This window comes from Sebastes fasciatus, chromosome 12 (assembly GCF_043250625.1).
Source record: "Sebastes fasciatus isolate fSebFas1 chromosome 12, fSebFas1.pri, whole genome shotgun sequence".
Taxonomy (NCBI): domain Eukaryota; kingdom Metazoa; phylum Chordata; class Actinopteri; order Perciformes; family Sebastidae; genus Sebastes; species Sebastes fasciatus.
The window spans coordinates 15,005,826-15,238,453 of NC_133806.1; the positions used below are offsets into that span (position 1 = coordinate 15,005,826).

The 232,628-nt window shown below is 42.3% G+C and overlaps 8 protein-coding genes across 30 annotated transcripts; 4 read left to right on the plus strand and 4 right to left on the minus strand.

Moving 5' to 3' along the window:
* The first annotated feature begins 1,329 nt into the window (after window positions 1-1,329).
* ccdc106a (coiled-coil domain containing 106a) lies at window positions 1,330-7,070 on the plus strand. Its single transcript, XM_074653410.1, has 8 exons — window positions 1,330-1,453; window positions 2,235-2,304; window positions 2,394-2,492; window positions 3,396-3,617; window positions 3,759-3,815; window positions 3,982-4,254; window positions 4,957-5,124; window positions 5,231-7,070. The coding sequence occupies exons 2-8, from the start codon at window positions 2,235-2,237 to the stop codon at window positions 5,545-5,547; spliced, it is 1,206 nt and encodes a 401-aa protein (XP_074509511.1). The 5' UTR covers window positions 1,330-1,453; the 3' UTR covers window positions 5,548-7,070.
* A 3,255-nt stretch (window positions 7,071-10,325) lies between these two features.
* Window positions 10,326-24,017, plus strand: u2af2a (U2 small nuclear RNA auxiliary factor 2a). Of its 10 annotated transcripts, none has more exons than XM_074653411.1 (13): window positions 10,327-10,958; window positions 11,373-11,402; window positions 12,829-12,970; window positions 15,934-15,969; window positions 16,278-16,384; window positions 16,596-16,747; window positions 17,561-17,677; window positions 17,764-17,920; window positions 18,045-18,124; window positions 18,595-18,717; window positions 18,860-18,946; window positions 20,562-20,834; window positions 20,866-21,075. In XM_074653411.1, exons 1-13 carry the CDS (start codon window positions 10,910-10,912, stop codon window positions 21,058-21,060), a joined length of 1,548 nt encoding a protein of 515 aa, XP_074509512.1. In that variant the 5' UTR covers window positions 10,327-10,909; the 3' UTR covers window positions 21,061-21,075. The 10 variants fall into 10 exon arrangements, with proteins under 10 accessions (XP_074509515.1, XP_074509512.1, XP_074509513.1 ...); XM_074653412.1 differs by having other exon boundaries at window positions 17,764-17,902; XM_074653415.1 differs by lacking the exon at window positions 20,866-21,075 and adding an exon at window positions 21,936-24,017 and having other exon boundaries at window positions 10,329-10,958; window positions 20,562-20,810.
* A 6,557-nt stretch (window positions 24,018-30,574) lies between these two features.
* On the plus strand, window positions 30,575-42,048 carry cacng6b (calcium channel, voltage-dependent, gamma subunit 6b). Of its 6 annotated transcripts, none has more exons than XM_074653426.1 (6): window positions 30,591-30,667; window positions 33,416-33,522; window positions 33,769-34,169; window positions 36,746-36,820; window positions 39,515-39,652; window positions 39,804-42,048. In XM_074653426.1, exons 3-6 carry the CDS (start codon window positions 33,818-33,820, stop codon window positions 40,022-40,024), a joined length of 786 nt encoding a protein of 261 aa, XP_074509527.1. In that variant the 5' UTR covers window positions 30,591-30,667; window positions 33,416-33,522; window positions 33,769-33,817; the 3' UTR covers window positions 40,025-42,048. The 6 variants fall into 6 exon arrangements, with proteins under 6 accessions (XP_074509526.1, XP_074509527.1, XP_074509524.1 ...); XM_074653422.1 differs by adding an exon at window positions 30,914-30,978 and having other exon boundaries at window positions 30,599-30,667; window positions 33,416-34,169; XM_074653424.1 differs by lacking the exon at window positions 33,416-33,522 and adding an exon at window positions 30,914-30,978 and having other exon boundaries at window positions 30,599-30,667; window positions 33,763-34,169.
* Window positions 42,049-46,174: 4,126 nt separating this feature from the next.
* Window positions 46,175-68,274, minus strand: cacng8b (calcium channel, voltage-dependent, gamma subunit 8b). Of its 4 annotated transcripts, none has more exons than XM_074653430.1 (6): window positions 67,593-68,274; window positions 57,143-57,434; window positions 56,251-56,475; window positions 50,849-50,932; window positions 49,075-49,215; window positions 46,175-48,795 (listed from the first exon to the last, which is right to left on the minus strand). In XM_074653430.1, the coding sequence occupies exons 3-6, from the start codon at window positions 56,471-56,473 to the stop codon at window positions 47,999-48,001; spliced, it is 1,245 nt and encodes a 414-aa protein (XP_074509531.1). In that variant the 5' UTR covers window positions 56,474-56,475; window positions 57,143-57,434; window positions 67,593-68,274; the 3' UTR covers window positions 46,175-47,998. The 4 variants fall into 4 exon arrangements, with proteins under 4 accessions (XP_074509531.1, XP_074509530.1, XP_074509532.1 ...); XM_074653429.1 differs by having other exon boundaries at window positions 57,143-57,437; XM_074653431.1 differs by lacking the exons at window positions 57,143-57,434; window positions 67,593-68,274 and adding an exon at window positions 51,246-51,448 and having other exon boundaries at window positions 56,251-56,397.
* A 4,872-nt stretch (window positions 68,275-73,146) lies between these two features.
* On the minus strand, window positions 73,147-87,480 carry cacng7b (calcium channel, voltage-dependent, gamma subunit 7b). The gene is made up of 6 exons (XM_074653432.1): window positions 87,186-87,480; window positions 81,904-82,099; window positions 81,449-81,535; window positions 78,011-78,151; window positions 74,532-74,677; window positions 73,147-73,865 (listed from the first exon to the last, which is right to left on the minus strand). Exons 2-6 carry the CDS (start codon window positions 82,097-82,099, stop codon window positions 73,419-73,421), a joined length of 1,017 nt encoding a protein of 338 aa, XP_074509533.1. The 5' UTR covers window positions 87,186-87,480; the 3' UTR covers window positions 73,147-73,418.
* Window positions 87,481-89,544: 2,064 nt separating this feature from the next.
* Window positions 89,545-126,191, minus strand: prkcg (protein kinase C, gamma). Of its 3 annotated transcripts, XM_074653437.1 has the most exons (18): window positions 126,052-126,191; window positions 109,157-109,247; window positions 107,950-108,184; window positions 103,458-103,489; window positions 103,260-103,342; window positions 102,250-102,361; window positions 100,619-100,747; window positions 100,348-100,504; window positions 99,799-100,000; window positions 99,126-99,323; window positions 96,520-96,693; window positions 96,159-96,250; window positions 95,650-95,712; window positions 95,362-95,500; window positions 94,194-94,274; window positions 93,936-94,043; window positions 92,465-92,605; window positions 89,545-91,667 (listed from the first exon to the last, which is right to left on the minus strand). In XM_074653437.1, the coding sequence occupies exons 3-18, from the start codon at window positions 108,177-108,179 to the stop codon at window positions 91,506-91,508; spliced, it is 2,103 nt and encodes a 700-aa protein (XP_074509538.1). In that variant the 5' UTR covers window positions 108,180-108,184; window positions 109,157-109,247; window positions 126,052-126,191; the 3' UTR covers window positions 89,545-91,505. The 3 variants fall into 3 exon arrangements, with proteins under 3 accessions (XP_074509538.1, XP_074509539.1, XP_074509537.1); XM_074653438.1 differs by lacking the exon at window positions 109,157-109,247 and having other exon boundaries at window positions 126,052-126,188; XM_074653436.1 differs by lacking the exon at window positions 126,052-126,191 and having other exon boundaries at window positions 109,157-112,583.
* Window positions 122,988-211,960, minus strand: grin2db (glutamate receptor, ionotropic, N-methyl D-aspartate 2D, b). Of its 3 annotated transcripts, none has more exons than XM_074653434.1 (16): window positions 211,848-211,960; window positions 158,592-158,932; window positions 158,052-158,258; window positions 156,803-157,069; window positions 151,683-152,011; window positions 150,437-150,551; window positions 144,739-144,944; window positions 144,030-144,198; window positions 142,560-142,713; window positions 141,974-142,099; window positions 140,893-141,122; window positions 140,378-140,538; window positions 137,394-137,463; window positions 137,175-137,292; window positions 131,306-131,541; window positions 122,988-129,685 (listed from the first exon to the last, which is right to left on the minus strand). In XM_074653434.1, the coding sequence occupies exons 2-16, from the start codon at window positions 158,877-158,879 to the stop codon at window positions 126,488-126,490; spliced, it is 5,874 nt and encodes a 1,957-aa protein (XP_074509535.1). In that variant the 5' UTR covers window positions 158,880-158,932; window positions 211,848-211,960; the 3' UTR covers window positions 122,988-126,487. The 3 variants fall into 3 exon arrangements, with proteins under 3 accessions (XP_074509535.1, XP_074509534.1, XP_074509536.1); XM_074653433.1 differs by lacking the exon at window positions 211,848-211,960 and adding an exon at window positions 177,880-178,741; XM_074653435.1 differs by lacking the exon at window positions 211,848-211,960 and having other exon boundaries at window positions 158,415-158,730.
* pitpnc1b (phosphatidylinositol transfer protein cytoplasmic 1b) lies at window positions 193,416-211,705 on the plus strand. Of its 2 annotated transcripts, XM_074653440.1 has the most exons (10): window positions 193,416-194,084; window positions 199,788-199,936; window positions 202,241-202,329; window positions 202,579-202,586; window positions 202,741-202,812; window positions 205,184-205,276; window positions 206,626-206,781; window positions 207,758-207,821; window positions 207,983-208,069; window positions 209,678-211,705. In XM_074653440.1, the coding sequence occupies exons 1-10, from the start codon at window positions 194,037-194,039 to the stop codon at window positions 209,833-209,835; spliced, it is 924 nt and encodes a 307-aa protein (XP_074509541.1). In that variant the 5' UTR covers window positions 193,416-194,036; the 3' UTR covers window positions 209,836-211,705. The 2 variants fall into 2 exon arrangements, with proteins under 2 accessions (XP_074509541.1, XP_074509540.1); XM_074653439.1 differs by lacking the exon at window positions 202,579-202,586 and having other exon boundaries at window positions 193,418-194,084; window positions 202,241-202,337.
* Window positions 211,961-232,628: the final 20,668 nt, after the last annotated feature.

Sequence of the window (232,628 nt, forward strand, 5' to 3'; positions counted from 1 at the left end):
TATCACACCCAGCAGGTCCATGAGCACAGCAAACAGCAGGGCCAGCTTACAGTGGGACAAACCATCATATTTTTTGTGTGCCATGGCAGCACTGAAAAAGAGAGGGGAGGATGTGTCATGTGTCATGATGGACATGTCAGGTCAGTAATAAAAGGACACAGTATTCTAAACTAATTTATGACATTTACCAGCTATAAAGGCAAGTAATCTTTTTCCTCTACACTTAAAACACACATAATTATTATAAAAATAACATTGAAAAAGAACATTAACCATACTGGCTTCTGCCTACTTATATGACTGGCTCTGCATTTACAGTCAAAACAGGTGCCACACCTGTCTCACAGGTTTTAAGAGACTTCTTTTATATGCTACACAGCAGCAAACTACATTAGTACCAATAGATTTGTTAGGCAAAATAAAATCTTGAACTTACCGTTTGCGTGTATATAAAATCCAAACGTGATCAAAATGGAAATCGTAGCTTTTGAATCTTTCCGGATCGACTCTAAAAACGCCACCAGTCAACAATGAAACCTGACACCTTGTCACCTGCTCTACCTGTCTACCTGCTCTACCTGTCCACCTGCTCTAACTGTCTACCCCTTTACCTGCTCTAACTGTCTACCTGTCCTGCTGTGTGTTGACACAGACAATAGATACGTTGGAGTACATTTTGTCCTTTTGTCACATAATTTAGTTAGTAGTTATTTATCAAGTAGATAAGGAAATGGCTCCTGAAAATTTAACTTTACTCAACACAAAATAATATTTTATTCTGCAATTATAATAAAATAATATTTTGTGTGTGTATATATATATATATATATATATATATATATATATATATACATATAATGTAAAGTTAAATTTTCAGAAATAAAATATAAGTAATAAATAAATATAAGTAATAAAAATAAGTAATAAATGAATAAGTAAATACTTGCAGTATTCATATATATACATATATACATATATATATTATAGACATATTTTAAAATACACATCGCATTAAATCGCATATATCACATGTGTATTTTAAAATGTCTATAAATAATATATATGTATATATATATATATACATATATATATATACATACATATATATCACATATACATACATATGTATATATATATATGTATATATATATATAGACATATTTTAAAATACACATCACATTAAATACGGCAATTATTTATTAATTGATTTATTACTTATTTTATTCACTTTCCGTCATTTATTATTTAAACGGTATGTTTAATTATTATTATTATTATTAATTTTATTTTTTAAGACGGTCATTACATCCGGAAGTGACGTGGTAGAGTGTTAAAGGGCCGATAATTGTTATTGTTAGCTTGTTAGCTAGCAGAGCAGCTGGTGAATGGAGATATGACAGAGTAATAACGTCTTATTACATGTGCACGATTCAGTTATTACAAACACAAAGTGGTATGTACCAATTTCTGCACAATATACCGGTAGCATGGAGACTGTAGTAAATGTCTGAGTGACTGAATTAAACACTAAATTGTTACAGAAAAGGTGCAGATTGTAATTTTATATTCGCAGCTGAATGAATTCTTGCTAACGTTAAGAGCAGGCTAACTCAGTGCGGAGCTAACTCTGATGTTAACCAGCTGCCACACTGTACATGCACATTACATGACTACATGAAACTAGTATTTGTGCAACACATCCAGTTGTACTGTTTCAGTTTTATACATGCATGATGAGGTTTATAATTAAATGAGCTTATGTTTGCTACACATCATGAAAGCTTGTAGTTGAGCTGTAAATAATGTGATCATAAGCACTATATATATGTAATGATGCAATTTCTACTGTGCATTAATGTCATTAATTAACCTATTTTACAAGTGCAATTACCTCTGTTTACATTACATCTATTTTTATATTTTATACCTCTAGTGTAACACTTCTGTTTATATTTATTTATTACATCTACATTACCTGTTTTATTTGCTTTATAACTGTGTGTGTTTTTACCTGTTATATGTTTAATCTGCCTCGTTTAGTCTTGTCAAGTATTTGTTTTAAAGCACCTACCAGAAGTGGCAAACTGTGAATCTTGTTGTATTTAATACAATGACAATAAAGCTTTCTATTCTATTTCTATCTATGTGAAATATCCCAGTGAGTTCTTCAGCAGTAATATTTGTTTTTTAACACACAAACTAATCAACCATTCTTCTTGTCTGGTGTGTATGAGATGGAGGACGGAAACAGGAGTGATGCTGCTTCCACATCCAAGAGCCACGCAGGCTCACTCCACCTGCAGAGTAAGGGTTGATAAAACTACAAATATTTGCAACCTTTTCGGTCAGGCATTTTAATTAATACTGTGTGCATGTTCCCTCCTCCTGTTCAGCTCTCAAAAATGAGGATGCCTATGAAATTACCATCCCCTACGAAGAGAGCAACTTTGTGCAGCAAGGATTTTTCAACCAGAGTGATCAGAACTTTGATGGTCAGAATCAGTACTATAAAATGCATTATTTTATTCATACAATAATCTTATTCTTAAAGGGACTGTTTGTAAGAATCAGAAATGCTTGTTAACAGTGACACCTGTGGGCGTTAAGTCAATGAAAGTCAGCGTCGGGCTCGCGCTTTTGCTCGCTCTAAATAGACATGAACGAGCATCGCTCAAAACAGTGAGGCGACACACGTCAGCTAAAATCACAATATCACTCTATATTTCACCTGCTTGGCAGTAATGTTAGCTGACCAGACGAAGGTCTCTATGAATCACTGCTGATCCTAGTGTTGGCTTTTCTGCTTTAGCCTTCCGACCACAGCCGGAGGGAACAGGGAAGACACCGGCACTGACACCGGAGACGATAACGTTTCTCACTGCGGAGCAACGTCACTTCACAAGACACGGGAAACCTCTGTTGGTCTGGAGGAGCTGCAGCATTTATTTCTGCACAAACGTCCACTGTACATTCACTAGATATTCTCAGAGCTATGAAGTCTCCTGCAGTGTGTAGTGTGCGCGCATGCACGTGAGGTGGAGCGAGCTGAGTGAAGGCAGGCAGGCAGAGGAGCAGAGGAGCAGAGTACAGCAGAGACTCCGGCCCTGGAGACCAAAGCTACGGTCTCCCCCGCGTCCTCCGACCGCAGCCAACACTGTTTACAGACGGGCTTCACTAGATATAACTTTGTGGTTTTGGTGCTTCCGTGTAGTTTGTGTTGGAGTCTTGTCTGAACAGCGTAGCCACACATGCGAGTGCGCATATGCGAGCGTGCATGGGACACCGACCCGGGTGATTTATACGTGTAAGAAGTTACAAACAGTCCCTTTAACACAAAGTTTCCTGGTACACAATCATTGGTGATTTCCCCAAACAATCCTCTCTGTCCTCCTCAGAGTCGCCCCCATCTGCTGGCCCGTCTCAAATAAACAACTCATACATGGTGATCACCAACCTGCGGACCCAGCTACAGATCTCTCTGGAGAAAAACTCTTGGCTGCAGAAAAGAATTGAGGACTTGGAAGAGGAGAGGGACTTCCTCCGTTGCCAGCTGGACCGCTTCATCTTTTCCACAAAGAGCCAGGGACAGGAGCCGAGTCAGAGCCAGTACAGTAACGGTGAGGACAGGGGACAGGTGTGACATGATAACCTGTCCAACAAGAATATGAGTACAAGTTGATTAGAAACAGAAATTTTGAAAGGCAAGTCTTTACTGATGGAAAACAAATTCTTCCCTCTTGGTATTTGTCTCTCTGTAGGTTATGAATCCAGACGATTCGACTGGAGGGTAAGAAGAGAAGAAGATCGTCCCGTTGGTAAAAACAAAGATTTATGCACTTAACTGCTACATTCATAATGGTTTGATATAGTTGTGCATAAGTGTAGCATGTTCATGGTTTACTGTGGTTACTATGATTTACATATGTGTATTCCATCTTAGATTTCAGATTCTCAATTATTACTGCTTTCCTCTCTTCATAGAGCAACCGAAGACAGAGTCTCAGCATTTGCCCTCACGTCAGTTCATCCAACGAAGGCCTGGCCCTCCAACCATGGTGCCTTCCAAAAACCATGTCTCCAGTCCACTAACCAATCAGCTTGCCTCTATAAATGCTTTGTTCAACTCCACACAATCCCAGGCCCTCTTGCAAAACCATAGCCATAGTAGTCCCAATACCACAGCCAGCGGCAACAGCAACAGTGCTACAAGGTCATCCATCAATGAATCTAGGGGACAGAGCCACATGGGTCCAGGTAATACAAAGCTTCCCATCACCTTAATGTGATAGTTCGGGTGTTTTGAAGTGGGGTTGTATGAGGTACTTCTCCATAGTCATTATATTACTTAGAGTAGATTAGGGTTGGTGTGCCCCCAGCTTGGAGAAACAGATAGGAGTACCGACACCGGAGAAAAGCAATACAGTGCGGTGGATGGGGCCAGCAGAAAAAACTTATTTTAGCCATCTAAAAGAAAGGCTCACCTAAAATAAATCAATACCCGTTTAAGTGTACGCTATATCTAGAATATTTTCACCACTTCATCTTGCCGTCAGACAGCCCTTTCCTTCTCCTTTACGACGAGGAAATAAACTGAAAGTGAAACGTATCTATTCTCTCTCAAAAGCCAACAGGCTCAGATGACAAAAACCATGTAGACACTCAGTCGCATATCCATTTTTTTAGGTGAGCCTTTCTTTTAGGTGGCTAAAATCCGTTTTTCTGCCATCCCTGTCCACAGCACTGTATTGCTATTCCTGTTTGTTTCTCAATGCTAGGGGCGTGCCGACCGTCATCTACTGTAGGTAATACGTCTACTATGGATAAGTACCTCATACAACCCCACTTCAGAACACCCAAACTATCCCTTTAATTGATCTAATACTTGGTTGGGAAAAATGTTAACTGTGACTTTTATCTTGTGGGTATTGCTGAGGATTATTTTTATGCTCTCATCAGATTCACTTTCACTCTTGGGAGAATCTGATGAGTACTTGGAACAGGAAGGCTACCTTGAAGAAGAGGAAATGATATCAGGGGAAGATGTAATGCAACATACCATCAACAGCAACGGACACCAATTTAAGAGAAGGCGGATCTTCCGAGTCCCGAGAGAGCGGCAAAGAGGTAAGGGAAGGAGGAAAATCCTGCAACAAAACTCAGTTTCATTACTTAAACATAGATTGACATAGGACTGCTGTAACTAACTCTCTTGTACATTCTTGTTCTTCAGTGAAAGATGCTGCTGGAGTGCTGTTTCGCTACAAGAAGATCCTGCTTACATACCAGCGTCTGAAAAACATGTCTAAAGCCTTCAATATCCACGGTGTGGACCGCAACACAGTGGCTTCCACCACACCCATTGCTGAGCTGCTACTAGTGGCCCCAGAGAAAGTGGCAGAGGTGGGCGAGTTTGACCCATCCAAGGAGAAGCTGCTGGACTATGCCCGGCGCTGCTACACTGTCCTGGATGAGGAGACACTTAGCAGGGTGCAGGCTCTGAAGAAGAATAACCTGCTCCTGCCCATCTCCTACAGGTTTAGACACTGAGGGGAGAAAGACAGAGGAATGGGACGTCTGTCTCTCTGTCAAACAGTGAAGTGGTGGTTAAGTGTGGAGAGAAAAGGCAGTTAGGTTCTGCTGCAGCAGGCCAGCTCACCTCCGAGCAAAGAGATATCTAGAGGTATGAGCAATTATTTTGCTATCTCAGCGTCCCGGATATGGCCATGGAAACTGCGACTGAGATCCTTTGCTTTTCAGACAAATAAACTTTTCACATCTCACTTTTATTATCAATATGATGAGTTTCTTTAATAATAATAATATTACAGTAACAGTAATTACTTATCTCCTCCCGCCTTGATTATTGAAACTCTCTCCTCTATGGCATCAGCAACACCTCCATCAATAAACTCCAACTGGTTCAGAATGCAGCTGCCCGACTCCTCACCCACACCAAATCATGGCATCACATCACCCCAGTCCTGAAAGACCTTCACTGACTCCCCGTCTCCCACCGGATCTCGTACAAAATCCTGACCCTCACCTACAAAGCCCTCCACCAACTTGCCCCCCCCTATCTCTCTGACCTCCTCTCCCCCTACCAACCTCAACAGTCCCTCAGATCCACCTCAGCTGGTCTACTTTCCACCCCCAAGTCCAACCTCCGCAGCTTTGGGGACAGAGCATTCTCCAGGGCAGCTCCCAAGCTGTGGAACTCCCTCCCAAAACTCATCAGAGACTCCGATTCCCTCACCATATTCCAGTCCCGCCTCAAGACCCATCTTTTCTCCTCTGCTTACTTGTAGCCCCCCCCCTCCCCACTTGTCCGTGTGTATGTATGAAAGTGTGCCTGTGTATGTCGCCTGTTTTTGTCGTTCGTCTCCTGTTTGTCTCACACCGTTTTCCCCCCGAATGTGTAAAGCGTCTTTGAGATCTTTAAAAAAGCGCTTTATAAGTTTAATCTATTATTATTATTATTATTATTATTATTATTATTATTATTGGGATTGCTTGTCTTCAGTACTGAAATGAGTGAGACCAACTTAGCTCATTCATGTTTCAGCCTCAACTTTTGTAGAGACACACAGACCTTTTCTTTCCTGAACATCTGGATCAGCTTGTGGCCAGTAGTTCATTAACTGATTGTCAACATCATTTCACTTCCTGATGGTCTAAATGATTTTTAAGCATAACAATTTTTTATCACTTTATCTGTGTGCACAATTCTAAAAATATGGTAGCTTTATATGTTAAAATTATGCTGCACTCCATAGATTTTGTAGAATTAAGAGGTCATCATCATCATCATTTCATTTTGTTTATATTGCTCTGTGTGTCTTTGTTATATTATTTTTGGCATTGTCATTGTATCCTCAACCATTTTCACTTGCCTTAATGCAATTTTTGTGATTTCCTCGCGCAGGTTTTGGGCCAATTTTACTCCCTGGACAGCCACTCATTTTGTCTCTTTTCCTTTCCATTTCTTCTGGTGTGAAGGAGGGGAGAACTCTTAAAGAGAGGGACACAGATGCGAACATGAACTGAATACAGTAAAGACTAGTCCAACATTATGTGGTGTTGATGCATTTTTGACAGTAACAAACTTCTGGCAACAAGATTCACTTGTTTTTATTTAAAAATCAGACACTAATATGTTGGTGATATTGTATTTGACTCATAATAATAACACCGGTTGGTCTTAGGCCCAGTTTTAACAATAATACTGCTGCATTACTCTGTTGTTCCACTAAGGGTTGTACCAACCCTTTTGTAAATGATCTGCACTAAAATGCAGTAAGTGTCACTTTCTATGGTATTGAGGCTCTTGCTGTAATGCTTTGTGAGAATATTACCTTTTGTAAAACGGTACAGAGCATTTACTATACTAGCTATTTGTAACTTTGTGTAACTTCTGGTTCTGTATGAAAAACTGTGGGCATTAATCACACAAACAATTTCACAGTGTGAGTTACTGAATCAGCAAAAGCAACTAGCTTCCCACTACAAATGCATGTGAAAAGAGCTCCTTGATGGTCCGTAGTTTATAGAGGTTTTAAAGCGGCAGACATGTTGATTATATTGTACAATAATGTGTGGTGTTCATACCGGTACAATGAAATTATAATATCTCTTATATTAAAACAGATTAGGTAACAGTGGTATACAGTGACTCTTGGCTTACATTTCCTAAACGTTTTTTTTCTTAATAGCAAACAGATAGGTACTCCAATTTGTGGAAGTTATGCCATTTTCACTGTCTGATTGTTTGTGTGGCTAAAAAGCAAACAGTGCAGTGCTACTGCTAAGCAAACTTTGCAAAAATCATACCAGAGTACAGTGTTTTAAAAAACAATAATCTGTTTGTCTCATTTGTATGTCTCATATTTATGTATGTTGAGTGAAATGTGTATCTCACTGAAACAATGCCTATCATTCACCAAATGTATAGTATGGTGTGTTATTAATGTCAATAAGGCATTTGATTTCTTCCAAAAATGTAGATTTATTAATCTGTAAAAACTAACATCACCACTTGCTGAAAAAATGTGTATGATTGGGGAGTAAAGTGCAACCAATTTTTGTAGTATGTTTCAACCTGTCTATGGGGAAGTGTGGCAGATGGGGGCGCTCTTTCAGCCATTACATAAACATAAGATTATGTGCTAAAAGGATTTTTTTTTTCTCTTTTAAGCATCAGAAACTTGGCAACTACATTATGCAGTAAATGGTCTTTCAGCTAAAAGGATATGTGACTTTCCTTTGAGCACTTTATTTAGTAATTTCCAGTTCCTCCAGTTAAAACAATGTAGTCAGAATTCTATCCTTGGGGGGAAAACACTGAATATGATCTTTATGACATAAATAGTTTGTGTATATCTTTTGTCAATTTGATAAACCCAGCTTGCATTAACCTTTTTGAATTTCAATAAATCTGACAAACAATAATAATTTTTTTTTACATAAAAAATAAGATTTGTTCAAGACTTCCAAATCCAAAGTTAGGGGTTTGAAACTTGCCTGTCTTGACTTTGCCTTGACTTGAAAGACTTGAAGTTGATGTCCTGCAAAATATAACACTGATCCCATTTTGAACAATCGAGCAACAGAGCAGCTCCAAATAGTTCAGAACTCTGCAGCTAGACAACTGACCAAAACCAAACGATGCTCTCACATCACACCAATTCTGGCTTCACTTCATTGGCTCCCAGTCTCTTTTAGAATTAATTTTAAAGTGCTTTTAATCACATATAAAGCTCTGAATGACCTGGCACCGGAGTATATATAACTGAGCTCCTCACACAGTACACAGGTCTGCAAGTCTGGGTCTTTTAACTGTTCCAAAGACCAGGTTAAAAACAAAAAGTGATTGAGCTTTTGCAGTACTGGCTCTCCGACTCTGGAACAGTCTTCCACTGAGCATTTAGTTCAGCAGACTCTCTCAAGACTTTTAAATCCCATCTTAAAACCCACTTTTATAGAATGGCTTTTCCAATCAGCTGAATTATAGTCTTTTGTATGCTTGTGTGCTGATGTGTATATATGTGTGTATGTAATTGTATGAATATGTATATGCTTGTTTCTTTATTTTCCCATTCTATTGTTTTTTATTTAATTATTTATGTTTCATTGTATTCTGTTGTCATCATTCCTCTTCATCCCCTATGGGACATAAGGCTTCAATGAGCTCTCTCCATTGTATTCGGTCCTTGGCAGCATGTTGGGCCTCTCCCCATGACAGGTTCATCTTGTCCAGCTCCTGTGTCACAGTTCTGCGCCAGGTGGATTTGGGCCTCCCGGGTTTTCTTTTGCCTGGTGGTGTCCATCTTAAGGCGACTCTCGGGATCCGGTCCTGCTCCATTCTCAGCACATGGCCTAGCCATCTCAGACGTCTGTGTGTAATTTCCTTGATGATGCTACGGCTACCGTTTTTTTTGTACAGTTGGTGGTTGGAGATTTTGTTTGGCCAAAAGATCTGGCATATTCGTCGGAGGCATCCATTGTGAAAAACTTCCACTCTCCTCATATCACTTTTGATCACTCGCCAACTCTCTGAGCCATATAGCAGAACAGACTTGACATTGCTGTTGTATTCTGTTGTATATGATGTGAATTTCCTTGAAAAGCACTATGTGCTTTGGGCCTTCGAAAAGTGCTCTACAAATACAAATTATTATTATTATTATTAAACAATACAGCTTTAGCAAACGATAATGAAACTTAACTTATATATATATATAAGTATATATATATACTTATATATAAGTATATATATATATATATATATATATAAACAATATATATACTTATATATAAGTATATATATACAATATAGCTTTAGCATATACAATAATACAATATATAAACAATATAGCTTTAGCAAACGATAATGAAACTTAACTTATATATATATATATAAGTATATATATATACTTATATATATATATATACTTATATATAAGTATATATATATAAACAATATATATACTTATATATAAGTATATATAAGTATATATATACAATACAGCTTTAGCAAACGATAATGAAACTTAACTTATATATATATATATAAGTATATATATATACTTATATATATATATTTATATATATATATACTTATATATATAAACAATATATATACTTATATATAAGTATATATATACAATATAGCTTTAGCATATACAATAATACAATATATAAACAATATAGCTTTAGCAAACGATAATGAAACTTAACTTAGCTGTGAAAAGAATAAGGCCAAAAGGTGAAACTTCAGTGTGAGAGTGACCCTGAAGGATAAAGAGTAAGATGATGCTCTGAGGCGCATTCATTCACCGGAAACCAGCGATTCATCAACTTCCGGTGTCACGGTGGTAGCTGGGCGACGGGAGAGAAAAAGCGGGCATACAGAAACAGAAAGCTGTCTTGTTTCCAGAAGCCTTCCGACATTTAAAACCCTTTACATTTGACTCATACGGTCAAACAAACGGCGCCGTGTGGACCAGCTACCGCCTGGGATTTAGATCTGCCTTAGAAAACAGTCTCATTCATTCGTCTTTGGTGCTAGCTAGCTAACAAGCTAACCAGCTAGCAGCAGGCCTTTATCTGGACGTTGCTACAAGCTAAGCTAACGTTAGCATTAGCATTAGCTAACCCACGTTTTCTTTCTCAATGATTCTCTCTGTTACCTTGTGAATATACAACCGCACTGCTTGATGTGTGTGCTGGTTGATCTGTAAGGTGGTCCTGTTGTTAAAGTAGGCTGCTAATTGAAGCTAACTCTGAGCTACATCGTTGAAGCTTCTTGTTTTAAAGTGTTGTTCACTTTGCTGCTAGCTCTGAGCTAGCTGTGAGCTAGCTACCACCGCCACCTGAACAACAACGCAGTCTGTGAACGCTCAGCAGCCTTTAGATGTCGGACTTCGACGAATTCGAGAGACAGCTCTCTGAAAACAAACAAGGTAAATGAACCAGTAGTGCACATTAAAGTGAAAACAAATGGCTAGTTAACACGGTTGATTTGTAAATAGCCGCCATCATTTTTTTAGCTCAACATGGATGTGTCTATTTGCTGGAGCATGGTGAGCTAAATCATTGGCACACACGCTCTTTAACCTTTTCAGATGTGATGTAGTTTTACTTTAATCCTGTCTGGATGATGTCTCATAACGTTAGGCTTCTGTAGTATCTGTAAATCGATAGCTGGCCGATCTACATAATGGTAACTTGTTTCTTTAAGGTAGGGGGCAGTCTATATCATGGTCTGCCTGCACCAGCTGACTGAATGACTGGGTTAGCTTTAATTCTTTGCAGCTGTTGAGTCCAGTGAACATTTCCAGTGCTATTTACCTATAATTTCCTTTCTAAACACCCAGCTGGTAACGCCAACAACCATACCCAACTAGGTACCATTTTTTACATTCTCATTTGCAATATCACTGTTCATTGTGTGCAATATTAATGTCTAACATGTGCAATATTACTTATGTTTCTGTTTGCTCTGCACACAATCATGTCTGGCTAATTACATATAACGTTAGGCTTCTGTAGTATCTGTAAATCGATAGCTGGCTTAGCTACATAATGGTAACTTGTTTCTTTAAGGTAGGAGGCAGTCTATATCATGGTCTGCCTGCACCAGCTGACTGAATGACTGTGTTAGCATTAATTCTTTGCAGCTTTTCAGTGAACATTTCCAGTGCTATTTACCAATTATTTCCTTTCAAACACCCAGCCAGTAACGCCACCAACCATACCCAACTAGTTACTACTTTTTACATTCTCATGTGCAATAGCACTGTTCATTGTGTGCAATATTAATGTCCAACATGTGCAATATTACTTAATTTTCTGATTGTTAGCTTACTTTACCTTTTTTATTTTACTTATCTTATCTTATTCACTCATTTTACTAAATGCATCTTACTTAATTGTTATTCTATTAGGCACTGGTGCTAGAAATAGTACTTTTTTATTTTATACACTTGAACTTGTTGTAATTTTGTTGTATTTTTGAGCAATCTTTGGCACAAGATTTTCCTTCAGGATTAATAAAGTTCTATCTTATCTTATCTTAGTTACCCTTATCCCACTTTAAGCTCTCTTTAACCCAGATTTACATTTAAACTCAATACACTGCTCCCTAGCTAGTTAGTCTATGAGCTGGCCACATAGTGACAATTGGAAAACCAAAAGTTCAAACTACATATATCTTTTTTTACATTTCTATTTCAAACAGAATGGATGCATTGCATTGATTGGTAACTATTTATCATATCACAACCATGAAAGTGGTGTTCTTGTTATAAAATTCCTACCAGGGAGTGAAATTAGCACCTGCCAAATAACAGGGTAAATGTTGACTGTGGCAGGTGAAAATTTCAGGTCACCTGCCACCATGGCAGACAGGTTTTCCTTATATTAAGAAATATTATTTTTAAAAAGCAGCTCTAAAGCCTAAATTAAATATAGTCATGGATTAAGGTTCCATGATATATTCCCAAATTCTACGGTCTGGTACAACTGACTCAGTATTTACAATTTTAAAGCGTTCTACCTATATTTCAGAGGTGGCATACAAAAAAATTGAGTGGCCGGTAGAAATGTTCAGTGACCTGCCACAGTGGCAGGTGAGGAAAAAGGTTAATTTCAGACCCTGATTCCTACCATATACCAACTTTAGTATCACCATATGAACTAAGTTGGACAAATTCATATTCAGCGGGGTTGCTCATTGCCTTATTAATTTCCATCCGTGATCAAGTCTTTGACATGTATACTATGATAATTATTAGTATGTTCTGTAAGTTAATAAGCACTCTATTCCTGCAGCTGAAAGGGACAAAGAGAACCGCCACCACCGTCGGTCTTCCTCCCGCAGCCGTTCCAGAGAGAGGAAAAGGAGGAGCAGAGACAGGGATAGACGCAGCAGGGACCGCCGTGGGGACAGTAAGGAGCGCAGACACAGACGCAGGTGAGTATCTTTTATACAACCACACCTGGGCCAAAAAGCTGTGAAAACTAAGGTCACCTCATCATATATTCCTCCCTACTGGCCTTGCAGTTCATATAATTACCACTAGGTAAAAATCAAGTCTTTCAGTCAAGCATATGCCACTGCTAAGAATGGTTTTGACCATATTCTTTAAATAAGCTATTTTTTGGTTCCACGGCTGTTTCACAGTGAGTTGTACAGATGTACATGAGCATGCACACTCTTTTTGGAGTTCGGCATCTCTCTGAGTGTGCGCACCTACATGCATTATTGCCGCACCAGCATGTGTTCTCCACACCCTCGACTTGGTCTTGGCATCTAACCAGTCGCCTACTGTATTGTAGGAGGCCGCAAATGCAAACAAACGCCTGTCCTTCCAAGCCCGCCCCCGTCGCCCATTAATAATTTTGGGGGTTGATCTCGTCTCGGTAACATTGGCAGATACCATTCTGGGCAACAGAGCAAATTCACAAAGCTTGACGGGTGTCTGCAGCAAGTTGTGATTGTAAAGTGTAGCTGTAGATCACAGCAATTTATTTAGACTGACTTTAGATGAGCTTTTCGGCCTCCACTAAAAATTGACTGCGCTTACGCTTGCGAAATATTCTTATTATTTCACCAACATATTGACTTTCATGCAGTCTATTTTGGATGCTGTTATTTTTATGTTCTCTGTCCCTAAGCCCTTTGTCACAGGTGCTAATGACATTGTAGTAATTCTGCCTCAAGCTTATGGGACCATCTCTTGAATCCACAAAGCAACAGCTGCTGCAACCTCTTCAATATTCACGATGATTTAACACAGAATATCAAGTTATAAATGGTTTTATGAAGAATTTCAAATCCATCCCAGAATCATAAATCACACAGACTGGTATTAATAGAACTCCTGTGAGAAGAGTTGCTTTGTAATTTTGGATTATTTGCATATTCACTCTGGTGTCAGATTATATCAGATGTCTTTGACACATGCAGCCACACAGTACGTGTGTGATTGTCTTATGATGAGCCTTTGTTTGATAGACTCTGTTTAGGTCTGTGGCTGTGTGGGAACATTTTCATACGGGTGTAAGTTCTTCCCAGAACACTGCCAAAACCGGTGATGAGCACCTACCAATGTGACAATCCTGTCTGTTGTCAGGGAAACATGCCTGCTTTTGGACACATAACACCACATCTTTTTTGCAGATAATTACAAGTGTTGAGTGATATCTTTTGAAAATATGCTTTTCAGTAAATCTGGTATTAGTCTAATAGATAAGTTAATGAGTTTGTATAAGGAAGATTTTTAATAGTTTGAAGCGATACATCTCCTGAGTGACTGCTTGAATGCATTCTTTCAAGGGGTGGGCGAAATGGCAAAATCTTCTGTCATGGTATCTGTAATTTTATATCACAGTAACGGTATATATCACAATACTGTAATTGTTCTGTAAATTCAATTAAATGGTTTAAAATAACAATACCATACTTCATCACATTTGTTATTTTCTTTTATTTGAAAATTCCATACAAACAAAACAACTGCTTCACATGAGACACTTGAGTTAAAATCAAGACTCTAAACAGTAAAACTAAAAAAATTCAAAATGTAAGCTTTAAGGTTTCTGAGAACAATAATTCCAAGTGTTACATGTTTTAAGGTTAATATGTGCAAATAAATAGCAGCCTGACTTCAGTCAGTGCAATATAAAAATCACACAATTTTGTATTTTAGAGTATACCAAAAGAAAAAAAGACTTGACTTCTCCTGCAGGATTTGCTCATCTTTCATTTCAAATAGCAGACAAAACAAAATAAACTACAGTGTGCAAATGTCTGGTAATCATGTAACCAGAGTTCTTCCTCATCTTGGGCAAGGCCTATTGAAGGAGGCTGGGTCACGCGTCATCAATGTGTCATACCTTTGGGGTACAACTAAAATCTGGTCTGCCCTCGCCAAAATTGAGCCAATCGCAACGCACAGCCGCGGCTTCAGTTACACTGTGCATGTGTTATACCCCATACCCCAAGACCCATGTTCTCCTGTGTCCCAGCCTCCTTCCTAAGGCCTTGATTTTGGGTTGGTTGGGATGTCTCTTCCTGCTCTGTTTACAACTTCACTCTCCTCCATGTCTGCCCAAATCACGTTACCTTGCAAGTAGGGTTGAAAATTAACTTTTTCGTCAACCTGCTACTGTGGCTGGTGGATTCCAAATCTTACCAGCCCCTCACTAAATCACCATTATTTTTTGGGTTGGTGAGTGAAGTAAATCTAGCAGCCACTTACATATATATTACCAGCATTTGGCTGGTGATTGGTGCTAATTTCCAACCCTGCTTGCAAGGCAGCTGGGTTTGCGATATTGCAAGGTCACGCAATTGCACGAGAATGGCTACCGCGGTCGGAACGGTAATGCCAAATCTCTACCGGTGGACACATTTCTACCAACACACGGTGTATATATATATATATATATATATCGTCAGATCGCCCAACCCTAATGCTTTCTAATGTGGACTTTTGAAAAGCTTGTCAATGCTCTACTTCTTGTTGGCCGTCAATGTGACCTTTGGCCTGACAGTTGCTCCTGGCCTCTGTGCTAATTTAAAACAAGCTACTGGTGTTCACTCGGTGTGAGCAGCAGATGCAAAATTTGACCCCTCCCCTTTGCTGCTGCTGTGTATTTTTAAGGATATAATTTCTGCTTTCGTTGCATCATTAGTTGCTCACAAATGATAATGCATGTCAGCTGTGAGGCTCACTGAATGCTCCGGTTTGTCATCTGAACCTCAAAGGATTTTGCGCTTTTAGAAATACACAGATTGGCAAAGGCTCGTGGCAGCTTTTTGTACCTGGTGATGGTCATAGATATGCAGGTTCTAATTTTGTGTAGTGGAAATGTTGGTGAATGTCATGATTGATTTGAGAGAAATATGAAACCCTTCCAATGTCATTTCAGCTCACCAACCACTTACCCCCAGGACAATGCTGGAAGGTAATACAGCAAACTAACACAAAGCCAGTTTGTGCATTATTGCAACAACTGCAATTTAATGACCTGCCTCTGATTCTTTGTAGTATTGACTCATTGTGTAAATATCTGCCTGGATGGGGTTTTCTGGGTCTCCACCATCATGATTCATGTGTACAAAGTTTTGATTGATGCAATCCCCCCCCAAAAGTTACTAGATGTTTTTGTATATTTTTTGAAGACATGACATCATCTGATGTAGTACTTTAATGAGAGATATCTGTTGCATGTTGATTGTTCTACTTTTATTTCACCTTCTATTCCTCCAACAGCCGTTCTCCACACCGTGAGAAGAAGAAGAACAAGGTGAAGAAGTACTGGGATGTCCCTCCACCTGGATTCGAACACATCACTCCCATGCAGTACAAAGCCATGCAAGGTAACCATCCGAGTTTTCTTTTTGTATTTGATGGGTTTTTAATAGGCTTTCTAGTTTCAGAGTTGAACAAATGTTTTGTTACCCACATTACAGTAGTTATTGCAACCTTACCTTACTGCTGCACATCAGTAATATGTACATCAAGCTTATGGTATGGTTGGAGTAAAAAATAAAATTAGGTTGTTGAATGTTTCCTGTCTTTGTTCTCTAGCTGCAGGCCAGATCCCAGCCACAGCCCTCCTACCGACCATGACTCCAGATGGCCTGGCTGTTACTCCCACCCCGGTACCTGTAGTGGGCAGTCAGATGACCCGGCAGGCCCGTCGGCTCTACGTGGGCAACATACCCTTTGGCATCACAGAGGTGAGGAAAAGGACGGCATTTGGCTTTTAAGTCGAAGATTATAAGCCTGTTAGATTTCTTAATGTGACCATTTCATCCTTGTATTTTTACTAGGGCTGTCAATCGATTAAAATATTTAATTGCACAATTTTTATCTGTTTAAAATGTACCTTAAAGGGAGATTTGTCAAGTATTTGATACGCTTATCAACATGGGAGTGGACAAATGCTTGCTTTATGCTAAATATATATATATATATATATATATATAAATTTATTTTTGGAAATCAATTTACAAAACAATGATAAATATTATCCAGAAACCAACAGGTACTGCATTTAGCATAAAAATATGCTCAAATCATAACATTCAAACTCAAGCCCAACAGGCAACAACAGCTGTCAGTGTGCTGACTTGACTATGACTTGCCCCAAACTGCATGTGATTATCATAAAGTGGGCATGTCTGTTAAGGGGAAACTCGTGGGTCTGGCATATTTTGAGGTCAGAGGTCAAGGGACCCCTTTTAAAATGGCCATGACCATTTTTCCTTGCCAAAATGTATTGCAAGTTTGGAGTGTTATTCAACCTCCTTCGTGGCGAGCTATGGTATGGTTGGTACCAATGGATTCCTTCGGTTTTTCTAGTTCAATATGATACCAGTATCTTCACTCCAGCTTTAAAACTGAGCCCGAAACAACCTCCGAAAGATTAATTGCATTAAAGAAATTAGTGGCGTTAAAACAAATTTGCGTTAACTTTAACAGCCCTAATTTACCACGACTTGAAATAACCTGGTTCCTTAATTCCCCCTCTCGCTCTCTCTTCTGTGTAGGAGTCCATGATGGACTTCTTCAATGCCCAGATGCGTTTGGGTGGTCTTACTCAGGCCCCTGGAAACCCTGTCCTTGCGGTACAGATCAACCAGGATAAGAATTTTGCCTTCCTTGAGGTGAGATAATATTCCCATAAACATGTAATTTTTTCTGCCTGGGTGTATCTAGCAATTTAACCACCTCTAATTTTGTTTCTGTGTAGTTCCGTTCAGTGGACGAAACTACACAGGCAATGGCCTTTGATGGCATCATCTTTCAAGGCCAGAGTCTCAAGATTCGTCGTCCCCACGATTACCAGCCTCTGCCCGGCATGAGCGAGAACCCCAGTGTCTATGTGCCTGGTACACAGCCAATTAATGGTTTTTAACCCTAAGTACTTGTGGCATAATTCATGAGTAAGCAGTAATACATACATCACAGGAGGTTTGCTCTCTGTGATTTTCTGTTTTATGTATCTTACTGTTGTCTTCGGGTCTCCTGCAGGTGTGGTCTCCACAGTGGTGCCGGACTCTGCTCACAAGCTCTTCATTGGCGGCTTGCCCAACTACCTGAACGATGACCAGGTCAGTATTTCTGCACGAAAAGGCTTTGCCTCCAAACTGGGCTCCAGCTAATGTACCACACTTGTACTGCACAACACATTTATATTCCATTCCAAAAACAGTATTAACTACCCTAACCATAGTTATTAGTTTTGGTAGACTATATTAGTAGAAAAGTCCACCATATCATACTTTGGTCAGGAAATGAAGTGCCCAGGATTATCTTGTGAATCATGCCCTGCTTTATCAACACATGAAATAATAGTTGTTTTTTTATTTTCACTGTTATTGAAACATGAAAACAAAGTGACAGATAAAACATTGATGGAGAAATGATAAGAGAAGAAGATGATGATGTGCTTTTATGCTTGCAGTGGTATAGCAGTGCTATTAATAGCAATACTAAACGTTGAGCTGTTTTGTTCACGTGATGGGAACGTGTGGAATCAGTGGAAATGTTTTAACTCTTCCTCCACTCTTTCGTGTCTCAGGTGAAGGAGCTTTTGACGTCATTTGGCCCTCTGAAGGCCTTCAACCTGGTGAAGGACAGCGCTACAGGCCTATCTAAAGGATATGCCTTTTGTGAATATGTTGACGTCAACCTTAATGACCAGGTAACCAATGCTACGGAAAAAAAGCTGTTAAAATGTATTTTGATGGTCAGACAATTTTTAATGAACACTGTTCAAATACCACATCGTCATTTTAAATGTTCATAGTTGTTAAGTATAACTTAAACCCTTGATATCGTTACAGGCTATTGCTGGGCTGAACGGCATGCAGCTGGGAGACAAGAAGCTCCTGGTGCAGAGGGCCAGCGTGGGATCCAAGAACGCCACTCTGGTGAGTGTCCAAAGGCTGGACAGATGACAGCAGGGTGGTGGGCGGCTGGATTCTCTCTTAGAGTGGCTAAAATGGAAAAAGACACATTGCTGTTTAAATCTACTGTACAGATGTATCTGACACTCTCACACTGCTAACAAGTGCACAGAGGGTGCTCCGTCAGAAATCAATTACTTTCTGACCTCACCCTTTTCGGTTTGAACACATTATTTTACTACATGTAAACCTAATGTGAGAGTGTGTTAGAATGTGGCTTGATTAACCAGAATGACCAACCATTCAATAGAGGGGGGCCCTCGAAGTTGACCCATATTGGTCGATCACCTCACCTAAAGATACAGATACAAACAAAGTTATCCACAATTTCAATACTTTTGGTCCTAAATAAATAAATATGCAATTTAGGCATTTTTTTGTTCCTTAAATCTTTATTGGTGCATGATTTTTCAACAGAATATCATAGGCAACATTAAGGATTCATGTGTTAGACTGACCAACCCACCTTATTACTCAAAAGTCTGCCGTTGCTCAACCGATAGTGGGCACAACATGAAAACTTCACAAGATGTAAATAGTCTATCCTATAACATATTAAGAAATGTAGAAAAATCTGAGTTATTTTCTTTTCAAATTAAGGTTTAAGGACAAAAAGTTACCTCATTTGAATATTTATTTATTTGAAAGTGGATAACCTGGTTTATAAGCTTTCTGATAATCGGAGAACTCTACTGATATGTTTATTTTTGAAGATATGTGTCTTTAGGTGGAGTGGGGGTCCAATAAATATGAATCAAGCCACTTTTCAACATACTAACGTATGTTTACATGTAGGAAAATTTGTTCAAATCGAAAGGGGTGAAGTCAGAAAGTGATTTCTGACGGAATGCCCCACATGTAAACTCTTCCTGTTCAGTAATTTATGTTTGCAAAGCAGTCCGAGAACATATTTTGCATACGCATCAGCTATTGAATACTATGAAACTCAGTGTGTTGCATAATGAATTTCAACCTGCAGTTCCTGACTTTTAAACTTGTAGCCATTAGCTTTACTGTAGGCGACTACAGTGCAGCCACTTTCTCTAACATTCATGATAAATGATGTGTATTATGATATCACAGAAAGCAACCTAAAAATGTGATGAGGCACTTTCACTGTCATTTGTCCTGTACTGTGTCTAAGATTAATGCTAGTGAAAATACTCATGTGTGTATTTTCATATGCAGAGAGATATGGTGTACTATATCCATATTCTGAACCAGCAAGAAAGTATAACATCAGTAAATTTCAAATTAGTCAAATAATCAAAGCAGCATGAAGCTGGATACAAAATCAGATATTAAAAGCCGTTTGAATAGTTGGTTAACTTAAATCTGTAAACTGTCTAAAGGTTAAGTGAGAAAGTGTTTTGTAGTTTATGTGAATAAATACTGTGGCAGGAGTCTTCATTATATGAAGATGATAAATATGACATATCTTATTTTCACACCTGTTTCTCAGTTAGGTTTATATTGAATGACATTGTAGATCTCTTGCAGCTAGTCATAATACTCAGAGCCTGTTGTTATGTAAAGCACGCCATTGACCCTGTTGTAACCGTTCTGTCTGTCCTTGCAGACAAGTATAAATCAGACCCCAGTGACGCTGCAGGTGCCGGGTATGAACAGCTCAGTGACTCAAATGGGTGGCCTGCCCACTGAGGTGCTCTGTCTGATGAACATGGTGGCCCCAGAGGAGCTGCTGGATGATGAAGAATATGAGGAGATTGTGGAGGACGTCAGGGACGAGTGCAGCAAGTACGGCCAGGTTAAGAGCATTGAGATACCTCGACCTGTGGACGGCCTGGAGGTTCCTGGCACCGGCAAGGTAGGAAATGTTGTGTTTAGGGGTGTCGCGATTCAATTTGGCTTTCAATTTTAAGGTCACGATTCAATTTTCCATTCGCCGTTGTGAGACTGGAGTTTTGATTCGTAAAGATCAACAGATCATTTGGTTTTATGCCCTCACAACTGTCATTTACATTTTAAAATTGTTCTTTAAAAAGAGAGGCTACATGGTATCAAGCGGGATATTTTCTTTGGAATGTACCACACTAAGGCCATATGGTCAAATTTAAATAATTAATTTAATATGTAATAAGAATAACATATTTCACCAGTCAATTGGGAACAAACTGTCAAACAACAAAAAGAAGATCCACTAGATGGCAGGAGGGTACTTTACAGCTTGAGTTTCTCAGAGTTCGAGGTACACCTGAATGCACCACAAAGTCCCTGTCGGCACCCACATGCTTTACCGTACAAAGTGATGCAGACACCCAATCGATTTAAGCGGAGATAGCACAACCGCAACTGACATCACCGAACAGTTTGATGAGCGCTGTTTTATTTGGTTGCTGCAGTCTCTAAATCTTCTGCAGCCTACAAACTGTAGTTTTTCTGTCAACGACACGTTCGTTGTTTACATAACTCACGGGCAAGGCAAAGTGTTGCCACACTGGTGACCTCAGGGTAGCAGGAGGATTTTCCAGTTCTGTTGTTTCTCTGTCATCTCAGACTCTGGCAATGGCCATGGTGTCTCAAAGTGCAGCTTCAGGCTACTGGTAAGATACGCTGTGTTGTCTTTAGCTGCGGACTACCGGTAAGATACGCTGTGTTGTCTTTAGCTGCGGACTACCGGTAAGATACACTGTGTTGTCTTTAGCTGCGGACTGCCGGTAGGATACGCTGTGTGTTTTTTTTTTTTTTTTCTTCGGACGCATGCAACTAGGCGAGGGTGGAGAGAAAAAAAAATACTGGGAGAATCGCCGATCCTGCTTTTGACTTCAGTGGTCGAAATCGAAAGCTCATTTTGATTGATTTTTGATTTAGAATTGAAATCGTGACACCCCTTGTTGTATTTGATTTCTCGTGAGTTAGATTCATGAAAAATGATGTCATGTTATACCCTCAATCGAGATTGTAATTTCGTTCACTCTTTTTTTTTTTGTAGATCTTCGTGGAGTTCATGTCCGTTTTTGACTCCCAGAAGGCCATGCAAGGGCTGACAGGAAGGAAGTTTGCCAACAGGGTGGTGGTGACCAAATACTGCGATCCAGACGCTTATCACCGCCGGGACTTCTGGTAGAGGAGGCATGAAGATGTGAGGGGAGGGAGGGAGGGAACACGTATCGCCCATTTCCAAATCAGCCCCCTGATTGATTTGGCAGAGCAACATTTCAGGTAGATCTGAGAGTATTAATCATTTGACAAATGGCTTTGGGCACATCCAATTAATCATTTGAGATCTACCTGAAATGTCCAGTAGTTAAAATAGATATTTGGAATTGGAAAAGGAGAAGAATGGGGAGGGTTTATATTCAGGCCATAACAGAGGGGGCTAGGTTTGGGTGGGGAGGGTGTAGCTGGGTGGGTGGGGGAGGCAAAGTTTTTTGAGAAATGTGTGTAATAATAGGTTCAGGGCGGGGTCAACAATTTTTATACTTTGTGAGAAAGGGATGTCGTTTTGGGTGGGAGGGGGGTGCCACACTTTAAGGTTTGTATTTAAATGGAGACAGCCTGTTTTAAGTACATTAGGAAGGAGTTGCAGGGAACTAACTGGACTGTTCTGATGGAGAAAACAGGAGTGTTTATTTGTGAGAGGGAGACGTGGGGGAGATGGAGAGGAAGATGAGGGCATTTTTGTCTGACCATCTAATCTATATATACAGTAGCTGTAACATCCACTTTCGTTTGGCCACCATCTTTAGAAAGGCGAGAGGAGACTCCTCATTTTGAATTTTTTTTTTCTTTGTTTTTTCATTTCTTCATGTTCCTTCATTTTTTATCAGACTGCTGCCCCCCTCAGGACGATTGTAAGAGAATATGTTGTCTAATTGGACTCTATCTGAATGTCAACTGTAATTGTTCCAATACTGTGTGTAGCTTCACTGATTTGAGCTGTAGTATCACCTTATATTCAGGCCGCAGAATAACACGAGCTGCAGGAAAGAACATTTTCAATTATGCCAGTTTGAGTTTCTTTTTTTTTTCTGTAACTTTTTCACGTCCATCTTTTGTGCACAGCTTTTAACAGGTGAGGTTGTTTCATCTCAGCAGTTAGGTCCTAATTTAATTCAAGAGTAAATAAACAAAGGAAGATGGGGAGAGGCAAAAAGATTGGTGTTTTAATAGGGGATTTATCTCTTCCTTACCAAAAAGCCTTAATGTTATTACATGTCAATTCGTTAAGGAAATAAATTTGGCTTGCACCTCTATAAATTATGTCTGTTTGTTAATAGATGTCACCATCTTGTCCTTTAGCCTTGCATTACTAGTTCTAGTTTTTTTTTCCATTTCCCCAGCCGATTTGTAGGACCCGGGTTTTTTTGTGCAACGTCTCACCTCTTTGACAAGACCAAATAAACACTTCACTAATACCCACGACTCATGTTGTACTGCAGAGTGAAACCAAAACCACACAATTTCTCTGTTCTGTCAACTTCCAGCTTGATTTATTTAAGAGACAAACTAGATAAATTGGTCGGCGTGGCTTGTCCTCACTAAATAATTAAAACTAATACTGTAATGGCTTGTTTTAGACATTTGGGCTCTCTGGAGATGTACTAATAAATGAAAGTCTGCAAACGAAGACGTGCTATCATACACCTAGCTAAATTTCAACGAACAAAATCATTTCACATTTTCGTGAGGTAGTTTGGAAATTAAAAACAGTCGGTATGTACTCAGACAAAGTCTGCTTTTCTCTCATCTCCCTCATCTTCTGCCCTTGATTCTCTGAGGACCACATGTTCACACTGTACGGGCCTGAGGCTATGCTTTCATTTGGGTTGCTTAAAACAGCGCTGAAGAGAGATTGTGTCAGTGATAACACTTATGAGATGTTACTCCTTACTTTCTGAAATCTGCTTTCTCAGTGTCACTGTCATTTAATTTTTCTTTTTTCTCACTGGAAAAAAAATGTGATTTCTTAGATGATTTAAAAACCTAAAACCACATTTAGTTTCTAAAAAGCAAAACAGTCTTTCATTTGTCCAACTTGTTTTCAAATGTTGAATTAAAAACTGAATTTACATGATGTCTTTCTTCTTTATGCGTCCTCTCTTATGCGCGCCCAGATCCACCCACCCGGCTGCAGCACACTTTAATTCAACCAGCGAGTGATGACATTCACAGTCAATTATGTAGATGCAGCTGACTGGAGCCATGTCCACGTAGTTTCATTCAGTTGATAGCTTAATTTATCAAGTCCTGTAGTTAATGATAATGTCCAAACGATGGAGGTACACCACAGTAACAAAAAGGTACTTTTTTAACATACAATACTAGGACTATTATTTTTTTCAACATACTAAACTATGACTTTTTATATTTTAAACATATACTATGACTTTTTATATATTTTTTTACATACAATATTTTGACTTTTCTTCGACTTACTTTTTTTTGACATACTATGATATCACTTTATTTTTTCAAAAAAGTTATAGTATAATGTTATTTTAACATTTTTAAGTATGTTTTATTTTTAAGTCTAATGTGTTGGCACAACTGACAGCCGTAACCATCATGAAATAACTGCTGTTCCTCTTTTGTGCCAGAGAGCAGCAAAATTCGATTTTAAATTCCAGTTGAAGTTATTTTTTCTATTTTATATATGTCGAAAAATTTCATGAAAAAAAGTCATAGTATAGCATGCTGGAAAATATCATGAAAAAAATTCATATATCAAAAACTAAAAAAAAAAGTCATGGTGTAGTAGGTCCAAAAATTAATAAAAAGTCAGATTATTGTATGTCGAAAAAAAGTCATAGTATAGCATGTTGAAAATATAATAATTAGACATATTATAGTATGTCGAAAAAATTCATAGTACATATGTCCAAAAAAATATTTAAAAAGTCAGATTATTGTATGTCCAAAAAAAGTCATTCTATAGTATGTCGAAAAAATTAAAAAGTCAGTTTAGTATTTCGAAAAATTTCATGAAAAAGTCATTGTATAGCATGTCAAAAAATATCATGAAAAAAAATCATATTATAGTATGTCAAAAACTTGAAAAAAAAAAAGTCATGGTGTAGTATGTCCAAAAGTTAATAAGTCAAAGTATTCTATTCCGAAAAAAATTTATAGTATAGTACGTTGAAAAAATTATAAAAAGTCAAAGTATTGTATGTCGGGAAAAAAGTCATTAAAAAGTCATACTATAGTCTGTCGAAAAAAAAGGCAAACTAGTATGAACAAAAAAAAAGTCAGTATAGTATTTCAGTAAAATGTCATAGTATAGTATGTTGAAAAAAAAGTTATAGCATAGCATGTCGAAAAAACTTTACGCATCACTAGCCTCCTCATGACGGTTGCACCACAACACTTATTTTGTATAACTTTGGTGAATTTATATTGGAAAAAATATTCAATAACTTCACTGTTATAAAGTGTAGGGGAATGGAAATTTTACAGTGAAAATATTATGCTTCTACATAATACTTACTACCATAAAGAGGTTACAGCTCTTCCAACAATAGGACCAATACAGCTGATTATTGTTCAGGGACGTTGGCTGTCAGCAAGAGAAAAAGGAATGTTGATGGTTAGCAACCAACTCATTAACCTAAAATCTATTTAGACAATAATACTACAAAGCCTGTAATTTCAACCTACCCCTCTCAATATAATGAGCTGACATCCTCGCAGAAAGTAAAAGGAAACCATTATTTAACCTTCAATATCAAACTGAACTGACAATGAGACATTTAAATATGTATTATTAATGTTACTTAAGCTTTCACAAACTCCTCTCCAACCAATATAGTCCAGAGGAATTCATGTTAACAACACTGGCATGACCAAGATGCAAATAAGCACAATCAATCAATCAATCAATCAAGCTTTATTTATATAGCACCTTTCAAACAAGTCAAATGCAATTCAAAGTGCTGTACAGACGATTGACAAAAATGTAGAATGTTAAAAATGGATTTAGAGACTAATGCACACCAAAACAACCAATATAAAAGTTCATTGTATAAGAAAGCAATACAAAATTGGTATTTAAAATAATAAAAGATAAATAAAATAACAATAAAAAAATAAAAAAAACTACACAAAATAAGCAGATTGTATTAAAATAATGAGATTTTTATGAAATAGAATAAAAGAGATAATGAGCAACAATAAAATGTTGATAAACAAAATATAGTAAAGTAAACACTATAATGATGATAATAAATAAAATAAGTAGAAACAATAAAACCATAAAATTATAAAACACTACATAAAAGCCAGACTAAATAGATGGATTTTTAGTTTCCATTTAAAAATATCAATATTTTCAGCTCCTCTCAGCTCACAAGCTTTTTTTTTTTTACTGTTAGCTGATGCATCTTGTTTTTTGCACTATCCCCTTTGCTGCTGTACACATCATACTTTGCCAGCATTTGTGTGCATCATTGAGAAATAAAAATGACAAGAGGTTTATCCAGACATGGAGCAGCAGACAGCATGGAGCCTACTTCATAATATTAATAACTTAGCCTCAATGTTGAGCTAACATTAGATCTGGCAGAGTTAAAACGTGGAATCAAACAGATATTATGATGCCTGACAGTTAACAAGCACTTAGAATATACATTCATTGATGAACTTTATAATCAACAGACTGAAATGGAGTAAAACTCTCTTACCAAACTTGAGGAAGAAACTCAGCTCACCTGAGTCAGGTGTGACGTCATGCGCATTATTTTTCTTCTTCTTCTTCTTTGGTGTTTATTGGTGGTTGGCAAACCAGTTTATAGGTGCATTACTGCCACCTACTGGACTACTGGAGTGTGGAGCAGGAGACTGGCAGGAAAAATAAATAAATAAATAAAATAAAATAAAATAAAAATCATGATTATTATTATTATTATTATTATGAATAATAATAATAACTAACTAAAATATAATAATAATAACTAACTAAAATATAATAATAATAACTAACTAAAATATAATAATAATAATAAAAATAATAATTAAATTCTCTCCATTATTCCTGTTGCCCTTAAGTAATTACGTCATGCGCATGCGTACTACTGACTGGTTTGAGCTGGTGGACTCTGAACTCTTATCTAATTTTTTTTATATGTTTTAACCTAATCAATTTTTTAATTAAAAAAACTCATGTTGATTCCATTTTTTTTATGAATAAAGATTAAAATATGTTTAATTTGGTAAAATCAAGTAAATTTGTGCTTGTAATACCTATGACATTCGTCATCCAATAATCATTTTTTTCAAATCTCAATTATCTCTCTCAATTAGACAGCTATTTAATCATCTTCCCAAACATCAAGAGGTTAATCAGATATAAAGGGCCTAACTTATGGAACTCATTTTCTCACAAAACATATTTAAAAGAGACATTAATCTCTGTTTCATATATTCTATTACCCATGTCTTGCATAAATATTTTAACAGTGAATTTGTTTTTACATCATTTAGGTTGAGCTAATCAATATGTTCCTTAGAGCTTTTTCTGCTCTCCCTGCACATTAATTCTCCTTGTTATTTGTATGTCATTTGTTTGATTTTAACCTGCACCAATAAATAAAATTCAAACTCATCTTTACCCCCCGTAGCAGGCAAATTTATATAATTATGTATTGTTTAGGAATAGTATATTGCTCTTCCTTGAGTTGGACCTGCTTGCTGTGTCAAAAATCCACCCAGAAATCAGGTGAAGTTGTTTTTTATCTGGTCTTTCCCTCTATATTTAAGTCAGTCCACATGAGTACACAGTCTTGGTCAGCAGTAATAAATGCCATAAGCTGTGTCCACCTGGGACTGTAGCTGTAAAACAGCAACAAATCTCTGACATGAAATAATGTCCTGTGTCAGCTCTATACTGCCCATCTCCATCTGCATCGCTGCACCCCACTGCACAAAACCCAGCAGCAGGGCCACTGATGCAACACTCTCTCTACGCTGCTGTTCCCGGAGGGCACAGATAAAACAGCAGCTCTCCCGGCCTGCTGAAGCCATATCCACCAGAGGAAGCGTGTAAACGTGACCCTGCCTCTCGTATAGATCGGGACATTCAGGTTTGCCTAACACAAGACCTATTAAATGTTATTAGGAGCCCTCCCAAGGCCTGATGCTGCAGTGAAGATTGCAAATACATTATCTCCCTCTAGTGGTGAATGTTAAACTCTATGGTCATTGTCATTCTGGGCAGTGCCTCCCCATTGATCCTCATTCAGAAAGATAGAACACTGCAGCAGTGGGAGAGTGCAACCCTGGAGTAGGATGGATGCAGTACTCTGTGTACATACGGCAGTTTGCATTATATTAAAACAATTTGGGCATCCCACAGAAAAAGACTTTGACACATAAATAACTCTCAAAACACTGGTACACAGAGATGTCAGGTTGAATACGACTATTCACAGAGGACATTTTGACATGAAACAGCAGGAAAAGCACAGGTGTAGATGATAAAATGATTGATGGCTGAATACCATTTAGCTGCATCAGTTACAGGGTCGTGGTATTGTGAATGCTGGCTCACACTGTCACACTTACTGGGACACTTGAACAGAACAGAGCCTCTGTTAATGTTATAAGTAACATCACATTTTCTATGTGTTTGTTATTGTCAACAAAGACCAAAAACAACAGCGTGTTAGTCCATCTCTTAATATTTTTTGACTTCCGCAGACTGTCTGTGTCTGTCTGCCCTAAGCCCGTTTGTTTCTACTGAATACTGTAATTATTAAAAAAGAAATAGAAAAAAAAAAGATAAATCTTTTACTTAAACAGCTGGCCACTGTAGTTTTTTTTTAGCAAACATTACTTAAAATGGAATAAATAGCATGTTTATTGGGGACTATTTTCAGCTGTGGATGTATTTACACCACACGAATATTACATGTTGGATTGACTGAAAATAAACTACAGTGTCCATGTTGTCCAGTGTGGCTTATTGATGTATTTCTTTTGGACAACAATACAGAACGGATCAATTCGTTGTTTTCATCTTTTCATGGATTCATTGATTTGTTGACAATAAGAAAACTGCAATATATCACCAGACTTATGCTTTAATCGGGGCAAATATTCTCAGTCAACATTACTTTGCGACATCAGAGTAAGAAATGGTTGCAGCTGTAATGTGCACACGTGTGGTCAGTGTGCGCATGGCTGCATACATGAGCACACATGTGCAGTTCAGTGTGTTCGAGCATAAACCAGTACTGCTGACAGGGCCACTTGAGTGATGTGGAGACAAGATTGTTCACATCAGCATACTGTAGATTATTGATGGCCTCAGACCGCCTGCGGACATTTCCTATCAATCTCATATGATGGAGGAGCAGAGATATGCTGCATAATTAGAAGCAAAGTCATTTTAAAGAATAGACGCACATATGTGCATTAAAACAGATAGCTATACTCCAGATGAATCAATTCATCATGGCTGTCATGAGCCCAACATGTTTCTTTCTCTCTGAGAAAGTCTGCAAACTGCGCTGTGGCTTCAACAACACTCTCTCCCAAAAAGGAGCAGGAAATTGACTGTTTTGGACATCGTAGGTGTTTATTTTCCTGTCACAGCCTACAGCCTGTTTCGTCCCTTTTTCTCAGATTCTCTCCTGCTCTGTCTCTCTGTCCCCGACTCACTCTCAGTTTGCATCACCCCCCTCTCTCTCTCTCTCCCCTTCCTGCCCTCCCTGAGCGTGGCTGGCCGCTGGGGTTGGCCTCCCTCTCGCTGTGCCACGTATGTAACCTAAACTGTGCAGGAGCCAAGCAGGGCTGAGCCACGAGTAAAGCTTTCCACAAGACCAGGCTGAGTCTCTGAAATCTCTCTGGACCTTGTTCAGTGAGGAATGAAATGGGGCTGCACATTCTCATTTTCTTCTCTAGACCATTTCATTTTCAGCCAGTGTAGTCTGCATCTACCTCAGACATTAGTGTTTTCTTTACCTGTTTTTATCCATCTTTAACCTCCTTTTCCCATCTTTCTGTCCTTTCTTGCACTTATTTTTTTTCCTTCTCCATATGTGTCCCTCTCTGCTGCTCTTTCCGTCCCCCCGTTTCACTTTCACTCTCCGTCTCTGTGTCAGATTTGCACTTACCTCACAGTATATTGTGTTGCTGTAAAGCGTCATCAATCCCCTCTCGTATAAACACAGGCTCCTCCTTCACCCTTACTTAATGTCATTAACAGGTGGCTGTCTAAAATAGACACACACAAACACGAACACACACACACACACACACACACACACACACACACACACACACACACACACACACACACACACACACACACACACACACACACACACACACACACGCACACACACACACACACACACACACAAACAGCAAGGCTGTCACAGATGCAGACATGTTTTTTAATCATGCTGGCATGGCTGTCGTCGTGTGACCGGACCACCCTGCAGCACCTCTGCTCATTGATTTAACATTCAAACATGTGTGGCATGTGAACAGGGTGCTGTTGAGATTGCAGGTGCAGTTTGAGGGGCACACAGCACACAGCAGTGCAAGCACACACATTTAATCATCAACAGTGTTAACCAACCAGGCTGCAGCCCCCTCCCCTGTTACACTCACTTTCCATAACCCTTATGTACCTCCCTCTCTCACTAACTCTCCCATCTCGCCCTCTATTAAGTTTCAAGCGCCTCTTCCTCCTGAACTGAACAACACACACCAAAACAGGTCAGACTTATTTTTCTTTTCACTCAAGTGCATTAGCTAGTTGTTGCTTTCTTATGCCCACATGTCACACAGGTGGCTGTGGCTGTCTTTGGTGAAACGGTAGAGAGAGTTCCTCATTTTCCTCATGTAAAATGCCCCTGTGTGTACAAGTTTATCATCTGCTCAGCTGCTACACAACTTAAGTCAGTTGTTTAGGATAATGTTTTAGTACAAAATGAGCATTTGTCTGTATTGTCCCTCCAACAGAGTAGCCTGGCATGCTCTGACCCCTCCGATCATCCTGTGGTTAATATGGATGTAATGTGATCAAGGTGTGTAACTCTATGACTACTAACTTGGCTGTCAGCGGCTACAGTCTTGATATTCTTTATTACAGTTAATGCCCGAGGAGTATTCAAATGCATGGCTGCTATTCCAAACTCTTGGATCATTAGAGACTTTTACTTTTGTAAGATTAACTCTTAATATTAGAAGATTATATCCCTTAGTGATATACTTGCTGTAAATTAGGATTATCGTTTATCGATTTTTTGGCAGAATAATATCATGATGATGTGATCTTATCATATTATTGTTCTGCACATTTCTGTTGTCCAAATGAATGTCTAATCTCTATAAATAGATTCTGCATTCATATGCAGAATCTGTAGGCAACAGGACAAGATGTTGGTACTGGAAGCGTTCTGGTTTCCATTTGTTGAGTTGTATTGACCAATCACGTTCGAGCAGGCTTTGGTTGAACGCAGGTAAACAGTCTGTGTGGAGAGCCGGAGCATATTGACCGAAATGCAATCTGGAAACGCATCAGCTATCGTCTGATGATTTAGCTTTTTATTGGTTTAAAATTAGATTGTAAACTGGCTACTTGTCAAACGATCCGGTCGTACACATCGTTTTGCAACTCCAGTCACGCATCTCAAGTTGCTAATCGGACTGGAAACAATGTTCACGGAAAAGGAAGTCCTGGCCCGGATATCCACTGGCTACACCGGAACCCCAGAAATACGACCCCTTACCCGCAGAGGCTTATCTGTCGTCAGCCCGATAGACGATGGGTTCCGAGAGTAATGTCTCCAAGCAGGTTGGGATTAAAATCTAACTCAATTAGTCATCAAAACAACATCATCACAAAGTCCATTTTATAGCTGCTCTGGAGCTTTCAATCGTATCACATGATCTTCCCCAGAAAATTGACTTTACTCTTTTTCAAGCACAACTGACATTATCAGTTATTTGTGTTTGTTTTCCACATATGAAGAGTTTGGTTACATGTATAACAGTGAAATACAGTTTATTGCTTTCAACATTAGTTTGATTATTTTATATGTGACTTTGCACACATTTGCCATATCATAATGTATAATCTATGCCAGAAATCATCCTTACAAATATTGTGATAATGGCTTTAAGGCTGCAGCTAATTATTATGGATCAACCTGCAGGTAATTTTCTCAATTAGTAGATCAATCGTATAATCTATAAGATGTCAACGTCTTCATATGTCATGTGTCAGACCAAAAGTACAAGAAGCCAAATATTTTTAGTTTACAATATAAAACTGAGAAAAGAAACAAAAATCCTCAAATCTTAATTGATAAATTACTTCAATGAATAATCGAGTATCAAAATAGTTACAGACTAATTTTCTGTCCAATTAACTAATAAACTAATCATTTCAGCTCTAAATGATCATTTCAACCATATCCATACACGGACCATAGTTTTTGTCTGGTTGTTTATAGATACATGTTACTATTTTGATCATAGTACTCAGAATGAACATCCTGCAAAACTCTAAATTTAAACTTACATCCTGGATACTGCTCTTTATATTTATATCCTGCAAAATATTTTTCACAAAGGACTTGCACTCAGGGGCTTCGTGTTGGTGCGTTGCCTATATAAAACCTCTGATGCTGTCAGCGCAAAACTCTGAATTAAGTGATCCGCCAACTGTGTGTGACCTGTTGGTGCCTCCCATCTAACTGGCCAGGCCTCATGCCTCCACTATGTGACCTGTTGGTCTGCACAGCACAGTTAATTACTGCGGCCCCCTCTCTGTCAGAGGGTTCAGGCATGAATTATCACCTCTCATGCACCCTGTGCAGAGTGGCGACACCGTTGTGCCCCGTCACTCACGTTGTTAAGACTGCCCCAAAGGCCCCTCGCTCACAGTTTGGAGTAACAGAAACAACTCCATAAGCCTGGGACCTTACAGTGATGCCACACACACACACTGAATCACACACTCGTATGCATGCTCAAAAAGACAGTCATGGCTGCAGATTCCAAGTGTTTGCTGGTACACGTAATGCAGGATGGGAGGTATTTGTGGCAACCCATTATCCCCTCAGATCAAAGGGGATCTGTGTCTGGGCCAGAGATAGTGTACCTGTTCGGGGAAGAGCTCTGTTGTCAAGTCCTCTGGGAAAATAGAAGATGGGCGGTCCAGTCTGGCGCTGTGGTGTTATCTCTCACCTTGAACCCGGAACCATCCGACTCCACCGGCTCACCCAGCCCAATTGTTTCTTCATCTGAAGCAAAATCTGCCTTTCAGGGAAATGCCATATGGCTTATCTATTGTTGGCTGAGAGCATGTCATATGGCTTTTAGGGAGGAGGGGGGGATACTGTAGATGCTGATAAAGCTCTTGGAAATTAAATATTACGCTGGTGATGAAAGGATTTTGCTCTCGTGAAGCATATGCTGGCTGCTCTTTCATCTTTCTGTTTCATCTCTCTATTTCAGGGGACTGGACGGAAAACACACACTGGCTCTCCTGGTCCATGCCTCCGTCTCCTCCCATTTTATCATTTCCTTACTTCATCCGCCCCCCCCCACTTCACTGTAACTCTGTTCATATCTCTTTCTGTCTAATTTCATTGTTCTGCCCACCTATTGTCACTTGATCCTTTGTTCACTCTTTGCTCAATTTATCCATCCATCACAGGATAGTTGATAGCTGTGTCTCCTCTTCTTTAATATACTGTTTTTTAAAACAAAACTTCCAAAACCTGCACCTTCTTCACACTTAACCTCTCCCCATTTCTTTCCTACTAAACCACCCATCTATTATTTGCTCCCCTAATATTTAGCACAAGTGCCCCGTTCTTTCGCCTGGTCTTCGTCGGGCCTGGCCTTGAGATCAGTATGTGGTCCAACTTCTTCGTGCAACCGGATGATGCATCCGGGGCGGCGGGGGCTGGACAAGGACAAGGTGGAATGAAAGGTGGAAGGGGACAGAGGAGGATCCCCAAGATGAGTGACAGCCAGGAGGGGAAGATCAAACTGGCCTTCTTTGTGTCTATCATCGGCGTGACCTTCACCGTGTTGGGCATGGGGACAGAGTTTTGGGTGGAGCTGGCCCAACCAAAGAATTTCAGCGGCAACTCGACCTGCCAGATGGCCCATTATGGCTTGTGGAAGGGCTGCATCCGCACCCTATGGGTGGCTGACATAGACCCAGAGAGGACGAGCTGTGGCCCCGCTGAACTACCTGGAGGTGAGACCTCTGGCTGCAGTGTGTCTGTGTGAGTTTGTGTTCATCGCTCTGTGTGTCTGTGCTGTCTAGGAGGTGAGCAGGTGAGGTTTCTGGAGGGCGTGTGTCTGTTTTGTTTCCCCGACTGTCTGCTCATGTCTGCTTCTCCGCAAACTGAATTGCCCGGCCATGCAAGTCTACCTCGAGGCCGCCTCCACGTTACAATATGCGCCTCGGTATGAAAGTGAATTAATAGGAAAGGGTCAAATGATGTTTCTGAGAGATAGCAAGTTGTTGACATCACTGAGGGAAAAACGTGTAGACTTAATCGCCACGATTTTTCTTTGCCATCACCACTGATGTGAAAACAGAGGGAGCAGGCAGAACTAATACAACGTATGCCCTCTGGGAATACGCTTACATCTGTAGGTCTTTTATCTGAGAGCCCATAAGGGACTGAGGAAAGCCAACATGAGAATAATTTTCATCCCACTAACAATCTCCAGATTTCTGAGCAACATATTTATGATTTTTGATAATGTCATTTCTCCCCGTATATATACATATGCACATCCACTGTAACCTTGCAAAGGGATAGAGAGAGGATATGTGAAGCTGCCTGCATACATATGTATCTAGGTCATCCTACAGATAATGTGCAAATTGAATCATTAAAGAAATACGATGCTCGAAAAACAAGAGTGCGAGCAGGACCACAGAAAAGCTGTTTCCAATTCTTGTGCTATTGTAACAACACAAAGCAGCATGCAGCTACATGTAGCATCACACAATGTCACCTTTGTGATTCACAACATTGTCAGTGTAATGAAGCATCGATTTCAAGTTTTTCCCCTGACTGGGTACCTAATCATCTCGTGTTGTACACACAGTACAGACAGGTGATAAGGGCCGGGCCACAGGTTTATTGCGATGACGAACGTCCACGTTTAGAGTTGTGACAGCTCCTCTCTAAAAGCACTTTATTCAACTTGACCGTGGTTAGGTTCTCCAGATTATCTCCACAATGACCTACTTCTGTCTGAAAAGCGAGAGAGGCAGGTATCGGGAGAAGTGAGATAGAGATAGGCGAGGCGGGCTTTCGAAGGTGCTGCTCTTGGAATCACGGCCTATCTCAGGGAATCTGCTGAGACACAGCAGAGCTCTGAAGAAACCAGAAAAATCTCCTCATCCAGCAGAGTGGATCACACATATACATAAATACTATTCACATGCATCACCTTGAATGATGTGTCACAACATTGTTTTGGTATTCAGTCGTCAAGGGATAATTCATCTTACCTGTCAAAATGTCCTGCATCTCTGGCTGCTAGATATGTGTGCCTCCGAGATGGTCTGTTGTTGTGTGTGAGAGCAGCCAGTATGCTTCTGACAATCTTTCTCACACGTTGGCCCACGCCGCCTGTCGCAGATGGCCGTGGGCCTGTCATGTTTGGAGGAAAACAACTGTTTTTGGCCATCTCTTGCTTCTCTGTTTCACATCGCTGTTTACACGCCTTTGGCTCCCGTCCCGAGCAGAGTGCGGCCCCGCTGATGCCGTGGCTGTCATCTCAAGACCAGCTATCCATCTTTCGCTGCCTGCTGGAGAGGGACATGACAGCTCAATAATTATAGCCTCAGCAGGAGGAGCGAGAGCATAACCAGTTGACTGTGATAGCATAACGTGTTAGGAAATCAGTAAGCTGATAAATGGTGTGTTTGCTTCTGTAAAAAATGTTTGCAAATGTGCTCGGGCACAAACATATTTGTGTGTGAAAGAAATGTGTGCACAACAAGCATGTGGTCATCTTGGACCACATTATATTCAGTGGGTGAAAGTCATCACTATGCGCTTGTGAAGCCAAGTGGAATCTGACTACTTCACAGTTTTTGTCTAAATATAGAGAGGGGGGAAACGAGGAAGAGGGACAGACAGGGACTGAGGGAGAGTGTATGTCTAATGCAGTATTAACCAACCCCTCTGTGTTTCCTCCCCCTCTTGACATCTCCTGCTCCCCTCACCTCCTTCTCCATCTGTGGCTCCCCTCTCTTTTCCCCTTCACTCACCACCCCTTCCATCTGCCCCCAACTCACTCCTCCTTTCCCCCCGCTATCTCATCCTCTGAGCCTCTATCCACATTTCCTGCTGCATCCCCCTTCATCATTCGCTCACCCCTCATATCCCCTTCCCCTCAACCCTTCTTCTTCTTCTTCTGCAGCCACGCCTCTCCATTTCTATCCTCCATCTGTCCCTTCTCTCTGTCTACCTCTCCTTCTCCCCTCTGCCATCCACCCTCAGTATTTTTCTGTCTCTCACCCTCTCTGGCGGCACCATATGTGCAGTGCTGGGCAGTGTGTGTGTGTGTGTGTGTGTGTCTCTGGGTATTCCAGCTAATGCTCGACACTTGGATATAAATAGGAATGATGCCTGGAAGGACAGAGTGCATGGATGCATAGGAGGCGCATAAAGAAGACCAGCAGCTATCCATAGGAGTGTGCGTGTGTGTGTGTGCGTGTATATGTGTGTGCGTGTGTGTGTGTGTGTGTACGTGTACGTGTACGTGTGTCTGATCTCTTTGTATGATCTTTTCATTTACCCACAGAAACCAACTGCACCTACTTCAAATTCTTCACCTCTGGGGAGAATGCAGTCATATTCAAGAAGACAACTGACAAGAGTGAGACGTTACACTTCCCTCCCTGCAATTTCTGCTACACATGCAGTTGCACACTAACAGTTACATTGCGGCTACTATCAATAAAGACGTCCGCTGGGGTGCTCAGAGGACCATGCTGGTGGTTTTTGCATGTTTCAGCCCATTAACTTCTGCTGCCACCCATTTTCCAAAGCAAACCATAAGCTATCAGACTGATTAATGTGTTTACATTACGGTCCGGGCAGCCGCTGGTTTCAGTGCAGTTTGAAGATCAGCTGGCTGAGACTTGATACTTACATTACAGTGAGCATAAAGTCAACTTTAGCTGTTGGTCAAAAGTTTTGAGCAAGGACTGTTTTGATGCATTCAAGGACGCTCAGACATTTAAAGTTGAAGTAGGCACGATTGGAGCAAATATGATTAAAAAAAGTTATTTTTATAAAACGGTCACTATGTCCTGACAGTATTGAATGAGACAGATAATATGAAAAAAACATCATGTGCCTCTGTGTCCTCCGGTGTCCTACGGTGTCCTCCAGTGCTCCTAATGGCATCTGCAAGATTTCACAACCAAACAACCAGTCAGAGCTGATCTGGAGACCGCGGTTCCTGTCCCGTACATTAAGTTTCACTTTCACTTTACGATCAGCTGTTCGTTTGTGTCCGGTGTTCACAACGTCAAGTCACATTTTTACTGTACAAATGTAGTAATTTTAAACCCAACCATGTTGTATTTTTCCTAATCCTAACTAAGTGGTTTTGTTGCCTAAACCTAAGCAAGTGATTTTGTTTAATTCAAAACATTAAGCACGTGTTTACTGTAGGGTGACCATATTTTCAAACCCCCAAACCGGGACCATTGAGTGTACCGCACGTTCATGCACCCTTGCGTTCGTGCGCGCACATGCACACGCTACTATGCACGCACCATAGGCATTTTCATCAGGATGGCTAACTTGGCAAACCTGTGGCGCATTTGAGCACGGAGTGGGATTAGAAAGAAGGTATTATTATAGGTGGGTGCATTAGAGGCTTTGACAATCAGGACTTATCACATTCACTGCCTTCACCCCCTTTAATCACAGGACTATCCCCCTCATGACGCACTGACAGTTTGGCAGTCCTGCAGAGAGTTTTCCTCAGAGGAAACGTATTGTTTTCTGGGACTATGGAAATCATTTTTCAACTTTAGTTTTGAACCCGAACAATCTCTATCACATCATGTTGCTCGCCACATGTAACCAGTGGATCTTCCGTGTCCATGCGTAATTGTGGCTTGACAGCGCACAATATCACTCTCTATTGCAGCAGTGCGCTGTGCTGGCTCTCTTTGTACTTATCTCATGCGCACAAATGAATTAATGAGTGTAACATGATAAACGTCTACGGAAGTATAATATTGTTATTTTAATTGTAGTGAAAACTGGGACAATTTATCAGTGACTGTTGAAAACCGGGACATTTGAGTGTTTTACAGATATTTGTCGGGACTCAGGATACCCAGCTTGAAAACCGTGACTGTCCCGGAAAAAACGTGACGTCTGGTCACCGTAGTTTACTGTGACTGAAAAGTGACGCCGAGGGGTCTGACAAAGCGTCAAGTTGGGATGATGAGTTGGGTTTTGAGTGAAATATCTTTTAACTATTGGAACGATTGCCATGAAATTTCGACATTCGTGTCCCCCTCAGGAAGAATAGTGATCACTTCGGTGATGCCTTAGTATTTCGTATAGCACCATCATCAATAATCAGAAATCAATACTTTGGTGTACGACCAAATACTTGCAAAATTAATGACATCCCCATCTGCATTTTGTATTTAGTGCTAATTATCAGCTTATGTTTTCATGCTGACATGCTAAACTAAGATGGTGTACATGAGAAACATTATACCTGCTGAGCATCAGCATGTTATCTTTGTCATTGGGAGCATGTTAGCATGTGTGTGTGTCTAAATACAGCCTCACAGACCCGCTATAGTATGACGTTAGACTCTGTTTGGCAGCCAGCTCGTAGATGCCAGAAAGACTCTGATAATACTCTGTGGTGCCAACTGCATTAAAAAAATGTGTTCTGTGATGATTGATTCTTGTGAAGCAAGTTTTAAGTCTCTGCAGGTTAATTTAAAAACCTTATGGACACACACTTGCACCAATCACTGGCTGCAATGGACGATACCAAAAATACATGAATCAATCTAAAAACTGTAAAATGCAATTGGGGGAAAAACCAAACAGCGTTTTTTGTGTGTTGCTTTCATTGTTATCTATATCTCACCTCCTTTTGGCTTCTTCTAGCCAAAATTCACCCATTCCTGAAGCTTGTATCTGCTGTGTTTTAATTAATTAAATAATAATAATATCTGTGTGGTCGAGTGTCTGAAAACATAAAACTGGCACTGGCTATTGTGAAATGTTGATCAGCTTTTTTGGGTTGCACCTGTTCAGATTTGCAATGCCAATAAAATCTGTTTTAAACAGAGCCAGTAATAGAAGTGGCACAATTCACACCATGTTTGTATTCTCATAATCAAATGTAATCTATAAACCCAGTAGAATCAAACTTTGTGAGGTGGTGTAATATCTGATTTTACAATACCTCTACCATCTTTCCTGAATATTTCTCGCTGCATAAAATAACAGATTCCAACTTTAACCACACTTATTTTCTTTCTTTGCTTTTATACTCTTTATTCATTCTGCCCTCCCTTCACAGAGCTGAATCTAGCAGCAGCTATCTTGGCCCTTCTCAGTCTGACCATGATGGTAATGGGCTCCATCTGTATTGGCATGTCCCTCAGCAAAGGAGTGCCCTTCTTTCTCAAGCCAGCCTCCTTCTGTTTCATCCTATCAGGTGGGACCTCACTATGCTATTTTACCTATTTACATTCAAGCGTGACAATATCCCTAACCGACAGTTGGTTATTTGATGACATTACCAAGTTATCTTCTAATGTGATTTTATTTTGACGTCTCTTATCCCACCAATTCCTCTCTATGTGCAGGTGTACTGGTCCTTTTCTCTGTCCTGATGTTCCACCAGTCCGTGCTGGCCTTGCTGTCCAGTGACCACACCGTACCTTTACACCATGAGCTGTCCTGGTCTGTGGCCTGCGTGGGCTCAGCGGGAGTCATTCTTATATTTGGAGGATTCCTCTTCGTCATCCTCTCCCTTCCTTTCAGCCCCTGGCAGAAATGCATGTCACACAAGAATAGTGCCACTTAGCAGAGGAATGATAATAAAATGTGAATTCAATATTCTTGTTTGAGAGCAAGTGGAAACGTCCATTAGCCCACCTGAGGGCTGGGACTTTGCTTGTTCTTGGCATTTTAATTGTCAGTGAAGTCAATCAAGGTCTTAATCAAATGTATGAAGAGAAGGCAGCAACCCGTAAGTGAGGCCTGCAGAATGTGCAAAGAATTGTTTTAGTGTTTTTTTTAGTAGAGAATAGATGGAAGGAACGGGGCTACTGCTGACTCTAGTTTTAGCTCTATGTTGTGTTTACTTAAATTGTCACAATAGGCTTGTTAGCCTGCCTATAGCTGTGCATCCACACATAAACCTAGTCCTTATGTTAGCATAAGGAGAGTAAATAAAAATGTTTTAAACGGTCAGACACATTTCAATTTTAAAACTTTTAGAAGTCTGTTTAATACGGAAGCCCATTTCTGCCAAGCAAATTAAAAAAAAACATGAAAAGTTAGCAACAAGTCCTCCAAATTAAAGTCCTCCAATCCCTTTAGAACGACACTTGGAAGCGTTTTCTCATCTGACTTAAGCAAAGTTATACTTTACGAGCATGCAAGAAGGTGACGTAAATTTCGTCATCAGAGGGTGTACACGTAGGTTCTCTACGGATATTTGCGTACCAATTTGTTGTGACAACGAGGCCACAATGCTACAGGTGATAGCTTAGCGATCTACTGTGTGGAATACGTCCTCTAAGCAGTCAGTATAAATAGTATTACTATACATCCATGGTGTCCGCAGCTGTCCGTGTATGCATCCGTTTGGGAGTATAACCAAGACTTAAACTGTTTTTTTAAAACTGCAAATCACTGCTTAAGAATTAATCTGTTTTATGATGTGACAACACTATGGTTAAGGTTTGGTTAGGTTTAGGCACAAAAATGACTTAGTAGGGTTAGAGAAAGATCATGGTTTGGATTAAAATGACTCCTTCGTTAAGGTTAGGCGACCTTCATGATAATGGTTACAATAATAAACTTGTAGTTAAGGTGAGGGAATGACGTCGTGCTTTAAAAAAAAGGGAAATGAACAGCTGTCACCCATGTCCGATGTTTTGTTGACCTAACAAATTAGGGCTGGGCGATGGAGAAACTCAAATATCACAATATTTATGACCAAATATCTCGACATCGATATTGCAACGATATTGTAGGATTGGTTGTTTTACAAAATATTTTTACGGGGCGCTTTCCCATGAATGTAAGCATATGTCATTCTGGGGCACTGATGGTGTCATTCTTCTTGGGAGGACAGTCTCACAGTTAGACATAATACAAAATTATAAGATTTTAAATCAAAAGTTTGACTTACTAAGTCAAAATGATGGATACCAAGTTGGAAATTTTGACTGACCATCTGAAAATTTAGTATTTTTTTTAACATGCTTAACTTTTCATGTCCTTTTTCAGGCGGAAATGGGCCTCCATAGATTAAAATCCCTAAAGCACCATCAGAATGTATCACCATCAACGTATACTATGTTTTTGATAACAATCAGTATGGAAGAGGTCCTGATTACTTTCAGAGAAGTTACAGAGGAGTCATATCTGCTACATACTGCCTTACGAACAGTAATTGAGTATCCTTAATATTTTAGCAATGAAGCTTTTTAACACTTAATACTTGATTAACAAAAGGCTTCATGTCATTATTTATTACTTATGTGTGTTTTACAACTATTGGGTGAATGCTGCGTCAGTATGAATGTTGAATGAAACCAACTGTGAGAAGTGATTAAAAAACACCCTTTTGTATATCAGAATTGTATGGACTCACTTTATAAGCTCAACTTTGTACATAAACTGAATGAATGTGTTTATATTGTATGAAATGTCACTTTGAAATGTATGCGGTAAATACACTTTATTTTTGTCATAGGATGCTCACCTTGTCTCTCTACCAAGAAATGTTATTTTTCAAAATAAAAGCTCATTTCTACTCATATATGTGTACAGTATGTGGCGCCAGTTTTGCTTATCATTAAAGGGATTTGACATAAAGTGATTGCCTCCGTTTTGTTTGCTGACATGACACCCTGTCTGCTCTCGAACTTGACATTCACCCATTTTCACCCCTTCACAGTGTGACTCCTAACCTCTCTGCCAAACATCCACCTCCCCCAAACTGGCTCGTCTATAATTAGGCCAGAGCTCATCGCAATGCATTTCACTGCAGAGGTTGGGAAACCTTATCCTTGAATTTCAACTATGTACCCCCCCATCCCCCCATCCCCCGCTCCACCAGCCTATCCTCATACCCCTGTGCCCTCTCCTCTCCGTCTCCACCCCTGACCTCAGTGCGTCCCTTTCCCTGCTGTCCCCAGGCGAGCCCGCCGGTCAGTACTCCTCCACCTCACCTCCACCAACCCTTCTGCCCCACGCTCACACAAGGACAACGGGACGATCAGATCAGAGATGTCCCAATAACTACTCTAACAACCGGCCTGCTGGGGAGTGAGTGGCACCTGCCCACACTCTCACACATGCCTTTAAGTCTCAGTGGGCAGAAACTGAATCCACATGACACACTATCCTGGTTGTATATATAGCTGTTAATAGTCCTACTGAGACTGTGTGACCAGTGGTGCACAAACACTACAGTAGCTGCATGTTTGTAAAGAGAAATGGGCTTCCTGGACTCCTTTATAGAGAAGGGAAAAACCTCAACTGTTATTACTGATATATTGCCAAAATATGAATGTCCATATAGCCTATTTTAAAGGTACTCTACGATATCCAGAGCATTAATATAGCAGAATGAAGTCACTCTCCCTCTGTGTGTGCTGTAATCCTTGCTTCTTTGTGTTTTGTTGACATAGCCGGGCCGGCCGTTCATGTCTTTTAGTGCATGTTCGTGCATGCTAGCGTGTCCCACTGGCTAGCTCACAGTCGCATGCTCTGCACTGCTCTCATACGGCTGTTACAGCTGATAACCATCCCTACCGACGGCGCCGTTGTGTAAGCGTAGCACCCACCCACCCGTTCCCCTCCAGGTTAACACTGTTAGATCTTTCAGCACTATTACTGTTGTTTTCACCGTTAACGCTGTCAACACTGTCGAGAGCCGTGCCGAGGCAATAGAAATGCTCCGAATCTCTTCTCAGTCGCTAGAAAAAATGGTGGCATTGAACGTTTTTGCAAACCAGGGATCCGTTGATTGGCGACGTTTCTGAACCAAGAATACGTTCATAAATACATTTTATATCAGCCTCGTATCGCGCTTGCAGAAACGTAATGCCACAAGGTTAACATCTTGGTTAAGGTTAGAAACAATATCATGGTTTCTGTTCAAATAATAATGTAACAACGTAACAACGCAACAAAACCACTAGTTAGGTTTAGGAAAGAACTACGTGGTTGGGCTTAAAACTGCTACGTTTGTACAGTGAAAATGACCCTGAACATTGTATACAAACAGCTTATTGTAACGTGACGCATGGGACTCGAAGAGCGGTCTCTTGGATGAAAGCCCTGTGTTTGTTGGACCCATCCACCTCCCCTGCCGCCCACCCGGTGTGCCTCTTTTCACTCTTTAAACTACGTCACTTGCTCTGACCAAATGCAAAAATGACGACATTCATATTGTATCCGTGGTTTGCAGAAATATCCAATGCCAACATTTTTTTCCTGATGACTGGGCTGCCAACATCGCATTTAGCACCTTTAAGCTGTGTGTGATAGGAATGACGCCTGTGTAGTAGATGACATGAGTTTGCTTTGGCAGCCTCTCATCCTTCCTCCTTGAATCTCAGCTGCATCACTGTGACTAAATCTAGACTGTAGGTATGATAATACCAGGGAAGGCACTCCAGATAACTAATCCTCAGGGTCCAGGAGCACTAGGCATCTCGGCCCCTTGTCAAGGATGTGACACTGCTTCCCTCAGCTCTAATGCATCTCAAGTATAATCTCTTGTCTCTGAAGATTCCCACTTTCCTCCCTTCCAGTGATCAACCCTCTGAGGTCAAGCAAACCCTGCCCAGTGGGACCAAAGCAGACCTTCACAGTACTTTATAATTGTTCATTCAAAAACATGCATGAGGTACCAGATGGGCCCATCAGGAAAAAAAAATATGATGTGCTCAGGTAGGGCCGTGGTCACAGAAAAAAAGCACAGTGAATTAACTTTCACTTGCTTTTTCATTATCCTATTTGACAAATACCGCCCATCTGGCGCTACCCATATATTTGCAAATATTATGAGCCTCAGGTCTGACAGCGAAGGTCGAAGACTTTTCTAGGATCACAGCACACCAAAGATTAGCTGAAAGACCTTGAGCTTAAGTAACTACTAACAGCAATGTTTGCTCGCTAATGATGAACAGTTGTGGAAAGTAAGTAAAGTACTTTTTTTTTTATGATTTTACATACAAAACATATGATCAGTTTATAACAGATGATGCATTTTTATAGGGTAAATTTACCAACAGTCCAACATTTACCAACATTAAAATTCTGTTAGTTAATGCATCAATAATACTGATGTAATGATTTAATAATATAACACTGACATGGGCCATACTTACTTTTAATACTTTAAGTATATTTTGTTGCTTATACTTCTGTTCCCCTCCAAGATCCCCTCCAGACATGTTTTAAGACAAATACAAATATTCTGCTATGAAAAAGATTCTTAAACTTAAATCTACTCATACTATATCATTGAAAATATTGTTTATTTCAAATACTTAACTGCTGGACACAATGTCTCTTACTTCGCTGTAAAGTCTATTCTCAGTGCGCACTGGAGGTTTCAAGTGTCCACATCACACTTGGTCAAGTTGCATTTTGGACCCGGACTGGCTACCAAAGAGACGTCACAAAATCTTGCTCTGAAACTCAGATTTAAGTTGAGCACAGAGGAATTTTCAGCAGATAAATGTGAAAACAGACTTCTAGTGTCAAACTGTATCATTCTGTGCAGTGAAGATCAAACATCCAAGTGTAGTAACAATAAGCAAAATATGTTTTTTTGAGTGAAGGGGGATTTTGAGTTACATTTTTGATGCTGGACTTTTACTTAAAATTAAATATTTTTAGAGTGTGCTATTGCTACTTTTATTTAAACCTGAAATAACTGTTTGTTTGGCCACTTTGGGGCAACTGAAGCAAGTTGTGAACGCAACATTGACACATCGTCCCCTTTTAAGTTGATATAGCAAACTTGTTAGCAAAGAGTTACGTATCATCCAGCAGCTACGAAGCAACACTATCATTCATTTGGAGTCGTGTTTCTGACCATGTCCAATATTCACTCTGTTTTCGGTCTCCACCAACTGCTGAGGGAAATATCTGTCTCTTTATCTGCTAAATGCTCCACCATGTTCACCAGCTTCATGTCTGTTTACCGTTTGGTGCTGAGCAGCTATTGTACGGTAGACTATTAGAGCTTCTTCGCCTAAAACAGCTGCCTGCTGAGGCTGAAAACGACGCCATGAGAGCGAGGAGAGTGAACCACAACAGTAACTTTGTGGACCGGAGAGCTAAGCAATGATAATTCAACTCGATATCACGCTAAAGTAATAAACCCGCCTGTCCACCAGAGGATAGCGTGTCAGTGTCACGTAACATGCATGTATGAAGGTGCAGTACAAGCAGGGGGCAACAAAATCATTCACTTAGGTTTAGGCAACAAAACCACCTAGTTAGGTTTAGGAAAAACGTCATGGTTGGCTTTAAAATAAGTACGTAAACTAAGTACAATACGTACGATAACAACGTAACATGAGTACAGAAAACACGTCACTAACGTCCCTAACGTCATTAACGTAGCATATTTACATGGATGCATTTACATTAGTCAGTACAGACTACATGGCGTACAAATGACACACTTAAAGCCAGGAAGGCGTTCTTATTTCACACTTTTGTCTTGCGTATCATGATGTCATTCACACGCCTTTTGTGCGACTGGGCTGGTAATTCTCTGGAGCTTCTTCACTACGAGCAACTCCTTTCACATTGTCACATTGTTTTTCATTAGAGACATTGTTATTATAAAAATATAGCAAAGGGTCAGAATATCTAAATGTCAGATGCTCTTGAGGATACTCAAAACACAGGTATATGCTCACTCTGTACCTCAGAAGAGACTCCAAAAGAAACAAAAGACAGCAGTCTGTGAATATGTCTGTTATTGTTTTTTTTTATAAACTTCGTGCAATACAGTGTTTAAGTTTATCACACATTTAGATAAACCATAATCATTTGTCTAGATATATCTATTCTCAACTACATAATATTCATATTGCCCACATAAATGCTATCTGTGTGCAGTTTTTTATCACATTATTCTTTTTCTGAAATGAAATCAAAGAAATGAAAACGTATAGAATCTGGAAGCGTCTGGTTGTTTTGTTTTGCTTCTTCATTATATCATGTAGCGGTGTGTCCATGGTTTCGACCCGGATCTGCAGTCACTCAGGACAGTTTAGAAGAGAGACTGGGGATGGGGGGGAGGGGGCTTGTTTACATGTGTTTACATTCTCATCAACATAAACAGATCAGAGTTCAGACTCAGGAGTCAGCGGTCGCAGGGAAAGCACAGTGAAAAGAATATCTTTGGGGAGGTTTAGGGGGGTCGTCTCTGTGGTGGATCTGTTGTTGGTCATGTGATAAAGTTGAGGATCATGTGACCAAATATGGGCGAGGGGGTAGGGGGAGCAAGTATGGCGGTGCAGGGTTGGTGGATGAAACCACCCAACAAGAGTCCAGGGAGGGCACCGGGAACAAAACAGCCCAAAATGCATACCCAGTTTGAACAGTGGTCCCGAAAAACGTATCTATAGACTTTACAAATATATGTATGCGTAAATTACAATGTACATGTATCTTTTCAAAAGTTTTTCTCTAGTGTTTTTTTAAACCCTCTCAACCCACATATACATATTGTCTTTTTTTGCCACTGAAAATGATGAGTTGCATGTCTCACTTTGGGACTCTTCATAGAAAAAAATGATTAGGTTTTTTTGTTTTTCTGCTCAGGCAGTAACCTTTACCTGAATCTGTACAAATGTATTATTCTATGTCTCTTTTTTCTGCTTCCTCCAGTCAGAGGTTTCTGTTAATGCCCAAGAACAAACATCTTCAACACGACTATAGCTACAAGTACTACTGTTAACACTGATTAGAATGGAAAGAAGACTAACAGAGGCCCATAGAAAACTCAGACTCATAATAACAATGAAGTTGGTCATTTGTCTCAGTCACTCACGTTATTGTTGCATTTCTTTCAGTATCAATATTGGAAGACAATTTACAGTATTCAAATCTGACTTCATGTTATAAATGAAAATTATATAATATGGGGGTTAAAAAAGTAACACAGGCCCACATTCTCCCACATATTTGTGCACACTCATGCTTGACACTTTGACACAGTTACACACAGCTCACTGATGGTCCCAGTGGCTCTGCATGGAAGAAATTCACAGTAAAAGTCGTCAAGATCTAAAAATTAGAGTGAAAGTAACATGAAAATCAAAATTCTCATTCCAAACTATAGTGTTTGCGAATACGGCTAGCCTGTAATAACGCTAAGAATAATCACAACAACAATTTTACATTAATGATGATCTGGTTAATTAGCAGTAATATTGCACAAAAAAATATGTGAAACATTTTCATAATAGCCCAAGGTTAATTGCGTTTGATCATTAACAAAATAAATCATTTCTAGCACGTTAAAATATCAAAATAGTTTTATTGTGAAAGTTCATTGTTGTTGTTATTATCACTCTGTTATTACTCATCTTCTTTTTGTTCTCAGTGAGGTTGAGCAGACTAAGTAACAGTGAACATGGAGGGAGAGATTTAGCTTTTCACCTCTGTCTGTTTTTCTATTTCCTGTTGAGCCGTACAAACACAGAGCTCCTCTCTATCTGCTCTCTTTCATTACTACCCATCATCCTTCTCTCCCTTCCTTCTCGCCTCCCCCTCTCACACCCTCCCTCTACACAGGCGTTGTCTTCCTATTGAGGGTGTTAGAGTTGCTCTCCCTGTCTCCCTTCAGCCTGTCCAGAGTCCCCATCCCTCGCTCCCTGTCTACGGTGGACGAGGTGAAGGGTGGAGGGCCGGAGCCCACCGAGTTGGGCATCGGCGCGTTGGAGTTGGAAGAATTGGAAGGGTTGTGGGACTTAAGCGAGGGAAGTGTACCACTCATCATCACCCCCCCTCCTCCTCCATCCTTTGGGAAGCAGTTGTGGAGCTGGTAGAGCGTGGCCCTGTCCACCGTTCCATACATGGGCGGCAAACCCCCCAGTTTGGGGTCACGGGACAACGTGTAGAGAGAGATGTCGCCTCCAGCCAGGGCCGTGTGCGAGCGAGAGTGGGGGTTCGGTAAAGTGGATACTGAGATGGGGCCCTGGGACAGCAGCGCAGAGGGGGGCAGGCCGAAGTTCTTGCCCCCACCTCCCCCTACGGGTGAGGGGTCTCGGGAGCGGGAGGGGTCAGTGGAGCGGGACGAAGAGCGGGAGCGGCGGCGGAAGCGGTAGCTGGGCAGGCGGAGCATGGCGTGCGTGGTGCTCTTGAAAATGTCGGTGCGCGAGCGGCAGCGCAGCTCCTTGTTCTTCTCGATGTAGATGTTGACAGCCAGCACCCCCACCATCTCGGCCATGATGAAGGACAGACCCCCGAAGTAAAAGGACCAACCGTATGAGTACTGCCACTTCTTATCCTCGTCCTTCTTCGGAGAGATGTCCCCCAGTGCGGCCGAGATGTACACGATCACACCAATTATGTTACTCAGACCTGAGGGAGCACAGAAATATTTACAAACGAGCTAAATAAACTCAGACAGACCAACTCACAGTACTAATAAACACATTTGTTTGACATGATGATTTGTGACATTTTCAATAAAGACAACTGGCAAGATGATGAACATCTATTAAACTGACAGTGTTGATAGTCTAAACACAACTAGACACTCCCAAACAAAGCATAAAAACTGTTAGGGCAAGTGATATTCTCCAGACCACCACTCACACTAGCAGTCACACACATATAACCACAATGCATATTAGTTACCTGCAGCCACGAAGAGGATTCCCGCTCCCAGGATGATGTTCCTTTTGCTCTTATAGAAACGACTAGCAGCGATGCAAAGCCCTCCCATCAGCAGCAGGATGGCACTGAGGATCGGGAAGATGTTGGAAGCCCTGACTACCCCTAAACAGACGAAAGAATAATGCTGAACAGCAAAAACTAGAAAGGAGTGTATATATGTGTGAAATGATATCTGAATATCTGGTTGTTGGACATTTCTAATAAGATTTTTACGACATCAAACCCTGTTTTAAATAGTATTTGTGTTTGTCATTATTTCCAGCAAAAGCCATTCAATGTATTTCCATTCTGTAATAGTAGTGGCAGCTTTCATTGTTAGTGGCGGAGTCCGCCATTCCCATGCTGGATTCAAATTGCAGCCTGGTTTCACTCCCAGGGCGTCAAATACCGACACACAAGACCACCTTTTGTGTCTGTATGAGACGCACTGGGCTTTCAACTAACTCCAATGTAAACCCATCCACGTCAGAGCAACGAGCGAGAAAGTCCGCAAAGGTTTGAAGGGAGACGAATGGTGGATGGGTCAAACAAACACAGGACCAAAAGTGGAGTTATTTTTACTGAAGACGTTATGTCACATGACGTATCTTGACGCAAATCTTCTGCATCAAGATACTAAACAACGTCGGGGGCTTCTGCCCAAGCGGCAAAATATGCCGAGTAGGGATGAGATCACATCCATTGTTACTGTTATTAATTTCATCTCATTGATACGAGTCTCTCTGTTGATTCTCCTGAAGTCATACCAGAGCCGTATTAAATTACTGCTAATGCAAACCAAACTTTTCCTACGGTTAATTCAATTGGCAAAACGCAGGGTGGCTTTTATTGTGAAGAAGTCACAGGAAATGCAACGTATTTGTTGCTGACCGTCATCTACAAAACAAGACAACAGCCTTTTTCCACAACAATTTCTTTCACTGTACTCCACTGTTGTGTGTTGTGGTATTTCTGACAGAGCAGCTGCTCATCAAGTGTTAACTGTAGTGTTAAACTGCGCTTGCCATTACCACGGCAACCGTGTTTGTCAACTGTCATCAAATCAACTGAGGATTACATTTTAAGGATTACAACTCCAAGTAGACCGAAACAACCAACAAACACAAAAAAGTGTTAACTAATACCACGTAACTCCGGTTTGGACAACACAAGGAGGATGCACTATAACAGCCACAGAGAAAATAAAAAGATTAAAGCTGCCCCATTAAAAATATACACATAATACTTGGTGAGGAAATTAATTACTCAGTCCTAGACACACGATTGAATCAAACCCTTCCCATGTGGCCTTCAGTGCTTTCAGCAGGTCTGCCAACCATGCACACACACACACACACACTCACACACACATTAACACTCTTCTCTCATCTAGGACAACTAGGCCACGGGAAAGAAAATGCCATCTAAATGCCAGCAAAATGCCTCTGCAACATTGTAAACAGAACACAAGCTTTTCTTTATGTATGCACGGGCTCACATGTAGCATATCATAGAGCAGAAAGATATCACTGCAGGGCACTGAGTACCAACTAGGGCACCCTGACTTTCTCTACACAATGTCACATGTTTATGTCTTGCAGAGATAATCTTCAGAGGAATGAGCAATAAAAACACCATGTTTAAAAAGTAATGGAAGGTCATTTTACACATTATATTCCTTCTCTCTCTTGGTTATAACCAGGCTTCTCTCTCAGTCATTCATCACCCATGCCTAGTAATGCTGGCATTGACTTACGTAGGACGTACTCTGCCCCATCATGGTCAAAGTCTGCATCTTCTGGGAAGTGGTTGATCTGAGAACACACTCCTCTCTTCACTCCTGAGATATGAGAGGAGAAACAGGGGTGACCAGACACAACAAAAGACAGGGACTCGTAACTGAAACCTTAAGAAAAGAGAACAGAAAATATCATCCTGAGGGACAAACTGATTGACACCTGAACACATATCTTTGTTAGAAAATCTCTGTTTTGAATCCAAGCATATTGTGCCAGATGATAAACTTCAACATAATAATAATAAGAACGCCACATAGGTTCTTCTAAATGCAAGTTAGTAACATCACATACATATACAGCACACACATGTAAATACATACAAGTATGACGACACACAGGCAGACAGATAACTACCCGCCGGGGTCTTGCATGTAGACAGACAGACGAACGGAGGGATGCACGCACGATGATGACAGCACACCACTGTTGCTGATGGATGGATTGTGAGAAAGATGGATGGAGGTGATGGAATGAAGAGACACAGACGGAGGGAGAGACGGACAGATGTGGGGTGAGCTGGTCTCTTTCTCACAGCTCTTATATTTCCACAGGTGGGTCTGTAAAGAAACGGAGGTACATCAGTTGAGCCACACGGTCAGTGTTATCATCCTCAGACACAGGCTCAACAGACTGTGTCAGGTGGCGTTCATACATTCATTCTATAGACATTAGTGTAAGTTGGCATTTTTGGCAGATTTCCTCTAGTTGCTAAAAGCTGGAGGACTGAACGCTGATTCCCTGAATGATTTACTGCACCTAAAACATTGAATCTCTACGAGCGCCTCATTACAGGACATATAATTCTGTGGCCGTATTAACTAGCTTCCCACGGAGCAATTTGACTTTGAAAATACATTTAATAGCGGTATATTATACGTCTATTTGTCTGTAGATGTTCAGTTTAGATTAAGGTTATTCAAGGTTAACAGTTATACTGTAAATGTGGGGTGAGGGGTCTATATCAGAGCTAATGCGTAGAGGCGATGTTGAAAAGACGTCTATTACTCAGTGGGTTGTTCTGTGTTATCCTCACAGCTTTATAAGTCAGGATGGCTAAGTGGTCTAAGGCGCTGCGTTCAGGTCTCTGGAGGTGTGAGTTTGAATCCCATTTCGACAATAATCTTTCACACTGGTTCCAATGCTGTGCACGCAACTGTTGTTCTCTCTTATGGGACATAATGTGCAATATAATCGACATAATCATGGACACTTCGAACCATATACCCTTACCTGTACTTCAGATTTTATATTGTACATATATATATATTGTATGAAAAGTATATTATAATAATATCCAACCCATGTTACCATTGTACGTTTCTGCAAACCACGGGATACAGTGAATGTTGACGTTTCTGAACCAAAAATACATTTCATAAATACGCTTCATATCAGCCTTGTATCACACTTGCAGAAACACACAACGCCACGTGGTTAATGTTGTGAAAACATCATGGTTTGTGTTAAGATAATAACTTACATTACGTAACAAGTGTAACAACCGTGTCAACAGTGGTCTCTTTGGGTGAAAGTCCTGTGTTTGGGTCGTGGCTAGAAGGTAACACGCAAATTGCGAAACTCTCGCAAGATGGTTAAGGTTAGGCACTGACCTTGTGTGGTTAAGGTTAGGTATTGACCTCAAATGGTTAAGGTTAGGATAGGTTGTCAGGCAGTGAGTCTCGTGAGAGCTTTTTGCAAGTTTTCGCAATTTGCAGGATACCATCTAGACACGACCCTGCGTTTGTTTGACCCATCCACCACCCCTTTTGCCTGCCCTTGGTGGACTTTCTTGTTTGTTATACTCATTATTATACAACGTAACTTTCAATAAGTTACTTTCAATCACTTGCTCTGCTTGTCACTAATTGTACTATGGCACTTGCTCTGACCGAATGCAAAAACGCCAACATTCAACGTATCCGTGGTTTGCAGAAACGTACAATGCCAAAAAAAATATCTGGAAACTGGGCTGCAATATCCACTTTTATATAATGAATAACAATAACTAATATACAGTTAATAATAAATTCAATGAACACATTTATAACCTGACGCTTGGTGTCAATAAAGGGGTACCTGAGTTCAGCTGACAGAGCTTTGGGGTAGGTTATATACATATATGCGCTATATGTATAAAAAACCTCAGACAAATAAAAGAAAGTAATAACTGGCAGGTAATGCAGTGCAACCCCACCTTCAGTAAACCTGCAGAGGGGCTGGAGAGGAGGACAGGACACGTCTCTATCCACAGCATAATGTGCCACCCACCCACGGGCATAAATCTTTTAGAGCTAGCATGTCCTGCATTTCCACTCCAGCTACACCTCACTGCATCACTGCACGACTACTGAGCATCTCTCTTGGCTGAATACTCCACAGACATCAAGGATACTTGACCTCTAAGCCATGCCAAGACACTGTCAGCTTTACTGCACCACAATGTGAGAGGAAAGACTGAAAGAGAGGAAGCTACAAGGAGGGGAAGAGGAGGAGAAACCAGTGAAAGATTAAATTTAATGTTTGGGGGAGTGAGACAGAGGGATAGCAAGGGGAGAAACTGAAAGAGTCAGGCAACGGAGGGAGTGGGTGGGGGTGCACTGCAGCAGTGCTGCAAGGGCTAGAGCTTATCTCTAATTGGCTGCTTTGCTATCAGGAAGCTTAGAGATGAGGACAAATTAGCTTTGTACAATGACCAAGCCCAGGATGGGCCGGGGATGCTTTATAAGCAGAGCCAAGAGGTTTTCCTGGAGACAGAAGTCTGCAGCAAAGGCACAGATCGCTAACTCACACCACCCCTTTGGCTGTAGCTGCTTCACTGTTAACTCCATCCCAGCCTTTACTGTTCAGTGTCAGCCAGGCAGTGTAATGCATAATGAATTAGCAGCTTGTGTTGCAGTGACAAGCTGAAGATTGAGGGATGGCCACTGCCAGTTTCTGTAGCTTCCGCCACTTGGAGTGAGAAGTCGATGGGCGTCAGGGTGAACATGGCGCCTTTTGTTTCAGCGCTTGAATTAAATTACTGCAGCCTGAATCAAACACAATGATTAATGGATTATTGTGAGTGAGGGTTACGCTTCAGTATCGTGTAATTATGCTGCAATTATGCAAAATTGTTTTCTTGTCACCATGGTACGGTCTAACAAGTCCGACTAGAATGTGTATATGTTGATGCTAATAATGATTACAGCTTCCTAAACAAAGCGTCCTAAGGTCAAGTGAAAGGCGGACACTGCTGAAGATGTTTGCACTGATCCCGCTTTGCAACATTACAGGAAATAAGAAAATAAAACCAACAACACATGGTGACTGACGGAAAAATATGTTTCCACTTAAAAGCTTTGACATTGCCAAGAGATTTTCATTCCACAGTAATGAGCTCAGTTCAGTTGGATCCATCACTACCTTCGGTGTCCAGTGCCACCCACTCCATTTTGGCGAGTGTTAAATAGTCAAATCACAGCGGAGGCAGAAAGACAAGAGTTTGTGATTATAACAAAGACTAAATACAGAAATCTCTACATTGTTGTGTGCTCATTCTGAATTATTCAGCAGGAAAATGGGCAAATATCAACCATCCTGACATAGACAAATTAAGACTAGAAAGAACACTTAAAGGAATAGTTTGACATTTTGGGAAATACGCTTATTCACTTTGTTGCAGAGAGTTAAGCTGGGGACACACCAACCCGACATCAGAGAACTAGCGGCGATGAAAACCGCCTCTTGCGTCGCTTCTCGTCGCCTTTGTTTTGGCTGACAAGTTGCACCTGAACACACCGCAAAGACTACAGCCGACGGCCAGTTAGCACGGACGTTCTGCGCCTGCCTGAGATGAAATAACTCTCCACACCAGCAGGCGGCGGTAGTCTGTATTCGTCATTCAAAAAGGGAAACCGGAAGACCGAGGACGGCAGATATACAAACCGTTGTTATGATACGCACATGAAAGAAAGCGGCGTTTGTCGACCATTTTCACACCACTCTCACTCACCATATAGCTTCATTCCAGATGGCCTCGTTGCTGTGAAAATATCCGTGTGTTGGAATGATCAGATGAGTTGAAGATGAAAAATTAGAAGAGCCTTCTGTGTTTTTCCTCTTGAATTTACTCGTTGGTTTGCTTTCCTCATGTTCGTTTCTCTTCTCATGCATTGATTCGTTTAAGCTGAACAGCCAATCAGAGTGATTTCTCTCATCAACGGGCTCCGCCGCAAATTCAACATGCTGAATCGCCAGAAAAACCTCCAACATGGGCAGACTAGAGCCAACAGTGCAGGACACACCAAAAAAACTAGGACGACGGACACATCTACGGCTACATCTAGCAGCCGGTTAGCTTAGCTTAGCACAAAAACTGGAAACATTGTCTGACAATTTGGGATGTTACGACTTGTCGTTTTTAAGCCTCAGTTTTTGTACGGATTAAACAAACAAGATATAACGTGTTGATTAGTGAGCTTTAGAGGGGCTGGTGGGTGGATTTGTTTACCTTTAGACAGAGTCAGGCAAGCTGTTTCCTCCTGTTTCAAATCTATATGCTAAGCTAAGCTAACTGGCTGCTGCGGTATCAATCTTCTCATTTAACTCTCAGCAAGAAAGCAAATAAGCACATTCCCCAAAATATGTTTTTGATCTTCAGTTTTCCCTTCTCACCCTCAGGTCCTTACAAGCAGTAAGCCATTTGTTAATTTACAATGGGGGGACGAACCTGGATCGTTTTGTTCATCCGCGACTAGCGAACCGCGAATGAGTCTTTTGGTTTCTGTATTTTAGCCATTAGTTTAGAGAATATTATAGATCCAAGACAAAACTGACAGATGGACGGGACTCCGAGAAAAAGACGCGATTACAGACCCGTCTGCTACTTCAGCACCACGGACAGCGTCACGGATATATACAATATAATGCACAGCACAGTTAGGCTGCTTATATTTCAGAGTTACGGTCGGGCCATAGGTTCTAACTTGTACAAACAGATAAAGGATCAATGAGTCAGGCAGACTAGACTAACATATTCAACTAAACAACCCCTCTGAACCGGCACTCTCTTTGCTACTAGTGGATGGAAAGGGGGGATGGCAGGTTAACAAGGGGGATGCACTTTGGTTATTTTTCTAACAAGGGGGATGGCATCCCCCCTCGTCCCTCCTCACCTACTGTCTACAAGTCCTGAAAGCAAGAATGTCTAGTCTGACTATATTTGGATCTGCATTAAATGCTAAATGGCTAGAAAGAGCTGTGCTTCCATTTATTAGCTTTCTCTGCACCCTTTTCACTGAAATCAACAGCCTCAACCAAAGCAAACTTGTTTCCGAATGCATCCCCTTCAGTCTAAATCCCACCGCAACTTCTTCTTTACCTTCCAGGCAGCATATCCTCCACAGTCCAGAGTGGGTGAGTGCCCCGGGATCCTTCTTGTCCTTGTTATGGGGGTCGTCCTGGGTAACGTTGGCTGTGCTGTTGCAGATCATGGCACGGGAGTACAGCCAGTAGTCCGTCCCTATTGCCACCGTCATCAGGCCGAAGGCAGCGAATGCCCCGACGGTGGTGAGAAGGATCTGGATCCCCTTCTCACACACCATGCCTTCACAGAAGGAGGAAGGGAGAGAGAAGAGGTTGGCCAAGTTAGTTGGAACAAGAAAGAGTGGAATAACTAAGCAGAAGTGTGTTGACAATCATACACAAAGTGCCATTTATTGAAAAACGCGGCAAACGTTCAGGTGAGATGATGAGGGGCAAGAGGAGGTGAGGGGCACCGGTGGGAGGCAAAGAGGGAGGCGATGAGAGAAGGCGAGAGCGAGGAGGAGGCGGATGTGGGAGGTGCATAAGTGGCTCTATGATGTGTCCTTGGAGGAGAGTTGGATGACTCTGCTGACTCCGCTTAACAAGACAGAATTGATGTGAAACACAACAGATCACACCCTCCCAATCTCGGTGTACTCCATATTCATGACCCTGACACCATTTCCCCCCTCAGAATCAGGAGGGCTGGAGATGAATACACAAACACACACAAACACACACAAGATCACCTTGTACACCTTTTACATACTAACATGCATGTATGCTCTCACACAAATAGCATCATACAGCTCGTCACAGTGACCCATGCATGTGTGAGATGCATTGAAGTTGCCTCCGTGGCCTATAATTGTAGATATTCTCTACCATGTTCAGCATCAAAAGTTTCCCTTCTGTTAATACTGATTCTGAAAGACACTGAAGCAAAGTCTCAACCAGTCAAGACTTACCTGACGGCGTGTTTCTATCCTTCGACTCAATTTTGAAATCTTTCTTTTCCTCGTCAGTGAAGAACGTGCTGTCCCCTCAATCCGGACAGCATCCATCGACTGTTTTCACCCGCTCCCCTCTCTCCTTCTTGCACTCGTTCTCTCTCTTTTGCCTCTTTCTCTTGCTCTCTCTCTCTTTCTGTCTTTCTCGCTGGAAAGCTGCTTCTGGTGGAGGTTGTGGCTTGGACGGTTGTACCGCTCTCCGTCCGTCCTCTGTTAGCAGAAAACTTGCACCATGGTCACGGCTCTGCTGCTGCTGCACAAAAAATAAAGCAAAAGACAGGGGGATTTTATTAGTTTATGTAGCAGTATTACGCCATGAAGTTACAGATGAAAAGAAAAGAGGCATATTCAATATTTGTATTGCAAAGAGTTTAAATAAGAATATAATTAGAAGAATAATCATTCAATCAGAGCTGCAACTATTCGATTGATCTGATGACTTTTTTATATTTTTGTGTTCAGATTTTATTTAAGGCTGATTTGATGCCCGCCTTTCTCAATTTAATCCTCATCCTTTATTTGCCGCTTTGTAATTTTTAGAGCTGAAACAATTCGACAGAAAATGACCAATCAATTGTTTAAGTAATTTTTTAAGCAAAATTACCAAATATTACAACATAGTTCCAGCATCTCAGTTTTTAGGATTTTGTTCTTTGTCTTACGTGATAGTAAATTGGAAATCTTTGAGTTTTTACCTGTCACTTGAAAAAAACAAGCACTTTGAAGACGTCACCTCAGTCTTGAGGAAAGTGTAATTGAAATTTTCACAATTTTCACAATTTTATAGAACAAATTAATAATCTGAAGATTAATTGATAATGAAAATAATTGTAGTTGCAGCGCTAGTAAATGTTCATGTTGGTCTAAATGTATTTTTGCATATGCTTTTGTTGTCCTCTGTACACAGGGCGCCCATGCAAAAGAGAGTGGACTGCTCTCATTGGGACAAACTATAAATAAAGGTTTCATGAATGAGAAGACATCGTTTGGTCTATTTAAACGTCAAAAACCAGTGAATAATGCCTTGTTTCACTTCACTGACACCCATGGTGATGTCTTCAAATGTCTTTGTTTGTCCAACTAACAGTCCAAAACCTAAAGATCTTTAATTTAAAACCCCGAAAGACAAAATAAAGCAGTGAATCCCCACAATTAAGAATATGGAAACGTGGGAATTTTAGAGTTTTTATTCTCATTTTTTATTGGATAGATTGCCAAGCAATTTTGTGCAGACATTTATGAACTTCAGAGGTGTGACTTTGGTGATCCTCTAACTTTTTTTCTAGTGCTACCGTTACCTTGACATGTTTTGCTTTTATGAATTGTAATAATTTTGGTGATCCCAATTTTTTAATTAGCGCCATCATCAGGTCAAAATCATAATTTGTCCAATACTTTGATTTAATATCTGCAAAACTAATGACATTCCCATCAGCCCCAGTTGTGTTTTGTGCTAAATAGCAAATGCTAGCATGCTAACATGCTCAACTAAAATAGTGAACATGGTAGACTTCATACCTACTTAAAATCAGAATGATGGCATTTTCATTGTGAGCACGTTAGCATGCTTTTATTAGCATTTAGCCACTGCACCTAAGCCTCACAGAGCTGCTAGCGGGGCTGCAGACTCTTGTTGCAGATTAATTTTCTGTCGATTGACTTATCAACCCATCAGCTCTACATTCTACACTGCAGATGCTTTATTTAAACGTTGCAGAACCATATTGCAACGGTGTTAATACAGATTAGAGTAATTATAAGTGACAGTATTACAGGCTAAAGACAGAATGACTCCAGAGCGAGTTGTACTGCATCTAGCCTGAATAAGAGGAGCAAGAGGGGGAGGCAGAGAGGACCAACCCGACATTGTTACCATAGCAACATTGAATTCCAAAGTCTGGATCAGCATAGAGCGAAGGGGGGGAAAGGGAGAGGGGCAGGCAAGAGATAGAGGGAGAAAGAGGCAGAGAGAGAGCAAAGCAGAGAGAGGGCAGAGAGGAGAGAGATGGGAAAGAAAGAGGCAGAAATGAGGGGGGATATTTCAAATCACTAGCGTGAGTGTTGACTGTGAAACCCAGACAGACACACAGACAGACCAGTGCGCTAATGCTCTATCAATAGATTTGTGTGTGACCACGGGTTGGTGACACAGATGCTGCCAGATACACACACACACACACACATGCACGTGCATTCACAAACACACATGAATAAAGACAACACGCCATCATTACTAAAGAGAGAATGAGAAGTAGCCGCTCTATTAAGGGGAAAATATGAGGATACGATAAAGCAGCGCGCATTATTCAACAAACATTATTTAGCAGACATAATGCAGTGCAGTCAAGTCTGTTAATATTTGATGATGCAATATGGCACCATGATCAAAATAGGTTACATCCTGTTTGCATTGTGAGACCCAAAACAGAGCTGCCTCAGAGACAGAAGGAGAGATGGAAGGAGAGACGGTGTGGTGTGTGTGTGTTTTCTATGTGTGTGTGCACATTTCCTCTCCAGTGCATCTGAGGATGGGTCTAGTCCAATCTTATTGAATCCCAGTAGGCCTAATGTTCCCCTCAGTTCGACAGTTAGCCTCGTATCTCTGCGTTCAGGCTCCTTATTATGTAAACTGTCAAATGACACCACCACAGTGTGGCTTATTTATACATTGTGGGTTCATATGTGAAAGCAATGCGATTGTGCATGTGTGTGTTTGTGTAGTATGACCTTCCAACCCTATCAACATACTGCCTCTCCCTGAGGAAAATGCATGTCCAGAAGGGATTACACTATCTCCAAGGCCTAAAAAATGCAGTATCTAGTGTGTGTGCGTGTGTGTGTGTGTGTGTGTGTGTGTGTGTGTGTGTGTGTGTGGTCTTTGACTCCAGTATTTAATGAATGACCTTAACAATAACCTACTAAGTCATTCCCCCTAGCAACAACTCCCCTGTGTAGGAGATCATAATTGTCATTTAATTATCTGTAATTTCTATTTTCCACTAATAATTAAGAAAGAGGGGAACGAGGGGAATGAGAGCAAGGGAGCGTGAAAGAACAAGAGGGCAAGAAAAAAGAAAGAACGTGTGAGAGTTTAACTAAATGGTTTAGTCTAAGGGACTGTACAAAAATTACTAAGTGGGGAGAGGGGGTCAGAAAGGGGTGAAGGGTATTGCAATTTTTCTTTTGGCTCAGGGTAAGATAGTTTGGTTTTTGGGGGGAGATAAATTCATACTTTATTTCTGCCTTTCTTTGCGTTATAGTAAATGGTTACATCAAAGAGACCTTATAGGTGCAATTTGCTATATGCAGATGATAACTGTTCTGTCTCTGTATCAGGGTTTTGTTAACGTGAACGTTAGTGGCACACAATAAACATTGCTTAAAGATATTAAAGTTTACATCAGGGTCCACAGTGCTCCTCATCTCTACTTGAAGCTAGTGGCTCGAGGCTACATTAGCCGCTAGCTTAACACACCCGAATCTCCGACCAAACAGTCGGCAGTCAAGTTGCTTTGTGAGTAATTTAGGCACCAGGTTAAAACTGTCCATCATTTTCAGCCCGTTCTCATTCTCAGGGCATCAAATACTGACGTGTTGTCACAGCCGTCGGCCTTCGATCCCGCCGCACAAGGCACCCTTTAGCGCCGGTATGCGATGCACCAGGCTTTCCATTAACTACAATGTAAACCCATACATGACACAGTAGACGCTCTAAGAAGTGCTGTGGTGACGTAGTTTATAGAGCGAAAAGACACACAGGGCGGACGGGAGAGGTGGTGGATTTGTCCAACAAACGCAGGGCATTTAGCAAGTGTTTACTGCGACCGAAAAATGATGCCGAGGGCTCTGACAGAGCGTCAGTATGTGACGAGTTGACAAGAGAATGTGTTGGTCTTTTTTACAAAGTGAAACAGAAGGTTCATCCAGCCTCGCCACCTCAATAATTTTCATATAGTCCCTAACGGCAACAGATTTGGCAGGGCCGATGAACATTTTGGGTTACTTGTAGATTTAGAATATTGGTCGATTTAAAGAATATAAGGACATGTTTGCCTTTTCCTTAACTCTGAGCCTCCCAGAGCTAACATACTCTTACAGTGATGCTTCTATAGTATGTTTGCAACACTCAGAGGACTCTGGGCCAGCCAGAGGCCAATTAGCTGCAGCAGGATCTACTGCAGCAACAAAGGCCAAGGGCTTCGCTTTGGGAGCTAGCTGCTACAGGGACCATTACGGGACCAGGCCCTCACTTGTCAGAAAACTTCAGATGTAATCAGATCTACCTGCGTGACTCATTCCCAGCATGGCAGAATACCTCGTATAAAATATAAGCACACCCAATGAGTTGTGGCTCCAATAATGCCGCTATAAATCACACAGGAGATTTGAATTTTGTAGCAGCTGCTCCATTAGCTATTCATTGCATAAATCAACTACCAAACTGCTTGTTGAATAAATGATGACATCTGTAATAAGTTTTTCCACACATGTGAAAGGCAATGATCCTGTGAGGGCGTGTGTAGATACACAACTCCGATTCAGCAGCACAGTCACACTGCATTGGCTGTTGCTTGTCCAGGAGAGGAAGCGAAATCCGGGATGTAGTTAGTGAAAATGACATAATACTGATTGCTTGACCAAGAGAAAAAAAATGCGCTAGGCCTACTTATGATGACAGCTCTAAAAATACAAGCAGCGTATTCTATTCTAAGTGCTTGATGCAAACATGCTTAAATATTCAGAGTCTGACTCTTGGTAGCTGAGACGATTTCTCTCCTTAATCATGAGAAAAAGCTACACACCTGAGCTCATTGCTCATTGAGATCCCACAGCTGGCTAACACACACACATTTACATCTCCACACACTCACACACAAGCAGGTGCACAGAAAAAAAAAGATCAACACGCAAACAAACCCTTGGCATGGAAGCACATATGCAGCCGCAAACCCCCACAACTGTCAAAATGATGACAATAAAATCATAAAATAGGTCATCTTTAAAAGGCACTTCAAAGCGTAGCAGTATTGCCATTAAGCCCATGTGAAGAGTCCACCAAGATCCTCCGACTGCATGTGACCAACTCTCTGCCTGTCTGAGCAGAACAGCCCGAGGAGGCAGTGACAGTAACACCTTGGTCTAAGAGGCTCCCAAAATAAAGTGTCTCTGGATGACCTGACGCTCATGAACCCATGAACATATGCTTAAACACATGGGCACGTGCAACCATGCACATGCATAAAGACGCTCCTAGTAAAGTAACAGCAGATCTAACTCAAGATGGCTCTTTAAATTTGTGTTTTTTATACAGAAAGAAGTGTGTTAATTTATTACACCGCCATATAAGAGCAGCAAATTAATTAGAAAAAGAACTGAATATTTGCAGATGTCACAGCTACACAAAAAGACCTTAACAGCCCTTAACACAGACAGTACGGCTGCAACTAATGATTATTTTAATTAATGATTGATAATTAAATTTGTAAGATGTCCTCAAACTCAGAAATATACCCATCACAATTTAAACGAGTCCACGGTGATGTCCTCAAATCACTTGAAGTGTACGACAAAAAAACAAAACCCAAACATATTTAATTTACAATGATATAAAACTGAGAAAAACAGCAAATTCTCATAATTGATAAGGCAAACGTTTCTCTGTTTTGCTTAACAAATATTTAATAATATGAATGAATGAATGTTTGTGTGAAACAAAAGAAATATATATATTTTGACATTTTGAGGATGTATGCGAACTTGCTTTCTTGTGGAGAAAACATGAGAAGATCAATACCACTCTCAGTCTTTTATGCAGAGGTTGGCTAGTTGTTTCCCCCCCTTTCCAGTCTTTATGCTAAGCTAAGCTAAGCTAAACTAAGCTAAGCTATGAGACTTTAGGCTATAGTTTAATATTTTAGCATCGATCTTCTCATCCAACTCTCAGCAAGAAAACCTCAGAAAAAAATGTCAAACTATTCCTTCAACTCAAGGTCCACTAACTAGCCTTTTCAATGGCTTTCAACCCCATCTCATAGTCTTCATTAGTGAATAAAGTTTATCACAAATGAAAACTGAACAAGCTCCTTCTGCTGAGGAAATGTGGTTAAAAGCTTCAGAAAAAAAGCTAATCAGTAGACCTTGAGTTAAGATTTTTTTTTTGTGAAATCAAAATGTTGTCAATTAATTTTCTGTCAGCGAACTGACTGATTAATCGACTAACCTTTCCAGATATTTACAGCTATGTCATTCATTTGTTTATTTGTAGCTATATATTAAAGTGATACACACAACCTTCTCTGAACTATTTGGCATAAGTCCCTGAAATGGTAAACATGCTGAGGATCTTTATCGTTTTAATATTGTATAGTATACATACACACCTACAGCCTGTTGTAATGAGTGCAGAGGCTTTGGTCGCATGTTGTGCATCTCCAGTCCATTGAGCACGCTCGCCTGTCAGACATGCTAACACTGTGTCTGCTGTATGTTTACACTGCATGCCTCTGCACAGACAGGTTGCCTACAATATATCATTGACACGATACGGTTCAATCACAGGCTCTTAGTTACAACCCTGCTCTCAGAGGCTGCGCTAACCTGAGCGGAGCACTTAAAAACACCAAAGCTGGAGGTTAATTGATGCATGGGTCACAGCCATTGAGACGGGAGTCAATTAGAAAGCTTCGGATAAAAGCCTCCGCTCACTGGAATCATAAGCAACGTTGTGTACTGAATCAGCAAATACAGGAAGCTTGTGTTTAGTTTGCACTCCTTTGAGTACAATCAGTTTCAAATTTACTTAAAAGTAGAGTAAATATGCAGGAGTTTGTTTTACTGACATTGGTGCAGCGATCAGAAGCTACACATGTATGTGATTGGACGGTTGTATTTTGATAATTAGACCTGTTATAGGATCATATTTAAATTGAGGTATCTGAGTCTGTTGTACTCCCTGAAGAGAGGAAGGAACATTGTGAAGCCTTGTTGCAGACCATCAAGAAAATTGCAGCAAAGGCATTGATCCTCTGAAGAATATAGCTACATGACAGATGTGATGATCGTTGCAGAATTGCTCCTCCTCAGAGAGAGAAACAGAGAGTAAGGACGGCTAACGGCCATTCAGCTATGAAATAAAGAGAGAAATGGCGGGGCAAAACATTTAGAAGTTGCAGACATTGTTTCCGATTGTTCTGGACCGCTCGTGCATTAGATGATTATGATTTGGCCGGCGCTAAAAAACAACTAGAGCCTGTGTGGGCTACGCACCAGTACTGACTGCAATGAGTCACCTTACAGCGTAAACAGCAGATCTTAAAGGCGGCTGAGGGGTTTTGAAAGCAATCCAAAATCAACAAGAGACAATCATCAAGGCCACACACAGTACAGAAGGTGTTTACTACGTAGGAGGCGGAGGGGCTGAGGGGGCGTGTCCAACAGACGGCGGGACAGACCACACCTCAATGAAAGACTCGCTGATCATTGGTGGAGAGGCGGGCCTTTAATGGCAGCACTATGACCCAAAAACGTACACTATGTCGTCACTGTTTGGAACATGTTTGATGTATCACTGCACGTAGGTTAGCCGAACATGCCCTTTAAGGTGCAAGTATGTGTACACTTATACTGTCATAAAAAGTCCTGTAGTGATTTAATATTTATATGAACACCATGTCTTACGATGCGTCTACTGAGTTGTACAGAATGGCGATTAATCAATTGTGCAATTATAGGAGCAGTGTGTAGGATCTGACAGTATGTAGCGGTGAGGTTGCAGACTGCAACCAACTGAAGCCTATCCCGTGTGCCAAGCATGTAGGGGAAATACGGTGGCCGACGTGAAAACGCGAATGGCCCTCTCTAGAGACAGTTTCTCATCACAGTAGCGTAGGTCATTTGGAGCAGAGCTAGTGTGTAGAGTGTGTGTGTACGTGGAAAGTGAGTGGTGAAGCAAGAGAGAGAGAGAGCGGCGGCGACGGGAGCGAGTAACGTTATCGACTCTGACCCAAGCAGGAAAAGATAACAGTGTTAGGTTGGTTGTGCACATGGCGGACTCCGTGAAGAGGACGCGTTACCTGTGTAGATATAAACGTCTCATTCTAAGCTAATGATAACGATTCTTATTATCAGGTGATTATACACTAAAGAAAACTTGGTTATTAACATTATATTCCATTTCTGCCAGTAGATCCCCCTAAATGTTGCACACTGATCCTTTAAGTTTCTCATCCACAATATCTACCGATCTACAAATTGCATCTTATTATAATGAAACAAACAAAAACTGCTTTTTAACTATCAATCACCCACATATTGACACCAGCACTTTACGGGTAACTGCTATGATGTAGCCTAAATATCAAAAGTTCAACTTCATCGGTGGCTGTGGCACACTGGCCACATCAAGTGAGAGCTACTCAAGTTCGATCTGCATTAACCATAAAGGAGCAGGTGCTGCTGCTGTAAAAAGGAAAGACCAGTCAGTCCTCATGCTGAAGAGATGCAGCACCTAAATCAAAAGCTCAGCTCAGAGGGGAAAAGCTTGTGCTATAACTGCCTTAAACCTGCAGGTAGAATGTTTTTGGCATCATTGGGCAAAAATTCCATAATAACCTTTCAGCATATTGTAATTCAAGTGTTCTGAGAGATAACTACTTCTGCTCCTCCTCATGGCTCTGTTTTCAGGCTTTAAAAAAATCTAGCCCGTGACGGAAGACTTTGGTCAATCACAGGTCATTTCAGAGAGCGAGCGTTCCTATTGGCTGTTCATTCAACGGAGGCAGCTGTCAATCACTCGCAAACTCTGATCAAACGGTCAAACTAGGCAGCGCTGATCATATATGAATCAATATTCTGTTACTGTAATGCCTATCTCTCACCTCAAATGTTCTCAGAAACATCTTGTAGTGTTCTGTTTAGCTGTAAAATGAGAAAGTTTGCTCCGGCTGGTGGGCGGTGCTTGGTATTTCCTCAACTGATCTCAACATGGCTGCCGGGTCACAAACTTTCTCATTTTACAGCCAAACAGTACACTACAAGATGATTCTGAAAACATTTGAGGGGAGAAATAGGTGTTACAGTAACAGAATATTAATTCATATTTGATCAGCGCTGCCTAGTTTGACCATTTGATCAGTTTGTGAGTGATTGACAGCTGCTCAGAGACGGCAGGCTCCAGCTCGGCTCTGATTGGTTGTGTTCCTCCGCTGTGAAATCTTGCAGATGCCATTAGGAGCACCGGAGGACACCGGAGGACACCAGAGGACACAAAGGCACATGTTTTTGATCAGATTACCTGTCTCATGCACTACTGTCAGGACATAATGACCGTTTTATAAAAATAACTTTTTTTTAATCATATGTGCTCCATTTCTACCTACTGCTCCTTTCAATGACCACATTTAGCTATGTCCCATCAGATGATGATAATCATTCAGAGTTGTACCTGCTGCAGCCCCGGTAAGGACAGGTATATAACTCACCACCTTGTTTTTTGACTCCTGAATGCTGCAGTGCACACACTCCTATAGCATCTATTTCCCTCCACCTTTAGAACCAGATGTGATCTGAGCTTGTGATAAAAAAAAAATGAATGATTGATAAGGTGCCAGATGTTTGGTGCCCTTTACCTCTGGATCTGTCAGGTCAGACACACTGTCGAGAGGAGAGAGAGAGAGAGAGAGAGAGAGACAGTAGGCTGAAAGGAAAATGAATCTCATCAGATAACATGATGTGGCCCAGGTCCAACACGAAGCTAAGATGCTGGCCCTGCTCTGAGAGGAGTCCAGCAGCTGATGAGACACATAGAAGCTCGGAGCTGCAGGGCTGAGAGCGTGCAAAGCTCCAGTATAGTGCTGCAGACTGCGGTGCATTCATTAATAGAGCAGAGCAGGCTACACACATCAGCCTGCCTGCCTGCAGAGGCTATACACGGTGGAAAATGGACGCCTAGCATCAAGCGGCCGGTACACAGAGAAAACTCACTGGGACTGACTGGGGACACAAATCCACATCCACAGAAATCACCTCCATCTCAGCACATACAACAGATATTTCAGTCCTCACACCTGCGGTGCGGATGCAGGGAGAGCTTCAAACGAGCTATTATTATAAGGGGCTTTCATTTGCATAATAGACGTCGCTAATTATAGGCCCGCGGAAATAGGTGGGGGAAATTATCATTCAGCTTTTTAATCAGAGAGAAGTGGGCACAAGTGAGAATTATTATCATTATTTTGTCCTGTAAAAAATCCTACATCTACACTGTCAGTTAAGTTGCAAGAGGAGGCAACGTGAAACAAATCAATGTGGCGTGTAAAATTACACTGAATGAACTGTGATGCATTAAAGCTGCAAAGTGAAAACAATAATTATTAATCATTAAAATAAAAGAGAAAGAAGCTGGTCTTACCTGCAGGCTTCTTTTGTGTGTTTTTTTATTTCAGATGTTCGCAGCGCGTCGCACTCCCAAAGAGAGAAAGAGAGAGGAGATGGAGGGAAAAAAAGGAAGAGATAGGAGGCTGGACGGTGGATGATGGGCTGAGAGCAAAAAAAATAAATAAATAGAAAAAAGGGGGATGATTATAGAGCTGATGGGAATAAGAAAAGCACGCGAGGAGACTAGAGAGAGTCTCAATTCCTGATTAAATTTAAATCAGCCAGCTGATGGAGAGAAAAAAGGGTTGCATTAATAAAAAAAAAAAGGCTAATACAAAACACGTCACTGAACAGGGATTTGTCTACAGTGGATGTGGATGTGGCCGCTGCTTGTGTGTGTACTCGGGGAGAATGCGTCTCACCCCCTCCCTCCGGTTGGACGAGCTCTCTCCTCTACTGCCTCTCTGTCTGCTCCTCTATCTCTATCTCTACTCTGGGAGCGAGACGCAAGCAACTTGTCGCATCCCACCAAAACTCCTCAGTGATGTGAACGATGACGGATAATGTCAGAATCGACACGAGATCAAATCCAGTATGTTGCAAGATCACCCTCCTTTCATCTCATCTCATCTCTCTCTCTCTTCCTCTATCTCTCTCTATCATCCCTCTCTCACTCCTCTCATCCCTCACTCTCTCACTTTCTCTGTCATCTCTCTCATCTCTCTCTCTCTCTCTCCCTCTTTCTCTCTCATCTCTATGTCATCCCTCTCTCTCATCTCTCTTTCTCTCATCCCTCTCTCTCTCGCTCTCATATTGAAGGTCTGCATGTGCTTATTGGAGCGTGTGCCGCGCGCAAAGGGCCATGCGTTTGTAAGTAGCCCACTATGTCCAGGTTATTTATATATATATATATAATATAAGCTATATATGTGTTATTGATGTTTTTCTTTTTGCTGGAGAGCGACTCGATGGAGCGCCTGTGGGACACTTTTCCTCTGTGGTGGTGGTGGTGATGATGATGATGGTGATGATGATGGGGGCCGCGCTGGTAGTTCTGGGAAATGCAGCACGAGCGCAGCCCTGCAGAGAGAGAGAGAGAGAGAGAGAGAGAGAGAGATGAGAGAGAGAGAGAGAGAGAGAAAGAGGAGAGAGAAGAGAGAGAGAGAGAGAGATGTGTTAAATCATGGAGTCAGATATCTACAGGTCAATATTTGTGCATCAATATGGATGGACAGAAATTCAGCAGGAGCCATATAATAATAATAATAATAATAATAATTGTGATAATTGACTATCATTTAGCTATAATTATTTAGTCTTTAGTGATGAAGGATCTGGCTGTTTGTAATAATATAGACTGGATTATGTCATGCACAGATCTATAAACATGGAGCCGGTGGCTGGTCGCACTGCACACAGCAGTTAGGATGCACAAAACTGAGCGGACAATGACCTTCAATAGCTTTAAAATGGCTTTGCTGCCCAGTTCACCCCTCTCTCTCTTTTTCTCTCTCTCTCTCTCTCTCACACACACACACACATGCATGCAAACACACACACACATAGAGAGGGTAGAGGGAGAGCTGGAGAGAGCTAATACAGAGTGACAGGTCTTTCATGCAGTAATGGTGATGGTGAAAAGAGAGATCCACTCAACCCCACACTGACACACACAGAGAGTCAAACACACGCACACACTGACACACACACACACACACACACACACACACACACACGCATACACGCATACACAGACAAACAAAAGAAGCAAATACACACACGCGTTCAAACACACTATCAGTGAAAAGCACATTATTACAGAAAAAAGTGGCCACACAACAACCCACAAGTCACAATTTAATCTCAATTGTTTACACCAGCAGTCAGGCTTCATTCATCAGGAGAGATGAACTCACATGCACGCACGCACACACACACACACACGCACACACACACACACACACACACACACACACAGTCCTAGAAGTCAGACAGCAGAGTGCTCACGCTTTTTAGTTTTATTGACCTGTGGATGTTTGATGTCTGACTTCCTAATGTAAAACCTCTCACTCTGCCTCTCTTTCTCTTAAACACACATTATTATTTACAATTTGCATCTTGCTTTCAAATTCTATGTAATTCTGGATTATATTTCAGATAGGAGTGAGTTTTCTGCTAGATTTCAGATTGTATTTTGTCTCTATTTAATTTCCCCCTTGTTGATCAGAAACTTAAATTTAAATTATTATTATTAATAATGTATTATTCCCCTTCATGGCTCATTCCCTCACTTTACTCTCTTTTTGACAAAACAAGTACTTTTTTTTAATTGTATATTTATGTAATACAGACCAGATTTCAGAGAAGCTGTTTAAAATTCACGTCCCTTTAAGTGAAGTTACTATATATTACAATTCATTCTAATATCTTTAATGCTGTTTTTTTAGTCCCAGGCCGGTTATGATAAACAATTACAAACCTTCATGTATACACAACCACATATGCCAACAAACGCAGCAAGTCACGCACAAACGCGTACACACATACAACAGCCTGATCAATTGTTGCCCTCAGGCTGTGGTGGCTTGCCGTGACTGAGGAGGGAGCCTGGTTAACACCCAGTGGTTCACCGCAGTGCAGTGTGCATTCACTTATAGTTCCCTCCATCACCGAGGCCAGCCAGGAAAACACTCTTTATGTCTCATATTATTAGAAGTGCATGCTGGGCTCATATCACTACAATTCATGTCAAAACGAGGGCTTATTTTTCAGTTATGCAAACCCCTTTCACAGCAAAACTGAAACATTAGAAACAAACAGAAAATATAAAGATAGAAATTCAGAAGCAGAAAACCAGAGAGGGCACACAGGGTGAAATGAACCCATGTTGGAAGTTTTATTCATGTTTAGGGTGAAAGTGAGTGACAGACGTCAACACTTTCAAGAACAGTGATCTTAATCACAACTGCTATTGAATTATGTAACTCAAGATTATACAGTTCCATTGAAGCGTTGAAAAGCATTTGTTTTACCCATTTTTTCTTTACAAATATGGTCATGTGCAAGAAGTCCAGGCTTTAATGCGGAAGCAAGCACAGCTACACCCTTTTTACGTAATCATGTAGAGGCAAAGAAAGAAGCTGGGGGTAGTAGAGAGGGAAAAACAAAGAGGTACAGGGATGAAAAAGGAGAGCACTGCCGCAGTTTAAGTGGGATAATTATCAAATGGTTCCTAAAGGAAGAAACAGAGCAGCTGTCCGCAGTCACAGAGGTCATGATGGGGTCAGCAGTAGTCTGAAGGTTAGAGAGGTGGATTTTAACCAGAAGGTTTAGATGCCTATTGGTTGGGAAAAATCTAGAAAGGGAAGTACTTTGATCTTCTTCAACATGAGGCGCCCTTGAGCAAGGCACTTAACCCCCTAACTGTAACAGCGGAGCCAACAACAGAAGGCTGCAGCTACACTGGGCTTCACCTCAATATGAATTTGTGCGACTGCATAAACAAAAAAAGCAGGGCGGTGATGAAGAACCATGTGCTGCTTGCTCAACAAAACCCTGTATTAAGGTGAACATATGATATCTCCATGATCTCGAGTCTGATGTATGATTTCACATCTTCTGTAGGACATCAGTGTGTTTCCCTCTCTCCAGCATCACAGTGATAATGAAAACCAGCCATTACACCAATGACACGGTGGTTTAATTCTCATTACAGAGATATTTATCGTATCGACATATGCCTACGCATGATGTGCCTTAAAAACAAGCAAACAAAGCTATTCTAAATTTAAATACCAGTTTTTTTGATACACAGGTCTTTAGATTACTACTCTGCATCTTTGAGATACTGTACAGTATTTAAGAGCAACTTAAGGTTCTAAAGCATCTGAAAATATATCACTTACTACAAAATAAAACACAATATAACCCTATTTGGTTCAAGTGCACGGCAAAGTAGGTTAAAATGTCCCACAATGTGCTATGCAGCATTGTGATGTTGAAAGAGTGCTACTCTGACCCCTGTGGGATCATCCACAAATTCTCATACTAGATAAATCAATTAGTCCATCAAAACAAAACAAAAAAACCAACACTATTGTGATAATAGATTATTAATTTTCAAAGCAAAATGCCAAACACTTGTTGGAGGATTTGATGCATTTCTTTCTCATAAATGGTTGAAAACTTTTGGTTTTGTACTGTTGGTAGAATAAAATAAGCTATATGAATAAATCACCTTGCACTGTGGGCCATTACAATTGTAATTTTTCACTACTTTCTGACATTTCATAGACAAAATGATAAATCTAGAAAATAATCAGCTGATTAGGGAATGATGAGAATAATCATTACTTGCAGCTCTAAACACAAGATAGCTCAGTGTCATGTTTTCATTAATACATTTTCAGATACTCTAGAAACCTTTGGCGTGATGTCACAAATGGCCACTGAAAACATTTGAATAAACAGCGGCCTCTACTTTGTCTATGTATGTAATGAGGACCTGCGTTTCACAAACGGTGGTATTGTCCTTTGAGCAGTAAGTGCAAATGTAACTAATGCTTTCATCATGTGAGTTCTCTCGATATATAAACAGCACTGAAGCTTTTAAAAAATACTTCTAATCAGTCTTTAAAGCATAAATCTTGATCCATGTGCAGTTCAACTGACATTCACCACAACAGCTTCAGTCCAACTCGTCTGTGCTGCTCCATCAGCTGACACACAGTGCAGGTCAGTGAGGAAGGAAGAGTGCATGAAAAAGGAAGTGACCTGGGCCCCAGATCTGATCCAGGGTCAGTGAAGAGCAGTGGCCAGTAGAGGGCATCAGACCGCCGTATCAGTGTCGAGTGGTTCCTCCTTCAGACCAGCGTGCGCTGCATCCAGAGGGTGCGTCGTTGGTTGTAGTGCGCCTGTTGCAGATCTTCATCCAAAGCAGAATGAGTCAGACATTTTCTTGATGTGACTTGTGCCAAAGCTTCATTCATAATTTACAACAGCTATATAGAAGTCCTCATGTGCAATTTTATGTACAAGAAGTTTATAAATTTAAACAAATATGTAAAACATAAAGTAGATTTCTCCTCATGATATTTCAGAACATCATCCACTTCAGTCTGTTTTTTTTTTTTTTTTTACAAAGATTACCAACATTCACATACAGTGTTCTCATTTTTGAGAATTACTCTATTGTTAACTATTCATTTTTAATTAATAATATTAATTATACTACTTTGACATTGTGAGTTATGAAACTGGATTGATGATGTAAGAAATTCAGAGAAGACAAGAATATATTTTACCACATTTACCTTATGGTAAGAAGGTACGTAGTATTTTTATGAATTATGTATGTATAAAACTATGTGCATCCTCAGTCATTGTGATCAGTGTTTTGCATTGTACATTTCCGAGTGCATACAAATTTCCTGCAGCACTGCAGTATCTTGGTATTATACCGCAGCCCCTCGCTCTCCCTGCCTCCCTCTCCCTCCTCTGTATCTCCTCCGTCACTCAACCTAACCTCTAAAGTCTTTCTAGGAAACGCTGTTTTTGCCTCTTTCCATCATGACAAACTGGATTCCTCTTTTCCTTTTCCGCTGGTCTCCTGTTTTTATTTTTCTCTGTCCATCACAGTTTCTCCACAATCATGTTAAATCTTTCCTTTTCAATCTCCAACACCTCCTTTGTCCTTGGTTCATTGTTGTTCCAAAGCTACATTTTATTACGCTTGATCACCGCTCTCCCTCCACTTCATCTCACATGATCTGCGCTCCACGCTCAGCATTTATCCACATCTAAATGTACAGTGATTATGAGGAGTCAGTGTTTCTCCTTCCTTCCCTAATGCTTCCTCTTCCTAACAGGGGGAGGCGCTCATGTGCATGTGTGTGTGATAGTGAGGGGGAGGTACGGGCGACGGAGGCATGGCCATGGGAAGAGCCTGGCCTTGTGGGTGTGAGGCGTGCGACCTGGTGAGGGTGTGCGTGGGGTAGCCAACGGACTGTGGAGGCATTTGGTAGCTTCCCGCGGAGGAAGACCCGGAAGGTGGGCTGCCCTGGCCTTGGAGGCTGCCCTTGGGTGGCACCGGGGGTGCCTGGTTGAGCTGGATGGAGATGTCGCTGGAGGCTTCGGAGGTGCTGCGGCCCCGCTTCGGCGGAGGCCAGGAGGACTCCGGGTGGAGGAACTGGCCGCTGTAGTCACTGCTCTCTGACAGGCGGGGGCGGTAGAGTGCAGGGTGGGGGCGGTACATCTCTTCCTCGGCGTAGCGCTTCATAAACAGATAGACTGACATCACCCCGGCCCCCTGAGACGAGAGGCGAGTGAGTGGTGGAAGCAGGAAGAGATGAGGGGGGTGATGAGATGCGACAGGGAGAGAGGGACTTAGCTGCGTAAATAAATTGAGTTCAGAGACAAATACAATTCAAAGACGTAGTAACAAGTGATGGCTGGGGAAATTAGATTAAAAGGGACTGATAGACAGAAATGTTCAAAGGAAGGTACAAAGTAGAGAGGTGAAAGTATGCGCTTTTGATTTAGAAAGATGAGGCTTTAAGTTCTTTTAAGCTCATATAAATCAGATTGAAAGAGAAAGAAAGGCAACAGACGGAAACAGATGGGGAGGAAGGAGAGGAGAGATGAGGGGAGGAGGTTAGTGTCCACTGCACCACATTAAGAGCAGTGCTGCTGCTGCTGCTGATGATGATGATGGGAAAGAGGCAGGAGGAGCAGGGGGGAGGGGAGGAAGATGAGCAGAAGATTCACATGAAACCTCACCACGCATGGATGCACACATGAACACATGAACACACACACAAACCATCAAAATCTCACCATATCTACACAATCATCTTCTTGCACACTCAGCATGCAACACTCATGTACCACAGAAATGAAAATATATTATCTGCCTGTAACATATGTATGCAAACAGACACACATTATCTCTTACACACACAGAGCCAGGACCGACCTCTTTGAGTAAGAAGGAAGAGGCAGCGAAGGCGAAGGACCAGCCATAGTGGTAGTTGAAGAACTGCTCGGGCTCCCTGGGCCGGTTCATCACCTCATCATTAATGCTGGAGATGTAGAGCACCAGGCCCACCACCAGACTGAGGCCTGCACACAGCACATTAACAATGACAGCGAGGAGGTCATTATATGGCGATTGAGACAGCAGTGTGGCGAGGGTTTAAGAGACAGAGAGCGATGGGATGTGGAGTGACCACGCCAAGCAATTAGCTTCCAAAATGCTAACATTAATAAAGAGATGGCACAGAGACCAGAGAGAGTGTGTATGTAACATAATGAGAGACAAAGAGATAAAGATTAATGAACTGCAGAGATGAAAAAACTTGACTTAATTTTTTACTCAGAAAAGCAAATCAATGTAAAGCTTATTAATGGAAAAAAGAGTTTCCCAGAGAAAAGTTAACCTATTTTACAAAAAACAAACTTGACAAGTTTGACCTTCTGATTGACCTTTTTTCCTCCTCTTGTTGTTTCCTATGTCCGTTTTTGTGAGCGTCTTGGCTTCCTTCCTCCCCTGCAGCAACCCTGTCTCATGCAAAATTACTTTTTGACACTAATTTGTTTAGGCAAAATTCGTTTTGATGAAAACATAATTTCTGTGTGAAGTGGTACTTTTTTAGTGTGTGGTTTAGGCAGCGTAAGCACTTTGGTTAAGGTTAGGGAAAGATTCCAGTACGGTGGTTACGGTTAGTTGTTAATAAACTGTTAAAACGTGCTTCAGTCACTGCTGACTTATCAATATTTAACCACAATCTTTCCTGAGCCTTAACTACGTGCTATGAGTGCCTAAATATAACCCTAAAACAGTATGATAACGCTTTAGTTGCTACAAGCAGATGTTGTATTGCAGATATGGTATAAGTAGGGCTGTCAATCGATTAAAATATTTAATCGTGATTGATCGCAGGTTTTTTCTGTTCAAATGTACTAGTATAAAAATAGTATTAAAAGTATTTAATACTCTTATCCACATAGGAGTGGACAAATAGGCTTGCTTTACGCAAATGTATGTATATATTTATTATAGGAAATCAATTAAAAACACAAAAAATGACAAATATTGTCCAGAAACCCTCACAGGTACTGCATTTAGCATAGAAAATATGCTCAAATCATAACATGGCAAACTCAAGCCCAACAGACAACAACAGCTGTCAGTGTGTCAGTGTGCTGACTTGACTATGACTTGCCCCAAACTGCATGTGATTATCATAAAGTGGGCATGTTTGGTGCAAATGGATTCCTTAGATTTTTTAGTTTCATATGATGCAAAGATCTTCACTCTAGGTAAAAATTGCAAGTTGCATTGAGAGATTAGTGGCGTTAAAACGAATTTGCATTAACTCGTTACTATCACGTTAGCTTTGACAGCCCTAGTTTTGAATGAACATTTTGTGACTTAGCAGGTACAGTCTTTGAAGAAAAGAGTGTCATCAAACCCCAAATCCATTTATTTAAAGATCCTCGTCAGGTCAAAAAACATTTTCTCTTTATGGTGATTATTAACAACATAATTCAGGTGGCATACTTTTCTCAGCGGTTTCTAATTAGTACCATATAAATGTAATTTCTAGGAGACAGGGTTGCGGATTTCCAATAAACCTAAACAAAGCAATTGTCTTTCCTTTACTTATCCCAAGAGCAAAATGCCTTTTATTTAATTAATCATATTGTATTTTGATTGCTGAGTGAGCTTGTACATTTATAATTTGGTTCTTCTTGAAAATCACAATAAAGATATGTTTCAAAAAGAGAGATAAACATTGAAAGGAGGTCAAAACGTGACAAAGTTTTAAGACCATTTACTTAGAAGCTACATGCAGCATGCACTGTAAACTTCAGTGTGTTACAGGACCCATTATATTCTTCATATGGAAAACCAGAATAAGCTTTCAATGACCTTTTTCACCCAGAAGCAACACATACAACATTAAAACCCATTCCTCCGAGAACATTCACGTGCTCTCCACTCTGCCTTGGAAATGTTAAATGCATGAGATACAACATATGGCCAACATCGAAGAATCAATATTCAGAGAAAGCTGCATGCTGTAAGCAGCAAACATGAGTATTTTTAGCTTTCGCTGCAAAATTCAAATGTACCACCGGGCTGTCAGGCAGTTATGTCCTTCGCAATAAACGGCTAGTTTAAGAGGCTGTGTTGGCGATTTAAAATTGAAAAGCACTGAAGATGCGGAATCCATGCTGCTGCGGAAACCATGCTGCTGTCAATCCTGCAGTGGAAGTACATCTTTATCTAAATAAGTAACACCAGGAAAGAGCAAATGGAGGAGAGGAAAAGGTGTGTGTGAGACAAAAGGAAGAAGAAATAAGAGGTGAATTATACGAGTACACATGCATATGCAAGATGTCTGTGGGTACAATGTGAACCTCTAACCATGCTTGTGGCTCCACGCTGAGTTGTTTTTTTGCCCTGAATTAATTCTTTAATATTAACCAGAACACGACCGACCCAAACTACAATATTTACCAGACCACCGTGTCAGTGATAGCAGCAGAATATAGGCTCACATCACTCAGTAGTCCACAAACACCACCACATCCACAGAATACTGAAGGAATATACTCTGAATGAGTAGGGAAATGAGAGCAAGGAGAGCGACTGAGAGGAGGGGGAGAAACGGAAAAGGCAAAGAAAACTGAGAGGCTGGGTGATGAAGAGAAGGGGGGAGGCAGAGGGAGGAGGGGTGAGTAGGGAAGAGAGGCTTAGTGCAGCAGAATATCTAACCGCTGAGAAGCAATTTGATCCACTTGCCCCTTATTATCACCCTATTATCAAAATACCTCATAAAGTAAAACACTGCGACACTTCCAGCACAGGCTATAAACATTACATAACCCCCCCCCTGTTACATAACACCTATTATTCTGCAACACCCTTTATCAGCAAGTCCCCGCCACGGCAAAGTCAGGAGCTGTCGTTTGAAGCTCCTCTGAGCTCCGCAGCGCCGCTTCCTTCTCAAACATGTCGAGTGAAACAGCCTTCAGAAAACATGAGCTCCAATTTGGCTGTAGTCTTTACTACACACACAGAGGACAAGAAGTGGGAGCATTGCAGCCACCTGCTGTTCAAGAAGGTTAATGCAGAAAATCAAGCTGAAAGACCTGCTCATGACACTGTGGGAATATTGCATGTATTTTTCAGAGTTTTCACAATCCCTAGGCGTAGTCCCAAATTCATAATTTCTGTTTAATTCCAAAGTCAGAAGAGCAGGAAACTTGATAACTAATCTAGTCATCTTTCCTGATGACAGCCTACACACCTGCATCATACACTAAAAATAGAGCCGTGATGATGATAGAGTGCCTCCACGTGTGACACACAGGACACACCAGGTTGCTGTAATCAATCACAGAGCGAAGGTGCGGTGACAGCGGGACATGAGTAATGGCTCCCACCTGAGAGGATGAAGAAGATGCCCGACACAAAGGCCAGGATGGTGCGCTGAGGCCGGATGTGTCCGATGTTACTGATGACGAAGGCCGTGAAGACGAAGAGCAGAGACACCATCGGGAAGGGTGTGGCCGTCCGCACCATCTCTGTATAGGGAGGAGAGGTTAAACAAAGCTGATGTAATGTGTCCTTAAACTGCTGCGAAAGGTGAATGATAATGTCTCTGGAGCTTAAAAAGTATTAGTTAATACAATCAGAGGCAGTCAAATCTAGAATATAAAGTACGCTCAGTTATGTGGAGATGCTGTGGCTTTCATCACTAAAATAGGGAGATGGGAGACAGTATTCCTTTCTCACAATGGTCTGCATTTCACAGGGTACGGACAACTTAATAACAAGATTTACTGTATTTGGTAGCCCCTCCCCCCTTGGTTGCTGTTGCTAGGCCTGTAAAGCTTTCTTACCTGCCATTAGTGGAGCAGATAGTGGAAAAATCATGCAAATAGTGATACAAGCACCGAATTTGATGATTCCAGAGGGGACACTTAACAAATATAAACGATTGGTCACTTGAAAATCCAAGATGGCAGCTATTTTTCACGATGGCCGCCAAATTGACCTAATGGTTTCTCTCGTAAAAATTCATCTACTTGGTCGATTTGAGTGATCTCGGTGTCAAATTATCTTTTGTCTGCTTCCTCATGAGAGCATGGGGTCACAGCATCCAGGGACTTCCTATTGTTGTTGATGGCTTTGTCTCCTTGTGTCACAATAACTGTGCAAGATATTTCAGCTTCACACACTTTCTCGGCGGGAAAATGAAACAGCTCGGTCTTGATGCTTGATTCCCTGGCCGCCATATTGCAGTTAAAAATCTTCATTTGGTGCTTGTATCACTATTTGCACGATTTGACTGAAAAATTTATGTTATCCGCTCCACTACCTGTCAATATGGCGTTTTCAACGATATCAGTGAGAGATAATCCAAAGGAAATAATGGCAGATTTCTGGAATAGTCATTCTAAAATATCAGACAGAAGCAGACGGAAAGGATTGCAATATACATTTGAGAGCTACATTCACAGTAATCTGTTATCTATTGTGAATGAAGAAGTCATTAAAATCAAGGGGAAAAGCTCAGGACCAGTGTTACACCCAAATCTGTGACTGCAGAAAGCCAGCAACACATGAGGTCACCATTTCTGACGGCTATCGTCAGATAATGTGACCCCACTGTACCTATGTTTTGCTTTTTTTTGGGAGATTTGTGAATATATATATATTTAAATTAAAAATATTAAAATGCATTTATGTTTTTTCCCACAATATAGTTCTGTATGGTGAAACACTGGCTGAAACTAAACCAAACCTGTGATCACTGATTATTGATTGGGAAAATACAGTACATATCATATATATTTACATATAAATTGATTGTAATGTACGATGTTGTATTATGTGATTTTATGTAAGATGTGCTATTCTGTATTTTTTTAAAATGTATTTTCTTTTTCTTAAAAGCCTAACCAGGGACACGGTCTGCAAATTAGCTATGGCTATAAGTCCTATATACTTTGCATCGGTTGCACTTTAATCAAGTGTAACAATGCCTATGTATTGTCCCTGTCAAATAAACCAATAAATAAAAAATAAGATAAATGTTTTCTGTTACGTATTTGCCTCATTTATTACAGCCGTCAGAAAGGGTGACCTGTTGGCTCTCTCCGGTCACAGATTTCGGGGGTCACAGATTTCGTCATAACACCGGTCTAATGCAAGAGCCCTCACATGAAGTACAAACATAAAGAACAACAATGTTCCTGCAAGGCAGGGTAGGTCAATATATTGTTTGGGTATTTAGTTATGACTCCCTATAGCTTTCATTATCAATTATGAAACTAAATTATCCCGCTTTTCCATTTTGTTTAAAGCACACCCGGATAATGCTAACTAGCACATTGACGCGCTAAGCTAACGTTATTAGCTTCTTACCTTTAGAGCAAACAAAACACTTTTTGTTGATCTTCGATGGATTCAGCTGTGAATGTGACCTTCCACACTGTTTAATAAATATCCGACATCGCTTCTCTTGAGTTTAAGGCTTCGGAAAAGCGAAAGAAACACTCTAAACTTTGAGGATAGCTGCTGTCGGACTAGCAGGCTCCATCCTGCGCCTAGTTACGGTTGCTAACGTAGGATTGGACAGTGGCCGTTCGAGGGAGGGGCTTAGCGAGGGGTCGCTAGGGGCAACAGAGGATGTAAAACACTGCTAGGAGGTTACACTAATACATCCATCCACAACAAAACATAGCAACAAGGTTGTAAATCTTTAAGATTGTATAGAAACATCACTGAATTTCAGCTTTTCAGTTATTATTATATTGATTATTAGCATATTGATGCTCTATTGCAAGTATATGTCAGACTCCACAACCAGCACTGCTCCCAGTAGACCACATACACACCAAAAAACTGACAAGAACTGCACTTTACTGTACACCATCTGTCTATCAGTACTACCCAGGTGTAATTATCACTGTGCAATATCATTTTCCACTTGTGCAATTTTGTTAATAGTCTGTTTATTGTCAATATTTTATATACTGCTCCTCTTTTTATACTTGCTTCTATTTAAATTGTTCATATTTTGTTACACTTTATTCAGCTCTTTTTTTACTGTGTTAGCTGATGCTTCTTGTTTTTTGCACTATCCCCTTTGCTGCTGTACACTGTAAATTTCCCCACTGCGGGACCAATAAAGGAATATCTTATCTTATCTTATCTTATATAGCATTATATTCAGTACTATTCAAAACAGCAATGATGAACTCATGATGTTAAAGTGTTAACTTTTTTGACAGTAGAATCTATTTTTTATATATATTGACTGAGAACTTAAAACCTTTTCTTATTTTCTGGATCAAAGAACACTTAAAATTTTCTATTTAATCTAAGTTTACTTCAACCATGTAAATCACTTAAAGACATATCTTTGTTTATGAGGATGATCTTTTCTAAATCACTTTCATAATGTAGCTCATCTGATTATTGATAGAGAACAAAGGCTGCAACTAACGATTATTTACATTGATTAATCTGTTGATTATTTTATTGATCAATCAGAAATCAGTGTTCAGATGTCCATCACAGTTTCCAAGTCCAAGGTGAAGTTTTCAAATATATTTTTTAGTCCGACCAACAGTCCAAAACCCGAATATTATAATTTCACTGTGATATAAAACAGTAAAAACAGCAAATCCTCACAGTTGAGAGGCTGCAACAAGAGAATTTTGGCTGTTTTTCTTTAATCGATTGTCGATTCACTAATAGTTGCTGCTCTAAAATGTTCAAATTTCAGTACCCACGATCAATCAGCAGGGGGACTCTGCAGTTCCTCTCATACAGCAGATAATGTGTAATGTCACTGGGTATGTTTTACTCACTGAGGATGTTTGCAGTGTTCTCAGTGGTGATCTCTATATCGGGTTCAGTGAAGTACTCCGACGCAACACATCTTCCGTTTTCTGCTCCTGAGAGGAAACACACACACATAAAAAGGAAAAGATTTTAGGATCAAAGTCAGTGATGCATGAGGAAACAAAACAAAACCAAAAAAAAGCATGTGTGTCTCTGCCGTCCTGCTCACAGGTAACGATCATGTTTTGTGACAGCTATGATTCTTGAGGCCAGAAGCTCGCTTTCTCTCTTCTCTCCCCGTGCTGCTCTCTCACTCGGCTGGTTTATTCTGTCTGTTTCTGTGTGTTTGTCGCTGTGATAATGTGGACATATGCACACACACGTAGCAGCTTTGTTTGGATGGTGTGTGTAATCTGTCTTACAGTCATCCTTTCATTTTTGAATGTGAATAATATTCAAACATGCTGTTGCGTCTTCCTACCAGCCACGAAGCAAACTCTCCAGAGGCCCGAATGTAGCGCCATCTTCACCTCCATGCTCTGGTTCTGCTGCAGGATGATGCCCTCCACCATGATCAGCCAGTAGTCTGTGGACACGGCCACCCCCACAAGCAGCAGCCCGCAGGCCCCGAACACCGTGGACAGGATGGTCAACGCACGGCTGCTGCACGAACTCATCTGGAGGGCAGAACGAGGGAGGGAAGGGTGTTAGAGGAGAGCAGGAAGTACACGTCAAAACTGCGGAGACACCAAGTGTAGGTAAATTTGGGACGGGGTCGTGGAGGGAGGTCATTAGATGATGTGACGTGCACACATGCAAACAGCTACTGGCTATCTTCCTGTCTCGCCCTGTTATTGCTAAAGATGAGTTAGCGACACATCCGGTGGCAGCCAATCCTGTTAAAGGTCAGAGAGGAGCCAACGCAACAGATGATGACTTCACGGTGAACCACTGAACTCAGGCGAGGACTTAAACAACTGAGAGATAGTAGAAACACACACACACACACGGATCAGGAGAGGTCCTGTGTGACTCACACATGGTCTTTCTGTGACTTAGTTCTGGTTGACTGGGAAAAGACTTCACTGCAAATCCTTTGAGCATGCTGTCTGTATGCATTTATGAGTTTTCGTGCGCGCGTGTGTGCGTGTGATTGTTCAGCCACTAGCCTCTGCTTAATTTGGACCGCTGTTCAGTATCATCAGTTTGACGAGTAATGGAGAACAAATGCATGTGCAAAACACAGAGCGGGGCTGCTGTTTACTGTAATCACCCTCATTTATGCGTTACACTGAGGATCATTACTGTAATGCAGCTGACCTCATATCCTCCTTTTTAAAGGGCCAGTGTGTGGGATTTTGGGGGATCTATTAGTAGAAATACAATATAATATTCATAACTATGTTTTCATTAGTGTATAATCACCTGAAACTAAGAATCGTTGTATTTTAGTTAGCTTAGAATGAGCCCTTCATATCCACATAGGGAGCGGGTCTTCTTCACGGAGTCCGCCATGCTGCTCCGCCATGTTTCTACAGTAGCCCAGAACGGACAAACCAAACTCTGGCTCTAAAGAGAGACTTTCACATTTTTAAATGTGCAAAACCTTGGTACTGGCAGCCGCCGTCTGACTTCCGTTGCTCCTAAAGTAGTGTTATTATGGTATGGATGGCCTCTGAGCGAGGCAAATAGTGTTACCACGGTTTTGCACACACGTTACCGCAGTCTTGGAAAGGGAGGAGTGAGCGGAGGGGTACTCAGTTGGTTGCAATCTGCAACCACACCACTAGATGCCGCCAAATCCTACACACTGTACCTTTAAGGAGGATAGCTTCACTCTTGTTTTCAGACATTGTGTTTGCATTTCTTTTTTGTTCCAAGTTACATTTTTCCATTTATGGTATATACAATATGTTTTAATTAGTTTTTTTTTTTCAATATATCCAGGTTTATACACCTGGTGGTCATTTAATGAGGCACTACCAGCTAAAACTACATGACCACCTTTAGTTCTTTCAGCAGGAGAGTGGCCCAGGATGGCAGCATCTCTCAGTGGCTGCATGTGTGCTGTATCAAACTGTATCTCATAGACTGTGCAGGCCATTAAAGTGCACTTATGTGACTTTAAATGAAATGTGACACCGTAATAACTGGCTGGAAGAGCCCAATTATGGGCACGAAGCAATGCACCTGCTCTGCAACAAGGTGCAAACACACACTGACACCCAATACTCAGCCACTCAAAACTGCACCAGTGTACAACAATGTGTGCCAAGAAAACTTTCCCGACATCATTACACATACTGTGCTGTTTGCAGCCTGAACTGTGGACAAGAGGCAGAATGGAGCTTTTACACCAAAGTCTGACCCTCGCTGTCACAAAATAATTGATATTAGTTGTAACAGGAAATGTTTTTCACTCCTCTCTTGGCCGGTATATGTAACTACTCCGGCTTCACCCTCTTGTTCTTGCAGTAGCTGACAGGAGTGAAATCAGGCATGTTCTTGTGCTGATGTAACACAGCTGCTGCTTCAAGGTTTGAAAAGATCTTTTCCTCCACAGTGCACTGTTGTGCTGAGCTGTTATTTGCATACTTGTGGCCTGTTTGACTTCATTCGTCATTAATAAACACAATGCTGCAGCTGACCAAATTCCTTTTTCTTGTATCATTCTCTGTAAATCCTCACGTGTTGTCTTGTGGAGTGAACCGTTTGCACACAAACGTATGGTAAAAATACATCATGTTTAGGCCGACTAATTAATTCAATGTTGACCATTTATCAGGCACTGAAGAGAGGGCTTTGACGACAGAAAATGAAAGCCAAATTAATGACTTAAACATGAGAACCACTTTATTCTTCTTCTGGTCTTTCTTTGTATGACAAACCTTTGAGTCTGTGAAGAGCAGAGCTATAATGGATACAGTCATTCTGCTGGGGGAATAAACTCTTAAAGATTAAGCCTGGCCTCATCTTATCTGGACAGCCATTGTGCGAGGCGTGAACACTATAGAAGTTGCTTCAGTGTCTACGCAGCGCCGGGGATGAATAGAGCTTCTTTTGTGTAAGAACAGAGCTGGCTGGTGGTAAAGGGTACGCATCAGAGAAAATTCTCTGAGAAATGACAAGTTTCGTCATGTTGAGGCTGCAAGAAGCACAGAGTGAGTTATTAATGGGACTAGGACCGCAACTAAAGATTATTTTCATTGTCCATTATTTTGTCGATTAACTGATTAGTTGTTTGGTCTATAAAACGTCAGAAAATGGTGAAAAATGTCCATCAGTGTTTCCCAAAGCCCAAGATGACGTCCTCAAATGTCTTGTTTTGTCCACAACTCAAAGATATTCAGTTTACTGTCATAGAGGGGTAAAGAAACCAGAAAATATTCTCATTTAAGAAGCTGGAATCAGAGAATTTTAACTTTTTTTGCCTTAGAAAAATTAGTCAAAATGATTAATCGATTATCAAAATAGTTGGCAATTAACTTAATAGCTGTCAACTAATCGATTAATCGCTGCAGGTCTAAATGGGACAGACAGATGTGAGGGGGAAAAGTATGACCAACCACTAAAAATCCAGTCGCACAAATGGGACAGATTAAAGATGGAAAATCTCAGGGCCGGCTAAAGGCACAGGCCATATAGGGTGTCATGTAGGGCGTCACCTACTCTGGGGGACGCTGGTCGCCCTCTAAAAAAAAATATAATAAGAAATTTAAAAAAATGCTGGTGGGCGCCCTTCCTCATAAATAAATAAAGAGCCCTGTGATAGGCTGGTGACCTGTCCAGGGTGTATCCCACCTTCGCCCAATGTCAGCTGGGATCGACTCCAGCCACCCCGTGACCCCGGATGGGATAAACGGTTACAGATAATGGATGGATGGATAAATAAAGAGAGAAATACACTTTTCACCCCTGTAACTCTCGTTGTAGTGAAAAGGACTAAACACTTTTAAGTCACCAATTTCAGGGACCAAATGTTTATTTATATTATAATAAATACAGTTATTCATTAAAAAAAACCATTAATGTTTGACTTAAAACCATTGCGATATCTTTGTTGTGTTGCAGTTTACTCCAAATCCGATTTGCTCCAAATTTGCTCCTTGCGCCTAGGGCACCAAAAGGGCTTAGAGCCGGCCCTGACAAAAGTACAAGATTTAGAAATTGCAGGATTCGTCCATTTGAGGGCACAACTAAAGATTTGTATGAATTCCTAAGTTTCACACCAAAGTTTCTTTAATTTTTCTTTAGTCAGAGGTTGTGAATCATACGGCAGACCAGAAGTGGTCACTACTGCTGCTGCTGACACCTGACTGGTGAACAAGAGTTTGAGCCAGTGTGATTGAGAGAGTTCGAATCTAAAACAACTCACTGAAACGACATATGAAATAAGTGAAGGCACAGAACGGGGGAGATATGAAGACGAGCAGGAGAGGAGTGGGAATGAACAGTCACACCTTCCAGCAGCTGGATGGATGTGCCAAAGTGGTCAGGAATGAGTGAGAATCAATTGCAACCCAGCAGAAACAAGTGGATCTGCCTGAGTGGCTCTTCCAGACTGGTTCAGCACCACGGACAGCACCCTCATCCCTCTCACAGACCGGCACAGTCAAACATAAAACATATAAAACATCCTGCAGCTGGATTGGACTCAAACATAGGGGAACAAATTCACCTCTATGGCAAAAATCCTGGAGAAATAGCCATTTGGATTTGGAAATTGAGATTGAGTGAAAAAATCCCAGTTAGATTTGTGATAACAATCCCATTTGAGCGCTCTGAAGACAGGCCCCTCAGCTCCCTCAACCCAGAAAGTAATGAGCCAATTGAATTGGTTAGATAGGAGCCACAAGGGGGGACAAAAGGTTTAATTCTCTCTTATCTGTCACAATCATCAGACTGACATCACCTCTCAGCCTCACACAGGAGAGGAAGAAGAGAAGGAGAGGGAGTGATGAAGAGGAGAAGGAAGCAGCAGAGAGAGGAGAGGAGAGGAGGAAACTATGTTTGGAGAGAGTACATGTAGCAGATATATAGGTTAGCACAGGGAAAAGACCTTGGCCCAAAAAATGGAAGGAGTACCCAACGTGGACGCGCACGGCGGGCACGCGCCTCCAACACCTGAGCTGCTAAACTAACCAACCTTGACTGTGCAGCGTCTCAGAGATGAGGGAAGGAAAATAAATGACTTCATAACGACTGAACGTAGATATCGTGACTCAATGGGTGGGTTTTCTCTCACAGCATTTCAGCTGCGCAGACACACTCCTGCATGCTGAAACTCGCACCATTTTTCACAGCACCGAGCAGGAGAGTTAAACACATTATCTGTAAACTATACAGCATGTATGTAAAAGCAGGGTCTGTATTCTGGGAGTACAGAGCTGACTGAGGAGGTGATGTGCGCAGAGGATTGTTTAGAAACCCCCTCCTGTACTGTCACACACACTCACACGCGGAGTTTGGAGATGATGATAAACACAGAGCAGGGAACATGTGAGCGCACCAAAAAATGATGGGATGAAAATGCATAAAAAAAAAGCTTCCAGGTAACATTTATCCTATAACTGATGAAAGATGCGTCTTTACGCGACATGAGGAGGACACGTTATGGATGCTGCGCTTTTTCCACAGCTGTCACATACATGCAGGACATTTTAAATGGAAATGCATCATCGTCACAATTACTGCCAAGAAACACACAAGTGTAGTTATTTAAGAAAAAAAAAAAAAAAAAAAAAGGTGGAGAAAAATACTCACCCTGCCACGAGAGTCGTGCGCACACGTCAGTAGCCAAGAAAGCCTCACACACCACCAGGGAGGCTCGGTGGGATCTGGTCTCTCTCTCTCTCTCTCTCTCTCTCTCTGCTGTGTGTTTTCCCTTAAAGCCCCTTAAAGACCCATCCTCTGAATCCCTCACTCACTCTCTCTTCCACCACTCAATGTGTCCCAGGCACTGCGGTGGATCGGTTCAGCAGCAGCCAGCTACTTTGGCTACAACAGCAGAGACACATAGCTGGAGCAGGAGGGAGAGAGAAGTGTTGGAGAGAGGGAGAGAGAGAGAGAGAGAGAGAGAGAGGGAGGGAGGGAGAGAGAGAGAGAGAGAGAGAGAGAGAGAGAGAGAGGGAGGGAGGGAGAGAGAGAGAGAGAGAGAGAGAGAGAGAGAGGGAGAGGGAGAGAGGGAGGGAGGGAGAGAGGGAGAGGGAGAGAGAGAAGAGAGAGAGGGAGGGAGAGAGAGAGAGTGTTTGAGAGAGAGAGAGGGAGAGAGAAGTGTTGGAGAGAGAGAGATAGAGAGAGAGAGAGAGAGAGAGAGAGAGAGAGAGAGAGAGAGAGAGAGAGAGAGAGAGAGAGAGAGAGAGAGAGGTGGGGGGGCATGTTAGACTACTATTTCTCATCATATATATAATTTTCTTTAAATAAATATGTTTTCTGTCTTTATAGGCATATATATATATATATACAGTAATGTGGCTGTATAATGTTGCATAATGTAGTGTGCCTTTTCCTCTATACAAACTGTAGTTCTGTGCAAACACTTTTTTTTTTAATCAATTTTATTGGTTCTAATTTTATTTTTATTATTATTATTACATTTGTATTAATCATGTCCATCAAGGTTTAAGGACGTTTTATTGTATGTTGATACATGAAAGGGAATGAAATCTCAGGTCCCGGAATAAGAAAGCAATAATAATATACAATAATAATTTAAAAAATAAATAATTAAAAATATTTATGTTATGTCATTTTTTGTCTTATTATCAGTCATCCGTCACCCCGTAGGAAAGGTGCTGTACAAATAAAGTTTGACTGAAACCAATTCTTGGCCATTTTCTTACATTTTTTTTTTTAATATATTTTACTTGCATTGTGAACCTTACTGGCTTATACGACGTGCTTTGGCAATACTGTGCTTCATTATGATCCTGCCAATATAAAGCAAAAATTCAATTCAAATTCAATGGATTTGCAGCATTAAGTGTCAAATATAAGTAGAAAACACAGTAGATCAGCTGCCCTCTAGTAGCTGCAGTTCATTCAAGATCTCATTTAAGCTCACATTATGAGTACAGATGAATAAACTGCACAACTAGTAACCTCTCTTTCTTTTTCTCTTCGTCCCTCTCCTCCTCTTCCTCTTGCCCCCTCCTCCTCTGTCTCCTGTGGTCCATGTCCCTTCGTCTATTTTTAGCTGGCTGGTGGAGGAATCCTATATTTTTAGTAACGATATCAATAGTCTACAGCACACTCTGACCTCAGGGCATGAGAGAGGGAGAGAGAGAGAGAGAGAGAGGGAGAGAGAGGTGGGGGGTGAGAATGAGAGATGGAGGCGAGATAGAAAGAGAACAGAGAGAGGAAGAGGAGGCAGCAGTGAAGAAGAGGGATGATATCATGTCAAGTGACAGTGAATGATGGACTGCACACACGACTCGGACCGGAGAGCGCTGCAGGTTCAGTTACACGAAGGAAGCTCCTGTCAAGGTTAGAGTAAAGGTTGTGGTGAGGAGTTTAAAACCAGCCAGTTGACATCAAACAAAGTGAGGAGGATTTATCTTTTCAGAAATGTGACATTTCATGTTTTACTTTCTTTGAAATACCTTATTTAGGTGTGAAACTCTGCTGTATTGTAGGTTACAGAAACACATCACAGACTATAAAAGAGCCTCATCTGCCACTATATAGAAGATATCTACATTAATTTTGTCAACACAGGAAAGAAAAGATAAAAGTCACATTTCTTGACATGCTTAGTGACGTTTTTTTTAGAATTATAGCAACACAAAAGCTGTGTTTTATTGTCAAAAATGGGATGTAATTGTAAAATTAAAATGTGAGAAAACTCTTCCACTGCCAGAACACCATAAAGAGATAATGTATAAGTGTAAAACAGATCATAATATTGATACAGAGGTCAAGACAAGATAAGACACGACGCTCGTATCAAAGATAACAGCAACAATAATAAACTCTGACAAAATGATTTACAGAGTGACATAAAACAATGCATTACAGCATTTACAGTCAGCACTGACAGAAAAGACAACCGGAGAAGAAGAGCGATGAAGGGCAGATAGAGAGGAGGAGAGGGAGGCAGAGAGGGAGATGGGAAGTTGATGAGATTTTAATGTGAAGGTCAACTTGTTATAACTCAGATCTCTATGGGGATATTAGTCCCATCATGATGCTGGAGGGGGGGCGGGGATGAAGGGTGGAGGAGGTGTGAGTGCTTCAGAAGAGGAGGAGGAGGGAGCGAAAGTGAGATGCCTGAGAGGTGGTTTTGCTGGTTCGACAACTACAGTATCACAGTAAATAGAGGGGTCAGCATCTTCTCTGTGTGTGAGTGTGTAAGAGTGTGTGTGTGCACATGCTTGAGATTGCACTTTTGAGTGTGAGTATGTGTGAAAGTGAGGCAGAGGGAGTGAGCGTGACAGAGAGAGGCGTGAGGAGGAGACAAAGCGAGAGAGAGAGCTGTGCATGTTTGTTTCTCAGCCGCTTTGCACTAAAATCACAGAATGAAACACTTCACTTTGAGCTCGTTTCATGATTTTTTCATTAAGTTTATTTCAACGTTTTTTTTTTCCAGCAGATAAAAACAGAAGGTAACTCAACTAACAGATGCATAAATTATCTATTGTATTATATATTATTGATCGTATTGTCTATTGTGTTGGAGTATTGCGTGTTGTGACATTTGACCTCAACTCAAACGGAGCCGAGGCGATCAGATGAACTGCTCCGACCTTTCACAGTTGGCCACGTTTAAAGGGACACACACAAAAGAGAGATGGTTATAATTATCATTACGCTGACATAGAATGTAAACAAAAAAATCAATAAGGATGCTTTAAAGAAAACAGATTCCGGCTTTGTGAGATGGGAATATTAAACTGTGTGTGTGCAGCCACCTGCCTTGCTCAGATAGGGTTTAATGACAGCGCTGCTATTATTTTCCATGTATTGAACAGTCCCAGTGAGCCTCGCTTTTAATTACGCCTGATCAATGCTGTGAGGACGTCATTACACAGCAATAAGCTTTATGGTATACACCACCAAAATAATAAAGTACTTCTTGAAAACATCATTAAGTGGCATCTTTTCTCGGAGTGAAAATACATATTTCAGTGCAGTTGCTGGACGTCATTAAGGAGCACAGATAGTGTGTATTGCAGAGCAGAAAGGCTCACAGTTGGCTCAAGAATAACAGAGGAAAAAAATCAGGTGAATAAAAAATGATACAGCCCAAACTGAGGCAGTGATGAGAGGACTTCCTCCCAGTGATGATAGTCGGGCAGAGTGTGTGTGTGGTGAGGACTGCAGCCTACAGTCACTGTCACATTGAGACCGCTGAGTTGTTTCAGTATCTCAGCAGGTCATCTGAGGTCACCGGTGTGGCGTTAAACTGAGAGGTCGGGCCAGGCCAGAGGAGTCAAAGTGTCAACACTCACACACAAATAGAGTGAGATAAATAACATTACAGTGCTTCTGATGCTCATTATTGTACTGTGTATAAATGTAGTATTTGATTTGCTAACAAACATTTGTATTCATGTGTGTGAACTACAAACTGATTAAAGAGTGACTTGTTCTGCCCTGCTATGTGCCCTGTAGAGCTGTATGAGAAAACTTGTAATTGTTTTGCGAAATATAGCTTCTCACAACACAAGATGATTCGAATCATAGTAATGGAAAAAATGTTTGAAATAAATAAATTGGTTGTAAAGTTACACAGCTACATCATATCTTCTTGGATAATCTATACTAGCTATAGAAAACTAGCGTGTCAAAGGGATTCAGTCTAAAAACACTGCATGCAAAAGATTTCTCCTGTTCATACTACTCTTATATCAAGTTAAGGGATGGAAATCTACAGTATAATACTGGCTTTGTTTGCATTGCTGCAACATATTCTGTGACTATCAGGATATAATACACATCAAAGAGAGTGCATGAATAGAAAGGTGTCTTGGCATTTTCATGTAAACGTCAGATGCTAGTTCTCATGTTGAAATTCTTTGTTATAAAACTACTATTATGGGGATTAACAGAGTGCACTCGGAGGGGTCGTTGGAGCAGCCGTTTTCAAATGGCGGTGAGAGGCGAGGGGGCAAAGTCTGAGTTTTGGAAGGTGAAGTCCTGGAAGTCTTCCTGGTCGATGGCTGCCATTATATCCGGATCAGAGGGAGTGAGCGCTGATGGAGCTGCTGTGAAGAACTTGTCGAAGTTTTCACCTTTCCTCCCACCCTGATGAAGAGAAGTAGAAGATTAGCATGCATGTCCGCACATTCGTGATTAATACTAATCATCTTTGTCCTGAAAAAAGACATAAAAGAAGCCAAATTATAAAAAAGGCTCCACCAACGTATCTCGTTTTCTCACCCACACTCTGGTTTTCTCTCTAAGGAGCTCGCTACCACACCTACTGTAGGAGGAAAGCTGCTCACGTCTCCTTTCCTGCTCCTTGACAGCCGTTCTGCTGGATGATATGAATATCATTTGGCTAATGGGCTTGGCCTCTAACCCCTGAGCATACTCAGCTCACTCAAAGCACACCTCACCGTTGGCCAGTGGGGCCGCAAACCGGCGCGTGGCGGGCTAATGATGACAGACATTTGCATATGGGAGGAGTAGGCAGGACCCCAAGGTCAGGGGGTTCCTGTCTGTTATGACTGGACTGTCTGTTCCCAAGCGCTCAAAGCCCATCTCTGGGAACCAGTGGAGGTGAGGAAAGAGAGAAAAGAGAGGGGGAATGGGAAGAGGGAGGGATGGATAACGCCATTTGAACAGATAGAGGAAGAGGGGATGAAATGGCCAAACACAATGAGGACGGCTGAGAGAGGAAGCATGCAGAGAAATGAGGGAAAGCGTGGGAGTTTGAGAGAGAGGAGACAGATGGAAGAAAGACAGCTTCAATTCCCTAAAAGTGTCCTCGGAGAGACAGAGACTGAGAGAGGAAGAGGAAGGAAGAGAGTGACATGAAAGAAAGAGAGAAAGAAAGAAAGATGAGTCTGTAGAGTCTGAAGTCCATCTGTTCAACTGACAGTTCTGGGTTTGAAGGGAGCCTGGATCTCCAGTCTCTCCAGACGGTCCCAGTCAATCCAGCGGAAGAACGGATGCTCCTTGATTTCTCTCTCTGCATCCTCTCCTCCACCCAAACGCTTGGCCGGGTGCTTCGTCAGAAGCTTGGAACAGAGTGAAGAAAGGGAAGGAAAAAGAGAAGGCAAATATTGTGGTAAATACAGGTGAATTATATCTGCTCTGCTTGTCTTAGTCAACCATGTGCAAGGTAAGCTTTAAATATTAGTCACATGTATTTTAAACATTATATTATGTCATTTTATAAAATGTTTCTTATTTATATATTCATTTATATTATTCACTTTCTTGCTGAGAGTTAGATGAGAAGATCAATACCACTCTCGCCTGTAGTGTAAATATGAAGCTACAGCCAGAAGCCTGTTAGCTTAGCTTAGCATAAAGACTGGAAACAGGGGGAAACAGCTAGCCTGGCTCTGTCCGAAGGTAACACAATTTACCAACTAGCACATCTAAAGCCCACTAATTAACATTTTGTATCTTGTTTGTTTAATCCTTACAGAAACCAAAGTGTAAAAAATACAATTTATGGTTTTAAGGAGGTTTATGTGTGGGAGTATTTCATGGCAACAAGACTCCAGGAAGTCACTGCACCCGGACAAGAAGTAGTGCTGGGACAAAACACTTATTTAAACCCACAAAAATGTTCTGTACATATTAAACAAACAAGATATAACGTGTTAATTAGTGAGGTTTAGAGGTGCTGGAAGGAGGATTTTGTTACCTTCAGACAGAGCCAGGCTAGCAGTCTCCCCCTGTTTCCAGTCTCTATGCTAAGCTAAGCTAATGGCTGCTGACTCTAGCTTCATATTCAACAAACAGATATGAGAGTGGTATCGATCTTCTCATCTGACTCTCGGCAATAAGCGTATTTCCTAAAATTTTGAATTATTCCTTTAAGTAGTCAACAATGTGCTTTACTGTATTTATTTAGATAAGTGCAGTGCCAGTTCGTGGCGTGGCCCTTCGGAACGAGCCGATTACTTGGCTCCCGGTAGCCTCCCGGTATTGCTGCATGCAGCATTGTCGGGGGCTCGTGCCGGTTCGTTTATCCAGCATTCATGTAGCGTTAGCATGATATATCCAGAATCCAGCAGAAAAAGTGAACAGCAGTGAACTTGTTTATTCAAAGTTTATTAATAATAAACGTGTCGTGTGTCCAATTTGCACCAAATTCGACAAAGCACTCCATGGGGTCCCCAGCAATACACGCAGCAAGTGTAAAGTAGATCGGATAATCAGTTATTGAGATATGCAAAGGACACGCAGCCAAACAGACAAACAGACAGACAGACAGAGATTCCTCGCTTTATAGTTAGATATATTTTATAAATGTAATATGAAGTAATTTCATGTGCAATTATCTTAATTGTCTGCGAGCTAAAAGTTATATAAGTCAGAAGAATGGCGGCTTACTCCCTTGCAGATAGCGACAGCTTCACGACTGAGACTTTTCGGGTACACCACACTCTGCTCCATGATGGACTGAAACAGCTCATCCTCGTCTATACCGTCAAATGGTGGCTGGAGGGACAAGACACAGAGAGAAGAACAAAGAGAGAGCAACCAAATATATTGAAATTAAAGTTCTCTTGAAAGTCTTTTGAAGTGATTACAAAGGACGAGCACCGGAGGCTTAAGTGTCTCTATTGTTGGGATTAAGCTGAGTGTTACCTGTCCTGCCAGCATTTCATACAGCAGTACGCCATAGGACCACCAGTCCACTGCTTTACCATAGGGCTGATACGCCACAATCTGAAAGGATGGAGAGAACAGGAGAGGAAATAAAGGGGAATAATTGCAGAGTGGAGATAAGTCAGTAGAAAGAAGACGGGGAGAGTGAGAGAAAGCGCAGTAGTAGCAGTGGGCTGCTCGGATGATACGCAGCTATCAGAGACGAAAGGGAATGTATGGCATTAGGGATGGTAAATGTATGAATGAGCTCAGAAATAATCTACACATGACTTTGGATTTGTGTGTTTGTGTTTGTCTGCACATGTGTGTTTGTTTGTTTCCCCTGTTTGTGTGTGTGTGTGTGTGTGTGTGTGTGTGTGTGTGCAGGATGGGGGGAGCACAAGGGAACAATTCCCAGCCCCTGGGGAAATATATTGTATCTCTTCCAAAATGGCAGATGCAGGAGAATCAATGGGTGTTTACATAAGAGAGTCAATACCCAGGGGTACCATAGCAGCAAGGTTTACAATATCAAAGACGTTCACAACAGTCACTTCTTCTCTCTCTCTCTCTCTCTTTCTGCTACAAGTCCACAAAGCAAGCAAGCTGCATATCTCCTTCACTCTTTCTCTGAATTGTATTTATTTATGATTACTTAACACAGAAATGAACACACATATATATCAAACAACTATACAGCATGCAGTTATGATATTTAGCATTTCAAAAGGGTGTCAAGCAAAACCACCTTTTCAGGCTGAAATTTGCATCATCATCATTGTTGAGAAAAAACCTTTTGAGTTTAGTTTTCAGGGGTTTGCGTTTTTCTCAGGAGAGTTAATCACCTTAAGTCAGTTGCAGTAAGAAAAAGGAAAACTGGTAACACAAGGTCCCTGAAGGACAATCGGGATTTCTCATAGTACAAGCACACACCACTGCTAACTGAATCATGTGAAGTTAATTATTCAAAAATGCTGACAAGGTCAGAGAGGACGGAGGAGACGAGAGGAGCTGCAGCGAAGCAACTCGCCGTCTCGCAGCGCTGCAGAAACAGGTCAAGCAAACGAAGAGGGGAAGACAGGAGTGAAAAGAGAGGAAATGAGGGAACAAATGGGGGAAGTTCAGGAGTTAGTCTGGACCACGACGTGAGAGCAGGGGGTCGGCGTACCTCAGGGGCGATGTAGTCGGGAGTGCCGCAGAAGGTGCGCGTGGTGTCGCCTTCTAACATGCCCTCCCTGCACATCCCGAAGTCGGCTATCTTTATGTGTCCCTCGCTGTCGAGCAGCACATTATCCAGCTTTAGATCTCTGAGAAAGGAGGAGACGGATCACACAGGTATGAATCATTTTGATAGATAACATCTTCGGCTACAAAAGACGTGATGAATCTGTGTCACGTCTGTGTGCAGTGAGAGCGCCAAACCAGGCCACGTTAGATGAGCAGCCCACTTCTCTACCTGTAGATGATGCCTTTGCTGTGGAGGAAGAAGAGGCCGGCCGCTATCTCCGCTCCGTAAAACCTGGAGGGAGACAGAAGAGAAGGAGGAGGGGGTTAACTACTGGTTGCTTTATCTTTCAGAAAATTGGCCAGCAAGGAGAGAGAAGGGAGCTCAAGAGGGTGATGAAAGGGAGAGAAACCGAATAGATGAAAGGCAAGAAGATGAAGAAAGAGAGCTGGAAATGAGCAACAGGGTAAGAATTCGTTTTAGATGATTGATCAAAGATTATTGATTAGACGAACAGCCGGGGGGAGGGAAAATGTAGATGAAAAGATGAGATTAGTGGGAGGAGGAAAGAGAAGAAGGCTGGTACTTGAGTTGATGACTTTTCTATGAGTCACCAGAAATAATGAACAAAGCTATAAGAGACGAGTGTGTATGTAAAGGAACAGAGGATAAAAGAAAGGCAGGAAATGAGACGCTGTAGGTGATTAAAGGTAAAAGAAAAGAGCTTTTGGACTACATACGCTGCGTGAGCCTCTTTGAACTTGCCGACTATCTGAATGTGAAACATCAGGTCTCCTCCGTCGACGTATTCCATCACATAATACAGACGGTCCTGCAGAAACACACGCACACATATACACACTCTACGTACATAATCACCTCTTGTCCAAATTAAAAAGCAATCTGTTAAAACCTCCTTCAGGACCAAGGACCTTGTTAAAGAAAGCAAACTAATTATTTAATTTATTAATCAGAATTCTCAGGCAGCCTTTGCTGAAGGAACTCCTGGGAGCCAAAATGTCAGGCAGGTTTATGGACAATTTAATATGGTTCATTTAGGATCTCGTATCCCCGCTACACACAGACCTACTGTACACACACCTCAGTCTGGAAGGCGCAGTAGAGCGATGTGAGGAAGTGAGGGCGAGAGGATAGCGCCAGAACCCTCCTCTCCACCATGGCGCTCTCCGTGTCTTCGTCCTGGAAGAGAACGTCTTTCTTCAACACTTTGACAGCGAACAGACGCTCGCTGCCTCGCTCCTCCGCCAGCAGCACCTGCACGGAGACAGAGAAAGGAGTGGAAAGCTACTGTAACAACAAAAGAAGAAGAATTTTAAAGCAGCTACTGCTGCACATCTTCAACCTGCTGGGGTCCATAAATAAACACAGTGTTTATTTATACACTACACCCACTGTCTGCTAAAAGAGCATTTTTTAATTCCAAATTCACTTTTTCAAAAAAGTCCTTAACGCATCTCTCACTCAGGCTTCACTTCTAGCTCTAGATAGAAATATGCATGTACTGTAATGCTGCCAGCACTGAACATTTTTTAGGTCATTGTGTTATGAGTAACATGCTGCTCTAGTTAGGAGGAAACTAGTTCTGCTGTTTTAATAAAAAATGATGTGCTTTTGAGGCACATTTGCAACATGCTGTGCATGACATTAAAGCTGCAGTGGGTAGAATTAGAGCAAATATGATTTGTTCTTTTTATAAAACAGTCACTATATCCTGACAGTAGTGCACGAGAGGTAATGAGGTAATCTGAGAAAAAAAAATCATGTGCCTCTGTGTATTCCGGTGTCCTCAGGTGCTCCTAATGGCATCTGCAAGATTTCACAGACCGGAGGAAGAAAACTAATCAGAGCCGAGCTGGAGCCTGCCGTCTCTGAGCAGCTGTCAATCACTCACAAACTCTGATCAAATGGTCAAACTAGGCAGCGCTGATCAAATATTAATCAATATTCTGTTACTGTAATGTTTATTTCTCTCCTCAAATGTTTTCAGAATCATCTTGTAGTGTACTGTTTAGCTGTAAAATGAGAAAGTTTGTGACCCAGCAGCCATGTTGAGATCAGTTGAGGAAATACTAAGCACTGCCCACCAGCCGGAGCAAACTTTCTCATTTTACAGCTAAACAGTACTACAAGATGTTTTTTTAAAGCCTGAAAACAGATCCATGAGGAGGTGCAGAAGTCTAGTTTTCTCAGAACACTTGAATTACAATATGCTGAGAGTTTATTATGGAATTTTTGACCAATGATGCCAAAAACGTTCTGCCCCCCTGCAGGTTTAAGTGTCATGCTAAGCCAGGACGTATAAAGTTTCCACATTTAAAAATGCCTGTACTGGTAAGAAAGAGAAATAGTGCAAGAGACAAATAGAAATTATATCACATTATACGAACAGATGCTTAAGCAAGTTCAGCACTGTGCACATTTACCCCGACATGGTGAAATAACTGAAGCAATGTTTAATTAAAACTGCTCCGCGCCCGAAGATTTCAAGTCACGTTAACGTCATAATGAAAAAGGAGAAGCGGGTCTCGTGTTTTTATCAGACATTAAAAACACATTCAGCGGCTATTTTCTCACTCCTGTGAAATTGGCTGCTAGCGGGTTGTTCTGAAAAGCTAATGATGCTATAATTTTCGACAATGGGAGCCACATGACCCGGGTTACTGCAGTTCATGGGAAAGATATGGTCAAGAGAGAGCACTGGAGAAGTGCTGACAACAACACTGTTTTTAAATTGTCTGGCCGACCTGCAGCGCCTAGTGGGGATAAAGGATCTCATTTTACTTTCAAATAGTGGAGAAGAGTAGAGGAAATTACATGGTGTCACTTTTCAGAAATCAACGCGACTACACAGAGGGTCCTCTGAAGAAGGCTGTGCATGTATATGCGTGTGCAGTACTATTGATGAACTGCCAGTCTGAGAGAAATCCAGCTGTCCTCTGTGATCTTGTCTCCTGCTCTTCCCCGTGGTTTCAAACTAACCCGCAGAAAAATGGGACTCATCACCCTTCAGAATATTACAAATCTTACTACTTTTTCCTCTTTTCCGCTCTTGTTATCCCACTTCCTTTTGGTCATTTTGTCACATTTCCCAGCACAGTAATCCTCTCTATCTCTGTCTCACTTCCCCTCACTCAGCAGCCCCGGGGTCTGTCTCTCCTTTCTCGGGTCGTCTTTTTTTTTTCTCACATCTTACGTAAGTCGAGTCTATTTCTCCTGTCCTCTGTAGACTCTCCTCTGACAGTTATGAAACAGCACAGGGGGGATTTCAGAGGAGGAGGACGCAGGACTCAAAACTCCACTCTCTTCATTATGCCTCATCTACTGGGGAATTAAAGAGAAAATGGAGAGCAGAGGCTCCCTTGAAATGAACACCTCCAGGAGGACTGTGTGGCATGTAGGAAGCCAGCCAGCCTGAGCTCACGACTGCTGACAGCACAGAAGAAGCCAGGGGTTAAATGAATCATTTGGCAGCAGTAGGAAGAGACAATGAGCATGTTAGTAAGAAAGAGTTTTTTTGGAGCTGCTGTATGAAATGCCACTTGAAGGTCAGGTCCATCAATAGAAGAAAATGTTTAAAGCAAGGAGCAATCTTTGTTGTTTTCAGCCTCTTTGGTATCACTTACAGCTGCTGGAGCAGATTGTATTTAGAGAAGATGACATTTTATCTCAGCGGCTGCTGTGTTTACCTTGCCAAAGCTGCCTTTGCCCAAAACCATGAGGAAGTTGAAGTCGAGGATGCCCACTTTAACTTTGGCAGGTCCGGGGATGTGCACCGGCGGGCAGGACGGTACAGGGGTCGGGGACAGGGCCGCAGGGAACGACTCAGACAGCGAAGCAGGTAGCGCCTGAGGCAGAGAGGGTGTTGTGCCGTCTGGCTGTGGCTCCTGGAGAATCGTAGTAGGAGGATTGAGAGATGAATGCTTGGATGCAGTCCAGCACACACACACACACAAACAAACACACACACAAACACACGTACACACACACACACACACACACACACACACAAAACCTGACAAAAAGTCCTTCCTACCCCTCGTTTTAGATTACAGTCAGGCAGAACAATCCTGCACCCTGGTGGAGACAGGGTGCAACAGGGAGGGAGTATAATTTATCATCTAATTATATAGCGACAACACCAGGCATAAATCTTCTGCGTTTTTTGTTTTTTTTCCATAGATAGAATAGTGAGGGACAGTTCAAGATCCTGACCCAGTGTGCGCAGTGGCAGCTGTTGTTTATTACTAGGTAATTATAAGCTGATAAAGGCCAAGGCTTTAGGATAAATGGTCATTAGTTTTTGTTCAACATGAGGACCAACTGATGGCTTTTTTGTTCGTACCAGAGTACGTTTCCTACCTCCAGGTCCGGGTCTGGTACTGGGATGTTATAGTACTCTCCCTCATCCTGGGCCAGCAGTTTGAACCAGCCGCTGATAGGACGCCTGAAGATCTCACTCACTCCGAACGACATCGCTCCCATGAAATCGTTCCTAGACGTGCGGTCCCAGTCCCACACCTCCACCGACAGACGCCGGTCCCACTGGTGACCGCGCACTGAGCTGGAGAAACAAACATAAATCATTCAAAATCACTGGGGAGAGTTAGCTCACGCTGTAAGCAACACAACAATGCACAAAGACACAGAAGGAAATTCAGGTTTTTCTTATTTTTACCAGATTTAAAATATCTTACTTCAACTGAATATCAGCAAAGGTAATAAAGGGTGAAATATTAACACTGGTGATGTAAAATAAACTGCATATACTTGGGGACCATCAACCTTCTAATCTTTATCTTTCAGGGTCTTTTTTATGACTCGGTAATTCCAATTTATTTTACCTAAAGCACATTTTGTCCCAGACCCATGTACTTTTTCCACCTTGGATTAAAGTTCACAAGGACTCACAATGTGAAACTCTCATTCCAGACGGGATTGAGCGTCGAGCGGATGGTCTTGGTCTTCTGTTTGCTGTGGCTTTTCGGGTCTGGAATCAATTTCAGTTTAACGTACGGGTCTGACAGGCCGTTCGGATCCATGGGCATCAGGTTACGAGCCTCCCGCACTGAAGACAAAGTAGAATAATAGAAAGCACAGAGAGAGAGAAAGCCTTCATTACCTGTGTAATCCCTTTTTTTCCGATTTAAAACACTCCCCATGATCCAGCTGGTCCTCTCACCTGTGACGAAGACGTCCTCACTCTCTCCTCTGACAGTCAGGTGGATCCTCCCTCTCTTCTCTGTGTGGTCCTGGCCACAGAGACTGGGAACACTGGTCTCACACCGTCGATGGACGTTCATGTCACAACCTCACAGTACAAAGATGCACAAGTATAAACAAACACATGCATAGGTGCCAAAAATGGTAATTAGATAAATAGATAGTTAAAAAATTTAGAAAATGTTTCCTGTCTATCACACTGACAAATAAAGCAAAATGCAAAAAAGAAAATCTTTAAAAATGTTTATACACACACACATCTTGTTTTGCCACTTTAGGATATTGCATTGACTTATATTTAATGACCTTTGACCTACCCTAACCTTAACCATAACCCGTACATGCCTAATCAATACCCTGATTATAGTAATCCATCACTCTCCAAACCTAACCTTAAAGGAACAGTTCCACATTTTGAGAAATACACAAATTCGCTTTTTTGTCAAGTTAGATCGGAAGATTGATACAACTGTCATGTCTTACCTGTAATTATTACACGGCTTTGCACAGGCGCTCTATGGTCTGTTATGCATTTATAACAGACCGTTGCAATGGATGCAGTTCTGATTTTTAAGGATAATGTACAGTTAGCTGGTCATTGTTGTGAAATAAACCTCTTCAGGGTGATGCATGACCTGCCCTGTCGGGGTTTACTTCACAACAATGACCGGCTCGCTGTACATTATCCCTTACTTATAAGTCTACAGCCAGCAGCTGGTTAGCTTAGCTTAGCATAAAGACTTGAAAGAGGGGGAGACTGCTAGCCTGGCTCTGTCTGAAGGTAATGTCTATCAGTAACTCTAAAGCTCACAAATTAACATGTTATATCTCATTTGGTTGGTGCAGGAGTGCCTAAACCGTTTCCGTTTATGGGCTAAAACTGAAACTTAATGCTGGGCTACGGGCCAAAAGCAAACACTATTATATTGTATTGTAATGTTAAGATGCAAAATGGCACTATGATTCCAAATTCCCTTAATTGAAATGTATTTTGTCCCTGTGCCACTGTCTCTGCCTCTCCAGTATTTTCTTACTTAATTTGTGCCAAACTGACTTCCTGCGCAAAGTGTCACTCTGCCTGCCATGCTCAGATTATGAAAACTAATTAATAATTAAGGATCCCACACAATTAAATAACTTTTTTTTACCTCACAAAAAAGTAAAACAGATTTATATCATTATTATTATTTTTTTAAATAAATTCACTAAAAACATCTGGTGGGCCAAATTGAACCTTATGCTGGGCCCCACTTTGGGCAGCCCTGGTTTAGTGGGTTTAAAAACTGACTAGTTGTGGTTTTACGGGGGTTTATATAGTGAACTATTTCTTAGCCAGGCATAGCTACTTTCTGGAGTATCCGCTGTTTGCCAATCTCCTCATCTAATTCTCTGCAAAAAAAGTGAATAAGCGTATTTCCCAAAATACCCCAAACACAAACTTAACAAAGTCAACTCTAAATTTCGGAGGCTAATTTTGTCGGGACCAGCTTCATTTCCCCAGCTGGGAGGTGAGTCCCAATAACATGACTGTGTGAACTGATATTTTTATCCCCACAACACGATTAATAATAATATGTGGAGGAAACTCACAGCCACATTTCATGCCCTGGTGTATGAGGCCGTACAGCAGCGAGCCGCAGTGGTCGCAGAAGGTGGGACTGGAGTATGTTTGGACCTTAAATGTGTGTTGAGTCTTCAGGTCCTGAAACACAACAGAAACATTGAGAACACACACACACAAACACACACACATACGCGCACACACAGCGTGACCATGGAAGACACTGTGAACACACACACACACATTTACACACATGCATGCGTGAGTATGATTAGTGGAGAGATGTTGAGTGGGGTATTCATGGACAAACCAATTAGATTTCTCCACTGGGAGAGGACATATAAATGAGAGTGCATCTAGGCAAGGCTGCGCGTGACTGTGTGTGTGTGTGTGTGTGTGTGTGTGTGTGTGTGTATGAGTGTGTATACTGTGCAGAGAGGGATGAATCATTTTTATCTCTCTGCAGCTCCCCACCACCACCACCACTACTCTCCACACACCACCTTCTCCCAAACTGTTTTCCCTCTGAGCCGCTATTTAAAAACACCGTCACCCTGTTTCTCCTCTGTGTGTGTTCCTTTCACTCGCTCATCCTTTTTTTCCCACTCAAACACACACAGTCACACAGTCACACAGTCACACAGTCACACACATGGTCCCCATGACCTAATTTCTGAGGCAGTTTCTTTGGCGGCAGAAAGAAAAAACGTGAAGACAAATCTCCCTGAAATCCTCAGATATGCCACAGAGAGGAAGACTGAGCAGTCTGTTGCTCTCGCGCCCCTCTAATCTCCCTCTTATCAACATCTCTTCCACTCTCTATCTCCAACTCGCTGCATCTCTGAGGCCTTGTACTGTAGGATGACATGTCATGAGTGCACACGTCACAGATGGGACAAGGCTACGCAATGCCAAGCTTGCATGGATTGATGGGTGAGTCATGCACATGTGTTCCTTGGCACTGAGCGGATGGCTTAATCTTGACTAAAATGGAAAACAAGAAGAAAATAAAAGTGGAAGTAATGGCACATATGCTCACATCTGGTTTGGGGCCCGCCACAGAGCCGGGACAAGTGAAGGTCACAAACTCGTGACATCTTTTGTGGACCACGAAACTGCAAACTACAGGAAAACACAGAGAAAAATATCCTTCAAAAATGAATCGGTCACCCTGAGAAAAACATCTAAGAAGATTATATGCTGTGGAAAAACACAATAACAACGTGTTTATCTTTACCTTGACATTGGAATCCCTGTTTGCCGATGCCCCTGAGTGAAAAAGACACATGGATTAAGACACAAATACAATCTTCTCTACACTTCTTTAAAGTGAAATATTTTGCTTCAGAGACGGTTCCCCAGCCAGAGGAGCATAGATTACGCTGCCAAGACAGCGATAGTGCTGTTGCATTATTCCATCCTGTATTAACAACAGACATGCAGGCACAAACACCACCAGCTGTGTTAGAGGCTACCAACTTGAAAAACAAAGTCATTATGTGTGACGTTTGAGTGTCTTTCGTCTCTTAACCACACACTGCTGACCAGGTCAAGTGATGTCAATCATTGTCACACACACACACAAACACAATTCTCCTGTTTCCAGAACTGCGGTGTTGGCTAGTTTCCAGCGTCTCCTTAGAGCTTTAATTGAATAATTAAAGCCATTGATTGACTAAAGAGTCCACTCAGCGGCTTGCCTGCTGTGAATCAAGTTTTGATTAGAAAGGCAGGCGAACGAGACACCGCAGAGAGCTCCTCCACAATCATGCCGGAGAGGCCCAGGGGTTCATAGGAAACTGACCATAATCACTGATCTAAAATCAGTTCACCATCTGGCTGAGTAATAATTAAAGATGGGGTTGCTGAGGGTAATCTGATCCTTGATCAGCATTCAACAGAAGTCTCTGTCTGCAGCAGTCTGAGCAGATGAGGCCAGTTCTGCTTTTTGACCAGCAGAGAGCATCAGAGAACCAGGGATGGATCTGACGAGAATCAACAGTGATGCTTGCTGGCCAGATATCACTAGGAAATCATTGCATTGTAAATTTAATGATGCATTAAAAAACGTATACAACTAAATAAAAAGTTGCCTTTAGAAACCATCAGGAAAACTCTACAAACTGAGCAGAAGACTTGAAAACATTCTGGACTAGTAAAGTATTAATTCAGTATTAATTACAAATAATGAATTAAAGAGAAATTAAAATAATTTGTAAGAGGGAGAAACCTGGAACTTGTCTTTACAATAGGCTTTTTTTCACTGAAGACACATTGACGTGTCACAGCATAAAATTAATGTCCTGGTATTGTTAATGTTGGCTCAATGTCACACTGTCATGACGTACTAGGACACTTGATAAGAACAGAGCCATCATTAATATTAAAGAGGACCTATTATATTCTTTCCATTTCCTTTGGTGTGTTATATATTTTTTTGTGCATGTAAAAGGTCAGCAAAGTTACAAAGTCCAAAGTTCACGTCAAAGTTACAAAGTCAAAGCCGAAGTTGCTCTCCCCCCCAGAAACACTGCTCCTGAACTGCCTGAAATGCCTTGATTCAAGTCCCGCCTTTTTTCGGTAACGTGGTGATATCACCAAGTAACTATTCCTAGCGGATAGTTTGGCACGCCCTCAAACAAAGCTAATTAGAGCGGAGTCCGAAGAGTTTGGTTTGGTGACCAATCACAACAGAGTGGACCAGCTGACCAATCAGAACAGACAGGAGCTCAAACAGAGCGTTTCAGACAGAGGGTGAAAAGAGGTGCTGCAGCACAGCCGGTATGAGAAAAATAAAGCGTTTTTTTAGAACATGTTCTAGTAAAAACACAAAATACAAGTATGCACCTGAAAATAAGCATAATAGGTCCTCTTTAATGTTTGTAACACCTGTGCTATTCCTACTATTACAAGTCAAAATGTCTGCTGTGAAAAAGGCCGGTTGGATCTGTCCTTAGATCAGTTTGAAGTATACCGTTGTATGGTCTCATTAAGATATTTTCAGTGTTAGACTTCAGTATTTTTACTGACTCCAAAAACATTGAACTGTGACACCAGTGTCGCTTTTTCTTTTTTACACCATTTCACTTAATTGATAATTGAAGGGAGCCATACAAGGCGTAACCCATTCCCCTTCAGAGCCTGACTGACTCATTTATTTACATTTCAAAATTATAACTATCTTGTCTTAGTCTTTAATTAATCTATCAATCTCCCCCAGAGGCTTCGACACCCAGGTTGAGAGCGGCTGCTCTGACATCCTGTGTGAAGGAGAAGAGTTTTCACCCTGAACTAAGTGCTGCTACCGCAGCCAAGACAGTAGGAGAAATGTCCTCAAAGCTACCCAGAGGCTGCTGGCACATGCACCGCCCTGCATCCGACATACACCACCACCATATGTCCACACACACACACAATGACTCACACACACTGCCAGAGCTTCACTGGACAGAAGAAGCTCTCTGCATGGTTGTCTGTATGGACATTTTTTACATGACAACCCATATGCCTGCATGCCAAAGGTCATACATTTACTCAAGTACTGTACCTCAGTACAGTTTTGAGGCACCGGTTCTTTGTTTGAAATACTTTGCAGATTAGGTTTTGCAAAAGACACATCATCCCTTTCCTGTAAAAAACGTGTTTCTCCAAAACACCAACTTTCCATGAACAAAACAGCCCTTTTTTTCAGTTCCCTGACAAAGCATTTCTCCAACTTTCTCGTTTTCCATTTTTGTCATGATTCAACCCATCATTATCAAATAGTTTATATAGCTTAAAGGTGCTTTATACGATATCCAGGGCATTAATAGCAGCAAACAACTATGTACTACTACTTGCTATGTAAAGATATAGAGGATTAATGTCTACCTGAGCAGAGAATGAAGTCACTCTCCCTCTGTGTGTGTGTTGTAATCAGATCTTTTAGTGAATGTTAGTACATGTGAGCGTGCTCCACTGGCTTGCAAACAGCTGCCACACTGCACTGCTCTCATGCGGCGGTTATGGTGGAGATAGACCAAATTCGGCCAACAAACGGAAAGACGTGGCGGAACCCAAAATGGTACCCAAAACAGTCCGGTTTCTTCCTGCCGATGGGTGGTGCTTGGTTTTGGCTTGACTTTGGCGTTGCACAAACTTTCTCATTTTACAGCTAAACAGTACACAACAATATGTTTCTGAATACCTTTGAGGCGAGAAATAGGCATTACAGTAACAGAATCTTGATTCATATTTGATCAGCGCTGCCTAGTTTGACCGTTTGGTCTGAGTATCGATAGCCTGCAGCCTTGCGATGGATGAACCTCATTTGCATAAAGTTGAGGTTGAGTCATGATGATGCAAATTCAGATACAGCGAATGGTCAGTCATGTCGTCGACCCATATCCATCATGCAACGGGTGATCGGATCTCCTGCTTTCCATAGAAACTGAATAGGATCCATCGACTTCACCTACGTCAACGGATTTGGTGTATCCACCTTTACAGCCGATAACGCAAAAGTGCAGCAACCCACCCTCTGGTTCCCGCCCAAGTTAACACTGTTAGCTCTGTCAGCAGTGTTGCCTTGGTTTTCACTGTTAGCACCGTTAGCTGCTTGCAGCTGTCGCCATGTTGAGAACCGTGCAGAGGCAGGAGAAACGCTCTCAATCTCGTATTTAGCACCTTTAAGAAGAAAGACACATTAACTCATAAACCCATAATGGAACACTAAATCCTTCAGTTTATCGGAAAAATACGAAATCGCCAAATTTGGAGATATGTAGTTTGAGGACGAGAGTAAACAACAGTTTATAACATAGTTACTGTAGATCAAGCGCCACCTGGAACAGCTACAACAATTAAATACTACTTACATGTAAACACATTAAAAATCGAACACCGCAAAACAGATTCAATATTCAAATTTGTTCTACATATTAATATGTTTCAACGTACGTATATGTATTAAAAATCTGCACTTTTAGAGTACTTTGGAGCATTTTTGAATGCAAGACTTTCTAATATTTTCTGATGAAGTTTTTTTTATGTTGTGCTATTTACACTAAGGGTACACTTCGCTGATTTTATGCATGGTAGTTCAGTTTACTCTTTATGAGGACTTGACCTCTTAAAACAGTTCAATTACGTCTTTTGTGGCTCTGGAGGAGCTTTCAAAAGTCTGAAAATAACACTAACGATGGCAGGATGGTGGGACCTAATTAAAGTGGCCACTGAGTTGTATTATGGGAATTGCAGGATCCAGCATTTTTGGAGCTTGGTTGATACTACAGAATAAAAGTCAGAATATCTCTGTCAGTTTTGACCATTCTTGTTTTAATCTGTCTCTTGTGAGTACTAAAATGCGCCCCTTTAAGATCTGATAACACCTCCTACGCTGCCTTGCATTTACTGTTACTCTGTATGCAAGCATTCATACTGGAAAAAAAACTGTGTCCTAATTTAAATCTTGCTTATGCGTATATGTGTGTCTGCATGTGTGTGATGAAGATCCTGAAGTAAATCCTGTATTGTGTGGGCTGTAGTGTGGAGCTGAGGTTATTTGATCATGTCAGGTCAGTGTGGTGGCTACAGAGTGTAGGCTGTTCCTCCAGCTGGCAGCTGGATCTGGCTACAGAGAGAAGAAGTGCAAAGAAAGTCAGGTGGAGTAGTGGGATGCCTGAGGAGGCGGCTTATGAACTGCCAGGTTTATGTGTAAATGTGCAGCTGTGTGTTTGTGTCTGTGTTACCAGATGAAGTCGGTGCAGTGGCTGCAGAAGGTGGGCTGTTTGAAGAAGCGCGCCGTGAACTGGTGGTCTTTCACCTCGACAATCCTCTTGTGTTTGAGCGCTCCCCTCCTCTGGAAGACAGGCACCCTGGCTGGAGGGGAGAGGGGCGAGGGCAGAGGGGAGGTCGCCGAAGTCGGGGAGGCCAGCGTCAACGGGGAGAGGGAGGGGGAAGGGGAGACCGGGGTCGACATGATGCCTGGAGGATACAGTAAAAGGAGGAGAGAGGGAGGGAGAGGGATGATGAGTGTCAGTAAGGAGGGTACAGAGTTGTACAGGCGAAAGACCTTGAACATGGGAGAGGGAGGAGGGGAGGGAGTGAGGACGGGGAGGAGGGATGGAATGGGTCATGATAGCGACAGGAGTTGTATTAATGGCACATGGGATGTAGGGAGCAGGGGAGTGATGTGATGGAGAGAAAGATCGAGAACGGACAGGAAGTGCAGAAGAAGATGGAGGGAGCACAGGGAAAGCGACAAGAGTGATAGAGAAGAGTGAGGTGTAATGAGGAAGACATGGAGGTTAATTCACATACGGAGACAGAACTCTCCTAAGAGACTCTGAGACGCTAAACGATTAGAGCGACTCGCGGTGTGTCCCACATACTGTCTGTCCACTCTACCTCTTGCTGTACCCCTTATATCTCCATCCCCTCTGGCAGCTATGACTACCCCCATCCCCTAGTCGTCATGTCAACTGTACCCTCTGTTGCCATGTCAACAACACCCCCACCACCTGCTCCAATATTAGAGCCTGTATCCCATCTCCACTTCCTGCCTGCCCTTATTAGCAATTAGTCCCATATTAGAAGTAAAGTTTGGAATAATACGTCTATAGGGAATGAGATGCGCAGGAAAAAGTGCAAAATGGCAAATATTAGCTGGAGAGATCGTGCTGTAAGACTACTAAATGATAAATGAAACACCAACAGAGATTTAATGAATAAATAAATAAGCCCATAGCAAAAAAAAAACCCTGCCAGAAAAAACAATGTGATGAAATGATGGTGTTTCAGCAAAGAAGCAGGAGCAAATCAATCAAAAGGGCGAGAGAGGAGAATGGTGAGAAAAATGGCACAGTGCTCAGAAATTAGTAAATGAATGACAAGAAGAAAAATATGTTCTGAAAATGTGTGCAGGCCCATACGGCGAAGATAACGAAGACACAATACCTGAATTTGTGGTGATTTTGGATGAAAAGGCTCGACTAAAAGGACAGCTTTCTTCTCTTCCTCTCCCCCTTTCTTCTCCTCGTTTGGCTCACTTCAAAAGAAAGGCTATAAGGTGTCACACCTGTAGCTGGTTACCTCAACAAAAAAAAGAGAAAGACGAGAAGAAAAGACCAAGAGAAGTAGTGCTGCCGCAAGTAGAAAGGAATCAGCCAAAATTAAAAAAAGAAAGAAAACCTATTACAACAAAAAGCAACAAGCGCTTCAAGAGATTCAAGCTTTCTAGGAACCAAAGATAGAAGAGTGAAGTGGTATATATCCGTTAACCCAGAGGCAGGGTGAGGAGGAGGACGAGATAGAGAGGTGGTATTCTCTTTCCAAGATTGATTCTGTTTTTACTAAGAAGAGGACGAGAGATGAAGAGAGAGAAAAAGAGAGAGAGAGAAAGGGAGAGAGAGAGAGAGAGAGAGAGAGGAAGGAAGATTGAGGGGAACAGGCAGCGTTTCATTTTGAAATCTGGGTTACTTCTCTCAGGAGAGGGTGAGGGAGGTAGAGGAAGGAGGACGGATGAGACAGACGCTGCCATTTTGCCACCGCCAATACAGTATGGACAAGCAAGCGCCAACTGTCTCTCACTTCCTCTAGAGCCAGACGGAGGGAGGAAAGGAAGAGGAGAGAGAGAGAGAGAGAGAGAGAGAGAGAGAGAGAGAGAGAGTCTGGAAGAAAAGAGCAGAGAGCCTCAGAGGTGAAGAGCTTGAGAAATGGCTAGTTAATCACAGCTAAAACAGGACAGAAACAGTTAAAAGTCATGGAGTTTGCAGCAGATCCAGATGACTGAAGGATCAACAGGCCTGTGAAATAAACAACCCTGTTAATCTTTTCTGCAACAGCGCGGTTAACAGCATGTTCACCGCATCTGAAATGTGTTCTGAGATCAGAGCAAGTGGTGACATGATAACAATACTGCACCACTGTGCACTGAAACCAGGTCAGCTAAGCCTGATGGGAAGAGTAGTTTCCAAGAGAGAGGGGCTGTTTGTCCATTGATTGCCTCCATACCGTCAAGGACACACACACACACACACACACAAACACACACACGTACACACACACACACACACACACACACACACACACACAGAAACTTGTTTTGTATTGACTTACATTCATTAATGAAACACAAACCAAGCCTTAAATGAATAGTTCAACATTTTGGCCGATTCAATTATTTGCTTCCTTGCCAAGAGTAGTTAGATGAGAAGATAGATACCACGTTCATGTCTGTAGCCGGCATCTGTAGCTAGAGCACACGCTGGTTAGCTTAGCTTAGCATAAACACTGGAAACAGGGGGAAACAGCTAGCCTGGCTCTGTGAGAATGTGACAAAAATGCCAACCGGCTCACAGATTATCATGTTATATCTTGTTTGTTTAATCCTTCCAAAAAATCAAAGTGTACAAACAACAGTTTGCTGTTTTTCATGGGGGTTACGTGCCAGACTATTTCTTGGCCGGGACCAGTTGCCAGGCAACCACCAGAGACTTGGACTACTATAACGTGTTAATTAGTGAGCTTTAGGGGTGCCAGTAGGTAGATTGTTTTTTACCTTTGGAAAGAGCCAGGATTGCTAATTGTAGGGCTGTCCTCGACCAAAGAAGATCTTAGTCGACTAACACTCATAAAATGTTGTTGACTAATTGATTAGTTGATTTAATCAACACACAAAAGCACCGCTTTAAATCTTGTGTTTACCAGAGATGTGCTCATAAGGTTTTTGGAAATAAGTCATTCAGTATGAAAAAAGCATGAGAAACGACTAATCGACTAAAGAAATGCTACATTCACACTACGAGCGACAAAAGCACTGGCCTGCTACATTGCCGGTGAGTCGCCGTTGAAATGTTGCTCAAGCGCTCATTGACATGGTTATGTTGTTTATAGCACTGGGGACTGGCTAACGGCATTTTTTTTTTTTTAGATGGAACGGAACAGGGTGAAACAAAAACATAAGCTTGGTTGACGCTTCACTGCGTCATTGGAGCGCTGAAAAAGAGTTCAGCTCAACTATATATGTAGCACGTCACGTGTCGGGAGTCAGTTTGTAGCTTCATGTCACCGGCTTCCATTGAAAATTACATGTAGAATGTTGTTGTGTCGCTCGTAGTGTGAACACAGCATTAGTCGACTAAGACCAAAATGTCCGAATAGATCACTAAGAGGGGGCTGCCCTAGCTATTTGTAGTCTTTATGCTAAGATAAGCTAACCAACTACTGGCTTCAGCTTCCCATTGATATCAATCATCTCATCTAACTCACATCAAGAAAGTGAAAAAGCGTATTTCAGTCCCTTCAACCCTAAAACTCAACGGCTTGGCTTCCCTTGTGGTGACCATATTTTTGTACCCATTGGGTAGTTGAGTCCCTGTAAAGTCGCTGTGTGAACAAACGTTTGTCTCCACAATGTGAGCAATACAAGTGCACACACACACACACACACACACACACACACACACACACACACACACACACACACACACACACACACACATGATTAATCACACTCCATGTGCGCACGTGGTCTATATGGACAATCTTGGGAGAAGAGAGCAGCAGGCGGGAGCAGGGATGCAGGCAGGACGAAGGGGTGGATTGGAGAGGGACGGAGAGACTGAGAGAGGGAGCGCAGGGTTGAAGGTCTAATTAATGGAAATGTAGGTTATTAGTCTCCTGATGAGGACACTGGCAGAGAATTAATTAACAATTATAATTAGCAAGATTGTTAGAGAGCAAAATGGTGTCAGCCAGCAAGATAAGAGTGAGCTAGCGTGCAGAAGTGTGTGTGTTGGACGCTGTCATTATTACTGTATGTGTTGAAAAAAAAACGGTGTGAACATGCCCTATCTGACAGTGATAGATGTCATTTCAGCATTAGTCATGCAGAATCAGCAGCTGATTGGAAATGATAGGGGGCTCTCCTTCACACAGACCGTCACCAGACCTTCTCTCTATAGAACTGCCATTAACGTCTTCATTTTCTGGCCCATAAGACTCCCCCTCTTCATCGCTCTTATCTTGGATGAGTCATGTTCTTGTTCTGTTGTCACAAATAAATGAGGAAGATGTCCTCACGTAGAGAGAGAGAGAGAGAGAGAGAGAGAGAATATGAGCTTGTAGACCATGCACTCCTCAGTAATCAGCGCATTGAAAAACAAAGCACATAAACGGCTCACAATGCTTCCCCTCCATGCGGTGTGATGAGTAAGCACTTGTGGCTCTAAAGTGTCCGTATCAGTGTGCGTTTGCATGCCTATCGGAGCATGCTTTACTGTGTTTGATCCAGGGCCATAAAAGCGAAGCTGGTGTGCAGCCAGCCAATGATACATTAAGGCTGTAAACTGAGAAGACATACACACAACGACAGAATGAAAAACACAGATTCGGCCTGCATGATTAAGAGCAGAAAAAGGCTATAAAACACAGATAGAAGTGGAGATAAAAAATAAATGACAACAGAAAAAATGAGGATAGATCAATGAAGAAGACAGCCCCCCCCCCCCCCCCCCCCACCACACACAAAACCACAATCTGTCTCTTCATCTTTACAATAATCACTACTAGTACTGGAAGCCACCATTTCTGATCATGAGCTCTTTCCACATACCCCAGCCCCCCTCTCTTATTCTCTCTCAGTCTGCAGATGGCTATCTTATTATTTCTGACCATGGCTTAATGAAACAGAAAATCCTCCTCCGATGGAATCTTTTTTGGGGGAGCAATCAGCACTTCACCAATTACACGCATCCATTATCGTCTAACGAGCGCTCGCTCGCATCAAGCACCGGCTTCAACCTGGCTGGCTTTCTTTCTCCTCCAATGAAATTAAGGCAAATTGACTTGCCTAACTGTTGTTTGTGGAATCGGGGGAGAAGTGGTGTCTGAGGTAATCATATCTGCCTGTTAAATTTGTCTCTTCAGAACCAATTGGCTCCGTTTGCTTGTATTGGTTTTCTGTTGGGGTGCGCTTCTATTTGCTTTTTTAATGAAGAGTGGTCTGCCGTGTTTTTGGAAGAGAGCAGCAAACCTCCACGCCAGTCAGATGAGACATTTGGCAGGCGACTAGGGCTTATCAACATGGCCTACAAGCTCTCTGTGCTGAAGCAAATAAGCCTGCTCTCCATATTTACTGCTGACCCGTCTCTCATTGCAACAACAAATACTGCTAAAATGGAAAAGCATACGGACAAATGAGGGGCAGTTGTGTACATTACATCAAACCTATCGGATAAAGTCACGGATTTTGGTTTGTGGATGGCTCAGGAGAGATATCCAAACATCTACTCTAAGACAGTGGTCTGAGGACTGAATTATACATTACGCCAGTTTAGTGTCAAGAATTTTGCCCCATGAGCATGTGGTGCCTTCAAATGGGGTTGTGTTTACCGTGTTCATGAGAAGAGTCAATATGAACGCCCCCCTCTTGTGGTATTCACGACCCCGAAGGGGAAAGTTTCTGAAAGCTCAGAGTTTCATTTGAAGGCACCAACAGACTGTATATAAGAAGTGGACATAGCCACCGTGACGTCACCCATTGGTTTGCGGGCTGCCGTTTTGAAGCCTTGAGTTCGGCATTTTTGCTTTCGCCATCTTGGCTATTTGCAACCAGAAGTGACACAAGAGGGTGGAGCTAAGTACATCTGAATGCTGAATAAGACACTTTTAGGCGATCAAAAATGTTTCAATTAAATTTCATGAACTGAAAACACACTGTGTAACGGTTAAAGTTGTAGGACAAAAATACGGACAACTCTCAGACCGGACAACGCCGTGGTAGCGGCCTGTCAATCACAAGGTAGCCACGCCCTAAAACACACCCTGCTCAATGGTCTATTTGACTCTAAATGGGGCCATAATTTACTAAATGAACACCTAAACACCTAATGAAGATGTAAAACTAGAGATTGAGACCATAAACTCATGTTTACAATGTTAACTGAGGTAATACATAATAATAGTTGCCTATTTGCCTATCTGACAGTAACTGAGGAACATTGTCATTCATTTAGACTTGTGTTTCTGGCCACCTGATGAATTCAAGTACAATATTGACTTTCCTTTTATATCTGCTTTTGTCTACACAAACTCCTGAGGGAAATATCTGTCTCTTTAAATGCTCCAATATGTTCACCAGCTAGTTGCTAACTGTTTCTGTGTTTTGTTTGGCGCTGAGCAGGTAGCGTACAGCGAGTCTTTTTCACAGAAAACTGCTGCCAGCTGCAACCGTAAACAATGCTATTAGAGTGGTGAGAGTGAATCAGAACAGTTAAGTCGCAGGCCGTGAAACCCAAATTGGCTGAAAGACACTAAAACGCTCCATAGAGCTGACGAAACGGCAGGAGGGTGATAACTCTCTGTGGGTTCAAGTTCATGTGATCCATTATAAATATAAAAATATTGATTATATTCGCTTTAAAGTACGATATCAATATTTCATGATTTAGTTTATTTTTCTTTCTATTTACATATCAGCAGAATTTGGTTTTATCCGTCCATTCATTAGTTTATACCTAGAAGAATTAAATATTTGTGTTTGGCAGATCCCCTCTCTACCAAGGTCGAGGCTTTGAGTATAATGAGTTTGGGAGCGTGGCCAAGCCGATAGATCATCTACTAATATGATGAGCAAAAACAGGCATGTGAGCCGAAACGTATTACTATTCACAGTAGGTGCAAAACACTAACAAGAACTCAAAGCCTCAGCTGTAGGCTGCAAAACCGTTGTTACTGCTGCAGGGAGGAAGAGAAGGTTGTGAACAAAATGTGCTCAGGGGGGAAGGATGAAAGCAGGAGGGCAGGAGACTCAGGGTGAGAGGGGCGATTGGATAATGAGGCGAGGGGAGAACAAGGTAAAGTCTGAGGATATCTTAATCTTCATCCCAGTTTTCTAGGATGAATTCCCTTTGGGTAGGTGGCATTACAAGCACGCGCAAACGCACACGCAAACACACACGCGCGCACACACACACACACACACACACACACACACACACACACACACACACACACACACACACACACACGCACCCACACACACACACACACACACACACACACACACACACAAGGATGTAGTATGAATAATTATTGTGTCCTAGATGTGGTGGTAATATGTCTTCAAACTTATTGGCCGCAGCAGAGTCGTGTTTCTGTTGATGTTACAGTTCTATCTTTAGGACTGTTAGCACACAAAGCTATTAATTCTTTTTACTTTCTACTCTGTGACAATAGAAACAAACAAATACTTAAAGGTGCTGAATACGAGATTGGGAGCTTTTATATTGCCTCTCAACGGCTCGCAACATGGCGAAGGCGAGCCACGGCTTTGAGCTAACGGTGCTTTACTAATGCTCAAATTTAGAACTTCTAATCTACAAAATATTCATACAATTAAACAATAATGACAATAATTCTTAGTTACATCTGTAGTACCACTTTTTTTTAGATAATCTAAAAAGTATTTACTGGCAAGATGGAGCAGTTTCAGCATGAGCGTGGTGCAGTATGACAACAAGAAATACAAGCTGCTTCAGTGTGTATAATAGCTTGAGTTTAAACATCCACAGAGATCCCGGTGAACCACATTAAGTGGATGGATTTGCATGAAAAATGGTATTTGCATTATTGTATAAACACACTCTGTGTTCATTACCATTTCAACAAATCGAACAGCCACAGATTGTCACAACGGCTACTGCCTGGAATGATAAAACACATGCAAACATGCTAACATACAAACAAGCAGACGCACATGCAACGGAAACAAAAGACACACGTTTGTGCACATAATCTCTCTCACATACACACAAACACACAGACGAGGCAAACAGTGCGGTATTAGCTGTGGGTCAGTTAGCTCATTTGTCCCTCGTCGTAGTCCAGTCAGTGTGGCTCATATGAAAATGGCGGCATGGAGCGATTGGCTGTGGGGCTGGGACGGGGGGGGGGAAGCACGAGATGAAAGGGTGCTCGGGTGTTTTTTTTTCCAACTTCACAGATCAAGCCGATGGGTTGTAGAACCCTGCGGCGCTGCACACATGATGAAAGGGAAACAGCACTCCCCTTCCACATGTACTGTACGTGTGCGAGTACAGTGTGTGCAGATTGATATAGACTTCAGTAGATATATTTCTTAAAACATACATGTATCATACTGTATGTAAGAAGCAAGAGAGTAGCGAAAGAAACAGGAGAGAATTTATCAATAAAATGCAGTAGAAAGGCAAATCCACAGGGAGGACAGAATGATTTTAAGAAAGGGATAACCAGAGATAGAGTAGAGCAGAGAATAAATGAAATGACAGAGTCAGTCAGGGGAAATAGAATTGAAAGAGAATCAAAACAGAGAGACGAAGGGGAACCTGTTATTGGCAGAATACTGAGAGAGATGGAGGGCGAGAGGTGCAGGAGCGCAAGGGCCACTGCACCGCATAGCAAGAGACGACGCCGGTGTTGCGAGAGAGAGAGACAAAGACAGGAAGAGAGTGAGAGAAAGAGTTAAGCCCTGCACCACAGACATGCGTTGCAAATCCCCCAGGGACCCGGTGGCAGATCAGTACAGGATCAATCTGCTGCACCTCAGCGGGGACGCGGCACACTCCTTCCATTAATTTCCCACACACCGTTCATAAGTCACTGTACTGGGTGCGTGTGTGTGTGTGTGTGTGTGTGTGTGTGTGTGTGTGTGTGTGTGTGTGTGTGTGTGTGTGTGTGTGTGTGTGTGTGACCATTAAGAAGTGACTGAGGACTGGGAGGTGCTTTTAGGAGAAGGGAGATGGAGGGTGAAAGAATGGAGTTGAACAGAGATAGATAGCTGTGTTGGGTGCAGAGATTTATCAACTGACCAATCCAGACCATGCATATTTTACAACTTCAAGATAAAAGCATCGTTGAGCAGCAAGCACTAAATATAATGTATATTTAATCAAATAAAAATTGTATTCCTGCATTTTATATGCATAAAAAAGCTCAAAAGAAAATACATCACTGTGCCCGGCTCGAAGATAAATGACAGCACACTAAGCAAGTGATGGAAATCCCACATGGGAGCTGATCAAGGATCAGTTTATCCCCACCACTCTGCCGTCATAGCCATTAGAGAGAAAAGCATAACACTGACCTCAGATCAGTGTTTGGGGACACCATGATCCAACTGCTTGTAACTCAATCTTATTAGAGCGTTAAGTCATTACTGCATGTACACACAGAGGCCTCACAATGCAATTAGCCATTAGCCCATCACACTGACAAAGCATGGCTAATTAGCAGATCGCAGGCGCACAGGAAGCAGAACAAAACATATTTAATATCCCCCATCAACAGAATATCAGAATATCATGTGTCAGGTACTGTTTAGACGTTTTGTCATGCTCGGTTGAGCAGCATTTTTTTTAAAGAGTCGTATTTGTGAATAAATTCAAAACTAGGCGTCAGCGGTCGCCATAAGCACCATAGATATGGGTCAGTAGGGGCCTACTACACCTACTACATTGTTAGGGGTGTAACGATTCATCTACTACATCGATATATCGATTTATATTCCTACGATCCAACTACATCGGTAGGTAAGTTGTCCTTCACAGGAGACGTATATCGATATAAAATCGATTTGAAACGCAAAAATCGATTGTATCGATACTAAGGATTTGCACATTGTACTGTATATAAGGATAACAAACGTTATATGAAAGTGTTTTTTAGTACTTTTATTAGTAAAGACATGTTAAACGTTACTCCGGTTCACTCTCCAGACATGCGCCAGCTTGCCAGCTCTGCCCTCTGCAGCACGAGCGCGCATCCATGGCGTGCATCCATGGCGTGCATGCAAACGAACGGCGCACTAGACTCCTCGCTCTGTCACCCGGTAGAGGAGCCGGTCGGCAGAGTTGATGAGTCGGCACTTGATGAGGGCGGCTTCGTTTTTTCATTCAGAGAAAATTACTTTCCTTTCCCCGTCATCAATGTGCCCGCAGCATCAGCCTCACGTATCTAGCCGGACAGCAGACGGTCCGCGAGGCAAATTATCACAGGAGTAAAGTAAAAAACTAAACAGAAATTCAACTAACGTTAGTCTAACATAGTTTTAAAATGTTTTCCCGTATGTTTCCCGTATGTATGAAAAGACCCCAAATGAACCCTTTAGGTGGACTACCTGATTACTATAAGCAAATTATTTAAACAGGGTTTGTATAGGAATGATTAATGTCCCAAGCTGTTTGATCACTATAAGTTCATCTCTGTATTATTGCTCCGTTTATATTGAAAATGAGGACAGAAGCAGCAGGTTAAATCACTGTTCATTTAACTTTAATAGAAGTTGGTTTATTATAATTTTTGTTAAATATTTCACTGCCTTGTATCTTGAGAACTGAATCAGCAGGTCCCGCAGTTGCACTTTTTATTATTTGTGTATGTAGGTGTATGTGTTTGACATTAATCATTGTTTACTTGTTTATATCCATAATTAATTTATCCCTGACCTGTACTGTCCAGTATCCAGCTATTTATTTCACAGTCACATTGATTGAATTTTTGGCAAAAAAAAAGATACTGTATCGATTTCAAATCATTGAATCGTATCGTATCGCTCTAGATGAGCCAAATATCGTCCTTGAATCGTATCGGAGCCATCCATCCATCCATCTGCAACCGCTTATCCCGTTAGGGGTCGCGGGGGGGCTGGAGCCGATCCCAGCCGACATTGGGCGAAGGCAGGGTACACCCTGGACAGGTCAGTCCATCGCAGGGCTGACACATAGAGACAGACAACCATTCACGCTCACACTCACGGGCAATTTAGAGTCCACAATTAACCTAACCTGCATGTCTTTGGACTGTGGGAGGAAACCGGAGTACCCGGAGAAAACCCACGCTAACACGGGGAGAACATGCAAACTCCACACAGAAGGGTCCCAAGCCGGATTCGAACCTACAACCCTCTAGCTGTGAGGCGCCAGTGCTAACCACTGCACCACCGTGCAGCCCTCGTATCGGAGCCATGGTAATCAAAATTGTATCGTATCGTTGTAAAAACGTATCGTTAAACCCCTATACGTTTTGAACGTGAAAGCGAAACTTAAAAGCAACACGTTGTAAAACTGCATGAAACATTACGTTTTGAACACAAACAAAAGGCTTCTTTAGGTTTAGGCAACAAAACTAAGACTTCTTGAGGTTTAGGCAACAAATCCACTTAGTTAAGTTTAGGGAAAACATTGTGTTTTGGCTTAAAGGAACAGCGTGTAACAATTAGGGGGATCTATTGTCAGAACAGGAATATAACATCAATAATTACATTTCCTTTAGTGTATAATCACCTGATAATAAGAATCGTTGTGTTTTTGTTACCTTGAAAGAGCCGTTTATATCTACATAGGGAGCGGGTCCTCCTCATGGAGTCCGCCGCATTGCACCACCATGTTTTTACAGTAGCCGAGAACGGACAAACCAAACACGGTTAACTTTACTTGCATGACGTTACTCGCTCCCGTCACCGCCACCCTCTCTCTCTCTTGCTTCACCACTCACTTCTCTAGTACACACATACGCTGGCTCTGCTCCAAATGACCTACGCTACTCTGACAACTGGCTCTAGAGAGGGCCATTCGTGTCTTCGCGTCGGCCACCGTAGCTCTCCTACACGCTTGACACACAGGAGAGACTTCAGTTGGTTGTAATCTGCGACCTCACCGCTAGATACCGTCAGATCCTACACACTGACCTTTAAAATAACTACGTTTCAAAAGTGAACGCGAAACTTAACGCTTGTGAACACAAAGACAACTACATGTTGTCCCATCCATCACCCCCAACCTCCACCTCACATGGAGTTTCACACTGTCTATGCTAGACTTCCACTTCTGCTCCTGTTATGATTACTATGGTCGCTTAAGGTCGCTGTCGTCTTCTTTTAGACCTTCTTTCGGTGATCTACCATGTGAATAGATGATAAAACCTACTATTGGGTGTAGTGGGCCCCTATTGACATATCTATGGTGCTTATAGCGACTGATAATGCATATTTAATTGCCTGATAACACTCTAATCATCTGAAAGCTAAAACTATTTCGAATTTAGTTTCACTTATCTTTCTTTGTTTGCCACTCTATTTGACTCCAAAACAAACACAAAAAGCCTATAGGCTATAAATGCAAATATCATTCAACCCAGGTCTATGGATGAATTCCCAGAAAGCTGCATCAGGGTCAGGTCTGTTTAAAATTCTGTTCTGATCAGCAGAAACATCTGTTTGCTGTAGTAGAAACAGAGCTGGTCAGGTGGCTCTGACTGAGGTTGAGAGTTGAGGCAGAGTGTTAGGAGTGTTGCTCTCTTTGAGGGTGAAAGAAGTGGATTATGTTAGGTCAGCTCTGGCCAGATCAAAGCAAAAAGTCTGACGAGAACCAAGAAACCTCTGAGAAATATATGCAAGCATGCACACACACATACACACACACACACACACACACACACACACACACACCGCACACACACACTCTGGCAGAGGACTGCCTGTCAGAATGCCAAAGAAACTACTCTTTGAGCTCTCCATAAATTTACTTTGAAGGAGTTCTGACTGGGTAATAGCTTGTATGGAAAATACTATCACGAGAGAAAACACACACACACACACACACACACACACACACACACACACACAAGCCCGCACGGCACAAACACAATCTCAAAGCCCCTTATTTATAATCGCATTTGTGACAAAAAGAATTGGAAGGAAACACAGCACCACTGGCATTAATTAAAGAGAATCATATTTTATGAAGCAATTCTCAGGAAGTAAGTGCAGCACTGACCCTCCAGCCCCACCCCAGACAGACAATGTCAAATTAACTAACACATTTAAATTAGGGCATAGACCAGACCAGTCTGGGCTAGGAGCAACATCACCCTACTAGCAACCCGCCTTAGCAACCCATAAGTAGGCCTGTAGTGTCGGCGAGGTTACTAGAGCAGAACTGGGCCTTGTACAATGCTGAAAACACACACACACACACTGGTTTCTGTGGGTATATGTGCCCTGTCACTGTGGTGGGATGAGCTTTTTCATGGTGCAACATGCGGACCCTAGACCTGGTGAGTACAACGTGTGGCACTCCTGTGTTTCCTTGATATAATTCATGGCCGATACAGCCAATGAAGACCCTGTTTGAATTCTGGAGCACCACACGTATTGCTTCCCAGGTAACGGGCCAATATAGAGAGAGGGGACGAGCTTGAGGCTGCACCAGGATCTCTTACAAACTCAGGCACTACACCGGCCTGGAGCACACTGCACTAGGCTGGACTGGACTGTTCAACACATACAATCTGACCCAGACAGTACAGTAAATCTGATAAATCAAAGCAGATAAGGACAACAAGGTAAATCAAAAGAGGAGCAAGTCGGCGAAGTAAAACAAATTGAACCCGACTACTCTAAACGGGAATTGATGGATCAGAACGGGCAGGACAGTGCAAAGCAGAGTGCAGGACTATACGGCAAACTCAAGAGACAGACGGCTCAAAACAGGCAGAACAGTGAATGTGCTTAACTTCCTCCGCTAACCAAATCTGGGAACCAAATTTTATACAAAAGACTGAAGAAATTAGAAGAGCTACGGTGTGTGCGTGGCTTGCATTTTGAAGCCACACAAGCCCGTGTTGGATGATCGGACTACTTGAGGCGATGCTTTAGATTGCAGCTTAGCGAGGGCTAGAGGAAGATGAGGATCATTGGCTGAGTGATGTACGCATTGTGTGTTAAATATGCATGCACAGCAAAGTGTGTGTGTGTGTGTGTTTCTCAGAAATAGCAGGAGAGGAAAAACAGAGGAAGAGGGAAGGAGAGTACTACAAAATCATGCTGCAGTGGGCTTCTACGAATGATTGGCGCACATGCAATACACACAGTAAATGGCATGTACCCTCTCAATGTAAAACACACACATTCAATAGTAGAAATACACAGAAACACACTTGTGTCCTGACTGGTTTGAGGCTATCAGTGATATGGAGCTTTTTGGGATTACATGCGGGGCAGCACAAACTGATGATTTAAAGATTAGGCGATCAACATGATATCAACGCTTTATCATAGCCACTTCAAGCCAAACCAGTCCAGTCTAGATCAGCATAGACAGCAGACACTTCGCCACCACGCCGCCCCTCAGCTCTCTTCCAAAGTGAGCGTTTGAATATTTCACCTTCCACTGATTAAGGTCCGAACTGAGCAGAGGGGGAACGTAGCAGGTTTTGACCAGTGCTTTGGGGGGAAAGTGAAGGACATTATGCTATATTACCCAGCAGGCACCAGGTGGTGGCGGTGCAGAGGACACCATGGCAACGCCATGAAAATGCCATGGCAACGCCATAGCAACTGTGGCCTCATTTGCTCGCTGGTGGTGTGGTACAGCCCAGACTTGCTACAGTGGCATGGTCGTCAGATACACACTTCAGTCACATCAGTAATAGTAACATTGTTCATTAGTTATTTCATCAATCAATTAATTGATCAGCATCATCAACAATCAGTCAAAAGGAGCAAGAACACAGTATCTACTGGTCTCTGTTTTTTGCTAAGTGAGAGACGGACAGAGGGATGAGCTGATTGAAAAAGAAAGTGATCAAAGGAGGAAAGCAAAAGGTCAATGGGTGGGTTAATTAAAGTGATGTGATCGGCGTATGATAAAACTTTAAAAAGAGGAGAGGTGGAGGATGCTCATAGCTTGTTAATGAAAACCAGGAGAACGAACGGCAGACGAGAAAGCAAAAGAGACAGCAGACTGTGTGAGAGAAACATACTGATGTGTCAAAACGTAATGTTAGGTAGTACGAGAGGAGTGACAGACTGATAGCTATAGTAGATACAGATGAATAGAGTTTAGACTTTTACTTGTCTTTTTTGTCACAGGCACTAATGTCTTCACAGTCATATAGGAGGAATCGAAATTCAAAAATGATTTCAGTGTCTAGAATCGCTACAAAGCTAAAACATTTAAAACTATTTCATCTAACACTTCCTCCAAATATACCAAACTTAACTAATATATATATATACCTGTATGTATATATATGTATATATTTATTTGTACATATATATTTCTTTATAGATAAATGATAGAATTCAAATGATAAATTGAATACAATAAAATATCTCAGTTAAATCACAGTATAACATGGTACATTCTCAAAAACATAGTATATTTTAATATATTCTTTTTTTATCAGCGTAAAATAAAAAATAAATAAAAACAAAAATAAGCCAGAGGGTTTTTTAAGAGTCACTTCTGTTCATGCAGTCACAGACTTAAGTATTAGCGCCTCAATAGAAATCAATAATGCTCAATGACATACCAGGTTTAAGCCCTGTTGATTGGGTGAAAATGACTTTGTTCTACTACACAGGAAGCAGTCAAACTGTTGCCGTGGTTTCCACTGTTCTGGTGCAGAGTAGAGCGAGCGTGCTACCTCGCTGAAAGGTGGCTGCCCTGGGTCCTAAGCATTTGCTACAATTGAGCGACACAACCCTCCCACCACAAATCTCTTTGATTTCATTCAGCTAAACATGCAATGATTCTGGGGCTTTCCAAAAGGACGGGGAACGGCAAAAGCATTTCCCTAAAAACAAAGATTGAAAAAAAAGAAATTGCCCCACGCAGACCTAGAAAACAAAGCAATCCATGTGCAGATAAAAAGGTACAGTCTGCCCTCATTGAGAGGCAAAAAGGGGAATTGAGAAGGTCAACTAACCCTTCGATCTGTGACGACATGCACAAACACAACGCACAGTCCCTCGCATAGCAGGTCAACACCCCCCCTCCCCCAACCCCCTTCCTTCAAGCCATTATCAACAGCATCCAAAAAGCTACAAAGTCTAAAAGTAGGTGTTCTTTTGCTACATCATGTCAAAGCTACATTCAACTACAATAGAAGAAGAGCTGGGCTGTGGCTGGTCTTAGTGTGAGAAATGAGGTGGACATGTTGACCTCGTGAAAATGGAGCGAATGCATTGCAATGTTGGCAACATTGGCACAGGTTACACAGTAGATGGCTTCTCACAGAAGGTACAATGCTACAGTTCACACTACTCTCCCTTTGAACACATAGCATTTCGTATTCATATTGGTCAGCCAGAGCCAGGTGCTGTGGACTTTAACTCATTTATTACGATCACATCTGACCAAATTAGATTAGAAAATCAGTGAAGGTGTGGAACATCTGACTCTGGCTGAAACAAAATGAGGAAAAAAACAATTACAATGTCTCAGATGCAAACAGAAGTGCCATTGCATCGCTGTCACATTGAAGGTGGGAATATTGCTCAAAGTCAAACAGTCGTCTGATAATCGTGGAGTTATTACTGACTGCATTCAGTGAAGTCTCAGCTATTGTATATGCACCTCAAATCTAAACATTCACAGTATCATCGTTCAGTCTTATTTTCTGAAAAGGAAATAGTCAAAGTACGAGAACATTTCCTCAGCACAAGTATCTGTGGTACTTTGTTATTTGAACCTTGGTAACAGTGAATTTTATTGTCCACAATAGCAACATTAGTTAACATCAAGTGTACCTATAGATTGTGCAGTTACAACTGTGGCACGCGTGTCTGAAAAATACAATGAACGTTGTGCTTCATATAATCCTTAATCTACAATCTCAGCCAAGGTACAGTATACTGTAGTAGTGAAATACAATAATATCCTAAGAGAGCTTTTACAACGCGCTGCACTTGATTTCAATTCTTCCTCTGAATAAATCCTGACGGCCACTTTCATAAAAATAATAAAGTTCATAGCTGCACACCCCTTCCTCAGTATCTCGTAGCTACAATTATTAAACTTAACCACCAGCCTCTTGCACAATTGTCTCCAAAGCTTATTTGAATATTATGCAGCCATCTAGTGCCAATTACAGATATTGCACCAATCATCCCCTTGATCCACTTACATGATGGTGAATTATGTTCACATGTGGAAAGAAAAGATGGTGCTTTCTCTATGAAAACAAATTACTTGGAAACCAATCTCGCTTAAAAAGCTGTCGAGTGGAAATTTGGCACTGCTATTGAATCATTCCCACTTCCAACACTAGCCACATCCAGCCTCCTCTTTATTAAAACACTAATAACACAGTGAGAGAAATATATTGAGAGAATAAAAAAGAGGGCATGGGGGAGAAAAGTCTGAGTAAGAAAGAAAAGAAAAGACAGACGTAAAAGAAAATCTGCTACATGTCTTTTTTGTTCTTATTGTTATTTCTCTTTTTAAAGTTCAGTTTTGTTGTTCAAATACTTTTGATGCTCAACTGTGTTCGAGCTCTGGCTGGACCAGAGGTGACATGACAAGCTCCGACAGGGAGGAGGAGAAGGAGGTTCCTGTTCAATCTGATTGGTTAAAAGAGTTTTCTAGTAAAACATGACATCACGTGGATGGTCCTGGGGTAGAGCTAGATGGGTCTGATGGTGTCAAAGGAGGTCAAAGGGCAAACAAATAGCACTGTCCTCACTGCCCGGTGAAAGGTGATCAGGCAGACAGAGTGCATGAGAGAGCTGACTGCATTGCTTTTCATATCAACTGATTTACAAAAGGGAAGAAGAGGGGGCAGTCTCTCCAACGCCAAGAAGCAGTCCACCAATCCGGTTCAAAAGCAAACAGCCAATGAGGACAGGGAGCCAGAGTCTATTGACCAAACACTGGCATCTTTTGGGAGAGAGTGGGTCTCTCCACATCCCACCGAGGTGTGTTCTCATAGCCAGAGGGAGGGAGACGTTTTGAGCATATATCTGTGTGTACGTGTGTGCTCGTGCATGTGTGTGTGTTTGTGTGTACAAATATGACATCATTACTCACAAGTTGGAGACTACTCTTATCCGTAGTTGTGACTCGGGGAGGGGAGGAGAACCGAGGATGACATCACAAAGCTCAATTCTGAGCGGAGGAGAAGTTCGGGAGCTGTCGTCCCCGGTGATGCAGTCTCGCCTTCGCTCTCGTCGTCGTGGGAACCATCCAAACGGATGTAGCTCACCCTTGTGTGGCGTCTCACTGTCGCCCTCACGAGAACGCGTACGATGGAGCGGGTGGCGGCGGCGTTGCTCTCACACAGAGTAGTGCCAGCAGTAGAACTACTGTCTATATTAGTTCCCGCAGTGATGGTCGCTAATTGATCACCTATGGTCACCAAGGCAGCCATATCTCTGGTGTCATCCCTGGCTGCAGCTGCCATGGCACCACGGTTCTCAACAGCAGAGGTGCTCGCTCCCACGTCTCCCTCTCTCCTCTCCCCCTGTCATACCTCGCTCTCCAGGCTGGAGAAGTGGGCCGACCCTCGGCGTGAGCACAGGCTCTTGGCTTTGAGCGGCAGGTGGGGGGAGTAGAACCTCCGTGGCTGTGGCACCGAGCGCAGTCTCTGATACTGGAGTTTGGCACTGGCCGAGGCCTGAGCCTGGCCCTGGCCGACCATCCCTACCCCTGCTGGTGGTGAGACAGAGGATGTGGAGGGTGGAGGCGGGATGGGCATCGGGAGGGAGGTGGGAGACATGGACGGCTGGGGTGGCGACGGTGACGGCTGAGGTGGATGGTCTGTGGGCTGTGTGCTGAGGCTGAGGTTAGATTGGCTGCCTGATTTGGCCTGACTGGGATCTGGTTTTGGGGGCAGAGGCTTGGGGCGGGAACCCCCGCTGAAGCTGTGGCAGTGGGGGAGAAGCTCTTCCTGGCTGTGGGAAAGCGCCGTGGCTCCTCTCTTGGAGTGTGAGGCGTGCGAGCGGCTGTGGGGGTGTGGGTAAGGATGGGGTTGGGGGTAAAGGCTACAGGAACACATGGTGGCCCGTCCTGCTTCATCCCCTCTGTCCCTAGCTCGCCCCTTGCTCTTCCCTCCTCCACTCTTCCACTTTCTCTCTCCCTTCACAGGGATCTTGTCCATAGACCAGTATCTCCGAGGTGGAGGGAAGGCCGCGGGGGGCGGCGGCCACTGTGAGCCGAGCCCTCCACTCCCTCCCCCTGAGCCCCAACCTACTCCTGGCCCTGAACCCCAGAAATCAGCACCAATCCATCCCTCTGCTCGAGTTCCTAGTAAGGAATCATCCCGACTGTTAACACTGCCCCCTTTCTCTCTGGAGGGGTAGGTGCCAAAGAACCAGCCTCCTCCACCTATGCCTCCTATTCCCGAGCTGCCTCCCCCTGGCCCCCCTTCCCAGTATCTTTCAAAACGGCCAAACTCCCCTGACGAGCCCTCATCTGAATAACTGTCCTCAGCCCTGGCCCTGTCCCTCTCTGACTCAGACACTGCCCCCCTACCTGCTCTCCTTCGCCTCCCCCCCACCCGCTCCCTCCCTCTCTCCTCCTCTTCCTCATCCTCATCATCCTCGTCATCCTCAGAGTCCCACTCAGGGAAGGAAAGCCCTTCTCTCGTCTGTGCTTTATCTTTCTCATAATGCATTAACAAGGGACGTCGCTCTCCGACTCTACCGCTGTCGTCTCTTTCCATCCCTCCACTTCTCCTCCGCTTGGAGGATGGGAGGAGTGGATGGAGGGATGTTGGAGGAGTATTAGAATCATCTCCTCTTCCATTCACCCAAAATTTGACTGATGCGGGGAGTTTGTTGAGGTTGGGGTAGCGCTTATTGGGGATACGATGTCTGGAATGAGAGTGTGAGGATTTGGGACGCCTCTCCCTGCTTCTGCTGCTGTCCTCCTGTTCCCTTTCATTGCCCTCATCTCCTCCTTCTCTCCTACCTCTCTCCCTATCTCCTTCCCACGAATCCCGTCCCTTCTCCCCAAATGTGCTACGATACTGGGCAGAGAAGGAGGAGTAGTCTTGTATTCCTCCTTCCCTCTCTCCTTCTGCCTCCCCTTCCCTCTCTGGCTCTACATCTCCCTCCTCTGGCTCGGAGCGTCTTCCCCCAATTGATTTCTTCCTTTTCTTTGTCTTCAGCTCCTTTTTCTTCTTCTTTTTCACCTTTCGCCGCTTCCTTTCTCTCTCTCGCTCTCTTTCCCTTTCTTCCCTCTTTTTCCTCTTTTTGTTCTTTTTCTTCTTCTTCTTCTCTTTCTCCTTCTCTTTTCTCCTCTTCTTTTCCCTTTTTTGCCTTTCAGGATCTCCACCCGCTCCACTCCTCTCTCTCTCACTCCAGCTTGCCCACCACTCTTGGAGCTGAGACAGTTGGCTTCCCCCTCTCTCCCTCTCCCGTTCCCTTTCTCTGTCACCCCAGGATGTGCGTGGTTTCCTGGGGGGTATGGGTGGTGGCAGGCGCCCGTGGCTGAAGGAACGAGGTCGGATGATTGAGCGTTCCCTCTCCCTCCCCCTGCCAAGGAGGAGGCTCGACTCTTCGGTCAGTTCCTCGTCGTCATCGTCATCCTCTCCGTCTATTCCTCCAGTCCTGTCCCGTGTGCTCCTGGAGGAGCTGTAAGAGTAGGTGGGAGAGGTGGAGCGCGAAGATGAGCCAGATGAGGACGTGGATGTAGACGAGGTGGTTGACGAAGACGAGGAGGACGTATAGTGCAAAGATGCGGAGGGCGAAGGAGGGGTGTAAGAGGGGCTGAGGGGTACGGGCACAGGAAGTGAGAGCGGGGGAGAGAGGGGGCGTGCCCTCCTCCCTCCTCCCTCCCTCACTCCGTCTCGTGCCTCTCCCCTCCGCCCCAGTGGTAGAATGTTCTCATACAGTGGCCCTCCAGGCTCTTTGGGCTTCTTAGGCCTACGCTTCCTCCAGAAGGATGAGGGGAGAGGGGGAGAGGGGTGTGGCAGCGGGGGTGTAGGAGGCAGAGGGGCCTGACTCTTAGAAGGCAATCTGGGAGTGCCCAGAGGTTTAACGGCCCCCTTCCCCTGACCTCCGCTGCCACCTCCCACCACCCTCTTCCCCACCCCGTGGTCCATGCCCTTCTCTGAATAGAAGGCCACACTGGCTGGAGGGGGCTGGGGGTGGCCCCTGGGCATAGTCTTGGGGGTCTGGGACCCTGCCTGCTGCTCCATGCAGGGCCCCAGTCCCTCAGGGTCAATGGGACCATAGTATCTCTTATAGCCATCAAGTCCCCCACCCCCTCCAGCAGTTGAAGCCCAGTTTGGTGGGACTTTCTGAGCAAAGGGTCCCATGTCAGTGATGGCCCCCCTTACAGCCAGTGGGTTGGTGGCTGTAGCTGTTTTGGGCAGCCTCCAGCGATCCACCACAGCCAGTCTGCGGTCTGGCCGGGCCAGGAAGGTGGAGCAAGGGAGGGGTGCACCAGCAATGGGGGTGTTCGAGGGACCCAGTGCTGTCCCAGAATGCACCACGGTGGGAGGAGAGCCCGGTAGAGGTGTTTTGTAGACGGGCTGCGGTTGCTGCTGTTGCGGTGGTTGCTGCTGTTGCGCCATGGCAATGACTGGATTGGTCATAGACGTCGAGACAACATGTGGCTGTGACGGGACCGTAACCATCGCAGTGTGGTGATGAGTGGACAAGGTCTTAGCTCCACCTGGCTTTGTTTCATCCTCAAAGCTACAGCAGCTATACATGCCCTGAGATAAGAGAGCACAAATCAAGAACAAAGAGTCAGAGTTTACTCACATGAAATAAAACAGAATAAACAGCATTTCCTGAAATGAAAAATAAGATAAATTATGAAAAATGTTGCTTTTGAGATAATGGTGCAGGATCACTGTATATTGGCAAAACATGTATAAAACATAGATGCAGCAGACTGCAGATATCATGCCACACATGTACAGCAGACATTGTAGTACTGTATGCACTTGAGAGATAGAGGGACAGAGAAAGAGGGGAGTGGATGAGAATGGAAATTATAAAACAGAAATCCAAATAAGTTCCAGTTTTCAAAAGAACTGCAAGATTGCTATTTTTCAGATAAACATCCATTCCTATTTATAGTACAGTTGTGCATTGTTTGGTTAATGGAATTGCATACATAAATGCATAAATTACAAGTGGTGAAAAAAACAAATGATCATCAGTGTAGCTACAATAATCACATGGTGTGGGCTGCTTCTGTCAAGGTCACTGTCAAAGGAACAGGATATCCAGGGTGTGAGCGGAATTGAATTTCAATTAATCTCCCGAATTGACTGAGTGGAATTGAATTGACCCTGGACCTCACACTTTCTAACACTCGAATCCAGTAACAGATAAGGGCACACGGACAGGCACACACATGTTCTTACACATGTGTGTGGACATGGTTACATGCACAGTATTGTGGCTCACGTTGTCCTGTTATAGCGTGGCGTAGTTTCAGTGCACTAAATTGAAGGAAAACCCAGTGGTTGCCACAAAAAAGGGCTTTAATGGGGTGAATGTCACGGCTGGGCAATAAGGAGAAAATCAAATATCTATAATAATAATAATAATAATAATTAATAATAATAATAATAATAATAATAATATTTTTGACCAAATACCTCGATATCAACATTGCGATGATATTGTAGGGTTGACCATTGGTGCTTTTTGATAAGTAATCATCAGTAAGGTGGATATAATGACTAAGTGGGTAAAGGCAAATAATAGAAGAGCTAGAACAGTCTGGTAAGTTCAGGAAATTACATCACTTTACTGTAATGCAGCCTTTAAAATCAGGACAAAACAACACTTATGCCATATTACGATATTAACATATCCAAAATCTAAGATGATGTCTGGTCTCATATCACAATATCAATATAATATCGATATATTGCCCAGCCCTAGTGAAAGTTAAAACATTAGCAGTGGAAATGTGGATATACAATTTTGAGAGACTAAAACCTACTGTAGGGCTGCAACCTCTTCGCCGATTATTCAACTAATCAACTAATCGATCGTCTTGATCTTAAACGACTAAAATTTCTTTAGACGATTAATCATTTTTCATGTTTTTTCATGCTGAGCACATCTCTGGTAAACACCAGATTTAAAGTGATGCTTTTGTGTGACTCTTTGTGGAGAAACTCAGTTTTACAGATCGGTCGATTAACCGACTAATCGATTAGTCGACAAAATCGTATGAATGTCAGTCGACTAAGAATCTCTTTGGTCAAGGACAACCTCACTAAAACCCTTTTCAGAATGTCTGCAAAACAGTAAGACATTTTGTGTGCTAGTCCTGAAAAACACTACACACACGCAGAGACAAAAACACTCACCCTGCTGATTGCGAGGAGAAAGTCCAATTTGCCAGAACTGGTGGCCATGCAGTGTCGAAGCTTCCAGTAGACCAAGTGTTCCCAGGCAAACACCAGCAGACTGAGGCCCATGGCCACCAGCAGCATGTAGAAGACCCCAGCCATGTTGTCAATATCCAGTTTACTGCTCATCACCTCAATTTTGTCATTATGGCAGATACCGGACAGCCAGAGGCGCTCCAGCATCTCAATCTCATCTGGAAAGAGGGTGCAGGGGGGGGGGGGGTCAGGAAGAGAAGGAGGAAAAGGGAAATGGAAGAGGTTAAAGGTCACCTATTATGCAAAATGCACTTTTCCATGTCTTTTAAACATCAATATCTGTCCCCAGTGTGTCTACAGGCCACCATAGTATCATAAAAGACCATCCTCTCTTTTTCTCCTCCTCCGTTTGTCCGGAAATGGGTGCAGAAAAAAAATTCGCTTTTTTCCTTGTATCTTGACGTCATTAGAGAATGCAAGTCACGTGAGGGTTTCCTGGTCGAACCAGAGAGAACCTTCAGTAGCTGACCCCGCCCCACAGCGCGTCACTGTCTCTCCTCCTCAACCGAACTTGAGCAAAGTAGCTCCTACAGTTAGTCTGCAAGAACCAGCAGAACAGGCTTCATGTACTCCCATCATCTAAATATAACATGTTCTTTCACAAAGGCTTTATGTAATTACACTGTTTAAACAGATGATATTTATATATTATATATATTTGATGTCATGCATGTAGCAGAGTACAGGTAGTAAATAGTGACTGTAAGCAACACAACACATTTCTGTTTCACTGTCAAACTTTATTTGAGTAGACAGATGACAATATTAATTATTCACAGCATTTGTAATCATCTCACCTGTTAGTTAGTTATGTTAACATGGTACAGGAGAAAGTCTTCAGCTCTGGTAAACTATGGTAAGCTAAGCTCCGGTGGTCTGTAGTCATGGTAACACAGAGACAGCTCCTACTGTAAATAATATACCATTACTCTGATCTTCCATACATTTATCTTTTAGCAGAAATAATGAACTGACTACTGTTTCACATCTTCTATTTTCCACCCTGATGGTCGCTGTGTTTACACACCGTGTCATAGCGGTAGCATGTAGCTAACCCGTTAGCATGTAGCTACATGCTAACGGGTTAGCTACATGCTACCGGGTTAGCTTTGTATCTCCATGTAAACAGAGCCATCTGCTCTCAGCTGTCTGCTCACAGCTGTCTGCTCTCAGCTGTCTGCTCTCCTCTGGGATGATTCTGTCGGTCATTTCTCACAGATGGATCTGTAAAGACAGACGTAAAACAGAGTGTATGTTTACGGTTTACAGAGTTGATGCATGAGGTAAACACTGAGCTAACTAACAGAGATATAAACAGCATTATTTACCTGAGAGAAACCGTCAGGAAAACCTGGAATCTGGACCGCAGATGTTCATCATGTGTCGCCGATTTCTGATCAGATTCCTCCGGTAACGTGCGCTGGGTGAAGTTTCTGGTTTATAAACTTTAAAGTGGTTTATAAACTTTATTCTAGCTGCCATCTCTCCACTCGTCTCTCTCTCTCTCTCTCTCTCTCTCTCTCTCGGGAGGGAGGGGGAGGGTGACGCTGTTGTTGAGGACGTTTGATTGACAGAAAACGCTGACCAATCAGAGCAGAGTGGGAGGAGACAGAGGCTACAGACACAGAAATCAGCACTTTTGGAAATGGGCTGAAACAGAGGTTATAGAGACATGCTGGAATGCATGATCTGATTGTTTTTTTGAAAAAAAAACTTCAGAGACATGGTTTGGAGGTGTCTGAGACCTATAATAACTAGTTTAAATGGAGTATAATATGTGACCTTTAAAGGTAGAAGAAGAAAGAAAAAATAGAAAGTGGAGGGAGGAGAAGAGGATTGAAATGCACAATAAAAAAGATCAAATAAAGTAGGACAAGACCAGACAAGACATAAAGGGGTTAAGAGATGAGAGAAGGGTACGTTGGATACGTGAAGAATTAAAGGTGGGTGGGGTTTAGGGGTTATTTCAAGGTTGTAGACACAGACAGACAGACAGACAGACACAGACAGACAGACAGAGGGGGCAATAGATAGTGACAAGGGACACACAGGGAGAGAGAAAGGCTAATAATAAGCACTAAAGTACAGGTCTACAGAATTGCTTGCTGTTTGCCCATTATCCAAGGTGACTCGTCAAGGTCAGAGGTCAGTATACAAAAAGCAGCACCGTGTCCAAAGTAACAAAGAGGAAGGAGCCCGAGACAGAGAGAGAGAGTCCAAAACAATGAAGTAGCACTGAGAAGTAAAATGGCACAGACAACCTAATCTCAACATTGTAACCTGGAGTAAATGAGGAGAGGAGGAGAGGAGGAGAAGGGGAGACCAGGAGCCACCGTGAGATGGTTGGATAGGTTGAACAAGCACAGATGAGGGGGGAAAGAGGTGATGAGAGAGTTGGGGCGACAAAGAGAGAGAGAGGGAGCAGCATTCTTTCTCTGTCCACGAACGCATCAGGGGAAATGAGACAGACAAGGGACAGAGAGAGAGTTAGGGGGAGCTGGTACAAGGGAAGCAGAGATGGAGGACGAGAGGCTGAGATTGTGTCATTATGACAAACAGCAGGAACACTCCTCAGCTTGAAGAGGATGAGAGGAGACAAAAAGAGGCAAAAATGTGAAGAGAGAGAGAGAGAGACGATGGTAAGGGACAGAGACAGAGGCAGAGGGAGAAGATCATAATCATTTAATTGTGCTGGAGGGATGGTCAGAATCTCCATCAAGGTGGTAAGCTCGGGGGGATTCAAGATTCCCATCTGTTAACCTACCTGGAGAACCAGGCAAGACCGCTTTACCCACTACCACTCTGCCTGTTCATTTATGATCTCACTGGTCTAACGAATCCGAGCTGCCCTGCTCAACCTGTGATTGGCTGCTCGGGTTGCTGGTGTAACCATAGTGATGGACAGCCAGAAGATACAGCGCATGATTCATGATGGATTTAAAGAGCCGTACTCTCCAACAGAACTCATAATGAGAGCTTTCTGCTGCACTAATAGCAGGATGAGCAGCACAGCAATAACCAGGTCTGAAAATTGCATTTTACTGCATATTACTGTACAGTCTGTGAACTATTTCTAAGTAAAACTGCTAAAGTCGCGCATCCGCTCGCAACACCACACCGCTCTGCGTAAACTCAAGCTCTGGCTTTTCATTTGTGCCATCATTAGCCGTGCTTGCGTAGCTCAGATGAAGCCGACTCAGTCATCTGTGTGATCTGGCTAATGTGTCTCCTGTAGAACATCATTAGCCAATCAGCCGTGGCCTCCAGCTACAGCAACAGATGGACACAGTGCTACTGCAGCCCACTGGCAGACTCAGGTAACAACTCCCCTCTCAGATTCATTCATACACACATAACATTCCCAGACACAAAGGTCTGTTTTCAACTCCGGAGCAAAGAGGATTTAACGGTGTCATTGACCTTCAGTAGCAGCTGTGTGTCCAAACAGGAGCCTGATGTGAAAACAGCAAGTGTCTTAGTGAAGGCTACAGATAAACAGGTAGTCTCATGTCTGTCCTCCACTTCACAAGCCCCAGTCGAATCCTTTCTCTAAGCTCTAAGTCTCATCTCCTGGCTTTCCTGCCATTTGACTTCCAGTGATTCATCTCGGGTTTCTTCTTCGTCTCCCTCTTTTACAATCCCGACTGTTTCTCACGGCACCGGTTTCTTTCCCTCCCTTAGGCCTTTGTGATGGCAGTTGTCTCTACCTCTCAGTCGCAGCCAGCTCAGGCCTGCCAAATCTGACAGGTGTGTCAAATCCACACTCCACCTCTGTCGGTTTCTGGCAGGTCAGGTCAGGTAGAGCTGGCACGCTGCAAACACAGAGCTGGCATGCACCACAAAGACATTATTTAATAAAGGAAACTGTATTTGTGTGTGTGCGTGAGTATGGAAATGTGAAAGTGCCTGAGTGCATGCCTGCATTTTGCCAGATGTGGCACGATGCCAGACATGTCCAGAGATGCTGAGCTCCACAGTTGTTGAGCAGTAAACCATGACCCCTGCTTTTATCACAACATGACAAACCTCTCGGCATTCATTGCAAGATTTCTGGAAAAAAATGAAATAAAATAAAAAGCACCCTGCCAGCCAAGAGCTGCAAACCCAGCTAAATATCTACTCACTGAATAATACATTCTTGGAATCAAAATCCTGATACTATGCAAAAAATACAAGTGGATCTGATAAGCGGGGGGGGAAAGGAAATCTTGCTACTCAGCAGTTTTGCCTTTATGAGGATACAAGTCGTAGTGAGATCAATGGACCTTCTCTTAAAGCCGTGGTATGAATCACCAGAGGCAGCAACAAGGAGAACAATACACTCGCGGGGTTGACAAAGCAGTGGCGGACTCTTCTCTAGTGCCCCTCTAATGCGGTTGTAAAATGATATAATTCAACCTGGCATGGTACAATAATAATGATGTAACACTGTGACATGATTTAGCCCGGCTGAAGGTGTGATGCAGAGTCCTTGAGCCGCAGGGCGATTGTTGAGATGCAGCCTTTGAGGGCACGCTGAATGTGAGCCCCCCCCACTCCCTCCCTCCACATCCACACAAACTAATCCTCTTCCTTAGTAATCCACTCCAATAACGCCTGCCTACAACTACAACCCTCAGCATTCAACACCACCCTGTAACTAGATCCATCCAGTGTACACAGCTGACGTTAAGGGCAGAACAGAAGCAAGGACAAGGGGGGTGTACCACGAATTAAAAGAAACAACAGACATAGCATGTCAAGGCTGTCTGGACTCTCTGTTTTTCTTGCACACACACATCCTTTCCCAGGTCCAAGTATTCAGCTCCAGACGGCGGTCTTATTTAATAGATCTTGGCATCAAATTGGCATTATCAGTGTGTAAGCAGCTAAAGTGTCCGCGTGCCAGAAGAAACGGCTAAAGGGCTTTGTCCGCCACGCCGTAAGCAAAGCTGATTTAAAACACGAGGAAAAGCCAAACAAGCAGCATCCGATTGAGACAATAAATGTGTGTGGCGGACTGTGTAAAACGACAATCAAGCATTAGTGTACTTATAGCTAAAAACAGATTCTCTCTGTCAAAAACAAGCAGCCGTCCTCCCATGGATTAATCCTCGACACAAGTGTGTGCAGCAGACAGACAGCATACTAATAATGCTCCCATAGCTATCAATTATCCAATTATCTGATCTCTTTTTGCTTCGGTGCACTCATCACATGTTCAGGTGTTTCTTTTAGGTTACTTTTTTTCCTCACTCTCTGTGTCAGTATCAGCTAATCTGTAATGAGTGTAAATCTGTCACTGCATAAATCGTGATGATCTTTTTTTACAACATTGACTCACACACTTAAATCCTTTTTTCCCCCCTTTTACCAGCCCCAGCAGGATGAAGGGAAACGGGGGACGGGAACATGTGCACTTTCACCAACAGAATCAAGTCTGCAATGCGTGAAACCAACAAATAATATTCCTCTTGCTGCCACCTCCCCTTTTATTTCCCCTTCTCTCTTGCAGCTAATAAAGATACCTACAAACCTCTTAAACATCCCCATCAGCCCTCTCCTTCACACCATTATCCCCTCACAATCGAAACACCTTGCAAACCATCGCTCTCTCCGCACCTCGTACTCCCCCCACCCACTTCTCAACATCCTCTCATTCATCGACCCCCTGCGTCCTCCATTCACCCCCCACCCTAGTGCTACTCTGTCACTCGTTCCTCTATCCTGTCATTTTACCCACAACCTTCCCTTTGCCCCTTCATTGTTCTAATTATTTTCGTCTCTACCCATCCCTCCCCGTAGCGCTCACCATCTCCCACCAGCTGCAGTAGGGCCAGGTCAAGAGGACGTTTCCAGCGTGAGTTTTTGTGCAGGGCGATACCGTAGCCTGTGGTGGCAAAAACCTTCCCCGAGCCTATGGTCATCACCTTCGAAAAAAAGACAAAGTGCAGATATTTAAAAAAAAGAGCCAAACATATATGTTGAATCTAGTATGTGTGCAAAAGTGCCTGTGTGGGTTAGTCCTCACCTTACAACCTTCGTCCTTCCTGGCCATATAGTTCAATACTGCAGCATCATAAATAAAAGCATCCAGTTTCCTGTAAAGGGATCAAGGGAGAATTCATTCATCATTTAATGGGAGAGAGGGAGCAGCGGGATGGAGAGACAGAGGCAGGGGAGGAGGTATAAAGGTGGATCTCGGCAATGTACCTGGGAAGAGACTTAGGGTGCAAAAATATACGGCAGACAGGCGCACGGAATGATAGAGAGGGCATGAAAAGTTAAATCATAACAAGAAAAAGGGAGGATGGGTGGGAATAGTAAAGCAGGCTTGGCGGAAAGAGTGAAAACACAAGGAGAATAAAATAAGGCAGAGATCAGGGAAAGATGTGTGAGTAAGAGGGAACGGGAAGGTGGTGGTGGTGAAGGAGGAGGAGGAGGAGGATGGGGATTTATACGGTGCGGGGAACGCAGTGACAGGGAAAGAGAGAGAGAGAGAGAGAGAGAGAGAGAGAGGGAGAGGGAGAGGGGGGAAAGATTTACACACTTCAGGGGGAAGACATGGGATAGAGCCGGAGAGTGATGAGGATTATAAAGTTTAAATACAGACACTCCGAGAAAGCACACTGGGAGGGGAAAGAATGGGCCGAAAAAGAGAAGTAGAAAAGAGAGAAATGGTAAGATAAAAGGGCAGATGACGCGTGAGAGGAAGAGAAAGATAAGCACCGAGGAAGAGAGGAGAAAAAAGACAGCAGGAGAAAAGCAAGTTTCTCATTTTTTGTGCATGTTAACACTGAGTTATAATTGTGGTGTCAAGGCAACGGGGAGGGAGAAATGATGACAGAGGCTTAGGATGAAGTAAACTGGGATTATCCAACACATGACGGGGTGATAGAGATTCCTCTAGAAACTGAAGAGGGAAATGCTGCTCGCACCGTGTGGGTGGGTGGAGATAGCGGTGAAGGTGGAGAGAGAGTAAAGGTGAGAGAATCTGTGCAGCAAAGCAGGAAGTGTGACAAAAGATGTGAAATGTTAGTCAGAGTTGAAAAGAACGCCACTGTGTATGATGGCCTGCTAGTGAGAGTGAGGACATTAAAAAAAAAATCACAGAAAAGAGTGGCAGCAAGTATGACTCCACCAAAAACAAAATCCTATAATAACCAAACATGTTGGGTGATTTCTCATTAAATGGGATGATGGAAATACAGTAAATACCGCAGGGTTTGTAAAATAGTCCTTGTGGCGAGATTGAATTGTCAACTGCTGTTTCAGCAAACATACTGTAGACAAGAAATCCTTAAAGTGCTAAGAGGAATGGCAATTTGAACATCTGCTCGATATAGATTGTGTGATACAATCGCTCCAAATCAGCTACTGAATAGACTTTGCGGTGACATTGTATTGTACAATCTCAGAGAGTAGTCAGTATCAGTTTAAGTTGGACATGTTTCATCAGCAGACGACAGCAAAAAACTTCTTTTGACCATTTAGTGGCACTGCATTTACTTGCACCTTATCTGAATGGAAGTACATGGGGGATTTTCTGGGAGAAATATGACATTTCAGTAGCCTATGTCATTTTAAAATAATTGTTATTGAAAGTGTTAAGTCTAATCATGACAAACCTTTATCAGAACTTATTTGACAAATGTATTTTCATCACCAACATCACCTTGTACAGCCAGGCAGCATTTTGGTTGCCTAAAAATGTCTTATTCAGCGTTCGGTTGTACTTAGCTCCACACTCAAGTGTCACTTCCGGTTGCAAAAAGCCGAGATGGCAATCTTGAGGCTTCAGTATAGTAGTTCACAAACCAATTGGTGATGTCACAGTGACAATGACTTCTTATATACAGTCTATATGTACAGTGACCTAAGGACATGACTATTTGAAAACAATCTATATTTTAAGAATTGATATGTTATGGTTGTTGGAAGGCAATACATTGAGTTGACTTTTTTAAAAGCAGATTTTTGTTTTGGTTACATTTTTAAAAAAAAATTTAAAATAAATCTTGTATCCTTCATAGTTGGGCAATTCGGTTATGTAAATTGGGTATTTTGAAATGTTTTCTTTTTAAACTCATGTATAAGTAATTAAAAATTTGTGATGAGAGCATCTTGGTTGTTGTCGTCTTGTAAGCTTAAAGAGGCATACACGGTAGATTTTATGTCTCAAACAAGCAACAGTATGGTTTTATATTTGCCTGAGGAAATTGTGAACAATTTTAACAACTTACTTAAAGCTGCAGTCGGTAGAAATGGAGCAAATATTATTAAAAAACGTTATTTTTTATAAAATGGTCACTATATCCTGACAGTAGTGCATGAATCTGAAAAAAATCATGTGCCTCTGTGTCCTCGGTTGCTCCTAATGGCATCTGCAAGTTTTCACAGATCGGAGGAAAACAACCAATCAGAGCTGATCTGACGTCTCTGAGCAGCTGTCAATCACTCGCGAACTCTGATCAAACGGTCAAACTAGGCAGCGATGATCAAATATGAATCAATATTCTGTTACTATAATCCCTGTTTCCCGCCTCAAATGTTTTCAGAAACATCTTGTATTGTACTGTTTAGCTGTAAAATGAGAAAGTTTGTGACCCGGCAGCCATGTTGAGATCAGTTGAGGAAATACCAAGCACCGCCCACCAGCCGGAGCACAGCCAATAGGAACGCTCTCTCTGAAATGACCTGTGATTGGCCAAAGTCTCCCGTCATGGGCTAGATTATTTAAAGCCTGAAAAATGAGCCATGAGTAGGTGGAGAAGTCCAGTTATCTCTCAGAGCACTTGAATTACAATATGCTGAAAGGTTATTATGGATTTTTTGCCAAATTATGCCAAAAATATATTGCCTACTGCCACTTTAATCTAAAACACAATAATTTGCAAAGCATGATTGAATGGAAACTCAGCTTCTGGAAAATAAAAAGCGAGATGTTGAGAAAGACAAAGACCTACTGGGTACATGTAAAGGGAATGAACAAGCTGCATGTTGCAGTAGACAGACCCGGTCTTGAGGTTCAGTATGGCGTCTTCCACTCCTCTCTGGTTGTATTTGCCCATGTACTGGTGCATGTCTGGGTAGTTGGAGCGGATGTTTTTTTCTGTGCTCCCGTTGGGCACCGTGCCAAACTTCAGAGGTGGGTACTGCTCCTCGGGATGCTGAAACTAGCAGAGCAAAGGGAGGCGAGGGAGGGAGACGGAAGGGGCATGAGACACACCAGGCTGTGCACCAATCTGTCTGACCTATTTCTGTCCACTCTCCAGACTAACTTACAACACTCCGTGCACAGTCAAATCTTTGAAAAGAGAGCAGTCTGTGGACTTAGAGCAGCATTTAGTACTGTCTTTTAAGTATTCAAGAACTGTGGTAATTGAGTTATGTTAAATGAGATTTTATTCATTTCTAAATTCCTGTGCTTTAATCAATTTAACATTCAAATGCACGGGATTTGGCTCAGTCTAAGACTTTAATTCTCCTTCTGCTTCCACCACTTAATCAGTATTCAAGCGATGAGGTACCTTCTTGTCCGAGAGGCCCGACACCGTGTCAATGTACTCCTCCTGGATCATGAAGGCGGCCAGGTTAGCCGTGTAGGAGGCCAGGAAGATGACAGCGAAGAAGGCCCAGATCAGCACCATGATCTTGCTGGTGGTTCCTCTGGGGTTCTCCACTGGCACGGAATTGTTGAAGACAATAGCCCACAAAAGCCAAACAGACTTTCCTATAGTAAAAGTAGACCCTCCAGCCTCTGGCCAAAATGATGAAGAGAGAGAAAAAGAAAGCGTAATGAGCGGATGTAATATTAACTTTTTTTCTAGACAGCTATCCGGCCAGTACACAGCACAATAGTGTATTCAGCAGCGTCTGACTGCAGACGAAGCAGCCGATTCAAATTAAACTTCCCTGAATGACCTGTAAAATGGGTTTACTGTATATGAAAATACCTAGCAGACTTTTTGACACCGAAGCTCATAAGACGGTGACTGTGCGTTTCGAGGACGGCAGCTTTCAATTCAGCTGCTACGTGATCTCACAAATGATTAAACCATATGGTGCAAATCACCATTCAAAGGGCTCAAACGCTCCTTCCTTTATACAACAGGAGTAAAAGGAGGAAGGAAGGAGAGAGGATGAGACTGAATGAGAGGGATATATATGGGAGGATGACAGAGAGGTAAAATTATGTAGAGCACAGCAATCATGCAGTAAAAGAGGCGAGTCGGGTTGGGTATTGGACCGAGGCATCAGGCATACTGAATATCACAGGGGTACAAACTATGCTGTTGAATAATAAATGGCTGCTTCAATATCGAGAATACTTGGATGCAGTTCAACATTACTGTAGGTATAATTTCCCCCGGAGCCTACACTCACAGTTAAGGATTCAGGGCAGCACGTTCAAAATGTCGGTTCATTGTGAACTGACCAATCGGACAGCAAGAATCAATAGAAACAACAAAAAAAACTATTCGGACTTTGAAATCTTTTAACCACATTCAAGGAGTATGTTCAATGTTTATCCGTTTGCATCATGCAGCAACAGCAATGAAGTGCATGCACACCCATCAATCAGACAGACAGCTTAGATCCATCACTCACTCTTGCCGTTCGCGAGGCTGCGGTTGTAGCCCACGGGGCTGAAGAACTCAAAAATGAAGACGGTCACAGCCACTACGGTCAGGCACATGACGAACATCATCACCCACACCGCGGGACTGTAGGGCTCTGCGCAGGGAAACAAATGAACACACAACATAAGGGCACATTAAAACAGCTTCGTACTGCATTATTAAATCATCATTATGATTATCGATAGAGGGGACGATAAAGCTTCATAAACCTGGCACATTGTGCACTACATACACAGAGATGAGCCTACAGTGAGAACAGAAACCGTTGGAGGAAACATATTCTCCCGAAGTCCATAAACCCTGTTTTCTCTTTTAACAATCATCTCAATGCAGTCTATAGGCCCATAACTGTTCTCCCGCTGGAGCCCGAGTCTGCTGACAGAGTGAAACTACAAGTTGGGAAGACATGAGCGGCTAAGAAGAAAAAGTAACGGCTAATCTAGATGTAAGGACCAGCAGCCAAAGACTGAGGCTCTTTATGCAAACTCGACACTTTACGATTAGATTAGATTCTGTACATCAGCTAGATGCCGCACACAAACACAGCCTCTTACCTAAGAAAGCGGATGGTGATACTGTTCCGTTGCTACGGGAGACCATGACACTGATCCCCGTCTCCACAAAAGGGACAGAGAAATCCACGACCTCTGACCTCTCCTCATTGATAGTCAGCGAGCCGATGGCCATGTCGGCTCGCTTGTACACCACCTGAAGGGGACGAGAATCGGTGGCGAGAGAGAAATCTAATTATGGGTAATTCCTGTGGCGGTTACAGACAGACAAAGCCAATCTTTTACAGTTCACAGAGGTTTATTTCCAGGTGAGATGGTGACATTTCTGCACCCTGACCCTTTGTACATCCTCAAATGTGCCTGCGTGAGAAAGGCCAGGGATTCAATCTGGTACAAATACTGAACACGTGTCTCTTGTGCATCTCTTTAGCATACAAAATGAGCTACAGGGCCCTTCTCCTCCCTGCCGCCATCTAGAAAAACCTGAAAACCGCTGTGTCTGCTGATTTGTACAAGTGAAATGTTAATCTACATTAGACATGGCACATCCGCTCTTCAGAGCAAATCAGCAGAAAAATGAAGCGAAGCGGAAAAAGCAAAGCACCCTCCCCTCAACTTTGCCAAGTCTCTGGATTACCTGATCAAAGAATGGCAGGCTTTGGAACATCTGATCAAAAGACAGACATTAGTTTTAGAAAACAAAAATTCGCTTGGCCTTTTGCATGTGAAAATAGATTCGACAGACAGCTCTGGCCCCGGCTCAGGTTATAAATGATGGTGCAGGTGAGGGAGAGAGAGTTTTGGAACCCGCGATAGCGTTTGGCGAGTTCCCTCCGGGACAAAGATAGAAACAGCGGGCCGCTTCAATGACACAGCGGCCCCCGGATCGATCTCAGCATGTGTGTGAGCTTGTTTGTTTGAATGTGCATCTGCCAGCATCTCTGTGTCTTTCTTGATGGGGGATCATGAACCTCAGCGAGCATTGCTGAGAAAATATCAAGGACTAATCGCAACTATCCAGGGGGGTGTCTGGCAATGTGTGTGTTTGTGCCTCTATGTGTCTCTGCAGATAAACACACTGTGGGAAAGTGTTTGATGGAGAGTGTGTGTGTGTGTGTTCACTGCATATGTTAGCCACCGTGCTTGTCTGTCTAATTTGTGTAACTATGCAGTTTTTTTACCCTCCATTACAGCGTTTGAGTTTACGCATTTGTGTGTGTGTGTGTGTGTGTAATAAATGACAGCTGTCTGATTGCTGGCAGTGGTTAAGTGGCCATAACTCTCACAGCGATTGATGTGACACATAGCGTTTAACTGGTCGCCCAGGACGCCGGAGCACAGGCGGGGGAATGATACTATGCGGCTTGTTGCAACACAAAATATGTATAAACTCACACCCAAAATGTTCACACATTCGCAAGTGACACGGGACCGACATTGAGAACACATTGCTCACAAAGGCAGACAGGCAGAACCAACGTCACCCACACACACACATAAACAAAGACTTGCCTCTCCAATCATGCCGTTCCAAACCCCATCAATTTTCTTCCCGTGTTTCCCATTGGTCACTAAGTAAAGGTCATAGGTGAAGCCGACAATCTTGGCCAATCTCTTGAGGATGTCGATGCAGAAGCCCTTGCAGCACTGCTTCATGGGAGCCACGCCCTCGTGGATGGCACTGTGAGAGAGTCACAGAGAGGAAAAAATTAAAAGTAAAAAGTGGTCGAACAAAAAGCCTTAAAAACTGCATCCTGATTGATGTGCAATAGTGCGAAACAGAAGGAAATGGTCGCAGAGGAAGAATATTATGGCCCAGCACTTGTTGACAGGTTTGATCGACCAGTGTAGGATAGGTGCTGTCATCCCCTCAGAAGCTGATGAACCATAAAGCTCCAGTGTGGTCATATCTGATTCCAGACCCCTGAGTCATTCCACTGATCCTCTGGAGAGCAGTCTGCTATTGATTATGGTCAGGGAGTGAAGAGACCACAGTTTTGATAGGTGATGGATGTCACCTCAATTGGATGGCATCATGAGAGCTTAGGAACTCCATTCATAACACTGGTAAATAAAGTAGTGAGGCTACCATTTGATTTCTCTGATTATTCTTTCCTTTCATTACCTTGTGAAAATTGTAGTTTTGGGTGTAACATTATGGAATAGGTCAGTGACATTGAATCCTACATAAAACATTGTCTTAAATCCACAGGATTACAACCTGGCATTAAGGGGTCGCCTGCAGGGCACTGAGTCGCGGATGCAGGTCCCGGACGCGGCGTCTGCCAGCTCCACAATGACAAATGGCCTTTCCTCCAGCGTGACAACGCGCAGGTGCTGGGCATCATCAGGTGGTTTAAGGAATGGCCCGTAGCGAGACCAGGCTGGGTACCGAAGCCTCAGCACGCCGTTCTCCCACCAGCCTACCTGGGGGAACAGACAAGAGGAACATTAGAGAGAGGTGGAGCACACAAACACACACACATTTCTACCACAATCAGGATTTATTTTAATGGATAGAGAAACAAAACCAGGTAATCTCAACAACCCAACTGAACACAAAGCAAATACCAAAAAGACATACAGTAGGTTTGCCTCATCTCAAGACATAGTAGAAAAGGTAAATGTACTTAATACTCAAGTAAAAATGTAGTATTTATATAATGAGTAATACTTGCAATAATTATATCTACATGTTGCAGCTTACAGTGATGGTAAATTTGAGCAAATATAATAGTTATTTTGGGATATCCTGACAGTAGTACCTGAGACAGATAAAATCATGGCATTTGCAAAATTCTACCGGGCCCAAAGGAAAACAACCAATTAGAGATGAGCAGTCTCTGGGCAGCTCTCAATCTCATTTTACAGCTAAACACATTTAAATATGTTTCTGAAAAACATATTGTGATATTGTGATTTATTGTTCATTAGAAGGCATACTATGCACGATTTACCTAAGAAACAGAGTATAGACTCGTGCAAAAATAATGCCTCTCAATCATCACTTATGACGCACTAGAAGTGGGTGGCAGTGTCTGTTTCTGCAGAGACCGTGCAGTCTGCCTGTATTTTCTTCTTCTTATTATAATAATATTATTATTATTATTACAGCCTTTGATCACTGGGTGTGCAGCCCCCAAGCCTGCGCAAGCACACATCCAAGAGGAAGCTATGAAAACGGTTGACACGGTGCTGAAAAAACGCAAACATAGCGAGGTGAAACGCCAAGCGGACAAAGCTCGTTCCAAACGAGAGTGAATCTGGGGTTGACTTTCACTTTTGCTGCTGTATGTGATGCTTTAGGTGGTTCTTGGAACAGCGGTCAGGGAACTTCTGGAGGAGGGGCCAACTTTGAATGTTGTGTTTACAAACAGTAAGCGGCAATTCCTGCGTAGTACACCTTTAAATATGAATAAATAAGCCTCTATTTGGTTTTATAATGATAACAATACCATAACCTTATACGTTTATGTAGTCACAGAGAGAGTTAACGCCTACACAACATTATACATCCACAAATGCCGTGCAATAAACATTGTATCAGGCTTAATTTTGTGCTTAAAAATGATTACATGATGAACGAACATCACCCTGACAGTCTCAATAAAAACGGAACACAATAAGCTTCACAAAGGCTGTATTTACCACAGGACTATGGCACCGGTTTGAATTATATTGTGGAGGTATTTGTGCACAGTAATTGTGCCCATTCGCTCTTTTTTTAGAGCACCAGGCCCTAAATATTCATTGTTATGTGGGTTGGGAGCAATTACCTGATACGTTTGTGCATGTGCAAAGGCTACACTGATTGATGGGGTTACAGTGGATATCCCGATTTGTTGGTACTAGTCATTTGCTTTAGTGTCAAAGCAGACATTGCCATATAATTAAATATAATGGCTTTGACTAGGGTGAAAGCAAGTAACTCTCAGATTGCACAAACGATGGGCTTTACTGAGGGTGACAGAAGTGTTTCTGTGGCACTCAGAAATCCACATTTCTGACCTCTACGCCTTTTAATAGCCTGGAACCACATTTTTATGTGACAAGCTCCGATCAAAAAGCATTTTCACACATTGAAAAAGCACATGTTCAGAGAGTAGTCTCATGCTTACAGATGTCATTCAGTATGATTCTTAAAATCTGTTAAGGGATGATGTTGTGAGACCACATTGTTCTGTGTCCACTGTTGACCTGAAACTGTCTGTCAAGCATCCCTTTTGGCTGTATCATTGTTTCCCCCTTCTCTTTGCTTTGTTTATATGCTCTCTGGATGTGTTGGATGCTCAGACTTTTGAAAGCAGCATGAGGCAGAACCACGCCCAAGAAGATTCAGTGCACATTCTTTTTTTTGTTTTTGTTTTTTAGTGAACCTCTTCTCTTGCAGCATCACTTGACACATCGTGTCATGATCGCATGATAAAAGTCTCGTCTAAGTGCGATGACAAGTGTAACTGAGGTGACAAAAGAAAGTGTGTAGGCATACTGTACACACATACAGAATCACATGAAGATATACAGTCAACGCACGCACACATATATTACAAAAGAATACACATAAGAATGTGAGTGCTTAAGCAGCAGGCCAGTAGAGTAATGTGATGTTGGCAGCCTTGATCAGCCGGCCTGTCTGTGTAATACGAGCGCTGGCAGGGAGAAGAGGAGGTGGTGGCAACAATGACAGTATTCCGACTGCACTTCGACCGCAGCTCTGCAACAGACATTCAATCAAAACACACTCGGGGAACACAGACAGAAAACAGATAGAGCTTACAGGAGAACACACTACTCTCTATCAGACAAATACCCAGAAAAATGCACACACGCATACATCAAGGAAAAGAACAGCCGAAAAAAATACCACTTCAGTTTCAGGCAGAGAAAGTATTCTGGTGTGGAGCAAAAGTTTGAGGGCTGGGAGCCACTTTAAAACGTATCCTCTAGCAGCCATGAGTGGCGTTAACAAATGTTCATTAAATCACAGTAACATCCTGGAACGCCCAGCATCGTGTGCCGTGTCTGTAGCTGAAACAAGCCATGCTAATGCTGGACAACCTTCAGTACGAGTCTGCAGTGTTTCGCTAAGCTAAGCCGGGTGCTCCCGGGCTCTAGGTAATGGTGCAGTCATTGTAAAGAGAACATTAAATATTCAGGGAGAGCCAACAGCGTGGATGTGCATAATAGGCAGATACAGGCGTCTTATCCTCGCTGTGTGCGTGTGTGTGCAACAGGGTTTATGCAAGAAGGGTGTAAAGCATATGTGTGGAAGCATACAGTATGTGCCCTCATTTGTGTGCACACACATGTGGATGTCTGTGTGTAAGTTCTAAGCGTGTGTGTGTGTGTGTGTGTGTGTGTGTGTGTGTGTGTATGTGTGTGTGTGTGTGTGTGTGCGCGTGTGTGCGTGTGTGTGTGTGTGCGTGTGGGCGGGTTTCGTACCCTGGGTTTGCACAGAGTCGAAGGACTGGCGCAGGAGCTTCTAATTGAAAGGGATTTGAGGGATATGGCAGGAGTCAGCATGTTACGACACGCTGAGACTGGACTCTGGTGGGCTGTTAAAACCAGCGGGAGGCTGAGAACCACCAATGTGTGTATTTATGCGTGTGTGTAAGCTTGTGTGGGTGCATCAGTATTTGTATTAGCGCACTGTTTGTGATTATGTGAGGTTGCAGAGTGCATGTTCTGAGAGTACCGTGTGTGTCTGTATGCATGTACAGTGTGGCGTTTGAGGTGCTGCTGGTGTGCGGTTGAGAAAATGAGCATCGCTCTCTCGTCTGACACTGACAAGGGCAAAATCCCGGCGTATTAAAGGGAAAACATCTCCAACAGGTGACAAGGCTTCGTATTAAGGATTTCTGAACAAACCACAGCTTAATAGAATATGCATGACATGCCAGGGGTACTGGTGCTTTAGCGTTATGTAGACAAGACACTCAAACACACAAAACAATGGTGAGTCTACAACCAGATGGTTATGACACCCAGAAATCCTCAGCACTATTTAAATCTTACAGGAAAAGACCTGCAAATGCAGGCGGCAAAGCAGAACAAAACAGCAACTATTGATCAGAGCAACATCAGAACATTGCTTTCAGCAGAATGATGAAGAATGAAATGTATGAGTAGATGTGTATGACTGCAGGGCTGCTGCTAATGGTTATTTTATCGATTAAAGGATAGGTTCACATTTTTTAAAGCCTGTCTAAATACTCTCTCATACCCATATGTACATTTAAAGACTAAATAATTCTTCCTCACTATAGTGGCCGTGAAATGTCTCTTCCTAGTGCGGCTCGATGATGTAAGAGATGGGGGACAAAACCCACAGTCCTCTTTCTATATATATCTATATCCCTTTTTGTGTTCCTATTTCTCTGCTGCATCTCAGCAACACTGTCCAGGGAATCAAAAAGAGGGAATTTCATACTAAAGAGACGGCGCCGTTGCGGAAGTGTAGCACCCATTATCTGGCCCCCCCCCTCCCCTCAGGTTAACACTGTTAGCTTTGTCAGCACTATTGCCGTTGTTTTCGCCGTTAACATCGTTAGCACCGTTGGCTGCGTTGAGAGCTTTGCAGAGGCAATACAAATGCTCCCAATCTCGCATTTAGCACCTTTAAGGGCGCTGACACACCAAGCCGATGGTCGGCCATCAAACAGTTTGGGGCCGTCGTTAAGCGTCTGTCGGCCTAGCTTTTTCGGTGTGTCCTGCACCATCTGCTCTAGTATGCCAGTGTTGGAGTTTTTTCGGCCAATTCAGCATCTTCATATCATCTGATTGTTCCAATACACGGATATTTTCACAACAACATGGCCATGTATAATGAAGCTAAGCGGTGAATGAGAGTGGTGTGAAAATGCTCTTTGTTTGATGTATGTATCATAACAACGGCTTGTATATCCGCCGTCCTCGGTCTTCAGGTTTCCCTTTTTGAATGACAAATACAGACTACCGTGACCTGCTGGTGTGGAAAGTTATATCCTCTCACATAGACGCAGAACGTCTGTGCTAACTGTCCGTCGACTGTAGTCTTCGCGTTGTGTTCGGGTGCAACTTGTCGGCGAAAAAAAACGCGACGTGAGGCGACACAACAGGTGGCCTTCGTCTGGTGTGCACCCAGCTTAAAGCTACATATGGGCATGCACATATTGTATTAAGACCAACTTGAAAACATGTGAACCAATCCTTTAACCTTGTCAGGATTTTTTTATTGATTAACTGATCCATTACATTTTCCCTGAGGCCATGGGGATGCTTGTTTTGTCAGACCAACAGTCCGAAACCCCTAAGATATTCAATTTACAATTATATAAAATCAAAAAAGCAAATCATCAAATTTCACAAGCTGGAAAGAATGCTTGCCATTTTTGCTTAATAAGAGACTTAAATGAATTATTAATTAGTCAATTATCAAAATTGTGATCATTAGATTTCTGTCAATTGTTTCTGCACTATAAATGTGTGTGTCATATTGTGAGTGTTTTAACCAGGAAATAGCAGCGTGACAGAGAGACAGCAGAGACTGAACCGGCACAGTAGGAACACAAAGCACGGTCAAATGGTCAGCTGCCAACTTCTCTCCTCTGCCTCGGGCACCGATAGCCACAGTGAACTTTACATGAACGTGACCCGTGCGACCTCACTATTCCCACTGTCAGGTTTATATTCTTATTTCAGATGGCAACGCAGCACGATCTGCTCCTCTAGCTCACATGGAGAGATTAAGACCCAAGAACCAATCAGCACAAAACCCTGCTCTGGCTTCAATTGTCCTTGCGGTGGTCCACAGAGGACAAAATGACTGAATCCAAAGATTCAAACAGCTTATGGAGACAACAAAAATAATATTCAATCGAGTGTGTCATGTGATTGAACAGAAAGCGATTAGACATAAAGAACTGATGTCATGTCCTTACATCTTCCCATCCACGTCCAGGTGTCCAGGAAATTACATCCAGGAAGGGGTTGGCCAGGTAACCGTCACTATTAAAGGAATAGTCTCGACCACCAAGTGTGATGTTGCCGAAATACCTGCATGGAAATGGATGGAGACGAAAGGAGAGAAGTAAGTAAATGACAGATAGTATTAGTAAATTAACAAATTGTTTTCTTGAGAGAGATGAGGAGAAAAATAGAAATCCTGAGGCTGTTTTTGAGTGAGCCTTCCCACTTGAAACTAAATCACAGCACCTCCATGGTGACAGTGAGGGCTTGTCTGTTAATCAAATCTACAGACGAATGATCAGACACAGAATCGTCTGGATCTTTGAAGTCAAACAACTGCTGCTCTCTGCATCGGCTGCGAGCTCTATAGTTTGTCTGATAATCACACGGGACAGACGTTCTAAGTGTCTCCTCGTGTCATCTCGCTGGCTTCAAAACACAAATCCTGAAAGCTTTTTTTTCTTTCTTTTTTTACATGACAGAAAGCTTCATATGGAATAGCAGCTTGTAGTTACAGACAGTGAACAGCAGGTAGCACTGCAAAAAAACAAAATAAAAGACACATCTTCCTTCTCTGTTGTTGGACATACTTTATAAACAGAGAAAGAAGAGTCCATTAATCATTTCCCTTTAATTGCCTCACTGTTTGTGCTGTGCTTCATTTACAAAAAAAAATACTGTAAATAAACTAATTAATTATATGTTTGGCTCGTCACAATGACTAGTCTCTCTATACAACATCATGCATGTGGAGCAAGAATGACTGGCGTTACAAAGGAACCAAAACGATAAGCAAAACCATTTGGGCTACCTGTTAGAGTGTGCTGCTGCCTGTTTGCACAGCCTACGAGGAATATATTAAAGCCTGCTCATTAATATACATGAGACATGGTCCGCTTGCTACAGATGCTGGGGTAATTTTGCCAACTCACAACTACACGCACCAACAACATCTATTTTGCATGGATGATAGCCAGCTCCAAATTCAGATATCCCCTCTGCGCCTGCTCTCTGACACTGAATCCACCGACTCCACCCATGTACCTTCCAGCGCATTCTGGCGCCGTACCAACTCGTTTCGTAGAATACACCTGATCCTGTCTCAATATATTTTGTCTGGAGCCTGCCAGCTGCCTCATACTCCCCCCCCCCCCCCTATTCTTACATTTCTTTTCCTTCCCTGCTCACATTAGAGCTTTCCTCTTATCTCCCTCTCACCTCATCCTGCCCCGCAGTCTCTGGGTCTGATTGGCGTCCGTCATGCAGTTGGTGACAAAGTTGGGCCCGCCCGTGGTTCCGTAATCCTTGCGCATGGCCACCGCTCCGTGAGTCAGCACAGATACTCCCCGAGCGATCCTCCGGCGAGGCTCGTCCCTCCAGCCCTGAGGCCGCACTGCGAACAGAGCCCGGGGCAGGCTATCCATGCTCAGACCTGAGAGAGCGGGCCCAACGGCGAACCACATGTGCGAGGCTCCGGCCTGACCGGCGGCCCAGGCGGCCTTGAAAACCATCTCGGCTTCCTCCTGGGAGCAGTACAGCAAACGGACCTGGAGGACAACAGGAAGGCAGGGAGGGAACAGGGACGAGGGGAGACACACACACACATACACGCTAGTGAGATAAGGAGGGGACAGGGGAGACGTGGAGAGAGACAGAGGGTGGGAGAAGTAAGGGGAGAAAGATAGAGCCGGAGCAGAGGAGCACCTGAACGGGAGGGGAGGAGGTGGGATAGAAAAGGCCATATCAAGAAAAAACAAGGGTGCCGGGGGAGGTAAGAGGAGAGATAGCAGTGAGCAGATGTGATAAGGCTCATGGGAGTCGGTCGTATGATTCAGAGAGAGAAGCAGAAAGAGGAAGCCGGGCTGCATGTGATGCATGCTAACCAGGAGGTGCAGGAGGCAACGGGGGTCAGCGCTTAATGAGCTTGAGCCTGATGAAACAAGTTACAGTTATGAATAATGAAAACAGGAGTAAAACAAGAAAGGGAAAATGAAACAACTGTAAGTGGTAGAGCAGAGAGATAGAGGTAGGGAAGCAAGGGAAGGGGGGGGCGGGGCAGTTAAAGACCAAACACACCTGAGGGAAAACAAAGGGGGACGAGGTTAAACACTGACATGTGTTATTAAAAGCAGGGTGGAGAAAAGACCTGGAGACAACAGGAGATGGTGGGGGGTAAAATGAGCGGATAGAGGGAAGAAATCAGAAAAGTCACTCCTTGGAGAACGGAAAGGAGGAGGGGGGGGATGGTGAAGAAAAGCAAAGGATGACATATTTTGGTGAAATCAGGGCCTGGAGAGATAAGAGATATTTGCAAAAGACAGGGGGGGCTGATGGAGTGTGGCTGGGGAGAAAGAGAGAAGAAAACATTAAAGAGTGAAAGGCAACAAAAACCCTTTTCCCACCAAATTTAGCACGTATATGCAGGTTTTTTTAAACAAAGTCTTGCTACAAATAGGTGATAGACTCCTTTCCCATTGCCAGCACGCCGATGAGAATCCCGACTTGCTCTGACGTCATACACATGAGGGCGACGATAACCTCATGAGGTCGAGGCTGCCGCAGTTTTTAGAGCCAGGCGCCGCAGCTGCTCTCCACCGACTGCAAGACCCAGGGTATGATGGGAAATGTCGCCTGATCAAAGAGCTGATTGGCTCTTAGTTTTGACAACAAACACCACGTGTTGTAGAAGGTCCTAACTTCCTGTGTAATTGAGATAGGCTATTTAATGCTAGATTGTAGGTTATTAGTCTCACGTTGTGTAATGAAAGTTTCATCTGTTAACAAATACATCTTATGTGGTTGACAATAATAATAGGCTAATAATAAAGTTTATTTATAAGCACTTATCAAAATGAGCAATGACAAAGTGCTTTACAAGGCAGACATAACAAGAATAAAGGATATAATACAATACCAGATATCTATCCAGGATCTAACAGGATGTAACTACTTCTGTGACTTCCTGTAAGTTCTTTGAAGGCTGCTGCAAACTGTCACCGCCCCCTGCTGTTGCTGCCTGATCTTGTCTACTTTCCAGGCGAGGCGCAGTTCATCTCGAACGAGCCTAATGTTAGGTCGTGGCTAGGAGGTAGGACGCAAATTGCGAAACTCTCGTGAGATGGTTAAGGTTAGGATAGGTCATCGGGCAGCCAGTCTCGCAAGAGCGTATATACAAGTTTTTGCAATTTGCGGGTTACCTTCTAGACACTAACAAAATGTTACGGTGGTTACTTCTTTTTTATATCTGTTGCTTATTCAGTCTCTCTTTCAAACTCTCAAACAAGATTGCTGGAACAGTGGAAAGACTAACAAAGACGGTTTTGATGAGATTTATTTTGTTTCTGTCTAGTTTGAATGAAATGTGTTTTATGACGATCAGCGAGGTAAAATGACTGTTGTCTGACTGGAGTCTGGTGTCTTTGAGGAGAGCATATTAACTGTAATAATAATAATAATCGTCCAAATCCCTGTTGATTTTACTTATTATATATTCACTGCAACGCGCGTCACATAGCATCACACTGGAAAGGGATGAAAATTGGCGTGTATACCCGGGTGTCATGTTTCCATCACTGCCAATCGGAGCTGGAGCCGATAAATACCTGCGACTACTGCAGAGTCATTTGTCCCCGGAATGAATGCCGATTGTAACCTTTCCCACTAAAGACAAAAGCCAGATGTTAGTGGGTTTTCTGTCCAGTGAGAAAAGGGATATAGGAAGACAGAGCAGTGACAGTGGATGAGCTCTCTGCTGAAAGTGCTGAGGTAAGGAGGAAGAGGAGGGAGAGGAGGGGGTTAGATATTGACCAGAGAGGGTTTTAAGGTGTTTTAGCTGAGCGGAAAAGGGGGGGAGGAGGTTAAATGCTGACAAATACCTAAGAAGAAAGAATGAGTGAGAGCATTTAAAATAAAAAGAAATGACACGGGAAAGGGGAATCGAAGGACAAAAAAAAGAGGAAGACAACTCTTTCATGGAAGAGGAGGTGGGAGGAGGGGGGGCTAAGTCAGGGAAACAGACTGAAAGCACATTTTGAGAATTGCGCCTTCATTGAATTTTGAACTGTAATGGCTTGGCAAAACAATCCTGCCTGTATGCCAATAAACCTCCAGTGAATTAGGCAGGGAATGAGAGTGACAGAGAAGGGGGGAGAAAAGGAAGGAGGGAGGAAGAGGGCGACAGACAGAGAAGGGAGACTGAATTAAGGAGGGAAGGAGAGAATCAGAGTTACAGTATAAACAGACACACACAATATCTAAAGACGGGAAATGGAGAAAGAGAGGAACATACAGAGAGAGAGAGAGCAGAAGAAATACTGACAAGGCAGAAGCTGGAAGAGGAATGGAACAAAAGATAGGCAGTGAGAGATTTGAGTAGAAATTGACCCAGAGACCTGCATCAGGCCATCTACAATGTCGAGGACATTACCATATATGTGGCGCAGAGAGAGAGAGAGAGCATGTAATGCAAACATACACAGCATCACTAAGCAATCACAAGCATTTATTAGCCCTGCAGTAGTAAAAAGCTAAAAGAAAGGGGTTTGTTGTGAAAAGTAAGAGGGTTAAAAAGCAAGCACTGCGTATAGGCAACCCGCTGCAGGCAGTATGTTATATTAACAGTGACACTAGCGGAGTGGAGTCTAAGGAATCCAATACAAACGAACACACACTTACAGACACTAACACACACAGTCACGCGCACACACACGCAGAGCTGCAGTGGCCATGCTGGGACATTAGCGATGACATTGAGACCCAGACTAAACAGAGTCTGTGGCCGGGTAGACATGCAGCAAGAGGGACGGACTGAAGGAATGAAAGATAGCCACACAGAGATGGAGGTGAACAGGAAGGCAGCAGAGGAGAGTGAGCTTGTCTCCAGGCAAAGAAACGCGCGAGGGGAGGTAGGGGGGGCGAGGAGGAGAGAGAGGAGTAAGTCACACGGAGATGAGTGAAAAATTGAACAGGAGGATCATGGGGTCAAAGAGGAGGTTTAAGGGAGGATGGATGAGGGGAAGATAAAGGAAGTGTGGAGTAAAAAAAAACGATTTAAGAGGAGCACGGGAAGTGAGAGTGGAAGTTTGAAAGAAGTAAGGGAAGAAAGGGAAGAACGAGCAAGGCACTAGGAGATAGGGTAGGAGAGGGAGCAGGCAGGAAACACACTGGAGGTAAGCTAAAACCACGAGTCATCTGGTCATTAATGGATCAACGTGAATTTTAAATGTAGGACGAGTTTTCTTATTAAAGAAAAGATCGAACATCTTTATATAGATATAGTGTATATACAGTATACAGTACAGTACAGAGAGAAGGTAACTAAACTTAAGTTAAAAAGGACCTATTATGCTTTTGAGCTTCTTCCCTTTCCTTTAGTGTGTTATATAGTTTTTTGTGCGTGTAAAAGGTCTGCAAAGTTACAAAGCCCAAAGTTACAAAGGTTAAACAGTGCGTTTCAGACAGAGTGTGAAAGCCTTTTTAGAAATTTAAAGCATGTAAACACAAATCTACACCTGTAAATGAGCATAATAGGTCCTCTTTAAATAAAGATAAAGAGTGATTAGATAGAAATTACAAGGAGGGAAGATAAATTAAAATGGAACAGTGAATTAGATTAACGTGATGTTAAGGTAAAAGCCCTCGAGAGGTGAGGGTGTAAAGGTCATGTGCGTCTCCTTCAACAAACAGAGGCCCACTAGTGGTTCACTCATTAACATTGTTCAAACCCACAGACCTTTATCTGAAATACTACTGGAGATCTCAGAGTTTACAGAGATACCAACTAAGTCAAGCTAAATTTGGGGGGAATATGTATAAAATGAGAATATTTCCATTTACTCGAAGGGTGCATCCATGAATATTTCACTTGGTGTAAACATCATTTACAGTAACAATGAAGAGCTGGAAGAAGCTGATGCAGAATAAATATATATACTGTATGTGACTGACAGACAGTTTGGAACAAGATGTTATTTCCTACTACTTTAAAGCCACTTAAGAGGAAACAGGGGAAAAGTGCATGTTAAGTGGTTAACTTCTTTAGCACCTTGCACATAAGTCTTCGCACAATGCCACCCGACAACCAGCCAGCAATTCAGACTGACTCGTGGTTTTTGATGTACCGTTGAACTCTTGAAATGCCTTGGCAGACGGGAAGGGAAGAGAAGAACAGAGGGATAGAGGAGAGAGGGGAGAGAGAGATGTGGAGGGACAGAGGGAGAGATGAAGAAGGAAGGAAAAACTGGGAAGCCACCTGTCAGAAAGGGGGCCCCCCCAATGACACTCGCAGCACTTCCTCCCCTTTCCTCCCCCCTTTCCCCCCTCCCTCCCCCCTGTCTCACCTGCGCCTCGTTCTCCTTCAGCAGCCTGCGCGTGCGTGCCCCCCCGGGGTCGTCGGTCACGTTCAGGATCACCACGCTCTTCTTCTCCCAGCCGATGAACGAGCCGTCCGTCAGGCCCTCCACCACAGACAGGAAGTCCTGGTAGCCATGGTGACGCGTGCACACCACGGAAAAGGACGTCCAATCGTACTCCTCCAGCACCTCAAAGATGACCTCTAATTGGAGGGCAGTAGAGGAGCTGAACTGGAGAAAGATGGAACCTGATTCCTGATTTGGGAAAGAGAGCAGCACATTTGGTTTAAAAATCTCACTGTAAAACTCATCCTCTGCAGCTGCACTGTGTCTAAAATGCAGCTACAATACAGTGAGCAAGTAACAGACAGCATTTTCACTACAAAGAACTACAACTCTCTGGACTGCTCCATCTTTATGCACAACATGGAGGCATCACGGGGCCTGAATTTTTATTGGAGCAGCAGAACTCGCGCAGCCGCAGGGCTGAAACAGCTAGGATTGTTGCACGAATTCTCCTATGACGTCCAGAAGGGAGTGTTTCTAAAAAGTCTGTTCAGGGGATGGGAGGGGAGGAGGACTAGGCGAGGGTACATCTTCAAAGGAAGTTCATCAAAGTGCTACAATTTAATTCCTCAAGAGTAAATGGTTAAAACAGTTATTTGTAAGCACAAATGCAACGCTTTTGGTTTCTTTTTTTCCCCCCCCGTTCGTTGTTGAAAATCATGTGACATTAGTTTCTCTGGTGCATACACACACACATACACACTTATTCACTCATACACACACCCATGTCTGCTCATTGCCTCCCTCCCAGGAACATCAGAGGCAGAGCGACAGCCCCAGTTGGTGCCATTTACAGATCAAACACTGCAGAGTTTCAGCAGATCAGCGACCCTGACCTTCAACTTCCCCCTCCGTCCCACCGGCACTCGCCCAAACCTTTTCTTCACCGAGAGGACACGCGACATTGTGACATTGTAAGTTGTTATGGCAATATAAGCAGCTCTCCCTTTATACTCCACTCATAGAGCTGTCAATCCATACTGCTTCAGTATACAGCACACCACCTAATTAACATTGTTCTCACATTTGGAGCTACACAATCACACTCCTGGGACATCTGCCCTCTTGTGTTCCTCTGATTCTCTCCTTTCTCTGTCACACACACACACACACAAGCTGCAAACACTTCCTCTTCACTCTCCCACCCCAATCCCAACCTCCCTCCTCCTACCTGTGGCATCCTCCCCAGCCCCGCTCCCCCTCCTACAGCCACTATGGGCAGTCCTGTTTGCGCAGAGACAAACTCCAGCATGGGGGCCAAAGGACCCCAGGCCGTGCGAGGGGGCCTCTCCTCTTCATAGACCAGTCCCTGCAGGGGCCGCGCCGCCAGCAGCTCACACAGCTGGGACAGCACCGTCTTAGGACTGCTGTCGTTCACCTGGGAGACGACAGAAAGAGAGGAACAAAGATAGAGAGGGGATAAAGAAAGGGAGAGAAATAGAGTTGACTATCTCGGGCATAGTGTCTTGACTTTGTGTTATTCATATGGAAAGTGTCTGTAGTATGCATGGCATGTCTGGCTAACAATACAAACTGTGGTCAAAGAGCAGAGCCAGACGCCCGCTCATTCAGCAGGGCCCACACAACGGCAGCACTGTGTTGCTCATTCAGCTCAAATAATGGGAGTGAGTATGAATAATGGATGGTCATTGTTATTCCCTTCCTTCAAGTGAGGCTGGATGAGCAGTAGGTAGAGGAGACAGTATCCAACCTGTAGCCAGATGACGTTAGCAGAGCCCCACTGGGTGACCACGCTCTCCCCCAGGGAGCCGTAAACCCGGCCGAAGCCGGGGTAGAGCACCCTTGCCCCAGGCCCCGCCACCGCTGCCTCGGCCTGCACCGTAGCACCGGCGTGGATCACGGCGATGTTGAAGTTCATCATGGCCCCCGCATCACGCTCCCGCGGACTGGGCCGGAGCAGGAGGTGGGGGGAAGCGTCCACCAGACCTGCCCACTCTGCCAGGACCAATAGGAGAGAGAGAGTAGGTATGGCGACCATGGCAACCTGCCGAGGGGGGGGCGGCAGATATATATCGCACTAAGAGAGGGTGCCTGAAAGAAAGAGAGACAGCAAAGAGTAGAGGAAGAAGGTGAAGAAGAAGAGATTAAGTTTTGTTTTCTATAATGTTCAGCACAGGGGACATCAAATCAAGAGAGAAAAGGAGGTGTGGACAGAGAGAGGGAGACGAGGGAGGAGAGAAACTGATCAGAGATTGCATACAGGCAAGACAGAGTAATGAATTCTGAATCCAATCATGGGGTAATAAAAGTTAGCTTTGGCTGGAGAAAATGCTGGACGAGGAAAACGGAACGCAGAGGGGAGAAAAAAAAAACAATAGAGGGAAGGGAAAGAAAAGCAAGACAGAGAGAAGATGAAATGGGTGCTATTTAGGCTTCAGGCTGCAGAAGGAACAATATGAGGAAAAATAGAAACTGGCCGTTAGAGGGAAGGAGGGCGAGAGGGAGAGAGAGTTAATAGCAGATGGAGACAAAGATGGGGGCGGAGGTGGTTATTGTGCTGCATGAATGATAACAACAATTAAGATCACTGTAAACACACTCGCCCTCACGCAGCTGCATCCGCGCGCACAGACACATGCATGCAAGTGTTTGAATATACACACACGCACGCTCGAGAGAGATAAATGCACGGCCACACTGCGCCCGTAGAGCCGCTTAATGATAGAGAGATATGAGGGTTAATGCAGTGAGCAAAAACATATACACACTTGCACAAACAGCCGCATGGAAAGATAATGACTACCTAGGAGATAGCAGGGTTAATATGTGAGCCGCACACACACGCGAAAACACAGCACATCATTTTCAATTTACTTCTTGTGCCAACTGCCCTCCCTCCCTTTTCTCCATTTCCTTCTCACTTTCTCCCTCGCTCCCTCTCGTGCTCCGTCCTTTCATACTCCCCATCTCTTCTCCCTATTTTCCCGGCTTCAGGTACCAAACACAATTGCATTGATTAACAGGGGCCTGCTGACATAATATTCCCTCTAAAGTCACTCTCCCTCTCTGCGCCTCTATTCCCCCTCTCTATGTTTTTCGCTCTGTCTTCATCCGACTCTCCTCCCTTTGTCACAGTCTGCCGATTCTCTGACCCTGATCAGTCTTTTGGATAGAAAAAGAAAGCGGCAAAGAAAGGAGAAGAGAGAGGGTGGAAGGAGGAAAAAGTAACTGGAGGCACGAGAGAAAGCTGTGAAATGAACAGAACAGAAATGTGCTGTAAATACAGGGCACATGACTTAAGGACTGAGTGATTGATTGAGGGAAGGAGGCCGCGTGGAAGAAGAGGAGACAAGGAGAAAAGGAGGACAAAGTGTGGCGGGATGGTGGAGGAGGTGGCGTAAAATATGTGAGGAGAGCAGCAGGAAAAGAAATATTGATTACCGGGATGTGTATACGTGTTTGGCATAAACAAATACGCTGCCAAACCTCCTGTTTTGAGTGACAGGGCTGTGTGTGTGGCGGTGGGGGGGCTACAGAGAAAGAGCCGTGGAATGAGATGGAATGAGAGGGCGAATAAGGGAGGCGGATAGTTTCGGGTAAGAAAAAAGAGATGGAGGTGTGGAGAGATAGGGAGAGACAGACCTGTTAGTAGGAGAGAGGGAAAAGGAGAATGTAATAATGAAGAGGAGAGGGAGAAAAACAGGGCTTTGTTGTTTTTTTGTTTTCTTTAAGGCGAGGAAGATGTGGCAGGAGAGAATGGGAAGGACAGAGACGAGGAGAGAGAAAAGACGAAGCTGCAGCAATACGGTACATCATATCATTTGGTGGAGCCGTATTCTACTGTGCTAGAAGCTCTGAGCCATTAACTGTTAGGCCTGTCACTGTATTTCACTCTCATGAGGTGTTTACGTTGCACTGCTCAACCAGCGTGCGCCATTCCATCACAGTGAGCCCGGCTGGAAGTGTGAACACTGTGTATTCTTATATACAATAGCCACTTCTCCTGCAGAGCGTACTCTGCCTGATATCGAACTGCCAACGTCTCACAGTAAAGCAAATTACAAGTAAATTATAAGCAAATCCTCACCTAAATATATCTTACTATGTAGTTCATTATGTGTTCAAATCTGTGCAATTCTGCTAACTGAATCATAAAAAGCGTGCAATGAGGGGGAAACACACACACACACACACACACACACACAGAGAAGGGAAACGAGTGTGGGAGAGAGAAAGAGAGAGATTACGGTTTCATTTGATTTGCTACCATAAATGAATCTTTTGTTTAGATGCAAATGTTCAAATTTAAGTATATTTTTTCCTCTTCTAGCTTTATATAATTATCCTCTCCAGTTTTTGGAGCGGCTTCTAATTTAGTGTATATTGCATATTTATTTCGCAAGGGACTGTCTACAACCCAGGGAATGTTTAAATTGGGATCAATTAGTCAAAAGGTGTGTCCAAGTCTGTTTTTTCCCTGAATGGGATTCAAGGTAAGAAATCAGTTAGTTATCAAGACATGAATATTCATTTCTTAAAGGTGCTATTGGTGAGATTGGTTGCATTTCTAATGCCTCCGAACAGCTCTCAACATGCGGCGAAAGCTGAGTCGGCACAGTGTGCTACCTCCGGGTGTGAGAAGTGAAGCCAGAAGGTCCATCAAACTTGCATTCTTCCTGGTTGCAAAAAGAAGTCTGATTGTATAGAAGTCTATGAGAAAATGAGCCTATACTCCTCACTTGATTTATTACCTCAATAAACATTGTAAACATGAGTTTATGGTCTCAATCGCTAGTTTCGGGTCTTCTTCAATACAGCATGATGTTCATTTAGTAAATTATGGTCCCATTTAGAGTCAAATGTACCATAAAGCAGGGGATGCTTTATAGCGTGGCTACCTTGTGATTGACAGGTCGCTACCACAGTTAATTATAACCTTTTGGTCGCCTCAAATGTCTTATTCAGCGTTCGGTTGTCGAAATCGAGGCTTCAAAACGGCAGTCCACAAACCAATGGGTGACGTCATGGTGACTACGTCCACTTCTTATACAGTCTATGAGCCGGCGGCTCGTAGCTAACGGTGCCAACAGTGGAAACGACAGAAAAACTGCTGACAAAGCTAACAGTGTTATCCTGGAAGGGAACCTGAGGGTGGTTGCTACGCTTCTGTGATGACGCCGTCAGTCGGGATGGCGTTCAACTGTAACCGCGGTATGAAAGCAGTGCAGAGCAGCGGCCATGAGCTAGCCAGCAGGGTACGCTCACACGCACTAACATGCACTAAAAAGAACGAACGGTCGGCCCGGCGATGTCAACAAAGCACAGAGAAGCTCAGATTACAACACACAGAGAGGGAGTGTGAGGTGATGTGTGATGAGTGATGAGAGTGTGGGAGAGTTCTCTGCTCATGTAGACATTACTCTCCTATATCTTTAAATAGCAAATAGTTGTATGCTCCTATATTAATGCTCTGGATATCGTATAGAGCACCTTTAAATGCGTGTGCTTTATTAGCAGCATTGTTGATATAGATGATAATGTGTTCATTTTGGTTATTTGGGACATATCATGATTGTGTCAGTGTGATAAATATTGTATTTTTTTCTTGAATGTGACTGCACTGACTGCAAAAGATAAAAAAGATGGAATTGAAAGCCTTTCAAATTTTATAAGAGTACTTCCTTTGATGATTTTTTTAGACTTTAAAACTTTGAATTCATCGCGGTGCATGCACCCTCAATCATCATTCGCTGTGTGAATCATTATATCAGCACTTACACTAAAGCATTTGTATTGTACAGTGTTGATCTCTCAATTTGTCAATCACAGTAATAAGCAGCTAACTGTATCTACAGTATAATTATTTTTCGGCTGAGCCTGCTCCGTTTGTCTTTTTTAAAACAAAGAAAGTGGCATTTACAGCAGCACAGAGAGCTGGCGCACATCATGCCAGCGACTGTTAGAAGCAAACTAAAAACACCTTCAGGAATATTTACAGAGTGCTTAAGAGCAGGCTGACAGAGACAGCTAATCAAGAAGATGAGAGGGAGAACATTCAGGCAGGCAAGCCAGCCTCCTCTTTCTCTTCCAAAAATTGCCAGCCAGTACTCCACAATCAAAACACATCTTATCACATCTGCGCTTAAACATTCCATTTACACTGCATTATGTGTGATTACACATAGGAATTAACGGCGACTGCATGTGCAGCTTTTGCAACAACTTCTTCACTAGTTTGAAAAAATGTCAAAAAAGGTTTGCAGTTTTGTGTAGCTGAAGGCAAATCAACTACATCCCTCTATAGAGGATTACAGTGACGCCTATGTTATTCCTGCAATCTCCAAAGAGACACAAAAAAAAAGTTGTATTGCCTCTAAACACAAAATGAAAAATTGATTCTTGGTGTCAGTGTGATGCTGGAGAACAATCACAATGTTTTAGAGTACCAGATCCCCTCCTTCCCCCTTAACTGTACACGCTACAGCTGCAGCGAGCGCCTGCGGTGACTCTGGAAGAGTGAGTCGCCAGAGAGGGAGCGAGCCGCTCGGGGTAAAAGTCGGTTGCTGGCATCCACGCCTCTCTGAGCCCCTCTCCCGCTGAACTCCAATGGAGGCAGCGTGCCAGACCCTGTGCTGCATCGGATCTGCTGGGGGAAATGTGAATGGGGAAAGGAGTCTGTGGAGTCTGGAGGAGTGTGGAGTTGTGGAAGTGCAAGTGTTCAGCGTTGTGTTTACCCCACGTCGGGGCTCTGCTGCTTCATTCCATTCTGTCATGCAGAGTAATGGACCTGCTCCCTGCAGCCTATGGCACAGGGCTGCACTGAATCAGCCCAGGCAGTTCTCCACAGCCAACACAAAAACATCTGAAATATATGCAGGCTAATATATAGCCCACTGTACACCATTAGAAGAAATTGCAGCGTCTCTGTGAGTCACTGCCTAGAATAAGAAACCCTCCCCTGAAGATGAAGACTCCATCTTTTCCTTTTTTTCCCATTCGTCCACATTTAAGACCGCAGTGTGCTCGAGAACACTGTGCTGCATGTAGCCTCTATAATTTCTTTGGGTCCATAGCTGTGCTATAGTAAAAGATAAGATAAAGTGCCAGCGCAGTGTGGTGCCCACAGTGTGCATATATGTGAGTGTATCAATGTCTGTGTGTGTGTCGTGCGGGGTAATATGGCAGTGTGGGGGAGCGGAGGAATGAAGAGAAGAGTGCAGCTGGAGCTCAATGCTCCTCGTGTTAATTGGCCCATACTTCAATCACAGCCACTGGAGTGTGTCCTCTCTGACGGAACATATCCTCTCTCCCTCTCTTTCTCCCTTCCCCAATCTCTCTCTCTCTGTCCTGCACCCACTCATCCACTCGCTCACACACTCTCACTTGACACACACTCCCTCACTCAGTCTGCCTCACTCTGTCTGTTTCACTTGTCCATTCATCTTTTCATTCATTCATTCATTCAGTCACCTCACTCTGCACCATCTCACTTTCACTAACTGCCCTCTCCTCCCACAACTCCTCCAGCCCTCCCCCATTCTTCCCCTTCCTCGCATGTCTTTGTCCTGGACTTCTTTCACTCTCTACTTCCTCCCCTCCCTCACTTCCTCTCTCTCATCTCTCTCTCTCTTTCTTTCTCCCTCTTTGATCCCTGTAGAGCAGAAGAGCCACCAGGCACGCGAGCGCCTTCTTGTTCCTATTGTGCATAGCGAGCAGAGTGATCAGCGAGTAGCGCAGCGTGCAGCAGGCAGGGCGTACAGTCAATGCTGTGTGTTTTTTACTGCATGGCTGTAAACAGCAGTAGTAAAGCCTTCTGCTGCTGCTGCTGCTGCTGCTGCTGCTGCTGCTGCTGCTGCTGCAGCCTCGCTTGGACTTGATAGCCGCGGCTATCATGAGCCATTCAAGTGACATGACGACGGAGCCATCTATCAAACCCCTTTGTGACACCAGGTCCTCACAGGGAAATGTGACACATCATATTTGTAAATTACACATGCCACAGGCTGATAACCAGATCAGAGCTGGTCGCTCTCATAAACCTGACACCCTTTTTTATGTGTAACAGTTAAATTTGAGGGGCTAGCTGATATGGAATATGAAAAATAAATAGTGCTTTACAAATTTAAGACAAATAGAAGACACTTGCACACACACACACACACACACACACACACACACACACACACACACACACACACAGGCACACACATATCAGAAGGTGTGTTTTTTTGGTCCAAGGAGGACAGTGAAATGACTGTTGCGCTGTTATTTCTATTATTCTGTTTAACAAATAAATACTATATAACAGTGATTCCTAACCTTTTTCCTTAAGGGACCCCTTTTCTATCATTGAATAAACTGACGACCCCTGACTAAGTGACTATTTTATGGATATTTCATATTATATTCAATGCATAACAATCACAGTACAGAACAACTGATAAACTGTACAATTAACCCAAATAGTGAACGCAATAATTGCAGGAAGTTTGTGTAAATTTGGATGAATTGAGCAGATTATTTTCTGTGAATATTGTATTAGAGATTAGTTTTCCTGCTATTTTTAGGAACTTTTAATACAATTCTTTGTCTGTATTATGTATTTTTTTTGAATATTTAACTATCATACATAGACCTATTTAATAGGCTTCTTTTTTTGACAAATGTAGTGTTTTCTTCTCCCTGACACTTGGCCATCGTTCTATTCGCTCTTTAGTTGTTTTAACTGCGTACTTTTCTAATGCAGGCTCAGGCTGTTCAGCAGAGAGGGATTGCTCTGTGGATATAGCTTGTGTTCAGGTCTTCACCGTGGCCTTATCCTGTTTATATCTTAAATAATAATCCAAACTTTAAAAATAACAATTTAATTTAATTTTCTTCACAGAAATGAATGAAATGCTGACGTTTAAGCCAACTGCATATTTATAAAATAAGTTGTCTTACACCCCTTAAAATCAAGAAGGCCTCGCGACCCCTTATGAAGCTTTGGCGACCCTTAATGGGGGTCGGGACCCCCAGGTCGGGAACCAATGCTGTAGAAGGTGTCAAATGAAACTAGACTGTGTTGTACATTTGCATTCTCTACCGTTACAGGATAGTGAAATCACCATTGCCTCTGCATGACACGCGTTCAGAGCAATATTCTCCATTTGTCCTTTTTGTATTTCGTAACCTTTTACAAGAGCAAAATGAAACAGTCACCTTGACATCCAACTTTGTTTTTTCGCCGAAAAACAGCCTTTTATTCTGACATTTCAAGCCCCTTTAATTTCCACGTGGTCGCACAAAACGAATCTCATTCAAAGTTCAGAGTATCTTGCCTTTTAATTCAAATTTTTTTTTTTTCATGGGTTAGGATTAAACACTTCCGCCAAGAGACAGTGTCCATTAATTGGACTTCACTTCTGTACATTCAGGGGATAAATTTCATTACTTGAATGGGAGGACGCTCCTTGTTTCTCTTCCCTCTATGGATTGATGGAAATGAGATGAAGCTGACCCCGGACGCTGTGTAGCACTAACAATTCTCTGACCTAATTTTTTAACAAAAAAAAAGAAAAATGTCTTAGTCCTAAACTCCACTGTGTTTTTTGAAACCCCAGACACAAAACCACATCCATTACTACGGAAGATTACTACTGACATCTCCCTAACGTATAGCATTCAGCTCAGGGTATATAATTACCTAAGTGGAGAATGTGTTTAATTCTGCTTTAATATATCACATAACCCACAACACACATAACCTCGCACCTTGTCTAGTAATTGCAGTAATGCTCGAAAATTAACCTGAGAAAGAAATCAGCTGATAAAAAAAAAAGGCCTGTCAGTTGTTTCACTTTGCTTTGTAATACAGCCTTGGCATCTTGAGTTATTCACTTTGTTTGTGTGTGTGTGTGTGTGTGTGTGTGTGTGTGTGTGTGTGTGTATATGTTATCTTTCAATCATTAATTTAATCCTCAGGACATTGCAGGCTCACACACACTATATTTTCAGTTATACAGACTGCATGAACATCAATTTGTGTATGAATGACACAGAGATACAATACCGTCTCTATTTTATCTCCCTTACACACACACACACACACTCCTTCACACATCCATTCAGAAAACATCAGCTACAAATGGTTTACTACCCTCATGAGTATTTGGACATAAATATCAGTAAGGTCATATGCTTTCATGTGGAAAGGCCGCTGTCTGGGGATCTTGCATCAGGAATTGACGTAACAGAGGAGCAGGGTATTATTTCAATAAGCCTAACTGGCCAACTTGACTTGAATGGATAAAAATGGTTTTATAAGGAGACTTCGTAGATGGTATGCCCACTGCCAATGCTTGTATAATATAAGTGCTTACTTTGAGGTCGGCCAAGGAGCACGAATATTTAATTCCCCCACCTCAACACCTGACATCTAATACAGCTGGGAGCAGAGGACGCCAGCCCTACTCCCTGGCCGGCCCCCTCTGCTCCCAGGTTGACTATAATAACCACATCATTTGCTGGATTTAATGTACATATAAATTGGCTTCTGTTGTAGTTGCTTTTCTCCCCGAATCCTCTGTCAAGATGTCCTTACAAAGTACGACCTGGGGGATTATCTTATTATGTTTGTTTTAAAAGGCATAATCTCTCACTGCTCAACCTTTTACACGCAACCAGAATCTCTGAGGGCTTTGTGTGTTGTGGGGGGTGGGGAGGGGGGGGGAGCTTCAAAATGCCTTCTAATGCCTGCTGATTGTTGTTTTTTTTAAAACAAAGCATGGAGATTGAAATCAAGAACAAATTGGATGAAAGATGTTCAGCAGATGGGATGAGACGGTAGAAATAACTCTGGGAATATCCAGAATTTAGTGGAATCATGTTAAGGCACAGAACAAATGCTCAAGTTCTTTAACAATAACGTTAAACGGATTATTTTCTCATTCTATCCCGAGCCAGCAGTCGCAACGCCACAGTTGTTGCTCTACTCTGCTTGCACCAGCGCTTCCATTAATTCCCCCATTGATTGGCCAGACACTGGGATCACCTAGCCCGATCTAAATCAGTCACTAATTAAAAGAGCAAGATGAAAAGCAACCGACACTGCAGCCCTTCAGGACCTGTAAGGTGAAACATTCTGTAACAACTAGAAACTAGGAAGCTGCCTGAGACACTCAGCAGGAAAAAAAAACACCTAGCTCTGCATAGCAATGCTTCACAATCTCATTCTGAGGATAAACAGATTAAACCGGTGTGGGAAACCTTCACTGATAACTATCATGCCTTTGTACAAGGTCACGCACACAATCACACAATCAGACGTGCGGGTACACGTGTCACATTTACACGTGCACACCCAAACATTGAACTATATTTAGAAGAAGAGAAGCTGGTCTCTTTCAGTAGCAGGTGCCACATGTTGCTGAAGTGCAAGCCGGATTCTGTCTGCTTAAAATCTAACACTGCAATGTCACAATGTTGTGTACAGGTTTCAGCTGCGTTCACAGCACATCTGGATCTGCCCCCGCTCATAAGCAAAGGTGTTAGAAACACTTCTGTCAGCCTATCCTATAAACGTTGGTAGATCAGTTTGGCTCAGGAAATGCACTCCCATGCAGGCAGAAGCCCAACAGAGGGAGAGGAATTTGAGGATTGAGACCAGCGAAGGTTTTTTAGTTTGTTTTTGTGCAGCCTCAGACGATTCTCACGAGTAAAAGGTGGTGAGAGGTTAGTGACGGGATGTCAGAGCCCCACTGTGTCGTCTTCACACAGACAAATCTAGAAGCCTATTAATCCTGTGCTGTTTGTTGCACAGCAACAAATATAATATGTCTTTTTTTTTTTTTCACCAAGTCTTGACACATGAAGCAAACAGTATCTCATCAGAGAGGTGTTCAGTAGTCTGAGATGGCCACAGCTCTTTATGACGGCTTCACGTCATATTGTACCAAACGTAATTACGAGCAGCCGGGAGGGGAAAACAGTTCATGTCATGAGATATCAGAAATTTCTGACAGCAATGATTTTCTACTTGGAGGAAAGAACTACACAAGTGTAAAAAATAAAAAAAAACAAGTGCCAAAATGGCTGCAAAGCCACCATCGCTGACAGTTACAGCTAAATAAAATCCTACAGCATGCTAACACTAAAACAATCAATTCAGCTTGTTAAGAATAAATAATAAATAGTGTTTGTTCACCTCTGGTTTACTTGTTAAAGGTGCTAAATGCGAGATTGGGAGCATTTCTATTGCCTCTGCATCTTCCTTCTCCGTCACGTGATGCCATTGGGTGCAAAAAGACTATTTCCCCGTAGGCTTACATTGGGAAAGACACATCTGTAACTCAGCAGATAATTATTTTTTTAGGTAAATCAACTCCCCGGTACGAAGACTTGAATAGTCCTTATTTAAATCATTAGGTCATAAAAGTTGTAAAATGCACTCATAGCCGAATCCAGAGTTATTCTCCTGCCTCCGTTCATGTGAATGAGACCCAGACCGAGGCTGGCAGGCGGAGTTAAAGGAAACGCGACTGCGCCTGCTCTATGGGCCCAATGGATGCGGAAGAACGCCGGAAGATCCGGGTACTTTATCACTTGGCAGTCGAGCTATTTTGGCTTCATGCGCCACTGAGCAACTCTCGTAGGAATTAACGGGAGCCCGCCTACAACGCTGTATCCAGTTCTCTTCATACATCCATGGCGGCTTGCAGCTAACGGTGCTAATGGCGCCAACAGTGGAAACAATGACAACAGTGCTGACAGAGATAACAGTGTCAACCTGAGGGGGAACCGGAGGGTTGGTGTTACGGCTCCGCATTGGTCGGGACGACGTTATCTGCTGTAACCACTATGTAAGAGCAGTGCAGAGCAGCGGCCATGAGCTCGCAAGTAAGGCGCGCTCACATGCACAAACCAGCCCAGCCCAGCGATGTCAACAAAGCACAGAGAAGCTCCGATTACAACACACACAGAGAGATAGTGACTTCATTATCTGCTCAGGTAGACATTACTCCTCCATAACTTTACATAGCAAATAGTTGTTTACTGCTATATTATTGCTCTGCATATCGTATAGAGCAACTAACCATGGTGCAACTAACCATCTTGCAATAATGCGTGAACGCTCCCGAGTCACAATAACGAGAGGTTTTCCCGTTCTTACCACTCTGCCCTTTTCTGTGATTTCCGACACTTGATAATGCTGACTCATCATATCGGCAAACAACACACATGAGCATGATACATGAATACAGACTCAAAAAATAGTGCATCTTCACAAAGAGACACTACCTCTGGACAGTTGTGTGATGGGAAAGGTAATCAGCAGTCTTAATATTTGGGTATAGACGACACAGAGCATCCAGTGCCAACAATTGATCTGCCTGCTATTTCCCATCACTGCTCGGTGCAAAATGTGTGAATGAGAGCCTCTTATTTCCCAAAGCTGCAGCCTTTGACGGAGATTACGCCACACTGAACATATCACATAACAATCAACTTGATGAGCCCGATCAGCACCAGACAAAGGTCGGGGTCATTTATTGGCTCATTCAAAAAAAATGAGATTGAAATTGCTCTTACATAATTGAAAAGAGAGCGTTCACTCCTAATCACCTTTCGGGAGATAGACTAAAGAAGGCTTTGATGTGTCAAAAAATGTCCAATTTGAATAATGAAACATCACAACCTGCATTGAGGACAAATTAATCCCGACCCTGAGTCAGACTACATCTGCATCCCGAGCATATATTGTACATTTCGTTCTTTTCAGTGTCAAAAACCCTGAGAGGATCTGCGAGACTGTTTCAAATCGCGAGGCCAGTTTTAGAAGCTGGAGCTATTTACACGCAGACATGAAGCACATTAAAACAAGCCCAGGAACATCAAACTATCTTCATCTGAGGCTTTCTTCCATCTCTGACGCTGACGTTCTCTGCTCTTCCTTCCTTGTCTTCCCCTCCTTGCTGTACTGTAGATAACACGCTGTGCAAATTCCATTCAGGTGCAAAACGCACATATTTGCATTTGTAACAGCTGTATAGTCGGCACCTGTTTATGAAGGAATTCCACATTCAAACTTGAAAGAAAAATGGAGCAAAGCTATTTTTATATGAAGTGATAAGGCAATAAAACGGGTTCAACTTTCGCACCTGGTACCTGCGCCTGGTAAATCCGGCACAGTGACTCCAGTACAAAGCCCGCTATAAACGCCAGCGCCTGGGATCTTTGAGAAGAGAATGACAAAGGGTTTTAACAAAGCTGGTCCTCATGCAGCGCAGGGAAGTCTCACAGATCAGGAGGCATGACACAGCAGCCCAGGGTGACATGCGACATGGGCCGCAGACACGGGCTAACATAAGTTTTTATAAATGCCCCCATTTCCTCTTTTTAATAACCACTTATGCTGTCATTTCCTGCCCCATCCATCATCATGAAGGACCGCACCGCACTGCTGCAAAAACGCTGCGTGCCGCAAAACATTCCTGCACATCTTCTCCATCCGCTTTCATTATTTCGCTTCATCCTCCTTTCCACTGTTGTGTGTGTGTGTGTGTGTGTATGCACTTAAATGTATATATACAGTGTCTGTAAGTGTGTGGATCCCATGGGCAAGGTCCCAAGGTCCTCTCTCTCATCCAAAACTGCGACTGGTGTGTGTTTGTGTGCAATATGCTATTCAATGTGTGTGTATTTTTGGATACTCTTGTTGTTGCGTGTGTGTGTGTGTCTGACTGCATACCCATGGGTATCTTGCCTGAACGTACTGTTTGAGAGTGTGTGTGTGACTGTGTATTGCATGCAGCCATGTGAAGCTGTGTGCCTGCTAGCTGCCTCCAGACTTGTATTCCCAAAACAAGCTGCAGGGCTTTGGCTCAGGTTTGTGTGTGATTGTGTGTGTGTCTGGTGTGTGTGTGTGTGTGTATGTGTGTGTGTGTGTGTACCTGTTTGATAGTGGCAGTTTGTGTGCAAGCAGTGCACGCTAAATTCTCTCCCACTGTTCGAGTACCTGTCTGTCTGTGTGATTGCTGTGTGTCTCTGCCAGCCTGTCCATCTGTCTGTCTGTCTGTTTCCATCTCCACCTGTTTGTTAAATGACTTCCTGTCATTCCATCTACAGTATGAGTGTGTGACTGTCTATGCTAGTCCCAGTCCAGAGTTGGGCTGTAACTGTAACTGGGCCAGGGGCGGCACCTCAGGGCTGCTAAACTACAGCAGCTGCCACCTTACTGAAAAAAACAAACTCACATAGGGAGTTCAGATGATATTAAAGTTATTTCTAACTTTCTACCGCATAATAAGTTTGTTTCCATATTCATTATTGTCGTACTGTACCATACTTCATTCTGAAAAATTGCATTTTAAATCACACCCACAATTGGTTACTACTGTAATTCAGTATGTGAATATAGCTCTTCTCTCTCTCTGAGAGCAACGTATCTTCATACAACAGTTCGTATGATTTCTTACGAAAAGTTATTACACCTTTCCTGCGTTTCCCTACGAATGTCCAGCAACACGTGACGTATGTGTCAATTTGTGCTCCAGTCTTTTCAAAATAAACCTCCGTCTTCACAGCAAACAACTTGGTAAGGTTTAGGCAACACAACTACTTAGGTAGGTTTGGGAAAAGATTGTGGTTTGGGTTAAAAAAACAACAGAAGTGACTTCAACCTGCAGTAGGCAGAATGTGTTTGGCATCATTGGGCAAAAATTACATAATAACCTTTCAGCATATTGTAATTCAAGCGTTCTGAGAGAAAACTAGACCTTTGCACCTCCTCATGGATCTGTTTTCAGGCTTTAAAAAATCCAGCCCATGAGGGGAGACTTTAGCCAATCACAGGTCATTTCAGAGAGAGAGCACTCCTATAGGCTGTTCATTCAACGTAGGCAGCTGTCAATCACTCGTGAACTCCGATCAAACGGTCAAACTAGGCAGCACTGATCAAAAAGGAATCAATATTCTGTTACTGTTGTTTTCAGAAACATCTTGTAGTGTACTTTTCTGAAAACATTTGAGGTGAGAAATAGGCATTACAGTAACAGAATATTGATTCATATTTGATCAGCGTTGCCTAGTTTGACCGTTTGATCGGAGTTCACGAGTGATTGACAGCTGCTCAGAGACAGCAGGCTCCAGCTCGGCTCTGATTGTTTTTTTTCCTCCGGTCTGTGAAATCTTGCAGATGCCATTAGGAGCACCGGAGGACACAGAGGCCTGTCTCATGCCCTACTGTCAGGATATAGTGACCGTTTTATAAAAATACCTTTTTCTAATCATATCTGCTCCATTTTTAGCCACTGCTGCTTGAAGTACGGAATTTATGGTACAAATAAATCAACGTTGACTTCTGCTTTCATACAATAAGGAACAAACAGTGGAAAGTCAAGTATTTTTTGCCCCACCCGTCCACCCTGTCCTCCTCCCAATGCGGTGTTTGGCGCTCTTTATACTTCCTGGTTCACAATTACGTGGATTACATACAAAGTGATTTCTTGGATATGAATCACAGTGCATTACTTTTCATAGGTATAGCTACAAACGGTGTATGAGAACAGCCTGCTGAGAGACACTCGGCTCTCTGAAAATCGGGCATCATTTGTGAACCGAGCTTCACAAATGACGCCCGGTTTCCCATCATGGAACTAGATGGTTTTTGTTTTTCCTGCAACTTGTCATCATGAAATACATCATAATGTCACTATTACATCTAATTAGTGGTGGATACTTTGAGTTGTCACTGATAGCTTGGCAGCTGTGACAGAACCCATCAGCAGAGATTTGCTGTACCTTCACTAATGTTACCATGAAAGTGTTTTGCATGTGTTGACTAGCAGATACTGTTCAAATCAGAATGTATTAGAGCTAATAAATACAACTATTGCTAAATCAAACATTACTTTCTTGATTCTGCACGATTTGAACTTGACATTTAAATACATGCAGTAAATAAAGGAGTTAACAAGTCTTCTCTACAAACTCTTACCTATATGTAGGGCTGAAACTGACCTTTTTTCATTACCGATTAATCTGCAGGTAATTCATCGCTTAGTCACTGAAATGTCAAAAATAGTAAAGACACGGCATCACAACTTCCCAGAGTCCAAGGCCGTCTTGTAGGCACCAAAACCGAGACCAAGTCATGACCAAGACCAGCGTGTTTAGAGACCAAGACAAGATTTGAGGGGTTGAGACCACCTCAAGACCGAGACCAGACCCATGCGAGTCCCACACTGCATGACACACTTACGACAAAATGTGGAACATGCAAACCATAGGCACTCCTCACATTGATCTGAAATATCCACATCCCCATAAAAACACTTAAAGAAAACAAATGAAGATTCCTCTTCATTCACCTCTGTTATTGCCATATACTGTATGTGTGTGTGTGTGTGTGTGTGTATACAGTAAGTGTACCATGAGAAATGTCTTGATAAAATACGCAAAAGGCATTGCAGAGGTGAATATTATGTGTGGGAATTTTCCTTTGTTTTCCATCAGCAAACACAGTAATGATGTTAACAATTAAATCCGACAATGTACAGGCAATTTAGTGATATCACCGCAGTTGTGGTCTTGACCGGTCTTGAAATAAAATCCTTCGTCTGAGACCAGACCGAGTAAAAACGAAGTCGATTCCGAGACGAGACCTTCAAAAAGTGGTCTTGAGACCCGTCTAGAGACCAAGACCGATCTCAAGTACTACAACACGGGTCCAAGGTGATGTTTTCAAATGTCTTGTTTTTTTCTGTCCAACAGTTCAAAACTCAAAGATATTCAGTTTATAGTGAAATCCTCACATTGGAAAATCTGGATCCAGGGAATATTTGGCTTTTTTTCCCACAGTTTTTGCTGGAAAAATGTTTCGAAAGGATTAATCGAATAGCAAAATAGTCGCTAATTATTTTTCTGTTGATCGAGCGATCAATTAATCGACTAATACAACCCAGGTGGCTTCAAAAGGTCTCATGCGCTTGACACACATCAGCAACCTTTGTCATTTCTGAGTTTTTACACATTTAGAAAACTGAATTGTTATTTCTTCAGTCTTTAAAACAGACAGAATATACTGTCAACATTTATTTCAAACTGTATGTTCAACTGCAGATGTGTGATACTAACTGATAAAAGTTTAGGTTTAAGGCATAACTATTGCCCTCATAACTGTCTGCTATCACTTAATGTGGAGCTGCAACAATTAATCGTTAGTTGTCAACTATTAAAATAATCAACTATTTTGATAATTGATTAATTGGTTTGAGTAATTGTTTTAAGAAAAAAAAGTCTAAATTCTCTGATCCCAGCTTCTTAAATGTGAATATTTCCTGGTTTCTTTACTCCTCTATGACCGTAAACTGAATGTATTTTAGTTGTGGACAAAACAAGACAGTTGAGGACGTCGTCTTGGGCTTTGGGAAACACTGATTGACCTTTTTCACCATTTTCTGACCTTTTATAGACCAGATAACTAACTGATTCATCAAGAAAATAATCAACAGATTAATCGACAATGGAAGTAATTGTTAGTTGCAGCGCTAATTTAATGTTTAAAAGCCTGAATCAGTCAGTTTGGTCATTAAATAAGACTACAGCGTGCAATTTAGACTAGTACTTAATTTTAGAGAATCTGATGAATTGTGTCCCCTGCTGATTTCAATGTAGGGCATTCTTTCCTGAAATTATATGGATTTATTTAACGAGCACTTGTCAGAGTTGTTATTGGGGAAAATATAGACTTGCAGTTCATGAGTTTGACTTTTTGATTTTCCTTCGAGAATTTGAACATAATATTACAATAATTGATCATCCCACGTCACATGACACCTCACTGCCACCACACGTGTCAAAGGTGTGTCTCGCCACCGCTCCAGGCCACGGTGTATATGCAACACGTTCATCAACACAACCTGGAGTAGAGTCCGGAGAGGAACACTGGGAGAGGGAGTACTGTAATCGCTCCAAAACACCAGCCTCTGATCTCGTTAAACACTAATTGATGTTCTATGTTAACGAGCTTTACCTTAATTAGTGGTATTAAAAAGAACACTGGGTGCAACGTGTGGAGAGGGTGGGAGAGGGGGTTCGGGTGGGCGGCAGGATTGAGGAAACTATCCACTAATGTTGCATCAAACAAATGATGAAAGGGGAGGCGGGAGAAAGAGAGGGGGAAAAGGAAACTGTGCAGAGGAAGTCACAGGTTGCGAGGGGTGAGAGAAGAGACGGAAAGGATTGAGGCAAGAAGAGACAGGGGGATTGGCGGAAGAAAAGAGACAAGCGAGGGGGGGGATTGAGCTAAGCTTGAAGGTTTTCTGTGCAAAAAGTCAATGAATCAATGAGGTGAAATTGATGAAGAGCAGGGGGTTGGAGAAAACAAGCCCACGAATGTTGACTCTATCCCTCTCATCTCTTCTCCCTCTGCCTTGCAACCATGTCCCCCCTCTGATATCCAACCCCAACCAGCCCCCTTCGTTCTGCTGCTTCTTCCAATCTCTCACCCGGCTCTCCCCTCATGCCTTCTCTCCACCTCCTCCTCCTCCTCCTCCTCACACCTTCTCTCTCTCCCTCCTCACCTTCTGGCTCTCTCATCACCTCTCCCCTCCCCTCCTGTCTACCCCTACTCACAGCTGGTACAGTACAGATCTCTCTGGGCAACTGTACGACAGATCGGCAGAGAGGGCTGACACTGAAGGCAACACTTTACGGGCAGCAGCAGCAGCAGTGCATGCAGCACGCCGCTGCAGTAATGCCTGTGTATAAATTTCACAGGGCTTGCATGGGGGGGGGGTGATAAAACTGAACAGAGCATGTCACCTGTGGGTGAAAGAGCTGATTGAAATGGATAGAATTCAGCTGAGGAGAGATACGCCAACAACACCCCACAGAAATGGGAAAAAACAAACACATTAATTCCAATTTCCATCTGGATAAATGCATTCAGTGGCCTCGCAGTGGAGGCCAATAAATTTGATCTTGCACTGCAGCAAATCTGTAAGAGAAGCAACACTGTGCCTCTCCATTTTACAGGTCAACATGGACCCATGGCGGTCCAAGCAAGGCCCTTATTTTGTTTTTTTCCCCAGAAAAGGAGTGGTGGTTTGTGTTTACGCCTGTTGTTCACTTCTCCTCCTCTGTATTAAAGTACTGCAAGGCAAAAACAAAAAAGTTATCTGGGCACCCACAGGGGGTGCAAATTTAGAAATCTACCTACAAAGTGAAATCTCTCACACACACACTCCTCCTTGTGGGGAAAAAAAAAAAAAAAAAACTCCTTGTTCCAGCTGTCTGAGAGTGTTTGAGGCAAGTCAGCCCGTTGGGAGGAAGATTCCTCGGTGGCAACAGAGAGGGAGAAACTGTGTGCTGCCATATATACGCCCAAATATTCAGCGTATCGGGATATAAATAGATCAAGAGGGGAAAAAACTGATCGGCAATCTTGCGGGCTTAGCGGTGGCTATACATAAGACACGCACACACACACACACTCGCGCACCAAACATTTGACCACGCAGCCTGAGAAAATGAGCATCAACAGATATGATCACCTCAATTAATACATCCGCAGCAGAGAGAGTGAGGAGGAGAGAACTGCGCCCAGTGTTTAAAGACTTAAACGGAACCCAAACTCTGTCTTTATTAATAATGCATGGAAAATTCCTGGCAGACAAAATCATAGCCTAAAGGTTCAGTCTATATGATTAATTGAACTACCGGTGTGTGTGTGTGAGAGGAAGGTATGCGTTAAGGGGCTAAAGACGCTGGTGAGTTCCCAGCTGCAGCAATGACAGAGGGGTCAAAGCCCCGGTGTTTCGGCCGCCTTCCACCTCTCCATTCTCGGCCATCCATCCATCCATCTCTCCATCACCAGATGCCGACACCCGAGCCCCTTATTCCCGCGTCTCAATGACGCTGAGCACCCCTCTCACTGCCCGAGCCGCAATTAATCTAAGCAGCAGCAGCATCACACACAGAGAGAGAGTCTACTGTGTGGAAGAAAAAAAAAATGCCTCCGCACTGCAAATGATCAGTGAGAATAAAAATGTACTTACTGTTTTTCACCAGCCTTTCCCCCCTCTTTTCCTGCGTCCCTCCATCCTTTTTCACATCCTTCCTTTTTGAGGTATCCGTTTTGCGGGTGTCCCCCCCCACCAACACCACCACCACACACACACACATACACACACACGCACACACACGCGCACACACACGCACACACACACGCGCTGGGAAAATATATATATCTAAATATATATATATGTTCTACATGTATTCAATTTCTCTCCGATCTCTCTCTTTACCTCTCTCCCTCCCTCTCTCCTCTCCTCTCTCTCTCTCTCTCTCTCCCTCTCTCTCTCTCCCTCTTTCCCTGTTCTTTTGTTAAAATTCAGTATATGCGCCCCGTCACCTAGCAACCGTCAACCTCTCTCTCTCCTCCTCTCTCTCTCTCCCCCCTCCCTCCCTCTCTCCATCACTGGCGACACGTGTTGAATGCTAAACTTAGCGGTCCGGAATAAAATTAATAAAAGGGATGGACGCTCTATATCTCCCTCTTCTCTGCCTCTCTCTCTCTCTCTTTCACTCCTGCGCGTATCATACTGCAATATAAATATTTACTAGAACCACTCAGCCCTCTCATTGCCCCCCCTCACCCCCTCCTCCCTTGCGTCCATCCGCATCTCCCCTCCCTCCCTCCCCTTCCATCCATCCATCCATCCATCTCCGGCTCCCTCCCTCGCCGTCCTGCCTTTTCTCTCCTCGCCTCCTATCACCTCTTTCTGCTTCTCCAAGCAAAACGGAGGCGCCACACCACCAGCGTCTGTCTGTGGATCCACATGTGAGTGTCACCCTGCCCGGTGCGTCTTTGCATGGAGAGCGTGCGTGTGTTTGTGTGTGTGTGGGTGCGCGCGTGCGGATGAGAAACTACAGTAGCATGTCAGTGACCATGTGTGTGAGCAGCTTGCAGATAGTGGAGGAACATGCAGTACAGTTATCATCACATAACACTGCAGCTGCAGTTGGAGTGAACTCTTTTTGGCTGAACTGTATTATTTATAATTAATAGGGCTGGGACGATACACCTATCTCCAGATACTTCAGGTGCCGATTCGATATGTATTGCGATTTTTTAAGTATTGCGATTCTACAAGTGTTGCCATTCGATACTGCGATCTATTGCAATTTTTGTTAACTTTTTTAACACTAGACTATGGGAAAAAGTTGAATCATATACACTTCTTGGGACTTTTACTTTGGAAAATATCTAAATGAAGTAAAAATGTTTGATTTGGTCAGAGATGTCTTGAAGTCAAATGTATCAGTCATTGTCAGGAATAATTTATTACATTTTTCCAGCAATCCAAAAATCAAAGAATAAAGACAATTCCATCACAATTTTTTTGTGTTTTCTTTTAAATTTATAAGTGACGTGTAATGTTTTAAACTTCTGGTGAATATAATACAATCAATCTTATTTCCATATATGTATTTAGTATATACAGTTCCCTTTGTTAACACCTTATTTTGAAAATCGGATGTAGTCACACGTGTATACTTCCGCTAACTTCCCCAAGTCAGCCGCTGTCTTTCCTCGTCAGCTCCGTTCTCTACATCAATGGTCAGCTCCATCTAGCTCCATCCATCATTTGCATTTAACATAAATGTCAGTATATGGGTGCTCTACAGTTGTAGCGGCGGCTGATTTGACCACGGAGATGCGAGTGGCGGCTGGCTTGACGGCACGTTACGATACGATAATGTTTCCTGTCCATGACGCAGTTAGCATGCAGCTTTACCGTGATGTCTAGCTCTGCTTTTCCTGACAATGTGTGAAACACAAAGTGTTTCCATTACTGTATGTGTAGTGTTTACCACATTGGATTTAATATGTGAGGATGCAGGTCGTATCCACGTGGACCCTCCAACGTTTTCTACTTTTCCGTTTTGGCTTGTGGCAGCGGGCTGCAGTTTGTTTTGGTTGACGGATACAGAATGGATATGACGTCACGTTACTCGGACTACAACAATACAAATTGTAACTCCCTTTTACCTATGCATAGACTCAAATCAAATGAAGCAAATATATCGATTCTGGCATGAAAAAAATCGCGATACACAGGTGAATCAATTTTTTTTCCCCCAGCCCTAATAATTAAGTAACTTTTAAATAACCATTTGTTTAATAGAAACGCTACAGTAGGCTGTACTAGATTATATATTTTTTTATCTTTATCTACTTTTATCGGAAGGTGAATCTCTGGGGGTCGGGCTCAGAAAGTACATTCAATTTGTTATCTTCCTTTCCTCTGTGTGTGTAATCTAGGATCATCACTAATCAATTGAGCAATAGTTAACCTCAGATCACCAGGAGACTGTTCACCAGGAGACTCAGTAAAAGGTGGTGGTATTTAACCTTTTCATCATGGTTGTCTTTCGTGATCACACGTAGAGAAATTTCACACATATACGCACACATAGAGAGAGATAGATAGATCCAGTGCTTAAATGTAACAACTGCTTTAGGACAAGCAGGGCAAAGGTCTCACTGTATTGATAGAAATGTGTCTTTTGCCCCCGGAGGTTTGGTAAATGATGGACGCACACCTCAGCTCAATCTAATTGAACAATCATCAATGGGAGATTGACTCCAAGCAATACACAAGCTGCAGTATTGTGTATATATACTGTATATATATATATATGTGTGTGTGTGTGTGTGTGTGTGTGTGTGTGTGTGTGTGTGTGTGTGTGTGTGTGTGTGTGTGTGAACTGGGATCAATGTCTAGAGGCAGATATCCCAGTTACCAGGCTTTGAAAGATCTCCCAAACACAGTCATTATTAGGCTTTGCCTCTAGATAGTGACACTACAGCCGATACACATAGTTTGGGTTTTTATGTGCCCTGGTTTTGAGATAGAGTATCATCTGCTTCCACCCTACAAAAGAGCATTCAGCTCTTTTGTAGGGTGGAAGCAAAAGAGCTGAATGCTCTTTTGTATGTGCTTCTCACGGCATTGAAAAATTAGACCTAAAAAATTCAACAGCAATCTCTTTCCAAAATCAGTGTCCTCATTACTCCGGATAATCCAGAGGAAAAGCTGTCAACAGTTGTCATATAGTTTTCATATTTCCTCGGTAGAAAGTAGTTCCAATAAAAACTCTTGACAGCGAGGTGGAAATCTCAGAGATGGATACCTCAAAAACCTCGCAGATAAAACTAAACTATCTGTATAACTTAGAAGTTTTAGTGAACTGATCCTTTAATCTATCATAAAGTGGGATTCTACATGTGAAATTGAGGAAAAGTTACACACACGTACACCCAGTCTTAACATGTAGGCTTCACTTTGCACATACAGGGGCACCAACACGTTCTCATCCTAACTCGTCACATACTGACGCTTTGTCAGACCCCACGGCGTCACTTTTTCGGTCTCTGTAAACACGTGCTTAATGTTGTGAATTAAACAAAAACACTTGCTTAGGTTTAGGCAACAAAACCACTTAGTTAGGTTTAGGAAAAAACAACATGGTTTGGCTTAAAATTACTACGTTTTTAGTTCCATGTTGTGAACATGGAACACGAACGAACAGCTGATTGTAAAGTGAAACGTAACGCACGGGACACGAACAGCGGTCTCCTGGATGAAAGCCACGTGTTTGTTGGACCCGTCCACCTCCCCTCCCCTCCCGCCCCAATTTATGTCTCTTTCGCTTCACCACACTCCCGGCGCACTTTCCCTGTGCGTTTACTGTTCCTGCGGATGGGTTTACATTGTAGTTAATGGAAAGCCTGGTGCTTCTCATACCGACGCTAAAGGGTGCCTCGTCCGGCGGTATCGAACACCAATGGCCGTGACAAAGCCTCGGTATTTGACGCCCTGGGAATGAGAACGGGCTGGGTGCACAGATAGGGCAGCAACTAAGGATTACTTTCATTATTGATTAATCTACTGATTATTTTTTCAAAGAACCAACTAATTGTGGAAAGGTGTTCATCACAGCTCCCTACATCCCAAGAAGCCGTCTCGCTAGTTTTGCCCAACCAACAGTTCAAAACCCAAAGATATTCAGTTTACAGTACAATGATGCAAGACGGAGAAAAGATTTGAAAACGAGAGAATGTTTAGAATTTTTGCATGAAAACTGACAGAAACGATTAATGAATTATTAAAATGGTTGCACAAACACACACACACACACACACACACACACACACACACACACACACACACACACACACACACACAAAAAGCCACTTGTTTTACCACCCACACCGGTTTCCCCCCTGGATTTTTTGTCATGGCATGATGCTGCACTAACAAACAACAAACAATTAAGAACACAAACTGCTGCTACTCTACATGCACACTGATCTATGGTCAGTTTTAGGACTCGGCCCATATGGCAATAAAGGTTATAGGATGTAGGGCGATTAGGCCGATCTGCGCATCCCGGCCCGGCGATTAGGCTCCAGATGGTATAGAAAGACGGGTGGCCGCTGTTTCCGGGCCGTACGATTCGTGATAAGGGATCCATATCTGGTTCAGTGGTGCGTTCACTGTCGCTGCCGGGGTATTAATAGGCCAGATACACATCAGCTATTCATATTTTCTGCTACAGGAAAAAGGTGAACCAGCCGCCGTACTCTTCATATTCCTCTTGTTATCTGTATTTGCCACATGCATTCATCTTCATTTGCATTCATCAATCAATTCATCATCACAGCTCGCCTGCGTGCTCCCCTCTCTCTCTCTTCCTTCCTGTCTCTATGGCGGCCTCTCCGTTTTGCCTGGGGCCTATGGAGATATTGGAGTGGTAACATTAGGGTTTATGAGGCATGTGATGGTATGCGCCATCACTGTATTTACTCCACAGTGTGTGTCAGTATGCTTTTGTAGCACACAAAGACCTGAGTACATTTACATGATAGTTACAGTGCAGGAACGTGTTTTCCTGTAGTGGTTAATAAAGGTTGGCTGTATTATTGAGGCACATTGCTTTGCTCATGTCTTGTTTGTTTTCCCAGTTTCCACCTCCAGTCTGTGAGAGCATGTGTGTGTTTGTGTGTGGGAGAGGGAGTGAGTGAGACAGACAGTTTGATTTTTGTTGTTTGGTCTAATCTGATGTGACTGGGCTCCCCTATCTCTATTTACGCATCTGTTTAGCGCTGAGCTAACAATCAAACAATAAGGGTTCCTCTCTCTCTAACACACACATACACAATTACACATATACTGTGTACACAGAAACATTTTATGTTGTTGAAATAATATTTTAAATAGCAAATGTAAATCTAAATTCGTAAATTAATATTTCTGGTTTTTATAAGACTTGCCCTGCAGACAGTTGTGGAGAAAGTATTCAGATCCTTTACTTAAAAGGGCGGGTCCAGTATTTGTTTGTTGAGGTTTTTATATTATTCTCTAGCTTCCCAGTGGTGTTCCTTATGTATTCAAATCCGAACATTCAACTTTCGGTTGAAGCATGTATGTTCTAGCGTCAAAATGCTATTTTCCCCGCAAACCCTTCTAAAAGCTTTTTCCCACGTGGCCTGACCTAGGTTTCTGCCAGTGGGTAACTCCTTGGTTATGTCATTTTAAAATAATTGTTATTTAAAGTGTAAAGTCTAATCATGACAAGCCTTTATCAGAACTTATTTGACAAATGTATTTTCATCACCAACATCACCTTGTACAGCCAGGCGGCAACATCCGGGTCAGAAAAATTAAGCCAATTTGGGAGTGCCTTAATCTTGCATTCTCTCTAATATCCAGTAGGGGGCGAAACCTCTGGTTGCAAAAAGAAGTCGGATTGTATAGAAGTCTATGAGAAAATGAGCCTACTTCTCACTTGATTTATTACCTCAGTAAACATTGTAAACATCAGTTTATGGTCTCAATCGCTAGTTTCAAGTCTTCTTCAATACAGCATGATGTTCATTTAGTAAATTATGGTCCCATTTAGAGTCAAATAAACCATAAAGCATGGTATGCTTTGGGTCATGGCTACCTTGTGATTGACAGGTCTACTTCTTATATACAGTCTATGGTTTCTGCGTGATGATGCTACATATATATATATATATATATATATATATATATATACACACATATACGTATATATACTAGGGCTGTCAAAGTGAACGTGATAACGCGTTGACGAAAATTTGTTTTAACGGCACAATATTTTTTAATGCATTAACACAACTTGTGATCTTTAGCTTGTAGCAGGCTCAATTTTAAAGCTAGAGAGACGATACTGGTATCCTATGGAACTAGAAAACCTAAGGAATCCATTGGCCATGTCATACCAGCTTGTCGGGAAGGAGGTTAAATAATACTCCAAACTTATGATACATTTTGGCAAGGAAAAACTGGCATGACCATTTTCAAAGGGGTCCCTAGTACTATTACTTAGATGGAGGTTGGCATGTTCCCAGTTTTGAGAAGCAGACAGGAGTACCAGCATGGAAGCTAAGCAATGTACTGCTGTGGACGTCACGTTAGTTTGCATCCGATAGTCACACAATAACACAAACTAACTAACCGATCGATGCAGCAGTCGATTAATCGTAGTTAAATCTATAACAAAGCATCATATTTTATAAACTCTTCATATGTTTTGTATGCAAAAATTGTAATGTTAATGTAAGCTGTCAAATACTTGAGTAAAGTACAAGTACCACAAATTTGTACTTACGGTACTTGAGTAAATGTACTTACATTCCACCAATGCACAATTAAGTTCCAGATGCTGAAATAATGACAAGTAATACGACAACAGTGGTTGATAAATCTTGTTACTGACTTAATTTCTATGGGAAAACTTCTCTTGTAGTGTTAAAAAACTAATTTACCCAGTGCAGCAACTAAGGATTATTTCCATCCATGATTAATCTGTTGATTATTTTCTCTAAATCTCCAAAAATAGGGAAGAATGCCCATGACAATTTCCCGGAGCCCGAGGTGACGTCTTCAAATGTCAAACCAAAGAGATTCAGTTTACAATAATACAGAACAAAGTAAAGCAGGAGCCTATATCCTCACATTGGAGAAGCTGGAAGCAGAGAGTTTGGAATTGTTGAGTAAAAATAACTTTATTATCAAAATAGTTGATAGCTAATTTTCTGCCCATCAACTAATTGATCAATCTACTAATCAACAGCTCTAAATTCACTGCTCAATAAGATCACCACCTGTTGATGAAGCTCACTGAGAATGTGATGTTTCTCATTTTCTCTGCAGAACACATTTGATCACTGACAGACCCTGCACTAACTACATTTACTCAAACACTGTATTTGAGTACAAATTGAGCATTTCCATTTGATAACACTCCATACGTCTACTCCATTACAACTCAATTACTTTAGAAATTCAGATTTTTTAGACAAAACAAATGATCTTATAAAAATATGATGCATTATCATAGAGGAGCTGCCCAGCAGCACTTACTAATAGAGTATTTTTACAGAAGGGTATTGCTACTTTTACTTACCTAAAGACTCTGACGCTGCGTTCATGTGCTGTTGAGAAGGCCCACCATCTGCAACTTTGCTGCGTACTGTAATAGCTTTGTTTTCACTTTCTATTTTATTGAGAAATCCAACTCATAAGACAAATGATTAAGAAAAACGGATGGCCCGCAGCTGAAACAGCTGACACAATAAACTAAACAAATGCTACTTAAGACTCTGACAATACCCACACACATAATAACAGTGCATGTTCATACAAGAGTTGTTGTTTTTTTCTTTGGAGTGAAATTAAATGTGGATTTTCTGGCTTGGTAAGACGGTTAATTGTTGTTGATTTTCCCACGAAGGAGATTTGGTTTGTTTTCTAAAGAAATGAAAATTGAATGCGGGGAGAAGCAGGAGAAACAGGAATATAGTACAAATTAATATTTACAGTAAATTAAGGAATATTTATATTTCCCACTATAACAATATTTAGCAAATATTAAACAATACCACCACTTAACCTTAAAGGGGACATATCATGTTAGTTTTCAAGTTAATTTTTGTACTTTGGGTTTCTACTAGAACATATTTACATACTTAAATGTTAAAAAAAACACATAATTGTTCTCATACGGTCTGTCTGAATGTACCTGTATTCACCCTCTATCTGAAACGCTTTGTTTTAGCGCAAGAAAAATATGGTGCACCTTTGCAAAGGTAGTTCTCAAGTTGTAGGCGATATATTGTAATGAGCCTGCATGTGACATAGGAAGGGGAGCCACATCTGAATGGCTTGTTGAATCACATGTTTTCTGATCTACGCAGCCCACAAAATAACTGACTGGGTTGATAGGCACTCCAGATACCCAAATGATAATCTTGCATTCTCTCTAACAGCCAGCAGGGGGCGACTCCTCTGGTTGCAAAAAGAAGTCTGATTGTATAGAAGTCTATGAGAAAATGAGCCTACATTTCACTTGATTTATTACCTCAGTAAACATTGTAAACATGAGTTTATGGTCTCAATCGCTAGTTCCAAGTCTTCTTCAATACAGCATGATGTTCATTTAGTAAATTATGGTCCCATTAGAGTCAAATAGACCATAAAGCAGGGGATGCTTTAGGGTGTGGCCACCTTGTGATTTAGTTGTCCGGTTTGGGTGTTGTCCATGATTTCGTCTTAGAACATTAACCCTTTTCGCAGTGTGTTTTCTGTTGATTAAATGAAAGTTAATTGTAACATGTTGATCGCCTAAAAATGTCTTATCCGGCGTTCAGTTGTACTTAGCTCCACCCTCTCGTGTCTTTTCTGGTTGCAAAAAGCCAACATGGCGACGGCCTCGAGGCTTCAAAAGGGCAGTCCATAAACCAATGGGTGATGTCACAGTGACTAAGTCTACTTCTTGTATACAGTCTATGGATCTAACTTAGGCTGTGCGTGTGTTTGTTTTTGTTCTTTTCCATTTACATTGTCCTTGCAATTTAGTCTTGAAATAAAAGGATGTCAATGAATCCTTTTCATCGAAATGTTCGTTGACAAAATTAACACTGGTACACAAGCAATTCAAATTGATTTAACTACAATTCAAAGTGCAGTTAATGAAGCTGATTAAGACAAAGAAAAGATCATTTTAATGTCGCTAGATTCCTGCCGTTTCTGCAGTACGTTTGTTAGGTCCCACTGAAAAAGAAAAAGACAGATAGAAAGACCACAAGGATTGAGAGATTGCAGGGTTGTGAGAACACGTCTAGTGTCTCAGAGGAGTGGTGTCTGACTAACAGTCTGCTCCACCTGAAATAGAATTTGGCATGTTCACACAGGTCAAATGGCGGTTTTGATCCCTGCAGCGTGTGAAAGCTGGTCTGCTGAACTTGTTGAAATACACCCCGTTTCTTTGATACACGTCATGTATTTTTTGTATTTAGGATTTCCAGTTCTGTTGTTTCCTCTCACTGTGACTGCTAAGTTCCTCCATCTGGCGTGGCTGTTGTTAAACAAACAGACCTCGAGCCGCAGGGAATATCCTGAGATTTCCGCACGGTGCTGCATTAAAGAGCCGTTTGTCAACTCACTCAAATTGTGTTTCTTTTGGAGAATAGTACTCACCTTAAAGCTACTGGGATGACTTTCTGAGCCTGAATGGACTATGTGGTATTAACATGAAAGACATGGAGCTTGACGGTATGTTGGGGAGCTGGTTAGATGAGATGGAGACAGAAAGTAGGGAAGGGGTTCGGTAAAAAAAAAGGCCACAGAGCACTGCCATGTTTTTAAAAGAGCTAGAGATTTCAACTTTCTTTAAATTCCTCCACCTGGCACACTACACTATATGTGTGCATTTACTTTGCATTCAGTCACTGAGTCTATCTCTCTTTCCCTTTTACTCCCGCTCTCTCACACACAGGGCAGAGAGTGAGGGAAAGTGGCAATTGAATTTCCTTTCAGTGGCGGTGTGTGGAATAGGAAAAAATTCAGGGCCACAGTGCTAGCCTCTATCTCACGCAGACACTGAAAGCAGGCCAAATCCATTCCTCTGCCCTTCCCCTTCCCACATACTTGTCTCCAAATCCCCTCCACTCCATTCCTGAATAAATTATTTAATTTCTTTTCGGTCCGCAGCATTTTTATTCGTCTCTGTGGTGCGCCTTAACTTCTGTCCCTATGGAGAGCCCTGATGAATGTGTTGGGCTCACACCCTCTGATCATCCCTGCTCTGAACGCCTTTAGATACACACTGGCTTCTGGCTGCCTCCAATGCACATAAGGACTCTCTCTCCTTCCCTCACCCTCAGCTCTCTCTCAGACTCACAGATACACAAAGGAATAATGCAAGCTATAGAATAGATCTGGATCCTTTATCTTTTCCTTTGCACACACAAACTCTGCAGAGACAAAAACACATTTTCGCTCTCCTCTGTGGATCTCAGCTGGCGCTGTTGTTCCTTGTTCAGATTAATGATGACATTTAAGAACACTGAACAATTTCAAATAACATCTATAATTCATCTGGGAACATGCGTACGACAATGTATGGAGTTCAGTCTATATTGCTGAGCTCATGAATATGGAGAAAAGCTGCAAATGAATTATTCTTTTTTATAATTGGAGTCTCAGGACTTGATTACTAGAGCAAGAAGCCGGTGTGGGTGTAATAGCATGTGTTAATATGTGGTGCACATGTGGGGGGTAAGTGTGCGTGTGTGTGTTTGGAGGAATTAATGAAGGCAGTTGCACTTTCTCTTGCGCCAAGTTGTCATGTTGGAGTGCCGCGCTGATTGGCGTGGCGTGGAACGCTTTCTGGAGCCCCTAACGATGTCGGATAAGACCTCAACTTCCTCACTGGTCATGCGCGTGTGTGTCGTCCCAACGGGACACAGCTTGACAACACGAGATTGGGATTCGATAAGGATAAGTGAGCGCTCTGTTTCATCCAGGTCACCGGGGGATTCACTTCTAACTTCTAACACACCAAAAAGCACACATACACACCACAGAGAAAACACATTCCCCCTGGCGGGCGGTCCTCCAGTGGTATCAATTAAGGAGCCAGTCCAATCAATGTCTTAGCACAAGCCTGATACTCCACTACAAGGAGATTAAGACTAAGCTTACATCTTAACACAGAGGAGACAGCCACACAAACATACATACAAAGACCCCCCACTCACAACACATTACACATCACAACACACCACACAGAGATGTTAGCACAACAACCAGCCTCCTTTTTTGTCTGCTGCAGTTGTATCTGGCGGCATTTGTGCTCTGAGACACTCCATGAACGGAGGACAATAATGGAATGTGTACTTTCTCTTTCTCTCACTGTTATTTTTCTCCCCTCTTGTCTCTCCCTTTGCTAGGCTAAAGTCTGACCTAAATACTTGAGGTTTTTGATGATTGGACCAAAACAGAGATCAGAGGCGTCCAGCGGGCTTGTCGTGATAGTGGAGGGAATGGAGGGAGGCTGAGGATCCGGACACACTCACAGTGAGATGCTGCGACTTACCACACTTCATAACTGTACAACACGAAGCTCATAAACCAGTCAAACCTTATCCGCGCAGACTGCTGAATTCATCATCTTAAATCTTACTCAAAGCCTTACCTTTCGCCCTACCGTGAGATGAAAAAGCTGCAGCGTATCAACTGTGTGCCCTCCACCAAGCCACCGCTAATCCAGGCCCGGACGGGAGGGGTCCATCATTCACACGCTCGGAGGGGACACCAGAGAACCTTTGACCTTGGCTTGTGACCACATCTTGAGATTGGAGAGCCAGTAATGCAGCAATGGCAGGCAGCCCACCAGTTAATGATCTGTTCCTTCCTTTTTCCAGCTACAGACCTGTACCGCTCACCACCATCGCAGCACTGACACATAGCCACATGCACACACACACATTGTCTTTCCATCAAAGACACACACGCGTATGAACACAATCAGAGCAGGAAACATAGAGGTCAAAGAACGCCTCACCAGTTTTTTAAGTGCACCCATTCATTTTTCATTTGATGATGTGAGGGGATGTGATAGGTGTAAGCACCGTGATGAAGTCCCCTCCAATTCCATCACCGCCTGTTCCTCCGTCCTGCAGGACATGAAATAAGGACGTGCAGCTCTGACCAGAAGTAGAGTTTCAAAATGTTCCACTCAGGTGGAAGCACTGCACTGCTTCCTTGGCTGAGTTTTAGTCATTGAAAAGATGAAGGTGAAGAAGATTTCACAATCACAGCAATCATAGTTGTTTAACTTGCAAGAATATTTGTATTTTATTTTTTTGAATTTCTGTAGTCCAGTACATTGTCAGCGTTAAGTTTATTGAAAATGTAACATTTCTGTCAAAGACTAACCAGATCTTGAACAAAAGTCTATGACTGCATAGACTAAATTAGATTTTCTACAGTTGCGAGCATAGACTGTATATAAGAAGTGGACGTAGTCACCAAGACGCCCATTGGTTTGTGGACTGCTGTTTTGAAGCCTCGAGTTTGGCATTTTGGTCTCATCTTGTTTTTTTGCAACCAGAAATGACACGAGAGGGTGGAGCTAAGTACAACCGAACGCTGAATAGGACATTTTTAGGCGACCAAAGACCAAAACAGGGGCAACTCCCAGACTGGACAACGCCATGGTAACAACCTGTCAATCACAAGGTATCCACGCCCTAAAGCATACCCTGCTTTATGGTCTATTTGACTCTAAATGGGACCATAATTTACTAAATGAGCATCATGCTGTATTGAAGAAGACTTGAAACTAGTGATTGAGACCATAAACTCATGTTTACAATGTTTACTGAGGTAATAAATCAAATGAGAAGTAGGGTCATTTTCTTAATGACCCCATTTACACCAGGCATTTACAATGATATCTTCTGGCAATCTTACCCGGATCAGGAAAAACAAATGTTTATGCGTTGTGTAACTGCATGAAGAGCATATTTGAATGTAATTAGCTAGACTACATTTGGAGGAACTTTCAGCCGGATGTAAATGCAGCTTGACCACATTCTTAACCGAACAATTCACCCACCAAGTTGAACGGTCACCCAACTCTGCCTCCTCCTGCTAACAAGCGAGCTACCTGCCGAAAAGCTACAAGTAGCAGTATCTAGCAAGTCCATCAGCCGATTAGTACTAGAGCTGGTAGAATCAAGATAATGAGAACACTCATCAGTACCAGGTCCTGTTGATCAGATGTAATTATCCAGCTAATGTATGCAGACACAGATCACATGTTGGTACCAGGTGTAAATGGGGCCTTTGTTGCATCTATCTCCCCTAATTTCCTCTCATCTCTCTACTGTCGAATCTCTAATTAAGCTGTGCAAATACTTTATAAATAAAAAAGATTACAGACATTTCAAAATAATGTTTGATCTTGTAAAGAAGGCACAGGATAAACTTACAGTAAACATCTATTTCATCCATCAATCAAGAAACCAATCTTTTGATCAGCTCCATAATTTGCAGGATCAGTGATCCGAGAGCACTGCCATTCCTCACCATGGTTACCGTTAACCAACCCTCAAACAACAATTAAATAATCAATCAAAGCAATCAATGACCCGATCAACTGTTGGATACACATCTAAATCTCCACCAACCATCCTTTGCGCTGCGGCGATGCGTGTGCTGTCGGAGCTCTGTGTGCGTCGAGTCCAGGGAAAATGGAGGCAGAGACGAGCAAAGCACACCTCAGCTCTCTGAAGTGGCTTCCCTTCTCTAAACACTGATCTGATAAGATAGGAGCAAACCCCACCAGGAATTTGTTTTCACAACTCTTTCACTGCGGAACGGACGATAGCAAAGACACGTGGAGAGGACAGCCACTTTGGCCCACGTCTCAAGGCTGCACTAATATCCCTTTTCCACCAATATTAGCATGTATATGCAGGGTTTTTTAAACATGGGAAACCCACTAAAAATGGGTGATATCTGCTCATTTCAGCTCCTTTCCCACTGCCAGTGAACAAGTATGCCTTCATGTTTTTTTTCTCGTGTGTCATGTTCAACGTCACGAACACGCCGGAAAACAGGATTAGTAAACAGTGAAAATGTTACGGTGCTTACTTCTTTTTTTATATCTGTTATGTATTCAGTTTCTCTTACAAACTCTCAAGCCAGAGTTGGTGATTGTTGGTTTTGATTAGTTTTATTTTGTTTCTGTCTAATTTGAATGAAGTGTGTTTTACAAAGATCAGCGAGGTAAAATTACTGCTTCTGTCAATGGAGTCTGGTAGCTTTGAGGAGCACATATAACAGCTGTTTCTTTTCACATCTAACTCTGTGAATTAGGGATTTATTTCGACCAGTTGGTGATTGTTGGAACAGTGGAATGGAATGAAGTGTGTTTCAATGATCAGGGAGGTAAAATGACTGTTGTCTGACTGGAGTCTGGTGGCTTTATTGTATGTTTTGTACATTAATAAATTTGAATAATTGTCCAAATCCATGTTGATTTTAGCTATTATATATTCACTTCAAGAATAGGAGCGAAAATTAGCGTGTCCACTAGGGCTTACTCGAATGCTTCGAAGCTTTGACCGTTGCCATGGTAATCGACCTCCAAATCAGTATTCAAATTTGTATACATGTAGTACGTAGAAATAATGTATAAATCCCCCAAAATAGCCCATGAAATAAGGAATAATTCCACAACACTATTCATATTCAACATTAATTATTATCAGTTATTCTCAGAGGAATATCAATGTTTTTTATGTGTAGAGGTTTGTGTGTGTACATTAGTGCGGCAGCGGCACTGTACCGAAGCTTTGAATACATTCAAATATTACCCAAAAAGTGTTATTCGAGACAGCCCTAGTGTCCACCCGGGTGTTATGTTTCCATCATTGCCGATTGGAGCTGGAGCCGATAAATACCAGTGACAACTGCCTGAGTCATTTGTCCCGGGAATGAATGCCGATTGTAACCTTTTCCAATAAGACAAAAGCCAGATGTTTTTTTGACCAGTGGGAAAAGGGGCTTTAGTAAAGCAAGTGAATTCCACCGGAGAGTAAGAATCCAGGGCCGGTTATTGGTTTTGGCCCCCGTCAGAGTGACCCGGAGAAGCCAAACATCTGCTTCTCTTATTTGATGAGCAGGCAACAATATGTGCTTGGCAGCCGCTGTCGGCTCTCGCTCACACAAAAGGAGAGCGGTGCTGTGACTCAAGGACGGACACGGGCGAGAAATTATGACTGCTTCGATTCCTCTACTCATTGACTAAACACGGATTCAATTAAACCCCGGCTGAAGGTCGTGAGGTAATACAACGTAAGCGAGACTGGCGCTGTGCTTAATGGAAGTTCTCATGGCTCTGGTAATATTTAATCCAATGGCCCACCCTGACTACCCCCGTGTGTCAGCCATTCATATACCCTGAGTGCTGTCATAACCTGAGCGTTAGGGGTCCTGTCTAAGGAATGTGCTGTCAACAAGCTGTGCTACTTAATGTTGCCAAATATAGAAAGATGATAGAGTGAAAACAGTGTTGGCGACAGAGAGGAAAGAACAGATAAAGATCAGAGGGAGGGAGGGAGAAGAGGGGGGGGAGGTGACACAGGTGAGGAGGTAGTATAGTACAATGGGCGGGGAGTGGATACTATGGGAGGGAGAGAAAAAAACAGATAAGAAGGGAACAGGCGAAGGAATTTTTTGAGGAACTGAAAGCAGCGAAGGGCAGTTGAGGGGAAAAGGGAGGAGCGCTGAGCAGACACCAAGGTTACGCATGAGAAGTCCGAGGCGGAATTAAAGAAAGCACAGAGAGGCAGAGAAGGGACAGAACAGGTAGAGTTGGTTGGCTCTCAATCTTGTCTCACCGCTAATTACCACACTCTCACAGTGGTGAAGGAAAGCAAACAGAAACTAAAGTGAGAAAACAGCAAACAGAAAAGGGCAGTTGAAGGCAGGAGACGAGAAAGCAGAAGTAACAAGAAAAGGAGGGAGAGACGGCAGTTTGTAAAGTCGGGTCCGGGAGATTAATTGAGGAAGAGAAACAAAACATTAGGCTGTAAGGAGTGAGCAAGGGAGGGAATAAGTAAGAAAACAGCAGATACTCATTGACAGAGAGCACTGGACTAATCTCAATGGATTACTGACATCAGCAAAACAAAGGAAGAAGAGCATCAGAAAAGAGGTCACTCTGGTCCAGCGGCAGTGTATAGCTTGCCTGAGCCTGTCTACTATGCAAGACAGCTGAGACAGACACCGTTCACACAGACAGTCCTCTCTGTAACAGCACCATGTTGATGAAAGAGTACCGCATATGTATGCCACTGACTGTGGATGAGGTAAGTGTGTTTGTCTTTCCCACGCTCACACACACACACACACACACACACACACACAACCCTCCAACAACTTGAAATTGAAAAGACTAGAGAGGGGCTTTTGTTTCTAAAAGTGTTGTTTCAACTTGTAATCTTGAAAGTGTTAATGTGCTGATAAGAAAAGTGCCAACAGAGCACACAGACCTCCCGCGGCTGCTCTGTGGGCTCGTTGGCACACGGGGGGGTATAGCGAAGAATGTTCAGCACCGGCGGGCCAATCTGATGGAGCCAAAGCACAACACCTGGCCGGCAGCATCATAGCGCTGCTGTTGTGTCTAAATTATCTCCCCATCTGTCGGCTTCTCCACTTCCTCCGCTTGCTTCAGCACACCTAGCAGCAGCACACAAAACTAGTTGGACTGGTTACTGCTTTGCAAGACCTAAACTCAAACAAAAGGCCTGCAGGTTTGTAAACAAAGGCGATCCGGCTAGAGAGTAAAACGTGGACGGACGAGGGAGTTATGCGTCAAAGTGCCCTTCAAAAGGAAACGTCCTCGTCACCTCCTATACCGTCCTCCCTCCCCCTTCAATTCTACCTGTTACCACAACAATGACAGTGACAAATAGCAGTCCAAAATAGGATTTACAGTATCAGTTCAGGGCACACAGAAACTTGAGCTGGCAGCAAATCCTCTTTCGCCTGAATGTAATGTAAGTTTAAGTGCAGCTTATTTGAGGCAGTATCAAATCGTGACAGTTACCTCAGTCCAAGCCATTTACAACGTCCTTACCCTTGCTTCATTTTTAAAGGGGAATGGTGTTGATTTGCGGGTGTGACATACCCTCTAGTACTTTTGTAACACAATACGGCTCAGCGTGTGTTGAGGAATGTTCACTATTGTGTTCTGCTGACTGGTGGTGGCTGCAGTTCAGGTGGCAGAGTGGGTTAGTAGTACGGTTGGTGGTTCGATCACATGCTGACTGCGTCCTTGAGGCTCCCTGTGGGTGTAATTTTGCATAGAAGCAATTGCCAAATTAATCCAATCATCCAACCTCTCCCAAGACAGATTTACAGCTGTGTCATACTCTTTCCATACTCTGGAGCTGAGTACACAATCAATTACAAATATTAAGATACGGTTTTTGTATTTATTTTTGTCTCATTGTCATTGTCAGCAGACAGATCCAGAGTTACATAACAAAGTATTTGCTCTTAGCATTTCATCACTGGGAAAAAAAGTTGCCATGAGCTTTACTTTGATCGTAAATTCTTTCATTTCTAGTTCCCGTCACACTGACACTCTCACGCTCCGCCCCACAATGATGAGCTATATTTACAATCAGGAATTTATGACAAATGCACAGCTTGTAAACAATCCTTACCTTTTTTTTAAAAAGACAGTAGGAGGAAAATACATGCCAAGAGCCGTCAAAGGATGAGTCTCTCAACACATAATTCATCCCAGCCATTCAAGTGCATAATAATATTATTGATTTAAGGACAGATAAGTCTTTGCAACTTCCTTTTTAGATTATTTTTTTTAGAAGGTGAAAGAGATTCACAACCTGCATGGGAGGAGCTCACTGCTCTGTAGTCCGTTAGACGTAAGACGGTGTAAACGCACCCATTTTCGTGATTAATTAAGTCCAATGAATACCTAATAAGTAAATATTGAACGTTGACATTCCACCGTAATTGGAACAAAAAGGAGGAGTGCCACATTGATGTCAGCAGAGTACACTGAAGGATAGCAAACTGAGATCTGCCCTCCTCTTTCTCTCTTCCTCCCCATCGTTCTCCGTTTCTACTTTTAATTAAAATAATGCTTTAGTGGCACACCAATATAGGGCAACAGAATGAATTACATTACGGTGGCCACAGCAGAACAGTTTAGTTGTTTGTGCTACGATTTTATGGCTTTTTCATATTAACTTTAAAAACAAAGTTCACCAAAGTGATTTGCAATTAAAGCGAACACAATGCTGCACAGAGAAACAATGTTAAGGAGGAAAAGACAGATAGCAGCATCAGTGCAGAAACTGAAGTATTACTGTGTAAATTGTTCAAAAGGAAACACTGAATCTGTCAGGCTGAGCTCATCGAGATGCCCAAAGGCCTCGTCCTCTTTAGACTCGCTAACAGAAAATACTCCCGCCTCATCAGCATCGAGCACAAACTGGTGCTGCAGCAGAGAACAAAGTCCCCCCACCACTCCCTTTCCCTTAATTTAGACTCCCATGCATTCACCCTGACTGGCCAAATTAAATTTTGATGTCAGATATGGTCACTTGAGGGAAATCTTCATACACAGCAAGTGACTATTTAAAAAATTAAGCGCAAATAACAAAGCGTGCTCCTAAGCAGCACTGAGTAAGTGACTGTCGGGACAAAGTCGGACTCAGCAACTATATTGCCGAACCTGCTGCCAGGACATTTTTCTGTCATCACTCCCACCAGCTACTTCCTCTTAGTGCCTGATGGTTATTATAATTTTCTCAATGGAGTGTGCAGTTCATTGATTAGTAGTAGTGGTATTACTGTATTGACTGGTTATTGAAGTCCTCAAAATTCCTTATGACCTTGAGGCCACCAATGTGAGAAACATCTTTCAGGTATATTTCAGTTGAATCCTTCTTAAATGTCAAGTCGAATAATTGTATTTACATAGCCTCAAATCACAAATTTGCCTCGAGGGGCTTTAAAATATGTACAGCATACATCACGCGCTATCCTTCAAGAGTAACTAAACCCCCAAGACACTTTTTTTCAGCTGAAAACCAATATATATATGACATTTTAGAGCAAATTAATTGAATTCTACATATTGAAAATATGCATAGCAACTGCCCTCTATTGGTTGAAACCTGGCTATTGCAATTCAATTTTGCTATTGGCCGATCTGGAGGCAGATGACATTAATGGAGGCAACTTCTGTCAACCCCCTGCCCCCTCCTATAAAACCAAAGTCTCCCGACTCTGCAGAGTGCAGACTGTGGAGAGAGGAGTATTAGCAAAGGTATTAAGTGAAGAGTAGCGGTTATCCTTTGACTTAGCCTGTGAATCGCATATGCTAATTGCTAACACTAATGCTAATCACTAGCATACACCAAGGAGGGTAAAAAGAGGAGCGTCATATCATTGGGGGTACATACGTACAACACATGCGCAGTGAAATCTGGTCTGCACGCACCAAAATTGAGCCAATAGCAACGCACGACCGCAGCTCCAGTTACACTACGCATGTGTCATACCTCGCTGCTCAAGACTGTGTTCAAGCCTCTTTCAATAAGCCATGGCATTCACACAGATAGCGTGTATAGGGAATGGTAACCGCGGTGCATTCTGGGGCGCGTCGCCATTTTGAGAGGATATACCAATGGACAGAATACTAACAAAACGTCGGCTAATACTGCATATTTAATCTGCCGGTATCTTGCAAAATGAAACCCATAATGTTAGCCTTCCTTTGTGTCTGACTGTAGCCTTTACTATATATACTACAATTTGGCTTTTGGATCTTTTTCACTGTGCAGTGGCAGTTGCAGTAAACAGCCACACTTACCCTTTATCCTCCAAAAATGGTGGACTTGCTGTCGGTGACATCACATTCCACTTCGCTCTACTGTATTTTGTCACCATAACAGACCATTTACAGCACTCTTATCCAATCATAATCATAACAATAGTCAGCATACTAGCGATTAGCATCAGCGATTAGTGCTAGTGATAAGCATTAGCCAATTGAAAGGGTAACGGCTATAAATAAATTGTAATTTAAAAACAGTGAAGTCCGGCTGAATGTTAAAGTAACGTAGACTAAGCCCAGCAGTTCATGTGGTGTTTTTTATGTTCTGTAACTGTAGTATGAAAGCATGGTGGGATTCGCAAGCTAGCTCGCTAACTAGTCAGCCACTCAATGAGTCAAATTGAACAACTTAATGCTTCATCCACACACTCTGGTCACAGTGTAGGAAAGCACATTGCTGTTGCCAGATAATCATCAGTCATTAAGACTGATTCACCAGATTTTGTAATGTGCTGAAGGCTTAATTTCCAGTCCACAGAAAACAAAGAAAAGGCTTGTGCTGTGCTGTTATTATAATGCTACACTAGTTACGGAAAATGGGCCGACAATAGACGCGATTGGGCACATTTTTTTTAATTTCCAGGGTAGAGGCACTTCAGCCAAAACTCTGGGGTTTAGTCAATCTTTCAACACTGTTTAGATAAAGAAAAACTACCAAACAACTTTTAATTGGGGGGGGGACGACCTCGGGAGGAGCAACAGAGGACTGACAGATGTGCAATAGATATATTGTATCTATTATTATATTATCTAGAAAGAAATAATGAAATAAAGTTGTGTACAAGCTCCAAAATTTAAATCGAGATTGTATAACTACAACAACATTAGCCTATGGGATAATGCTGAATGCTAAAATGTAGTGTAACAGTAGCACACATGGAGAAGAGTCTTACTGTGATGTCAGAACTGTAATATCTACCTAAAGTCTGCTATAACATTAGCTAGCATTGGCCTCCAAAAGCTAATGGTCTTGCCAAACCAAGAGAGGCTGTAACCGCAAAACCTCTGAGAGACATGAAATCAGCAACGGTGCCTTTTATTGCTAATGAATTCAACTTTTTATTTGTAAGACGAAAAATGTGAGTTCTTTCAAATGTTACATAGTATTATTTTAAGACATCTGAAAACCTGCTCAATTTAAATTTTCATTGTTGCGTGCTAGGCAGTGGTGTAAGAAAATATTAATACACGAGTATCGCGACATTATGTTGTGTGATACTGTATCGACTCTCCAAAACACTGTATTGATTTTTTAATTATCCTCTTAGAAATCAGACAGCCCGCCGTCGGGCACGGCTTTTTGATCTTTTGGAGGATGTAGCGGGCTCAGTTTTAAATCTAGTGAAGTTATTGGCAACATATGAAATTAGAAAACCTAAGGAATCCATTTTTACCAACTACTAGCTTGTCGTGAAAGAAGCTAAATAACGCTCCAAAGTTATGCAAACTTTTAACTGTCATGGCCATTTTCATAGGGGTCCCTTGACCTATGACCTCAAGATATGTGAGTGAAAATTGGTGCTATGGGTACCCACGAGTCTCCCCTTTAAAGATATGCCCAATTTATGCTAATCCCATGTAGTTTAGGGCAAAAACTAGGGCTGCACGATATAAGGAAAATATGTGATATGCGATAATATTGCTGAATATCGCGATAACAATATTACTTGTGATAAATAAACAGATATTGAAATGTACTCACTTCTGCCTTTTTCAGTATACTATTAAGAAACAACAAATTGCTTGTTGAATTAGAGAAGTGAAAGGAAATTAATTCCAACATTCATTTATTGAACAAATTAAACGCTGAACTGAACACAAAAGACACCATGTTCTTTATACTATGACAGCTTTCCTAAAATTAAATTAAAGAAATTGCAATATATTGAATCGTTAGCCCAGTAACATGATACGTATCATATCGCCTGATTCTTGCCGATACACAGCCCTAATGCTACAATCAACAAACACTTTGTGAATGAAACTAACACTGCACTCAAATTTTGTCACTTTGGATGGCTTTTGATGATTTTGCTTTGAGCGTCACGTTTTCTCACCAGTTTTTTTCTCTCTCTCTTTTCACCCTCTCTATCCTCACCTCCATACACCTGATCCTAAACCTCTCCTCGGGCTCCAGTACAGGATTGGTCAGCTGTACATGATCAGTAAGCACAGCTGTGAGCAGAGTGGTGGTGGAGAAGGGGTGGAGGTGGTGAGGAATGAGGCAGATACGCACCCCCAGCATGGCCCGGGACAGCTGACAGAGAAGCGAATCTACCTTAGCAGGTAGAGTGCACCGTGACTGCGTTGCACCAACACATATAATTCTGGTGATTTGCAAGCTGAGCCATATCCTCGAGTTGTCAGCTCTGTCATTACGATAACTGATTGTGTTCAATCTTTGACCTCTCACTTTACTGTAAAGCTTTACGCTCTATAGATCCACTTTGCAGGTATCACTATTGACAAGCAATAAAACATCATTTCAACACAGTAACAGCCTCACTGCAGTGTAACCTGCCCACATTCAAAGTCCAAATACCTGCTACCTGAAACATGTTGAGGCCTATACTGTGCAGTTACAGTAGACCATGAGCTCATTATACAAGTATTCTGATTGTGTAAGTACAGGCTCTCAGCTGAGGGAAAAACACGTCATCCTGATTCATAAAAACTACCTCTGTTGGCAAATCAAGGCTGGTCACACTGCCAAAATGTGTGCTCACATTTAATAATAATATAATAATAATAATAATAATAATAATAATAATAATAATATCTTTTTTTATCACGCTTGTCGGAATCGGTATCAGGAAGGAAAAAATGGTATTGGAACATCTCTAATGGTTACACTTTTCTTCAACACACATTTAATAGGTATTTATAAACAGTGTATAAACACTAAATCAATGTTTTATAACACACTAATGTAGCTGTAAGCTCATATAAGGACGTTTGAAAAGATTACTGAAGAACAGTTCGCCATTTTTTAAACTAGTGCAGTGCCCGTTCGAAACGGGCCGATTGCTTGCAGCTTTCTGGAGAACCGCTCGTATAAACAACCTCACACTTAGCTTAGCTTAGCATAAAGACTGAATACAGGGGAAACCTCTAGCCCGGCTCTGTCCAAAGGTGACAAAATCTGCCTACCAGCACCGCTAAAGCTCACTAAATAACATGTTATATTTCTCTGATTTAATCCATACAAAAAGTGACAAAAACAACCATCTGTTGTTTTATGGGGGGTTATTTGTTGGCTGGGAGCGGTTGTCAGGCAACCAGCAGACACTCCAGGAAGTTACTGCTTCGACCCTAGATAACGTCCAGAACATAACCCTCCATAAAACAGCAGATTGTTTTTACACTTCTCTTTTGTGACAATTACGACGTATTTACTAGTGAACTTCAGAGGTGCTGACAGGTGGATTTTGTTATCTTCACACAGTCAGGCTAGCTGTTTCCTACTGTTTCCAGTGTTTATGCTAAGCTAGGTTAACCAGCTGTAGCTTCATATCTACCGTAGCGACATGAAATCTCATCTAACTCTCTCGCCAAAAATCAAAGAAGTGTATTTCCCAAAATATCAAACCATTGCTTTAATGCGTTTATGAACAACTATTGTGATTTATTAACCAGGTGTATGATTATATATATATATTTTTTATTTCTAAATATTTCTAAAAGCTGAGGCTAAACAGTTTTAAAGCTGTCTGTGAATACATTAATAAACACTTACAAATGCCCATATAGCTAATTACAACTATGTTAGAGTGTGTTATCAACCATTCATGTGTTTACATAGCGCTTATAGGCTTTAAATAGGGTATGTTAAAAGAAAGTGCTTCAAGCTACAATCGTCAAAGTAAACAAGGAAGCATGTGAGAAATTTCAGGACTGACATGCTGCAATTATTGTTCAACTGCTGGCATGTGGATCTATACATAACGGCAGTGTCTATGTTTACGTGCTGAAAGGAAGCGTTTTGTTTGCTTTGTGTTCAGGGTGACAGTCCATTACCCGATGAATTGTGATTACAGTGAACGCTCAGTCTAAGAAAACCCAACCAGAGTTCTCTTTTAACTCAAAATTCATTCCCTAACCCTAAGCTAACCTCACTCATTACCCTAATGTAACCTCAACTCTTTATTCTAATCACCACTATAAACCCAAAGCCTAATCCTAAAATAAACTCTTACAGAAGTAAAGAAATGTTCTCACTGTGGAGGATTTTCCTAATCTTTCTGTGCTTGTGGGACATTTGGTCTTCATTAGTAAAGATATGCTGGAACACACACACACACACACACACAGTGTGTCACATGTACAGTGAGTGCAAAATGTATTTTACCTCAATCATCATGTTCTGACATGTGACCTAGAAGCTACAGTAGCAATTCATCACCACAGGTGTAATTGGGAATGAGTCATAAAAATGAACGCAGTGGTGAGAGTAGCCTACAGGTAATCTGGCTATAAATGGCACAAAAACCACTTAGGATCTCTCTGTCTCCCTCCATAATCTCTACCTCCTGCTATTCCCCTCTTCCACTCTCTCACTGTGAGTCTTCTTTCTTCCTGTTTTGCGTTCAGCAAACTGCCGTCCTGGGCGAGCGCATTCGTCCCGCGGTTCTTCTACGTGACAGAAAAGGCCTGGAACTTCTACCCGTACACCATCACAGGTTTGTGCGTTTGTGTTTGAGTGCCTTTGTTTGTGTTAAACATCAGCTTACTTTCACCCCAATGCATTATACAAAACTTATTTACTTTTAACAGCTGGTTTTCCAAGTGCCATCAAATATTCATCACTATGTATGCATGTATTCCCCCATGGTAACGTGTATGTGTGTGGGAGCAATTGCGTGCTCATGCATGTATGAGTAACTAATGCTGTTTCTCCCTTTCCATATTGAACGTCCCTGGTGCTGCAGAGTACTCAGTAAGTATTCTCACACATCATTTACTGTACGTGAATGCAACAGAGCTCATCTCTTTCCAGTATCTGTGGATCTAATCTGCAGCTTGCTTCCACTCTCTCTATCTCTGCCCTCAACCCCCTTTTTCCTCCATTTTTACCTCTTGTCACCCCGCAGGTATCATTCCTCCCCAAGTTCAGCATCCGCATTGAGACGAGATTCGAGAACAACAACGGCGATAACAGCAATGTGAGTATGAGAGGGAGCGAGAGGTGAGAAAGATGGAGTGATTAGGGAAGAGAGGGGGAGGAGAAAGACAAGGGGGGGAAAGGAGAGAAATTGCAATTTTCGCTGCAGCACAAAAAAAATGTTCATCACATTGATGTGCCCATTACGAGGAAAACAAGCAAAGCACAAAATGCAGTATTGGCAGATCTATTAACCAGACATGCAGCGGCGGTGAGCACGGCTGCCATGCTGCATTTTATCAAAGGCGAACACACATAAACACACACAGAAAGTCAGAGACAATTGAAGCTATGTCTGGCCCTTGTGTTTGTGCTCTGTAATCAAGGAAACAGTCAAGTAACAAGAACCAACATGTCAAAATATGGAGATCTACAGTTCAGCTTGTGGAGAAAAATGTGTGGAATCTTGTTTCATGTCACACAGTTACAGGTTACATACGTTTTATTCCAAACAAACACAAATTCATGAAGTTGTGCATGATCTACGCACATCATTATATAAGCTAAGAATTGTATTTAAGAACAAATCTGAGGTACTTTTACTTTCCTTGAGTATTTTCTTTTGATGCTGCTAATATCTCTACTCCACTATATTTCAGAGGGAAATTTTTACTCCACAATATTTATGTATGTGATAGCTGTAGTTACTAGTTACTTTACAAATTAGGTAACACATACAAAAGTTTATGAATTACTTATAGATTATGATTCCTTGTTATTAGAGCTGTCCCGAATACCATTTTTTGGGCTTCGAAGTTCCGGTGAGAAATATTGGAAGGTATTCGAAGCTTTGGGACAGTGCCGCTATACCTCACTACTGTACACACACACGCACCTCTACACATAACAAACAGCGAAATCCATCTAAGAATAACTAATAATAATTAATGTTGAATATGAATGATATATAATGTGGGATTATTCCTTATTTCATGGGCTATTTGGGGATTTATTTTTGGGATTATTATTACATACTTATATATATATATATATATATATAAAACATAAAAAGAAAAAAACAAAGCATTCAAATACTGATTTGGAGGTTGATTACCATGGCAACGGTCGAAGCTTTGAAGCATTCGGGTCAGCCCTATTTGTTATACATTTAACTACCCAACAGTTTATACAATTAGAGCTGAAACAATTACTCTATTTGATCATTTTTTACGTTCTTTTTCTTGCAAAAACAACAAACATTTCATGCCTCCAGTTTCTCAAATGTGAGGATTTACTCCTCTTTTGTCATTACTTTAATTATTTTATTTTATTTTATTTTTTCACTTTGAATGAAACTAATCTTCAATTGCAGCCCTATATAGAAAAGTTTTTAAAAATGTGCTCCACGTCAACCAAGCAAAAAAGTAAAATGCTGCTTATACATTAAATCATGAGTAATAATAATCTAATGAAATAGTATATAATAGTATAACAGTCACAGGGGCTGTTTTTCTGCATATTGAATATTTAAACTTTTGATACTTTAAATAAATGTTCCTGGTTTTACTTATATACTTTTACTTAAGTATTTTCACTGCAAGAGTTTTACTTGTAATGGAGTATTTTTACAGTGTGGTATTAGTACGTTTAGATGAGTAATGGATATGATTACTACCAGCACTTTCAAGGCTGTCAATGTCTCTGTATGAATATCTACAGAAAAAGGAGAGACAATGACGAGGAAACCGTGAGAGCTTCATGCCCTGAGCACATTGTAAAAAAAAAAAACACAATACAACCAGCTAATGCAACTCATTCCATAAGAGGGAGCAAGACCTTGGGTAGACAAAGACCAACAACAGCACCACAAGAGCGTGGCGGGCTATTATCTAACGGCATGTTTTTCTTATTTGTTAGTTTTCAACTGTGAAATGAACAACTTCAGCGGGGCATTAGAACACATTTTGAACAAGGTCAGATAAAAGTGCAGTCCCCCCCCCCCTCTCTCTCCCTCGCTTCCCTCGATTCCCTCGATTCTCTCTCAAGGAAAAGTGTATTCTGCTCTCATAACTCTTCTTTTTCCCCTCTCTTTTAATATCTCTCACACGTCCTTGTTTTTTTTCTCCCCCATCTCCCCCTCCTCTGTCTGTTCTCTCCTCTGTTTGCTCCAGTGTGATTTGCTCCAAGGGCCTCAGGGTGGGATATAGTGAGGGGTGTTATGGTGTGTGACCTCAGTTTTCTACACAGTTACTCATCCACTCTCATCCCCCCTCTCCACTGAGTGAGTGACTGCATGTGTGTGAGAGTATGGGTGGTGAGTGTGTGTGTGTGTGTGTGTGTGTGCGTGTGCGTGTGCGTGTGCGTGTGTGTGTGTGTGTATGTGCGTCTGCTCTAATTATACTGAATGACCTCCCCCATCTGTTTGGATGTAGGTGTTCGGGGACACGCCGACTCCAGCAGAGGATGTGAGTTTCCTGGATATCCTGAGTGACCCCATCCCTGAAAAGCACTACAAAGAGTCAGAGGTACGCATTGTTCGGATACATGCACACAAACATGTGAATGTGCAGTCACATAAAGGCAAAAACAAATGATAGAATAAACTATTATGAACCTATTGAGGTTTTTGCCAAGGAAAAGCTGCATAATCGCATTAAAGGGGACCTTTTATGCTCCTTTTCAGGTTCATACTTGCATTTTGGGTTTCTACTAGAACATGCTTACATGTTTTATTGTTCAAAAAACACTTTACTTTTCTCATACTGTCAGCATGAATATACCTGTATTTACCCTCTGTCTGAAACACCCAGTCTGCTCTGATTGGTCAGCGTTTCCGGGTCTCCCACATCTGCACTGTCGCTGTCTTGACAGCGTCACTGGAGCCAGGGACTCACTGTGTGTGTGTCAACAGAGTTTAGCGGTACTTCTACCGTGAAAAAATAACCAAAGTTTCTAAACTAATAACTTCATACAGTACACGCTCCAGCAGGAATCTGATCCAAAATCTGGGAGAAATACAAGCAATATAGAAACCAAGATTACAGGATTCCCTGACCTTTTGTTCCTAATGCTAATGCTAATTCCACCATGCTTTAATGCTACACTGGTGGTTACAGAAAATGAGCAGAACAAAGTGGTCACTCATCTGGCGATAGCAATGTGCTTTCCTATGATCCCAGCAACAAGAAATGATTTTTCGGGACTGTTCCACAACGGTGGTGAAAAACGTTAGTCTGGAGCCTTGCTGTCAATTATAGTTATTAGAAAGAAACTCGGAATCGGCCAAGAAAATTACAATCAGTGCATCTCTAGAAATAATGGCTCGTAATGCACATATGTAGACACCGGCACATAAATGATGACATACAAATGCAAAAAAAACACACCTTTTTTCATATGGACTTTGCTTTACTGGCTTGCATTTTTGCTTTTGAAAGAGCATAAATCAGTAATACACCCACACGCCTTCATTCCCTCTCCGCCGTCGTTTAACACTTCTTCACTCCCTTCAAGTCCTTAGAGACAAGGGTCAATTCACAGGCCTGTGTACACGGAAGCATGCAGACAAGCACCCATCAACACAGAAACATATACACACATGCATTCACACACAAAAAAAAAAAAAGCAACAATCTCATAGATTAAGTGACAGGGTGAAAACGTAAAATCGCAAACACATAAACTTCACAATGTGTGTTATCACACTTTCCTCCTATGGGCTGTGTTGAGCAACAATCTGCTTGCACTTCCACAAACACATATCACACATACACACCCATAGTTCTCCCCTCCCCCCCCTGAAAGACGCCTCACAGGGCCAAAGTTTCTGCAGAATCAGCAAGTAACATATAGAGACACTGTTTACTCTGTGCAGGACCCGAGTCGCTGGCAGTCAAGTAAAACTGGCCGAGGGCCTCTGGAGGAAGGCTGGAGAGACGACCACAAGCCTATTATGTGCTCCTATAAGAGGGTGCAATGCAGCTTCGAGGTGTACGGCTTCCAGACCAGGATGGAGGATTTCGTACACAGAGTGAGACAGCTTTGTTTTTTTCCCCAATCATGCCTTTTCCCTGGATCAGGAGACACAATCTGCAACTAATGTTACGAGCCCATATAGGTGTAATACAAGGTGCCAAAATTAGAATTTACAGCTATTTGGATTTAATAAAGAGCTGTGCTTCATTCATGCATTGATTTCTGCATGTTGGATTCTTTATACACCTACAGTAAAATGATGATCCTCTACCATCCTTATTGCTTATTTGTTATTTGAATGTACCATGTGTTGCATATTGACACAAATAAATCATTACGACATTAATTTCCAGACATTAGTATAATTACAAAGACCATCGCCAAGAAGGCTCTTTGGCTCAGATGACCTGAGCTTTATGTAATCCAACATTAGATCCGATTTATTGGAAAACTTGCTGTATTGTTTTGTACAACAAGAACCATAAGAGGGCCTCTGTTGTTCTGGCACAAGCAAAGCAAACGTTTTCAAAGTTTCTCACAGTGGAAGTTGGTGGAACAAGTCAAAGAGCTGATAAAAACTTTCCACACATTTATCCCCCACAATGAATCAAAGCAATGAAGCAAAGCAATTACGCGTGAAGGATAAACCGAAAGCACTAAGAACAAAACTAGCGACGCCCTTCCTCCAACATTGTTACTGCAAAGAAAGAACGTTTACGGGAATGTTGTTTCAGTTTTGACTAAGCTTTAAGTAAGTAGTTTTAAGCAAATAACACCACTGAGATAAGATGTAAGTGAGATGTAAGTTTCCACTTATCTCAGATAAGTTACCCCTTATCTCAACCATGATCTCATTCATTTAAAGTGATTACACAAAGGTGTCACCATTATTCTAACAATATGTGTATATAATGACGCACTATGAAGCATTTCAGACACACATGTCACACGTCTAAATTCAAAGCTCTATGAAACATGTTTGTTGACATTTTCTTCTTCCTGCTATGTTTTTGTTTCTTGTGTTATTTTAGAACATCCGAGACATTCTTCTGGTTGGCCACAGGCAAGCCGTAACGTGGATAGACGAATGGCACGGTGGGTCACGATGCAAAATTTTACATATTACAGATACAAGATAAAACGCAACAGAAAGAGTTGTATTTTTGAATACGCACCCCGTGAAATGTAATACATATTTCATACTCTATTTCTGACGCTTTGTGTGTGTGTGTGTGTGTACTTTGCTTCCCCCACAGGGCTGAGTTTGGAGGAGGTGAGAGAGTACGAGCTAGCGATGCAAGAGAAGACCAACAGCAAAGTCAAATCCAGCCAGAACAACACAGGTGAGGTTGCAGCTCCTGACCTGCACTGTACTGAAATACCACAGAGGATGGGAGGGGGGACAGAACGTGGGGAGAGGAGAGAGAATACAGCTGGATGTGAGACCAGTGAAGGTAGAGAGAGAGAGAGAGAGAGAGAGAGAGAGAGAGAGAGAGAGAGAGAGAGAGAGAGAGAGAGAGAGAGAGAGAGGACTAGATGAAAAGAGCAGTAAGGTGGAAATGTATATTTGTGCTCCGCGGTAATTATTCCTGCATTTAATTTCAGCCTAATAAGCAGCGCATACAGCAGGAGATGTAGAGGAAGTACAGGGAGACACACATTTTTAGATTCTACAATAAATCTGAACGGGTATTTTGTATTTATTTAGCCCACCATGTTATCCATTGCTGTCAACAGACTGCAAAATAGTATGAATGAATAACTGTAATGCTAACAGGCTTGAACAGAGGCTGGTTGCACCACTAGTAGTGCCTTAGCTGTGCCCTACAAGTACCCAGATGGCTGGTGCACATCTGTGGGAGAGAAAAAGGAGAGGGAAGAGCAGTCAGGAGGCATTTCACTACACAAGGAGCAGTGAGGAGGGAGAGACAGAGGGTGCATGCCCAGAAAAGCACGACAGAAAGACAGTAAGGGGGGGGAGAAGAGTGTACGCTGGCTCATGAAGTGATAATGCCACTGCGTCGGTCTGATAAACAGTGTAATGCAGCCACCTGCTGAACTTTCCCCATCAACAGCCCTCTCAACATAAATAACCAGCCATTGCAGCACTTAGCTGCAAATGTCAGCCCTGGTGGGGGTCTGTGTCTGGGCATATGTGTGTTGTGTGTTGTGTGTTGTGTGCGTGTGTGTGTTGTGTGTGTGTGTGTGTGTGTGTGCATGTGTGTGTGTATGTGGTCACCCTGCCCCCTGCTGGTTAGTCTGGTGAACCTCAGCTGGATGTGAGAGATATCAAAGGTAGAATTCCCAGTATGGCCTGTAGCTTCTTGCTGCCTGCGCTTTCTCTCTCTCTCTCTCTCTCTCTCTCTGTGTGTGATGATGAGAGACATCAAGCTGCAACAAATCTGCAGTCATTGCTCAACCTGCTGCAGCTTGCTGCACCGCCATGACCCCCTACAGGCCGAACGCCGCCACTGCGTTTGTCTCTGCACAGACCGAATGAGTTTTCATTTCATTCATCTGCCGTAATAAAAGTAAATGGATGTCATTTACTCTAGAGAATCTAATAAAAAGCCGGGTGTGTGGGTTGAATACCAATAAGGGATTTAACTAATGGGAATCTAAATGTACGACACAGATCTTAAGTATACTTAAATAAATGGAAAACTCAAACAGTTGTCCCTCTGTTTCTCTTCTTCTCAGGGCCTCTTTTGCTTTTCTTCCTCTTTTATATCTGTACTGTTGTTTTCTTTCATGTCATGTGTATCTCCTTCTCGCTCCATCTCTCAGTAGTCTGCCAACTTCAAATTCAATCTGCTTTATTGGCATAACAAGCATTTGTGTTGTCAAAGCAAACAGAGAAGGATAATCATGGATAAATGAAAAAGGAACAATTTTAAAAAGTGTCCCTCTCTCTATCTCTCTCTCTCTCTATATATATCTTTATCTCTCAGGCCCACCGGCTGCCTCTCGTCCTGTGTTCTCTCGCTCCATCTCAGTGACAGATGAACGTTCCCTCAAGAAGATGGGAGTGACGACTGCGGCCATGTCTGACCCCCCTGCCTCCTCTGTGCCTCACAGTCCCATTCGCCTCAACTCAACCCCTGAATGATGCCTCTCATACAGACGCACGCTCACACATTTACTGTACAGCGCATACACACAGAAAACAATGCTCCAAAATATAATGCTAAAGCGAGCAGCTGGTTAGCTTAGCTTAGCATAAAGACTGGGAACAGGGGGAAACTGCTAGCCTGTCCAAAGGTAATAAAATCTGCTTACCAGCACTTCTAAAGATCACTTATTAACATCCTGTTTGTTTAATCCGTACAAAAACCAAAGTATGAAAATGACATGTGTTAGTATATAACTGTAAAACACTAAATACGTACGATATAAGTACGATATAACATTAGAGCTGCAAAGATTAATCGATAAATTCTCACATATTAAATTATTCGCCAACTATTTGGATAATCAATTAATCAGTTTGAGTAATTAAAAAAAAAAAGAAAATCCAAATCCTCTGATTCCAGGGTCCTAAATGTGAATATGTTCTGGTTTCTTTACTCCTCTATGACAGTAAACTGAATATCTTTGAGTTACGGACCAAACAAGACATTTGAGGACGTCACCTTGGGCTTTGGGAAACACTGACTTCATGACAATTTCCACATTTTCTGACATTTTCTAAAACAAAAAACTAATCGATTAATCGAGAGAATAATCTGCAAATTAGTCGACAATGAAAATAATCGTTAGTTGCAGCCCTATATAACACGTTAATAAATAATCTTTAGATGCGCTGGTAGGCGGACTTTGGAACGATTTGTCAGGGTAAAGCTGGTTTCCCCTGTTTCCAGTCTTTGTGCTAAGCTAAGCTAAGCTAAGCTAAGCTAGCGAAATGGCAGCTGGCTCCATATTTACTGTGCAGATATGAAAGCGGAATCGATCTTCTAATTTAATTTTCAAGCAGATATATATCGTGCCTTGCAATGAAACTTGTGAGCTTGTGTTTACAACTTGGGAAGTCATGTACACAATATGCTTGGCGTTCAAGTGGTTAAGTCGCAAGAAAAAGAGGAAAAAGAGGAAAGAGGAGGCCGTTGGGAATATCAACATTTTCCTCAAACATATTTTACAATTTAAGAAGAAAAGAAATATACGACCAAAATGACTTATTATGCACCGAAAAAGTAACTTCCAAGGCCTCCGCCATTTCTGACAACGTCAATAAACACGTCACAACTCGTGAAGCTTTCAGAAACTTTCCACTTAGGAGGTTGTGATAGTTTTAATAGTAGCAGTATTTCTCTATTCTTATGCTCAATAACACACAAACACTATGTGCCTACTCGAAGAACATTTCTACTGCAATCAAAAATCCTTCCAGTGTCTTTGACAACCTGTAAACGTGGTGCATTTCTAGCTTTCTGTCAGCTCCTCCACCATGGCGGAGCTCAGCGACCACCAGCGGGGCTCTCCGATTATTTCCCAACCCCCGCCCAGCAGCCTACAGACAGATGCATAAGGAGTTTAATAGAGTGGATCTAATGAGAGAGAAGAGGAGAATGGGGGAGGCTGTCAATGCTATAGATCTGCTCCCCTCTCCACCTCAGCCGATAGGTCAGACCAGGTGTATTGACGGAGGGCAGTGAGGCGTTGTATTGGTTCCTTGATCACTTAGCTGAGCGCTGCAAATGGGTCAAGCCAGGGCTAAACTTCAACTATGAGTCGATGATATGAGCATTTATATGACTATTAGCTTAATCTTTTTATGTACATTTAGAAGAGAATGGGGTTTTCATCATCATGTATCAATGAACAACGATGAAATAATACTTTGCTGTCCTTATTTGTAAAACCATTTAGTTTGAATGAAGTATATAAATGAATCAAGTGGAAGATGTATGTGGAAATCACACTGTATAGTCTTTTGTAATGGATTTTTATCAATAAATACAATTTCTATCCAATGAGAGGATCCACTGGTGTCCTGATATCTGCCTAGATAAGCGAAAAATAGACTCACTGCACACACTATCAGCCATGTTTGATCAGTATCGACCTGTAAAGATGGACCAGCTGCTCTCACATCATAGCACTCACATGTAATCTACTCACCAATTTCACACTTGTGTGCCATGTGGAACCAGCGCCAGCAGCAGTGGACATGAGAAGAGGCAGCCACTTGGTCCAGCCTGGTTTGGCTCTGTAGCTCATGGCCGTATTCTCTCTGCAAGAACAATGCAGAGGAGAATAATGAATGTTTAACAGATGCGGGGTTTGTGAGATGGGCGTGTGTGTGCATGTCTGTCATCGCTGTATCACGTTATTGTTCAAGACTTCAGGACAAAAGCCCAGGCTTGTCACGGAGAGACTTGGAGTGACTGACAGACATGGCAGCTTGCTTCAAATGGGGAACTAAATAGCTCGCATTATGGGGCTCATTATGGCTTCTTTTATCCATACAAATCAAGAGCCAGCATGACAATTTGTTATTAGCTTCCCGACAAAGGGCTTGAAGACGTGCATTCGCATACACACACACAAACATAAATAAATGCACGCAAAACTCTTTCTCTCAATGTGTCTTTTTACAGTAGCAGCAGGAGGTTGATATGAAAGAGCGAGCGCTCAACACAGCCAGGAGTGTTCACAAGTGCTGCAGAGGGAGCACAAACTGCTGCATTAACATTACCTCTTTCTCTCTTACTTTTTTGTCTCTCCCATTAAATTTTCTCTCTCATTATTGCCGTCTCCACTATTCTGCTTCTCCTTTCTCTTTCTGTCCTCCTCCTTCATTCTCCCTCTCTCATTCTTAAAATCTCCCTTGATCTCCCCTTCTCTCTTCATCTGTGTGCCCTCATCTTCGTTCCTCAAGAGGGCCTCTAAACAAGATGTAGTGTTCATTATATGGAAATGTTACCCGTGGTACATTATCATAGATCCTAACCCTGTAGCGCTGAATCATCCTGCTATTCCCAGTTCGCCCGTCAGACCCCACAAATAGCACGATAGAGGGGACGCTCTCCAGAGCCGCAACCAGCCGGCTTCACCGCCGTCGCCGGCACTATACTCGACTGTACAGTCCCTTTCATGTGAAACCTTGAGCTGGACACCTATGGGTGCACAACAGAGGGAGAGAGGATGAAGGAAAGGCAACGGGGAAAAGAAAGAAAAAAGAGAAACGGGAGATCAAGGAAAAAAGCGAGTAATAAAGAAGAACATTTAGGTAGCTTTAACAGGCAGGAAGTTGAGCCAATTTATTCTGGGAAAGAAAAGATTAAAAAAGCGTGTGTATGTCTGTACATAATTTCTCCTCCACCTTAATGGCATTTTGCCAAACCACACTGATGTACGAGCTTCTCCTCCAGATCAATACGCGCTCTCCATTCACTAGACAGACACTAATGCAACCGCCTCATTTGTTTGACGATGTGTGCACGTGCATGTGTGAGTGTGTGTTGGTGGCTTTCGAACTGTTCCCCATTTCCTGGATGTGCGGCATCTTTAACTCAGTCGTTAAAGGAGAGTGACCATTAAGCCACATAGTTTAGCATTTCACTACCTTGATCGCTTATTTCACATGCCAACATTGGTGTAATAAAGGTTTAGGGTGTGTACTTGCGGTCCAATCCAACAGTGGAACTTGGCACTGTTACACATTCACCAACAGAGGACGGGCGAGCTAAAAGGGGACATTTAGGAGGTCCTCTGTTGGTCATGCTTTAAATCAAGCTTTGTGAGTGTTAAGGGCCTGGCACACCAAGCCGACGGTCGGCCTTCGGACAGTTTGGGGCAGTTGGTGAGCGTCTGTCGACCTAGTTTTTCCCGGTGTATCCGGCACCGTCGGCTCTATTCGGGAGGTTTTTTGGCCGATTCAGCATGTTGAATCGGCAGCGGAGCTTGATGGTGAAATATATCACTCTGATTGGCTGTTCACCTTAAACAAATTAGTGGAAAAACACAGAAGGCACTTCTCATTTTTCATCTTTCTCTCATCTGATTGTTCCAATACACAAATATTTTCACAACGACATGGCCATCTGAAAGGAAGCTAAGTGGTGAGTGAGAGTGGTGTGAAAATGCTCGGCAAACGGCGCTTTGTTTCATGGATGTATCGTAACAACAGCTTGTGTATCTGCCGTCCTTGGTCTTCTAGTTTCACCTTTTGAATGACATGCTGGTGTGGAGAGTTATTTCCTCTCATGCAGGCGCAGAACATCCGTGCTAACTGGCCTTTGGCTGTAGTCTTTGCGGTGTGTTCAAGTGCAACTTGTCGGCCAAGACAAAAGCAACGTAATGCAACGCAACAGTCAGCCTTCATCGCTACTAGTTCTTTGATGTCGGGTTATGGTAGATGGCAAATGGACTTGCATTTATATAGCGCTTTTCTAGTCTTCCGACCACTCAAAGCGCTTTACACTACATGTCAGCATTCACATTTACACCCATTCACACACACATTCATACACTGATGGCAGAGGCTGCCATACAACGTGCCAACTTTGCCCATCAGATCTAATTTAAATACACATTCACACACCGATGGCTACAGCTTCGGGAGCAATTTGGGGTTAAGTATCTTGCTCAAGGACACTTGTGACCGGAGGAGCAGGAGATCAAACCACCGACCTTCCGATTGGTGGATTCCGAGCCACAGCCGCCCCTTTAAAGTTCATATGCAGTGCTGCCCCTGCAGGCTGGAGCAGGGACTTTAAAGACTCACTAACCAAACACATTTTTTCACACTCCTCCATAGTGTGAATGGCTCGTACCCTCTGGCAGGCTTTCAGACTATATGGGGCTATTTAACAGGCCACATGCTGATGGCACCAGTCTCCTTAAAGTGGCAGTGGGCAGTATATTTTTGGCATCATTGGGCAAAAATTCCATAATAACCTTTCAGCATATTGTAATTCAAGTGTTCTGAGAGATAACTAGACTTCTGCATCTCATCATGGCTCTGTTTTCAGGCTTTAAAGAAATCACAGGTCATTTCATTGAGAGAGCGTTCCTATTGGCTGTGCCGGAACTTGGTGTTCTTTCAACAGATTTTACAATGGCGGCCGCGTCACAAACTTTCTCATTTTACAGCTTAACAGTACACTACAAGATGATTCTGAAAACATTTGAGGCGAGAAAAAGGCATTACAGTAACAGAATATTGATTCATATTTGATCAGCGCGGCCTAGTTTGACCGTTTGGTCGGAGTTCGCGAGTGATTAACAGCCGGCTCTCATAGGCATCAGATGGACAGCGGACCTCAGATCAGCTCCTACTGCTTGTTTTCCTCCAGTCTGTGAAATCTTGCAGATGCCGTTAGGAGCACCGGAGGACACCGGAGGACACCAAAGGACACAGAGGCACATTATTTTTTTTCCGGTTACCTGTTTCATGTACTACTGTCACGATATAGCAACCGTTTTATAAAAATAACTTTTTTTAATCATAATTGCTCCAATCTCGCCTACTTCAGCTTTAAACATGATTTTATTTTTATCTTTTTGGGGATTCTTTTTTCTTTTAAAAGGCTACATTTTTGTGTAGATCTGAACTAATTCCGAGCTTCACATTGTATTAAACTGAAGGTCTAACAAGAAGGCAGGGGAATAAAATGTATGCAACATCATTTGTTCTACTGTAATATTTACATGTTATTAGTTATTAGTTCTATCTTCAGATTGACATGGGTGACATCTTGACACACGATGATAGAAGTTACTAGGGGGAGGAAAAAAAGAGATACAGCATAGTATCGCAATATTTTGTGTGGCAATATTGTATCAATACACAGGTGTCAAGTATCGATCTTTTATTATAAGGCTCCAAATTTACGCTAAATTTTGGCGAAGAAAAACTGGCATGGCCATTTTCAAAGGGGTCCCTTGACCTCTGACCTCAAGATATGTGATCGAAAACTCTGAGATGAACAGATTGAAAACTGTATCTTATTAGATAAATCAGATGTTGGCAAACTGCAAAAGAAAATCGTAATAAGGTCGTGACTTAAGTATCGTGACGATATCATATCGTGGGCCCTCTGGTGATTCCCACCCCTAGAAGTTACGTAAAATTAGAAGGCGTTCAGACCAAAATCCGCAATACATTAAAAAATCCAAGGGGCTGTGTTGGTGTGGGCATGTGACTAATGGTACAGTCATACTTCAATGAATTTGAAGGCTTATTAAATTCCCGAACACTGCACAGATAAAATACTATGAGACAGGATTTTACAACTCTGGAAAGTTCTGAATTTATTTTGTGTTTTTTTATAGGGACAAGAACAAAGCATGAACCAATGTCACAGCATTTATAGACTAAGATATCTGCAATGCCCGTCCCTTGGGGGGGCGTTTATACAAATGCAAACAACTCAAAATTGACTTTGAAAACAACTTGTTTTGTGTTATTAAACATACAGACTCACACGCACGCACGCACGCACGCACGCAAACTTTTTGGCCCCCCGACTTCTGAAATGATATCGGTGTTCTGTCAATATGTGCTTCCTATCGAGACACCAGCGCAGCTGCTTGTATTAAAAGGCATATTAAAAGATCGATCTCTGGATTTTATGAATCGATATCGGATCATTCACATGGGGATCGATTTGAATCGGAAAAGCTACCTCTGTATATGTTGTTCTCTCTAAACTATCTAAATATGAATAAAGATTCCCAATAAGCTGCTTGTTTTTTGTTTGTTTTATATGATTTCTGTTGAAATGCTGGTGAGGTTCTTCCACATGTGAGGCTCTGGAGAAGAAGGTGAAAGTGTTGCCCTTCAAGAAGCCCCCGTGTATACAAATGTAAATTGTGTTGGGGGGTTGTGCATTTTACTGATTAAAGCTTAGCCACACTCTCCCAGCCATCCCAACCAGCCCCTAACACACACACACACACACACACACACACACACACACACACACACACCAAATAACATTTAATGCAAAGTATTGGGATGAATGGTTAATTTAGAAAGACTAGAAGTGACTTAATTAACCAAGTAGATTCAAAGTTACTGTGAGTAACTTTTAACTGGTTATGAAACAGTCTCAGTTTAATACTGATGCTTCTCTATGACCTAAATAAGCAAACGAGACCATCAGTGAGAAGATTGTCTCTTTCCATATAATTATTACCAAACAACAGGGTGCAGGAAGTAGAGACTATGGACTAAAGGAATATAAATAACAGGAGTGGACACATTTGGACATCGGTCAGAATTCAGTGTGTAACTGGCGCTTGACTTTTAATTTAAGTTTTACGGTACGTGCAAATAGCACAAGAGCACCGATACGCTATTTGCTTGGCAGCGCAGTTGTCGGTGCATTTCACCCTTAGCGGGCGCAAAGGCTGCACAGTCCTTTTGAGAAATCGCCCCTCTGTGTCTGCAGACTTCTTGTGTTTGATCAGGGAGAATGTTACATTAGGCATGATGTAGATGGAAATTACACAAGCGATATAAAGCAGTAAGCAGACTGCCTGTTGATTTGATTTGCTTTTTCCGCTGCCTGGTCAGTGACCTTGGATAAAAAAAAAAACCTTTGTGCAACAAATTAAATCCTTTTCAGTGATGTCATCACTGGTGAAGTCAATGACCTCAGTTAATGTACTTTGACATTTCACTGCAACAATGTCGAGCAACTGTTGCCCTGGTATCTGGTTGTACAGACACACAACCCTTACAGAGTGTTAAGCGCATTAAAGGGCGACTTAGTGTTTATAAAGCGATAGTATTGTACGAATATTTACCTCCCATTGTGCAGTTAGTAATCTGTGTCTGATATGGCATGTGTGTGTGAATTCCCACGAGTGTAAGTCTTGCATAAGACTACACGATGAGGCCAAGAATGCTTGTGTTCCCTCATTACAGTGTCAGCAATACAGTTTTTAGCCCACTCAACCACATAAATGACTTCAAATCCTCTGTGTATTAAGCCTCACCACTGGGAACCCAATTTGTAACCTCTGCCCAGTAATACGTTAACTGGACTTTATCTGGGGACAGGCAGAGTGTAAAATTCATACAGTATCTGAGAGAACTAATTGAACCAATTAAGAGAGTGAATATGGATTACTGTGGGACTGTGAACACACACATCCCCTCTGGAATAGAGTTGGAGACCACTGCTTTCACGCGATAATGATTGTCATTCCAAATGGATGGCGGTGCGGTGCAGGGTCTGAGCGTGCTGCACAACAAAACTCTCAGAGTTGGCTGGCTTTGCGTTTACACTGATGTGTTTTTCATTTCCTTAGCAGCTGATCCCAGGGCTGCTATTCCGGGCAGTAATTAATTGCATGCGGGTAAAGGAAAAGTCAAGGATAAGTGTTAAAACTGTTCCTCGTCGTGTACGTACTCTCAAATCGCACACAAACACAAAAGGCAGTGCTCATTTTTCACACAAACACACATTTGCTAGAGGAAACAAAAGGAAATTGAGTATAAACAAGAAGATACGCAGAAACTTGCACAAAAATAAGAGCCGTGGGTACTTCATGCTTTAGATATCTTAATCAGCAAGCCCATAAAGCCTCCCCATTTTAATTGCCCCACCATGACTATTAATTACATAACAGCCATTGCAGCCAGCATGCCCATATGTTTGCTAATAGGAGAGGATGGATTAGGATAGTGAATGGAATATATTAGAATACAATGTTTTTTTTATTGATCTACAAAGGTGGAATTACATTTCCCCTCCAGGATATACATACAAACAGCGGCGTATATTCCCTCACAAGCTCCAAAGAACGACATTAAACAAATGGCAGGAGACGCATCATAAGCTGAACAAACAATGTGCCGCATTATTGTAAAGAAGCTTCGTGAGACAAGATTACTGTAAAACAAGAGATACTTGAGCTGTAGGGACAAAGTACCATTTTACGGTAAACAAAGGATGCTTCAGATGCTGCAGGGACAATGCTGCGTATTGTTCTAAAACTTTCTGAAGGGACAACATATACAATAGGGATAACACAAGATTACATAATGTAGCTCATTTGATTGGCAGCCAGTTTCATCTCACACATGGGTTGGGAAAACCTTCCTGGAGTACTTGCATCTACTGTACTACTTACATTAATACAGCACATTAGTGAAGGCAAACAAATCTGTTGTATAATGTGGAATATTGCGGAATTTGCACAAAAAAAAAAAGCCCCCAGATCAGACGCAAATTGGCGTTAACTCTGTTCTCGCTGTTCAAAGATGTGAGCCGAGAGGCTCGCCGATGCATCACCTAGCAGGCTTAATGTGTGACTTGTCAGGGAGCTACAGCAAATGAGAGGGCAAGACACGGGTTGAGGGGAAACCTGGGGGAGGGTTCACATGATTGTCATCCAAAAAGCTGAGGAGTTCAACACTAACAGCTAAATTTAGAGCACTTTATTTTATTCCATTTAAAGGATGGAATGTTTTGTTTTATAGCTGTATTGAAGCAATTTCATTGATTAAAAAATAGTGATATTCATTACATTTTTAATATTTTCTTATGAATTGTCAACATTTTATTTATCCACCACATGATTAGACGCTTTTTCTGATGACAAAATGTGCTTAAATCCAAAAACACAGAATTCAAAAAAATGTAAACGCGGAATCTGGAAAAAAAAAAAACGGATTTCATAGGGCCCTATAAACATATAACTCTCCAGAGATTGATCATTGTTTTCATTGTAGAAAAACAATAATAAGATAACGTTTCTGCTAACATTTCTTAAGGCTAATTTTTTGCACTTATAGCGCTCAATCTCTTAGTGTTTGGTGCTTCCAGCAGGACGGAGTTTTAAATTTACCAGGAGCCTATGTAATTCTTCAACAAAACTGATCCCAATAGACAATACCTTGAAAAAAATGTTAATCTATAATGTAAAAAAAATAATTTACAAAACGTCTTTCTTTACAAAAAATAACAAATATAGCTGCAAGCAGCGTCCAAGCACATTGTTTTTACATATATGGATTAAACAACTTTTAAAGCACAAGAGTCACCGTGTGTGAGCAGATTTCACAACAAACTAGTGACCTTGCAGTCACAAGGTCGACCGCTGTTAAGCCTCGGTTATACTTTCCACAAAGACGGTTGCACAGACATGAGCTGACGTGGAATTGTGACGAGGAAACATTTGGATCTTTTATACTTTTTCTCCTCGCAGCAAAACAATAAGCTTTTCAAAACTTTAAGAAATTTTGAATGTGCACGGACAGGCAAAAAACCTGCCGCACGGACCCCCGCGAAAGGGTCGTGTCTGATGGCGTGACGTCACTTTGGCCGTGCAGACACCCGTGAACTTCACAGATGCGGCAAGCATAAATCACACTTAAGGCAACTAGGCCGTCACATGTGGCATTTGGACCCTTAAAATGCTGACAAAATTATTCACATTGTCCGTGCTATTATTGTTTTGTTGATTTTGTTCAGTGGACAGATGCATTAGGATAGGATTAGGATGCAAAGGCATTTGATTCAATCCACTGATGAAGACCATTGGATCTGGTTAAAAGAAGAGATGCACCCGTTGCGATCTTCTTGCCGGTTCAGATTCTTTAAATGTCTGACCTTCCGATTCCGATTTTTTCAGATTCCGATTTTCTTCCTTTCTAAGAAGTATTATTGACAAACATTTTTGTAACTTTTCTTTCATGGGATATTGAAATTCAATTATATGTTTATGATAACTTACATTTTCTCCAAAACCGCACCAAGTTACAGGACCTTCTCTCACTCTCACTCAAACTAATCCCAAAGTTGTTCCAAATGTTTTTCCTCCATGGGTGCATCTCTAATTAAAAGCTCTGCACCAAGCCAGTAAGTGGGCCTTTAGTAAAGGTTTTTTTTTTTTGTAAAATATCAGATTAAAACTGTTCCAACAAATTGCACATCATTTACCTGGTGGTGCCTGTAGGGTTCACACTGTAGGCATTCCACAGTTTGTTACTTAGTGACATCACTAAAAAGTTGTTTAAAGTTTTTCCCTGATGATGGGCCTTGAGGCTAAACAAAAAAAAAAAAAAAAAAAAAAAAAAAAATTGTGGAAGATTTGTGTATGAATTTGAAATTTGAAATTTGAAATTTATATATGTTTGAAAATTTGAGTGTTATTAGTGTAACACAAATGTGATGTTGTATATAGTATGTATGTGATAAATTAATGTACATGATTTCGGACCCCAGGAAGACTAGCTGGTGCCATTGGTATCAGCTAATGGGGATCCTTTTTAAATAAATAAATAAATAAATCACTAAGGCACTTCTTCAGTTTACATAATTTACATGGTGAAGGCCTTTTTTTGATGAGACTGTTGCCATGACTGTTATGATTATGATATTGTTGTTATGACCAGAGTCTGTGCTGTACTCTTTTCTCTATGAGCGTCTGTAGAGTCTGACTCACGGGCCGTGTTGACAGGTCGCTGCTGACAGACTGTAAGGTGGGACACATGTCAACAGGTGATTGGCTCTTCAGTGGCAGTAGGATGACAGCGAGGTGCCAGTCCAGTTGCACATTGGAACAGAAGTATCCTTTCACTTATCCCGGCTCACCTGTCACTGTTGTCTCTATTATTACTAGGAGTAGCCTGCGACTGCATTTTGCACTTTTGTAGGCTCATTGTCTTTGCTCATTGAGCACCCTGGCTTGTTAACAGAGACTATGTCTTTTGTTGGCTTGTCTTTCTGTTCACTTTGACCTGTTGTTGGGCAGACTGGTACTTTTTTGGTTTCCTTTTACAGTAAAAAGCTGGCTGGATTCCTCTTCAAGACTGTTTGCACTTTGGCTAGACTGTTTATTATTTATTCTATAATATCCTTTTATGATTCCTCCCTTATGTTTTTTTTTTTTAATGAAGTTTCTTTTTAAAGGCTAATAAAGTAAGATCCAGTCAAGAGTTTGATGTCTTTATGGCTCTTTGTGGCGCTATGAATTTAAATTGAGAATATAAAGCCTTTTATTTCTCACATCATCCTTTCTGTGCTTTAACTGTTGTTGAGTCAAAGTAAAGCTTTTTAATCAGCCTACTTGATACAGTGCTCACACTGTTTTAAATGTGTGGAACTGGATCTGTGTATTATTTGGGAGTGTAATTTGAGAAAAACCAATGCAATCCTCTGAAAAACTGAAAAGTCTCAGACAATATGGTAATGACTAGCCAAGTCTTAATTCCATATAAACACCCACATGCTTTTTATTCTCCTGCTGCTCACATAACATCTATTACAACTTTCCATAGCTCTAGGCCAAGCTTTCCTCTCGCCTCTCTTTCTTCTCACTCTGTCTTTCTCATCCCTCTCATCTGCGCTCATTTCCAACTTTGCCACCGCACTCTTGTTTTATTTCCAAATCAAAGTAATGAAATGGATCTTCTTCGCTGAGGTGATTTCGTAGCAAGCGAAGAGGGGGCCGTCATTACTGCATCATGCGGATGGGACGATGAGTGAAATGAAAAACAGGAGGAGGAAGTGAGCAGCAGAGACGAATCAAAGAGACCCGGCTGCCTGGCTTACTTTTATTTCAAGTGCCAGTTAGATCTATAGCTGCTGCCTTAAGGAAAAATCTTCCCTTGAATACTGTTACAGTGTTATAAGTCATCAGTCTGTGGCGTTCAGTGGATTGCAGGAGTTCGTTTGTCATGGAGTGTTGACATTTTTACTCTACAATGGATTTCTCCCTGTGTGGTTGCTGAACAGTGGTGCAAAATCGTACATCTAGAAAGAAGCTGCTTTTCTTTGATTCGGAGTTGCTGTTGCCAAAACGCACTGATGTTTAAAAAAAAATATATTTTTCTCTGCTATTGAAGTAGCTAGAAATATTTTGACGTGACGTCACATCAGCTGTGTTTGGACAGTCCTTTATGGGGAGGCAAAACTAACAAGACTCCACAGTCACGCTAGCAGCTCTATGAGGCTGTACTTAAAGAGGTACTGCACACTTAAACGTGTTTTTTGAGCTGTAAACTAAATGATATGTCTGTACTGTGATGAAACACATCAACGCTGGTGTTAATATTGACATTTCTTGCCAAATTTATAAAAATTGGTATGTCAGTGCCTTAAACTTGCATTCTTTCTAATATCCAGCAGGAGGCGACTCTTCTGGTTGCAAAAAGAAGTCTGATTGTATAGAAGTCTATGAGAAAATGAGCCTAATTCTCACTTGATTTATTACCTCAGTAAACATTGTAAACATGAGTTTATGGTCTCAATCGCTAGTTTCAAGTCTTCTTCAATACAGCATGATGTTCATTTAGCAAATTATGGTCCCATTTAGAGTCAAATAGACCATAAAGCAGGGGATGCTTTAGGGCGTGGCTACCTTGTGATTGACAGAAAGCTATCACAGCGTTGTCTGGTCTGGGAGTTGTCCATGTTTTTGTCTCCTTTAACCCTTTCACAGTGTGTTTTTAGTTCATGGAAGTTAACTTTTTGGTCGCCTCAAAATGTCTTATTCAGCGTTCGGTTGTGCTTAGCTCCACCCTCTCGTGTCACTCCCCTCACTGAAATTTAGACCTGGTGATGGTTATAATAAGTTATAACCAATCATATTGAGGGAGAACATGAATGTGTGTACCAAATTATTGACAATCCATCCAATAGTTGTTTAGACATCTCACTCAAAACCATGAATGTCAACCTCAGATTCATTTTCTGGCAGCCACAAATGTCTGTACAAAATTTTGTGCCAATCCATTCAGTAGATATTCCAGCCCGGGCCAAAGTGGTCGACAAACCAACCAGACACTGACACTGACCGACACTGCCATCCCTAGAGCCATGCCGCTAGCATGGCTCTAGGGATGGCAAAATACTCCACTAAACTACAAATACTCAGAAATGCAGGTTGCAGCTGCAAAAGCTGCCCTAAAGAGTTTTGTTTTTTTTGTCTTTAAGCTGCATTAGCTAAAATCAAGTCATTGGAAATAACAAATGGTGCAATTTAATTCATTAACTGAAATTTCTGTGAATTCCCTGAAGTTCCTGAGGTGGAATGGAGCTTAAGCGCGCCTGTGAGCCTCTGTTACTGTGGGCCGCTGCTTTGTGCTGTCGTGTCTACCTGCTTCACAGGCCTATTATAGAGACATCAGGGGAGTAGCAGAGGCCGACAGAGACAAACAGGTCACCCTTACCTGGGCTGCAGGATAAACGATTTCCCCTCCACCGCAGCTCTACCTCCCTTATTTTCTCTTTCCTTCTACCTTCATCCCTCCATTCACTCCTCCAACAGCCCTCCTCTCCTCTCTTCTACCCATCTGCCATCTGACTACTTCTTTCCGTCCTCTTTCCCCTTTCCTGCCCACACTTCTCCCCATCCCAACCCCATCTCTGTGCCCCATCCTCCACACCCCTCCATACAACAGAATTAATATTAAAAAGGTGGCTGTGTGTGTGTGTCTGTGTGGTCAGAAGGAGGGGGTGATGAGTGGAGGACAGCGTGTACAATGACCTTACTCGCAAATCTTTGCCTCATGTACACCAAGCATGTCCTTGTTGCAACACCACAACAGCCCCAGACCACAACGCGGCATAAACAAACACGCACACCAACATGTCTACTGACAGTCTTTCTCTCTGCAGCAGTGTTGTATGCTCATTATGTACCCTTAAAAATCCACTCAGTTCGCTTGGTTGGCATTTAATAAATAGTACAACCGATATTCCATTCTTGTAGCAAAGTGCTGCAGCTGAGTATAACATCGCTTTTTTAGGTCTGACACCTCAGTCAGGTGGAATAAGGAGGAAGAATGTGCCCGCAGCCTGTTCCTCTTTAACTGTCATAGAAAGGGACAAATGATGTCAGACTCTGTTGCCACTGCTTCAAAGATGCACATGTCCTTTTAAAAAGCCCTGGAGCGCTGGCATTTAACATTAACACAAGACAGGTGCCGTCATGCATTCAGCTCTGTGTCACCAGCGAGTCCTCGCGTATTTATGCATGCAATCTCATCCGCTGATGTATGATCGCATGCATACTGTATGCATGGATGTATAGGTGTGTGCGTGGTGTGTGTCTGCGTGCGTGTGGGTCTGTGCTACCGTGGCATAAATCACTGGAGCTGAGCAGGGGGCTGGTGCTGCTCTCTCCATCTGTCTCTGTCTGCAGGGGTGAGGTATTTTACACTGATGATAGGGCGAACGGGGGGAGGCGAGAAAAAGTGAGCCGTGCTCGAGTCGCGTGGGATGGACAGAAAAATAAATGCTGTGGTAGAGGAGGGCAGCGGGCAGCGTGTGCATCATGTGAGCATGTGGGGAGCACAGGGGGAAGGGATGCGTCGAAGCCTTCAGTTCACGTAATCTGCATCTCTGCAGGGCCCGTTACTCAACACCTAAGATCTGCTTCTGTGAAATAGACTCTGTTATCCAGTGTTGAGAAATAATGGTGCCCATATAATGTCTCTGCATGCATTCCTCCCTCTCCTGCAGACTCTGGATACATATGAATTAATGCAACTGGAAGTCAGTAAGTCAGTAATATGAACACATTAGGACCATTTATGGACAACATTTCTTGTTCCGTCTGCATGCAACGGGATTCTTAAGCCTGGGAAGTGGCTCCATCTGTGGGAGAGCAACTGGCTGTCCACTGGTTACCTCCCTTCCATCAATCCTGCTCACCTCCTCTTAACAGGATAAACCGAAGCAGAACAGCTCCTGAACAAATGTATCCAGTACTTCCTAATCAGGTTGTCACACTGACGAGGGAAAACACCCTTCAACCGCAAAGCGCAGAGATTCTAGCTACTACATAGAGCTTGTTCCGCTGAAGTGCCCTTGGGCAATGCAATGAATCCCTAAAACATCCAGAGATGGTGTGCAGTCTGTCGTACCTGCAGAGAGACAGCTACTGAACAGAGAATATACATGTAACAAACGCACAGCTTTGACAGCAGCACCGCTGGACACTTTTCCTCGTCGAACAGCCTCTGCTCCAGCTATACCCACAAGAAACTGAGAGAGCTTAGAGGAAAAACAATTGAAATGCTGGAATAGGTTTTGAGCCCCGTTTTATGACTCGTGTTGCATCCCTCAGCCCTCCTATCAATTTGGATTACAGAGTTTTCGAAGAGACTGAATGACAAAGACAGACACAAGGAGAGTGTGTTGGCATACATGGGTCTTCCATTGAAGGAGAGGTGGTCATGCTTGGTTGGCTTGGTTGTTAAGGTAGAGGGAGCAGAATCTCTCCTGACAGACAACCAGTAGCTTGCCACAGAGCAAGATTTGGTTCTGGGTCCTGAGATTAGCTCAAGCATGGCAATCTCTCCTTGGAAGCATTCTGGAGGGCTTAAAGAGGCAGCCATAGAGCAGCAACACAACTGTGGAAAGGACAGAGCCATGCCAGGACTTTTTTTTTGCACAAACATAGAATTGGCAACTGAATGCTGCATAGTAACAATGTCGTATGATTGTTGCTGCATGGCCATATAGTCTGGTGCTTAAAGGAATAGTACAACATTTTGGGAAATACTTCTTTCAGAGTTAGATGAGATGATCAATACCATTCTCATATCTACAGTTAATATAAAGCTACAAACAGCAGCTGTTAGCTTACCATAAAACCTGGAAACAGGGGGACACCATGGATGTATAAAGAGAACTGGATACAGCGTTGGAGGCGAGCTCCCGTTCATTCCTATGAAAGTTGCTCAGTGGCGCATGAAGCCAAACTGGCTTGACTGAGGAAAGATAAAGTACCCATATCATCCGGCGATCTTCCACATAAAGTACCCGGATCTTACAGTGATCTTCCGCATCCATTGGGCCCATAGAGCAGGCGCAGTAGTGTTTCCTCGGTAGCCCTCGGTCCAGCCTCGGTCTAGGGCTCATTCACATGAACAGGGGAAGTGAAATAACTCTGGATTCGGCTATTAGTGCAGGTTACAACTTTTAGGACATAATGAATTAACAGTCTCAGCACAGAGCAGCAGGAGTCAGATTTCACACACAGGACGAGAGAGAGTTAACAGACAAGACGATGGCGGAGGATTTGGTGTTGAGGCGAAAAGCAGTGGACAAGGAGTCTCTCATATTTTAGTGTACTGTTTAGCTGTAAAATGAGAAAGTTTGATGCGGCCGGTGAGCGGTGCTTGGCTTTGGCTCGACTTTTATCTACATGGCGGCACAAACTTTCTCATTTTACAGCTAAACGGTACACTAAAATATGAGAGAGACTCCTTGTCCACTGTCTCATGCACTACTGTCAGGATATAGTGACAGTTTTATAAAAATAACTTTTTATCATATTTGCTCAAAGTGACCGACAGCAGCTTTAAGGGTATGCTGTTTAGAAAGAGGATCTCAGTAACATATCTGCTATTGACAGTGTGCAAGGTCATGCTGAGGACAGATATCTCAACTCAATGTGATGTTCAGTGGGGTAAAATCTGAGTTTAATCCCTGTAAAAACAGCACTGCTGATGATATGGGTGAGAGTGATTGGCACACCTTGAGCACACACGTAGATTACGATTTACATGTATACATGTTTGCATGACAGAAAACCCGCGCGTGACGAGGTCAGCCAAATCTGCGTGTGCCCGTGGTTGTTTTCAGAGCATACGGAATAAGGAAGCAGGGGGTAGTTAATCTCTACAGTACTACAGTGTGTATGACCTTGGAGAGATGGGAGCCCTTATATCCTCATTAACATGGATGGCCACAGGGTGAACACACCTACCGGCTCACCCTGGTTCCCAGCAAACTAATTGAGGAGGTAACGCCAGTACATGCATACATGCACACACACTTGAGCGAGCAGCCAGGCATGCACAACCCCCCAGCATCTATTTTTCATTATTACAATGCTATCAGCTGGAGGCAAGGTTGGGCTATGTTGCGCTGCAGCTGTACAGACGCTGAGTGCGTGAGGTGGGCTGTCATTGACACTCGGCCTCAAACATGAGTCGGTGCTAAAAAGTACAGGAAAGACCCAGCGGGGAGCAGAAAGGGAGCAGCGAACAGTGTAGTCTGGTACACACATCCTGCGCTGGAACTCAGCTGTGTCCTCTACAGGCACAAATACACACACGATACACACTCAAACACACACAAGACAGGCTTGTGGCTCTGTATTTGGATGCAATCTTGCTTCTACGAGACAATAACTCTCAAGAGGATGAATCTACAGTTCAGGTGCAAGCAGTTCAGCAAAGTGCACAGCTGGGATCAGCTCACGTCCTGCACAATGTCCTGTCCTGTGTAATTTCAAGTCTTGTCCTGTATGAAGAGGTCCATGTTTTATCAGTTGACTGTTGACATTGTGCAGTAATATGTCCTTTATGTTCTGTCATGTACATAAACTAAAAGAAAGGAAAACGTATCTGATTAACTGTAACAGGACATATATTGGATGCCCTGAAAGTCTAAAACATCAAGTGTAGAAAACAGCTTAGAAAGATTTGCTTGTGCTAAATTTACACACAGATGTGACATCTCAAGACTGTCAAAACAACAGCACCTATTAATGTTAGACATCCATTAACAAACAGGACAACACAGTCAATTAGAGAAGACAGGACACAAAATGATCTAATCTGCTGTCACATTACAGGAAGATCAGACTTCTGGAACATAAAATAAACTTCTGGCAATAATACCATCATATACCATGTGTCATAAAGAACTGGAGCAAGTACTGATTATTTACATGGTTGCATTATTTGTAAAGTATAACACTTCTTTAGTAGGGGTGAGAGGTTTTCTAGTTTTATATGATACCAGTATCTTCACTCTAGCTTTTAGACTGAGCCCACTACAACCTCTGAAAACAGAATAGCGGCTGTCAGATTGTTAACAAACTAGTATGACATGGTACCAATGGATTCCTTAGGTCTTCTAGTCATATGATAGCACTCTAGTTATAAAACTGACGCACCAAAATTTAGCGAAACTTTGAATACTTTACTTTGTATATTTTAATTAGCCTCCTTTGCGACAAGCTGGTATGATACTAAGGGATTCCTTAGTTTTTTTAGTTTCATGATACCAGTATCTTCACTCTAGCTTAAAAACAGAGCCCGCTACAACCTCCGAAAGATCAATTGCATTAATGCGTTAAAGAAATTAGTGGCGTTAAAACAATTTGGCGTTAACGCGTTATTATCGCGTTGACGTTGACAGCCCTAATAATAAAAGATCGATACTTGATGTCCGTGTATCGATATTGCCACGCAAAATATCACGATACTATGCTGTATTGTATCGATTTTTCCCTTACCCTATACTTTAGACATCCTGTGGGTCACTGACATCCAGCTCAGCTCCTCACACACAAAAAGACAGACACACACACACACAGACACAGACAGACACACACACACACACACACACACACACCTCCAAGGGAAGGTTGGGTCTGAACACTCCTTTATGTGATTTCTGAAGATTTTATTATAAAAGATTAAAAAACTGCAATATTAAAGTTGGATTTCAATTTGGACCAAATTGACACTCGCGGTCAAGTTTCTAAAATTAACATCATTGTTATGCAGAGCACCTTGAAAAGAAGAACTTCAACACTGAAATGAAGGCAAAATCACCTTTGAGGATACACAGACAGTCCTAAAACGAATCCCGGCTGTCATCTTTCTTCCCGTCTGCACTGCTAAAAACTAAATAAAAAATGGCCCAACCTGTTTGTTTGTTTCTTTATAAACATGCTTTTTATCTGGCTGTTGAAGACCGAGGTCATTCATTTCAACACAGCTGAAATTAGTTATGCATTTGTGAGTCTTTTTTTTTCACCCAAGACTCATATAAATTGTTTGATTCAAAAATCACATCACTCATCCTTCTGTCACTCTGCTCATGGACCTTCTTTCTCACAGGTTTAAAGAGATTTGGGTCTTTTAAACACAGATAGTGCAAGTTGTAACCGGTTCAGCTTGTTGGATGGCTGGTCATTTGACAAGATTTCGGTTGGTTAGGTGAGAGTATATGGTCTCACATCACAGAGACTTGGGATGTAAACAAATACGAATACATTATTTGGATATGAACAGATAAGAACAGCATGCAAATACTTGCAGTGATATTCATCATGTGCCCCCTCCTTACACTGTCATCTGATTGACACAATTCACCGCTAAACACTGCCACCATACAGCGGTTGTTCAAGAGTAGCTTAGCAACTGTAACAAGGCACAGCAGGCCTGCCATGCTTTGGATTTCTCCACATGCCAAAACGGTGTGCACAGGGCTCTAATGAGGAGGGGTCTACTTACATGTTTTTTCAGAGCCGATACAGATACCAATTATTACCAATAATCAAGGAGCCCAATAACCGATGTTTGGAACAGATATACATTTGCAGTAAAAATTAAAATCTGTGTCAAAATGTTAATTTGCACAAACTTCATCACAAAAATTAGTTTAGTTTTTCCTTTATGTTTTTTTCAAATGGAAACGTCCACTCAGCTGTTGTAAAAAGCAGCGATGTAGGTTACCACAGCAAGCTAATCGAAGCTAAGAGAGAGCGAGAGAGAGAGACTTACATTATCTGCTGTAATGTAATCTGCAAATGTAAACATGCCCGGATAACCAGCCACAGTAGTAACCTTTCCAAAAGAAAAAGGGCATGTCATTAGCCAACTATATTATTATTCGGGGTTACACTTTACTTTAGAAAAATACCTTTTCACACCAACTGTGTGTTTACATTTCAGAGTTAGAGTAACAATAGCAGCTCTGTCCTCGTCCTATTGTGTGGATAGTTACAATTATACATATATTATATGAGGAGTATTTAATAGCAGTAGAAAATGATTGAAAAGAGAAGATTAAACAACTTTCGGTATAATAAATCCAAATACCGATATGTTTATAAAATAAACAGAAACAGATAGTAGCTTTATGTTACACCACTACATATACATTGATACTCTAATTAACATACTATTCTATAGCCTATTATTGGTTGTCATTGAAGCAATGTCCTGAAGAGACAATTTCCAGGCTAAATTTCATATTAAAATATTCACAGGATCCACGAAAGCTTTTATATTATAATAAACCACTATAATGGAAAATACTGTCTATATTTATCTCACGCTAAGCCCACAGCATGCTAGTAAGATTTTCAAGATAGGGATGCTTACCAAAAACCCTCTGGGTTACTTTTTTGTTGGTACAAGGCAATGTGTGCGCTGCACAGTGGAGTCATTTTGGGCTGATAATATGAAGCACTGTAGCAGAAAATGATGAAAATGAGGCAAAAAAATCTTCCTCATGTTCCTCAGCAGATCCTGAACAGAGTTCGGGCAAACACTCGATGTATCAGAGAGTAGAGAGTAGCCTTCACATGCATACTGTACATAGAAAATAAAATACTGCTCATAGAATTCAAGGCATTGCATGCTGTATTTGCTCAAACTTCACTTTATGTGTCTATATTGAGGTAGAGCGCTGTAGTCTTTATGAAGTCTTTATGAAGTCTTCATGAAGTCTTGGGGTCTCGGGATTACTGTTGGAAACTTCAAACATTTTTTAAGGTAGCACTAAGCCCAGAAAAAAATACAGTTCAGACAAGAAATGTGTAAAGTTGGTTAAGCTTTCATCCCACAGGGAAGTGCGCCTCAACTACAGACTGTCAAGAAGCTCGGCTGGAGTTGTTGAGGCTCCCGCTACTGTGGCAAAGGTCAGTAAAAGCACCAGCACATCAGAAACATGTCTACCCGCCTGCTTTGTGACTGCACACAGCCTAATAATGCCTAACTGGGTTAGCATTGAAAATGAGTCTCTTTTCTCCCTGCATCCTTTTTTTCCCCAACTAGAAAGAGGCAAAACATCTGTGGTACAGAAAGAGTGTTCAGTCAAGCCTTGTTTTGGTGCTAATTAGTCCAATTAGCCTTCCCCCCATCTCACACAGTTTTAAACAAAGACGAGCAGCGGCTATGCTCAGCTTAACCAGCCCTTCAGTTTGATGTGTGGTAGCGCTGGAACGCTGCAGGAGCCTCTAGTTACAGACGCAGACGAAGGCTACTTTAAACAGTTTCAGGGCATCCTTCCTTCACAGGATAAAACTGCACCCTGCCACGTCTTTTGAAATAGTCTCTGGATGTCCCTTTAGCAAGATTTCAGCACAGAAACGTGGTTTTGTGCAGTAGGAGTCAGACTGCAGTGAGGAGGTAAAATTCCCACAGCCGTAATTTCATGATTAGCAATGCTGAAGGGCACGTTCCATATTGGCCACGTGCACTGTGTGATAACAGATTTCATGAGGAGGTGTAAATGAACCAGTTAGATACAGTTGAACAGAGAACTACAAGGAAATTAGTTATTCTGAACATAAGGAGAATAATTAATCATTCCTCAACAACAGCCTCTTTACAAAAGAAGTTTATCATCATGAATCAACCCCCATCTTCTTTCAATTATTTCTCTTTTATAAACACAAATTATACAAATCACTCTTCCTTCTAACGGCAGAGAGAAAAACAAGAGAGAACATTTGAATTTTTCAAATATGTCCTCCTTGAGGCAGAGCAGCAGTAATAATTCACCAGTTTCTGCAGCAGAAAACAAGATTTCTGTAGTGGTTTCATTGTAGGGCTATGTGGCGATACGATACATATCAGGATACAGTGGTTACCATTTACTATATTGTGATACTGTAAGCAAGGTGGCATATTGCAATTTTTGAGTGAAGCAGGAGCGCCCTGAACGCCGCGAGTTGACAAAAATTCAACTCGGAACGGCATTAGCGTTTCTTCTCATTGTGGTGACTTTTGCTGGATACCTGGAGCTTTATGACTTTACCAAACGATTTGTGCCTTCAAATGAAACTGGTGAGCTTGTGTTTACAACATGGGAAGTCGTGTACGCGATATGCTTGGCGTTCAAGTGGTTAAGTCGTGAGAACACCGCTGCTAAGCAACGGCAATATTAACGTTACTGTCGG

Bases quoted from the DNA above. Each gene is read 5' to 3' on its own strand.
- ccdc106a (XM_074653410.1), top strand. From the start codon at position 2,235: ATGGAGGACGGAAACAGGAGTGATGCTGCTTCCACATCCAAGAGCCAC. The intron at 2,493-3,395 runs GTCAGAATCAGT...TGTCCTCCTCAG, and splicing joins GAGTGATCAGAACTTTGATG to AGTCGCCCCCATCTGCTGGC. The intron at 3,618-3,758 runs GTGAGGACAGGG...GTCTCTCTGTAG, and splicing joins TCAGAGCCAGTACAGTAACG to GTTATGAATCCAGACGATTC.
- u2af2a (XM_074653411.1), top strand. From the start codon at position 10,910: ATGTCGGACTTCGACGAATTCGAGAGACAGCTCTCTGAAAACAAACAA. The intron at 11,403-12,828 runs GTACCATTTTTT...CTATTCCTGCAG, and splicing joins CAACAACCATACCCAACTAG to CTGAAAGGGACAAAGAGAAC. The intron at 20,835-20,865 runs GTCGCGATTCAA...TTCAATTTTAAG, and splicing joins GAAATGTTGTGTTTAGGGGT to GTCACGATTCAATTTTCCAT.
- cacng6b (XM_074653421.1), top strand. From the start codon at position 33,371: ATGCTGGCTGCTCTTTCATCTTTCTGTTTCATCTCTCTATTTCAGGGG. The intron at 33,523-33,768 runs GTTCATATCTCT...ATTTAGCACAAG, and splicing joins CCCCACTTCACTGTAACTCT to TGCCCCGTTCTTTCGCCTGG. The intron at 39,653-39,803 runs GTGGGACCTCAC...CTCTATGTGCAG, and splicing joins CTTCTGTTTCATCCTATCAG to GTGTACTGGTCCTTTTCTCT.
- cacng8b (XM_074653427.1), bottom strand. The intron at 50,999-51,245 runs GTAGTTATCTGT...TCTTTTCTTAAG, and splicing joins TACATGCAAGACCCCGGCGG to GTTTCAGTTACGAGTCCCTG. The intron at 48,796-49,074 runs GTAACTAATATG...GTGCTCCCTCAG, and splicing joins AATCCTCTTCGTGGCTGCAG to GTCTGAGTAACATAATTGGT.
- cacng7b (XM_074653432.1), bottom strand. From the start codon at position 82,099: ATGAGTTCGTGCAGCAGCCGTGCGTTGACCATCCTGTCCACGGTGTTC. The intron at 78,152-81,448 runs GTGAGTAAAACA...CTCCCTATACAG, and splicing joins GAACACTGCAAACATCCTCA to AGATGGTGCGGACGGCCACA. The intron at 73,866-74,531 runs GTCGGTCCTGGC...CTCTCGTCTCAG, and splicing joins CTTCCTTCTTACTCAAAGAG to GGGGCCGGGGTGATGTCAGT.
- prkcg (XM_074653437.1), bottom strand. From the start codon at position 108,179: ATGTCGACCCCGGTCTCCCCTTCCCCCTCCCTCTCCCCGTTGACGCTG. The intron at 96,251-96,519 runs GTGTGTGTACAG...GTGTTTCTGCAG, and splicing joins ACTGCGCCTTCCAGACTGAG to GACCGTCTGTATTATGTGAT. The intron at 95,501-95,649 runs GTAGAGAAGTGG...CTCCTTTCTCAG, and splicing joins AGCAAAGGCATCATCTACAG to AGATCTAAAGCTGGATAATG.
- grin2db (XM_074653434.1), bottom strand. From the start codon at position 158,879: ATGGTCGCCATACCTACTCTCTCTCTCCTATTGGTCCTGGCAGAGTGG. The intron at 142,714-144,029 runs GCAAGTCTTTGT...CGTCCCCTTCAG, and splicing joins GGAACGGCATGATTGGAGAG to GTGGTGTACAAGCGAGCCGA. The intron at 137,293-137,393 runs GTGAGGACTAAC...TTTTTTTCGAAG, and splicing joins GGAAGGACGAAGGTTGTAAG to GTGATGACCATAGGCTCGGG.
- pitpnc1b (XM_074653440.1), top strand. From the start codon at position 194,037: ATGTTGATGAAAGAGTACCGCATATGTATGCCACTGACTGTGGATGAG. The intron at 202,813-205,183 runs GTGAGTATGAGA...GTTTGGATGTAG, and splicing joins ACAACGGCGATAACAGCAAT to GTGTTCGGGGACACGCCGAC. The intron at 207,822-207,982 runs GTGGGTCACGAT...CTTCCCCCACAG, and splicing joins GTGGATAGACGAATGGCACG to GGCTGAGTTTGGAGGAGGTG.